Source organism: Cupressus sempervirens, chromosome 2, assembly GCF_028749045.1.
Source record: "Cupressus sempervirens isolate cs-2001-9-10 chromosome 2, ASM2874904v1, whole genome shotgun sequence".
NCBI classification, from domain to species: Eukaryota; Viridiplantae; Streptophyta; class Pinopsida; order Cupressales; family Cupressaceae; genus Cupressus; species Cupressus sempervirens.
In genome coordinates this window covers 608,721,807-609,010,164 of record NC_143119.1, presented here as the reverse complement: position 1 = coordinate 609,010,164, position 288,358 = coordinate 608,721,807, and the positions used below count along the sequence as shown (strand labels likewise).

General features: G+C 34.2%; 2 pseudogenes; both read left to right on the top strand.

Annotated features, from left to right (window-relative positions):
- Nucleotides 1-44,934: 44,934 nt before the first annotated feature.
- On the top strand, nt 44,935-214,211 carry LOC149574853 (sialyltransferase-like protein 1 pseudogene; annotated as a pseudogene).
- Nucleotides 214,212-233,873: 19,662 nt separating this feature from the next.
- On the top strand, nt 233,874-234,691 carry LOC149574852 (sialyltransferase-like protein 1 pseudogene; annotated as a pseudogene).
- Nucleotides 234,692-288,358: the final 53,667 nt, after the last annotated feature.

Below are 288,358 nucleotides of genomic sequence, written 5' to 3'. Positions count from 1 at the left end.
GAGGGTTTTAGGGGTGCTTAAAAGAAATTGTTACTCAAAAACATATTAACACAAATTTAATTGAATTAATCTTATGTATGGATATGATGTTTGTAAGTTATAGCTTATTAATTGACTTATTTTATAAATTTATATTTTAAATTAAAGTTTGAAATGTAAATATAATATGCTACATAATATCTTATAGTATATTTTCAAAGCTTAACATAGGTTTCTTTAATAATGATACCTTTTTCTTTGGTGATCCCTACTTTTGATGTTTCTTGTGCTATTGATTATATTGAATGTGACAATTTGACTTTCTCTTTATCCTCTCAAACATGAGTACACTCTCACCCATGGTTCAAAACTCACTGTCTCTAGAGTGCAAGTATCCTTTCCTTAGATTGGTGGTTCACTTGTCTAAGTCATTGACTACTTCTATGGAGTTTAGTAGCACTACACCCCTTGTTCCTTTAGAGTCCAATATCACTTTTGAGACATTTATTCAATAAAGGAATAAAAGTCATCCTCTTTAATCCCAAAATTTATAGATTTTTTTGTTCATCCCACTCTATGCCCCATCTTGAATCATTATTAGTTGTTTGACTTATTGTTTAATCTACTTGTTGAAACTATCTTAACTTTATATTGTCCATTTAAAGTTGTCATTACTTAACTATACTATGTTTTAGATAGGTTTTATGATTTATTAGTTTTGGAACTTGTTCTACTCTACTTTGAGTTTTATCAATTTGTTTAGAGGGCCTTCCTCAATAAATTTAATCAAGAACATAGAACATAAAATCAACAAATGTACTAAAACATTATATTTCATATTTTGTATCTATATATCCTAAATATAATTTTAAAAAAACATCATATTGGATAATATGATAAAATAGATAATTATTTGAGAAAAATTAATCAAATGACTTACACAACCTCTTAGGATCTATTCAATATGAATTAAAATTTATATTTTTGACTTATCAAGTTTGGGAAAACTTATAGAAATATTAATGTATGAAATATTTATAATCTTAGTTGAGAATACCAATAGAAACTAGCACTTAGGTTGTCTAATACTATAAAATATAAAGCATAAAATAAATTCACCTATTATTATTCTATTTTTTTTCTTGTAATTGTTATATTTTATATAAGAAAAATAATAGTTTTCATATTCATGTAATGTGATAAGTTAAATAATTATAAAATAAACAATAATAAACTAGCTTACACAATCTATCAATATTTAGTGGATACAAATTATTTTCTTAATATTTATTTTAGAAGTTTGTTTGAGATAGCTTATTCTATTATCAATCAAATAATATATTTAAAATGGTGTTGTTATTAAAAGTCTTGTACAACTTTTAAAATAGTACCAACTAAATAAATTGTTTAAAATATTAAAAAAATATATAATATTTTAAATCAATTAATATATAAACATAAAATAATTGAGATTTTCTAGCACAAAATTCTTATGTTTGAATCAAATAGAACTTACAATATAAGCATATGAACATGTTTAAAATCTCTTAATAGAAACAACACACTATTATTTTTTCAACTCATCCTAGTATTCTAAACATAACTTTTTTACTAAGACTTCCTTAAATTATGAAGTTGTTTTGGGTATCTTATTTTAACTTATTGACTTAATATTTGAGTTGTTTCATGAATTTGTCTTGTAAATTAATGTTTGAGATGTAAATGTAAATAACTGCTAAGTATGTCTAAATATACAAATAAACAAAAAATCAACACATGTAATATTACTATATTTACATTTGTACTAAAAATATATTACAAAATTAAAGTTGTGGTTATTGATGTAACATGCTAAATATATTAATTAGTTGAGAAACAATAGTAATCAATATTTTAACACAATGTATAAATAACAACTTAATAAAAATATTACATTTTCATGTTCTTATCTAGAAGTGAAGTTTTAGAATAACTTATTCCAATATTAATCCTTTAAAAATATGTGTAATCTAATTATTTGTCTTGTTTAATAAATTTATCCATCAAATTAAATTTGTAATACAATTTAAAACTATTATTCAAGAATGTCTAAATACTATAAAATATAAGCACATAATCAATGCACATGTTATTATTATATTTTACTTAGAATATCTATTATCCTAAATATAATAAAAAAAAGCATAACCTTCATATTGATGTAACACAATAAATTAAATAGTTATAAGAAACTATAATCTATTAGCTTAATATTTTTTTCAATAGAAATTGATTACTTATATTGGTAAAGGAAAACCTTACTCAAGTATTAACCTTAATAAAATATTTTAATATATTATTGTTATTGAACACCAAGACATCTCACCAACTAAACATGTTGCTTAAGCTATAATAAATGATAGAATACTAAATAAAGTTGAGATTTTGCATTTTTGTGTTTGAATCAAATGGAACTTACAAATGCATATGACCAAGTCTAAATGTTCTTAACAGTTCAAATCACAACTTCTGAAGTATACACTACCGTGGTCTAAACTCATCCTAGTATTCTAAACATATTCGTTACCAAAACTTCCATACTTGACAGTCAAGAAACTATATTGGATCCATAGTCATAACTTATACGCCATTGACATAAACAGGACTGTGGATAATAACCCATAAATGATTTGTGAGCCCTAATCTCTGGTCAGATTAGACAGTCGAGAACAAACAAAACAAGAAGGACAAGCCAACTGAGCTCTTGAATAAGAAACATGCAGATCAGACGGTGCCCATGAAAGCTAACGTTCAAGTTAGGTTGGTATATTCTGCTTCCATTAAAATATAATTACTACGGTCGTTATCCACCATTCAATACAAGACAAGTAGCAAGAAAATGAAAACCCTAATTTTGATGGGTGTGTGTTGAAGCAGTTGTTCACGCAAAAGAGGTCATGGAATAATGACTTTAACTTGACTGAGAAAGTTTGGAAGAGTACAAAAGCAAGAATTATACGGCACCAGTACCTGCCCCATGTTGAATATGAAAGGCTCAGAAGTTGTTAGGATTATCTTGGGCAGTACGTATTCCACTAGATAACCTAAAAGAATGAATGCCCACATAAATTCTTACAGAAATACAGTATCCCAGGAATATTGGCATATGCTTCTTTGTTCATGACAGCTGAGACAACTATAATCTAGACAGGATAAGTCATTGTTATAGTTAATGATTTGTATAGTGCTTTTTTGGCTATTGTGCTTTGATTTCTTCTGTTGGGATTTGACAATATAGTAGGAGAAAGTTTCAAAGGAGAGGAATGGTTATTAGAGCGTTGGGTTTGGTTGGATTTCTTGTGGTTTTCCTTTTGAGTGACGATATTAACCATCTTGGGATTAATCAAACTTAATGACCAGCTTTCCATAATAGAACTAAACAAATTTAGTGTAAGTTGACAATAGAGGAGAGACCAAGTCAATAGAAGATTTGGGTCTCACACGAAATAACAGAGGGCCCAAATTCTTTTGTCAACAGAGAGTGAAATAATAAATTAGGGTTATGGTGGGCTTCAATGGTAGGTGCATTGGAAGTGTCGCCACCTTAGAACATGGTTTGATGTTTTCTAAGAACATCATCTACTTTACCTTACACAGTGTGTGATGATTTCTTTAACGTATTCTTGTCTTCTTTTCCTTAACATTTTCTCGTTTTCGAGGGATTCTATTGCCCAACTATCAATTCACATGTTTACTTAATCACACAAGCAAAAAAATCTCCAAACACGAGCATGTTAGTCAATTCTATTCCCTGTAGAATATTGATCAAAATCTCACAAAAGATTTGATAGACAACGTCGTTGGTTTGACATAGATTAATCTTTGAAAAAACAATTAAGAAAACGTGCCATCTCTGACCGTGGGTGTCCCGGAGCATAACACGCTGTCGGTTAAGTAATTTTCTTCAAAGAAACAGAAAATTTAGAATAATTATATCCAAATTTAGATTAACTGTAACTCGATATTCTTCAGAAATTGTAGATGGATTTCTGATGAATAAGTTGCATCAATTAGAAATTTGGCATTGTCATCTATCTTGGGTATATTTAAATTAGAACTGGATTATACTGTATACATATCAAATATTTTTAATATTTAAATTTAAAATTATTTATCAAATAAAAAGCATGAGTCTATCAATATGGAAAACTATGATAATATAAATATTCTAAATGGTTTTCTATAGCGTCTAATATAGAACCTAGCTAGGGAGATGACTGACCAATAGAGGGCACCGAGCTCGGCAAGAACAAAGAGCTGAGTGACACCAACGAGTGCCAAGTTAGCTCGGCACCTTAGTGAAAGAGTATGCTCGGCCAACATTGAGACTTAGTGGATACTTAGCCAAGTTAACTCAGTTAACAAAGGAACCAAGTGAGATTGGACAACTCGGTCAGGTAAGGACCGATTGAGCTCAGTTAACACAGCGACCAAGTGAACTCGGTGAACAATACTAGGTGGAATACTAGGCCAGCACACAAACAAGACAAAGGACCAAGCTAGGATTGGAACTTGGTTTTCAAAAGGGACCGAGCAAGAATGAAGAGCTTGGTTTGCAAGGGGACTGAATTAGAAAAAAATTGACTAATAGTCTAGTTTATCCACCTTTAAAACACAAAGACAAGAACAGAGACTTGCAAATCTATTTTGGACAAATACCAAATACAATGCGGAATAGATAGAAATGAAGACAACTACAAAAATATTGAGCTAGAGATAGACAAATATGTTTGTTTTCTTTCTATTTAAGAAATTATTCAACCTATTATAGATCTGGGAGCATACGATTGCAAACCAGAACCAAAATACATTAAATTGCTACATTTGTCAATAAAATAAATTTTCAGTTACAAGAGCTACATATAATAAAGGCTTGGAGCAATCACAGTTTCAATAGGACGACATACACTTGTAAAATATAAAAAGAGAGATCCAACTTTGTTATTCCTCTACTATTGTTGTGTTACAAAATTCTCCTTCTGCTCTCATATCTCTTCTCTTCTCTGACTTGTCTATCTCTCCTCTATTGCGAAAATGGAAGACATTACTTATGTTTGTCTCCTCACAAAATTTCCATCTCATTTTGAATTTGAACTTACCTACTAAGATAAATGTTTTGCAGGGTAGGTGAGAAGTTGGCTTGAGGGGCAAAATAATGGTTTAATATTTCAATAGCCCCCTTTGTCCTAAGCTAAACAAACAAGGATCATTGCTAATCCAAATCAACTATGCCAAGACTTCTTCTTAGGTGAACATAACTTTCTATGCCTAGTGACTTAGTGAAAATGTCTACTAGTTGTTGCTCAGACTTATAGTATTCCATCTTGATTTCTCCATTCTCCACTAACTTTTTGATGAAATGATATATGATATCAATTCTTGCTTCTCCCATGGAATATTGGATTCTTTGACAATAAAATTGAGGAAATATTATCACAAAAGATTATGCTTCCATCCTCTTGCTTTTCATTCAAATTTGCCAAGATTCTTCATAACCAAATAGCTTGGCATGTCGTTGCACTCACTGGTATGTATTCAACCTATACTATAGATTGGCAACAATTCATTTCTTCTTGGATGCCCATGAAATTGTACCTGAGCCCATATGAAACATATAATAAAAAATGTTCTTCCTATCATCTAAACTTCTAGCCCAATCACTATCAATGTAACCAATCATCCTAAAATCGTTATCAATAGTATACAAAATGCTAAATCCCTTCGTACCATTCACATACCTTAGGATCCTCTTGTTGAGATTATGGGTGTTGGACATATTGCATGATATTATTTATATTGTATTATTTTATTTTATTATGTATATGTTGCATCTAGATGGATGTGCAACATATAAAGATTCCCATGGGATATACTTGATGAGTTGTATTGTAACATTGTGATAATATTTCATGTAATTCTTAAATACTAGGGAAAAAAAACAAATTTTCAATAATAAATGTGGGGTCAAGGGGTTAGGTAGCGCATGGTTTATATAATACCACTTGGGGTGGTTTTGTGGGACTTGCTACTATATAAGTAGCCACAAGGGTAGTTGTTGTATGTGAGAAGACAAAAGGGAAAAAGGGAAAGATTCAAGTGGGATAAGGTTTATAGGTTAGCCAAGGGAGCATTTGTGAAGGTTGGAAGCATGGCATGTGATGTGTGGATTCATGCTTGTTTACATGGATTTCTTGGTTGTGACTATGGTATTGAAGGCTTCCATGGTTGTATTGCAATGGTATTTTTTTTTAATAATACATGATGATGGATGCCTTTGGAGGCTGGCATTTTCCCTCAATGAGTCTTTCTTAGGGTATATCTTGTGTCACATTTTTGTGGGTATGTTGTCTATTATCTTGGATGTGGATTTTAATTGTACACTTATTTAGGATCTATTATGGGTTATGTAGAAATGGTTATATTCTTTGTTGTAAGTTTTCTTACAAGTGGTATTAGAGTTATGGTTTTATTATTGTAAACTTAGATTGAATCCATGGGTATCCATTCAAGGATAAAAGAAAGAGACAAATATATGAGTTATTTATTGCAAATATGAGGGTTTTGGGTTTGTTGTTAAGATGGAATGTTGATAGATTTTGGGCATGTGAAATTGTTGAACAAAAGAGTTTTTAGAGCCCGTAGGGACATACGTTGTCATGAAATGCATCGAGAGGGGTCATAGGTTAACCTATGACCCCTTTTGACGTATTCAAACCAACCAAATGCATCATATGTTGTTTTAAAATGCATCGATAGGGGTCATAGGTTCTCGACACATTTGAAAAAACTAAATGCGTCCCTTCTCATGAAATGCATCGAGAGGGGTCATTGGTTTACCTAGGACCCCTCTGATGCAATTGAACAAACCAGATGCGTCCCTAGGGACCTAGGGCCCCTAGGGACATATGTTGTCAGGAAATGCATTGAGAAGGGTCTTGGTTAACGTATGACTACTCTCGACCCATTAGAACCAACCAATTGTGTCCTTAGGGGCCCTAGGGCACCTTGGGACATACGTTATCATGAAATGTATCCACAGGGGTCATAAGTTAACCTATGACCCCTCTCAATTTATTTGAACCAACCAAATGAATCCCTAGGGGCCCCAAGGCCCTTAGGGACATATGTTGTCACAAAATGTGTCAAAAAGGTCATAGGTTAACCTATGACATCTCTCGATGCATTCAAAATAATCAAATGTGTCCCTAGAGGCCCTAGTGCCACTACAGACATTTGTTGTCATAAAATGCATCAAGAGGGGTCATAGGCTAACCTATGGCCCCTCTCGATGCTTTTGAACCAACCAAATACGTCCCTAGGGAGCATATCTATGACCCCTCTCGATGCATTTGAACAACCCAAATGCATCCCTAGGGCCCCTAGGGACATACATTGTCATGGAATACTTTGAGAAAACCTATGACCCCTCCCGATGCATTCGAACAAACCAAATGGGTCCCTAGGGGCCCTAGGTCCCTAGGGACATATGTTGTCACGAAATGTGTCGAGAGGGGTCATAGTTTAACCTATGACCCCTCTCAACACATTCAAACCAACCATGTCCATCCTTAGGGTCCCCATAGCCCCTCGAGACATACATTGTGATGAAATCCATCGAGAGGTGTAATAGGTTAACCTATGACCCCTCTCGATGCATTCAAACCAACCAAATGCATCCCTAAGTGCCTTGCAGCACCTAAGGTCATACATTGTCATGAAATACATTTGTCGATGTATTCAAACAAACCAAATGTGTCACTAGTAGCCTTGGGACCCCTAGGGACATATGTTGTTATAGAATGCATCGAGAGAGGTGATAGGTTAACCTATGACCCCACTTGATGCATTTGAACCAACTGAATATGTCCCCATGAAATGCATTGAGAGGGGTCATAACTTAAACCATCACCCCTCTCAATTTATTCAAACCAATAAAATGCGTCCCTAGGTTTCCTAACACTCCCAGGGACATATGTTGTAATGAAATGCATCGAGAGGTGTCATAGGTTAACCTATGATCCCTCTCAACACATTTGAACCAACCAAATTATTCCCAAGGTTCCTTATGGCACCTAGGGACATATGTTGTCATGAAACATGTCGAGAGGGCTCATAGGTTAACCTATGACCCCTCTAGACACATTCAAACCAACCAAATATGTCCCTAGGGGCCCTAGGGACCCTAGAGAAATACATTTTCATGGAATGTGTCGAGAGGGGTCATACATTATCCTATGACAATCTCAACACAATCAAACCAACATAATGTGTCCCTAGGGGCCTAGGGCCCCTAGGGACATATGTTGTCATTAAATGCATTGAGAGGGGTCATAGGTTAACCTATTACCACTATCGACTAATTCAAACCAACCAAATGCTTCCCTAGGGGGTCTAGGGCCCTTAGGGACATATGTTATCATGAAATGCATTAAGAGGGGTCATAGGCTAACCTATGACCCATCTCAATGCATTCGAACCAACCAAATGCATCCCTATAGGCACTAGGGCCCCTAGGGACATATTTTATCATGAAATTCTTTGAGAGGGGTCATAGGTTAACCTATGATCCCTCTTGACACATTCAGACCATCCAAATGGGTCCCTAGGGGCTCTAAGGCCCCTAGGGAGATACATTGTCATGAAATGCATCTAGAGGGCTCATATGTTAACATATGACACTTCTCGATGCATTAAAACTAAAAAATTGAATTCCTAGGGGCTATAGGGCCCATAGAGATGTACGTTGTGAAAAAATGCATTAAGAAAGGTCATAAGTTAACCCATGGCCACTCTCAATGCATTTAAACCAAACAAATGTGTCCCTAGGGTCCCTAGGGACATATGTTTTCATGAAATCCATTGAGAGGGGTCATAGGTTAACCTATGACCCCTCTCAACTCATTTGAACCAACCAAATGCATCCCTAGGAGCCCTTGGGCCCCTTGGGAGATATATTGTCATATAATACCTCAAGAGAGGTCATAGGTTAACCTATCATCGCTGTTGACATATTCAAACTAACCAAATTTATCCCTAAGTGCCCTAGGGCCCCTATGGACATGACCTATGATCATTCTCAATGCATTCAAACCAATCAAATGCATCCCTAGCAGCCTCAGGGTCCCTAGGGACATACATTATCATGAAATACATCAAGAGGGTTCATAGGTTAAACTATGACCCCTCTCGATGCATTCAAACCAATGAAATGTGTCCCTACTTTCCCTACGGCCCCTAGGAACATACATTGTCAGGCCCCTAAGGACATATATTATCATGAAATACATCAGGAGGGGTCATAGGTTAAACTATGACCCCTCTCAATGCATTTGAACAAATAAAATGCATCCCTAGGGCCCCTAGGGCCCCTAAGGACAAACTTTTTCATGAAAATCATGGAGAGGGGTCATAAGTTAGCCTATGACCCCTCTTGATGCACTCAAACTTCCCAAATGCTTCCCTAGGGACCTAGGATCCCTAGGGACATACGATGTCATAAAATGTGTCGAGAAGGGTTATAAGTTAACCTATGGCCCCTCTTGACTCATTCAAACCAACCAAATATGTTCCTAGGGGAACTAGGCCCCTAGGGACATACATTGTCATGAAATTAGTGTTGAGTGATGCGACGCGCTACCCTGCCCACAGGTGGTTAATTATGTGGTGTTCCATGTTCACTAACAGTCATGGCTTTTGGTGCAATGGCAAATGGGCCCAACAATTGGTATCAGAGCCTGGTTTTGGCCTGGTGATGGTTTCAAATCTCCCCGGTGCCTTCCCGACCCGCGTAAGCACCTGGTATGCACGTCGAGGGGGAGATTTTTGGGTGATGCGACGCGCTCCCCTGCCCACAGGTGGTTAATTATGTGGTGTTCCATGTTCACTAACAGTCATGGCTTTTGGTGCAACGGCAAATGGGCCCAACAATTAGTCAAGATGGGTCAGAGGTTAACCTGTGACCCCTCTCCACGCATTCAAACCAACCAAATGTATCCCTAGGGACCCTAGGGCCCCTAAGGACATATGTTGTCATTCAATGCAATGAGGATGATCATAAGTTAACCTATGATCCCTCTTGATGCATTTGAACCAACCAAATGCATCCCTAGGGGGGCCTAGGGCCCCTATGGATATACATTATCATGAAATACATCAACAGGTGTCATACGTTAAGCTATGTCCCCTCTTGACACATTCAAACCAACCAAATGGGTCCCTAAGGCCCCTATGGCCCGTAGGGACATATGTTGTCACAAAATACATTGAGAGGAGTCATAGGTTAACCTATGACACCTCTCAACACATTTAAACCAATCGAATGCATCCCTAGGGGCCCTAGGGCCCCTAGACACATGCCTTGTCATGAAATGCATTGAGAGGGGTCATAGGTTAACCTATGACCTCACTCAATGAACTCAAACCAACCAAATGTGTCCCTATAGGCCCTAGGGCCTCTAGGGACATGTGTTGTCATGAAAAGTGTCATATTTTAACCTATGACCACTTTTGATGTGTTAAAAAACCAACCAAATGTGTGAGAAGGGTCATATGTTAACCTATGACCCCTCTCAACACATTCGAACCAACCAAATTATCATCAAATGCATCGATAGGGATCATAAGTTAACCTATGACCCCTCTCGATGCATTCAAACCAACCAAATGGGTCCCTAAGGTTCCTAGGGTCCCTAGGCACATACGTTGTCATAAAATGCATCGAGAACCTATGACCCCTCTCAATGCATTCAAACCAACCAAATGCATTCCTAGGAGCCTTAGGGCCCCTAGGGATATACATTACCATGAAATGTGTCAAGAGGGGTTATAGGTTAACCTATGATCCCTCTCAATGCATTCAAACCAACCAAATTTCTCCCTAGGGCCCCTAGGGCCTTTAGGGATAGATGTTGTCATGAAATGCAACGAGAGGGGTCATAGGTTAGCCTATGACCACTCTCGACTCATTCAAATCAATGAAATGTGTCCCTAGGGGCCCTAGGACCCTTAAGGACATATGTTGTCATGAAATGCATTGACACAGGTCATAGGCTAACCTATGAAACATCTTGATGCATTCGAATGAACCAAATGTGTCCCTAGGGGTGCTAGGGCCCCTAGGGAGATATTTTTTGAAATTATTTGATAGGGGTCATAGGTTAATGTATGATCCCACTTGATGCATTCAAACCATCGAAATGTGTCCCTAGGGGCTCTAGGGCCCCTAGGGACATACGTTGTCATGAAATGCATCGAGAGGGGTCATAGGTTGACATATGACCCTTCTTAATGCATTCGAACTAGAAAAATGCATTCTTATGGGCTCTAGGGCTCACAAAGATGTACATTGTCAAAAAATGCATTGAGAAGGGTCATAGGTTAACCCATGACCACTCTCAATGCATTGGAACCAAAAAAATGTGTTCTTAGGGTCCCTAGGGTCCCTGGGGACATACATTGTCATGAAATCCATCGAGAGGGGTAATAGGTTAACCTATGACCGCTCTCAACTCTTTTGGACCAACCAAATGCGTCGCTAGGGGCTCTCGAGCCCCTTGGAAGATATCTTGTCATGAAATACCTCGAGAGGGGTGATAGGTCAACCCTTCATGCATGTCGATGCATTTGAACTAACCAAATTCATCCCTAGGTGCCCTAAGGCCCCTAGGGACATGACCTATGACACTTCTCAATGCATTTGAACTAATCAAATGTGTCCCTAGGGGCCTTAGGGACATACATTATCATGAAATGCATCAAGAGGGTTCATAGGTTAAACTATGACCCCTCTTAATGCATTCAAACCAACCAAATGTGTCCCTAGGTTCCCTATAGCCCCTAAGGACATACATTGTCATGAAATGCATCAAGAGGGGTCATAGATTAACCCTCTCGACACATTCAAACAAACCAAATATGTTTGTAGGTGCCTAGGGCCCCTACAAACACATTTGGTTTATTAGAATGCATTGAGAGGGGTCACAGGTTAACCTCTGAGCCCTTTCAATGCAGTGGAACCAACCAAACTAGTCAAGGGCCCCTAAGGAGATACATTATCATGAAATACATCAAGAGGGGTCATAGGTTAACCTATGAACCTATGACCCCTCTTAATGCATTCAAACCAACATAATGCATCCCTAAGGGTCCTAGGTACACTAAGGACATACTTTTTCATGAAATGCATGGAGAGAGGTCATACTATGACCCCTCTCGATGAACTCAAACTACCCAAATGCTTCCCTAGGGGCCTAGGATCCCTAGGGACATACGTTGTCATCAAATGTGTCGAAAGGGGCCACAGGTTAACCTATGGCCCCTTTTGACTCACTTGAACCAACCAAATATATCCCTAGGCGTGGTAGGCCCCTAGGGATATACATTGTCATGAAATTAGTCAAGAGGGGTCATAGGTTAACCTATGACCCATCTCCACACATTCAAACAAACCAAATGCATCCCTAGGGACCCTAGGGCCCTTAAGGACATATGTTGTTATCCAATGCATCAAGATTGATCATAGGTTAACCTATGACCCCTCTCAATGCATTTGTACCAACCAAATGTGTCCCTAGGGGGCCTAGGACCCCTTAGGACATACATTATCGTGAAATACATCAAGAGGCATCATAGGTTAATCTATGACACCTCTTGACACATTCAAACCAACCAAATGGGTCCCTAGGGCCCCTATGCCCCGTAGGGACATACATTGTCATGAAATACATTATGAGGACTCATAGGTTAACCTATGACACCTCTTGATGCATTGGAACCAACTGAATGCATCCCTAGGCACATACCTTGTCATGAAATGCATTGAGAGGGGTCATAGATTAACGTATGACCTCACTCAATGCACTCAAACCAACCAAATGTGTCTTTAAGTGCACTAGGGCCCCTAGGGACATATTTTGTCATGAAAAGTGTCATATTTTAACCTATGGCCACTCTTGATGCGTTAAAAAATCAATCAAATGTGTCCCCTAGCAACATATGTTGTGATGAAATATGTCAAGAGGGGTCATATGTTAACCTATGACCCCTCTCAATGCATTTGAACCAACCAAATTCATACCTAGGGCCCTTCCCTAGGGACATATGTTGTCATGAAATGCATCGAGAGGGATCATAGGTTAACCTATGACCCCTCTCGATGCATTCAAACCAACCAAATGGGTCCCTAGGGACACACATTGTCATGAAATGCATCGAGAACTCAACACCCCTCTCAATGCATTCAAACCAACCAAATGTGTCTCTAGAGGCCTTAGGGCCCCTAGGGACATACATTACCATTAAATGTGTCGAGAGGGGTACCTCTTAATGCATTCAAACCAACCAAATGTGTCCCTAGGGCCCCTGGGTCCCTTAGGGATAGATGTTGTCATGAAATGTGTCAAGAGGGGTCATAGGTTAGCCTATGACACCTCTTGACTCATTTGAACCAATCAAAAATGTCCCTAAGCCTAGGACCCATAGGGACATATGTCGTCATGAAATTTTTCAAGAGTGGTCATAGGTTAAATTATGACCCCTCTCGATGCATTCCAACCAACCAAATAAGCCCTAGGGTCCCTAGAGACATATATTGTCATAAATTATGTTGAGAAGGATCATAGGTTAACCTATGAACCCTCTCGATGCATTCAAACCAACCAAATGCATCCCTTAGGGCCCTATAGCCCGTAGGGACATATGTTGTCATGAAATGTGTTGAGAGGGGTCATAGGTCAACCTATGACCCCTCTCATTTCATTCAAACCGACCAATGTGTCCCTAGGGTGCCAAGGGATATACGTTGTCATGAAATGCATTAAGGGGTTATAGGTTAACCTATGACCCCTCTTGATGCATCCAAACCAACCACATGCATCCCTAGGTGCCCTGGGCTAACCTATGACCCCTCTCAATGCATCTTAACCAAAGAAAAGCATCCCTAGGTGCCCTAGAGCCCCTAGGGACATCCGTTGTCATGATATACATTGACAGGGGTCATAGGTTAACCTATGACCCCTCTTGATGCAGTCAAACCAACCAAATGCATCCTTGGGGCCCTTGGGGCCCTGAGGGACATACGTTCTCATGAAATGCAACCTATGACCCCTCTTGATGCATTCAAATCAACCAAATGCATCCCTAGGGGTCCTATGTCCTATAGGACATATGTTAACATGAAAGGTATCAAGTGGGGTTATAGGTTAACCTATGACCCCTCTCAATGCATTTGAACCAACCAAATGGGTCCCTAGGGGCTCTAGAGCCACTAGAGATATTCATTGTCATGAAATGCATCGAGAGGGGTCATAGGTCTCTTGATGCATTCAAACCAACCAAATGTGTCCCTAGGGGCCCTACGGCCCCTAGGGACATACGTTGTCATGTAATGCATTGAGAGAGGTCATATATAAACATATATATATATATATAATATTTAGAGGTCATAATAATAATAAAAACATATATTACATTATTATATTTAATAATAATAGTAAAAATCATAATAATATAATATAATAATCATATATATATATCATACATTTTAATGAAATTTGTTTACATTGCCCATAATTCCCTCCAAAATTTGGGAATCAATATTAGGTACCTAATCTGATATTGGATATCCAATTTGATATCAAATACCTAATATGAGATCAGAGACTCGATAATACTGGCATGATTTTTTCTACATATTCCCTATCACTGCAGACCCAACAATATTGCTTTTTGCAGGCCATTTTAACGGGTTTGGAGAAAACTAACTTTTTGGTTCCCATACAATCAAAAAAAGTTTGATAATATATGATTAGGTGTTTGATATTGTCATATGAAGGGGGAGCAACAATCGTCAAAAGGATAAACACAAAAGGAAGGTATCAAATTAAGACATTGCAACATATAGGGAAAGGGATAAGCTAAATCACCAAAGGAAGAGACAAGGTATGTTAAATGTAAGTCATGTTGACGATGTATTGGTCAAAGTTGAAATCATAGAGTTAGATAAGGAATATGTGCAGTTGGGGAATGAAAATGCACCAATTGATAATGATAATTGTGGGATTGAAAATTTAGAGGAAAATTTTGGAGAATGAAATACTATCAAGTCATAATGTAAATTGCATGATTGACCATGTCGAAAATGACAATGTAGAGGAACCTTACATATCTCCTAATTATAATCGACAGGAAGGTTCTATAACACCAAAATGGATAATTGAAATTGATGAAATGATTATTACCAATTTGGAAGAGAAAAAATCAGAAAGAACCATTCGGTTATGGGATTCAAGTCTATGTAAGATGTTTTTTGGCAACAAGATAGTGGTGGGTTAATGTCAACTTTTTATGCACTTATTGAAGATGCAAAAGATGAGACCTATGCTTTCCAAATCGAAGATTTGTGTCAATAAAAAATTGGAAGAAATGCCATTATTGTCAAGAAACTATTCAGTTCTCTCAATAGCATTGGAAAAAATAGTAGGAAGAAGGATAATAGAGCTGCTCGAAGGGTTATTACAACCTCTTTGGTAAGTCATCATTTGAGAAAGGGTAGATATATGAGACAAACTTGTATTGACTTGAACCTAAATCATACTACTTTGAGAAGAGTACCTAGTAGATGAGAGAGAATTGATGATCCTCTTCAAAATGAAACATGGGCTTTTTGTGGGAGACTTCCACATTTTTATAAGAAGCTATCTAATGATGTGAAGGAAGAAATTACACAATTTTGACACTCTAGCTCAAGAGTATTACCCAATGCTAAAGATGTGTTAAAGTTCAGAATTGACATCAGAGATCACATGCCACATTCTTAACATTATTTGGAGGTAAGTCAAACTATATTGTTCAAACAATTTAGAGAAAGTCATCCAAGTCTTCATATATCACAAAAGGCTTTTGAATCTTTGAAGCCATTTTATTGTGTGCGACTTAAAATTTGAAATACATGTTGTTGCAAATATCATGTTCAGTTTTCTATGCACCATGAACTTTTACACTCCATCCATTCTACTTTGCATAGTAAAGGAATGTTGGAGAATTGTGGTGCTAGTGGTCTTCCAAAATCATCAAGAGACTTGCTAGATTGATTTTATGTCATAAAGTTGATGGTTTTTTCTTTTATAGAAATGCTTGCTTAAATGAGAAGTGTTTACAATGTGGTGGTTTATCTAAGTTTGACATATGTTTCCATGAGGGGTGTGAACAAGATCTTGGGAAGACAATAGTAAAAATAGAGGTATATGAAATGGTGAAATACACATTGAAGGGTGGGGGTGAGGACTTTAGATGTGAATTGGATGCAAAAGAAATTAGTGTGGCTAGTTTTATTTTAGATTTCAAGATAAATCATTTCTAGAAGTATGCAAGACATAGTCACAAGTCTCAATAGTTGGATCAACAATTTAGAATGTGTAAGGAGACTTTTCACATTACCACTATTATATCTATTGTTGACTTTGCTAAGAACTACACATTGTAGCCTTAAAATGAGACACAATCTTAGTATTACAACTCCATTCAAATTGCTATTTTCATCTAGATAACATATAGACATGCCTCTGATAGTGCAAAAAATAATCAAAAGATTATTAGAGAGTACCATTTTTATATGAGTGATGATAGATCTCACTCTCAAAAATTTTTCCAACATTGTTTCAAGAATTATTTTTATTTCTTATAGGAGCATGTAATTGCTATGGATAAACATATCATTTGGTTAGATAATTGTATAAGTCAATTCAAGAATGCTCGCATGTTTTATTGGTTGTGTAGAATGCACATAGAGAGGGGGGTGCCTCATATTTGGAGTTTTTTTAATTCCTACCATGGGAAAGGGGAACATGATAGAGAAGGAACATGTGTGAAGAGAGCTCTAGTTAAGAAGCAATTGAAGATTTTAGGAGCAAAGCTTCTTGATTCTCATAGCATTGTTGATTGGTGTAGTTCAGCATTATCACAGGGGGGGACTCTTGATTCAATAGTACGCAAGTTCTTTTGGTTGGCTGAGGAAGGGTCCATAGGTGATAGATCAGATTGTGCTAGAGTGAGAGACTCATCAAAAATACATTCATTCCTGAGCTCTAATTCTAGTTGGTGGACCATTTGGACATGACATCTAGCTTGCTTTTGTCCTAAATTTTTTGAGTGTGATTTGGGTCACTATGAGTTGAGTGAGTGGGTGGACACATGGGTTACACATTATCTTATTTCATTGTCTATCATACCCTCTATCGAAAATGATGACATGGAAAGTTCACTTGAGCATAACCATCTATCAGATCTTCTTTAGCTAGAACATGTCTTTGCATTAGTTGCACCATAGGGGAATGATGAGAAATTATATTATTAGTTAGCAAATTGTATAAAAGGTAAAAAAAAATCTTGCACAACTGATCATAGATGATGGTGGATTCACATATCCTATTGGTTCAATGGTTGTTGCTAGAACATGGCTATAGACATACATGCTTAGAAGGAATGAAATTCCTACATTCAAAGACTATTAGAAGCACACAATAATTCTCATATATTTGCATCTTATTATAGAAAAAGATGTAAAGTTGTTGAAGCATCAAGGAAGAGAAAAAGTAAAAAAAAAATTTTACTATTACTAATTCTAATCATGAAGTCCTGTTGGAGATGCTAAAATAGAGAGAGGACCCCATTGAAACACTTGACTAGGTATATTTACTTCTTATGTTATTTTGTTCACAATGATTTAGTGAACCAATGATTATCTTGTTTGATACAATAAGTTACTAATATTCTTTATGATATTGGAATGTAGGTACATCATGAAGAGTAGCCATGCATGAATATAAAAAACTAAATAAGGAGTAGAATGAAGAAAAATCTATTCTATTTTTGACACTACAATTTTTGGTAGTTTTGTATTGATTTAATAATGATAAAACACTTGAGATATTGTAAATGTAAACTTGTTGATGTAATGTAAGAAATAAAGATGATTTTACTTAATGCAATTTATGTGGAGAGACCTAAAAATGATGATTTTAATACATACTAACACCAAACTTGTATTGTGCCCAATGCCAAAAACTTGAGAGAGGTAAAAAGTAATGGTTTTCTTAATACTAACCCTAGTGACACTTGTGTTCCAGCCATGGAGAGCCTCCATCATCCATGGCCACCTCGTAATGAGGAATCTCCAAGGTGCTCTAAGTGCATTTCAAGGTCAAGTTTTTGAGGGTTGTAACTCAGAGCTCATGGGTACTATTGATGAAATGTTGAATGCTATATGACAGTCATGTTAAGTTCTAAAATAACTTATCTCATTTTCAAGAGAATACATTTCATTTGGATTTGACAGAACGATCTTGCTCGATGCTAAAACTCATTGTGTGCCTTAGTTCATAGCTGCACCACAATGTAGTATTGAAATTGATGATCTTTGCATCAAATCATTAGTGCCATTAGCTCTAGATGGGCACATGAACCCTAGTGACACCCTTGTTCTGGAAACAGAGAGCCTGAATTGTCCGTGGCCACCCCGTACTGAGGAGTCTCCAAGGTGCTCTAAGTACATATCGAGGTTGATCTTCTAAGGATTGTAACTTGGAGCTCGTGGGGACTATCAATGACATGTAAAATGCTAAAATATAGTCATACTAAGGCCTAAAATAACCTATTTCATTTTTGAGAGATCACATTCCATTTGGATTCCGCATAATGATCTCACTCGATGCCAAAACTCTTAATGTGCCTCAGTTCATGGGTGCACCACAACATAACTTTGAAATTGATGATCTTGAATCATCAGCTCCATTAGCTCTATATGGGTGGGTGAACTATAATGACACCCTTGTTCTATCCATGGAGAGCCTCCATCATTTGCAGCCACCCCATACTGAAGAGTCTCCAAGGTGTTCTAAGTGTGTATCAAGGCCGATCTTCTGAGGGTCATAACTTGGAGATTGTTGGGGCCATTGATGAAATTTTGAATGCTATAGGACAGTCATACTAAGGCCGAAAATAGAATATCTCATTTTTGAGCGATCACATTCCATTTTTATTTGGCATAGTGATCTCGCTCGATGCCAAAAATCATAGTGTGCCTTAGTTCATAGGTGCACCATAGTGTAACTTTGAAACAACTGATCTTGGCATCAAAATGTCAGTTCCATTAGCTTTGGATGGGCAAGTGAACCCTATTGACACCATTATTCTGGCCATAGAGAGCCTCCATTATCCATGACCATCCCATACCAAAGAGTCTCCAAGGTGCTCTAAGTGCATATCAAGGTCAATCTTCTGAGGGTTATAACTTAGAACTTGTGAGGGCTATTGATGAAACATTGCATGCTACACAATAATCATGTTGAGACCTAAAATAACCTATCTCATTTTTGAGAGATCACATTTCATTTGGATTCGGCACAACGATCTTGCTTGATGTTAAAACTTGCAGTGTGCCTTAGTTCACAGGTGCACCACACTGTAACTTTGAAACCATTGATCTTGGAATTGAATCATAAATTCCATTAGCTTTGGATGAGTGGGTGAACCCTAGTGACACCCTTGTTCTAGCTGTGGAGAGCTGCCATCGTCTGTGGCCACCCCGTACTGAAGAGTTTCCAAGGTGCTCTAAGTGTGCATCGAGGTTGATCTTCTAAGAGTTTTAACTCATAGCTCATGGGGGCTATTGATGAAACATAAAATTCTACAAGATGTTTATGTCAAGACCTAAAATAACCTATCTCATTTTTTAGAGATCATATTCTATTTGGATTTGGTATAGTGATCTTGCTTGATGCCAAAGCTCACAATGTGCCTCAGTTCATAGATACACCACAACATAACTTTGAAACCGCTAATATTGGCATCGAATTGTCAGTGCCTTTAGCTCTAGATGGGATGGTGAACCCTAGTAACACCCTTGTTCTAGCCATGGAGAGGCTCCATCATCTACACCCACCCCATACCAAAGAGTCTCCAAGGTGCTCTAAGTGCATATTGAGGTTGATCTTCTGAGGGTCATAACTCAGAGCTTATGAGGGATATCAATGAAACATCAAATTCTATAGGATGTTCATGCCAAGGCCTAAAATAAATAATCTCATTTTTTAGAGATCAAATTTTTATTTGGATTCAGCAAAGTGATCTCGCTCAACGCCAAAACTTGTAGTGTGCCTCAGTTCATAGGTGCATCACAACATAACTTTGAAACTACTAATCTTGACATCGAATCACCAACACCATTAGCTCCAAATGGATGGGTGAAATCTAGTGACACCCTTGTTTTGGTCATGTAGGTTCTCCATCATCCATGGACACACCATACCAAAGAGTCTCCAAGGTGCTCTAAGTGCGTATCAAGGTCAATATTCCAAGGGTTGTAACTCAGAGCTCATGAGAGCTATCAATGAAATGTTGAATGCTATAGGATGCTCATGTTGGGGTCTAAAATAACCTATCTTATTTTTGAGAGATCACATTCTGTTTGGATTCAGCACAACGATCTCACTCAATGCCAAAACTTGTAGTGTGCCTCAGTTCATAGGTGCATCATAATGTAACTTTGAAACCACTATCTTGGAATGAAATTGTTAGCACCATTAGCTCTGGATGGGAAATTGAACCCTAGTGACACTATTGTTCTAGCCATGGAGATCCTCCATCATCCACAACCACCCCGTATCAAAGAGTCTCCAAGGTGCTCTAAGTGTGTATCGAGGTCAATCTTCTGAGAGTCATAATTCAAAGCTCATGAGGGTTGTTGATGAAATGTTGAATGCTACACGAATGTCACTCCAAGGCCAAAAATAACCTATCTCATTTTTGAGATATCACATTTCATTTGGATTCGGCAAAGTGATCTCGCTTGATGCCAAAACTCGCAGTGTGCCTTAGTTCATAAGTGCATCACAATGTAACATTGAAACTGCTAATCTTGGCATCAAATAGTCAGCACCATTAGCTTTGGATGGTCAAGTCAAACCTAATGACACCATTTTTTTGGCTGTGAAGAGCCTACATTGTCCATGGCCACCCTGTACCAAAGAGTCTCCAAGGTGCTCTAAGTGTGTATCGAGGTCGATCTTCCAAGGGTCATAACTCAGAGCTTGTGAAGGTTATTGATGAAATGTAAAATGCTATAGGATGATCATTCTAAGGCTTGAAATAACCCCTTACCAATTTTGGTTAAGTTGTCTAATTAATAATTTCAATTTATAGCAAAAATTGCTCCAAATTGCAATTTGGCAACTTTTTCTTCCAAAGTGAAAATGAGTGAAAAGAGTTAGTTAGGGGTTTTAGCATGACCATGCAAGGTTGGAAACACCTATATAAGGTGTGAAATGACCTTTCTATGACCATGATTTTAATGTGCTAACAACATCTACTTGAAATTTGTTTGAGATATTAATTTTTAGTTATTTTAGAACTGTTGGTTGATCCAAACTCATACATATCAATGTCACGATGTTGATGGAAGCCTTGAATCTTTCTTGAATTGCCAAAATTTCTTGTGGACTTGGTAAGTTGAATGTGTATTAAAGTCTCATAATAGCACTTGTTCTCATTTTTCTTTATAAAGATGATGTACCAGGGCAAAGGAAGTGGATTGCAAAGATTATTTCAAATTAAACATTGCATCAAAATTTGATAATAAAGGATTTTAAAATGTTATTCACAAATTATTGCATTTGGATCAGATATAACAAACATGATCAAAATGAATGATATTCCATAAACATGAACAATACGCATGATCCATAATAAATTTAACAATACTATACTAAATTGATATGTATATCATTGTGCACATAAATGATAAAAATATATATATCAAAATACATAGATCCATATATAAAATGTGGTTGATCATGCCATCGAAATTTGTATAATATCAATATTTCTGTAAACAATGCGGCATATACCATCTCAAAATGTATCATGATGCATCCTATGATAACTCTACTATCCTAGGATGTTGGTAGACGATCAAAACGAAGCCTCTTCACTGCACCAGGTGGATCGGATGTCTCCTACATAAACAAAAAAATTTAAACTACTAAAGTTATATGATTCTTTGTATCTAACATTGAATTATTCAAATGCATAATGATCTTTTTTTTAATGAAGATTTATAGTATTAAAGTTTTATCATAAATGTCTCTCTCTCTTCAACCTCCTACACCAATCAGGAGTCCTCTCATATGTCCTCAACAATGCTTGTACCTTGTTGATTGTGTCCTATGTATGTTCAAATATGTTTTTCAGATGAATCTACAACTTAAACTATAACATTATAATTCATAGCATGCTAAATTTATAACATAATCAAGAATTCAAAGTATAACTTACCTATGTCGACTCCTCCTCAGAATATAATGGCTGCATCAACAAAGATACAAAACTCTAACATCCAACCTCATGTGCACTAGGTGTTTCCTATGAGATACAAAATACTAGTTGTTAATATCACTATGAGATACAAAATACTAGTTGTTAATATCACAAAAATTAGTTTTGAATTTATTTATGAAAATAAAAAAATATAAAATAAATGATACTTATACATACAATGGAGATCTTAGTGCAAATGGAAGTGCTAGAGCATCTATGCTATGGAATCTGCATGGGCTCATTATCAGTAGCCACACCCTATACAATTAAGAATTTAATTAAATTTCATTACCACAAACATTTTACAAGAACACATTGATATTTAATCAAATAGAAAGTACCTAATTACATTTCCCTTGTCAATGGGTCCTATCTCATCCCACACACTTTGTCCCCCAAGGACAGGTGATACCTACAAGAAAAAGAAAGATTAGAAATCATATATGCTAAAATATCAAATAGGAAAAATAATGAGAACACAACATAATGTACCATAGATGTCTCAAGGTCAAATGAAATAGTCAAGAGCATGGTGTCATCAACCTATCTGAGCTCCTCCTCATTCATCAACTAAACATGAATGAAGATCACATACATGTATAAGTTAGTATGGCTTAGAAATTAAAATTACTCTATTATAAAGATTAACTTTAAATCTCATATGTTGTAACAAAAAAAGTATACACATACCGATACAGAAGGAGTCCATGCTTCTACATGCCCCTGTAGCCTCTATACATGCATTCGATGTATCCTCATCAAATACAAACTGATACTTGAAAAGATCCCTATGGGACCCAAACAAATATTCTTGCATGTTATGCAAGTATCAAACATACAAACATGTGATGAGCTTGCCAATGATGAACTTGCACCAACATCATCAACATGGGGAGGCAACACTGACCTAGCCTAGGATATCAATAGGCTACTTAATCTATGGATGGCTCTAATAGTTTGAGAGCTAGTCTCTATAATGATATTAGGATGTTGCACTTGAGGAGGGGTGGAGACATCAATAGGAGGGAAAAAAATACTATCTTTCTTCCATTGGGCAAAGGGTCTATCTTGAGGAGCTCCTCCTCCTACACCCATGTTGGGCTTCATGCTCCAATAGTTCACATGGAGGCCCAACAAAAAATTTGCATACAATTTTCTGAAGAAATAAAATGGCACCTCTAAATTGCTATGTCGAGGGATGTCAACAACCATCCACCAACAATCTCAAAAGTTTGCATGTATAACATCATTTGTGCACAATTTAATCAATAGTTTGGGCTTTTTGTGATCAACTTGTAAACTAGTTTTTGGGTTCACAAAAAGTGAAACCAGATCATCTTTACTTATATTGAGGGCTACAACCTCATAATAGTCCAACCCATCATCAAACATGGCATGTATTTCATCACACCAATGAAAAGAAACATTTTGTTCATTGGTAAGTGTTTCAATATTATCCACTATGGTGTTTAACATGGATAACATAGGAGCCATTATAGTTATAGTATTATATGTGATTCATAAAGCCCTCAATTTGAAAAGATTTTCAAATATCAAATCTTCAATTTGAGGAAGGTTTTGAGGGGGTAGGAGATCATTTGGTGGAGCTTATGAGGAACAATATTTGTTGACTCAATATCATCATTTCAGTAACCCATACCTATTAATTTGCAAAACATAAGTTCTATTAAAAATAACCTAAATTTAAACAATTTCTATTAAAAAAAACCTAATTTTTAACAAATTCAATTAAAACTAACAAATTTATAATAAAATTCATTGAAAACATTAAAAAAACAAGAAAAACACTTACTAATGTTGTATACCCATTCACTAATTGGATACTGGAGCTTAAACCAAAAAATGCAATGTGAAACAAATAGTACTAGAGTTTTTTTTTGAATCATAGTCACAAGTATCGAGTATCCAATTTTATATCAGATACCTAATATTATTAGATATCTGATATGAAATTAGATACCTAATAATATCGGGTATCTGATATGAAATTGGATACTCGATAAGACTTGGTCCTAACTTTTTAGCTTTGGTATCAGGATGGGTGGAAAAAGAGTTAGTGTATTTTGAAATGGTTTTAGATGTTTTCAAACTATAATTTTTTCATAGCACCACTCTTTGGTGCACCATGATCCTACACATACCCCAAGATTTTTTAAAACTATCATTAAGCTTTCTTTTGTTGGTAGTCACCAACCTAAAAGGGAGGATTGTTTACTCTTTGGACCACCTTATTTCATTAATTAGGTGGTCACTTACTATTGGTTGGATTTTTCAACTCCATTCTTTACTTAGTCAAATATAAACTCATTGTAGATAGATTTCATATTTTTAAATTTTTTTCATATATAATTTTACATCTTTTTATCCCTCAACATAATATTATTATCTTTTCTTTTGCACATCTCATCAAATTACTAGTATGCAATTCTTGATTATGAAGGAAAATTGTCTAATAACTAATTAAGCATTGGCTTATTTTAGGTCCTTTTACTTTATCAGTTCAATATCAAATTATAAGTTTTATTTTAAAATGACTAGATCAAGCTAATTATAGGTTAGGTTCTCCCACTCCATAACATATGCATAGTTTTCATAGTCTAATATAATCCTCAATTATGATTTTATATATAGGGTTTATCTCTTCTTTTCATAAGGAATGATCATTCATAGTAAACACTCCTTCAAGTTTGTGCATGTTAATATAATTCTCAAGTTTTCTAGATGACATATCTATCTTAATCTCTCTTTCTAAAAGGTTATTTTCTTGAATGAAATTATTAATCTAGTTGATATTTAAAATATCACCTACTACAAAATGGTATTATATCACTAGATCTATGAGTTTTGATTCAAACATTTGGGGATCCAACCCTGAGAAAAAAATAGTTCATACATGAGCTCAAAAAACCCTTGTCTAGGCACCTAGAATATCCAAAAACCACAAGCTTGATTATATTTTTGTGCAAAATTTTGAGGCCATTTTTTTAGGAACACAATGTTGGAAGTTAATTTTAATCATATTCATGGTTTCTTTGATGACTTAATACTTTTGTGGTTGTGAAAATATGGGGACATTATAAGTGATATGTGTTGCAAAAGGTTATGATGATATTTTGTAATAAAATGATAAGGTCTAGTTAATATAAAAAGTGTTTCTTTGTGACAACATCCCTTTACATTGACTATAAAAGATGGAATGCCATAGTTTGACATGAATTGGAACATATGGAAATTTTTGTAGCTATGATGTAATGGAATACAATAGATAGTGCAAATGATTTGTAAATGAAGATATTCTTTATTCTGGATTTCCACCCACTTCTTGTTAACATCTACACTCATTTTGGTATTATTGTAGGATATTATACTTTGTAGACACACCATTCAATTAGTTGTGTATATATAAATATTTTAATCATACTAAGTATCATAGTTGTTGTGTTTGATACCTATTGGTAAACAGATTTGTCACTTAGAAAATATGCGATTTAGCCCAACGGAGCATGTGGCAAATCAATTTTTCCAATAGTTGGAGAGGCCCTTAGTATACAACCTTCCTCTACATTTAGAGGGGTAGCTCCCTTGTATAATATAATTTTGAAGTGTTTAAATATAAATGAAATCAAACTTTAAAAGATGAGAAAGCTCATGATGATGAATACACCACACGACTTCACAACTTTCTTGAATTAACATAAATTGGCTAATTACAACAATCAAGATCTATGCTTGAAGGCTACTATTAGCACAATGTTGATTCAATAATTCATGAACATTCACACAATACTATGAAAACACCCATTACAAAGAAAGGATCAACATCTCAACTTTTAGATACGTAGAAAGAGAACTCAAAATGTGTTTCCTTTTTATTTCTTGCACCAAGAACATAAAATAAATTTTTGATCACAAGAACAAGATCTGTACACACTTTCCAAAAATTATCTTGCTACCAAGAATTTGACATAGTGTCCCCTTATTTCCAAATCCAAAAGTCCCCCACAAAGCCAAAAATGGCTCCTTATATAGACACAGAGGTTAGGAACTACCTCTTTGTGGTTAGTAACTACCTCCAAAATATGTAATTTTGGAGGAGTTAATTAACCTTGAAAAAATTAACCAATGTGATTTCAAACTCAACATTTTGAAAAGAATGTGAATGGTCAATCTTTGATGGTAGTCATTAAATCTCCTCCTTTTCTCAATACTAATTTTCCCCTCACTTTGTTTTGGATTATATTCATGAACATCCTTTCTTTCATCAATAATCCTTTTTGCTCAAACTATTAGAGAAGGGCCAAATTGAGCATGTGCTTTTGTTTGCAATTTTAACTTTCCCCATTACATGGCCATATCTGTATCATTCCAAATGCTTAGTTAAATTTTATACAAATGTGCTTCATCACTTTATTAGATATCAGAGAGAAGATCAAGATAAATAAGCCATATGTCTTGATTATCATTACTATGATCAATAGATTTATTTGAAAGTCTTGAATGCATTTGGATGCTTGATTGATGCTATACATGAGAAAGGAAACATTTAACCTACAACTATGCTATGTTTGTACACTATATTGAAAGCACCCATTCTAACAATCTTAATGAGCCATTCACATCTATTTCAATTTCTCAAGCCCAAAAACATATGCATTTCATGGAAACCTAGTATTCTATCTCATCTAATTAATTGGAGGTAATCAACTTTTGTTGTTCATTTTATCAAGTATTTCATCCATCTTCCCTCCATATTATATAAAGTTTTCATGTTGGCATGGGCCCTTGACTATGGTTTTCTTCCTCATTTACCTTTATGAGGTAGGGAGTCCTACAATATACTTGGTTCTCACATATAGGCTGAATGGAAAAATCAAGGTGATAACTTGCTAGGACATTTCATGCCAAATCTTATTCATTCCACTTTGCTCTTCTACAATCCAGAGACCAAATCTACTGAATGTTTAATCAATAGTAGTGTCCATTCAAATTTTTTTATTGTGCTAAGAAATGTCATATCTGGGCCATTCCATCAAATAGCTTGTGATCTTTGAATTTTTTTTATCAAATGACAACTTGAATCAGAATTATCCCAAAGTCCAGTGATTGACACTATCAAATGATTCCTTGACTATGAGCATTGCATTCATGGATCACCTGTGATCTCTATAGGACATTTTTGTACCAAATTTCTCTCAAAAAATTTATCAAGCATATTGTGTGCTTTGTTTTCCATACCTAACACTTTTAAACTATACTTCTTACACTATATTTTCCAATACTTGAGCCTTGAATTGCACAAAGAGTCTATGAAATGTTGGTGAATAGACCCTTGGACTTCAACATTATGAACTCAATCAATTCATTTAGGCTTTCATGTATTTTTATGGACTTATTTATGCAAGCTAGTTTCTTCTCAAATGGATGATACATGATATCTCCTTCATATTATTGAAGCATTTTGTCAAATAATTCACATGCACGGGATTACCCTTCACATCAAATTCCAAAGAAGATCTTGCATCTCCATTTGGCAAAGACTTCCTTTTGTTGCATCTCATCAGTTTTATAATCTTTCCCCCATGTACCTCAAAACAATGTCTCTTCTGAACACAAATGGATTGCCAGACTTCACAATAATAAATGTTAGGCACTTCTCATCACTTTTTTTCTTATATTTAAATTCTAAACCAATGAAAAGTAGCCTTTGCTTATCTGGGTTGAGATCTCATATAGTAGCTAACTAACATTGAAGGTACTCAAATTGAATGGGTTCTCTTCTAGAGTTTCTAGGAAATTCATAGACAATGCTAAGCCAATATTATGGAATATATTCAATTTGTTTGTTCAAGCATGTGCTTTAGTCAGATTGGCCAATAAAGAATTCTATCAACTTGTTATACCATGCTTTCACGTCAACATAGGTAGTGACTTGGAAATTTCATTGTTTCATGCTTCCATACTTTGGTATGCATGAGAAATGAGATGCTCAATTTTGTATAAATATCTCTTTGCTTGCATATACATGAGTTTTCATTATCACTAATCATGATCTATTTACATACACAATCCTTGAATAGGTTAATAACTATCTCAGAAATATGTATTTTGGACTCAAACATTAACTTCATTTTAAAAGGTTAATGGTTAATGATTTGGTTTGAAATACATGTTTTGACACCCAAACCTTAACCTTTTAAAAGGTTAATTTTGCAAACTTATCTTATCCTTTTGATGGAGAGGTTAATGGTTAAGCTTTCAAAGAGAAATATGTGTTTTAACAATTAATCTTAACCTTTTTAGAGGTTAATGGGTAACAATCAAGTTGAAAATACATATTTAGGTTCCTTCCATTAACCTATGAGAACTTTTGACTCAAGGACAAAATTTTAAAAATTCAAAGTGCTAGACAAAGTTGGTGATTAGCCAGAGGATTTGAGGAATAAAATTTCTCAAAAAATCTGAGGGAAAGTGACCATTTTAATGCTTAAAATGAGGCTTATTCTAAAAATACCCATATCTTAGAAAGACAAGGATTGAGGCAATTTGATATCTGCACAATAACTGGCTCTATTTGGCAACAAGGACTTTATAAGGATGAATCTCAAATCCAAAAAGATTAGAAAAGTTCTTTACCCATTGGTTTGTAGAGTCACCTAAGTAACCACTTTGCAAAGGGGGAATGGACACCAAAAATAAGAGAATAGGAAGGAAAGGCCAAAGCAACACAAACTCCTAACTAGACTATGTACAAGGTAGGTTTCCCTACCTCTAGTGAGTTAATGTGTAATTATTCAAATCCATTGACTAGATGGGGAAAATAAATACCATGGTGTGCAAACATGTGACAAATCTCAAGCTTCCATGTGCTCAAATATAAATGTGATCCTTGAATTCTAACTTTGAGAATCCTAGCATGTGTCACATCTCTAGATAAAGGAATTTATCCAAATAACCAGGCTTCATCAAAGATCTCAGACTTCAAAATCAACTCTACTTCTTATTGCATGTCATTTATGAATTTATTTTGAAAAATTCAAAGTATAAGGCTCTCAAGTTTCTCAACACATTTATGATTTTCTCCTATACTTGGAAAACCCTGTACTTGAATTTCTAGTGAATGGTCATCATGAAATCCTTAGCTAATTTCTAACACTAGAAACCCTTTCTTTTCTATTGACATGATTGTGGTTAAATCTTGTTTAGAATAATTCCAACTTAGATGTAGATCCATGTTAGGTTGAATCTTTCCATGATCCATTTCTTCTTCCTTATCTTCCAAAAGATCATACTAAATTCTTAGTTTTTGCTAAGTTACATTGATACCATTGTCAACATGGTTGGTCATAACTTCAACGTCTCTTCCATTAATATCAAAATTCTCCTTCTAAAGGTCCTTTTGGTGGTTAAGACTCAAAGATATCAAACCTTGTATTGGACTTCCTTCATATAATCTCTAACATGAAGCAACTTGCAGAATTATAGCCCTCAAACCCTGTCATGAACACAAACTTGAGAGTCATCAATAAAAAGTCCTTCCTCTAAGAATAAAGGATTAAAGTAAACATTTTATTCATAGAATAAATTACCATCCAAGGATTTTGAGCACAAGCTTCAAGTAAATACATCATAAGAGTTTACTTCATTGGATTCCTCCATGAGATCCCCTGCTAACTCATTACTTTCTTCATCATGGTTATTCTTCTCATAGAAGTTCTTTGGTATAGGATTGCCTATTTGATGAAAAGACTCAAAATAAGGATTTCCTTAAACTTTGAATGATCCATAGGATTTTAATTGCACTTCTTTTGGATTAGAGGAACTTGTCATCATATCCATATAGCTTTCATTTTCAATACGTTCAATGATGTCTATTCCCTTTTGAATCATTGATTATTCTCCAAGACATCTTTAATAAAATGTGAAAGTTGGCATGCATGATAAAGAATTAAGGCTATATGGTTCATCTTCTTCTCCTAGAAGCTAATATTTATCATTTTAATAAACTGATCTTTTAATCACAAGTTCATTGATGTCATCAAAAGTAAAGGTCTCCATTCCCATAGGGAAAGTAGATATTTGTAGAATTTCATTGGTTCTTTTATCTCTATCAATAGTAGTGGTTTCAGATTGTGCCATAAAATCTAAACTATTGATGTTGTCAATAGATTCATCACCTTTATTAATCATGGATGGATGAATGGGAAGATCTTCTCTAAATAGGAAGTCAATCTAAAGCATCAAGGCACCAAGTAGGAATAACAGAAGTATGAAATTCACCTTGATCCACATTCCCCTCATCTTTAATCATATGTTGTATAGTTTCTTGAGAAACCTTTGATTTTTCTTTTTCTTTCTCATTAGGATCGAGATGATTAAATACTTTCTCTTGGGTTTGGAAATTTTGAAGGTGATGCATTGATATATTAGCAAACCCTTCTTCTCCTATAGATCCATTTCTTGATCCTCTCCTTAATTAGACATAGAATTCTCATTTTCTTTCATACATGAAGATTTAGATGAGACAAATTAATTCTTGCATGGGTCTTCTTTCTCAAGTTCTTCTAGCATTTGAGGTAAAGAAGGATGTACTTGGTTAGGATCCAGGCGTGCATTGCCATATAAATTTTTTTAAAATTCAACCTGATTGGGATTAATGGAACTATGATTTTGATGAGCAATAGGTGCAAGCATTGGGACACCTTTTTGACCACCATTCCTTGATTCACATGAATCATTTTTATGATCAAATTCCTTCTTATACTCATATGTTGAACTTCTTTTTGAAAATGATTTTGGTTTGAAAGAGAAAAACTAATTATCTTTATTATATTCTTCATCTATCTTTTGTAGGGTTTGGAGAAAAGAAGGATAGATATTTTCTATATCTAGTTTCCATCCAGCATAGAAAATCTTCAAGAAGCTAGCCTACTTAGGATCAATGAAAATATGATTTTGTTGAGATACATGTGCATGAGAGATATTTTTAGTATTCCTTATTGCTGATTTAGATGAAGCACATTTTTCAGCAAGGTCTTCTTTATCTTTATATATTGAATCTTTTTCCAAGAAGGATTCTTGATCATGAAAAAGAGAACCATAATCATTTCCATCTTCTTCTTTGATCTTTCACAAAACCTAAAGTAAGTGGGGATGAACCATTTTAGGATCTATCCTCCTACCACCATAGAAATTCTTCAAGAATTCAACTTGTAGAGGCTCATTAGGAATCTGTTTCTTGGGATATGAAAAGTATTTGTCATCACTGTTACTATCACTATCACTCTCAACTTTTCCCTTGTACCAAACCATGATTCTAAATTACCACCTTCAAATAAAGTCATTGATAACCAATCTTTAAAAGAGAGTCACCAACCTTCATTCCAAGGAAGGTACCTTTTCAACCATGTTATTGATTATTGTTCACTTGGTCTTGGATGTCACCAAGATTTTTCTTGTTTCATCTTAGAATAGCAACAATTCTTTCAACAACTATAATGTTTTGACCAATAGGAGCTCTTTGCAAGATTTCTTAGAATTCCTCCTTTTCTTCTAGAACTCAATTCTTCTGATGATATTGTTGAGCATTTCATCTACACCTCCAAGCTAGAGTGTTCAAATCTAAAATACTAACTTCTTGTGTGTCACATTCTAATGTGGCAATACCATCTTGCTTCATTACAAGCAACTTAATCATCTTTCTTATTTGAATGCCTAGTAGAGTCACCAAAAATTTGTTGCTAAATAGATTTGTCACTTATAAAATATGGTATTTAGCCCAATGGAGCATGTGGTGGATCAAATTATTCAACAGTTAGATACACCCTTGGTATATGGCCTTCCTCTGCATTTATAGGGGTAGCTCCCTTGTATGATATAATTTTTAAGTGTTTAAATATAAATGAAATCAAACTTTAAAAGATGATAAAGCTCATGATGATGAATGCACCACATGACTTCATAGCTTTCTTGAATTAACATAAATTTTCCAATTACAACAATCAAGATCAATGCTTGAAGGCTACTATTAGAATAATGCTGATTCAATATTTCATGAACATTTGCACAATACCATGAAATTACCAATTAAAAAGAAAGGATCAATATCTCAACTTTTAGATATGTAGAAAGAGAACTCAAAATGTGTTTCCTTTTTATTTCTTTCACCAAGAACATAAACAAATTGCTGATCACAAGAACAAGATCTATACACACTTTCCAAAAACTGTCTTGCTACCAAAAATTCAACATAGTGTCCCCTTATTTCAAAATCTAAAAGTCCCCCAAAAGGCTAAAAATAATCCTTATATAGACACAAAGGTTAGGAACTACCTCTTTGTGGTTAATAACTACATCCAAAATACGTAATTATGGAGGGTTTAATTAACCTTGAAAAATTAACCAATGTGACTTCAAACACAACATTTTGAAAAGAATGTAAATGATTGAGCTTTGATGGTAGCCATTAGATTTCATTATTTTCTCAATAATAATTTTCCCTCACTTTGTTTTGGATTATATTCATGAACATCCTTTCTTTCATCAATAATCCTTTTTCCTCAAACTAGTGGAGAAGAGTCAAATTGAAATGTGCTTTTGTTTGCAATTTTAACATTCCCCATTACATGGCCATATTTGTATCATTCCAAATGCTTAGTTAAAGTTTATGCAAATTTTCTTCATCACTTTATTAGATATCAGAGAGAAGATCAAGATAAATAAGCCATATGTCTTAATTATGCTTACTATGATTAAGAGATTCATTTGAAAGTCTTGAATGTGTTTGGATGCTTGATTGATGCTATACATGAGAAAGGCAACATTTCACCTACAACTATGCTATGTTTGTATACTATATTGAAACTACCCATTTTGACACTCTTCATGAACCATTCACATCAATTTCAATTTCCCAAGCCCACAAACATATGCATTTCATGGAAGCCTAGTATTCTGTCTCATCTAATTAATTGGAGATAATCAACATTTTTTATTCATTTTATTGAGTATTTCATCCATCTTCTCTACATATTATTCAAAGTTTTCATCTTGGCATGGTCCCTTGACTATGGTTTTCTTCCTCATGTACCTTTACAAGGCAGGTAGTTTTATGATATACTTGGTTCTTGCATGTTGGTTGAATGGAGAAATCAAGGTGACAACTTGCTAGGACATCTCATGCAAATTCTTATTCATTCCACTCTGCTCTTCCATAATCTAGAGACCAAATCTATTGAATGATTAATCAATAGTAGTGTCTACTCAACAATTCTTGTTGTGCTAATAAATGTAAAATCTAGGCCATTCCATCAAATAGTTTGCAAGATTTGAATTTTTTATCAAATGACAACTTCAATCGAAATTCTCCCAAAGTCTAGCGATTGACACTATCGAATGATTCCTTAACTGTGAGCATCACATTCATGGATTACATGTGATCTCTATAAGACATGTTTGTGCCACATCTCTCTCAGAAATTTTATCAAGCATATTGCGTGCTTTGGTTTCCATACTTCACACTTTTAAACTATACTTCTTGCTCTGTATTTTTCAATACTTGAGGCTTCAATTCTACAAAGAGTCTACAGAACATTGCCAAATAGATCCTTGAACTACACACATTATGAATTCCATTAATTCATTCAGGCTTTGATTTTTGTTGAAGAATTTATTTATGCAAGTTAGTGTTGTAGTTCTATAATGAATGCCCCATTTCCTTAAAAAAATGGGGATCGCCTACTTTATTATGGGCTTTTTGGACTCCTAGTCTAGTATTCGAGCCATTCTGAGGTCTTCTCTAGTTCTTGAGGTCATGTTCAGACCTTGTCAAAAAAGCTTGAAGGTCAAAAATTCAAGAAAGAGCTAAATATTAAGAACTTTGGCACACTAGGTGCACCTCCTGAGGTGTGCTAGAGAACCCAAAGTTGATGAAAAGGTGCAGTTGTGTAGTTGCGCACCTACATAACTATGCCAGAAGTCTTCAAGTCTATATAAAGGGGAGGTCCACTCCCTTCTTACGTTGTTCATTATCTCCTCACAAAACCCCACTCCAAGTCTTCATCATCGCAGCTCCAATGCACACGAGGTTTGCCAAGATCCTGGCCACAGCTCTACACTTAATCTAGTGTGCCCTCTCCTTTCCTTTCCTATATAAACACACAAACCAAGTAAGGCATATTGGTGTACACTAGTGCACCTAATTTGGTGTGCCAGTATGCACCAATATTTGAAGTTTGAAATATTTAAAAGCACAAAGGGTTATGAGTAGGGTGTGCATTAACACACCTCTTTAGGTGTGCATATGTGCACCCATATACACACAGTTGTCAAAGAAAATAAACAAAGTCACCTAAAAAACATATGTGAACACCTAATTTGGTGCACTAGTGTGCACCCATAGACCTAGAAACATGAAAAACAAACAAAAAATGACATGCACTATCCAATTTAGGTGTGCACTAGCGTACCTAACTTGGTATGCTAGTGTGCACCTTACAATTAGAGTTTTTTTTGAACATATGTGCATCTTGCACACCTTTTAGGTGTGCTAGGTGCACCATTTTCCTTTTAAAAGATAATGGGGTTTGTTTTTCATACTTTCCAAACATCTAACTTTCAAGATTTTGTTCAGGATGAGACTAAGTGTTATTCTTAATTTTGAACTAATGAGTTTCCTTTGTGCAAATATAATGGCATCCTCATTAGCTCATTTAGGAAAGAAAATGGCACTAAAACCTATCGTATTCAAGTTCCAAGGCATTCCATAAAAATTGAGGTTCTAGGATGACTACTTAGAAATCAAAGATACTGACTTGGGGCATTACAAATTTGGGGGAATTCTCAAAGATTTGTTACAAAACTACTAAGAGGTTTCCTATGGTTTCTATGTTGATCCAATTAGGGCTAGTAAATGTAGCTTCCCACCCAGTGTTAGTACAATCTTCAAAGCTCATCATGACCCTTGAAGAACATTTTTTACTTGAGGAGAGGGTTGTAAAGAGTACAACTAGGGAAGTTTTCCTTGATCTCTAACCTAATAACATTGAGAAGGTGTTCCATCTCCCTTATGCAGATCAATTTATTAAGCTTACCTATGAACAAGCAAAGAGGTGGTACCAAGAGCATATTGAGAAAGCCTCTGAGATCATTTAATCAACCTACCTTATAAAGAAGACTCCTTTGGGAAACAAGATTGGTAAAATTGACATGACCAAAGGATATATGAAAGAAGATATTGGATCTTTAATTATACTTTTAAGTAGGGTTATGGATTTGCTAGCAACCAAAAATTTGAACATCTTTTTGGTACATTTTATAGAGACCATCAAGACAAAAAATATGTCACTTGATTGGGCCTCTACTTTAAGTGAAAATTTATGTGAACAGTTGGAGGTGGTAAAGAAAAAAAGGAAGTTCTATATGACATCATATTTGGTGTATTTGTCAGCTACAAGGGTGGCACACTATCCAAGGTTGTACAAGAGGGGTAGCATGTAAGAACCCAATGCATGGCCATACATTGTCTACCCTTAGTTGGTGAAGAAGAAGCTCTTAGAACAAAGCAAAGAGTATAGAATTGTGAATTATACATTCATATTTTCCATAATCTGATTCATAGAAGGAGATTATGTGAAGAGACTATCAGATGATGTAGTAGCACAGATAACAATACTCAAAGCATACTACATTCAATTCAAAAAATTTGCATATCTAAGGGTAGCTACAACCACAATCAATCCAAAGAATCTTTCGAGGTACCCTTGTGATAGACTCATCCTCTTAGAGATTGATCAAAAAATTTCATCTGCATGTGACAGAGTTAGGAAAGAACATAAACATTGTTGGATGTGGCCTCTAACCATAGGACCTTTTCGAGTGGTTTGAAAACAAGATATTTCATCTTTTGAATGTGAATGAGATCAATGTCCCTTAGAAGAGTACAATCCTCCAAAGCTATGTTTTGATAATATTGGGGGAGTATAGTATCTAGTAGGTGAGACATTCTAGAATGAAGAAGCCATCGATGATCACTGGATGAACTCTACAAATGATTACTATGTTTGAATAAGGGATTATTGTAGAATGAATTTGTACTTGGTAGATAAGGCCTTAAAAATAAAGATTCTATTAAAGATACTACAACAAGACTTGGAGGAGTAGCTTGATCCCTTGTTCAATGTAGACAAAATTGGGGAAAGACCCATAGTGAACATTGAGGTTGATAGAGAAGAGAATTCTGACATTAATCATAAGGTGAGGCACATCATTAAAATGACATAGGATTAGATCAAGAAACCATTTAAACTTGATCCAATACTTGAAATAGTAATCTTCCATGCACAAGCCTTCCCAGCTAAAGGTAGAGGGAAGAAAGTTACCATCCCTACCTTTGTAACTTAGTCATCAATAAGACTAAAAATGGTGTACCAACTTGACAGATTGATTGGATACTATCACTCTTAGGAGAGAAAAAGAAAGTGAAAAAGAAAGAGGAATTCTCCTTAGAGAGTCGAGCCAAAAGAGGGTGAAATTCCAACAGCTCCACAGTAGGAAGAATTAAATGTACTAGGATCAGAGGGTACTGGAGCATCACAAGTTTAGGATCACCTAAAATTGCCACCAAATACTATACCTAGCCAAATGGAGATATAATTTGAGTTTCAAGAGGTCTCTCCACCTCAAAAAATAGAACAAGGATCCCCTTTTGCACCTAAAAGAGCGAGAAAAATTAAAACTCCAATCAAAGAGAGACAGAGGGTGATTAGGAGATTTGTGCCTTTCCCATTTATTATGGAGCCTATTCTTGAATAAGAAGAAGGGGAGGATGATGAGGATAATGTGCTATTGAATAGGAGAACCTAGCTAGCTAGAGCCATGGAACAAGAAAGGAGCAGAAGTTGTACTGCTACACCACCACCAATCCCAAAAGAACCTCCACAAACAACCACATTAGAGGATGAAATGCAACAATGGATTAATGAGTAGGATGTAGAGGGCACTAATGTCTTTAAAATGTTAGATTTTTGTTTTATACCCATACAAACCAAATTGGTGGAAGATAATATCAGGGATACATCAATCGATGAGGCCCAACAAGAAGATTGGACTCAAATGCCATCCGAATCACAAGGTCCTGAGCTTCTTCCTCCATCCCCTATTGAAAATGATTAAAAAGATCATGAATGAAGAATAATCGAACTGGTAAAGAATGTTTTCAATCATTGTTTTTTCATTGATGTCAAACTTGCTAATTGTAGGAATGACAATTGCTTTAGTGATCCAAATACTATCAATTGGTTGATTGACAAAGATGTGGCAATCAATAAGATGTAACTAAAGTACCTAGAGAAAGGTTGAAGTTATGATGTTGTAAAGAAGCTTAAGGATCAGCTAAGCTATTGTTAAAATAGTGTATTGATGACATACTCTAAGAGGATGGACACACTAAGACACAAAAAAGATGTAAGGTTCAACTAAGTCATTTGTAAAGCCTAACTAAGTTCATTGGAGAGAGCCAAGCAAGCTAGTTAGAGCCGAATAGATTCTTAGTTGAAGCCAAGAAAGTTCAACTTTAGTATGTGCCGAGTGATCTTCAGGTGTCGAGTGAAGATCAACTACCACATAACTTTAGTGTGTGCCAAGTGGCATTAGGTGCCAAGCATGATGTAGAGGCTGAGTAACACAGAAGAAGCCGAGCATTAGTAAACCAATGATTTCAAGTTGCTACATTATTTGTTAAGTCAAAGATTTGCCAGATCAATAGCGATAAGTTTGTTACATCAAATTTTGTGAATTAGTTGGATGATAAGGATGATGAGTAGATGTCACAAAATTTTAGGTAAACCATGCAAACCAATTCAAGGTGAATGTTAATAGATTTATCATGAAGATTCTAGAAGAAGCAATTTGGAGGGAAAACAATATCATTTTTTCAAGATCAAATTAAGATTTGAGCAAGAAATGAAGTACAAAACTTCTTTATAAGGAGTTACAGGTCAGAGATCAAGCATGCATCTATGAGAGAGAGTTGATCATAAGTGTGGTCATGTGAAGAAGGCAAGAGGAGTAAGAACAAAGCATCAAGACTCTGAGTTGATCAAGTGACCATAGAGTGCATTGGCATAACGAGTAGAAGAACTCAAGGAGATAGATCTTGAAGGGTGAACAAATTTTCAGCACTGCAAGGGAGAAAAGCCAAGCAAAAAAAAGAAACTAAAGAGTGACAATCTTTATCACAGTTAGGGTTGCAATCTTTATACGGTCAAAACCCTTCTAATACTTTCTTACCATTATATTAGATATTGAAATCCTACATTGCTAGGTTAGCTTAACAGCTAGGTGGATAAGCCTTAGGAAAAGATAGAAGATCCCCAGGAGAAGGATAAGAGATCCTTAGGAGGAGGATAGGAGATCCTTAGAGAGGGATAAAAGATTCTTTTGGGAATGTGACTATAAATCCCATGGACTTGGGTGGGCCTAATAGCTCTAGGTAAATCCTTTAACAGGGTGACTTCTAAGTTGAATGTTCTTAAATCCTTTAATAGGTTCACATCTTACCATGTGTAAAGCCTTTAATAGGGAAAACCATTAGAAGTGGTTGAAATCAATTGCATAGTTATTTTATGGGTATCATCCCCACCCCAGTTTTACCTTCTTATTCTTGGAGGGTTTCTAGGTCATCAAAATCCTTAGTGTTATGGTGTGATACATGTTTACTTTTCATGGTTGTTTAATGTTTAATTACATGCATGGTAATATCAATTATATGCCATTAAGGATTTGACAAAAAGTTTCTATTGGAAATCATTGGACCTTGAATAACTAATTCACCCCCCCTCTCAATTATTCTAAATAATTCTAACAATTGGTATTAGAGCTCACTGCTGATTTGTTTCAAGGTACTAGCACAAGAAGATCAAGATGTCCAAGAGAGAACTTCCCAAGCTGAACAAAGACAACTTTATTACATGGAAAATTTTGATGAAGCTACACCTCGGATCAATAGGTGACTATGCATAGAACTCAATCATAGTTGATCATGTAGACCCTGCAAGACCCCTCACTGTAGATGACATGAGCAAGAAGAAAGAGCACAATCAAGTGATGTTAGATATTGCTTCAGCACTAAGCTATGTCAAGTATGATGACATCAAAGGATGTGATACTGCACATCAGATGTGGGAAACATTATCAAGAATCTATGGAGGAGATGATAATGTCAAGAGAGCCAAAAGAAAGAGCCTAAGAGGAAAGTTTGATGATATGAAAATGGAAGAAGGAGAGAATGCTACTCAATATGGTGCAAGGATGAAGGAAGTAGTAAGTGCCATAAGAAGCCTAGGAGGATAGTTAACAAAAGAAATAGTATGTAGCAAATACTTGAGAACTTTTCTTCCTATCTATGCTATAAGAGTATCAGCCATCCAGGAGCTAAGGTGTGTACCAAGAAATGCATTGTCATTTGAAGGAATAATTGGAAGACTCACTTCTTTTGAGCTATCCAACTTTGACAACTACAAGACAAAAAATTTTGAATCTACATTCAAATCCAAGATGAAAATAAAAGACAATGAGGAAGTGCAAACAAAGAAAAAGAGTGGAAAAGGAAAGTATGTATCTAGTGATAGTAGCACTGACGAAGATGATGTAGACCAATTGGAGGCATTACTAGCAAGAAGATTTCAGAGAGGAAGAGGAAAATTCAAAGGTAAGCTACCAATCATTTGTTTCAATTGTAATGAAGTTGGTCACATTGGAGCCAAATGCACACAAAAGAGAAATTACAAGGATGGAGGCAACTTCAAGAACAAGAAAGAGGACAACAAGGACTACAGAGGTAAAGGCAAAAGATGCTACATTTTTGAAGAAGACTCTGACGAGAATGATGATGAAGTAGTCTATGTGGCTATGAAAGATGAATCTGATGAAGATGAAGAAACTACCTTGGTAACCTGCATGAACAAGAATGATAGATGGATCATAGATAGAGGATGCTCTCATCACATGACTGGAGATAAAAGTAAGTTCATTTCCTTTACTCAATATAAAGGAAATAGTGTTAGTTTTGGTAACAATGCACCGTGTCAGATCAAAGGGAAAGGTAGTATCAAGCTTACTAAAAAGATATCATGTGATAATGCATACTATGTTGAAGGCATAAATTATAACTTGTTAAGTGTCTCACAGTTAGGCAACATAGGATGTAAGGTTGAATTTGAAAAAGGAGTTGCTAAGATTTATGACTCTCAAGGAAGTCTAATGGAAAAGGTAATTAGACTAGGATTAATTTGTTTTACCTTGACATGGAAGATGCTTCTTGTCTCATTGTTCAAAATAATGATGTATGGTTATGGCAAAAGAGGCCATGTAATGTAAATTTTGACAATTTAATAATCATCAGCAAAATGAAGAAAGTCAGAGGTCTACCAAAGTTTAAAAATCTTGATAAGATAATTTGCAAAAAATGCCAACTAGGGAAGATGACCAAGTCAACTTTCAAAAGCAAGGCTTATACTTCTAATGAAGTATTAGAGCTAGTTCATACTAACTTGTGTGGTCCTATTGAAGTACAAAGCTACAAAGGTGACAGATACATAATGCTATTTGTAGATGACTATTCAAGGATGATGACAGTCATGTTTTTGAAATTAAAATTAGATGCATTTCAAATGTTCAAATGGTACTTGGCCAGAGTTGAGAAAGAGACTAGAAAAAGCCTAAAATTTCTCAAATCTAATAGAGGAGGTGAATTCACATAAAGAGAATTTGAAGAGTTCTGCAATGAAAGAGGAATCAAAAGGCAAGCATCAACACCTAGGACTCTACCTCAGAATGGTATAGCAGAAAGAAGGAATAGATCAGTTATTGACTATGCCAAGACCTTAATGATGGAGAAAAATGTCGCACTCAAGTACTAGAGAGAATCTGTAAGTACTGTAGTCTACACACTCAATAGAGTTCAAGTCAAGAAAGGTACAAAAGCAACACCTTTTGAATTATGGTATGGGCATTCTCCTAATGTAAAAAATTTCAAAATATTTGGATGAAAATGTTATGGATATAAAGAGTCTAGAAATGGAAAGTTTGATGCAAAAAGTGAGGAAGACACATTTCTTGGTTATTCTACTAGAAACAAAGCTTATAAGTGCTTGAATGTTAACACTAACAAAGTAGTAGAAAGAACAAATGTGAAATTTGATGAGCTTGTAGAAGTTCAAAATGTTGAAAACAACAAGAAAGAAGAAGAATACAAGACCTTTGTATACTTTTATGAAGGTATACCTAATAATGGTGAATTTTCAACTTAGAACGACAATCAGTAACAAAATCCAGCATCTGCTGAGTCACAGACAGTGAATGTCGAACAATAGAAACATTTAGAAGTCGAGCTACAAAATATAGAGAATGTTCATTCAAATTTTGAAAATAGCCAACATGAAGGAAATGAACAAATACCTGATGAAAATATGCATGAGGGTTCAAATTCTGAAAGAGACAACATGCAAACAAGGAAAGAACCAGTATTTGCAAAGTATGTAAGAAGAAATCATCCTACAGATCAAATTATTGGAAATAAAGAGGCAGGACCAATGACAAGGAATAGACTCAAAAGTGAAACATGTCTGCTCAGCAAAATGGAACCAAAAATAGTCAATGAAGCCATAACAGATGATGACTGGTACAATTCTATGAAAGAAGAAATAGAACAAATTGAGAAGAATAAGACATGGACCTTAGTCTCGAGACTAGCTAACAAGAATGTAATTGGAACCAAGTGGGTGTTTAGAAACAAGTTAGATGAGAATGGTGAAATCACAAGGAACAAGGCAAGATTAGTTTGCAAAGGATATGCACAAGAAGAAGGACTAGACTATGGAGAAACTTTTTCTCCAGTTGCCAGAATGGAAGGAGTAAGGACCTTACTAGTATATGTAGCCAAAGGATTTAAATTCTATCAAATGGATGTTAAGTCCGCATTTCTGAATGCTATACTTGAAGAGGAAGTCTACATAGAGAAACCAGAAGGTTTTGTTGATGAAAAGAACAAAAATAAGGTATGTAAATTGCATAAGGATCTATATGGATTAAAGCAAGCCCCTAGAGCTTGGTATGAGAGACTTCACAAGTATCTAGTGCAAATAGGATTTGAAAGAACTGATGATAACATCAATATGTACATCAAATCAAAAGAAGGTAAGGATATTATTGTATCTAAAATATTTGTGGATGATTTTTTTTGGAGGAAAGGAAGTGCTTTGCAAAATTTTTGTTGACAAAATGAAACATTAGTTTGAGATGTCTATGTTTGGAGAAATCAAATTCTTTGTAGGATTACAAGTACATCAACTAAAACATTGTATATTTGTGACACAATCAAATACATCAAGGAAATACTCAAGAAGTTTGGATTTGAAGACTCCAAACTTGTTAGCACACCAATGTCAACATGACATAAGCTATCTAAAAATGATGAATTAGTTGAAGTCAGTCAAAAAATTTATAGATCCATGATTGGAAAACTACAATATGTTGTACATAGAAGACTAGACATAGCATTAGTAGTTGGAATAGTGGCTAGATTCTCTGTTAATCCTATAGAGAATCATCTCATGGCAGTAAAAAGGATAATGAGGTATCTCAAAGGAACTGATGATTTTGGCCTATATTACAAAAAGAATGAGAAGTTTGAGCTCAATGCATACACAGACGCAGACTGGGGAGGAAACATTGATGATAGGAAAAGCACAAGTGGAGGAGCACTATTCTTAGGAAGAAGGCTAGTTACTTGGACTAGCAAGAAACAAACATGCACATCTCAGTCCACTGTAGAAGTAGAATATGAGGCAGCAATATTCAATTGCACAAACATTGTATGGCTTAAACATCTATTGAAAGGAATGAAATAAGAGGTAACCAAACTTATGATACTGTATTGTGATAATACAAGTGCTATAAACATATCCAAGAATCTAGTAATGCATGCAAAAACCAAGCATATTGCAATCAAGTATCACTATGTCAGAGAATTGGTGGAAGACAAACAAGTGAAGATGGAGTACATTCACACAAAGGAACAAACTGCAAATATCTTCACCAAACCATTGCCCAAGGATGCTTATGAATATCTTAGAGGCAAGTTGGGGGTAATGCCCCTAACTCAAGCGGTCTAAAGAAACATAGAAGCTTCCCTACATCAACAGGAGTAGATCATTGAAATGTCAAAAGAGTGATGCAAAGGATAACAATAGGAACAAAGATTCTAGATCAGTCACAAGCATGGTGACAGAGGGAGAAAACATGAGATGCAAAGCTTAGATTTAGCATGTTGAGGATGCTACATCTTTGGCATTTATGTCAAAGAGGGAGATTTATGAGACACTAATCAATGAGAGGTAAATATATGGAGATGTATGAGATTAGTAGTAAGGATGCAGTAGTCAAGAGGGAGAAGTAGAAAAGAGGATTCAGTTTCTATCAGCAAAAAAGGGAGTTACATACCAAATAGAAAATGTATGTAATTTTGGTGGTAACTAAGTTGCTCAATTGATTAGTTTGGTTTTCCATCAATGCTAAAGAGGGAGATTGTTGAAAATGATTAAAAAGATCATGAATGAAGAATAATGGAATTGGTAAAGAATGTTTTCAATCATTGTTTTGTCATTGATGTCAAACTTGCTAATTGCAGGAACGATAATTACTTTAGTGATCCAAATACTATCAATTGGTTGATTGACAAAGAGGTGGCAATCAATAAGATGTAACTAAAGTACTTAGAGAAAGGTTGAAGTTATGATGTTGTAAAGAAGTTTAAGGATCAGCTAAGCTATTGATGAAATAGTGTATTGATGACATACTCTAAGAGGATGGACACACTAAGACACAAAAAAGATGTAAGGTTTAACTAAGTCATTTGTAAAGCCTAACTAAGTTCATTGGAGAGAGTCAAGCAAGCTAGTTAGAGCCAAACAAATTCTTAGTTGAAGCCAAGAAAGTTCAACTTTAGTATGTGTCGAGTAATCTTCAGGTGCCGAGTGAAGATCAACTACCGAGTAACTTTAGTATGTTTAATTGCATGCATGATAATATCAATTATATGCCATTAAGGATTTGACAAAAAGTTTGTATTGGACATCATTGAACCTTGGGTAACTGATTCACCCCCCCTCTTAGTTATTCTAAAGAATTCTAACATCCCCATTACCAACCACAATTATTTTTAATAAAGGCTCCACTACTCCTCTACCACCAAATAAAGGGGAAGAACAAGTTCAAAAGGAATAGGAAGAAAAGCCACAAAAAATATCAACTAATGAAGTGTTTACGAAAGGAAAAATGGTCAAATATCCTCAGCAAGTTTCCTAGGACACTGAGTTGAGAACTATGGGCTCCATAGAAAATAGAGACTATAGAGGATGAGCCATCACAGAGGAAGAAAACCCTAGAAATGAGAGATAAGGGAAAGGGGGTTGCAGAGAAAACTCCTTCATCCTCAAGAGGTGGGGCTTAGCTAGAACATATCCCAAGGTGGTTATGACAAGAGACAATAAGAAACAAAGGCAACAATTCAATGCTGATGAAGAAGATATGATAGAATTGATTGAGGTTCTAAGAAAAATTGAGTCCCCATCAAAAGAAGCAAGAGCATTGACATTTATTAATAATGATCAGAATCAAGATTTATTTTTACAAGTGGCTATCCCTCCTTCTAATTCAGATATAGAAGATTTGGGTCCACAAGACTATAAAATTAGAGAAGTTATGCTCGGAAAGCCCACATTAGACACTGCTAAGTTGAAGGTAACAATGGGGATGAAGGAAGTATTTAGAAGTTTGGGACAAGAAGGGGTAGAACTAATAGCACTTTGAAGGAAAAATGAAATCCTAAAGGGATATTTAGGCAAAGTTTTTGGTCCCTTGGATTCTAAACACCTCGAGGAGACTCTAAATATTGCACTTGAAAGAAGAGATGGGGGAGATGTACAATTGGATCCATTTTTGAATGCCTATCAGTAATGGTGGAAATTTTTTGAGGAAAAGGGTGTGCTTATCATCTAAGGAAATCTCAAGCTAGCTACTTCATGCTATGCAAGAAAATGTGGATAAAATGGTAGCAATTTTGAAACAAGATTTTAGTATTATGGATAAGGTACATGCATGGGGAAAAGATTTACAAGTACTACAAGTAATAAAGGGCCAAAGATATACAAAGCTCATGGAAGTATATACTGTAGAAGAATTAGATTTAGTTGATGATTAGATAGAAAAGATAGTAGATACTAATAAGGTAATGGAATCATTACATGTAGAGATCCATTGGTTCAAGGACCAAGCTTGAGAGCATATTTTGGAAGTAGAGAAACATTACAATGATGCATGTATCACCATTTTTGAAGATGATGCATGGGAAAAATTGATATCGATTGAGGTAGTAGTGCAAAAGTTCTGAAATATTTTTGAAGAAGTTTCTAGTGATGAGGATATCTAGAATGCATTCAAGACAGAAGAAGCCTTGTTGAGTTGGATACTAAACACGGGGATTTTGCTGATACTCATATTGATATAGATAACTATAGGTAGAAGGTCAAGGACACGTATAGTTCTTTATATTTACTAGATGTGACAAAGCTCATTGAGATTATTGAGAAATTCAAGGGCAAACATCCAGACATAGCTCTAGTATGAATGAGGACAAAACCCAGAAGCCAACATTTTAATTTTGACATTTGGTGATTTTTTTGCAATTTTGGACCTTTAGGGTGCAATGGTGCACTTTTTGGCAATAAAGTGTTGGGAAAATTTTGAAGAAGTCAAAGGTGCATAGGTGTGTTGATGCATTTCTTCTAAGGTGTGCTTTTTCTAGGGGTACACTGATAGTTAATTGTTAGTTCCAAAAATAGAGCTTTCCATGCATCAGAAACACATTCTAACAATAGTTTAACTCCAATAGATGCCTAGTGAAGGATTAGCTTCTATTTTTTATACAGACACTTCTACATCAACTGAAGGCTTTTTTATTCTTCTTCTCTCATAATTTCTTTGTTTATGACGTATAAAGGCTCATGCATCCAATTAATGAATATAAAAATGGATGGAGACCTACTAAGCACTAGTTAGATTGTTAGTTTGTATATAATTAGTTTATTTTATTAAATAAAAGCATATTATTACATGAATATATCTCTTACTCTCAACACAAATTGAGAAGATGATTTCTTATAAATACTAGATTGTAATATGTAATGAGGGCTACCATTATTTTGCAATAATATTATTTTTTTGGTGCTCACATTTGGAGTGTAGTAATTATTGCCTAAATGTGTCATATTTTTGTGAATGTATGTTCATGGAATTGTGATTGAGCTAAAATTTTATTTCATTATTTTTGGTTGTGCAATCTTTTAATTCTAGTGTTTGGTATGGTTTTACAAATTCTACTGATGTATCTAGCTTGAGAAGAAATCATCAAATTATTCTTGCATAACTTTTTGTCTCACATCAACAAACTTTTTGTGGCCTTGTGATTTGATGAAAATTGAAATATCTTATGATTATTCAATTTCCATTGATGATTACATCAGTGAAATTAAGGAAGCGTTGCTTCTATTTTCATTGGTTACCCACTAATTTCTTTGAAATCTTAATTCACAAAAGTGTAGTTTATGTAGCTTATGTCCATTAGGATTTTACTTTAACATTATTTTCCTTAAAGTTCTTATCATTTCCTTTACTAACCCCTTGTTAGAATAGGAATTCATACTAGTTTCATTGTTAGATTGCATTCATTAAAAAATAGAAAATACAAAAATATAGTTCTTTTGTGTGTTGATTTTGAAACAATGAACAAATTTTACATCTTATCCGAAATCATTTGAACCAAAAAAGGCATCCTCGTGCAAAAAAAAACATTTATCTTCAACTAAGAAGATTCCAGTAGGTTGTAAGATCACCTAGAACCTTGGAGTTGATCCCCAAGATTAACTTTTCAAGAGAGGAGTTTGAAAGGATTCCTGTCGTTAAGCATCATGCAAAATGACAACTGAACAACTAGTTTCTTATCAAATGGATGATGCAAGATATCTCCTTCATATTATTGAAGCATTTTATCAAACAATTCACATGCAAGAGATTTCCTTTCATGTCAAATTCCAAAGAAGACCTTGCATCTTGATTTGGGAAAGTCTTCCTTTTGTTTTGTCTCATCAATCTTGTAATCTTTCTCCCATGTACCTCAAAAAAATGTCTCTTATGAACACAAGTGGATTGCCAGACTTCACAATGAAAAATGTTAGGCATTTCTCATCATTTTTCTACTTAAACATAAATTTTGAACCAATAAAAAGAAGCCTTTTCTTATCTAGGTTGAGATCTCATACAGTAGCTAACTGACATTGAAGGTACTCAAATCAGTTGGGCTTTGTTCTAGAGTTTCTGGGCAATTCGCAGGCAATGCTAAGCCAATGTTCTCAAACATATTCAATTTTTTTGTTCAAGCATGTGCTTTGGTCATATTGGCCAATAAAACATTCTATCAACCTGTCATAGCATTCTTTCTCTACAACATAGGTAGATACCTACAAATTTCATTGTTTCATGCTTCCATACTTTGGTATGTACAAGAAATGAGATGCTCAATTATGTATAAATATCTCCTCGCTCACATATACATGAGTTTTCATTATCACTAATCATGATCCATTCTCATAAAAAATTCTTCACTAGGTTAATAACTATCTCAGAAATATGTATTTTGGCCTCGAACATTGACCTCTTTTTAAAAGGTTAATGGTTAATGATTTGGTTCAGAATATGTGTTTTGACCCCCAAACCTTAACCTTTTAAAAAGTTAATTTTGCAAACTTATCTTAACCTTTTGATGGAGAGGTTAATGGTTATGATTTCAAAGTGAAATATGTGTTTTGACAATTAATCTTTACCTTTTTAGAGGTTAATGGTTAATGATCAAGTTGAAAATATGTATTTGGGTTCCTTCCATTAACCTGTGGGAACTTTTGACTTGGGGACTAGATTTTAAAAATTCAAAGTATTTGATGGAGCTGGTGATTAGCTAGAGGATTTGAAGGATGAGATTTCTCAAAAACTTTGAGGGAAAGTGACAATTTTAATGCTTAAAATGAGGCTTATTATGCAACTAACCATATCTCAAAAAGGCAAGGATTGAGGCAATTTGATATCCGAGCAACAATACCAAGTAGAGATATTTTGGTGCGATTATTTTATGTTAAGAATAGGACTAGAACTATTGATATGTGGACTAAGATAATGAAATTATGATGATAATATTATAAAATTTATACATGATATTTAAGACCTCTCATATTTCTATTGGATGAGACTTTACTACTAGAATGGGTTTTTGGTGATTGGAGGATGTTAACCGTGTATCTCAATAGAAGAGTTGTGTTTGATTCCAAGAAAAATCTTATTCATTTCTCTCCATTATTTGTTTGAAAATTTTGAACATAGATTGTATTTTTTGTGTAATCTTCATTTGAATCCTTACTATCGTTAAATATTTTCACATATGTATTTGGTGTATGCAACATATTTATAGTTTGGGTATCTATCAAAATTGGTGTGGAAATTTATTTTTATTTCATTTTTTGATATTCTAGGTGTTATGTCTTGGAGGTATTTCTTATAATAGCTTTTGCAATGTATCAATTTAATTTTTTGGTAATGAATTTTTTTGGTGTTTAAATCTATAGATTTAAATTAATACTGCGATAAAAAATAAGGTATATACTTAGGTAAATCTTGAAAATTCATTGTGAAAATCTACTTCTTATCCTAGGCAGTTAGGGTTTGCAAAATTTTTCTATCAAGTTACCCTAGAAAAGCCCTAGTTCATAATCTATGCCCTTTCATTTTTCATAAAGAGGCCCTCATTAGTTTAAATTGTTTTCATACTTTAAAAGGACCTTTGAAAATTTTAAGGTGTGACCATGCAACCAAATTTATTGTATGGTCATTACATGATTTAGTTGTTAGCATCAATATGTTGCAACTACATGAAATAGTTAGCAATCCCTTTGATTTCTTGATTGTAGTAGTTTATTGAAGTTAGAGTTTTAAGTTGTGACTACATGAAAAGAGTTTATCCCTAAGTTTTAACCCTTTCCAAATCAAAAGATTTGACACATGGAGGCATTTGAGAAGACTTGTAGATTATAACAGTCAATTTATAGTGTGACTATGCAACCAAGGTTAGCAAAGTGTTACTCGATGTTTCACTACTTTAATCTCAAGAGGTTAAAATGATGAAGCAAAGTAGCAACCAACTATGATCATATGGTCAGAGTCTAAAAAACATAGCATCTTGGAATTATAGGGAAAGAGAAAAATTGCCATTGTAGATGGTTAAAATCCTTGATCACATAGTTGCAAGGCTTAAGTACTAATAAGAGATATTAGCTGCAACTAGGAATTGTGGTCAAGAGTTGTAAAGTAATTATTTGTTTTCATAGTAACATGGTTAGAAGGCATGATGTAAATAAGAGTTGCGACCTAGTGAATCAAATATGAGGCAAGAAATGCTTAGTCGTACTGTTGTATAACTATGAGGTAAAAATTTAAAAGAAGCTTCTACTTGGAAAAAGGGCTTGAAATCTTAAAGGGATACTTTGATCACACAATCACACACTTAAAGTTTTAAGCTAAATATGAGGCATCAATTGAGAGAAATAGTTAAGAGTTGATGTCACTTTAAGTAATTGTATGGTGGTGCATTTGAATAATGAAAGAAATTAACGGTCAACAACCAATTGATTACTCAAACATGAATTGTTATGCAAGGTAGTGAGAAAGAAATTCTAGGGTTGAGATTGAAGTGCCATCATGGGATATAGTTAAGAAGAAGCCAATATTTATGAAGGCATTTAGTCAAATAGTTAAGTGCATGGAGTAGAAAAGAAGTTGTGGAGTAGTGATAGGGCTTTGGAATTAGTGATCATTGAGTCACAAGTTTAAGAAGTTAAGCATAAATCTAGACTATGAAGCAACAACCAAGGGGATTAGTGGGTCATAGGAAAAAGTTTCAAATGCTAAATAAGACTTGTAGAACCGTGAATAGCCAAATAGTTTATAGTGTTTGCATGGTTGCAACATGAGCTTGTAATATGAAAATGACTATTGAAACCTCATGATGATTAAAAAGATAGGTACTTTTCGAAAAAGTGCAAGCAAGATTTCAAATGGCTAGTAGCACAAGCATTGTAAACCTAGATTGTGATGCTTTTGGAGATTTTGAGAATTCTCATGCATGTTAACTTAAAGAAAACATAAATGATGTTATATTTCTTAACTTCTAATAAAGAGGGGAAGAATTTAGAGCAAAGAAGTTTGAGTGTGAAGAGTTTTTAGAGTTCATAGTTCTAGAAAGATTATTTTTAGGAGTTGAATTTAGAAAATATGGTACAAGAAGATAGAAAGAGGATTTATCAAGGAAATGTGGCAGAAATTTTTCAAGCTGCTTAGTAGCCTAAAACTAAATTAGCCAGCTTGTATGTTAAGGAATGGGTTTATTTTCTCACAGGATCATCTCATGCACAAACAATGAACTCTCACATTTTCAAGAATGCATACAATTTCTATAAGGATTCCATTGTGCTAGAGACAAATGGATATGAGTTGTTTTAGTATTTATACAATAATAGACTTGAGAAGCCACCAATCTTTAATCCTTGGTTCAATAACTTGGCAAAATTAATTATTCTAGAAGACATAATTGATTTAGACCTAGTTAAAGCCCTAATCAATCCTATTATGCTACCACACATGGATTCCATAGAAAGATATGAGTTTACTTTGCAAATTGAACAAAGAAACTTTCATTGAATTCTTCGACCTTGGAAGAGCAATAATAAGGCCTATTGAATAGGAGAAAATGAATGAGGCTTTTCAAAATTTAAAAAAAAATCTTCAATAGAAAGGTTATGTGAAGGCATATTCCCAAGGCCAAGAAGGATAAATGCATGCTACCAAAGAAGGTAAGTGACTTCATGCCTTTTGAGTTTTTCAGTAGATACATTGAGTACACTATGTTTGAAATTGATAAACTGATTGGACTAGCTAATGCAATGAATGCTCCAAGCTATATCTACATCATGGCCCTAGACATCTAGGACTCACATGACAATGTAGGGTATGACTTTATGACACACATAATCAATGTGATGCACAATAACATTGTTGTTCCTTAGAAGGAAGAGATGGGGAATTTTAAGTTCCACCATTATTCATTTTTAATACACATTATTATCTATAAAACATATGACACAATAGTCCATATTTCATTGAAGGACTAAAGAAAATGGAGAGAATGTTTCCATGTAGTGATGGACTTGGTTATGGAAATGATTTTATCCTTCCTCTAATGCTATTGATTTTTACAATGATTTTGTATTTACTATTTCTAATATGCCAGCTGACATAACAAATACGGTTCCTTGTGAGGTAAAAATGCTAATAAGAATGTTCATAAGACCTTTTGCATGCCCAAATTGGGATAGAAGACAAAGCCATGATTGGGATATATAATTTATTTTCGATAATTTTTCCTTCATAAGGGTTTATGGATGTCGCTAGCCCTTCATGTCTTACCTAGATATATCCTAGAAAGATTGGGACAATTAGAATTCTTTTGGTAGCTTATAATGATGAATATGGAATATCTATGTCCCACAATGAAGAAGGGTTCCTTTGATACTAAAAAATAAAAAGATTGGATATTTTGTTATATGGAAGGATGTTATAGAGGAAATAGATGCATGTATAGGTGAATTATTACTGACCACTATACTAGGTAGAACATATGATCCTAATTATTTGGTCAAGAATGCCCTCAAACAAATGAGGAAGTACACTCTCTAAAGTAGAAAGCCTTGTTGGAAAGAAGATGTAATAATTAATTGTCTAAAGACAAAGGATTTCAAAAGAAGGAAAATAATATGGAGATAAATTATGAGGGTTAAAGAAGAAATGAAGAAAGTTGATCCCTATTTTAAAGGGTTTTATCATGAAGAAAGATATTTGGACAAGTACAAGAAGTGCCTAGATAATTTTGATAATATAATGTCTCAAGTACCTATAGAAATAAGAGGTAGAGTAGAATATGAATCCCCTCAGTAAGAGGATGTAAATGAGATAGAGGTTGAAGATGATCAACTTGAAAGTTCATCATTGGCCTAGGGAGGAATAAAAAAGTAGAAACTAATAGAGGTCCCAAGTAAGGCCAAGGAGAAGGCATTTTATATACTACCAAGGGGCACACAATATTTTGATAACATCAAGAATAATTTATTAACCAAGCAAGCTAGTCAAAATAAAAGAATCCCAAATAAAATTGAGCTTCAAATAAGAATGTTGGATGAAAGGATCATCCAAGGTCACGAATTTATAAAGGATGATGATTTCATAAATTGAGAAGAATTTAAGTCATTATTGTTTAAACTTAAATAAAATGAACTTACATTGCCATTGCAACTAGGAAATTCACTTGAGAAGATAGCTAAATTGGTGCAAAAGTTACCAAAATATGACAAAAGCAGTGACACTCCCACTGTAGATGAGACTGGTAAGATAGTTCAAAGAAGTGAAATACTACTCTTCCTAGGGTGGGATCTTAACTTATATTTTATGTTTGACCTGATTAGGAAGGAAGTCAAATAAATATCATTTGAGGAGATAAACATTGTTGGAGAGATACAAGGGTTAGGATTCACTATGGATTCCAAGACCATGACAGTATGGACCATGGCCCTTGAGTGATATAAACCAAATCTAATGGATGTAAGAGATTTACCTTAGGGAAATGTGATATTATGGAATGTTATCATAGTTTCAAGTGACCAAATTCATAAATTGATGAATATTGTATCATTGATGGGGAAAAGAAAAATCAATATGCTTGAAGAGCAGTTGTACCAAACATTCAACATATCCATTGATGAAAGAAAAAATTATGAGGAAGACCTAAAAATACATATGTGAAAGAGAAGAGAATGACCAGCCTTCAAGGATGAGGTAAGGATCTTGAAAAATGTGACTAGGCCTATTACAGAGGTCAAGGACCAAGAAAACCAAACTAAAGTTGATACAAAAAACATGGGTGTGGACCAATAGATAGATGTAGCTAAGTCAAATGCTACAAAAGAGGTAGAAATAAGAACAATATAGAACCTTCTAAATCATAAAATAGCTGCTTTGAAATATTCCTCACAAAATGTATATAACACGTATATCTCTTTGTTGGGAGTTGAGTTGTAATGCTTAGAAGCAATATTGTTACCCCCTTTATTTACAACATGGGACCCATATACACAATTTTTTGATAGCCTTATGCCTATGTTGAGACATAAAAAGGAGTTACCTATAGGATTATTTATCTGTATTAGAAAATTGATTAACAAAGTGAAAGAATTGAATGTTTTTTTCTCAAAGAAATTACAATTAGCCCAAAATAAAATTAAGGCAATCTCCATAGGGACCCCTAATTTGTACCTAACATCATTAATGAGAGTGGGAACATAAAGAAATGATAGGAATGGTCTTCCTCTTTTGATGAAATTTTGAAACTTGTAAAATTGGTTACATATTGCAATAATGAAACAAATGTCATAGAAATATATGATATCATTGATCTATTATAATAAATTGAATTAGATATGGGAAATGTTACTACAGAAGTAAAGTCAATAAAAAATGCAAAGTGCAACAAGTGCCTTGATGTGCCTTGATGAGCTAAACACAATTTGAGATTCCACATGGTTGGATATTGATATTGATATTGTAGTCTATGAGGTTTTATCTAGGATCAAAGTCTTACCATCTAGAGATAGAAATTGAACATGCAATAAAGTCAAAGAATATCAAGAGGGAGGATAACTATTTAAAAGAGACACATTATCTTTGTAGCTCACCTATTGTCAGTGTAGGCCTATTTCAAATTATAGTGTTCATCCTAAATATCAGAAATGATAGCTTCTCAAATTTTGGCTATCTCCAATACTTTGATTGTGACTATTTTTTCTTTTGTACAAAAGTTTTGTAACTATATTTTGAACATGTGTCTTCCCATTGAAAGCTTGTTACAATCCTTATTTCTATAAAATGATTTCCAATATGTGGAGTGAAGGTCCAAATTCTATTTAATTTTAGTCTTAATGATAGTTTGTAGTTGATCCAATTTTTTATGTTAATTTGATGTTGGTCAAGTTTGTATTTCAAGAATATGGTGAATGAATGAATGGAATACTTATCAAATCCTAAGTTATATTTTGAGTCTTGTATCAGATATATGTATCATTCTCAAGAAGATTAATACAAAGAGGAAATTACTAAATATCTATGTCCTCAATTTCTATCTACATTTTCATATATTTTTCATTATGAGGTTAAATGGACAAAGTTTATTTCATTTAATTGACATGCTTGAGGATAACATTGATACAGATTCCAATTTATTCCTAAATATAGAAGTGAATTCTTTAAGAGTTGAGACCACCATTCAAGAAGTTGAAAAGCTAGTCCCACTAATTTCATAGGAAGCAGCAAAATGATTTTATTCTCATAATTGATGGACTATGTACTTTGATGGGGCTAGTTCTAAAGATGGGTCAGGAGCTGGAGTAGTTTTCATATCTCTAGAAAATAATATATTTAGATACTCATTCACCCCAAACTTTAATTGTACTAATAACATAGTAGAGTATGAAGAACTTTTACTTGGATTAAAAGTGGTTACAAACCATAATATAACGAAGTTGTATGTTTCTAGAGATTCAAATTTAGTTTTTACTTAGATTAAGGAGACATATGCATCCAAGAAAAAGAGGTTGAAATAGTACGAGAACATTGTTTGGGATAAGATTGAAGTATTTGATGCTTTTGGGATTTCTTGGAAGGATACAAGTAACAACAAAATGGCTGATCTGCTAGGTAATGTAACCATTAAGCCTGAACACATATCATTTTCTCATGTCTCTAAGATTGAAATGCATAACAGACCATCAATTCTAGATAACATAGGGAATTACAACGTAATTGAGGATGATAAAGACATTTTGAATTTTCTCCTGAATTAAGATAAATACCATGGCCAAGAATTGTGTTGGTGCTTGAAATTACTGAACAACAAAATTCCCAATACCAGAGTGATAATACTCATATAATCTAAGGATTAGCTACTTCCCATTGACAATTACAATGCAAACCACTTCGACCCAACTTCAACAAAACCAAGGATAGTTTTCTTCTCATTAGGTTCTACAAAACCAAGGTGGGTATACCTAGGGGATGATTCACCAAGATATTGCTATATGAGACTTAATTTAGTTTCATTCTAATTCTCATCTTCTATCCTAGACATATACACACTTTATCCATTTCTTGATATTCTCTAATTCATACACATCCCTCATAAGAAGAATTGGTCATTATTCTCATTGAGTTTACAAATATTCATAGAAATAGCAGCTACCTAAGACTTAGAAATAAGATATAAACAAGTTTTGATTAGTATTATAACCTTGATCAAATTGGAATGAAAATTATTTTGAATTTATAATTAATTTGACATGCAAAAGTAGAATTTACTATCAACCATCTCTGATTTGTGCGACCAATGCCTTATCCATTGGGCAAAAAAGGTTAACTATTGGTAGTATATCTAGTTCAAATAACTTGTAAATGAATCTATCAATTGTAATCACCCATTTCCATTCTTATGCAATATCCCTTTTATAAACTCATAAACCCCACTGATTTACTAAAGCATTTATATAATTCCTTGAATTAAAAGCCACAATAGAACTAGCATACAATCCATCTAGACTACATTGAATCAATTAAATCTTATTTAAATGACTTCAAAGTAAACAAACTCATAAAATGGAGACATAAGTTAATGACATAAATATAGTGTAAAGATGACTAATACAATAACCAATAGAAACTTAATGAAAAGCCCAAAATATCTTGTTGATTCTATCATTTATTTATATCATCAAAGAGTACAAAAATTGAAAGAAACTCAAAACAATCACATATGATTGGATCGACTCTACTTTCTTGAAAGTTGAAAAATATACAAGCATTCAAACCATCACAATACCTTGAAAACTCATTTATATAAGCATGAGCTACAACAAGCAAAGGGAAATTATGACTGGCAGGTGTCTCTTTACAACAAGAAATACAACAACCTTTTTCAAAATATCCATGATACCTTAACTCAAAAAGAAACAACAAAAATAGTTGCAGATGACAGCTAGAGCATCAAATCTTTAATTTTGTATTTTTCTTTAACTGCCCCCTATTGGTAAAGACTTTATTTCTGTGATTGCCTACCATATAATAACCTCTCTCTTTGTTGGCCATTTGCATTCTTTGGTTGTTGCTAATTCATCAATACACTTTTGCCACTTAGCATCTGTTATCACTTTCCCTTCTGTGATAAATCTATTCATCTTAGTTTCAATTTTGAATAGAGTACAATGAGTTCATTAAAAGAAAATTCATCAATATCACCTTCAAAGATGGATGCCACTTGTGGAAATTCTACAATATGGTCAAAAGAATTGGACCATTCATTTAATTCCTCTATTTGGTTGTCAAAATCAAGAATAGAAGGAATTAAAGAATAAAAACCATTTGTCAAAACTTTCATATTATTCTGAATTGTTGCCAATTTCCCCATGAAGAACTATAGTAGATCCTTTACCTCATCCATGTCCTCTTTAAAAACAATAACCTTATCAAGAAGGTTTAGCTCCTTAGCTAGTAATGGTATTAACCTATCAAATAATTACATGTAAGGTCCCCATTGTTGGAAAATTTGATCAAGCCAACCTATTGCTTCTTTCCACAACTATTCTGCAAATTATAAGTTAATGAATGCATTATATGCATCTTGAGAGATTCTCTTCAAGATGCTTATCCTGTGACTTAGCATATTCATCATCACACTCTTCTTTGTTGCATTATTAGATTGGGGAACCTCTGCTTCCATATTAACCAAAGGAATTGGCACTGTCACCACCATGGGTATATCTTCTATTTGTGCTTCTACTTCCATAATGTGCCTCACCTCTTCCATATCCCCTTATGCATTCTCTACCTCCACTATAGTCTTGAGTTGGTCTTTTAAGGATGCCACTTCTGCTTCTAGGCTTTGAATTTTCCCTTCCAACTCCTCTATCTTTTGTCTCTAAACATAGCTAGTCTTTAGCTCTTCCTCATATAGATTTCTAACATCTAAGCATTCATTATATATAGTAGCTAACCTATCCTTTATTTGATCTACCTTTGCCTCATTCATGAGTGCAAAGTGTTTGACTAGGCTAGAGATTTATTTTTGGTATTGTCTAGTGTCCAAACAATCATGTTGCCCTGTGTAGTCTCCTATATGTCCATCATTTTAGGCTTTTGGTGTCAGAGGCAACACTCCATATAGCTAGGGTCTTTTGTCTATGTTAAAATCTGACACTCTCTTCAAGCCTCCACTACTATTGGCTTCATAACTAATTGTTTTGTCTTGCCTCCTAATTTGGTCAAGAACAAAAGCTCTTTCAATGTCCCAATTTGGCACTAGGATCATACCACTCATGTGTACTAACTCATTGGCTTCTGCAGGGGTCATTGTTTCACTATCTGAGTCATAAGCTAGTATTTTATCAACCAATTCTTTGTTCTTCTCAGGATCCTCTCCTAGAACGAGGTTCAATGTGAGCTCATTCTGCTTTATTTTATACAAAAAGCTTTTAAATTCTAATGATTTAATGAAATCATCATCCTCCATGAATTTTTCAAATTGGAGGAGTCTATCATCTAATCTAGAAGCTATAATTTGAAGATCATTGGAGGCCCTTTTTTCTTCTATTGCCCTTTGATGCAAGTAATTTTGCCTAATATCAGCAAAATATTGATCATTTCCTAGCATTTCTTGCAAGGCCCTGCTCACCACCCTCTTTGGGATGTGCATTATTTTCTACCTCTTGTTTCCTTTTGCCTCTTCTTTTTACCCTTGGTTGTAGCCTCTACGACATCATCACCCTCATCTTAAACTTCTACTTCTTCTGTAAGAACCTCCTTGACTTTCATGTTAGCCATTTTTCTGCAAACTTATAACTCAATTCTTGCAACAAAAGCTCAAAAAATTACAAAGCTATGCACACCTTTGAATTTTTAGAACAGGAAAAAAAGTTCTTTGAAGTGGCAATATTTTGAATGTTCAATCAAATCTCTATGGTTTAATCATACAATCCACTAGATTTTTTAATAAATTCTACATGCACGATCTTTAAAACCATTCCTACAAGGTGTTAGCAAAGGATATCAACTGTGAAATTTGATCCTAATGTACTTTTTAGCTTTCTATTTTACTTGGCTACAATGAATTTGTCCTTTCTTCTGAACTGGCATGACACCTCAACCACTCTCTTTTCCAATTTTGGGTCTTCCATTTATACACTAAGTCAAAATGCTTCAATCTTTGTGACCCCGAAGATACAACTAGCAAGCCTCTATGTCTGTCTGGTGATTCTTTAGAATACTCTAAGCATAGAAGAATTAGGATTCTTTAAGCACTACATTGAAATCCCTTTTATGTTCTTATATGGCCCCTTATACTGTAGAATCTCAAGCCTTCTCAATAGATACTTACATTCTTATGCTTCAACACATTTCTTGTACCAGTGTAGAGCATTGGTTACACCTTTCAATTTACCCTTATGCTTATATGTACACGTACCACTGAAGCCTTTAAACACTTTCTTTACACTATTACACTCACTTCATTATTCAAAGCATCGTAATACTTTGCACATCCATCCTCCAATCATATGCTTAGAACTTTACCTATGGCATCATAATCTTTTTTACCTTTTCTTTTTCTCCTTTATGCTTACATAGGTTACCTCATCCTCATAACATCAAGAAGCCTTTACAATTTGCATCCCATTCTTACATTTCATGCTTCTCATACCAGTGTAAAGCTTTATTTTCATTCCCTTGTCTATCTTTTACGCTTATACGCTTAGACCTAGCTTGTAACCACAGAGAAAGGGATGAAATAACTCTTTGTCTATATGATATTCATGCAATTATAAGGGCGTAATGATAATTTATTCCTTTCAAAAGCTCAAAAACCTAGATTAGATCTCAAGAAAATAGAAAAAGAACATTGCTATTGATTTAAGCACATGCAAAATGAAAAACTTAAGTCATCTGCCATTTAGGCTGGGCTCATTTGACATGTATGACATGTCATCATTTGATTTGCTCTCATCAAGGCCCATCTAACAACTCAATAGGTCCCACACAACATAATCTTCTTTATAATATTAGTTTACATTTACTCACAAGTCAAAGTAGCAAAGGCACATAGGGGTATGTGTAGGATCATGGTCAACCAAACTATGCTCTTAAGTGGCAATAAAAAATTAGAAAATAAGGGTTATGTCAACTTGACATGCAATTTTCTACTTGTTATTAACCTTATATCAAAAATTTGAGAGAAAATAATCTCTAGAAAATTAAATCTAGTTTCTAAATTACTAGGAGATATCTCAAAAAAATAAAAATTCATTGGTTAAAATTTTGAATTTTAATGCAATATTACAAAAAATTTAGAACAAAAATAAGAAGTAGACGTATGTCTAACCACCTTAATCAAAATCAAATGATAATATGTTTTAATAATATTCTATATATAAGTAGTCAACTCATGCCTAGATGTGACACACATATTTGGGTATTTTTATTCTAAATAAATAATAAATAATTAATTTTTTACTTTAGTATTTTTGGAATAAAAAAACTCTCGTGTCTGACCACCTTAACTAATTCAAAACTCTACAAAATTCAAATTTTCATTTTTTTCCTTATAGTAGAAAAACCATAGAATGTGATGCATTGTTTGGATTTAAATTTTTTTGTACCATTTGAAAGTTATAGTTGTTTTTCAAGTAGTGTGTCAGTCAACACTTTATATGTAACTCCATTAGAAAATAAGTACTAATTAGTTACTAAACTCATAATTTGACAAACCTTACATTTATGGGAATATAAGAACATTCTTAAGAAACACTTTTCATTTCATCAAGTTTTGGTGAAAAACAAGTCATCAGCTACATATTTGAAGTAAAAATCACATAAAAATAGACCAAAAGCACATTTTTAGGATTTTTTAAAGTTGACCATATAGGTTTGGTATCAAAAGATATAGTAGACCTTATAAAGATATTAATTGTTTTCATTTAGTATTAGGGTGGGTGGGAAAAAAGTTGGAATAGAATTTGAAATGGTTTGAGATATTTTAGAATTACAGATTTTTTAGATCACCACTTTTTGGCACACCATGATCCTGCACATACCCATAGACAAAATTAAACCTTACTTCACTCTTACGAGTCCCCCTTATACATAGAACCATAAAAAACCATTTAGTACTCTCGTGAGACATCATTTACACCATCACGAGCCTTTATGATCTTACGACATTCAATCAAAATGTGGGTGTGTAGATCAAAATACAAGACCTTTCCACCCATCCGCTCAACACATTACTCATATTCTGACAAAACCATCTAACATGGTCACTTTTAAACTTGTTACACTCATACATTTAACAGAACAATGTATGACTGGAAATACTTCAATGAACTCCTTTCATTCACTAGCTTAACTTATCACCACGGAACCATAAGACCATCTTCAAAGCATAAAAAACCTTTATGCTTCTCTTCTTAAGGATCAATCATAGGACTGGAGGATGCCAAAGTGGACCTCTTTGCTATTACAAAATACACAACTGTACCCCTGTGAGACATTAATTCTTTACACCTTTACACTGCTTGGTGAAGTGTGACAATGAAAATATAAGCAATAAAGCATTTCGTTCTTATGGGAAACCCAAACACTGTAAGACTGTAAAGAGAGGAACTTAGGCATTTTATAAACCCTTTTAAAAATTTGAAAATAACCTAGGGTTTTAACACTCTTAGGGCATTTTAAAAATTGTGTTGATGAAAAATCTTGAGAATTGAATAAAATTCAAACAACACATGAACCAAGGCATGACTAGGGTAACATAAAATAAAAATAATAATAAGAAAAGAAACCCTAATCTATAGGATACAAAGATTAAATGATTTTTTCACCAAAATTTTAAAACTTCTCTGCATTGTGAAAAATTAGACCAACAGTAGTTCTATCTAGGGATGATAGACTACTTGAGTCTATGCAAGAATTTAGAATCCATAGAAGAGAAAACCACACACTTGATATAGTAATGGAAACTTCTTTAGATAGCACAAAAATAGAACAACAAAAATATGGAACTAGACTATATAGAGATACTTATAGGGATTTACAAAATATACAAAATGTACAGGGACACAAAACACCTTAAAACTATTGTTCATGGAATATACATATTTTAGGAAAAGTACCTCTTCAAGAATTGTCCATGAACTAGAAATTCAAGAATATTTCTAATTAAATCCCTCAAAAAATATGAGTCTTCACCATTTGTATCACAAATGTTGTATGGGCCAAGCTAGATTGTGTCAAATTTTCCATGTTTTCCTTTATCTTCCATTCTAACATTCCACATTAATACCATTTCACCTATTTCAAATTTCCTCTTAGTGGCCCTTTTGTCATATAAGTGCTTCATCTATGATTATAACTTGGTATTTTGAATAGAGGAATCTCTTCTTGTTTCTTCTAATTGCATGATATCATCCATCTTGAGCTGCATTTCATCAATGATATCATTCTCATAAATTAGAATAAATTTGTACATATTCTTTAGGTTATTCTGTGAAATTCTAGCTTATATACCATAGACCAAATCAAATGGAGCACATCCAATGGCCTTTTTTCATAGTAACCCTATCAGCCCACCGAGTTAATGGAAATTTTGAATCTCAGGCCTTCTTGTTCTCTCCTAAAATCCTCTTGATAATTTTCAATATACTTTTACTACTTGATTCTACTTGACCATTTCCTTGGGGATGATAAGGTGATGATTTGTATTTTTTAATGCCATACTTCTTACAATTTTTTTAATATTCCTTAGATCTAAAACACATATCATTATCAATTATAATCTTCTATTTGCATCCAAACCTAGTCACAATATTATTCAAAATAAAATTAATAACTACTTTAATTGTTGTACTCTTAGTAGGGATTGCTTCAACCCACTTAGTGAAGTAATCAGTAGCTACCAAGAACCAAGAATGTCCACCACTGAATTTGTTTGACATCTCATCTATGAAATCAATTCCCCATTGTTGAAATGGTGCCTGCACTTCAACAGGTATTAATGGCAAATTCTCAAAAAAAATTAACTTTCCACTAAATCTTTGACAAGTATCACATATTTTCAAAAACTCATGAGCATCTTTGAAAAGTGTTGGCCACCAAAAACCAGCCCTAAGAACTTTATGAGCAGTAGTTTTTTCCATATAATGACCACCACATACACCTTCATACATATCTCTTAAGATCCTTTTAGACTCAATTTCATCTACACACTTCAAAAGGACCCCTTCCATGTTTCTCCACCACAATTGCCCTTACACTATGACATACCCTATGGCCTACTACTTCAGAGATCTTTTCTGGTTATCTGTTAATCTTAATGGAGATTTCATGTTTTGCAAGTAATAGATCGCGTCTCTATACTAGTCAAAGGTATCCATATCACAAATATTTTCCCTGCAACTATCATCAAGTTGATTGATTTGGTTCACTTCTAAATTGGCTTCTATCATCAATTTGGCCAAATCTTGACCCCTAACCAGTTTAGTGATATAAATATCAATGTTAAATTCATGTATTCTATTAATCCATGTATATCTTCTACCAGATAATTGTTGTGAAAAAATACCTTTTACAATAGTAGTAGGAACAAATGTAATGATAGTATGTAACGACCTGCTCGAGAACCCAAGAGAAATAAACCTAACATGTTACAATGTTTACTAAACTATTTTTTTTTTTTTAAAGTTTAAACAACATCAAGATAAAATTAATGTGGAAGCAATATGAACATACACATCAAATACACATTTGCAATTATAGATACAATTTCAATTCCTCAAGGGTTCCTTTATGTTGAGTCACATTTAATAATTTTAAATTAATTAGTTTAAGTCTCAAGTACAATGTCTCATGATCATAAAGAAATAACGGATACATAATCACATAAGCAAATGCATAAGTATAAACAATAAAATGAAAGTACATCCAATTAATAACATCTACTATACATGTCGTAGGGTATGTGACAATAGATACAATACATCAGAATACATGATGACATATACACATCAACTGAAAAGAAATCTCTAAGATAAGAAATAAGAATGATAAAGGTACATCTTCTGCAACAAACATCCAATAGATAGCAATGTGAGGGGGACTCAAATGGTAAGAAGACACTACCTCCTGACCATGTGGTTACCTAGTCAGGCTTCCACTCCCACCGTGTAGGGAAGATAATGAATGATCAACATACGACTAATCAAACATAAAAAATTCCTAGGCATGGAATTCCTAATAGCCAAAACTACCTCAAAGGTAACACATACTACTCAAGAAGATAAAATAATCCACAAAAGAAAGCACACTCCATCCAATACCGACACCACATAACCAAACATCATACACGAACCAAGTATAAACCAAATACCAAGATCATAAGATAAAGTCAACTAGAGATATCCTCCTCAAGTCAAGAACCACATGTCAAAAGTACGTCATCCAAGAATCACCAATCATCATCAATGAAAGTAAATAACCACAATAAACACATCCAACAAAAAGTACACCACTAGAGCTACACAAAATCTACAGAGGAGACTCAGGCTACATACTAGGGAGTGTCATCACATGGCTGCTTGAGTTACCCTGGACTGGTCTATTAATAGACCCCAGACCCTCAAGCGCTGAGTTACCCTGGACTGGTTACTCTGAACCCTGGACCCTCAACATGACACATGTGGAAACCAAAAAACCCTCTCAAGAAGACAAGGCAATCATCCCATTTCCATCCTTAGTCTATACAAGCACTCAAGGCATGGTTGGGTCAAATATCTCTAACTTATATTTTTTTAGTGTATTTTCCCTCCAAAAGTTGTAATTACTAGATTATCACTTTATTACATAACTTGAATTAGGTTACCCTGGCACTGACCACTTTTGGTCCCAGACCCCTATTGCAAGCCACTCCCAAGTCATGTACCTAGACAACCTCTCCTAGGCACATGAATACATAGTTGTTTCCCATACCACAACACCCATAAAGATCAAACTCAGTTCCTTAACAGGAAACCTGACAATAAGATGGTTCTCCCATCCAAGTACACATAAATGCTCCATAAAGTAAATCTCATAAACATAATTTCAATTTAAATCGAAAGATATATCATGACATCCAGTCAAATAAAATAGTATCAAATAAATTCTATAAAACCTCTGGTGTACATCCTAGACTGGTCAACATCTAATCAACACCAAAAATCCCAAAGCATAGACAGTATAAGAAAAATAGTATAGTTCATAGTTTGGGTTTGATTTGAAAACATATAGTTGAGTTAAATGTAAGGTTATAATTTCAGTTCAATGTATGTTTCAAGTTATAAAATTCTCAGTCTATTCCACCCAATAACCCATTTGATTACTCGAGTCAAATATATAAAACTATTCTCATGATAAAAGTCAATTTTCCTAAAAGAAGAGTTTGAGTATACCCATTTATTTCCTTAAGTTATAAAAGTAACACTTCAGTAGTTTTAATCGATTCATTACAATTTTATCAATATTAATTATCATTAACAATAATGAATAAGTGTACAACTTTGTTAGATAACCCTTATTATTAATAATTCTTGATTAAATCAATTTAATTGAGTTAACTAATAATTTTATCTAACTATATCTTAATTATTAATAATTTATATAATTAATTTTTTTAATAAATAACAATATGAAATTATTAATAATTAATAATATAAATTTAATTTAATTTAAATCTTATTAAATAAATAAATTTTAAAAAAAACACTTTTAAAGTCATTGTGAATTATATATTAAATAGTGCATTGCTTAAAAGCAAGCACAAGCCTTTAAAAAGGCTGACTGCCATACGCGGCAGGCCTGCTGTCGCAGGGCCTGCGGTAGCTTGCTGACATAGTCCTTGCGCTAGCAATGACTATTGGTGGCATTCATTCCAGGGGGGGGGTGGTTGTGGCCCTTGCCTCCTAAAAGCTTTATTAAAACAAAACCCCCACATAAAATATTATATATATATATATATATATATATATTAATATAAATAAATATTGTCCACAACGTTTTTAAACATTTCTTTTTCTCCTTTCTTTTAAAAAAAAAAATTTATTTTATATTAATATCATAATTAATAAAAATAAATAATACAATTTTTTTTTTTAATAATATATATATATATATATATATATATATTGATAACATTTACATTATTATTATGATAGGAAAACTAATTTTAACCATTCAAATTTCTAATTCAAAATTTTTTTTTTATATCAAACTTTTCCCCAAATTAATTTCTGTTTTTAAAATCTATTGAAAATGGATAATGTTTATCTTTTAAATCTCAAGCTCGATTGCAATATCCAATACATTCTCATATTTGTTTGACTTATTTAATCTTATTCATATTAAAATACAATTCTCTAAAATATACTTAGTGAAGTACCCATCTAGGCCATGTACAGATATTTCTCAATCAAGAACAATTATTTGCATACTAGAAAAACAACACATGCAACAGACACGAAGCAGACAGAAGATTGAAGAGCAAAAACTACTATACAATTAAACCATGAGATCCTACGTAGATCTGATGCTAAACCCTGGCAGCTAGATAAAGATTCCTACTACAAGTGAAATCCTTCAAGCTACAAAAAACTTCCCTTCTTTTTCAAACCCTCTGATTTTCTCTTCAAACCTGTGTGTGCAATAATGACCCAAAAACCCTCTAATATAAACTCCAATTACCTTTTAGGGTTTCTATCTCCACAACTCTAAAATTATAATTATTTAATTTAATTAATTCTTTCAAGCACAACTAATTTTTTTTAAATTAATTTATTAACTTTTTAAATCTCATGCGCACTTTAAAATATCTTTATTAAGTTCACATATTTTATCTTTTTAATTAATTTTCTATATTTTAAACTCATTCAAGCAAACTTAAATCTTTTTTCATAATTTAATATCTTTCAACTTCTTAATTTATTTTCAAAACTTAATTGATAAAATATTTATCAACTTAAATAATAATAATATTTAGGATTTATTTAAAAATAAACTCTAAATATATTATTATTAAATTAAATAAATATTATCATGTTCTAAAATTTAAACTTATAACTTTTATCTTCGAATTCCATTCTTTTATTTAATTAATTTGTCAATTAATTAAATATCGTTAAATATTAAAATGTCATAATAATTTCCATTAAATTAAATCATTAATTAGACTTAATTAACAGAAAATTCATCAAAGACTCACAAAACAACATACACACAAAACACTCACGGGTTTTAGAAAGGATAGATAGTCTGTTACGAGTCCTTGCAGGACAAGTATTTTAGGCTGTGGCTAGGATTGGACCTAATCATTATCTTCACATTCTCACCATTTGAGTATTTGTAATTGGGCACGCTCATCCTGGCAATTCAGGGGAGTCGATGATCGGTACCTGCATCTTGTATAAAAGACAAGCATGTACATGTATATAAATATATCTAAACTAAATAGGCAATGGCAGGGAGTGGTGCATCATGTAGATCCTGACTAGCAAGTGACTATGACTCCCTCCCTTAACCACATCAAACATGTCAATCAGAAAGATAAAACAAACACGCGCACCATACACATGCAAGTATGGGGTAAGTATAAAAATCACAAATCTAACATCAAATGCTCAAGTATAATAATGCATCTCTATCAATACAACATAATAATCATTAGAGACATCATGTTAACATTGTTACGAAAGAAGCCACATTTACTAATTAGAAAACATCAAGACATCATTAACATCATGTGAACTGAAATCAACTAAGCAATTATAACAAATATATTTGTAATCCAAGACATGAGATAATATCATAATATTGTAAATCTAGTATCTTCAAAACTAATCAATGCATAAAATCAGCCTAAGAGAATTTGACAATTATAATAGAAATGTGATCTAGGGACAGCCACTACACAGTAGCTCCCATTAAGTAACATCTGAAAGCTTTCACCCCTTTCACCAATGCATATGCCTATTTTTCATTAATATCATACTTATGTTCTGCTACCATAATGATTTGCTAAAAAATGCAATGGGTTTTTCATAACCTTGTTCATTTTTCTATAACAATACTGCAACAATAGTATGAAATGAAGCAAAGGAAAATATATGCATTGGTTTATCAAAATCTGGTGCCCTAAGAATTGGAGCATCCTTAATAGCTTGTTTAATATTTTGGAATGCAATGCTAGGCTCACCATCCCATTTTATCTCAGATCCTTTCTTCAACATTCTTGATATAGTCCTACTAATTTTTGCAAAATTAGTCACAAATCTTCTAAGAAAGTTGATTTTTCCAAAAAATGACTAAATTCCCTTAACACTCTTGGGCCTTTGGATTTTATCCATTGCTTCCACTCTTTCAGGGTCAATCCTTACTCTATGCTTACCAACTAGATGACCTAACAACTTTCCTTCAGTGACCACAAAATGATATTTTATGAGATTTAAAGAGATACCATGCGTGAGGGCCCTAATAAATACCTTCTCTAGATGCATGCAATTATTATTCTCATCCTTAGAGTAAGCAATTAGATCATCTTGATAGACAGCTAAGAATTTTTCAATAATATCAACAAAAGCCATCTCCATTGCATGTTGAAAAGTAGCCCCAACATTTGTAAGCCCAAAAGGCATTCTAACATACACATAAGTACCCCATGGAGTAGTAAAAGTAGTCTTGAATTGTTATGATTCCTTCACAACTACTTGATTATAACCTAAAAATCCATCCATCATAAACACAAGATCTAAGCCAGTGACCTTTTACAACATAGCCTCCATGTTTTGCAAACCATAATTATCCTTTAATGAAGATATATTGAGATTCTTGAAATCAACACACAACCTTATATCTCCATTTTCCTTCCTGACAAGGACTAAGTTGGACACCCAAGAAGAATGTCTAAAGGGCTTTATGATCCTAGCATCTCTTGATCAACTCTTCTTGCATTTTGGAAGCTAGGGTAGGATTTATTGGCCTCTTTTTTTTATCTAAAGGGTTTAGCATCTAGTTTCAAAGGCATTTCATGCTAAAAAAGATCCTCTCTATAAGCCTTTAGGTCATCTTATGACCATGCAAACACATGTCTATATTTCCTTAATAGATCTATTAAGCCCTTCCTTATTTTAGGAGATAACTTCTTGCCCAAAAATAATATCTTTTTGATTTATATTTTTTACATAAGCTACACAATAAATTTATTATCCTAACAACATATTTTCAAATTCAAAAATCTCAGAATGTCCTTATCATCTTCAAATACTTCCCAATTTTGGACATTATTAAGAATAGAGGGCCTAGTTTGAGTCTTAATTTTAGATATACCAACAAATGTAATGTTATTAGGTTCTATTTATATATTTACTAGCAAATTTGTCATCTTATTGTTAGTTCTATCTTTCCAAACTATCCAAATGCATCAAAACATTCAATCATGTATCATACAACATTTATGTTTTGTTTTAATCTTTTATTCTTTAACACATAAGCATTTCTTACTTGGGATACAACCAATTGAGAATCTCCTATAACATGCAAACATTTTGTTCCATGCTTATGAACCAATCTAAGCCCTAACATCAAAGCTCATATTCTACTATGTTGTTAGTACAAGGGAAACTCAATGTAAAAGAAAATTTGTATGTTACCCCAATAGGAGATATTAAGAGAATACCTGCACCTACCCCATCTTTGTAGCAAGCACCATCAAAGAACATGACCCATAAATTAGCTTTATCTATTTTTGTGTTAGCTTCTACTTCCATCTGAGATTTGTACTTGCTTTTCTTCAAAGTCAAGACCTTAGCTCTGAATGCATTAACATCTATATCCACAAAGTTTTTCATATCATCCTCTATCTCCTCTTCTATAATGCATATGCTCTTTGGTTCTCTATTTATTTTTACCAAATTCCCATCAATGTTAAAAAGTAGAAAATGATAGATCACATTGCAAACTTCCTCCCATGGTAACACTGCACTTTCTAGATAATAACATACTATACTGAGGTGGAATATCAACAACCAATACACTCATAGTAAGTTCTTTTTCTAGACAAGACATTAATATTACCTATGGTTGTCACTTCTCTTTTATCCATGGCACAACATCTTCCCTGAGTAATATCAACTTTCAAGCCTAATTCCTTCATTATTTCAAAAAGCATAACAGTATTGGAAGCACCAGAATCAATCATGCAATTTTAAAATATTTTACCATTCACTAAGATACTCAAGAAAAATGGCTCTATACTTCCTCAACATTCATTGAGAGAGCTATCCAAAAATATCTATGGAATTTGAGACACAACTACTTTAGCCTCTTTGTCTTTTACCTTTTCTTAGCTCCCTTCCTTTGGATCATGAGTTTCATTGCAATCTTATCTTATCCTTACATCAGTATTTCCCAACCATGCTATGACTTTATTTCAGTGTTTAGGGATCCTTAATAGTTCAGGCAAAGGAACTTTAATAGTGATCTAAGATAAAATAGTAAGCATATCTATAGAAGAATCTGAGGGATTATCAATAGTCATGTTCCTCATCTCATGATGTTTATCGAAAGTATTCACAACACTTTAAACATTCTTGTCATTTATAGTGATAATTTTTTATACCTTCTCATCTAATTTCCTAGGGACATTATTTGAGAACTCCACATCCTTAGGATTGCCCCCCTTCTTTGGTTCCCACTTTTTATTGGTAAATTTGACCTTCATAGTAGGGATTTCTTTAGGTTTCACAATCTCCCCTTTTTTATAATTAGCTCCTTTTATGAAGATACTAGCTACCTGATCATTCCTATCTCTCTGATCCATGTTCCTAGTCTAAACCTGGGCTATCATACTAGTAGTAATTTGATCAATCTCTTCCCTAGAAGGCTTCCTTAATGCTGCTTCTTCTTTGGTATTTACCATGTTACACACATTTTCTTCAACATCACTCTCATCAGAAAATACTTCTTGTTGTATGCTATTCTGAAACTATCTTTTCTCATTTACATATTTGTCATAATCTTCACTATAATAATAATGTGACTCAAACATTTTACATCCTACATCATCATTGTTTTCTTCATGGTCATGACATTTTTCTACTACAATTTGATTTCCTGGGAATGACAAGGCTACTACACAAGATTTAGGAGAATGAGGTAATTGACACACAAAGCACCATGTAGGCTCAACAGTGAACTTAGGGTCATCTACCAAATTTATAGAGTTTTTTGATAGAGGATCAAGGGTCAAATTCTTGTTATTTTTTCTAGGGGGAGGAACATTAGGCTGACCATCCTTCCAGGTAGTATTATAGGGGAAATTTTGCAACCTATTTTGTCTATTGACATTTGATTGATAAGGGATCCTATTGTCAGTGAAATTCCTATCATTCTTTATCTGAGGAAGATTTAGACTCTTTATAGCATTTAGAACTTGACTTATCTCACCAGGCTCTTGCTTTCTTCCACCTACTTTTTTTTTAATCTTCCTTTCTATTCCCCTTATTACCAAACAACCTAGGGTTATCTCTTTTACTTTCTAATCTCCCTGAGATCCTTACATTATTTTCTACATTTATAGCAATTCTAGAAGCATCTCTTAAAGTCTTAGGTTCCTTATCCCTAAGATAGTACGACATTTTACCATCAAAAGCATTCAAATAAGTGATTAGACATACTTTATCATCAATTCACATGGCCTGCATTAGCTTGTACATTCTTTTTAGAGATCTAGTATTGAATTCAATGACAGACTCATTAGGTAACCTCTTGATATTATTGAATTCACTCAAAATGTAGCTCTGATTTTTCTTTTCACCATATTGCTCTTTGAAATAATCTTCAATATCTTTCCAATCCACAATGGACAATTTAGGAAGTCTCTTGAACCATTCTCTAGCATCTTCAGTTAATGATTGAACAAACAATTTCATTATAACATCTTTAGGTTCAACCTCATTATCATTCATCATATCTAGAAAACTCCTTAAATGATCCTTACAAGTAAATAGCATTGTTCCCAACAAACTTAGGCAACCTTTTTCTCATTCCTTGTTGAATGGGGTTAAGGAAACTAGCGATTCCATCAAAACATATTTGCCTATAACCCTGTAACTAGACAAGTCTTCTTTACAAATCAATCTTAGGATGATAGGGAACATTTCTCTTAGCATTATCCATGGTATTACTAGTACTAGAATCACAAATTTATTTAGATCTACGTTTTGTGAAAAGGAAGATAAGAAAGAAATAGGTACCTTACTAGTACTTTGATTTGCATCATTAGATCCACCATCTACATCATCCTTAGGCATAACTGCAGAGTACTCCCTAGCATTTTCTAGGAATTTGATCTTATTATTCATCTCAACTATGGCTGCCTCATTTTCTACAATTTCCAATTTCTTAAATAGAGCATCCTTTTCTTTCCTTTTCTTTTCCAATTCAATATCAAAAGGTGACATGGAATCATAGATCTAGACAATCTTTGCTAGTTCATTGATTCTAATACCAAATTCCTTCTATTTTCCCTTACCTTGAACATCAACAACATGTTCTACATCCCTTTTAACCCCTAGGGTCTTATAACTCTTGATCTATTGTACCATAAGACCCTCTTGGTTTTCATCTTGGTTCTTTATCAACTTTTACTCTTGTAATTTAAGCTATTCAACTTGACCCACAATTTCAGGCTACCAAGCACTAGCTACTATCTCATTCTTCTTCTTCAAGGTAGTAATTTTCCTAAGTAATTCTTGCTCTTCTTCATAAGATTTCATGATCTTATCTTCCCTTTTTTTTTGAAGTCTCCTATCAATAGCCTCTTGCTCAACAAGTTGTATTCTCAAGATCTCATTCTCATTAGGGTCAGAAATGGTAAATTCAAAACTAGAGGTTTTCTCATCATTGAAGCTTTTAGGTTCTAAATGTTTAGGTCTTACTTTCTCAGGAGAATAGTTTGACATGAAAGGGTTCATACTATGTTGGAAAATATTATCACTATTCCTATCAACATCTATACAACCTTCTCCTGACATATCATTTTAGGAGTATTATAGAAATCATCATTAGATAAACCTAGATGAGATCTATGACCCTTGGAGAAGGGTTCCTTTTCAATAGAAAAATGGTAGGTATTATCTTTCCTTGCCATTTTCTCTTGGGAATAATTTCCTTTCTACATCTGATATCCTTTCATAGCCCAATTCTACCTTCCCCTAGGAGGGAGATTAGTTTGTAGTTTAATCCCTTGGAATTTCTTCACATTTACCCATGTATTCTTCTTATTTGTCATATTTTGAGACAACAAACTTCCAAATATTGACACTGGTTGAACCTTTTAAGTTGCCACCCACGCTATCTGAATGGGAACAATTACTAAATAAATGACAAATGCTTTACTAACTATTGGTGTAAATTAGTACTTTACTATTTACACTTAAGTTTACTTAGGTTAATGCATTATTTAATTATATTGCATTATTTAATTATTTTTATTTATGAGACACTTAGGACTTTGTGCAACCTTGTGAGTTGTCATGTTGACAACACAGGAGTATGCACCTTTATTTGAGCACATGGTGTCTACAACACTATTTTGCATGTCCCACCCTTGTAGGTTTATCATCTCATCACCGCACTTACTTCCGTGCTTAATGGAGGATAATCCATATCTGGTGGACATGTGCTTAGTTGTATGACACATCATGATGCTAACTTCTATGCATTCTAGAAGCTCTCCTGTAGCCTGTATAATTAGGCACTCCTAGTATACTCTTAAGAATCAATTATTGAATACATTGTTATTCTGATCATACCCTCTCCATTTTTGGTCTACAGTTGTGCTTATGTATGAGTTCTTGGTTCTTGGGTGAACTTTTCCCTTAGGGAAATTCTTACATGGTATCAGAGCTTGGAGACTTTCTCATCACAAGCTGTTCGAGACCTCTCTTGCTTCATCATCTTAGCCTGAATCCGGAGTGCTACAAAAATTGGGAGCGTCCAGCACCAGATCTAACCTCTCCATTACGTCTGAAATGTTGAACCGATGAAAATTGACTATAAGCATGCCTACCTTGGCCCATGGTCGATCATGAGGCAAAATTTTTTTGCAAATCAAAACCCAGAGGCCTGATTTGCAGTATGGGTATGGTCTTTTTCAGATCTTGTTAATTCATTTTTGGATCTGTCATTTTTTCTCTATATTTTTTGTCAATTTTATTTGCGAAATTTTTAGAATATATTATCGTCCGTCAGAGAAAATTTTTAATGCAGTACGGGCTGTCAGATCTCATATTGCACATTTTTGGAAGATATATTTTATTTTGCAAGTTTTTATTTTAATTTTTGGGCCAAAATTCTGCACAATCTGGCATCTTATCCCTAACTGGCGAGCACCATATTACTGGCGGCTATCCCAAAAGACAACGACCCCAACCGACAGTCTCTTCCACCGGCTTGGTTTATTAACTACCCACCGCGTGTTGTTTTTAAACAAAATCACAATCCCGAATCCCATCAATGTGGGATTAATCACAAGGGATACTAACGCTAGCCACAAACCCTATTCGGGCAATTTTCCAGTGCTGTCCACAAACTCTGGCATTGCGTTATGCATTCAGGCATAATCGTTACCTGTCTCGGCATCCATTTCCATTTCCCAACACATTGTGGCAACTAGCATCATTTTATGGCCATTCATGAAACAGTCTAGCAATGGTTATTAAACCCTCTCGCCCACAGATTTTATCATGGCTCAGCGACTCCAGTTCTAAGGCAAAATTCCAGCAGCATCTCTGGTTACTGAGATTTCAGCGTAGGTTTTAATCCGCGGTGAGTTAAAATTTTCACCCAGCTTCAAACCCTCACCCACATGTATGCGTTTCCCACCTCAGCACATTGGGACTGCCACATTTTCCACGTGGAGCCTAGCCTATTTGCCACGTCAGTCGAACAGACTATCCAACTGAGCATGCCATGTTAGCACTGCGGGCTTTTTTGCTGACATCATCTTTTGCCTGGCTAAATTTGACGCTCGTCTAGATGTCATCCCAAGGAGTTTTACAATTGTGTTAATGGTTGTTTGACTATAAAATTTAACTTTGCAGTTCCTCCTCTAGACCCCTATTCAGATTGCTTTTCAGTTTGGTAGCTTGACTTTGCGAGCTCATATCTTGGTCATTCGGACTCCAATTCAGGTGCAATTTTTTTTGAAATTAGGTAGAATTTCTTGAATTTTCTAGTGGTGGTGTTTTTTTCAGGTTTGGTGCACAAATTTTGTAGAAATTGTATTTTTTGGCAACTATACCTACATAATCCTACCTTTTGCAACTTCAGAAGCTCCGTACGGGCACATCTGGTCACTTTTTCAAGTTCTATTTTTTTTGAAAGTGCATATTTTTATGTCTACTTTTTAGATCTGAAGTCAGATTCTAGGGTTGTGTGGTTCAATTTCTCACTTTCAGAATTAGGCCTTCTTTGGCATTGTAAAGCTTTCATTCTTTTTCAGAATTTTTGTAAAACTAAGCTACAGTGCTTAAGTGATAGATTTAAGCCTTATAAGGTAGTTGTAAAAACAAAAATAAAATGTCCATGTTGTTCATTTTGACAAGTGGCTCATTGTAAATGCACTACTTATAAAGTGCCAAAAGCATATTTTTCGGGGGGGTCTTTTGATTGAGTGAAAAGGGGGGGTGTGCACTATGTTTTTTGTGTCTCTCTATTGTGCTCTTTTCATTTTTGCATCATGGGTTTTAAATGTCCTCCTCTAACTTCATGCAACTATCCTACTTGGAAAGATATTGCATGGAGTAGATTAATGGAAAAAGGATATAGTTTATATGTTGATGGTACTATTACCCAACCTACTGATGCTAAAGAACTCATTGATTGGAAAAGAAAAGACCAAAAAGCTTTAGGTGTTATCAGGAGTTGTGTACATAGCGATCTTCTCTTTCACATTAAAAATTATTCAAAATCTAAGGAAGCTTGGGATAAACTTGAACAGTTGTATGGTAAAGTGGATGAAGAAAAGGGATTTCAGATTGAGGATGATCTACTTCTCTTAGATCCTAAGAATTATGACACAATTCAAGATTATATCATTAAAGTCAATGAGTATAGGGCACTTCTAAAAGATTGTGGAAATCCCATAAAGGATGATAGGTTGATACATCACATCCTTAAGAAGCTACCTTCTGAGTACACCAACTTTGTTTCTAGTTTTAATACTCACAAGTTGACCATGGGATCTGCTTACCAGAAGCCTTCCTTTGATGGATTTGCAGACATGTTGATTGTTGAACAATCTCACTTGGTGGATTTTGGACTTCTCAAGTTATCTAAGACCAAAGCCTTGGTGGCTAGTGATGATTTGTAGTGCCTGCCCCTGGTTCGCATTTTGTTATCATTGTTGAACTCTTTTAAAACTAGTTTTATGTTGATGGTTAGTAACATTATTATGAGATTATCAAATATTGTGCTATGGATTCAGTTGATATGTGATGAGATTACTTAGACTCTACATTTCATGTATGTATGATGATTATTTTTAGTGTTCGCAATTATTAATGATGATTAGTAAGATGATTTATTATCATATGTGTTTTCTTATAGATACTTACCCCATACTTACATGTGTATGGTGTGCGTGTTTGCTTTTGTATGGCGTGTCTGATGTGGTTAAGGAAGGGAGTCGTAGTCACCTGCTAGGTGGGATCTACACAATGCACCACTTCCTACCATTGTCTGTTTAGTTTAGTATATATTGTGTTTGTACATGCATGGTTTTTATGCAGGTTGCAGGTACCGGGTATCGACTTCTCTAAATTGCCAGGATGAGCGTTCCTTATCACATTATCTCAATGATAAGAGAGGGGAGATAAATTCTCAAGTCCAAATCCCAACCCTTTAAGCCATTTGTTCTAATTGAAAAATTAGGACCAGTATCTGAGTTGAGTATCCTCCGAATACATTGGATGACATAATTTGTTATTTAACCCTTGGTTTGATTTTGTATGTATTTTGGCTATGATGGATTTTTCGTATTTTTACCTTTATGAGTCTTTGGAGTATTTTCTATTAATTAAGCCTAATTAAAAGATCTAATTAATGGTTTAATTTAATAGAAAATTAATATGGTATTTTAATATTTATTTTATTTAATTAATTGAAAAATTAATTAAATAAAATAATTAAATTTGAAAATAAAATAATTAAATTGGAAGATAAAAGTTATAATATTAAATTTGGAAAGAGTAAAGTAAATTGGAGTTATAAGTTTGCATGGGAATTAACATGTGTCAACAACATGGGGGTTAGTGCATCAATTAAGCACAAGGTGTCTACAATTCTATGACTCATCCAAAAGAATTGGAAAAGACCCATGCTTAGTTGGTGACACCTTTCAGCGGTTTCAAGAAGCAATCCAAAGGTTTCTTGAGAGCTCTTGATATTCAGGCATTCATAGAAGCTTAAATGAAAAGATTAATGGAAGCTACAGGCTTAATGGAGGCCTTGAGCTACACGCTAAAAAAAAAAAAAATAGAAACTTCAAAGCTTACATGCATGGGAGAAGATTCATATGCTCATATATTTTCTACTTGCTTCTATGCTCCTTCTAGCACTTCTAATCACTTGGAGGATTCGATCGGCTTGGATTCTTGGAAGAATTGCGAATGATGGAGAAGGAAGGGATTTTCTATGGACTTATGAGGCATGGAAAATTAGCATCAGTGTCCAGGTGCACTCATGATATTCTCATATTCCCTTTGCACTCTTTCTCTTTCTGTCTTCATCATATCTATTTTATGTGTCTGAATACTCTCTGTATTGAAATTGGAATCTAGATATTATATTTGGATGAGAAGAAAACAATAGAAAAACCCTAGTTCCAAATGAGAAAAAAATTAGATTTTAATTGGGTTTGGGTTCGAATTTATATTAAATTAGAAAGATAAGATTTGAAATTAAAATAGAAATTTTATGGTGAAAATTTGAATGATTAGATGTAATCTTTCTATCAATTATATTTTCAGATGCGAATGGACAAACTTATTAGATGGATGAATGGGTAAATTTAGAGAAAAATTATTTTAAGAGGAAATTCTTAATTCATCACAAATTGTCCTGTCGCTACCCCTTGGATAGACCTGAACTCAGTCATTCATAACTTTTTATTGGGATCAAATTTATTCAATCGCTCCAGTCAGAATTGGTGCAACTTGGCCCTCTCCAGCATATTTAAATTTCAACCCAATCCAATAGTTCATTAGAGAGATATGGCCGTCGTACTGAGACTATTTTATTCAAGGACAGATATTTCTCCATTTTCCATAACCAAGAGTTTTTTATGCTTAAACTTCACAAAAATAATATATCAAAGCATGGAATGAATTAAGATATTATTGAAATCTTCCCTTATTAGAATCTTATTAATATGCATTAGTTTTATATGGTTTATTATCTAATCTAATTAAATCAAATTTAATTAAGAATAGTTAATAGTAGAAGAAGTGTAATTAATTACTAGTCAATTTAAGTAAATGGATGAGAGAAAATTAAAAGAAAAGAGATACTAATGATTTAGTTGTTATTCATTGGTTGGTTCGAATATCAATCATTATAATTGAATATTGAAATTATTAGTGAGTTATTATTTATTAATAATTGTTAAGTTTAACAAATTATTAATGAAAGATAGTATATATAAGTTTATATAATTATTAATTGATTCAATTAAGTTCAATCTAATTGAGATTAGTTAATAATTGAAGTATAGTATTAAGAATTTAGTTGAGATCAAATTAAGGGGGGAAAAATATAATGGAAATGAATTCATGTTATCATGAATGAAATTGTGATTAATGAAGTTGGTGATCATTATACTTAGAATCATCAAAGATTATTTTGGACAAATGATTACCTATTGATTATTGGTAAATCTTATCCAGAGAACGATTCTTAAGGAAGTTATATTTAATTTACTAGTGACATCATTGTTAGCAAAAATAATAAAGAATCTGTTATCGTAGATTTATTTTAACTTGTTATCAGTTATTAAACTATTACTAATCCTAATGTTAATGAAATGGAATATAGTTGATTGATAATTAGTTGAATCAAATGATGTTTAACTAAATGATTATCAATAATACGGGTTTGTCAAAGAAAAGTTAGTTTTCATTGATAGAATGGCGAAGGTGGTCATTATAGATTTATTAATAAGATTTTCAACATAGCTTGTTATTAACAAGTTATTGAACTATTAATATGAATATTTGGATTGTAGATGACTTTTTACGTACAAACTATTGTTAGTTATTAGTCAACTAGATTTGTAATTATTAATTGAATTAATTAGAGTTAATTAGATTTAATTAATAATCAAGTTATGTAATAGTGTTTTAATTGATATGTTAATATCAATTCCTCTAGCAAAGTTGTGAAGTATTTACATCGAAGTTGATAAGTCGTACTCTCATGACTTGAATAACGACCTTAGATGTTTTAATGGTGAGACGTAGTAATACTGAATTGAAAACTATTAAATGACAAAAGTCATGGAATCGTGTACCTATGTTAATTGGTAAATTAAATTGATCATTTTAATTAAGTTATAGTCTTCTTAATTGAAGATTGATAATTGGTTCTTTTATGAATGAATAATGATCCTTTGATTATGTTGAAATGTAGAAGTAACATTAAGGAAGAGTTGATCAATTAGTACTATGGATCTTAGCAAGTAAAGCAAATGATTTAATGAGTAAATATTTATCCTTGAGTTATTTTTAGAATATAATTTTAAATGATGGAAGGATAATGCTATCGTGGAACAAACGGGTTGACTTGTAGGTCAAATGATGATAACTTAAAACACTTGAAGTATACTTACAAACATAAAACTGAAAACCCCTACACATTATTCAACTATGTGAATTTAGTAAACCAAAACATGTGTTTGCATCATGTATTTTATATGCTTCTTGTTTTGGGTTTTGGGTTGACTAGTGTTGACCAGTCCTAGGTTGTTACCATAGGCTCGGGGGTTATGAGATATGATGGCATGTTGATCTTATTTGGTCTTGATCTTTATAAGCCCAACCATGGTTATGTGATTGTATGCTCTATGAAATGTTTGTATTTGTTCTTCAGCCTTCATGTGTGAAGTTGAGATGTATATATATCTGAGATGCTTGAGCTAATCATTTTTGAGTCATCGATCAGCTATCCTTGGATTACTTTCTAGTTGCTATGATGGGACTAAAATGTGGATTTATTTTTTTATGATGTCATGTTGTGACATGTTTGACTCAACCATTTTGGAGTCTTCGATCAGTATGATTTTGAGATATTCTTGGTTTCTTGTTGAGAACCATTTATCTTGAGATATATTTTGGTTATTGAGAACCAATTAATACTTATGATTATCAATGATGCCTTCAGTTGCCAATAGAGAACTGTTGTGTTCATGATTTTCTATGGATTTTTTTTTAGATGCTCATGGAGATTTGATGATTCTTATCTTGGAGATTTGATGATTCTTATTATGGATATTTGATGCTTTTATGCATATTTGATGATTTTATTATGGATTATCTTTTATGATTTTGAAATTTATGATTCCATGAGCTTAGGGTAGGTAATCTACTTGTAGTGTCGAGAAGTGGCTTGCAATGGGGGCCAGGGCCCTAAGTGGCTGCCAGGGTAACTCATTGTAAGTTTGGTTAATAAGTGATAACATTTACACACTAAATGGGGATTAAATGAACCTAAAAAGATAATTGTTGATGTTCTTGCCCATGCCTTGAGTGCTTGTACAGGCTAGGATGGGAGTAGTGAGAACACATAGTTGCGACTGTGCATTCCGTAGTATACCTCGTCAGTATGAGAGGATACTAGTGGCCGCATGAGATCAATATGGACCCATGGAGTTTAGCTAACTGCTAGGGTAACTTGTACATTATAATTGCGATGACACTTTCCCACTTGTAGAGTAGGTTTCCTACATGTCTTTGTGTGCCTCTGGGAATTAGATGTCAGTTTTGTGTGATGGAACCTTTGAGTTAGTATACTTTTAGTATTCTTGAACTTTTTATGCTATGTGTATTGATATCCTATTTGGGACTTGAGATTATCTCCTTAGCACGATGGGAGTGGACCACTTAGGTTCCATGCGGTTGGGTGGTAGTGTATTTTCACTCTTATCATTTGAGATCCGTTCGAGACACCGTGGCTGGAGTATCCTTGGTTGGTATTTATTCTTCATTATGTTCTTGGAGCATTATGATAGATAATATACCTTATGATGGATGTATTTACTGGTATGTTTCTTAGATTGATGATTAGCATATGTTAGATGATGTTATCTTATGCTTATATTTGCATGTTAGATTACTTTCTACATATGATGTTGTATATGTTAGGAGTGACATTCCTACTATGTTAATACTGATGATCTCTTTGGTGCTTTGGAATGTTACGCACGGAGGGATGGCTAGGATCCATGATGGTCTAATGATGCTATTTACGGTTGGGAGGAACCGTGCACTTAGTTATTTATGTTTGTGATATATGGTTATCTTTTGTGATAGATGTTTATATCTTTTGTGATGATGTATCATGTATGATATGTGGTTTCATTTATGTTATTGCATCATGGATTAATATTAGATGATGATGATATACTTTATTTACTTGGATGTTTAATACCCTATGATTTGTACAGTGGATGATTGAGCTAAACTAAAATATAATTACAAAAGGACACTTGTATATTGTTTAAGTACATTGGATGTATCATTGTTATTTCATAAGGATGGGATGTTAGATGAATAGTTAATTTAGATGTGATACAACGTTAAATAATTTTTAAAGAATGTAGCCTGTTATGTATATATGTTATGTTTATTTTCATTTGAATTGTTGCTATTGCTTTCACAAATGTTATGAATGGTTTTATCTTTCATGTTTAAAAAAAAAAATTGTTTGTCAAACTTAGTAAAATTCTTTGGATCCCTTGGCGGGGCATTACATGATTCCAAATCAAGTCAAGGGGGAAAAAGAAACAACAAAAAGAAGTAGTGGAAGTAGAAAACACAATCTGAGACACAACATGACTCCTCTCAACAAGGAAATTCTTCTTCAAACAAGAAAGGAAGTAATGAAATAAGGAAAAACTCTTTTATGCATATTGTAAAAAGCCAAATCATGGCAAGTATCATTGCAAAACAAAAAGAATCGATGAGTTAGAAAATCTACTCAAGAAGAACAAAATTCAAGTGCTAGGTACTTCCAAGGATTTTACTCCTAACTCTTCAAAGGGTAAAGGTCAAGCACTTATGGCCAAATCAACTTCTTTGGAATGGATACTTGACTCAGGTGCCTCTTCCCACATGGGTTCTTCAAAGCAAGACTTTTCTTCATTGAAGCAGTCATAGGTACCACACATCTTTGTGGGAGATGATGCAAAGATGGAAGTTGAAGGGAAAGGAAATGTAGAAATGGAAGATGGAGAATTCAAAGATGTACTCTATGTTCCAAATCTAAGCTCTAATCTCCTATCAATTTATCAAATCACTCACCTTGGAGATGGTCATAAGGTTGAGTTCCTTCCCAATTTAGTGATGGTGCACAGTCTTAAAGATGATTCATTGGTAGCAGTGGGGAAAGTCAATGATGAAAGGAGGCTTTATTCCTTCTCCCACTTTGTGCCTAAGAGTTCTTCTCAAGCCTTTTTAACTCACTCTACTACTTCAAAAACCAATTTGTGGCACGAGTGATTTGGTCACCTTGACTTTTGCTCTCTTCAGTAGCTTTGCTCAAAACACATGGTCAAAGGTCTACCCAACATCAACTTTTCCAAGGGGGAGTGTTCATCTTGTTTAGTGGATGTGCATCTCAAGGAGAAGTATGATAAAGGGAAGTCTTCTCAAGCTTCAGTTATTCTTCAGCTAGTTCACATGGTTTTAGCAGGACCCTTTGCAGTGACTTCAGTTAGCCAAGGCCACTACATACTCGCATTTGTTGATGAATTTTCAAGATTCACTTGGGTCTTTTTCCTTCATCATAAGAATTAAGTAGTTCATAAGCTTCAAGACTTCAAGGCTCATGTTGAACACAAGTCAAGGAAATCCATCAAAGTATTAAGAGTGGACAATGAGAACGTATATGTTAAAAAAAGACTTAAAATTTTTTACAAAATTGAGGTGATTGATCTTCAAAACTCACCAACATTCAGTACACACAAGACAGATGTTGCAGCAATGAGGATTAGGACTCTCAAGACCATGGCAAGTTGCATGATAAAGGCCAAGTGTCTCGATCCTACACTTGAAGTTGAAGCCATTAGCAGTGCTACTCACATACTTAACATGTCTCCTCATCTAGCCTTAGATGGAAAGACTCCTTTTGAGGCATGGTGTGGTAGAAAACTAGTTGTGAGTCACCTTAGAATCTTCGGTTGTCCAGCATGGGCAAACCTTTCTTCCAGGAGTTGCACGGCACTGTCACCTAGGCCTTGTACCTTTATTGGTTATGAAGACAATGTGAAGGCTTACAAACTTATGGATCTAGAGACTCATGAGATTTTTGTAGAGAAGGATGTTCATTTTGAGGAAATTTCTCCTAGCTTGTCCTCTACTCCTCTCCACAGTTCATACACAATGGAAACTGATAGTGACACTAGCAATAGTGCTTCAACAGGTTCAAATATGTGGGGTTCTGTCGACAGTTGTAGTGAGAGGTCACATCAGTCCAGTCCACGTGCTTACATTGCCACAGTGAAAGGTCCAACACAGCATGGTACATCTTGTCTTCCAGCTCAAGCTTCATTTGACTTGGGAGATAGACTTGAGGACACACATCTTCTCATTGATGATGATTCTTCTATAGTTGTTGTGAGGGCTCACTCTGACCCTCATGTCCATTCTCTACATGATCAATCTGAATAGGTTGGCATGATTGTGGATCCTTATGAATAGCAATTAGTGGATGTCTTTTTGTTAGTAGAGGAGATAGATGGTTTAGTGGAACAGGTTCAACAGACATCCTTGGTAGATCTGCATTCATTCTTTTCAGCACAGTTGGAAGGGGTGAACTCTAGCATCAGTACAGGGATACTTGAGCAGGTTTCAGGGCCAGCACACATCTTCAAGATTGTACCTTGTGCATTGTTTCTTCCTAAGGGGAGGAACACCTTTCTGCATTCTTGGACCAGCTTCTTCATCGGAGGAGTTTTCACCTGTTGGCATTCTTATTTTGGGGGGGGAGCCTTTTCTATCTCTCTTCCTTCTCTTATTCTCTTTTGTATATATTGGATGTATGTCATAATGGGGGGGTCTTGATTACTCCATCCATCACTGTATCCTCTTCTATCTCTCTTTTTGGGGGAGGGTTTTTCCCATGGGGTTTTCCCTCTTTCCCTGCTTTATGGGAGACTACATTTCATTATGTACTTGGGTACCTAACATGGCCTAGTAGCTGAGACCCATTATGCATCTTCATCCTAGTTCGTAAGCTTAAGGGCATTCCCCTAAGTTGCACTTAAGGAGGGGTGTTGGTGTAAATTAGTACTTTACTATTTACACTTACTTAAGTTTACTTAGGTTAATGAATTATTTAATTATACTGCATTATTTTATTATTTTTATTTATGAGACACTTAGGAGTTTGTGCAACCTTGTGAGTTTTCATGTTGACAACACAGGAGTATGCACCTTTATTTGAGCACATGGTGTCTACAACACTATTTTGTGTGTCTCACCCTTGTAGGCTTATCCTCTCATCACCAAACTTTCTTCCGTGCTTAATGGAGGATAATCCATATCTAGTGGACATGTGCTTAGTTGTATGACACATCATGATGCTAACTTCTATGCATTCTAGAAGCTCTCATGTAGCCTTTATAATCAGGAACTCTTAGTGTACTCTTAAGCATCAATTATTGAATACATTGTTATTCTGATCATACTCTCTCCATTTTTGGTCTACAGTTGTGCTTATGTATCAGTTCTTGGTTCTTGGGTTAATTTTTCCCTTAGGTAAATTCTTACACTAACAATCATAGGGAAAATGCATATAACCCTCAAATCCATGGGAAATTCCACGTGAAACACCTACCTTAGACTCTACCCAAGGGAGAGATAGATCTTATATGATATACTAGTTTATGACACTACTAAGTGTAAGTCCCCAGTAGAGTCACCATTTTGTTGGTGTTTGAAACTACTAAACAACAAAATGCCCAATACCAGAGTGATAATACTCACATAATCTAAGGATTAGCTACTTCCCATTGACAATTACAGTGCGAACCACTTGGACCCAACTTCAACAAAACCAAGGATGGTTTTCTACTCTTTAGGTTCTACAAAACCAAGGTGGGTATACCTAGGGGATGATTCACTAGGATATTATTGTAGGAGACTTAATTTAGTTTCAATCTAATTCTCATCTTCTATCCTAGACATATGCAAAATTTATCCATTTCTTAACATTCTCTTATTCATACACATCCCTCATAAGTAGATTTGTTCATAATTCTCCTTGAGTTTACAAATATTCTTGGAAATAGCAGCTACCTAAGACTCAAAAATAAGATATAAATGAGTGCTAACTAGCATTATAACCTTGATCAAAATGGAATGAAAATGATTTTGAATTTATAATTGATTTGACATGTAGAAGTAAAATTTACTATAAATCATCTCTGATTTGTATGACCAGTGCCTTATCTATTGGGAAAAAAGGTTAACTATTGGCAATAGATCTGGTTCAAATAACTTGTAAATGAATCTATCAATTGTAATCACCCATTTCCATTCTTATGCAATATCCCTTTTATAAACTCATAAACCCCATTGATTTATTGCAGCATTTATATAATTCCTTGAATTAAAAGCTACAATAGAACCAACATACAATCCATCCAAAGAACATTCAATCAATTAAATCTTGTTTAAATGACTTCAAAGTAAACAAACTCATAAAATGGAGGTAGAAGTTGATGACACAAATATAGTGTAAATACCCTTTTGTATTATCCTTTTAGATGACTAATACAATAACCAATAGAAACTCAATGAAAAGCCTTGAATATCTTGTTGATTATGTCATTTCTTTATATCATCAAAGAGTACAAAAATTGAAAGAAACTCAAAACAACTACATATGACTGGATAGACTATACTTTCCTTGAAAGTTGAAAAATATACAAGCATGAGTTACAACAAGAAAAGGGAAATTGTGACTGACAGGTGTCTCTTTACAACAAGAAATGCAACAACCTTTTTCAAAATATCTATGACACCTTAACTCAAAAAGAAACAACAAAAAAAGTTGCAGATGACAGCTGGAGCATCAAATCTTTAATTTTTTATTTTTCTTTAATTTCCCCCTATTGGTAAAGCCTTTATTTTTATGATTGTCTCCCACACAATAACCTCTCTCTTTGTTGACCACTCACATGCTTTGGTTGTTTCTAATTCATTAACAAACTTCTACCACATAGCATCTGTAATCACTTTCCCTTCTATGATAAATCTATTCATCTCAATTTCAATTTTGAATAGAGTATCAATGAGTTCATTAAAAGAAAATTCATCAATATCACCTTCAAATATGGATGCCACCTGTGGCAAGTCTATAATATGGTCAAAAGAACTGGATGATTCATTTAAATCCTTTATTTGGTTGTCAAAATCAAGAACAAAAAGAATTAAAGAATAAAAACCATTTGTCAGCACTTTCATCTTATTTTTAATTGTTGCCAATTTCCCTATGAAGAACTATAGTAGATCCTTTACCTTGTCCATGCCCTCTTTAACAACAATAACCTTATCTGGAAGGTTTAGCTTCTTAGCTAGCAATGGTATTAAACTATCAAAAAACTGCATGTAATGTCTCCATTGTTGGAAAATTGTAACAAGCTAAACTATTGCTTCTTTGTACATTTGTTCTGTAGATTGTAAGTTAATGAATACATTATATGTATCTTGAGAGATTCTCTTCAAGATGCTTATCCTATGACTTAGCATATTCATCATCACACTCTTCTTTGTTGCATTATTAGATTGGGGAACCTCTACTTCCACATTTACCATAGGCACTAGCATTGTTACCCGTATGAGTATATCTTCTATTTGGGCTTTTGATTCTAAAATGTGCCTTGCCTCTTCCCCATCCCCTTGTGCATGCTCTACCTCCAATAGAATCTTGAGTTGGTCTTTCAGGGATGCCACTTCTACCTTTAGTCTTTGGATTTTCCCTTCCAACTCCTCTATCTTTTGTTTCTGCACATAGCTAGTCTTCAGGTCTTCCTCATATAGCTTTCTGACATCTAAGCATTCATTATATGTAGCAGCTAGCCTATCCTTAATTTGATCTACCTTTTCCTCATTCATGAGTGAAAAGTGTTTGACTAGGCTAGAGATTTATTTTCTAGTGGTATTTTCTAGTGTCCAAACAATCATGTTGCCTTTTGTAGTCTCTTGTATGTCCATAATTTTAGGATTTTTGGTGTTAGGGGCAACACTCCATATAGCTAGGGTCTTTATGTCTATGTTATAACTTGAACTTCTCTTCAAGCCTTCACTACTACTTTCTTTATAACTAGTTGCTTTGTCTTGCCTCCTAATTTGGTCAAGAAAAAAAGCTCTTTCAATGTCCCAATTTGGCACCAAGATCATACCACTCCTCAATACCAACTCCCTAGCTTCTGTAGGGGTAATTGTTTCACTATATGGGTCATAAGCTAGCAGTTTGTCAACCAATTCTTTGTTCTTCTTAGGATCCTCACCTAGCATGAGGCTCAATGTGAGCTCATTCTACTTTATTTTACAAAAAAAACTTTTTAATTCTGATGATTTAATGAAATCATCATCCTCCATGAAATTTTTAGATTGAATGAGTCTATCATCCAATCTAGAAGTTGCAATTTGAAAATCATTGGAGGCCCTTCCTACCTCTATTTCCCTTTGATGCAAGTAATTTTGCTTGATATCAGAAAAATATTGATCATTTCCTGGCATTACTTACAAGGCCCTACTCACCACCCTCTATGGGATATGCATTATATTTTCCTCTTGTTTCCTTTTGGCACCCATGTTGAAGATGATGGCTGCTCCTCAACATCAACCTCCAATTGCACATTTGGCTCAAGGGCTTCTCTATTTATAGTTGCTTCCTCTCCCTTTGACTCATTTGGCATTTGAGACATGATATAATCAATGTTAGTTACCATCTTTCTCAAATTACCAAGATATGGAATCTTTGTATAGAAACCTTTGAAATTTGGGTTGGTTCTTTTTAAGGCCTCCTCCACTTTTCTTATTTCACAATATTTTCCTAGCAACTCATTAGCCTCCCCTATTGCTACTATGTTAGCAATCAAATCTTCTACAAGGATTGGTTTTCTAGGAGGTAGAATATAACCCTTGATGACTTTGACCTCATTTGTTATGTAACTCTCTAGGTCATACATTCTATAAGGTCCAGTAGCAAACTTGTAATAATCTTGATATTCACTTAGCTCCTCATGCATTTTTCCCAATTACAAAATCTCCTACCTCAACGCTTCTACAAACAAATGTGGGTTTGTGTAGAGAGGGAGGGATCATCTCTTTGTTCATTAATAGAAATTGCCAAAAGAATTCAATAATAGCTAACCTAGGGGGTAAATATTTGGTCAATATGTGAGGAGGCTATGGGCATGCATATACTCTCATCAATGTGAAATGCTTAAACAAAAATATTCCCCCCTAGTTATGATCCAATTTAGTTTTCTCATCCAAAATAGAAGGTCTAAACAAAGTTTTCAAAACATTTGGGGGCCTAAAGAAAGTACAGTCCACCATTCTCATAATCACAAAACTAAACAAATTGAAAAACACAAGTGCATTTGAATAATGAAAGTTTTTATCCCAAATGTGAGTCCATAGTTGCATAGGTAACTCACCAAATTCATCAGAAGTTTGATCAATGAAGTCCTAGCTGATGTAACCAATGTTCTTATACAAGATTAGGTGCATTAGCAATGAGTAATGATGAAATTTGAAATCTTTCATTTCTCCTTTCTTTGCATTGACAATTTGATGGTCCTTGTTATCCATGATGAATCCCACATAGTCATACTCTCTATTATGGAAAGGGTCTTGTATATCACATGCTATTTAAAAATAAGGAACCATATACACAGTCCTCTGCACCATCACTTCCTAGAACTTTGTGCAATCCATATACACTATTCTTGAAGTAATTCTTAAACCTAGTCAAGGGAAAATGATCTTCTACCTTCTTTGGTATCTACCCTACTTTCTTGACATTGTAAAGAATATGTGGTAGCATCACATTATTCAAATAATGGGTCTTATTCCTCCCAAAATTTCCTTGTAAGTCCTTAATGTCAATAGGCACATCCATCTATCCTTCTAAACCAAAAGCTTCTATGAAAGAAGTTATGTCTAGTGCACACAAAATACTCTCGTTATGCCTGTGGAATGTCTTTGTGATTGGATTGTAAGAATTTATTAGTGCCTTTAACAAATTCACATCAACAAATACCTCAGGAAATATCAATTTTTCCATATATCTATTCCATGGGTTGCAGACTCGTATTTTTTGAGTTATATTCTAGTAGAAATACATGAATAGACCAAAAAAATCAATCCTAGGGCATTTTGCATCTCAACATAGGAAGTAAGGGTCTTTGAAAACATGGTCATTTGCTTAAATTGCATTGGTTGACCCTAGAAGAATTTTTAATAGTCTTTTATGTGCTTGTTTAGCTTTCTAACCCTTGACTTCTTCTCTATTTTCTCTACACCCTTCTTCTTTTTTCCCTCGGCTATAACCTCTGTGATATCATCACCCTCATCTTCAAGTTCTACTTCTTCTATAGGAACCTCTTCAACTTCCATGTCAGCCATTTTTTTTTGCAAACATACAACTAAATTCTTGCCACAAAAGCTTAGAAAATTGCAAAGCTATGGACACCTTTGAATTTTTAGAATAGTAACGCAAGTTCTTCGAAGTGGCAATATTTTGAATCTTTAATCAGATCTTTATGGTTTAATCATGCAATCTACTAGCTTTTTTAATAAATTCTACATGCATGAGCTTTGAAACAATTCTTGCAGGGTGTCAACAAAGGATATCAATCATGAAATTTGATCCTGATGTACTTTTTAGCTTTCTATTTTACTTGGCTATATTGAATTTTTCCTTTCTTCTAAACTGGCATGACACCTTAGCCACCCTCTTTTTCAATTTTGGGTCTTCCATTTATACATTGAGTCAAAACCCTTCAATCTTCATGACCCCAAAGATACAACTAGCAAGCCTTTACATATGTTCGGTGATGCTTAAGAATACTAATAGTTTAGAAGTGCTAGGGTTCTTTAAGCACTACATTGAAATCCCTTTTATGTTATTATGTGGCCCCTTACACTATAGAATCTCAAGCCTTCTCAACAGATACTTATGTTCTTATGCTTCAACACATTTCTCGTACTAGCATAGAGCATTGGTTACACCTTTCACTTTACCCTTTACACTTTTATGCACATGTACCATCAGAGCCTTTAAAAACTTTCTTTATGCTATTATGATCATTTCATTATTCAAAGCATCATAATACTTTGCACATCCATCCTTTGGTCATATGCTTAGAACTTTACCTATGGCATCATAATGCTTTTCACCTTTTCTTTTTATCCTTTAAACTTACATGGGTTACCTCATCCTTATAACACTGGGAAGCCTTTACAATTTGCATCCTATTCTTATGTTTCACCCTTCTTGTACCAGAGTAAAGCCTTATTTTCATTCCCCCATCTATCTTTTATGCTTATACACATAGACCTAGCTCATAACCATAGAGAAAGGGATGAAACAACTCTTTATTCATATGATATTCATTTAATTGTAAGGGTGGAATAATAATTTCTTCCTTTCAAAAACTCAATGACCTAGATAGATCTCAGGAAAATAAAAAAGAACATTATCATTGATTTAATCACATGCAAAATGAAAAACTTAAGTTGTTTTCCATGCGGGCCAGGCTCATCTGACATGTATGACATGTGATCATTTGATTTTCTCTCATCAAGGCCCATCTGACAACTCAATAGGTCCCACATAACATGGTCTTCTTTATAATATTACTTTATGGTTACTCACAAGTCAATATAGTAGAGGCATGTAGACAAAATTAAACATTACTTTGCTCTTACAAGTCCCCCTTACACGTAGAACTATAAAAACCATTTAGTACTCTCATGAGACATCCTTTATGCCATCATGGACCTTTACACTATTATGGCATTCAATCAAAATGTCAGCGTGTAGATCAAAACACAAGACCTTTTTGCCCATTCACTCAACACATTACTCGTATTCCCTTAAAACCATCTAACATGGTCACTTTTAAACCTATTACGCTCTAATGCAGGAGCATCCAGAGGTATAAGGGCAATCCTGTGTCACCAAAAAAAAAATACTTAGACTTAGTTTATGTTTCATGTGTTTTCATTTTTGGATACCCATTTGGGTCAAATAAAGGTTCCAACTCTCACAGTTCCACTATCAGTGTGTTTGAAAATCTTGAAAAAATAGGAGCATGTAATTGGGCCATCATTTTGGTAAACTAGAAGGTTTGAATTGGCCAGATGAATGTAATCATGATTTAGAGCATTCCAGAAAAAGAATTAGGTCAATAGACCCCACGGTTTGAGAGTTATTGCAGTTTTTCAGGTTTTGGAGACCTCTTAAGAATGCTTCAAAGTCAGGTTAGGGGCATTAAATGACCTCGAAAAGGGCCAAAAAATGGGGGATGAGAAAAGCTGTCCAGAGGGCTATAGAACACTTCGAGAGCTTTACAAAAATGTAAATGGTTTGTCAATCGGAGCTACGGTTCAAAAGTTATGCCTCTCGGAAGTTCGATTACCATTTTTGGATTCTTCTAGATTTGCACCGACTTCCAATGTAGCTTCTGGAACCTTCTATTTGGTTAGTGGATGCCTACTAGCACTTTCTAGAATGTACTCCTAGTCCTTAACCCTTCGGGGTCTATTTAAGGAGATTTTTGGCATTATAAAAGGTAGTTCGGATTGGAGTTTGAGAGGATGTACCGAAAGGAGAAATTATCTCCAGATTTATGCTATTGTAAGCCCTTAGGGCATGTTTTGAAGTTTATTTTTCTGTACTATTGTACTAGCTTATTTTATCAGTTAATATAATTTTCCTTTTCTATTGTGTCTATTTTGTTCTTGGGTTGTGTCCCCATCAAGTGGTATCAGAGCTGGTTTTCCTGAGTGTGTAGACAAAGCGCCGACTATGAGGCAGTTTGCACTAGGACTGTGTGGTTGTGGGATCAAGTTAAAAGATGCCTCCATGAAGAGAGCATGGCAGAAGGGCTAGAGCTATTAATCCTAAGGAGGTTAGAGCCCTCCAAAGGCAGGTGAAGGCATTGCAAGAGGAGCTCCATAGAGGAGCAAATGTTGCCGCAGGTGATGACAGTGAGGATGACAATGAAGAAGAAGTAATGGAACCAGAAGAGGAATTCAATAGGGAAGTTTTGAATCATGCAGAGGAAAGTCTTTTTAGGGCCATTACTAAGTTTGGGAAAAGACCCACAATTGAAGTGGGTGTATTTTTAGGAAATCTGAAACCAGATGAGTTGATCGATTGGATCAATGAACTGGAAGAATACTTTGAGTATGAGGATATAAGGGACCCAAATAGGGTTAAGTTTGCAAAGGCCAAACTGAAAGGCCATGCCAAAATCTAGTGGCAAGAGGTTCAATTGGAAAGAAATAGAAGAGGAAAGGAGAAGATCACAAGATGGGATCGCATGGTCGACAAATTGAAGAAGCAGTTCATTCCCATGGACTACGAGCTTGATTTTTTTAAGAAGATGCATGGGTTAAAGAAAGCAAGAAGATCAGTCCAAGAATATACAGAGAAATTTTACCGACTCTTGATTAGAGTGGGGCATGTAGAAGCAAATAAGGAGAAGGTTGCTCATTATATCAGTGGGTTGTGACCTAGCATCTAGGAGGAATTAAGTCTGGTAAGAATGACCAGTGTTGAAGAGGCATACCAATTTACCCTATGAGTTGAAGATAAGTTGAATAAAAGGTTTGAAGGAAGACAAAGAGGGCACGATCAAGGAGGAAGGGGAAGCGGTAGATCATTTGGAGGCCGCAATGAAACCCAAAAAAAAAATGAAGATGTGGGTACTAGTAGGAACCAGAGGAATGAGGGTTTCAACCGCTCCCATGATCAAGACTTTGGAAATCAAAGAGGAAGAGGTAGAGGATGTGGACAAGGAAGAGGAGGCTTCCATGGCACTTATTTCCATTGCAATGAAGAAGGTCATCATGCCTTTGAATTCCCTCAAGGACAAGGAAGGATAGATAAGAGAGCTGAGGGCCAAGCTAGGGTTGCTCATGTGGATGAGGATGCACAATAATCACATTCAGAGGATGCAGAAAGAGGAGAGACCTTGGTAAATGAAAGAGTCCTACTAAGTGGTGAGATTGAACCAGGACAATGGAGGAGTTTGTTTCATACCAGATGCAAGTGTCAGGATAAATGTTGTGACATGATCATTGATGGTGGTAGCACTGATAACTTGGTATCAGAAGAGATGGTCTCTAAGCTGAAGCTCAAGAGGGAGAAACATCCCCAGCCCTATGATTGAGTGGGTAAAAGATGATCATAAGGTCCTAGTAAGTGAACAATGTTTAGTGAAATTCAAAATTGGGAGTTACCATGATGAAGTTCTCTGTGATGTTATTTCGATGGATGTTTGCCATCTATTGTTGGGTAGACCATGGCAGTTTGATAGACGTGTAGTGCATGATGGACATGCAAACACATACTCTCTGACAAAGGATGGAGTTTGCCACAAATTGAAGCCCATGAAAAAGGAAGGTGAAAAGGTATGTAGCAGTGCTAGGATTTGTCTTGTTGATGGAAGGAAGTTTTTAGATGGCATGAAACATCAGCATATATGCTATGCTTTGATTCCTAGGAAGGATAAAGAAGGTAGCAGTGAAATACCACTTGAAGTTTCAAATTTACTAGGAGAGTTTGGAGATATTATCTTTGATAATGTTCCAGATGGTTTTCCACCAATAAGGAAAATCAGCCATTAGATAGATCTGATTCCAGGAGCTAGTTTTCCTAACAAGGCTGCTCACAGGATGACTCCTACTGAAACAGAAGAGCTAAATAGATAGGTTTAGGAGTTGTTGAGGAAGTGCTTGATTCGAGAGAGCCTAAGTCCATGTGTAGTACCTGCAGTACTTGCACCAAAGAAGGACAGAGAGTAGAGGATGTGTACAGATTCTCAAGCTATAAATAGGATAAACATCAAGTACCAGTTTCCTTTGCCAAGGATGGATGATTTTATGGACTACTTGAGTGGAGCTCAGTACTTCACAAAGATAGATCTAAAGAGTGGCTATCATCAGATATGGATTCAAGAAGGAGATGAGTGGAAAAAAGCCTTCAAGACCAAGGAGGGTCTTTATGAGTGGTTAGTCATGCCCTTTGGATTGACGAATGCCCCAAGCACCTTCATGCGGCTCATGAATGAGGTACTTAAGAAGTTCTTGGGAAAATTTGTTATTGTCTATTTGGATGATATTTTAATTTTTAGCAAGATTTTGGAAGAACATTTACTGCATATTCGTAGTGTCCTTGAAAGGCTAAGGGAAGAGAAACTGTTAATTAATCTAAAGAAGTGTATCTTTGCAAAAAGGGAGTTAGTCTATTTGGGGTTTGTTATATCACCTGAAGGTCTCAAAATGGATCCAGAGAAGGTAAAAGCCATCTTGGAATGGCCTACTCCAAGGTTTGCTACTAAGGTAAGATCATTTCATGGTTTGGTTAGTTTTTATAGGAATTTTTTAAAAAATTTCAGTGGCATATGTTCACCCCTAACTGATACAATAAGAGGGGATAGAAAAGAGTTCAAATGGACTGCAATAGCTGCGAGAAGTTTTGAATTGCTGAAGAAGAAGGTGACAGAACAGCCTGTGTTGGCACTTCTAGATTTTAGAAAAGTGTTCCAGGTGGATTGTGATGCTAGTGGTAGCACTATTGGGGTTGTATTAAGCCAAGAAGGTAAGCCTATTTCATATTTGAGTGAAAAATTGAATGATGCAAAGAAGAAGTATTATGTTTATGATCAAGAATTCTAGGCAATAGTTCAGGCCTTAAAGAAATGGAGGCATTATTTATTTCCAAAGGAATTTGTTTTGTATACTTATCATCAGGCATTATAGTACCTAAATAGCCAAGGTAAATTGAATCAGAGGCATATGAAGTGGGTAGAGTTCTTGCAGAGCTATACATTTGTGTTGAAGCATAGAAGTGGAAAATCTAACAGGGTTACAAATGCACTAAGTAGGAGATAGTTGTTGCTTACAGTAATGCAGGTTGGAGTAGTTGGGTTTGATGAACTCAAGAATTTGTACCCTGAGGATCTTGATTTTGCTAAAGCATGGAAAGCTTGTAAAGAACTTGTTACTGTAGATAGAACCAAGTGGTTAGACTATTTGATTCAGGATGGCATGTTGTTCAAGGGTAGTCAATTGTGCATTCCAAGAAGTTCCATGAGGGAAAATATGATTAAGGAGAAACATAGTGAAGGGATGGCAGGACATTTTGGTTGAGATAAGACCATTTCCATTCTTAGAGAACATTATTTTTGGCCTCAAATTTCACAGGATTTGAAAAAGTTTGTACAAAGTTGCCAGGTTTGTCAAGTTGCCAAGGGGTTTAGTCACAATACTAGCCTATATCAGCCATTGCCTATTCCATCAAGGCCATGGGAGGACATAAGTATGGATTTTGTTCTTGGATTGCCAAGGACACAAAGGGGTAATGACTCAATATTCGTGGTGGTTGATAGGTTCTCCAAAATGGCACATTTCATTCCATGCCACAAAACTCATGATGATGTCCATATTGCAGACTTGTTCTTCAGAGAGGTGGTAAGACTACATGGTCTTCCAAGGAGTATAGTTTCTGATAGAGATACTAAATTTGTGGGGTATATCTAGAGGACATTGTGGAAAATTTTGAGAACAGACTTGAAATTTAGTTCCACGCATCACCCACAAACTGACGGCCAAATAGAAGTGGTAAACAGAAGTCTGGGCAATTTGCTGAGATGTTTAGTTGGGAATAAGCCCAGGGGATGGGATTTGATTATACCAAAAGAAGAGTTTTCTTACAATAACTCTATAAATAGGAGTACTAGAAAATCACCATTCCAAATTGTATATGGGAATAGCCCAAGGACTGCACTAGAATTGAGGAAGATAGAGCAAGGGGAGAGGACAAGTGCTGAAGCTGAGGAATTTGCTGAAGATATCAAGTGTCTACATGAGGAGGTTCAAGCACACATTATGAAGATGAATTAAAAGTATAAAGCTAGGGCTAATCAAAGGAGACGACATAAGGAATTCCAAGTAGGGGATCTAGTCATGGTGCACTTACGAAAAGAAAGATTTCCAGTCAGGACTTACAACAAGCTAAAAATGAAGAAATTTGGCCCCTGCAAAGTTTTGAAGAAACACGACTCAAGAAATGCATATGAGGTGGAGCTGCCAGATTGTATTCACATTTCTCCCATTTTCAACATTACAGATTTAACAAAGTATCATGATGATGGTGCAGATGAGGAGCTGGTGTTAGAGCCATGTCCAATTCCTGCTTCTAAGAAGGAGGAGATATAAGATATTCTAGATCATTGTGTGGGAAGGAGTACCAAAAATAGGTAGTATGAAGAGTATTTGGTGAAGTGGAAAGGACGGCCGATCGAGGACTCAACTTGGATTTCAGTAGCTGAGGTTTCCCATTTGGGATTTCCTCTACCATTCATAAAGTGACAAGGTCACTTTTCAATCTACCCTGGGTGTCTGATGCAGGAGCATCTAGAGGTATAAGGGCAATCCTGTGTCACCAAAAAAAATATACTTAGACTTAGTTTCTGTTTCATGTGTTTTCATTTTGGGATACCCATTTGGGTCAAATAAAGGTTCCAACTCTCATAGTTCCACTATCAGTGTGTTTGAAAATCTCAAAAAAATAGGAGCATGTAATTGGGCCATAATTTTGGTAAACTAGAAGGTGTGAATTGGCCAGATGAATGTAATTGTGATTTAGAGCATTCCAAAAAAAGAATCAGGTCAATAGACCCCACGGTTTGAGAGTTATTGCAGTTTTTCGAGTTTTGGAGACCTCCTAAGAATGATTCAAAGTCAGGTTAGGGGCATTAAATGACCTCAAAAAGGGCAAAAAATTGGGGGACATGCTAATCTGGTCCATAGGGCTATAGAGTACTTTGAGAGCTTTCCAAAAATGTAAACGGTTCGTCAATCGGAGCTACGGTTCAAAAGTTATGCCTCCCGAAAGTTCGGTTACTATTTTTGGATTCTTCTAGATTTGCACCGACTTCCAATGCAGCTTTTGGAACCTTCTATTTGGTTGGTGGATGCCTACTAGCACTTTCTACTATGTAGTCCTAGTCCTTAACCCTCTGGGGTCTATTTAAGGAGATTTCTGGCATTATAAAAGGTAGTTCGGAGTGGAGTTTGAGAGGAGGTACTGAAAGGAGAAATTATCTCCAGATTTATGCTATTGTAAGCCCTTAGGGCATGTTTCAAAGTTTATTTTCCTATACTGTTGTACTACCTTATTTTTTCAGTTAATATAATTTTCCTTTTCTATTGTGTCCATTTTTTTCTTGGGTTGTGTCCCCATCACGCTCATATGCTTAATAGAACTTCTTTGCTCACCTACTCAACTTATCATCGTAGAACCATAAGACCATCTCCAAAGAATAAAAACCCTTTACACCTATCCACCCAAGGATCAATCATAGGATCAGAGGATGCCAAAGTGGATCATTTTGCTATTACAGAATACACAATTGTACACCTGTGAGACATGAATTCTTTTACACCTTTACACCACTTGCTAAAGGTGACCACAAAAATATAAGCAAGAAAGCATTTCATTCTTATGGGAAACTCAAACACCATAAGACCATAAAGAGAGAAACTTAGGCATTTTACAAACGCTTTCAAATTTTTGAAAATAACCTAGGGTTTTAACACACTTAGGGAATTTTTAAAAATATTTTGATGAAAAATATTAAGAATTAAATAAAATTCAAACAACACATGAACCAGGCCATGACTAGGGTAACATTATTTAAAAAAGAAAAAGAAAAGAAAAGAAACCCTAATTTGTAGGATACAAGGATTAAATGATTTTTTCACCAAAATTTTAGAATTTCTCCGCATTGTGAAAAATCAGGCCAACAAACTGGATTGCACTATTTTGGTTGAGAATGTAGATGGGAAGGATACCATTTTTGGCCAAGAAATTCTACAACTACAAATAAACAAAGTTCCTAAAGGACTAGTGGTTTTAGAGAGTGTTGTTGACAATCAGGATAGGGTGCACTTAGATGTCAAGGAAAAAAAACCACAAGAACTTGAAGAAATTAATCTAGGGACTAGTGAGTCTCCCAAAAAGGTATATATAGGAAAGACTATTTCTCCTTCAATAATAAAGTCCCTAGTTGACTAGTTAATAGAGTTGAGGCATGTTTTTGCATGGTCATATGATGACTGTAAAGCTTATAGGGAAGACTTTTTTCAACATGTTATACCCCTAAAAGAAAATATCAAGCCTTTCAGTAAAAAGAAACTTAAACTATTAACCCCACATTAACCCCCAAGATGTAAGAAGATCTTATGAAGCTAAAGAATGGGGGATTATCAAATGCATCAAACAATCTTCATGGATGTTTGACCTAGTGCCACTTAGGAAGAAAAGTGATGACATAGCTTGTGTACAAACTTTAGGAATTTGAATATTGCTTCCTTGAAAGATAATTATGGCTTGCCAAACATGGAATAAATGTTGTAGTAGGTTATTGGTTCTAAATTGATGTCCATGTTGGATAGTTTTTCTAGTTATAACCAAGTTTTGGTTGGTGGGAAGGAGCATTTCAAGACAACCTTTACAACTCCATGGAAAATATATGTGTATGTTCAGATACATTTTTTCTTGATAAATGTAGGAGCTGCATTCTAGAGAGCCACAAGTGTTACATTTAAGGAAGACATAGATAAGTTCATGGTAGTCTACCAAGATTATCTAATAGGTTATTCCAAGAAGGTTGAAAACTGTTGCATGTACCTAGATATGTTTTTTGTAAAATCTCTATAGTATGGAGTTTCACTGAACCCAAAGAAATGAACCTTTGGATTAATAGAGGGGAAATGTATTGGCTATATAGTGTCCAAATATGGAGTTTAGATTGATCCAAAAAGTCTAGCAGTAATAGACAAGGTTCCTAAGCCTAAAAGTGTCAAAGGTATTTAGTCTTTCTTTAGTCAAGTTAATTTTTTAAGAAGGTTTGTAACTAATTTTGTTGAGACTAGTCAACTTATTTCCAAAATTCTTAAGAAATGGCCAATAATCAATTGGGAGGGTGAACCATCAATATCATTCCAAGACATCAAAGAAGCCATAAAAAATGCTCTAGTACTAAGAACACCAGATTATGCAAAATCTATGCATATCTTTCCTTTTTCTTCCTTTCATACTATTATAGTAGTCCTCCTTCAAAAGAATGAAATAGGCTAAGAAAAACCTATTGGATTTTCAGTAATTCACTTCAACCTACGATGATGAAATTTGAAATTAATGAGAAATAGGTGTATGCCCTTGTCAAACATCTAAAAGGTTTTACATATCATATAGTAGGTACTACCATTATTTCTTTTGTACCTAGTGTTGCAGTAAAAGATATCTTCTCACAATAAGAAGTATCAGGGAGAAGATGCAGATGGATCAATAAGATCCAAGAATTTAACATAGATATCCAAATTTACAAGTTGGTAAGAGGACAAGGCTAGGATGATGACATAAGATAATCTTTAAGAAAACCAAATAAACTGGCTTGACATGGGTGTTTGTGATTAGTACAAGGAAATAATATATTACTTATAGTATATGAAAGCTTTACCAAGGCTGAGTGACAATTAGAAGAAAGAATTAAAATTACAAGCTATTGGATCTATTATTGTAAGTGGGTAGTTATGGTGGAGAAATATGGAAGCTGTGATACTTAAGTGTATTGATGAAGAAAAGTCAATAACAATTCTAAATGAGATGCATGGTGGAGTTTGTGGACACCACTACATGGCTAAGACAACATCTCATAAGGTGATTAGAGTAGGATTTTGGTGGCCTACACTTTTTTAAGATGTACATGAGCTTGTAAGAAAATGTGATGCTTGTCAAAGGTTCACTGGTAAACTAAAATTATCTCATAATTTACCATTAAGACTAGTAGAGATGCAAGCACCAATTCAATGATAGGTAATTGAATTTATAGGTGAGATCGCAAATAAATCAAGTGGACAGAATTCTTGGATTCTAGTATCAACTAATTATTTTACAAAATGGGTAGAAGAAATTGCTACTAGAAAATATACCAGAAAAGTAATGATGGATATTATTTTGAACAACATTATTGTTAGGTTTAGTTGACCTAAGAAGATAGTCTAGTAATGAAATGTGTTAAAAGTCAGAAGAATATATAACGTTTTATGAGAAAAATATGGCATTACCAAATCCACTTTATAACCATACCACCCCCAAGGAAATGGACAAGAAGAACCAAGTAATAAGAGTCTATTGAAGATCATTAAGAGGATTCTAGATGAGAACAAGAGAGTTTGGGATTCTAAATTATCATTGGCACTATGGGCTGATAGGATAACAATAAAGAAGGCCACAAGATGTGCACCATTTGATTTAGTGTAAGAATACAAGCTAGATTTCACCAAGACATTTTAAGTTGGATGTACAATTTTGTAAAATAATATGATGAAGATATTACTAATGAAATGTAGATGAGGATGGACGATATTATATAACTAGATGAGACTAGGATAGATACTTCTACTAGAAATGGTAAGCTATAGATCTAACTAATTTAAACCAGAGGATCTAGTGATTATTTGGAATGCAAGAATTGAAGACAAAGAAAAGAATGAAAAATTTGATGAAATATATGGCTTGGTCCATACTTGATAGAATCTACATGGGGTGAAGATTCATATGTCTTGAAAGAATTATTAGGAGAAATTTTGAATTTTAAGTTTATAGAAAATTTTGAAGAGGTACTTTTGTCCAAGGTACTTTCATTTCCATGAACAATAGTTTAGGTATAAGTAAAATTTTTAAATCATGTATATATGTGTATTTACATGTATATATTTATTGTATTCCTATGTTGATCTCTAAAAGGTTTTCATTTGTGAAGTGTGTGGTCTACTTAAACTAGAAATTCTAAATCTTTGTATGGATGCTAGCTATCCATTATCCCTAGACAGATCTACTCTTGGCATGTATTTTCACCTCACTTAAAATCTTGAAAATTCATTATGAAAATCTAATTCTCATCCTAGGCAGTTAAGGTTTGCAAAAATATTCTACAAAGTTACCCTACAAAAACCCTAGTTCATAATCCTTGCCCCTGCAATTTTCTTAAAGAAGCCCTCATTATTTTAAATTGTTTTAAATCTTTTAAAAGGACCTTTGAAAATTTCAAGGTGAGACCATGTGACTTAGGTGATCACAGGGTCATTACATGATTTGGTTATTAGCATCTTTAAGTTGCAACTACAAGAAACAGTTGGCAATCCCTTTGATCACTTGGTCATAGTAGTTTATTGCAAATGACTATTATAAGAAGAAAATGAGAGAAATGATTAAGGAGGTAGCAGTCACATGGTTACAAGTTTAAAGTGATGTTAGAGTTTTAAGTATAGGTCATAACCCTCTTGTAGTTCAAAAGATTTAACATGTAGAGTCATTTCAAAAGACTTGTAGATTATATTAATTAATTTATATTATGACTCTACAACAAATGTTAGTTAAGTGCGGGTCAATGTTTCACATCTTCAAGCTTGAAAGGTTAAAATGATGAAGCAAATAAATGATGAGCTATGATCACATGGTCGGTGCCTCAAAAACATAGTATCCTAGGATAATAGATAAATAGTGGAACTATCAATGATCACACAGTCATAAGGCTTAAGTGGTAACAAGAGATATTAGATCCAACTGGGGGGTATGGTCATGAGTTGTGAAGTAATTGTTTGATTGTGTGGTCACATATTTAGAAGGCATGATGTAAAGAAAAGATTTGACATGGAAAAGCCATCGAGTATGAGGCAAGAATTGCTTAGTCATGTAGTCACACATTTATGAGGTGAAAAGTTAAATGAAGTTGTGACTTGGAAAAATAAATTGTAACCTTAAAGGGAACCTTTGATCATATAGTCAGGCACTTAAATTTTATGTTGAATATGAGGAAATGAGTGATAGAAATAGTTAAGAGCTAATGACACTTTAAGTAATCACATGGTCACTCATTCAAATAATAAAAGAAATTAAGGACCAATGACCAAGAGATCACTAAAAAATGAATAGTTTTGCATGATTGTGAGAAAGAAATGTTATGGTTGAGATTGAAGTGTGCTAATGCAATGTAGTTAAGATTATGTAAAGATTTATGAAGGCACACAGTCACATAATGAGAAGAGAAGAAGCTATGAAGTAGTTACAAGGCTTAGGAAGTAGTGACTTTTGGGTCACAATTTTCATAAGTCAAGCATAAACATAGGTTGCAAAGTAGTGACCAATAGCATTCATGTGGTCACAGGAAAAAGTTTCAAATATTAAACAAGCCTTGTGAAGTTGCAAATAGAAAAATAGTTTATAGTCATCGCATGGTCACAACATAAGATATTAATATGAAAATGACTATTGAAACCTCATGATGATTAAAAATATAGGTACTTTCTAAATAAGTGCAAAAATGATTTCAAAAGGTTGGTAGTACAAGCACTATAAACCTAGATTATGATGCTTTTGGAGATTTTGAGAATTTTCATGCATGCTGACTCAATGACACCATAAATTTTGTTCTCTTTCTTAATTTCTAATAAAGAGTTGATGCAATGGATTTCTAATTACAACATTTAGAGAATTCAAAGCAAATAAGTTTGAGTGCAAAGAGTTTTCAAAGTTCTTAGTTGTAAAAAGGGTGTTTTAAGGAGTTGAACTCATAAAATATGAGACAAGAAGAGGGAAAGATGATTTCTCAAGCCAATGTGGAAGAAAATTTTCAAGATTTTGAGAAGCCTAAGATTAAATTAGCCAACTTGTATGCTAAGGAATGGGTATATTTTATGCTAGGATCATTCCATGCACAAACAATGAACTCTCAAATTTTAAAGGGTGCATATAGTTTCTATAAGGATGCCATTGTTCTAGAGACAAATGAAAATGAGTTGTTTTGATATTTATGCAATAATAGATTTGAGAAGGAACCAATCTATAACTCCTAGATTAGGAACCTAGAAAATTAATTATGCCAAAAGTAATAGTTGATGTAGACCTAGTTAAAGCCCTAGTCAAGTCCTATAATCCTACCATGCATGGATTCTATAGGAGAGATATGAGTCTAATTTGAACACTGGATAGAGAAAATTTCATTAAATTATTTGACCTTTGAGAAGAAACTACAAGGCCTATTGAGAAGGAGAAAATGAATGAGACTTTCAAAATTAAAAAATGTTTCTTCAGTGGGAAGGTTATGCGAAGGCATATTCCCAAGGCCAAGAAGGAGAAAAGAAAGCTACCAAAGAAGTTAGGTGACTTCATGCCTTTGGAGTTTTTTAGTAGATATTAGTAGTACACTATGTTTGAAATTGATAAAGTGATTGGACTAGATGGAATGATTGTTAGAATCTGATAAGATTAATAACCCAAAAAACTAGTGCAAAGAGTAAATATCTAAACTATGAATGCAAATGATGCAAAATCAAAATAGCATCATAGAGTTAGTCTTCAAGAGAGTAATGCAAATGCTGGAAGAAAAATAGAATTAAGAGGATGCAAAAACAAGAGATGCAAATACAATCCAGGTAGCATGCTTATATAGGCTAGTAAGAGGGAGAAGGTGGCAACACCAACCAATGAGGATCAACCATCTATCAGACTAAAGATAGCAAAGTATCTTCCCAAGATAGCTAATGGATGCTCACATGTAGGAAGGTGACACCTCACAACCATTGACCTAATAAGACATGGTTTATTAACCTAAGCAAGATTATTAAAAGTGTAGGAAAAACCTAGTAAAATAGGAAAAATAAAAAACTACACTAATACCCCTGCATAAGCGAAGCTTAGGTGGATGTAGAAATGGGTCCTGGCAAGTCAAGCCTGATGAGGTACCCATGTACATAAAATTCCCCCAAAAGAGAGAGAAAAGAGACTCCCAAAAGAAAATTAGGACTCCAAGTGAGAGGAAGCAGCCCCCCCAAAAGATGAAGCATCCCATACCCCTAGCAAAGCTTGAAAATTTTGTCTGGTAGATTCACTTACATCGAACAAATTTTCTTTCCTTAGAAAAAGGGACAAGATCCCAAGTGTGGTTCTTCATCAAGGAACTATACTCTTCCTACATAGCTATATCCCACTCAGAAATACTAGAAGCCTCATGAAAGGACTATGGATTTGAGGTAGTAGCAATGAAGATATGTAGAGCATCCTAGAATTGTGAACGAGTTTGCTTGGTGTCTGATGGATCCCCAACCCAATCACCTGCAAACTGCAAGGTCTGTCTAGCCCAAAGTGGACCAGAAGATGGAGAATATAGAGGAGAATCATCAACCTATGAATGATGACTAGGAGAGGAAGGAGGTGAGTCCTTTGAATCACTCTCTACATCAAAAGTGGAGGTAGAAGACTACTCAAGTGAATCTGACCCATTAGAAGATCTATCATGTATTCCAAGTGACTCCAATGTCAAAGTAGAAGGCAACCCTGTGACCATGCTCTGATGGTTAAGCTGATGCAAGTAGTGGAAGTTAAGATGGCCAAACTGCTCATGCCATAATCTGCTTACATCATTAAAGTGAGTGAGCAAAACAGTCAAAGGAGGATCAGAAACAAAGTGAGAAAACATATAGAGTCGTGACTGATGATCTGCTCTCCCAACTACAACTGTAGAATCATTTTACAACTCATGTATCTCCACTGAATCAGGAGTGAACTCAACCCACTTGCCTAAACCTATGTGAGTGATGTGGTGTACCAATAGGAGATTAGTTGACAATGAGGGTACATAAGGAACATCATGGAATGTGCCATCCCCCACATCAATAGACCCTCTCCCACACACCTCAACAAGAGTGTTATCACCCATCAAAATAGAAGGCATAGTACATGGCTCCAAGGATGCACTTTCTTCCTTAGATGAAGCCATGTGGTGTGAAGTACCCAAATCAGGAACCCAAGTGGATGGTGAGGAAGCAACTACAAAAAGAGCCTTGCCCTTTCCTTTCCCCTTGCTATTTTCTTTTCCTTTGTTAGACCCTTCATTAGAACTTTTTTTGATAGACTCAAGAACACTGATATTATTCTTCTCAAGAATGTATGTCAAGTGATCAAGTTGTTTCTGCAAACATTTACGTTCATCATGACCAGGTCTTTTACAATAGGCACATTTGACCTTTTCTATCTTAGGCTTATCACCCTTGGAAGATGGTGTATCAATAGTTGCTTTTGAAGAAATCAGCATCTGATCCTTCTTCTCCTTACTATTCTTTTGTTTCTTGTCCTTACTATTGTTGTTACTACTTTGTCCTTGTTGTTCTTTTGTGCCTTGGTTGGTAGCCAAGGCATGTGACTTAGAGGACTTAAGAATGCCCATCTGGATTAGCCTGTCCTATTCTCAAGTGAGATTGACAGCAAAATCATCTAAAAATGGCATGGTGAATTGAGTACCAAGTGCACCCTTAGTAGCATAGAAGGTAGAGACAAACACAGAATATTCTGAACTTAGCTTAGAGAGAATACTAAGAATCAGTTGTTCATCTTTCTTTTCAATTCCACATTGTTTTAACTGCAGCCTTAGTGATCTCAATTTGGTGAAGAAATCTTGGATTGTGTTGAAATTGCCTGGACTCAAACTAATTAATTCATTTTCCAACATATGACCCCTCATTGAATCTTATGTGCCAAATAGTGTTTCTAGCTTTGTCCATACTTCATTTGGTGTATCCAAAGACTCAATGTGAAATAGCAAGTCAGGAGAAATAGACAAACACAATGTTCCAAATGCCTCATCACATTTGTTAAACCACTTAGGCTTATCTTCATCTTTAGCAAGTTTAGTTTCAAGTCCCATAGTTATCCTATTTAATCCATATTTGTTTGATCCATGATGAAGAAATGCAGAGAAGAAATGCTAGAAAGAAGAGAACCCAACCATGAAAATGCCCCCCACTTTTTACTCAATCAAAGAACCCCCCAAAAGAAATATGATTTGGCACTTTATTTTAGTGCGTTTACAACTACCACTAGAAAGAAATACTTAGTGGTCTTGATTTCAATGCATTACAAACCCTCATGAAGAGCATATGCTAAAAGTGAAACTTGGGCACAATAATCAATGAAACAAATAACACCACTGCGATCTACTCAAAAAATATGCACTTTCAAAAAAAGAATCGCCTCGATATGAGGTCGTATGAGAAAGTTATGATCTTCCGAAGTTTCCAAAATGAGAACTGTGCATAGTCACGGCTGAGAATTTGCAATTTGTGAAGAATTCATGCATGAAAATCAAAAAACAACTCCACTAGTGGATAGAGCACAAAAAAATAGCCAAGTTCATAACAAGAATCATCAAAATTAGAGTCCGTATGAGCAAGAACGAGACATTTGAAAATTGCATTCAAATCTGTGACTGCCAATGGAGAGGGGTATGGTTGTAGCTTTGCATGCTTGATTCTGCAAAATCTACAGCTTGCATGCAAAATCTAAAAGATACCCAGATGGTTTTTTGATGCTGCGAACAAAACTCAAAAAGCATTTTTCTTGCTGATGTATAGAAGATGTTGTTGTAGTGTAAATCAGACGCCTTTAACAGTAAAAAATGGCTCCAAAAATCAAAAAATGACCCCAGCAACTAGAATATGACATGCAAATGCTGGATCAGCTTCCTAAGTCCATCAATGGCTGTTGGAACCTGCAAAACTGATTGAAAACTCCAAATATGCAAGTTGGTTGTCAGATTTGAGATTGAAACCCTAGAGAAAAACTATTTTTGTCAAAACTTTTTTGATTCTCAGGATCATCCAAAGATGCAAGAGAAGAGCATACTTCATTTTTCAAGAAACTACAATAAAGTTTATTTGTCCCCCCCAAATCTCTCAAATAAGGAAACTAAAATCTACTCTTGCACATAAAAAAGCTTTGATACCATGTTAGAATCTGATAAGATTAATAACCCTGAAAACTAGTGCAAAGAGTAAATATCTAAACTATGAATGCAAATGATACAAAATCAAAATAGCATCATAGAGTTAGTCTCCAAGAGAGTAATGCAAATGCTGGAAGCAAAATAGCATTAAGAGGATGCAAAAACAAGGGATGCAAATACAAGCCAGGTAGCATGCTTATATAGGCTAGGAAGAGGGAGGAGGTGGCAACACCAACCAATGAGGAGCAACCATCTATCGAACTAAAGATAGCAAAGTATCTTCCCAAGATAGCTAATGGATAGTCACATGTAGGAAGGTGACACCTCACAACCATTGACCTAATAAGACATAAACCTAGCAAAATAGAAAAAATAAAAAACTACACTAACAATGATGAATTCCACATGCTATATCTACATCATGGTCCTAGACATCTAGGACACACCATAATGCAGGGAATGACTTTGTGACACACATATTCAATGTGATGCACAATGAATTTTTTTCTTCTTAGAATGGAGAGATGGAGAACTTCAAGCTCCACCATTATACATTGTTAATGTACATTATTCTCTAAATGAATTTAGGGCACATCATTCTATATTTCATTGAAGGGACTGAGGAAAATTTAGAGAATTTTTCGTTGTAGCCATGGACTCAATTTTGGAAGAGGTTTGATCCTTACTTTAATGCCATTACATTTTACAATTATTTTATATTTCCTATTTCTAATATGCTAGCTGACATAAAACATAGGGTTTTGAGGGGGTAAAACTACTAATAAGACCTTCTACATGCCCAAATGGGCATAGAAGACTAAGCCATGATTGGGCTAGTTTATTTCTTTTTGACAATTTTTCCTTCATAAGGGTTTATGGATGTCCCCAACCCCATCATGTCTTAGCTAGATATATCCCCTAAAAATGGGGCATTTAGAATTATTTTCTTATCTTATAATGATGAATAGGAAATACTTAGATCCCATGATAAATCAAGGTTCCTTTGATGCTTAAAATACAAGGATTGGTGATTCTGTTAAAGGGAATGATATTGTAGAGGAAATAAAGGCATGCATTGGAGAATTATTACTAACCACTGGCCTAGCTAAGACATATGATTCTAATTATTTGGTTAGGAAGGCCCTCAAAAAAAATGAGGAAGCACATTTTCACAAGTAGCAAGCCTTGTTAGGAACAAGATGTAACAATGAACTATCTAGAGATAGAGGACTGCTAAAGTAGGACCATAAGATGGAGAGAAATTATGAAGGTTGAAGAAAAAATGAAGAAATTTGGTTCCTCTTTTAAAGATTTTTATCACGAAAAAAGATGTTTGGATGGGTATAAAAAGTTCCTAGATAGTTTTGATAATATAATATCTTAAGTACTTGCATAAATAAGTGACAAAGCAGAACCCAAATCCCCTTAGTAAGAGGATGTAATTGAGATAGAGGTTGAAGATGATCAACTTGAAAATTCATCATTTTCCCAAAGAGGTAGGAAAAAAAAGAAACTAATAAAGATCCTAAGTAAGGACAAGGAGAAGGCATTGTAGATACTACCAAGGGGCACACAATATTTTGATAACATCAAGAATAAATTATTAATTATGTAGATCGGTCAATATGAAAGAATCCTAAATAAAATTGAGCTTCAAGTAAGAATATTGGATCAATGGATCATCCAAGCTTAGGAATTTATGAAAGATTATGATTTCATAAATTTAGAAGAATTCAAGTCATTTTTGTTTAAATTAAACAAAGTGAACTTACACTACAATTGAAAATAGGAGATTCATGTGAGAAGATAGTTGAACTGGTGTAGAAGTTGTAGGAATATGACCCAAGAAGTGAGACTCTTACTGTAGATAAGAATAGGGAGCTAGTTCAAAGAAGAAATATGCTATTCTTCCTAGGGAAAGATCTAAGCTCATCTTTTATGCTTGACCAGATTAAGAAGTGATACAAATCAATCTCATTTGAGGAGACAAACATTGCTAGAGAGCTATAAGGGCCAAGATTCAATGTGGATTCCAAGACCATGGCCCCTGCGTTAGATAAACCAACTTTTATGGAGGTAAGAGATTCACCTTATGGAAATGTGATATTCTGGAATGTCGCCACTATTTCAAGTGACTAGATTCACAACTTGATGAATACTACATCATTGATGGGGAAATGAAAAATGGATATGCTCGAAGAGTAACTATACCAAACATACAACATATCCATTGATTCAAGAAAAAGGTATCAAGAGGAGCTCAAATATACATATGTGCTAGAATAGAGAAGATCCAACCTCAAAGATGAGGAAAGGAACTTGAAAAATATGAGTAGGCCTATTACAAAGGTCAAGGAATAAGAAATCCAAACTAAAGCTAATACAACTAACATGGGTGTGGATCAATAGATGGATGTAGATGAGTTGGATGCCACAAAAGAGATAGAAATTAGAAAAATATAGAACCTGTTAATTCTTAATATAGGTTCTTTGAAATACTCCTCATAGAATGTACATAGTAGTTATATTGCTTTGCAGTGAGCCAAGTTTCAGTGCTCAAAAGAATTATCTTTGTTAGCCCCTTTATTTAAAACATGGGGCCCATATATGATTTTTTTGATATACTTGTGCCTATGTTGACATAGAAAAATGATCTACCTAAGGGAGTAATTATCCCTATTAGAAAATTGATTAATAGACTTAAAGAATTAAATAGTTTTTTCTGAGGGAAAATACAATTAGTTTAGAACAAAATTAAGGCAATTTCCACATGGACCCCTAATTTTGTACCTATCATCTTTGATGGAGTGGGAGAATAATGGAGTGGTAGGATTGGTCTTCCTCTTTTGATGACATTTTGAAACATGCAAGGCTTTCTGCATATTGCAATAATGAAACATATGTCACAATAGTATATGATATAATTGATCTATTATATAGAATTGAATCAGATATGGGAAAAGTTACTACAAAAGTAAAGACAATAATCAATGCAAACTGGAACAAGTGCCTTGATGAGATGAACAAAATTAGAGGTGCCACCTAGTTGGATATTGATATTGACATTGGAAATTGGGAGGTTGTAGTTGGGATCAAAGCCTTACCATCTAGAGATAGCAACTAAGATTGCAGAAAAGTCAAACAATATCAAGAGGGAGGATAACTATTTGATAAAGACACCTTATCTTTTTGGCTCACCTATTATGGTGTTATCTTATTTCAAATTATAAAGTTGATCGTGAACATTAGAACTAATAGTTGCTCAATTTTTGGTGATCTCCAATATTATGTTTGTAACTATTTTATCATTTGTGGAAAAGTTTTGTTACTAGATTTTAAACACATGTCCCCCTATCTAAAAATTGTTGCAATCCTTGTTTCCATAAAAGGATTTCAAAGATGTGGAGCAAGGGTCTGATTTTTCTTTTCTTTTAGTAATAATGCTATTTTATAGTCGGTCCAATTTCTTGTGTTAATTTGATGTTGTTTAAGTTTGTATTTCAAGAACATGGTGAATGAATGAAATACTTGTCAAATATTGAGTTATATTTAAGGGTTATATCAGATATATGTATCATTCTTAGGAATATTATAAAAATAGGAGATTACTAAATATCTATGTCCTTAATTTCTATCTCCATTTTCATATATTTGTCATTCTAAGATTAAATGAACAAAGTTCATTTAATTTAATGCAGTTTGGTTAGGTTGTCTATCAATTGATTATTTCTTTTAATTCAAGAAGTTGAGTAATTTCTTCTATGGGTTGATAAGGTTTATAAGTATATGGAAGGGATATCATAAGACTGGGATTTAGGGTTAATATCTAATATATTTGGTTGTAAGTCAATTAAATAGATACAAATCTACTAATATGACTTTGTGTAAGAATAGATAAGTCATTGGTTGTCAATTAGGGTACAAATTGAAGCATTCATTTAGTAACACAAATGATTTTAAACTAAATCAAGATCTGATGTTTGTAATAGAGAATTATATGTAAGTCATTGACTTATCATAATAGCTTTTGAATCTATAGTTGGCTACTATACTTAAATAATTGATTTCAATTCATAAAAGATTAAGAGACAAAATATTATCTAAAGGGATATTTAGTGTGAAAATATGTAGGAAATTTTGAAATCTATAGGTAAACCAACCTTAGTTAGTAGAGCCTAAAGTGTAGAAAGCACTATTGCTTCATTACTTGGTCCATATTTGAATAGGTTTTGTTGAAAATGAAAAGTATCTAATCCTATGTATATCCCTTATTTTTTATTTTGGTATTATTTTAAATCTATAAAATATTTACCACAAATATGCTTTTGTTACAAAGTAAAGTCCACCAAGATAATTGGGGGCGGGGGGGCGGGGGGGGGTCAGTGAATCAATTATGAATTTAAATACCTCTCAATATATTTATTATTTTTGAAACATGTAAATAGTAGATCCCACAACTATAGAAAGACAACCACATATAATACCAATAGATATGTTAACTACAAAAACCCTTGATTAGAGGGAAATCCTTAGCAGAAATGATTCTCACAAGAATGTACTAATATACAAAAGTTCTTTGTGAAAGGATAGACCTTGTTAGGTGTCAATAAAATAAAATAAGTACATCTAAGTCCCTATTAAGAGACTTTGAATCCATGTTAGTAAATTTAAACCTTGTTAGTAGTTGTGCCAACCCTATTAGGAGGTGATAGGAAGACAACTAAACCTAGTGTCCAAATAGCCCTAGTTCTATTCTTCCAAAATAATACATGTATGAAATAAAAATTATCCAACCATCAACTTATCTTGAAAAATTAGTTTCTTTTAGTATCACCATACATCAATTTCATAAGTATCTTCTCTAATAAAAAGATATTTGCATTCAGGATCACTCATAGAATAAATCCTCACTTGATCTTACATTCAAATTTGCACAACCGACCCAAACCAAAAACCACACTCTATCACAAGAAAATAATATTTCCTTTATAAAAAATCTAAATTCATAAGAAAATTATAGGACCATCTTAAGATATTACAATACATGTTACATCATAATTTTACATCATTTTAAGATTACACAAAAGCTATCAGCTAACATTCTTCATAAATTTTCACTCAATGATCTTCTGATTATTTTTTCTAAACTAAGACACCTCTAACATGTATTAAATATCTGTCTTAGTCCTCTTAATCCAATTCCATATACATGAGGAGATAAAATTAAAACAACAATATCGACTTGCAAGAAATATTGTCTGAAAGCTTCCTTCACTAAAATCCTCAAAAATCTTTCTAATTTTCATATTTCCATACATGCTCCTAGCTATGGAATTTAGGCATATAGCAGAACATAACCTCAAGTTTAAATAAGTTGATCTACAATCCTTCAACCGTGCCAAACACATCTACTTTTGTAACTCTATTAGTCTTAACAAGATAATAAGTATATTGACAACAATGACAAATATAGTCAAGAATTGAACACATAAGCTCTGAATCATGTCTTCAATAATTTCGATATACTCCATCATATAAATATCATTAACATTCATGGTAAAAAATTCCCCCATTGGTATTGATGGAAATATAGATGAAAAACATCTAAGTTACATGAATAGAAAATATACTTCTTCCACATCCTCATTTTCTGCCCTATTCATGTTTCTCATGAATACATATCCTTATTCTCTACAAGTTTTCATAACAAGTAAAAATAATACATAGGTAAGGTGTTAATCTCCCCCATACATAACCATTTATCCCCATAAACACATGTCTCTCCCAAAGGATATGTCAAGTATAATGCTTTTCATGTACTCATCTCTCCCCCATTGACACCAATAACAAAAGTATCATTATGTCAATTCTTGAAGTTGAATCATTTTCAAAAAACAAATTTCAAGCTCCAATGTCCAAATACACTATTGAATACCAATACCAAGAATCTTCAATGACTTTACTCAAATGTAGATACTCTCCCATAGTAGTGGCATCAAGCATCTAGTTCAAATAATAATAGTCCTCTACTACTAGCTAGACCGATGCAATCTCTACATCAATTACAATTAATTAGGTTTGGACATAACCTCAAACATAAATATCTAATTAATAATTAAATGTATCCTTAGCCAAAGGTTTGTAAATATATATTCTATCTACTCCTTTGTGCTAACATATTCCATTTTAATTTCTTTTTATGAAACTTTCTTTCTTAAAAGTGATACTTAATAGATATATACTTTGTCTTTAAATGTAATACTAGATTCTTTGACATACTTATAGCATGTGTTATCATAATGTATGATAAGAGGCTAAGTTAATTCTGTCAAAATGTCTTTCAACATCTACTTCATCGAAATGATATTATTACAATTATTTTCTACTACTACATCGTTTGCTTCTACTATACCCTATAAAATACAATCTTATTTCTTGATAATCCAAGAAACCAATCTTCCTCCCATGAAGAACTCTTCACCACTGGTTCAGTCAATATATGTATATGCACATCAAATAAAATCATGTAATATTTCATACCATAATCCATAATCATGTGTGCCTTTCAAATAGTTGAAATTTTTATTTTACTATTGTAGAAAGTCTCTTTAGGATCTTCTTGAAATATTTCTATGATTCTAGCTTCATTAGATATATCAAATCTCATATGAGTCAGATAGTACAATGTGCCAATCATAGATCTATAGATTTTTCGTTCAGCACTAGGGGATTAATGTTAGCTAGATAACTTACATCCAATTGCCATAAATGTTTCAATAGTTTTACAAATTTATAATATAATTCTGTTTAATAAATATTTAAGATACTTAACTTGTGATATGAAAATGCCATCTTTGTTGTATATAATTTAAAATCCCAAGGAGTATTTCATCTCTCCAATCACACTCATCTCAAAATATTTCTTCATTTTGTTTGAAAATACCTCACTTGCTTCATCATTTGCACTAAAAAATTGTTAATCTCACATTGGTTTTGAAAAAAGAGTCACAACACACTTAGTCATATTCATAATGTATGCTAAGTGATTAGAGCAAGTTGAGAAATTAGTACGAACTGAGTAAGCAAAGTATGTTGAGCATAAGTTTCCAAATAATACACATCGAGTAATATACATAGATAGTGTTGAGCACCAGTATGTACCAAGAAGATAGTGAGTGTCGAGTGACTCACAAGTTGAGTAAAAAAAGTATGTTGAGTCATTCAGGTGACAGGTTACAACATTAAACATGTAATGGATGGGGACCATTAGAGCTTTCAACTACCAAGTAAATAGTTTCAGACATAGTTGTTTGTAATAGCACACACTACTAAGTAAACTATTTTTGGGCCAATTTAAGGATTATTTTACGATTCTAGAAGATATATATGAAGGTATATTGAGAATACCTATCTAGTGCATGCAATCAATTAGATTAATAGATGTGCTAATAAAAAAAAGGGTGAATCACAATCATTGATTCCTACCCAACTCTAGCTCACCATAGTCTTCTTAAGGAGGAAAATCCTAAATAGTAAAGAGTATCATGTATGCATGGATGAGAAGAGAAGGGTCAATGCTAAGTATAGAGAGAGTATTCATGGTGAATAAGAAGGTTGTGATCATGTTATGAATTCTAGAATTAGTTAGAGAGAACATTGGAAAGTCAAAAAATGATAGAAGTGATACATATGATCAGGAGCATCAAGTATACATTAGGAAAGAGAAGATCTAATATCTAGTAGAGAGGTGCTAAATGAAGGATCAAGTCTACAAAATTCAAATAGTTGAATTAGTGAAAATATTTTAACAGGTTGCTTACTTTATTGTAAGTTGAAGTCCTCTATCCTAGCACACTTCTAATATGGTATTGAAATCCTTTAACAGGTTAAAATTCAATAGACTTTGTAAGACTTTAATAGGGTAGACCTTTCAAATGGTAGATCATAATTTATGATCAAACTTATTGTAAGCTTAATTGGATACACTTTACAACTGTAGTAGTAAAGATTTGTGTGTGTCATTCCCACTCCAATTTCACCTTCTCATTAGAGGGTTTATCGGTAAAAAAAAAAAACTATGTTATGTGTTATTTATTTCATGCTATGGATGAACATTTTTAGCTTGCTCCCTCTCAATTTTTTCTCTCCCATTGTTAATCCCAACAATTGGTATCAAAGGTTTTTTTTTTGGAAGAAAAGCTTTGCAGCTTTGAGGAAAGATCTTGAAGATGGAAGTCTACAAGTTTGGAAAGACTATTAAGAACTAGAAGATTGAAATCCATCTTGCCCCACACCAAATCAATGAAGCAAGAGACGAGTTAAAGTCCTCATTAAAGAGAAGGAAAGAGATAGCTATTGAGGAAAATGACACACATTACCAAGAAGAAGATACTACTAATTTTTTGCATATGGAAACTTGAGTGAGATTGATGCAGCATTTACATATCTAATGAAAAAGAATGGTGTCCTAACTGAAGAGGTCAAAAATATTAGAACAAGAATTCCAATTAATATTGCTATGTGAGGTGACCAAGTAGAAAAAGGAAGTTGTGGAAGACAAAGTCATATTTGAAGATAAAAAAAGGAAATTTATCAATAGAGTAGAAGATAATACATTAGGAGTACAAAAGTTGTCTATCACGAAAATAGAAATAATGAATCAAGTGATGATTGCCAATCATGAATTGAATAAAAAGTAAATTGAGATCACAACCCAAAAGTTACAAAATGAACAACTAAGAAATAAAATATGAAGAGAAAAAGAATTTGCTAAAAGTTTCAACAAACCTAGTGAAGCCATCAAATACTTTGAGAAATTGATGAGATCTCCTAGATCTAACAATGATACTTCTAGATTGGGATACACCAGTACTAAGGAAGGAGAATCATCTAAAAGTGGTGAAAAAAGAAACAAAAAAGGTAAGAATTACAAAATCACTTGTCATAATTGTGGAAAGGTGGGTCATATAGAAAATTTTTGTAGGAGAAACAATGCAAATCAGAACCTAAGCATAAATTCATAGTTTACTATCACAATTACAAAAGGAAATGACATCAAGCACATGAAAGGAGGACCAAGACTATATAAAAATATTTGAAGTATGTTGCCACAATTGTTAGAAGTATGGGCATAAAGCATATAAATGTATATCTAATGCCAAGTGCACATCAAACAAGTAGAAAAAGGTAGAACACAATAGAAACCCCTATAGTTGGGATTACAACACAAAGTATAGTTGTCACTATTATGAAGAGTATGGACATATTCTTGATAATTGAATTAGAACATATTTCAAAAGTGACTATAGTAGATTTTTAAGTTAAACTACATGCTTTAGTTGTTTTAAGATTGTTCATATCAACAAAAACTATCCAAAAAGGTCAAAGGCACCAAATAATGAATTCAACAAAGGCAAAGAAAAGGTTGATGTTGAGAAAGTCAAAGTGTAGATGAACAAGACATGGAAGAAAAAGGAAGATTATAGCACATCAAGTTCATATGAGGTCACTTCATCTAATGGATTAGGTGATCACATCACCCCCAACTAGGAAATCAAAAGTTATGTATGGGACTGATATCTCAATGGTATATTTTACATCAGTTCCAAGAATCTATGTTTTGAAAAGACTATTTATGCATGAATTAAGATTCAATGGAATAATTAGAACCTAGAAGAAATACTTAGTTGTGTTAGTTTGAGCATGAAAGGTTTCATAAGTACTACCAAGCATGAATTGAATTTCATTTGATGTCAAGTTGTAAAGGTATGGTAGTATTGATTGAGCATTCTGTGTCAAATAAGAAAAGTGTAAGCTATGTGTAAGTTGAGTGATTTGGAAACCCTATACTAACCGAAATTACAACTATATAAGAATTAAGTATTTATTGAAAATTTTTAAGGGTTATATAGTCATTTCTTGACTCATTTGCATTCATTCAATAATTGAGAGAGAGAAAGAAGAACATGAAGGTGAATTTAAATAAGATATTCTTGTGTTTGCAAACTAAATTCAATTGCAACTAGACATATTGATTAGATTGTGAAAGTATTTTACTATTGCCAAGGCTTCTTGTTTGAGTTTTCATAAACCCAAGGTATCAATATGAAAATAAGCTCTTCTAAAAATGTTAGAAAAGAGGGAAAGGAAGTGTTGAATGTATAACTAATTAGTAATAAGATTAGTAAACCACCTTTGTAGGAAATAGTTGAAATTACATACAAAGGAGACTTTTCTAGTGTGTTATCAATGATACCACCAAAATTCTTAATGTTTAAGGGTGTCAAGTGTTGCTATACATGCAAAGTATAGGATGTCAGGTATTTTTATCATAGAAAGGAAAGGATTGACCCATGTTCTAGATTTCCCTAATGTATTAAAGATTGAATAGATCAAGATTATGCTTAGTAGAATACATGAAAACTTCATTTGGCTAGAGGATGGATCCATTAAGGTCACTAAAAGGATCATTAGTTGAGTGTCAATATATCCTACCCTAGATTGACCCAAGAGCATGCAAAGTCACTCCAACAAGATAATTGAGGAAAAAAAGGTACAATTGGAATAACAATGGAATGTTTGTTGATTCTACCTCAAATCCCCTAATTGCTTTTGTTGTGAGAGTGATAGCTCACAAGTTCTTTCAATCTAGTAGATGGAATAGTGTCTCCTACATGGCTATAGATTCAGAATACAAAATAGTAGAAAGATACCACACCTATGACCTTTCCAAGTTGCAACTTTAGAAACTATGTGAAAACTTGTAGGCCATAAGGAAAACCAAGAGTGCGTCTTACATTTTTTTCTTTGTTAGTTTGTATATTCTTTTATGCACAAAACACATTTCCTTCATTTGGTAAAGTTGCTTGGAAGACCAACATGTCTATTGTTGTTCAAATTGGAGAATCCATAGAGCAAATTGGAGACAACTTTGAGTTAGTAATGACAAGTTATTTTGAAGACATTAAGAATTCTATGAAGCAGAGATTAAGGATTCTAGTGTAACTAGTTGAGAAACATTATGATGATGTTTTATTTCTAGTTGATGTTGATTATACATATATGCAAGAAGTCCTACCCAAGGTTAGATGGCTTAAGCCCTTTCCATATGAGATAAATATTAATGAAGCATTAACATCTATTACAACTCTATTGGCAAGGGAAATAGAAAAAAGTGCCACCCCATTTAGGAATTATGTGGAATCCAAGTCTAGAATTATAATTGATTTGAAGACAACTTCTATGGTAAGAAAGAAGAATAAACTTGTGAAGAAGCTAAAGGAGAGATTTGGTAAAGAGGGATATGAAGAATAAGATGAAGATGAGAAGAGGAAGAACAAGTCCAAGACCCTTTGGTAATTACTAAAGGACAAGGAGAAGATGAGGGAGCTCGTGAAGAAGGTGTCGAGGGAGAAGAAGTCAAGGAAGAACCCAAGCCTACTAAAAAGAAAAGAAAGGTTAAAGAGACTGAAGTGGGGAAACGTAAGATGAAGGTTATGAAATTGTCACAAAAAAATCCAACAACTCCTCTTACTAAGGATAGCATAAGGGAAACCACTAAGTAAATCAAGGTTGCTAAGAAAACTAAAGGTAAAAGGACTATTGCTTTAGTAGAGCCAAGCCAACTAGTGAAGAATACATATGAAAGGACAAAATATGTAGCTCTAACTGAGTTAGATTAGGACAAGACATAATACTATGACATGAGTCAATTCAAGGTAGTAAGCCACCATACCTCCTCTAATTTAGATAACTTGTGTGATAATATAAAATCAAATAAATGTTTGTATATTTGAACAAGATACTATTGAAGAATTCATATATGTGATGATGAATAATTCAAATCAAATCCTATAGATATTTCTAGTTCATTAACTAAGGATCTTTATGACCAAGTTGAGTAGAAATGGCAACACAGCCTACATATAGAAAGAAAAATTAGGGAATCAAATTTAGCCCAAGTAATGCTAGAGTTGGATAAAAGACATATCACTAAGGCTATGGAAAAAGGACAAAAAAAAATTTCCCCCAAAATATAGAGCTTTCCATTTATTGAACAAAAATATTTATGATGCAGTGACCAAGAGAACATAAATCTAGAAAATAATTTATGGGTTATCCACTCCTACAACAACAAAGAAAGGTGAGATTCTTAGAGACATCATCTGATGTTCCCTGGCCTTTGGCAGCCTGTCCTAGTTTTTTGGTGCTTCTCCCTAGCTTTTTCATGTTTACTATTTATGGGAGTTGTTATTTTTCTTTCCATCTCTTGGTAGCCTTTTTTGTTTAAACTATTGACTGTTTTAACTATGTATGGGGTTTAAGGTCCCTTTTAAAGCCTATTTTCCTTAATCAAAAACAAAGAAAGGTGAGCAATAATTTCAAGAACCTAAGAAAGTAGTAGAGACATCACAATATGAGTCAGTCAAGGATGGTCATGTTGAAGGGACTAAGGAAATAGTAGGAGAAGAGGCGATAGCTAAGGAGGAGAAGCCAAATGATCAAAGTGTACTTGAGAGCATGGTAAAAGTACAAAGTTGTGTCACCTTTTAGGCTGACTTATCAGAATGACTGTATTTTAGTATTTCTATCCAAAAATCAATTATGTTCAAACATATGATCTATTTAAATTCATTCTAGATAATTTATATGTGGTCCTACACTTTTCCAATTGGAAATGTCTATTAAATGCATGTTTTATACTAGTTTGTATCCAATTACTAAAGAAATAAAATTATTTTAGAAAATTGATGTTTCAATAACTCTTACTATTTTTTATGATTTTTTTTAGTAACATACAAACATCATTTTATAGAGGTCAAAGTCAAGAATATTCTCATATAGGGTTTATAGTGTTTTAATTAGATACAATATATTGTAATTAAAAATATATAAAAGCAAACATTTAAACACTCAAAAAGATGTCAATTTTGAGAAAGAAAAAAATATTAAATCATATTAATTCTTTTTAAAAATTATATGATGTTCTAGAGAAGACATTCCTCTTCAAGAATGCATAATTTTTCTTTTGGTTAGAATAGATTTGTTTTCAAAAATATGGTGGGAGATGAAAACTATTGATTTTAGGTAAGTTGAAATTTGAATCATTATAAAAAAGAAAATATAGTTCTAAAGTCAATTTTTATATTTGATTGTTCTATCTATATATGTTATATATAACATAGTCTGAGCTCAAATGGAAATATGTTTATTTCCATATAGTTTGGTGGTGGGAACTGAACACCTAATTTTCAACTTTTTTGAGCAACTAAAAAATCATCTATAAAAAATAGAAAAATATATCAATTCTTATTTCAAATAATTATTAAAATTTATAATCCTAAACTTCATCCATTTCTACACACTTCATTAGTTTACTTCATTTTCAAATTCTAAATAATAATACAAGTTTTATGCCATTGAAACGGAACAATTATAATTGTGTTAGTCTTTTCCTTTACAAAAGTGTGACACAGGTTTGTTCTTTAACCTAGGTACAAGTGTCAATTTCTAGTCCTCCACATGAAGACCAAGTAATTCAGTAAGACTTACTGAAAATCAAGGATGTTTTTAATAACTCTACTCAAAACATCAATCCCTTGATTGAGGATGATTTAAAGAAGATATTGAAGAATTCCACCATGGTAGTACAGTTGTGCAAAAATTTGGTATTGGTGTGAACTAATGAAATTGAAAAGGAAAACATGACAGTAGAAGGGGAGAAGAAAATTAATAGATCTAATATGCCCCTACAGATAAAAAGTATATAAACATAGACTGCAAGCACTGAACAACAAGATATTGTTACAACACTAGTTGCATTACCTCTTGTGGCATTAATTTCTCATTACCAAGCCTTAATTATAATTGATACGTATGGAATAGAAACTAGATTAAGTTAGGAACCAAGTCTTGTACCTACACTATAGCCACAAGGTGAAGAGCAAAAAGAGGATAGTCAAATTGACAAGCCTACAAAATTGAAGTTTACTACTACTGGAGAGGAAGAATTTTGTGTCAAGTCTCTAGTTACCTTACCATTTTTTGTGACTCTCACCAATAGTCAAGCTCTTCAAAGACCAAGCAATCAAGTTACACCATTATAGATATCTAGGCCAAGTGCAGAGACATCAAACAGATCAAAACACATATCATATGGAGATGTAAGTCTTGATGAGGTGATTAAACTTCCAAAGTTTGATATTACAAAAATCACCATTAAGAAAATGAGCATTTTGCAACAAGATCTACATAAGAAGAAACACTAAGAGGTACTAAGAAGGGAGCATAAGTAGAACCAAGTGCTTCATGACATCAAAGACATATTTCTTGATCCTTTCAGTCTCCTAGGGTCTAATGTAGATAAACCTATTCTTGAGAAATTGGTAAATATTTTTGACATGATAAATGATGATGACTTGGATGCAAACACTAAACTATTAAAATGGTTAGAAAAGAAGTTTCAAACAAAAGTTCTTGAATAGATATCTATTGCCATTACACTAAGATAGGTTGACTTAGCGACCAAGATGGAAGATCTAAAAAAGGTGTTAGAGAATATATTTTCTCTATACACAAATCTTTGTGATATGAATTTATTCACACAAGAATAATAGAGGGCTATTGACCATCTATAAGGAGATCTACAATCCACATGTAGTAAATTGAAACTATCTCCTGGTCAACTCAATACTCATTATTATCAATTATTATCTACTCAAGATTAGCTAGCAGCATTACAATCACAAAATGCAAGCATTAGGGCTACCTTGATCAACATCCAATCCATGTTGACTACACACATGGAAGTGTTAGACAAGGAACTAGCCTTCGCTAAAATATTGATGAAGAAAGATTCTCATCTTTCCACTTGTGAAGAGTTACTTAACCTTTTTGTTGAGCAAGACATCCAATATCAATCTCTAGATGTAGCATGTAACAATTGGGGATGTAGCATTGAAGATCATCATAGAGGTCCACAATTTTTTAGAAAAATACACTATCAATGTACCACCCCAATGACATGTGTCAAAAAAGGGAGACTGAGAAAGAAAAGGGGAAATGAAAATGATAAGGGGAACACAGTTTTGAGATAGAAATTTACTCAGAAGGATTTATCAAAATTCAACTACAAAAAGGAACACTCAACTCAGGGGGAGTTATCAATTTTGCAAAATTTTGAGGTTTTGAATTTTTTTATTGTAATTGAGTAAAGTATATGTATTGTCTCAGTTTTTCTCATAGTTAAGATGTATATACATGACAGTGTATTTTTTCCACTCATGTCAAAGGGTGAGATTGTTAATCTCAAATTGGTTTTAACAAATGAGTGACAACACACTTAGTCATATTCATAATTATTGGTATAAATAAGTATTTACTATTTACACTTACTTAAGTTTACTTAGGTTAATGCATTATTTTATTATTTATTTACTAGTCACCTAGGAGTATGTGTCCTCTTGTGAGTTATCATGTTGACAACATAGGAGTTTGCACCTCTTTTATGCAAATGGTGTCTACAACATCTCTACTTGAGATACTCCTTGTCATTCATATCCTCTCATCTACAAAGGATAAGATGTGTGCTTAGTTGTGATGCTTATCTTATCTCCTAGTTATTTCTAGATCCATTCTAAATGCATCTTGAGAGGCCTTTATATTAAAAAATGCCTAGTGTATATGTACACAAAGTGATGTATGAGGACATGCTTTGATATATTGATCATACTCTTTTTGGTCTACAATTGTGCTTGTGTTTGAGTTCTTTGGTCTTGTGTGAATTTTTCCCTAAGGAAAATTCTTACATGGTATCAGAGCTCTTGGAGAATTTCACTTCACATAGCCATTAGAGACAATCTTGTTGCTTCAACACCTTAGCCCAAATCTAGAGTATCATAGTAATTGAGAGCATCTAGATCTTGATTAGGCCTTGCCATTATATTCATAACATCGATTATGTAAATATTGGCTACCCTAGGCCAAAGTCAATTTTGAGGCAATTTTTTTTTTAATTGGCACTTGAAGGCCCAATTTGCAAGTTCAATATAGTCATTTTTCGTATCTATTTAACTATTTTTTAGATTTGGTGATTTTTCTCTACATTTTTTAGATAGATTTTTCAAAAAAAATTGGCCAGGCGACCCTACAAAGATTTTTTTTATACAGGTACGGGGCAATGACACCTCAGCCCTATACCTTGCATAGAATATTTTATTCTATATTGCAAGAATATTCCAATTTGGTGGATAGTTTATCAAATATGGCATTTTATTCCACATTTTTGGTTGAGCACATAGTAATTGGTAGACACTGACACCAACAAGACACCCAGCAATAACCTTGCATCCCACTCTAGCAACCCAACTTCACTTTGCATTAGGAATGCAACATTTGGTTTATAAATACAACAAATTCCCTTACTTTTACCAATGTGGGACTAAAGTCCCAAGCATTGATGGCCATTTTATATTGTGTAAAACCCACAATTTTGAAACCTAGCATTTGAGAACAACTTCCCAATGATAAATGCTTTACCTCCCCAGTGATAGCTCATTCAATGACCCTATCAATGTCTATTGCAATATATGCCACGTGTCTTGAGATGGTGCTACCACAAGATATTAAACCTTTCCATATGGACCATTCAACTCATCACAATGCATTTATTGAAGCAGCACAAGCACACGTTCCAATGCTTAGGCAGCCTGCAAACCCAGTAGACATAGTCCACATGGTAACCCTCAGACTACCCAACTTAGCCAAGGTTAGTGATCAATTTTTCCACCTAAGTGACATGTGTCATCTAGTCACTAGGGAACATTTTTTTTTTACTTTTTTGTACATCTATATAGTACAATAAACTATTGACATCATCAGTACATCATCTTGGGAGGCCTTTTTTGCCATGTCAACAATCCACGAGATTAAATTTGAGGGTTGTCTGACTGTCATTCCTAGGCATTTTCCAAGTACACTAGTGATCATTTGACTATCAAATTTAAGCACATAGTTTTCCGCCTAGACCCCTCTTCAGATGTAGTTTTGATTTGGTAGCCTAACTTTGAGAGGCCATAACTCAGTCATCTAGACTCCAAATCAGGTGTGATTATTCTTTTATTTTGGGCAGAATTTCCTAAACTCTTCATTGGTGTTGTTCTTTTCTAGTTTTGGTGTACAAATTTTTCAAAAATTACATCTTTTGGGGACTATACCTATCCAATCTTTCACTTTGCAACTTGAAATGCTGTGTACAAGCTCATCTAGACTCAAAAATAGGTTCTATTTTCTTGAAAGTGCTTAATTTTTTGTGTCTACATTCTAGATATGCAATTAGATTCTAGGGTTGTGTGGACAAAAGTAATACTTTAAGACTTAGGTCCTTTTTTGCATTGTATTGCTTTGACTTCTTTTCAAAAAAATTGTAAATCTGAGCTATAGTTCTTAGTTCTAGATTTAGGCCTCAAAAGGTAGTCGTAATAGGAAAAATCAGAAGTCCACTTTGTACATTTTGACAAGTGACCTATTGTACATGCACTACATGTAAAGTGCCAAAAGCATCTTTTTTTTTTTGGGGGAGTGGGGGGGGGGGTTGGGTGTATTTTGATTGAGTGAATATGGGGGTGTGTATTGTGTTTTGTGTCTCTCTTGTGTGTTCTTTTTTATTTTCTACATCATGGGCTCACCTAAATGTCCACTTCTAACTTCACGTAATTATTCTACATGGAGTAGATTAATGGATAAAGGTCTAAGTCTTTATGTTGATGGTATAATTCCCATACCCATTGATGCTGCAATACTCACTGATTGGCAAAAACAAGAACAACAAGCTTTAGGAATTTTCAAGAATTGCATACATAGAGATCTCTTCTTCCACATTTCTAGTTTCAAGGAATCCAAACCTACATGGAACAAACTTGCAGAATTGTATGGTAAGGTGGATGAGGAAAAGGGATTCTAGATTGAGGATGATCTACTTCTATTAGATCCAAAGAACTTTGACACAATTCATGATTATATCAATGAGGCCAATGAGTATAGGGCACTACTTAAAGATTTTGGAAATCCCATGAGGGATGAAAAATGATTTATCATATCCTAAAGAGGCTACCTTTAGAGAATTCTTCCTTTTTTTCAAGTTATAATACTCATAGCTTAACCATGGAAAGTGCTTTCTAGAAGCCAACTTTTGATGCTTTTGCAAAAATGTTGATTCTTGAACAATCTCACTTGATAGATTTGGAACTTCTCACAACATCAAAGACCAGAGCATTGGTGACTAGTGATTAGAACCAATCAAGTCAAGGAGGAAAAATTTCTAAAAATAGCAAGAAGAAATAGTGGAAGTAGAAATCATGATCTAAGATACAACAATCCTCCTCACAATAAGGCAGTTACTTCCTACTCAAGAAGAACAAAATTCAAGTGCCAGGTACTTCCAAGGATTCAATTCCACCCACTTCAAAGGGAAAAGTGCAACCACTTATAGCAACTCAAGTTCTTTTATAGAATGGATTCTTGACTTACGTGCCTCCTATCATATGAGTTCTTTAAAGGGAGATTTTTCTTCATTGAAGCAGTCATAGGTATCACACATATTTGTGGGAGATGATAATAAAATGGAAGTTGAAGGGAATGGACATGTGGATATGGAAAATGGTGAATTCAAAGATGTAATCTATGTTACAAATCTAAGCTCTAATCTCCTCTCAATTTACCAAATCACTCACCTTGGAGATGGCCAAAAAGTTGGGTTCCTTTCAGATTTAGTGATGATATATAGTCTTAGAGATGATTCATTAGTTGTAGTGGGGAAAGTCAATCATACAAGAGGCTTAATTTCTTCTCCTACTTTGTACCTAAGTCTCCTTCTCAAGCCTTGTTGACTCACTCACATCCACAAACTAAATTGTTGCATGAGTGGTTTAGTCATCTTGCCTTCTGCTACCTTCAACAACTTTTCTCCAAACACGTGGTCAAAGGTCTACCAACAACCAAATTTTCTAAGGGTGAATGTTCATCATGTTCAATGGATATGCATCTCATGGAGAAGGATGATAAAGGGAAGTCTTCTAGAGAACTAGTTGTTAACTAGTTGTTTTTCATGGTACTAGCACAACCTTTTGCAATGACATTAGTCAACCAAGGCCACTATATCCTTACTTCCATTGATGAATTTTCACACTTCACATGGGTCTATTTTCTTCATCACAAGAATGAAGTGGTTGATAAGCTTCAAGCCTTCAAAATTCATTTGAATAGAAATCAAGTAAACACCTCAAGGTTCTACAGATGGAAAATGAAAGTAGATATGTGGACAGAAGATTTAAAGACTTTTGCAAATTTGAGGGAGTTGATCTTCAAAATCCACTAGCATTCAATCCACAAAAGAAAAAAGTTATAGCACTAAGGATTATGACTCTTAAGTCCATGGAAAGTTGCATGATTAAAGCCAAGTCTCTTGATCCTACACTAGAAGTCAAAGCTATCAGCAGTGCCACTCACATACTTAGCAGGTCTCCGCATAATGCCTTTGATGGAAAGACTCCTTTTGAGGCATGGTGGAGCAAAGAACTAGTTGTGAGTCACTTTAGAGTCTTCAGTTGTCTAGCATGGGAAAAACTATCTTCCAAGAAATACAAGGCACCAGGACCTAGGCCTTGTACTTTTATCAGATATGAAGGTAGTGTAAAGGCATATCAACTTATGGATACTAAGACTCATGAGATATTTGTGAAGAAGGATGTACACTTTGAGGAAAGTTTACCCAACTTGTCCAATAATCCTCTCCACACTTTATACATTATAGAAATTGATAGTGACACCAACGATAGTGCTTCAACAGATTCAGACATGTGGAGTTCTATCGATAGTTGCAGCAAGTGGCCCTAACATCAATATAGTCCACATACATACATTTCCATAGTGATAAGTCTAGCACAATAGGGTATATCTTGCCTTCTAGCTCCAACATTAGTGGATGACTTCTTGGTAGAAATTTCAAGTTTATTTGTGGAGTCACACACCACAAATTTGGGAGACATCCTTGATTATTTACATCTTCTCTTTAATGAGATGATCCTTCTACAGTTGTTGCAAGGGCTCACTCTAACTCTCATGTCCATTTTCTACATGATTGATCTTTATAGGTTGAATCAATTATGGATCCTTATGTACAATAGTTATAGGAGGTCTCTATATTAGTTGAAGAGATAGTTGGTTCCTTGGGATAGGTTCTACATACATCCTTGCCCAATCTGCACTCATTCCTTTTAGCACTATTGGAAGGGGCGATCATCAGCATTGAGACAAGGACACTTGAGTAGGTTTCAAGGCCATTATACATCTTTGGGATTCTTTCCACACACAGGGGTAGTATCTCATTTATACCTTTTTAGTTGTTTCTTCCAAAGGGGATGAACATCATTCAACATTCTTGGACCAACTTCTACCTTGAAGCAACCTTCACTGATTGGCAGTCTTCATTTGGGGGGACTGCCTTGTCTCTCTTCCTCTTCTCTTTTATGGAGGGGACCTTTTTCTCTTATTGTTTTTTTTTCCTTCTCATTCTTCACTTTTATATATACTAGATATGTGTCATAATGGGGGGGGTCTTGATTACTCCATCCATCCATGCATCTTGTCTTTTTTATCTCTCTTTTTGGGGAAGGGCTTTTCCCATGAGGTTTTCCCTCTTTCTCTACTTTATGAGGGACTACATTTCCATTATGTACATGGGTACCTAACATGGCCTAGTAGTAAGGACCCATCATGCATTCCATCCTAGTATTTATGAACTTAAGTGCATTCCCCTAAGTTTCACTTACGGGGGGGGGGGGGTGTTGGTGTAAATAAGTATTTACTATTTAAACTTACTTAAGTTTACTTAGGTTAATGCATTATTTTATTTTTTTATTAGTCACCTAGAAGTATACATCCTCCTGTGAGTTTTCATGTTGACAACATAGGAGTTCACACCTCTTTTATTCATATGGTGTCTACAACCCAAGAGTTAGCACACTAATTAAGCACATTGTGTCTACAACATCTCTACTTGAGATACACCTTGTCATTCTTATCCTCTCATCTATAATAAAGGATAAGATGTATGCTTAGTTGTCATGCTTATCTTATCTCCTAGTTCTTTCTAGACCAATTCTAGATGCATCTTGAGATGCCTTTATATATAGGCACTCCTAGTGTGTATGTACACAGAGCGGTGTATGAGGACATGCTTTGATATGTTGATCATACTCTTTTTGGTCTATAGTTGTGCTTATGCTTGAGTTCTATGATCTTGGGTGAATTTTTCCCTAAGTTAAATTCTTACAATAATGTATGTTGAGTGATCATGGCAAGTCAAGAAATCTATGTGGGCTGAGTGATCAAAGCATGCTGAGCATAAGTTACCAGACAATACATTCCAAGTAATATATATAGATAGTGCCAAGAACCAGTATCTGTTGAGTAGATAGTGATTGTTGATTCACTCATGAGCTAAGTAAATAGAGTATGTTGATTCATTCAAGTTATTGGTTACACCATTGAAGATGTAATGGATGGTGAGCATTTGAACTTTCAAGTGCCAAGTAAACAAGTTTGGACATAGTTATTTGTAATGGAACAAAATCCCATTTAAACCATTTTTGGGCCGACTTGAGGATTTTTTTACAATTCTAGAACATATATATGAATATATATTAAGAATCCCTATGTAGTGCATGCAACCAAATAGATTAAGGGATGTTTTAAGTGACAAAATGGCTGAATCAAAATCAATGATTCCTACTTAACCCTATCTCACCTAAGCCTTCTTAAGTATGAAAAACCCTAAACAATAAAGAGTAGCATGTATGCAAAGATTACAAGAGAATGGTGAATGCTAAGTATAGAGAGATAATTCATGGTGATTAATAAGGTTGTGTTCATGTAATGAATTGTAGAATAAATTAAAGAGAGTAGAGGAAAGAAGAGAGAAGATAGAAGTGATACTTATTATCAAGATGATCAAATAAACATCATGAAAGAGAAGATCTAATATCTAGCAAAGAGGTGTTAACTAAAGCATCAAGGCTAAAACATTCTAATAGGTGAATCAATGAAAATATCTTAACTGAGTAGTCCTAGCAGGATTTTGTAAATCCTTTAACAAGGTGCTTACTTTATTGAAAGTTCAAGTCCTCTAACTGGACACACTTATAACAAGGTGTTGTTCCTTTAAAAGGGTAAGGTTTAAGAGTCTTTGTAAGCCTTTGAGAGGGAAAACCTTTCATAGGGTAGATCATAGTTTATGATTGAACTTATTGTAACTTTAATTGGATACACTTTGTAATTGCAATTGTGAATATTTGTGAGTGTCTTTCCCACTCTATTTTTACCTTCTCAATGCAGGATTTCTAAGTAATAAATTTACTATGTTATGTGTTATTCATTTCATGTTATTAATGAACATTTTTATATTTCTATTTCAATTTACATACAAATTATGAGATGGAAAGACATGTGCTAAATGTTTTATGGTTAAAGTTTTGAAGTGCTCATTTACCCCCCCACCCCTAGAGTTTAGTTTATCATTGTTAATTCCAATAATAATATCATCCACACATATTACAACAATAAAAATGATTTTATCATTATTTCTTAGATACAAGTTACTATCATCATTACCTTTCACAACTCCCAAAATTTTCAAGTATTTATCACTAATACATTTGGTACCAAATTGCAACGGGAGTGCTATTGCAGTTTTTTTGTCACAACCGTGTCGCCATCACAATTTGCGACAGTCTATTGTTGTAGTTGTGAAAGAAACAAGGTTGTGATGAAAAAAATGCAATGGCACTACCTTTGCAATTTGGTACCAAATGTATTAGTGTATCCAATCTTGCATCCATACAATGCCTATTTTAATCTACAAACCATATCTTCTTTATTGGTCAAAGGAAAACCATCAAGTTGTTCAATATATACATATTATTCTAGTTCTCTATATTTACAAAAGATGATTTGACATGTATTTGATAAAATTTAAAGTTCTTGTTAGTTGTATATGCCAAAAATACTCTTACTACATCTAGTTTAGTGATAGGTCAAAAAATTTCTTCAAAATCAATTTCTTCTTGTTATAAGTATCCTTTTCATACCAATCTTTCTTTGTTTCTCAAAACTTCAACTTGTTTATTCATCTTGTTTTTGAATACCAATTTAGTTCTAATAAAATTCTTATCTTTAGGTCTACGAACCAATTCCCATGTCTTGTACTTTTCAATCTATTGTGATTCATCTTTCATATCTTTTTTCTAAAAAATCATCTTTATAGGATTCATCAACATTCTTAGGTTCAACTTGAGAAATCAAACATATCTCTTCATGTACCTTGTTGCTTGTCATGACTCCTTTTTCCTTACTCCGAATTATCTACTCAATGAGGTGATTCTTTTCTACATCTATGTTACATGTCACTTGTTCAATTATAATTTATTTTGTAGTTTTTGATTTAGGTTCTTCTCTTTGTAATTCAGATAGCAAACTAGTGTGATTTTTGTAAAAAAATTCTTGCTCAACATTTTTCTTTTATTTCTTTGATTACTTTCCTCATCTAAATCATAATCAAGTATTATTTTTTGAATTCTAAAATTTGCATCAACTCTTACATTAGAAGTTTCAATAATAGTCTTTGATCTCTAATTAGAACATCTTTATACTTTACCTTTCAATGAATATTAAAGAAATATTCCTTAATCAATTTTAGAATTAAGCTTTCCAATATCATCATCTCTATTAATATAGAATTTTCTTCCAAAGATTATAAAGAACTTCATAGCAGGTGCATGGCCAAAATATAATTTATAAGGGGTCTTACTTTTTCCTAGTCAGATCTACACTCTATTCATCATATATATCATTATATTTACTTCTTCTATATGTGATACACTTGTTAGAAATGTTTACAATAAATGAGAGGGGGGTGAACTAGTTACTGAAGGTCCATAAGTACCCTTTGAAAAATTAAACATCAAAACTTTTGTTGTTCTACTTATCCCATTTTTGCTTGGTCTCTATTGTATTGATAAACAAAATTACTATCCTAAACATAACATACTTTTCTAAATATAAACTTTATCAAATGTAAAACATATAAAGAATTTGACACAAGTTTTACACTAGGATTTTACTTGGAAACCCAATTTTAGAGAAACCACCAAAAATAAATCACCATTTTTTCACTCTTTCAAAGTAAGCTCTATTAGGAGATAACCTTGTTAAAGGTTCACAATACATATTATTAAATGTAACCTAGTTAGAGGATTTATCACACTTTTAGGAGTGGCGTTGTCATAGGAGTTTGATCATTCCATTTAAAATGTCACATTGTTAAAGGATTTACATAGACTATTAGGTTAACCTCTTTAAAAGGATTTGAATACAAACTATTTACAATGATTAGAAAGAAAATAGTAGGGTTTTGATATGTATGATTACAACTCACTTTGTAAGTTTAGATCACTATTTAGTTTGTGTGTTGATTACCTAATAAGCATCCCATTCTCATCTCTATTCTTGATTTTCTTGGAAACCCTTCAAGCAATGTATCTTCTCAGGTTGCAATAAAACTTAAGCCATCTACTCAATTTTACTTATCAATGTCAATAGCATCTATGCAAGTGATCTCCTTTTTTCTTCACTCTCACTCTTAAACATGTGTGTTCACCCTTTTGCATCTCTAATCCACCTTTATCTATGTTCATCTTTTCCTAAGTTTGGCTCTATACCTCTTTAAATAGATAATTCTTACTTTTCTATTTTCCATGGTACCACAGGTGTTAGGATTTATGACCATGTTCATCAGGTTCATTGTATTTATTCATCTTCCTACTTTTCTAGAATCTTCTCATGCATCAACTTAGATTAAATGTATTATACCTAATCCTCTAATTTTATTATCCAACTCATCAATATTTTCTTTAATGCAATTTAAATATCCCAAGAAATCAACTGAGTCGACTGGAAATCATGATTCCCTCAAATTCATTCAATGTACTGTTACTCAATAATCACTAAGTTCTGACACTCCGTCATCACTTAATCACTTTATCATTGTAAAAATTTTGGCTAAGAATCAACTATATTGCTTAGTTGATACTGATGCTCAATCAACACTAGATTTTCTCGGCACTTACTATGGCTTAGTTGACACTAGCATTACTTGACATTCCTTAATATTTTACTCTATTTCTTGGCTTTGCTTTACATTTTTTATATAAAGATTCACTTTGGCTTATCAAAATATAATTAATCAAATGTCCATTGTATCTTCCTTTTTATAACTCAACCTTTCTTCTAGGTGCTATTGTTATGATAAATTTCTCATATTGTGTTCATCAATCAAATAAATGTGACATTTAGATCAAGCAACAATATGCCTTATCAGTAGATTTGACATCAATAACAAAACAACAATTGTTCCAATTGTAAGTTTCGAACAATCTCCCTCTTTGGCATTGATGGAAACATCTTAGTATCTTAATCAAATCAATGTATCTTAGTTTGTTACCATACAATCCAAAAGATTTCACTATCATGAGTGATCAATATCCTTAGTTTCATTGATTAGAATCTCTTTATTGATTTATTTTCTACCTTCAAGGTGATAAATCTCCCTCTTGGATAAATATGCCCTATAGTAGTATATCTCTCTTTGGTATATCTCCCCCTCCTTTTCTCTTTCTTTAGTACATCTCTCCCTCTTTTACAACAATTCCAAAGACACTTAACTTTATTGGGTTCAATTACTTCATACATCTAAATTAAGTAGATATATGCATGTATGGCTGATTTATGTCATCTATCTATGATTTATTGGTTATGATGTATTTGACTATCTACCTTAGGCATCTCCCAAAGTAGAGTTGTTTTGCATAAATGTGTAAGATATTTTTATTAGAAAATTTTATGTAATGCACCTTTTCTCCTTAAGTTTCTTTGTTTAGGGAATCACCTCAAATTTACCTCTAAGATATTCATGAGCATATTTAGAAAAGGAGTTGGTGAAAATGTCAGTAATGTGTTCTTTCTTGTGTACATATTCAAACTTTATTTGTTTTTCTTGAACTACTTCCCTTGAGTGGTGATACTTTATAGAAATATGCTTTTTGTTTGTGTGCATCACTATATTCTTTGAAATGTTAATAGCACTTGTGTTATAATAATAGATAACTACTAGATCTGTAATATCTTCTTTCATTCCTTTCAGCAATTTCTTGATCTACATAATGTTTGAACAATTCATTGCAACTACCACATACTCAGCTTTAGCTGTTAATTGGGAAATACAATTATGTTTCTTTCTTGTCCATGACACCAATCTCTTTCATATAAAGAATACACCTCCAATAGTTCTTTTTCTATCATCAATATTTATTTCTCAATTAGCATCAATGACTACATTTAGTTTAAATCTATCACTTCCCTTGTAATGCAATCCATAGTCTTATGTACCTTTTAGATATATCATTACCCTTTTAACTAACATCATGTGATTCTCCTTAGGATTTTCTCAAAATCTAACAACTAGCCCAATTGCTAATGAATATTAGGTCTACTATGAATAACATATTGTAATTTTGTAATCATGAATCTATATAATACCTAGTTCACATAAGTAAATTCATTATTCTAGGATAGCTTATGTCTTGTAGACATAGATGTGCTCACTAGTCTAGAATCATCCTTGATGTATTTAGATTGAGTAATGAAAATACCAAACTTCATTTGACATATATCCAATCCAACAAAGAATTTAATTTCACTAAACATAAAAAATTTATATTGCTTCTTCATTTTAGAAAATAATTTTCATAATTCTTCTCTTCCTCCAAATATACTCTGATCAAAAAATATTTTAAATAGTATTACTTCATTCTTCTTACCATTTTTGAAATCTATATTACTATTATCATTTTTCCTTTCAAAACCAATCTTCACAAACTAATTATGTAGTATTTCATACCATGATCTTGGGGCTTGTTTCAATCCATAAAGAGATTTGTTTAGTTTATATACCATATTCTTCTTTTTTGGATCTAAAAATCTATCAGGTTATTCAATGCACACTTCTTCCTGAAGTATACCTTTCAAAAATGTAGATTTTACATCTATTTAATATACCTTGAAATTATTGTAGCCTAAATATGCAAGAAGAGTTATAACTCCTTCAAGTATTTCTATAGGACAAAAAGTTTCTCCATAATCAACTCCTTTTCTTGAGTATATTCTTTGCATACTAGTCTTTCCTTTTTTCATGTAACTTCACCATTTTCATTGATTTTATTTATGAAAACCCATTTTGTTCCAATAATTTTTTTGTCTTAAGGTCTTGGAACTAGTGTCCAAGTATTATTCTTCTCAATCTGTTGAATTTCCATCATCATTGCTTGAATCCGACTCTTATTGTCCAAAGCATCTTTTTCTTATTTGGGTTCAAATTCACAAAGTAAACATATATCATCCTTGATTCTTTTCCTTGTCATAACACTTGATTTAGCATCGCCAATGATTCTCTCAAGTTTGTGATGTCTTCTTAAAAAATTTACTAGCACAGATGGTTTCCTTTTTTGTTCTTAAATAGGTTCATCTTGAAAGATAATTTCAGGCTCATTAACTTTTTATCATTCAATTTTTGGTCCAATTTGCATATGCTCAACATTCTCTCTCTAATGGTCAACAGTGCTTGTTTGTGACTCAGCATCTTCAGTCTATTTGTTGACACCCACTATCTATTTCTCAACAAATTTTTTGTTGCACTACATCATTTCTTGTCTACTGGGAAATTGTAGCTTGATTTTCCAATTCATTTAGAGTGTTGGGAGCATCATCATCCACATAGATCAATGTATTGTAATCTCTAGGTCCTTCATTTTAATGAATATCACTTCTTTCTATAAACTCATCACATTTCAACTTCATTTCATTGAATATCACTTCTTTCTACAAACTCATCACCTTTCAAATTTGGACTTTCCACAACTTTGTTAGAGTTAGAGTTTAGACACTTGTAAACTCTACTCTTGATGAAATATCATAGGAATATACCTTGATCCCTCTTTAAATCATGTTTTCCATTCCTATTATCTTTAAGTATATATAGAATATACTTCCAAATATTTTGATATATTTCAGATTAGGAGCATATCCTTACCATAGTTCAAAAGTTATAGCATTTGTACCTTTGTTGACTTGTACTCTATTTAGGGTATAGTCAATAGTACTAACAACTTATTTCCAATACTTCTTTGATAATCTCCTCCATCATCAATGTTCTTGCATAGTCCATTATGGATCTATTTCTCCTTTAGTTACCTATACCACCCAACCATGATAAATCTTTTCTCTTATGTTCATCAATTCTAAATAATTTAGATAAAGGCACTTTGACAATTATTTGGGAAAACATAGATATCATGTCAATTGATTCAGATACAATAGGTTTTACAAGAATACTTGGAGCTGAAGTCTTTTGAATAGTAGGCACCACCATTTTCTTAGCAACATCACATCCTAATTTATTTTGTGCACAATTGTCTTAACTATTTCATTTGTCTAAAATTGGACCTTCTTTTTGGGCTCCCACTTCTTGGTCTTACTATCTTAAACCTTTTCTATCTCTATAATAATTTTCATACTATCATATTTCATCTTATGGGTAATATCCTTTATGAAAATACTAGAAGGTTTACCAGTGTCATTGTTAACTAGCTTTCTTCTCATGTTGTAATTACTATGAACTTGAGAGACCATTTTTGTTGTAATTATGTCAATCTCCTCTTTAGAATGCTTCATTAAATTTATATGACCAACATCAAAAGGTGTAGTGCATATTTTATCTTCATCATAATATTCATTATCTAAAAATAATTTTTGATGGTGTAGTTGGTAAACAACTCTCTGATTAGCAATGTCATTTTTATGTTCTTCTTGATTAGAATCTTCATAATCATCACACATATTAACCAGATTATATTTTACATCATCATGATTCTTTTCTTATTCTTCCTCCTCATTGTCCATATTTTAATTTGTAGCAAATGATTGAACAACCACACAATAATCTAAGGAGTGAGATGATTGGCATATGATGCACCATGGCACATCATCATTCATGTTAACAAAATTTCTTTACAAATGATCTAGGGTACCCTTATCTTTCACATTTTGGCTCTAATTAGGAATAGGTTTACCATCTTTCCTTTGAGTGGTGTATGGGTAGTTTTGCATTCTTGGTTACCTATTGAAATGATTGTTATTTACTCTAGCCCTTTCACTAGCATTGGATTTGTGTGTATTAAAAGTTGGTGGATTCATCTTTTTCAATAGATCAAACACTTGACTTATTGTATCTTCCTTAGGCTTCTTACCTGCAAGAGATTTAGCATTTTCCTTCTTGTTCCTCTTAGGATTAAACAAATTTGGATCATATCTCCTTCCTAGATTACCAGATGCTTTCCTATTGTTTTCAATATTTATAGCTATGTTGTAAGCATCCCATGAAGTTTTGGGATATTTTTCTCTCAATTGATAAGCTATTTTACTATCAAAAGAATTGAAATACATTGTAAGGCACACATATTCATTTAACCTCATTACCTAAAATAGCTTATACATTCCCTTCTGAACCCTTACATTGAAATCAAAGGTAGATTCATTAGGGTTCTTTTTGATGTTATTGAAATCATTCAACATAAAGCCAACATTAGTGTTATCTCCATACTGCTCTTTGAATAACTTTTCTAAGTCACTCCATGAACTAATGCTATCATTTGGTAGTCTTCTAAACTAGTCCCTTGCACCTTCAATTAATGAGTACACAAACAAATTCATCACTACATCATCATGTTCAACTTCAAAGTCATTTAACACATCTATGAAAATTTTCAAATGGTCCTCACCAGTAATAGCATTATTTCCTAAAAACTTCACAACTTTGTCTCATAGATCAAGTGATATTGGATATGGAAAACTAAGAATACCTAAGAATGACATTTTTCTATACTTCTCCATGTATATAGGTTTCTTCCAAAAACCAACAACATTTGAGGTGCTTGCTGCATTATTCTAGTTATGGGGAACACTTTGAGATTGCTAAGTTTGAACAATAGGAATCTAAGTACTAGTGGTAGATGATGAAGTAGGGGTAGATTGAGACATATTCTGATTAGAGACTACTAGTCCACAAGTGCGGATAGAAATTGTTGCTTGAGTGGATAAATTAGGCCATAATGCTAAGGTAGAATTGGACTTGATAAATTTTTCATCTACCTTCTAGTTTTTGTTGCATGAGCTTCATTTTTAACTTTCTTAAGATCTTTTGCAATATCCTCCTCCTCCTTTTTGGCATTTTCTAATTTTAGATCAAACTTAGACATGGGAGGGTTTGTAGACTTATTTGGTATAGCTTGAGGTTCATTTATCTGGATTCCTACAACCTTACCTTTTCCTTTATCTATCAGTTTGGTAGTAGGTTCTACATGGTCTATTTGAATGGGCTTATAGGGTTGAACATGAGATAGATAGGTTATTACCTTTGGATTATGAATCTCTATTGCTCTAGCACCTTGGCTCTCAAGCCATCTATATCTCTAAAAACATCAACATGGAGTACTGAAGTCCTTTCTTCCAATTTTTTGTTCTTCTCTTTTAGGGTATTCATCATTCTTAGCAAATTATCTCTATTAATGAGAGCATCCAAAGTGCCTTGTTCACTTTCCTTCTCCAAATGAGAATGTTTGGCTTCTTCTTCTATAACCCATTTCTTCAAAAATCCTATATTTGAGTATAATTTCTTTGGATCTATAGAAGTAGCCTCTGAATTAGCAGGGTCATCAAGATCTATAAGGTTTTTTTCTACATGGGGACTATTTTTGAGATTAAAAGAATCTTCCATAATGTTCTTATATCCTATCCTATGATTCATTTTAGCTATCACATCTGGTCTACACAATGCATCTTTTATTGAAGATATTTTCTTGTCTTGATAGGTTGTTTCTTCTTCCAATGGGGTACTAAGCATCCCTCCTAAGAGCCTTGTGGTTTCTAATTTAGAGCTTACTAAAGAAGATTATCTCCCTACCATAGGCTACTATTGAGAGTTTATTGATACACTACCCCTTGGTTTCTAAGTACAATTTACATTGAATTTTTTCTTGTTTTGGTTCTTCCTACCATCCTAAGGTAAATTAGTAAACAATGGCACTTTTGGATTGACTCTTGTGTAAGCTCATGTACTTTTCTTCTTATCTGCCATTTGTGGAAATTACTTTTCAGTAAACACTAGTTTCAAAGCCTTGAATAAATCATCACCCTATCCTAGGGAAAATATATTATAGAATAGCTTTTGACTCAGAGAAAATATCACAAGATAATATAAAATAATGTTGACACACAAAAGAACCAATCATAAAGAACGTAGGACTGCAACTCTTTCTTGGTAGATAAGACACTTTTACAAACTTAGCATACATTAGTTTGTACCTGAGGTATTGGGGACTTGCTTCTTTTTGAAATTCTCAAGGTTTGTCACTACAAAATTCCAATATAACCATGATAAATTAATAAAAGAATCTGACAAACACATATACAAATAAGACCAAAGAAACTATAGTACTTTTCACACATAAGCATGCATTGAATAACTCCCTAGTAGAATCATCATTTTTTTGATGTTTTGACACTACCAAGCAACAAAATACTTGATACCAAAATGGTAAAGATCAAAATAACCTATGGATTAGCTATTTCCCATGATTAGCTAGATGGTCTTCAAATCTAGACCCAAACTCAACAAAATCATAAAAGATTTTCTACTCTTTTGGCTCTACAAAATGAAGGTGGGTGCACCTAAGGGATAAAAAAGATTAAAAACTTGATACTACTTTCTTATTTCATTGATTCAATGTTATTTTTTAATATTCATTCCTTATCATAGATTGGTCACAATTCTTCTCAAATCTATAAGTAATTCTAGGTGACAACAACTAATTATAATGGAGAGTTTAAATGTAAACAAGTATTGACCAGTTATACCATTCTTCATACATTTAAAGTAAAATTGATTTTGATTTTAAAAAATTTACTTGATGCTTATCCATGATATATCCATATGAAAAATTAAATAATTCATTAGTGCCTCATCCATTGGGATTCAGAGTCTATCCAACCTTTTGACCCAATTGACTATATTACAATCAATATTATCAGCAATTATCACTAAAAATAATTCTTACACAAATCCTTCTTATTGCTTGGAGATCCTATCATATTCACTAAAGCATTTACTTAATTTGATAAATCAAAAGAAACAATTAATTGACATACAACTTATCCTAGTTGCACTAAATTGAACAAGCTTTACTCATACAATCTCAAATAACTAGCCAATAAAAATAGAGACAAGATTCAAAGAGAAAAGATATGGGGATAGTTCATATTTATTTTAATTATCTTTGAAAATTATGTAACATTTGATAAATAATCACAACAAGACACCATGATCCTAGAAAATTAATGTATTCTCAAAATTGTAGAGAAAATACATCACAAAGTTGACATCAAGAAAATTGGATTGATATAAACTAGAAACACTAGAAGTTATATACTAAATCAAATGTTGTCTCAAGCCTTGGAATCTCACTTATATGATGTGAGATGCAACAAGCTTTAGGTCTAGAGAGTACTGATAGACGTCCTTAAGACATAAAGATATTTACAAAGTTACTATCACAAAAGACAAAAATTGGGGCAAAAAAATGTCTTTCATCATGAATATGCTCTTGTGGGACTACTTTTCCTGCACTTTTCATTACTGAAGAGTTTATGACTGGCTTTGATATTGGTGTTCTTCGTCAGAGTGTGTGACCATTGGAATTGCATGTAATGGGCCTTGTTCTAGCACTTGAAAGTTGAGATGAACCTGGGGTTCTCCATCCATGTCATCTTGTACTAACAGATTGATAATCACATTCACTTGTTTGATTGTCAAATCATCTATTTGGGCCTTTGTGCTTGTACCTGCAATTGGTTACTTATCTTTGTCCTCTTCTACTTTTACTTATGTGTCAATTATTTGCACTTCACCTTGTTCCATTTCATCATCATTAGTTTCATCAAGTTTCAACTATTTTGTATGAACAAAATTTGGCTCTTTGTTATCTTCTTTCTGAATACCGTAGTAAATTATTGATACAAAAAATTCTTTTACAATTCAACCAAGTGAAAAAAGCTCTTCAATAGGATCTAGCTCTTAGGAAATCATAAATATGTTTGCACAAAGAAAATATTTTATTTTTGTAATAGATCCCTAGTTTTTACTTTGCATGAGGAGGGCCCTAATTCCCATGAATGGGTCGTAGAGAAATAGGGTGGCACCATTTTTCAATTTTAAAAACAAGTCATTGGTTTTTGAAAAATCTAACAATTGAGGAAAAGACTCAGCTTCAACCCTCCAATTTGGTAGTTAATCTAAATAATTTCTTTCATATAAACCTTTCCTTTCATGGCTAGAGATTTACATTAGACCCACTTGTGACTTTGGACACATGTCATGCTCTCACTATGTCGCCAAGGGTAAAAATCATGAAACTCCCTTTGGCGACACAGCTACCATCATTGATGATCTTTGCATCAGACGGTAAAGATCAAAAGGTAACTTCATTGTAAACACAATGGGCCTATAGTATTTCCCTTTGATCACTATGTCACTAGTGGTAAATTTCACACAACTTCTCATTGTGACAATGCAACGTCCGTCAATTTTGAAGAGATCTAATGGTGTGGATCAACAGTACATTTGTTTCAGTTTGTATCCTCAGTGGCATCTAAAACTCTTACAAACTAATGTGTTGATGAGGCTATTAATGAAAAGTAACTTTTATGGTGTCATCTTTAGGTTTGGTCCCATAGTATATCCTTTTATGGGTGTTCACTATGTAGCCAAAGGAAAAAACCTTGCAATTTTCCAAGGTGACAAAGTGACCACCATGGATCATAGGAAGGTCTAATGATGTGGTTCATTCACCTCAAAACATTGTTTATTTGTTAACTAGGACCTATTTGTGAACATTGCTTGGTCACTATGTCTCTAGGAATAAAAGGCATGCAATTTATTTTAATGACATAGTGACCATCATCAATCTTGAAGAGATCCAATGGTTAAAGATTACTTTGGGGGCTTTAGGAAAGAATACGAAAAACCTTTAAAAAGGTTCCCACAAATGTAAAGGGGTAATTTTAAAATGATTTATTCCACTCAAAATAATTTGAAAAGGCACATAACCCAAAAGTTTTTGTAGGGCAACATTTTAGTGCAACAAAATTTAGGGTTTTTCTAGGGTTAAAAACTTAAAAACACCAAACCCTAATTTTCAAAAATGGAACCTAGAACATTCACTTTGAGATATATTTAGTTAGAAATGAAGTGAAAACATGACCAACACTATGCAACACTCAAAAAATTTTAGTTAAGTCATTCAACCTAGTAAACATTCTCAAATTTTATCTTGTCAGTTAGTTGAATGGTACCTTTACCTTTTACAACACATGAGATATCATTACTAGATTTAACACATGTACCTTTGTATGAAACAATATCCTCAAATTCATCTTTATCACTATTCATATGATTAGAACAACCACTATTAATTATTCATCTGTCACTTTTTCTTACATATGAGATTAATGTAGATTTCTCATATTCATCATAATCTTCTTCGATAGAAACATACACAACTTCATCATCATTTCTTTCAGATTCATTTTCAGTTTCTTCTTCAACAATATAAATAGATTTCTTACCTTTTTCATCTTTTTTTATGTTGTAGTCTTAGTCATCTCTTCTTACTTTGTATTTCCTTTCCTTCCTTTCATGCTTATCCTATCTGTCAGGACACCTAGCAGCAATATGACTAACTCTGTTGCATGAAAAATAAATAATAGTTAGTTTATCTTTGCATTTACCTCTTCTTCTTCTAAATATTTGTGAAATAAGGGTTTCAAGTTCATCAAGTTAATCATCAGAACTATCACTATCATTCTGCACATGTTTTCTTTTCTTTTTGCTAAGAACCAATTGTGACTTAAAAGAATATTCAATAGTAGAAGGTGTGTAGTTGTCAAAGTTGGGCAAATGAAAAGGAATATGTCTACCAATTACACCTTCCAAAGTCAAAGTGTTACCATGAGTACATCTCAATTCTTGAATTATAGACACTCTAATGGCATTTATAGGTATTAGAGTCCTCAATACCTTTCTTCTTACTATTTCATCTTTGATTTCTCCATTTGCACCATGAATAGCATTAACAACTTCTTTGACTATTATGAAGTATTGCACTATATTCTCACCTTCCATCAATCTCATGTAATCAAATTTACCTTAGACTCTCTGATTTGGTTCTCAAGACATTTTCATCACCTCCATATATGGTTTTCAATTTTTCCCACATCATCTTTGCACTATCACTTTCTTTTAACTCATCAAATTTGAAATATCTTAGGGCTAGGGAAATATCCAACATTGCTTGATTGTGTTATTACTTTTTCTCCACTTGATCAACTATTAGAGGAGTAGATGTCATCTTCACATACTTATTGTCTATAAAGTTGATAGAAGAATCATTGATACTAGATATGTGCACCCTTGTCAAGGTTTTTCTATTAAAATTTGATTGAAAAGATCATTGTTGAAGATTGTTGAAGAAGGGAGATTGTTCATAAAGATTGTTTTAAATCATTGTTTTGTCACTAATTTCAAACCTACTATTTGATGGAATGACAATTGCTTATAAGATCCAAGTACTATCACTTAATTGATTAATGAGGATGAGTTAATCAATAAGATGTAACAAAAGAACTTAAGAGAAAGGTTGAGTTATGATGTTGTAATGAAGTACAAGGATTAGTTAAGACAATGGTAAAATAATTTATTGATAATATACTTGAAGATAAAGAGTTTGGCTACACTTAGAAATAGTACAAGAATAAGTTGTAACTAGGTTGTCTACAAATCTTAACTAAATTCATTAGTGTGTGCCGAGCAAGTTAGTTCATGCCAAGCAAATTTTTAGTTAGTGTCAAGCAAATGCAAAATCTAGTGTGTGTTGAGTGAAATTGTTTAGGTGCTGAGAAAATAGTAGGTGCCGAGAAAAGTTTAGGCACTAAGAAAAGAAAAATGTAATAAGTGCCAAGTATTAGTAAAATTTAGTTGATGCTAAGAGAATCCACAATAGGTGCTGAGTAAAACAGTATGTGTCGAGCATTAGTAATTCAATAGTGTTGAGCTACTACATTATTTGAAAAGTCAAAGATTCACTAGATTTGAGCTGATAAGGTTGTTACCTTGAATTTTGTGAACTAGATAGAAGATAAGAATGGTTAGTTGGTGGTACAAAATTTTAGGTTAAATATTTTTTATTTGAGTACAGGTGGATTACACATGATGTTTCTAGAAGAAAAAAAATGGAGGGAAAGATAAATTGTATCTTACCTAATCAATTCAAACCCAAGTAAGAGTGGGAAGAATAGAGTAGGAAATACATTCCAAACTTCTAATTAAGGAGTTACAGGTCAACAATCAAATTGAGGTGATTAGAGATTGGTTGGCTAGAGTATGTAGTGTCAAGGAAAAGGATAGAGAAGGAAGAATAGATCATTGAGACTCTACTTTGATAAGTGACCATAGAGGATATCACATTTGTACAATGAGCATAGAGACTCAAGGAGACAAAGCTTGAAAGGAGGACAAGTTGTCAAAGCTGCAAAGACTAAAAGCTAGGAAATTTTTTGAACAGACTTGAGATCTAAAATCTGCAAGATAATTCATGAGTTGTATCCAGTCAAAAGCCCTTGTTGTTACTCTCTTAAAATTGTATTAGTTAGGGGAAAATTCGATGGACTTAGGTTGGCCTAACGGCCATTGAGAAATCCTTTAACAGGGTGACATTCCAAGTTGAATTTTTTGAAGTCTTTTAACTAAGAACACTCCTAATAGGGTGTTTGAAATCCTTTAACTAGGTCACATTTAACAATGTGTTGTAGCCTTTAACAGGGTAGGCCTTTCATAGGGCATCACTTCAAAAGAGTGAGAAAAAGGTAGCATGTTACTGGTGGTTTTTCCCAAATTGGGTTTCGACGTAAATCACTATTTTGTGTGCTGATCTTTTATGTTTGATTTTTGCATGTTGATTTATCAGTAATTTCCTAAGATGAAATTTTAGCTTGGATGCATGGTTAGTTTGAGTGAGCTCACTACACTTAGTGAAAAAGTTGAATTAGGACATTTGGACTTTGAATAACTGATTCACCCCCTTCTTAGTTATTCTAAAGAATTTCTAACAATTGGTATCAGAGTCATCTACTAATTTGGTTTAAAGGTACTAGAACTAGAAAAGATCAAGATACATAAGAGAGAAGTTCCCAAGCTTAACAATGATAACTTCAATGCATGGAAAAGTTTGATGAAACAACAACTTGGATCTATAGGAGATCATGCACAAACCACAATCAAAATAGAACCTGTTGATCCAGCTACTTTCCTTACTACAAAAGATATGAAGAAAAAGAAGGCCCACAATCAAGCAATCCTAGAGATTGCCTTTTCCCTCAGTTATGCTAAATTTGATGACATCAAAGGATGCACATCTACATTCAAGATGTGGGAAGCCTTGCCAAAAATATATGGGAGATAATAGAATGTCCAAAGAGAAAAAAGAGAAAGCCTCAAAGGAAATTTTGATGACATGATAATCGAGGAAGGTGAGAACATTTCCCAATATGCCTCTAGAATAAAGGAAGTAGTAAGTACAATAAGAAGTGTGAATGATTTTTTAGAAGATGAAACTATTATTAGCAAAGTTTTAAGAACCTTGCTCCCCATTTATGCTATTAGAGTATCAACCATCCAAAATTTGAGATGCATACCAGGGAACAGACTCACTCTTGAAGGTATAGTGGGTAGGCTTACTAAATTTGAGTCATATAACTTTGATAACTACAGACCTAAGAACCTTGAATCTACTTTCAAGACCAATCTATTATTGAAAGACACTAAAGAGGTGAAACCAAAGAAGAATAAAAGAAAGATCAAATATGCATCTAGTGACAACAATAGAAATAAAGAGGATGAAAATAGTTGGAAGCTTTGCTAGCTAGAAGATTTCACAAAGGCAAAGGAAAATTCAAAGATAAGCTTCCTATCATTTGTTTTGATTGAAATGAAGTAGGACATATCGTTGCAAGGTGTACACAGAAGAAGAACTACAAAGAAGGCAACAAGTACAAGAATAGAAGAGAAGATGATAGCAGAGACTACAAGGACAAAGATAAAATGTGCTACATTGTTGAAGAAGAAAATTTAGATAAAAATGATGATGAGGTAGTCTATGTAGCCATGAAGGATGAATTATATGAAGATGAGGCAACAACATTGGTAACCTATGTAAACAAGAATGATAAGTGGATCATAGATAATGGATGCTCACATCACATGATAGGAGACAAAACTAAGTTTGTTACCTTTACTCAATATAATGGTAGTAGTGTTAGATTTGAAAATGATGCCCCATGTCTAATCAAAGGAAAAGGTTCCATTAATCTTACAAAAAAAATATAATGTGATAATGCATACTATGTTGAAGGTATGAACTACAATCTACTGAGTGTGTCATAGTTAGGAAATGCAGGATGCAAAGTAGAATTTGGAAACAAAACTACCAAAATCTATGACACTGATAGAAATTTGATAAGAAAAGGAGACCAGACTAGGAGTAACTTGTTTTACCTAGATATGGAAGATGCTTCTTTTCTTATTGCATGATTTTATGATGTGTGGCTATGGCATAAAAGGTTGTGTCATGTCAACTTTAACAATTTGATTAGCATCAACAAAATGAAGAAGTCAAAGGGTTTCCTAAACTAAAGAAGCCTGACAACAAAATGTAGGAACATATAAATAGAAACAAAAAAATGTTCCTAAACTAATACTAAACAAACATATAGAGGGAGAAATAGAAAATTTGTAGGATCAAATGTGTAAAGGGATAAATAGCAGAAAGGAAACACAAAGGAAGGAGAAAGGAAACAATAGCTAAGAGGTAGTAGTAGAAGCAAAGAAACTAGGATGACAAATCTAATAGGGAGAAGATTAGAGAAATTAGTATGTATCAAAAAAGAGGGAGATATGGAAGAAAATAAATTTCTTTCTGGTATTTGACTTACTATTTTAACCTAGTTAGCATTATGATAACTTGGTTGATCAGTTTGGTTTTCCACCAATGCCAAAGAGGGAGGATTTTGGAATCTAATTGAAAAGATCATTATTGAAGATTGTTGAAGAAGGGAGATTATTGATAAAGAGTGTTTCTAATCATTATTTTGTCACTAATGTCAACCCTACTATTTTTTGAATGGAAATTTCTTACAATATCTAAGTACTATCACTTAGTTGATTAATGAGGAGTTAATCAATAGGATGTAACAAAAGCACCTAAGGGAAAGGTTGAGTTATGATGTTGTAATGAAGTACAAGGATCAGTTAAGACTGTGGTAAAATAATGTATTGGTAACATACTTGAAGATATAGAGTTTGGCTACACTTAGAAACATTAGAAGAATAAGTTGTAACTAGGCTGTCTGCAAAGCATGACTAAATTCATTAGTGGGCATCGAGCAAGTTAGTTCATGCTGAGAAAATTTTCAGTTAATGCTGAGAAAAAGAAAAATCTAGTGTGTGCCAAGTGAAATTATTCAGGTGCTGAGAAAATAGTAGGTGTCAAGAAAAGTTTAGGTGCCGAGTAAAGGAAAATGTAATAGGTGCCATGTAATGCCCCACCAAGGGATCCAAAGAATTAACCTAGAATTTCACTAAGTTTAGTAGCATTTTTTTTTTTCATGAAAGTAAATACCACGTATAACTTATGCACAATAACAGAAGCAATAGTAATATCCATCTAAAATTAAACATAACATACATAATATATTACATTCTTAAAGATCCCTTAACGTTGGATTACATAAATAAATCCATCTAGTACATCCACATGAAATAATAATGATAAGTCCAATGTTTATACATTACATTTCAAATACTCAATCATCCACTATACATGTCATAGGGTATGACAAGCTCAAAAGAATATACATACATAGAATAAGGTACATCATCCTATTCTAATCCATGATACATCAAAGTAAAGATAATCACATGATATACATGATACATCATAATAGAAGACATATACATCCATCATAAAGATCAACATAATAAACTAAAGTGCATGGTTCCTCCCAACTGTTAATAGCATCATTATACCATCATAGATCCTAACCATCCCTCCGTGCATAACATTCCAAATCACCAAAGAGATCATCGGTATTAACATAGTAGGAATGTCACTCCTAACATATACAACATCATATGTAGAAAGTAATCTAACATGCAAATAAAAGAATAAGATAACATCATCTAACATATGCTAATTATCAATGAAAAGGATACATATCCATCATCATGAAGGACGCATCATCCACGATGTCTCAATGAATCTCAAAATGATAAGAGTGGAAAATACACTACCACCCGACCGCATGGTACCTAAGTGGTCCACTCCCACCATGTTGAGGAGATAATCTCAAGTCCCAAACAGGCTATCAAAATTACATAGCATAAATCTCTATAAGTCTAGGAATCCTAAAAGTATACTAACTCAAAGGTTTCAAACACAAAATCTAAGATCTAATCCCAGAGGCATACAATGACATGTAGGAACCTACTATGCAAGCAGGAAAGTGTCATCGCAATTATCATGTACAAGTTACCTTGGCAGTTAGCTAAACTCCATGGGTCCATAATAATTTCATGTGGCCACTAGTATCCTCTCATATTGATGAGGGATACTATGGAATGCAAGGTCGCAACCATGCATCTCACTACTACCATCCTAGCTTGTACAAGCACTCAAGGCATGGGCGAGAACAAAACTCTTATCTTTTTAGGTTCATTCAGTTAGTATTAGGTATGAATGTTATCACTTATTAATCCAACTTACAATGAGTTACCCTGGCAGCCTCTTAGGGCCCTGGCCCCCATTGCAAGCCACTTCCTGTCACTACATGTAGATATCCTACCCTAATGCTCATGGAATCATAAATCTCAAAATCACAAAAGATAATCCATAATAAAATCATCAAATATGCATAAAAGCATCAAATCTCCATGAGAAAACATCCATAGAAAATCATGAACACAACAGCTCTCTATTGGCAATTGAAGTATCACTGATAATCAAAGTATCCAATAGTTTTCAATAACCAAAAAATATCTCAATCATACTGATCGAAGACTCCAAAATGGTTGAGTCAAACATGTCACAACATGACATCATCAAGCATAAATCCACATCACAGTCCCATCATGGCGACTAGAAAATAACCAAGGATAACTGATCGATGACCAAAATAATGGTTAAGTCAAGTATCTCATACATAAGAATCTCAACTATAACAATCAGTAATCACATCCAATACATAGAGAATTCCATCACATAACCATGGTTGGGTTTATAAAGATCGAGATTAAACATCATAATGACATCACAATCACATAACCCCCCCAAGCCTCTGGTAGACATCCTATAACTAGTCAACACTAGTCAACCCAAAACCCAAAACAATAGCATAAAGAATACACGATGCAAACACATGTTTTGGTTTTACTAAATTTACAAATTTGAATTTAAATGCAAAAGTCTCAGTTTATGTTTTTTTCAATTTAAATATCAAGTGGAGAAATTTCACGTTTAACTTAACCCATGTTTTTGTATTGGTAGATAAAAGTTTCTCCAAAAAAAAACCATTAGACTCAATTTTTCTAAATGTTCTATATTTCCATTTAGAATCATTTTTAAAATACTATTTGAAATTCTTTCCATATTCATCTTTCCAAATTTAAAAGATTAAAGTGAACCTATATTATAAAATAATTTTTTATTTAAAGAATTACTCTTTAAATTCCAATCATCTATTAATTACTTATTATTATTAATATATATACATATATATATATACATATACATATATATTTATCAATTTATAAAATAAATCATATAAAAGAAATCGAATTATCATATGAAAATCACACATCGCATAACAATTATGGATTATATACAAAAAATGCACAAGCCTTAAAGCGATCGCACCACAGGTACACTGCGATCGCAGGTACTCTATGATCTCGCAGGCTTGCGGTGGGTGGGGTATGGAATACCTGTCCACTCAATATAATGCATATGTATAAATTTTTTTTAAAAATTTTTAATATAACATTTCTCAAACAAAATTACAAATCCCAAATGCATTTTAATGAATGTTTACTACGATAATTCGCTCGGCTTTCCAATTAATTATATATATATATATATATATATATATATATATATATATATATATATATATGTATATATATATATATATATGTATGTATGTATATATATATATATGTATGTATATATATATATATATATGTATGTATATATATATATATGTATGTATATATATATATATATATGTATGTATATATATATATATACACACATAGAAATTTATACAGTATATATTTATATGTGAAAATGCAGATCTAAATTATATATATATAATTTTATGAGTTTCCTATAAATATTTACTCTCTGAATTTTTTCTCAATAATTTTCTAATGAGTTTGGCTACAATTCAACCCTAGCCCCGTATTCTTTTCAGATCTATGCATATAAAATTTTCAAATAAATTAATCTACCCATATTGAGAATGCACAATAAATTATGAAATTCTTCAAAAGACATATGGAAGACACAAAGAAGATAGGGAATGCATGATGCGGAAATAACATAAGTAAAATCACAAGAATCTACCCAGATTTTGATGCTAAATCGCTCTTCCTCAGAAACTCGCAGAGCAAGCTCCTCCCTTCTTCAAAGTTCTCGAGTCCTCCAATGCTCCAAATTTGCACTCCAACCACTATGTCTAAGCCTCTATGAATGCCTAAATATAAAGAGCTTTCAGGAAACATCTAGAATGCTTCTAGAAATAGCTGGAAGGTGTCACTAGCTGAGCATGGGTCTTTTCCAACCTTCAAGATGAGCCATAGGGTTGTAGACACCATGTGCTTAATTGATGCGTTAACCCTTGTGTTGTTGACACTTGAGAAATAGAAAAGTGCATTAACTCTCATGCAGGCTTATAACTCCAATTCACTTTTTATATAATTTCTATTTAAATATTTATAACTTCCATTTTAATCTTTATAACTTTCCTTTTAATTTTTATAACTTTTATTATTATTATTTATTTACTACTTTATTATTATTATTAATTTTAATTTCTAATTTTCTTTTATTTAATTCTTTTTCCTCAATTAATTTTCATTTAATTAATTATAATCAAAATATCAAATAACATGATATTTTATATTAATTTCCTCAATTAATTTATTTATTTATTAAGACTTAATTAATAGAAAATTCACCATAGACCTCCAAGATAAAATATGAAAACCCATCATAGAACAAATCACACAAAATTAGTCTAAGGGTTAAAAATCACGAATCATGTCATCTGACACATTAGGTGGGTAAAATATCCAGATACTTGTCCTACCTCACTAGGATAATTGGCCTAAGGGTTTGGGATTTGGACTTGAGAATTTATCTCCCTTCTCTTATCATTGAGATAGTATAATAGGGTACACTCATCCTGGAAATTCAAGGAAGTCGATACTCGGTACCTGCAACCTGTAGAAAAACCATGCATGTACATACAATATATAATGCTAAGCTAAACAGACAATGGCAGGAAGTGGTGCATCGTGTAGATCCCGACTAAGTAGGTGACTATGACTCCCTTCCTTAACCACATCAAAAATGCCATACAATAAGAAAACATGCACACCATACACATGTAAGTATGGGGTAAGTATCTATAATAAAACACATGAGATAATAACCATCAACTAATCATCAACAATAGCTGAAAATAATATAATGATCATCATGTATGTATGAAACGTAAAGTCTAAATGATCTCATCACATAACCTCTGAATCCATAACATAATATCTGATAGTTCTCAAAACAATACCACTAATCCATCAACATAAAACTAGTCCACCATAGTCTGATAATAATAGCAACAATATATCCAAAAAAGATGTGAACAAGGGTAGGCACTACATCCACCCCCCCTTGGGTTAGGCTTACTCCTGAAAGCCTACAAAAAAGTAAGGATATAACTCCCTCAATCTAGTTGCATCCTCCCATGTAGCTAAAGAATCATCAGTAGGGTCCCATTGGACCCTTACCTACTTGATGGTTCGACCCCTGAGGATCAACTCTCACTGCTCCAGAATACAAACTGGCTCCAAAGCTAGCTGCCCGTCCTCTACCTGCAACGCATTCCAATAAAAAACATGTACAATATTAGGAATATACTGCCGAAGAAGCACTAAAACATGGAAAACATCATGAATGCGAGCTAGGCTAGGTGGTAGAGCAAGGTGGTAAGAAACTGGGCCAATCCTCTCTAAAATCTCGAATGGTCCCACAAAGTGAGGTGCTAGCTTAGAACCCTTTCTGTACCAGATTGGACTCTTTCATGGACACACTCTCAAGAAAACCATATCTCCCATAGCAAACTGCTTATCAGTCCTATGAGCATCAGCATACTTCTTCTACCTATCTTGTGCCATAGTCAAGTGTTCACGGATATGCAGTACCTGTTGCTCCATATCAAGAAGCATCTTAGGACCCAATAGGATGTGATCCTCTAGGCTGTCCCAACTCAAGGGTGTACGACAAGGATGTCCATATAATGCCTAAAATGGTGCCATGCCAATAGAACTATGGTACCCATTGTTGTAAGCAAACTCCACCAGGTAGAGATAATCCTCCCAATGTGTCTAGCTATCCATCCCATACATCTATAACATATCCTCCAAAACCTAATTTACCCTCTCTGTTTGACCATCAGTCTCTAGATGATATGCTGAATTGAAGTTCAACTACGCTCCAAGCTCATGCTGTAGCGATGTCTAAAATGCAGATGTGAATATAGAATCCTTGTCAGAAATGATCTTTCTAGGAATACCATGTAATCTCACAATATCATGCATAAAGACATTAGATATAGAAGCTGCTGTGTAGGAAGACCTAATCGATGAAAAATGCACCACCTTAGTCAACCGATCAACGGTGACCATGATAGCATCATGATGTCGAATAGTCATAGGTAATCCCACAATGAAGTCCATGGAGATAATATCCCGTTTCCAAGAAGGAATGAGATTTGGTTGCAAAAGTCCAACTGGGTGCTAATGTTCTGCCTTAACTCTCTGACACTCAAGGCACCTAGCCACAAAATCAGCAATATCTCGCTTCATCCCAGATCAAAAGAACAAACATCTCAAATTAGCATGCATCTTCTTGACACCTGGATGTGCTGAGTAAGGTGTACGATGGGCTTCTTCCAGTATCAAGGTGCGAAGCTCATCTAAAAATGGCACATATATCCTCCCCAAATGTCTTAAAAGACCATCTAATTCTCGAACATAACCTACAAACTTTCCATCCAAAGATCTTCCTGAATCTATCTCTCTGCACACTTCCTAATACCAGGAATTTGTAGGAAGTGCCTGAAGAATTTGACTCCTCAAATCCACACTAAAGTTCATCGATGATACCACATGTCTCTTGTAACTCAAAGCATCCACCACCACATTTTCCTTACCTTGAATGTACTTAACCTCAAAATCATACTTCCATAGAAACTCCATCCATCGCCTCTAGCGAGCATTCAAATTAGGCTGAGTAAAAATGTACTGAAGACTACGATGATCATTTTGTAGCTCAAATCTATGCCCCAACAAGAAATGTCTCCATCTAGTCAAAGCATGAACTACTTATGCTAACTCAAGGTCATGTGTAGGATAATTTAACTCATGATCCTTGAGCTTGCATGATTCATATGCAATCACCCGTCCATTCTGCATCAACACTGCCCCAATCCCTTCAAGAGAAGCATCTGTACACACCATGAAATCACCTTCTGGATTAGGTACAGCTAGAATTAGTGCACTAGTCAAAAGCTCCTTGAGCTTTTGGAAAGCTTCCTCACATTTCTCTATCCACATGAACTTCTTTCCTTTCCTCTAAAGAGAAGTGATAGGATGTGTTATCCTAGAGAAGTTCTGGACAAATCTACGATAATAACTAGCTAAACCCATGAAACTACGAATCTCTAACACATTAGTCAGTGTAGGCCAATCTATTAACACCAAAATCTTTGCAGGATCCACTAAAATAACATGCCCTAAATACTGAATCTTCAATTTGAAGAATTCACACTTAGCTGCATTGGCATAAAGCTGATTGTCCCTCAAACACTGCAATACCAACCGTAGGTGTTCTTCATGCTCCTTCTAAGTCTTAGAATATATCAATATGTCATCAAGAAAAATGAGTACAAAGCTATCCAGATAAGATCAGAACACACCATTCATCAAACTCATAAAAACCGATGGAGCATTAGTTAACCCAAAAGGTACCACTGTGAACTCATAATGCTCATAGCGAGTTCGAAAAGTGGTCTTATGAATATCTGCTTCCTTAATGCGAAGCTGGTGGTATCCTGTCTTAAGATCAATCTGGGAGAATACTATAGCTCCCTTGATCTAATCGAATAAGTCATCAATCCTAGGTAAAGGATACCTATTCTTAATAGTCACCTTATTCAACTGTCTATAGTCAATACAAAGGTGCAAAGAACTGTCTTTCTTCTTCACAAAGAGCACTGGAGCTCCCCATGGTGATACACTAGGTCAAATGATCCCTTTGGCCAGAAGTTCCTCTAGCTGAAGACGTAGCTCACCCAATTCTTGTGTAGTCATGTGATAAGGAGCTTTAGAGATAGGCTTTGCTCCAGGAATCAGATCAATACTAAAGTCAATGTCCCTCTTTGGAGGCATGCCTGGAATCTCACTAGGAAAACCATCTGTGTACTCCTACAAAATTGGGTGATCTAAATTCCCCCTCATGGGATCTTCCTCATCAAGATCATTTACCATGACAACAAATATTTGACATCCTTTACAAAAACTTCATTTCAATTGCATAGCAGAAATCATCCGCAGAGATATAGGCCTTGGTATCCCAACTATCTACACATCATTCCCTCGATCATCCTGGCACAAAATGATCTTCTTCCTACAATCTATACTGGCTCTATGAGATCCAAGCCAGTCCATGCCTAAAACCGCATCATAGGAACCAAGAGGTATGACTCAAAGATCCATTATTGTATCAAAGCTTCCTAAGCTAAGCCCACACTTATGAACTACAGATTCTATGGAGACCTTAATGCCTGAGGCTAGTTCCACTTGCCAACCATGATCTTGCTTCACCACATCTAGCTTACACTTAGAAACTATAGATGGTGAAATAAGTGAATCTGTAGCTCCTGAATCAAACAATACTACAAGAGATATACCTCTAATAGCACCTGTGGTCTCAACCATTATTCCCTGATGATCTGCCTGATGTTGATCAATTACTGCAAAAACTCTATGAGCTCTACTTGCATCACCCACTGTAGGCTCTAAAACTGTAGGTCTAGGTCCTAAAAACTGAGGTACTTGCTAAGGACATTGAGCTACATAATGATCAATCTGACCACATGAAAAACATTATGTATTTTTGCCAGAACCTCTTGCCATAGGTGGTACATTTGATTGTTGATGATTGTTCCTTCTCACAAAAGGCTGGCTACTCTGAGCTGGCTGATTGGACTGATTCTATTTATTGTGTTGAGCATTGCGGTTGTTCTTGGTGTTAGAAACTTTTCCACCACCTTGAGCTTGAGAATTTGAGCCCTTCTGTTGCTGTGTCTGCTAAGAATGCTGCTGATACTGTTTCCCCTTAGAGAAATAAAACTTCTTGTTACCACCTGAATTGTAGTTTCTTTTAGATCCTGATGCTATTGGTGCTCCTAAAAAACCACCTTGACCAAGGTTGACACTTTTCTCAATAAGGATAGCTCGATGTACTACATCCTTTAGGGTTTTTGGCTCAAATACCTTAACACCCCCAATTATACGGTTATTCAAACCCCTAATAAAATGTTGTGTCAACTGAGCTAAATTTTCACTGAACCCTGAAAAAGACATGAGCTCATAAAACTTATGCTCATACTCGGTCACTAACAAGGTATACTATCTAAGATTATGAAATTCATCAGCCCTTTGCTATTTCCATTCCTCTGGTAGGAATCGTTCACAAAAACTCTCTAGGAATAACTCCCACGTGACACTACTCATATCGATTCCCAACTTCTCCTCAATTGTCCACAAAGTGGCCCCAAAATTCTCTAAATTAGTGATCACAAATCTTGCCTTAACATTGCTGTCAAAATCCTACATGGCAAAAATCTTGTCGAGGGAAATAAGCCACTACTTGGCCACATAACTAGAACCTTTCCCATTGAAAGGCTTAACCTTGGATCTTGAAAGATCCTTCACCTGAGTGGACACAATGGACCTCTAACGATCCTTCTGAGGACTTCTAGATCTGGGTCTATGCTCTTGTTCTATCTGGTGCACGTTACGTTGTTCTTGAATAGGAGGTAGATGTCCTAGAATAGTCTACATCATCTACCTCAAACCAACCTCTTCAGACTCAGCTTGGTCCTCTCTATGGCTCTCTTCCTATTGCCTACTAGAATGCTCTTGCCTGCTCTCTATATGAGCTGATCCCTCATGGGTAGACCTATAGACACTAATAGCTCTGCCATGACCATGGCCTCTTCCATGACCTCTAGCACAACCTCTAACAGAAGACCTAGTCCTAGATACCATCCTACAATAGTACAAGGTACTAAGTTCAGTTCTATGTTTAGGTTTAAGTAAAATTTTTAGTTTTGAAAACTAAGTGTTGAAGTATGAAAAATATACAAGTAACAGTTTGAGTTCTGTTTTGTTTTAGTTCACCTAGTTCAAGTTTGAAAAGTTACACTTAATAGTTCAAAGTTCCAGTTGTTCCAAAATACCTAGAGCTCCCAATGTAGAAACTCGTGCTCTGATATCCCAAGCATTAATAAAATTTAGTTGATGCTAAGTGAATCTACAGTAGCTGTCGAGTAACATAGTATGTGCTAAGCATCAGTAATTCAATAGTGTTGAGCTATTACATTATTTGAAAAGTCAAAGATTCTCTAGATCTAAGCTGATAAGATTGTTACCTTGAATTTTGTGAACTAGATGGAAGATAAGAATGGTGAGTTCTTGGTACAAAATTTTAGGTTAACTATTTTTTGTACGAATACAGGTGGATTCCACATGATGTTTCTAGAAGAAACAAAATGGAGGGAAAGATACATCATATATTACCTAATCAATTCAAACCCAAGTAAGAGCAAGAAATGCATTCCAAACTTCTACTTAAGGAGTTACGGGTCAAGAATTGAATAGAGATGGTTAAAGAGTGGTTGGCTAGAGTGTGTAGTGTTAAGGAAAAGGCATAGACAAGGAAGAATAGAGCATAGAGACTCTGCTTCAATAAGTGACCACAAAGGAGATTACATTGGCACAATGAGCATAGAGACTCAAAGAGACAAAGCTTGAAAGAAGGACAAGCTATCAAAGCTCCAGAGACTAAATGTCAAGTAAATTTGTGAATGAAATTGAGATCTAAAATTTGTAATATAAGTTGTGAGTTGTATCATGTCAAAGCCCTTATTGTTACTCTCTTACAATTGTATTATTTAGGGAAAATCCTATCAACTTAGGTTTGCCTAACAACCATTGAGAAATCCTTTAATAGGGTGACATTCCAAGTTGAATGTTTTAAAGTCTTTTAACCAGACACACTTCTTATAGGGTGTTTGAAATCTTTTAACCAAGTCACATTAAATAGTGTGTTGTGGCTTTTAATAGGGTAGGCCTTTTATAGGGCATCACTTTAGAAGAGTGAGAAATAGGTAGCATGTTACTAGTGGTTTCTTCCAAATTGGGTTTCCACGTAAATCACTATTTTATGTGTTGATCTTTTATGTTTGATTTTTGCATGTTTATTTATCAGTAATTTTCTAAGATGAAAGTTTAGCTTGGATGCATGGTTAGTTTGAGTGGGCTTAGTACACTTAGTGAAAAAGTTGAATTAGGACATTTGGACATTGAATAACTGATTCACCCCCATCTCAATTATTCTAAAGCATTTCTAACATTGTCATGTAGGAAAGGTATCCTTGTTCAACTTTGGTACCTCTCTTTTGTGAGTCACAATCTTTAGCTTTAAGTACCTTCAAACTTGTCTTTGTAAGCACACAATTCTAATACCGATTGTTATAGATGTTTAGAATAACTAAAAGGGGGTGGGGTTGAATCATTTACCCAAAGTCCATAAGTAGAATTAAAAAAATTAAACATCAAAACATTCAAAGATCTACTTATCTTGTTGTTATTTGGTCTATACTATGTCGATAGACAAAATTACTATCCTAAACATAACATACTTTGTTGAATGTAAAATTTACCAAATGTAAAACATACAAAGCATTGAATACAAGTTTGACACTAGGATTTTATGTGGAAACCCAATATGGAAAAAAAGCTTCAGTAGCATGTTGTCTTCTAATTTGACAGAATGTTAAAAAACTCTTAAATGATCAAAAAACCTAGAAATTAGCTAGAGACCATAATGGGTACTTTGATATGAAAATTAAAAAGACCAATTGACAACACTCTAATATCTTCTCCACTTCGAATTATATAAGATTCAAGTGGGCATACTTGGCAATATATTTTTCAACTCTTTATAGCTCAAACTCTTAATGTAAATTCTCTTATAGCATATGATTTATCCTTAATCCTTCTCATTCTAGGACTACAAAATAGGTGATAAATAGCTACTTTATCAAACCCTAGAACTCCATGAATCAAGTACAAGGTAACATTTTAGATCTTCAAAAATAGAATAGTAATTGATTAATTTATATGAATTTTTACATAGTATAAGATATTCTAGCTAGATCAACTTTAGAGGATGACCAGTGCATTATCTATTGGGCTATTAACTCATAGGAATTACAGATCTACTTCTCAATCCATCTTAACACTTTGTGATAAGATTACCAATATTCATTTCAAGTTCTCATACTTATCAAAATATTAAATGAAAACCATAAAATCCTTCCAATTTACATTAAGAATTTATATAACCCATTAGATTATTAGCAAAAGAAAATTGAAATATAATTCAAAGTGAATTACAACTGAAAATAAATGAACTTTTCCATTAAGTATTAGATAAAAAAATGGAGATAAAAGAAGAGACAAGATCTAGGATGAACAACCAACTTTCAAGATTTTGAATTAAATTCTTTGAAATGTATACAATTCAATGATAATCCCTATCAGATGATTATTCAAATAGACCAAAAAACTTTTAACTTTTTTCATTCAAAATTGGGAACAAAATTATATAGTATGCATATACCAACTAAAAAAATGAACATGACTCTATTCAAAATAAAAATATTGGACACTTCCTCTAGCCTTGGGAACTCATTTATATAGCATGATTTGTAACAAGCTTTTGGCCTAGTGCAAAAATGATAGTTATCCTTAAAAAAATAAAAAAAAATATGTTATATACAAGAAAAAGAGTTACTTTCTTCATTGTATGAAAAAATTGAAAATATTCATGTCCTTTTGCTTGACAACATAATAGCTCCCTCATTCACTTCTTTATCATGGGGCCTCTTCCATTTTGAATTTTTCTTATTCCTCCATAATACCTAATGATTTGTGTTTATCTTGTTGTTTTTCTTTAGGTTTTGGGGCCACCTTTTCTTCTTTAATTCTTCTCAAATTTGATTATGTGGTGTTTTAGTAGGTAATTGTCTTTCATTTTCTTCAACTACTTCTAATGTCTTGTCTTCAATATCTTGTGTCGGTTGTGTACTCATCTCATTTAACCTACCATTGTTACTTGAATAGATTTGTTAGAAATTTCTCTCACCTCAATAGAAGTGGATTTATCCATAAATTTATCCTCAAATGCCACTTGTAATAGTTTTGAAGGTAAGGGATATTCTTCCATCCACTTATTGAAAATAGTGGCATCTAGCCAACTAAAATTGAGGATTTCTTTTACTCTCTTTAGAACATCATTTCCAAACTTCCTTATTTCTTTAAAATCTTGTTGGAAATAATCAAAGAATATTTTGACATTAACTACTTCAACAATGGTTCTTGCAAACAAAATATAATTGTCCTTATTGACAACATTATTAATCTTGATGCTCATATTTATCTTTAAATCATTTCCTCAATCCTCTTTATCTTTAATAATGCCAAGGCCTTCTAGCACATAAGGAAAAGGATTAGAGAAACATTTTCTCAACCTCCATTGTAATAAATCTTCTTTTGGATCAAAATCCAGTAGGTCACTTGCTTGATCATATGTTTTCTCAATCTAATCACTGATCTTGTCAATGATAGTAAAACATAAAGCAATGTTATTTTCTTCCCCATGGATCCATTTATCCAAAATTTCCCTCAAGGTAGCATCATTTTTTTCTAATTCTTTCCAAAAATCTACTAACCTTGACATTTTGAAATAAAATAGAAGCCAATTTATTCTATCTACTAAGAATAAAATTGGTTATCATGTCTTCATATTGGACCTACACCTCTACTTGTGCTACTTTGAGTTTATCCTTTTCCTCATTCATCTCATCTCTGGTATATAATTCTTGGTGTTGAGGTGTATCAAGGATTTCAAAAAGTGGCCCAATGGGAGGAGGTGGAGTAGGAGAAGTTGTAATCATGAGCTGGCTACAAATTTTCACTTTCCTTTCTACCCTTGCAATCCTGAAATGACATCTCCATTTCACAAATCTCCTCCCCCTCTTCCCATTCATAATAATCTTCTAATTCCTTTTCGAATTTATCATTTGATTCAATGAAATTATTCTTGTCTTTCATAGCTATATCCACTCCAAAATCAACCACCTCTTTATTTATATGACAAACTTTCTCACTATCTACATCTCCAACTCTGTATACAACCAAGCTTCATGTATTCTCTACATCTAAAGCTTCCTAGAGTCTTGATTTGCTTTCTTTTGAGTAGACCATATTACTAAGGCCTTGTGATCACTACTATATTTTACCCATTTATGGGCTTCCTTAACTTCTTCTTTTGGATTAAAATTTGTCTCATTTTCCTTCCTAATAACATTAAAAAAATTGCATTAGCAATGTCTCATTGTGGAAGAATAAAAACACCTAAATCTTTGAGAAATTGCCTTCCCCCCAGGATTTATCTGACTAAAAATTTTCATCAATTGATCTTTTACCCTTTTGTAGTTTGCCTCAAAATTGTATATGTTACATCTCCTTAAAAATTGGATAAAATCCCTAGACTTCACAAAGTCACCATCATCCAAAAATCTATTGGCAATCTATTCTACAATGGGATTCATTTGTTTCCCTCTAAAATATTCAACTATGAGGGATAAGAGTAATATTGGGGGTTCTTTAGGCATTTATTCCCCCACTTTTGATGTTGTTATCATAACATCATCTTTACCTCCTATCTTCTTCAATTTCTGCCTTAAGGAGTCTTAATTATAAAAATGAATAGGGGTTTGTGAAAGAGAACAATCTTCTACCTTTGGTGAAGATTTTTCTTCCATCTTCTTCCTTTTTGTTGTTGGTTCTGAGGGTGGGATTTCTAAATTTTATCACTTATAAACTGGTACAAGATGTGCTCCCAGATTCCTAGAAACTACACACCTTGCTTTCCTTTGGAGGGTATATTACACTAGACTAATGACAATCCTATTCGTCATTATTTTCTCTACCTCCTTGTCATGGTTTGGGTATGCTTTTATCAATGCTTCCTTCTTTTGATTTAAGGTTTGCATGATCCCAACAAAAATTTCCATTAATTTATTTACTTCATCCTCCCAAAACTTGATATAAGCTAAAGGGTCACACTTTTTATCTAGAGCATTAATAAACTCCAAAAACCTATGATAAACTCTTCATTTTTCCTTCTTTACTTCTTGTTATTGTAAATACAAGTCATTCCTAACTATATCTTTAGGAAAAAAATGTTCATACATTTTGGCCCTAGTTCTTTCTTTAAATATTTCAAAAAAATCTTTTGGATCTATGAAACAAGAATGATATTGCTATTGAAAATAGATTGATACAAGTATGATAAATGTGTTTCAATCATTATTTTGTCATTGATGTCAAACCTACTACTTGCTAGTAAGACAATTGCTTATACGATTTAAGTAATATCATTTGTTTGATTGATTAAGAGGATTTGATCAAACGAGGTAACAATAGCACCTAGAGGAAAGGTTGATTTATGATATGAAAAAGAGTACAATAATTCATTAAGACAATGATATTATAGTGCATTGATAATTTACTTAAGATTGCAATGTTGGTTACACTAACTAAGTTTAGAATAATAAGTTAAACAAAGTTTTTCTATCAAGATTGACTGAATGGATAGTAGGTGTCAAGAAAATTTAGTGCAAGAAAGGTAGAAAAAATAATTAGAGCCTAGCAAAGTGAATTTCAGAGTAAGCTGAGTAATGTTTAGCATAAAAAACAATAGTCCACCAAGATAACTGTAGTTGGGGGGGGGGGGGGGGGGGTGAATGAATTATCTAACAATTAAAATATTTATCTTCTTTAAAAAAAATTACCATTCAACTAATGTAAAAAGAAACCATAATAAGATGCACATAGACAATTATGCCAGATATGTTAACTAGGGAAACCCTTGATCAAAGGGAAAACTCTGGTGGGAATGATGCCCAAAAGATTATGTACTAATATAAATATTCCTCATTAGCAAATGGACCTTGTTAGAATTCTATTACAAAATTTAGTACATATGAGTCCCTATTAGGAGACTTTAAATCCCTGTTAGGAGATTCCAACCTTATTAGGAGTTGTAGTACAATGTATGTAAGATGAGCCCACTACCCAAGCATGCAATTTCCACTACAAGAAGAGCTCATTGCCCAAATATGCAATTTACTATTATGTCTTTTTTCTATCAACTAAATGAATCACTATTAGACATTGTAGACTAGGTCACAAACCTCAGATCCAAATATCAAACCCTAGATGACTAAAGAAAACCCTTGCAATGAAGTTTACTTCACTTCCTTTGTGCTCTACTCAACTTTTTATTCCACTTTATACTACTCACAATCTCTTCTTCATGTCATAATTACACTCTTCATGATAAAGGAAAATGTTCTTCCTTTATATTGAGTTCATAAAAAAAGTCCCCTAAGTCATTTTTTAGACCTTCTAAATTAATCATTCTAGGATCACATTAAGAACACGTCCCACTTAGTGATAACATTAATCTTCTACCTTGCAACTTCAATAACTTTATGTACATGTAATTTATGACAAGTGAACCTAGCTACATCATCACAAACATGTCTTCTTTACATCCTCAACCTTGATACTCACAATAACAACTCTGCTAAGAGATATAACAAGTTTACCAGAACATGCCTCTATAAAATCTATCTCAGGTAAAACATCACCAAAACTTACAGAACTTCTTCCAGACTTATCATTTCTTCATTTGACATTAGTTACATATACTAGATACTTAGAATTACCTCCCATAACCTTTGATAGTGAGAATACTCAACTACTTGGTTGTGATCTTTCCATTGATCATTTATTAGATACCACAGAAGAATGTTGTGTTGACATCAATGTAAAACTTAGTTATGAATGTAAAATATCATCATAGTAGCATATCTAAAATAATATCCCATAGGAATATCATCACCATTCATGCTTCCAACAATCTCCCCCCTTTGGCATTGATGGAAACATAGATGAAAAAAATCTAGTTCTAAGAATACCAATAAAAAATTGTTATCTTTTGTTTCAAATCCTCTTCATCAATCATTCTCCCCCATTGATATACCTCAATGTGCTTTCCACCAAACTATCATTCCTTCCTATAGTTCTCTTGAACTTGTTACACTTGGTCTTCCTTGAATTTTCTTCTTCCCATGATTTTTTCCCTCATAATGTTTTTCATGTCGCACTTTCCCTCATTAACATCAATGTCAAAGGTTCTAGCAACCATCAAAATTTACAACAACTGATTCTTACTAGCTCAAGTGTTTAAAAGCAGTATTCAAAAAAACATCCAACAAGAGTCCTAGATGACTCTATCCATCACAAATACTCCACCATATAGGAAGCATCAATATTTAGTCAATACAACCAATGGTGCTCTATTGCACTAGATTGATGCACTCTTGTATCTTCTACTCTGATGTAGGAAGTGGCATAACCCCTAGCATACCTTGCAACTGAAAAGTCTCTTTGGGAATAGGCTTGGTGAATATATCTATAATCTACTCTTTAGTTCTCACATACTCCAATCTAATTTACTTTTCTATAGCTTTCTCTCATAACATGTAATACTTAATAGAAATGTGCTTGGTCTTTGAATCCAACACTAGATTCTTAGATATATTTTTTGTGCTTGTGTTGTAATAATGTATGACAATAGGTTTGTTGATTTATACCCTTATATCTTTGAGCATCTTCTTTATCCACACAATTTGATTGCAATTATTTGCTACTATAACATATTGTTCTTCCACTATACTTTTTATAATCTTGCTTCTTGCTTTGCCAAGAAGCCAATCTTCCTACAAGAAATAAGGCTCCACCACTAGTGTTATTTTTGTCATCCATATGTCCTACCTAGTTAGCATGAGTATAAGTACTTAGAGTAAATCATTAGATCTATTGTATCACAATTTAAACTATGGTGTTCCTTTTAGAGATCTAAATATCCTTTTGATTGGTACATAACATGCTTCATTAGGATCTACTTGGAATCTTGCAATAATTCCAATTGCATTTCCTATATCAAGCCTTGTGTGAGCTAGATAGTGCAAACCTCCAATCATAGATTTGTACTTCTTCTTTTCAACAATAGGTGTCTCATCCATTGTAGATAACTTGTGTCTAGTTAGAATAGGTGTTCCAATGGGTTTACATGATTCCCAACCAAACCTTTCAATAAATCCTTCAAATACTTAGTCTAAGAAATAAAGATTTCTTCTTTATTATATACAATATCTAGTCTTAGAAAATATTTCATTTCTCCTATCATATTTATCTCAGTTCCCTTTTCATATCTTCTACAAACTTGTCACTTTCATCATCATTTCCTCCAAATATGGTATCATCAAAAAATATTACCAAAATCATCAAACCATCATCAATTTCTTTCCAATATAGTTTACTATATGTCATGTCTTTGCTATATCCAAGCTTTGTCAAATGCTTGTCCAACCTTGCATACCAAGTTCTGGGTGCTTACTTCAAGCCATACAATGTTTTCTTTAGTTTGCATACTATGTCCTTATCATTTTTCAAAGGAAAAACTTCAAGCTACTCAATGTATATATATTCTTCAAGTTCTCCATTTATAAATGCTAACTTAACATCCATCTAATACACTTTGAATTTCTTATATGTTACATATGCTAAAAATAATCTTACTGCTTCTCTTCTAGCCACTAGGGCATAGGTCTTATCATAGTCTATTCCTTCTTGCTATAAGTAATCTTTACATACCAACCTTTTCTTGTTCCTTACAACTCTTCCTTGTTCATTCATCTTGTTCTTGAATACCTATTTAGTTCCTATCACATTCTTGTCTACTAGTCTAGGGACTGGTTTAGATGTCTCGTTTTTACTATTTGATCCAATTCTTCTTTCATAGCTTGTTTCCAATAGTCATCTTTACATTCTTCATTTGTATTCTTAGGTTCAACTTGAGATATCAAACATAGTTCTTCATTAACTCTACTTTTTGTCGTCATAGCTTTATCTTTTCTTTTGATGATCTACTCAGATGGATGATTCTTTATCATATTCTTTCTTGAAGTAAGAGTTACTATCTCAACTCTTAGCTTTTTATGGCTTCAAGCTTTGTTCTTGCCTTAGGTCTCCTTCTTTCTACAAATCATTGTTAGTATCAAGAAATAATTCATTATTTTTTTGTTTAGTAACAACATCATCATCTAAATTATAATCAACTATTCTCTGTTGTATCCTTAATTTTTCATCAATTCTCACATTTGCACTTTCTATAATAGTCTTAGTTCTTAGATTATAACATCTATAAGCCTTTCTTTACAATAAATAACCAAGAAACATACCTTCATTACTTCTAGCATCAAACTTACCAATATTAGCATCTCTTTTGATATAACACTTACTACCAAAAATTCTAGAATAATTAACTATATGTGAGTGATCAAACCACAATTCATAGGGGGTCTTGTTTGTGTCTTTCCTGACTTGCACTCTGTTAATAGTTTAGACTATTGTATTAACTTCTTCTCTCCAATACATATTGGATACATCATTCTCAACTAACATAGATCTTCCTACTTCAATAACTAATATGTTTCTTCTCTTTGTTGTACCATTTTATTCAGGGGTTCTTAGAGCTGATAACTGTCTTTTGATTTCATTTTCTTCATAAAACATGTTAAACTCATTTTTAGTAAATTCTCCTACTCTATTTAATCTTAAAGATTTAATCTTCATACCAAATTCATTCTCAACTCTATTCTTTAATATCTTGAACTTATCAAATGCCTCAGATTTCTCTTTAAGAAATGCAACCAGATCATTCTAGAAAAGTCATCAACTAGAATCATAAAATAACTTTCACCATAAATTCCTTTAGTCTTTGTAGGACTATTGAGATTTGTGTGTACAATCTCCAATTTTTTTGTAGTATTAAATGTCTTATTGGGAAAAGAAGTCCTATTATGCTTTGCCAAAATACACTCCTTGCAAATTGTGGTAGTAGGTTTTACAGTCTTAGGCTAATCTCTAATTGCAAACATTCTGCTAGTCTTCACAATACTATCAAAGTTTATATGATAAAATCTCTTATGCCATAACCAAATTTCATCTACCTTTGTAACCAAACATGTCATTTTAGTAGGATTTAACAAAAATGCATTACCTCTAAATATGGTTCCTATTCCAATTATCTTTCCATCTTTGTCTCTGATCATGCATGTCTTTTCTGTGAACTGCAATTGATATCCTTTAACTTGGCATGTTGCATTGTTTTCAACTCTAACAATGCCTCCATCCTGACATTTGAAGTCCACAAACTTGTTCATATCACTAGTCATATGATGTGAAAAACCACTATAAATTATCTAATTAGATTTATTTTCAACCTATGATACCAAAGCTGCTTTCCCTAGACTCCTTCAATTTCCTCAGATCCTACTTCATCATCACCAGAACTTACTACTTGTTCATCAGAATCATTTTCTTCATTTTCATATAAACACTCTCTATATCTTCTAAGTTTTCAATTTACTTAATAATTTTTCTCTCTTTTAGGACACTTAGAGGCATAATGACCTTATTCATCAAAAGTCTAACATTTAAAGATTTTCTTACCACCTTTTTCTCTTCTTTCTAGAAGGGCTACCCCTTCAATCTTTCTATCCCCATCAAATCTACTACTGCTAGCAAAATCTCCTCTAGTACTTCTACTCCTTGATAAACTAGGTCAAATATTCAAGAAACTAAAAGATATCTATGTTCTAGTTAATTCTCTAGAGTATCTAAACTCATTCTCAACTACTTCAAGTCTTCTAAGAAATGTCTCCTTTGTGAAATCTTTGGTATAAGATATCAACAATTGTATCATTTGAACTTCTAATTTAAATGGTGATGTTAAAGTCTTTAATATCTTCCATATAACCTCATCATCTTCTTTGGTTCCTCCTTGATATTTAATATCTATAGTAATTTTTGGTATCTTTTCTATATATGTTCTTATAGATTCATCTTCCATCATTTTAGCATCTTGAAATGGACAAATCCAACTTTGTAATCTCAACTTCTTAGAATGTACATCACCTTTAAAAATAGTTTCCAAAGCTTTCTAAATTAGAAGTAATAAGTGATTTTACCTAACTGTATTAAATTTTAGGAACTATAGTCAACAGTGCTTCTCTAGCTCTCATGCCACACATAAAAATATCTCTTTCTTCCTCTGTACAAGTTTCCAAATCCTTTTTAGCAATGATTTTGTTTGTTGATTTTATCAAGATCCAATATCTTAGACTCCTACACAATATATGTGTCTTCATCCTTTCCTTCTATCTATCATAATTTTTTCCATTGAACTTTGAACTATCTTTCCTAAAAATGCTTTCCATGGATCTCCTAAAGTAATTAAACTTTATCTTCAAGGACCAGATGCTCTGATACCAATTGTTATAAACAATAGTCCACCAAGATAACTAGGGGGTGGGGGTGAATTAGTTATCTAGCAATTAAAATATATATCTTCTTTAAACATACTTAACCATTAAACCAAAGTGAACAACAACCATAATAAAATGCACATAGACAATTACATCAGATATGTTGACTAGGGAAACACTTGATCAGAGGGAAAACCCTGGTGAGAATAATGCCCACAAGATGATGTGCTAATATAAATATTCCTTGTTAGAGGATGAACCTTGTTAGGAGTCTATTACAACATTTTGTACATAGAGTCCTTGTTAGGAGACTTTGAATCACTATTAGGAGATTCCAATCCTATTAGGAGTTGTAGTACAATGTATGCAAGATGAGCCCACTACCCAAACATGCAATTTCAACTACAAGAAGAGCTCACTACTCAAACAAGTAATTTATTGTTAACTTTCTCTTTTCTCTATCTTGTCAACCAAACTAATCACTGTTAGACCTTGCAGACCAAGTCACGAACCTCAGATCCAAATACCAAACATTGGATCAATTAGCAAAAGCTTGATAATGAAGTTTCCTTCACTTCCACATTGCTCTACTCAACTTCGCATTCTGCTCTCATTTTTGCTTCTCAAATAGTTCAAATACATAATCATGATAAAGGAAAATGTCTTTCCTTTATATCAAGTCCATAAAATAATCCCTAAGTCAGTTGTTAGACCTTCTCAATTAATTATTATAGGACCACATTAAGAACATGTTACAGTTAGTGATAACATTAATCATTCACCTTACAACTTGAATAACTTTGCATACATGCAATATTATGATGAGCAAGCTTAGACACATCATGCTCAACATTTCTTCTTCATGTCCACAATCTTGATCCTCATAATATCAATGCTAAGATATATAGCAAGTTTACCTGAACATGCCTCTATAAACTCTATCTTAGAAAAGACATCACCAAAACTTTCATAACTTCAACTAGACTCATCATTTCTTCTTTTGACATGAACTACATATACCAAATACACAAAAGTATCTCCCATAACCTTAGGTAGTTAGAATACTTAACTAGTCATCCATACCAACTTGATCTTTCTACTATTCTTCTATTAGATACCACATAAAATTGCTATGTTGACATCAATGAAAAACTCAATCATGAAAGTAACATATCTATAGTACTCCCCCATAGTAAAACCATTAGCATTCATTATTTGAACCAATATTCTAAAATAGCTTCATCAAAATTTTCCATGTAGAAAAGTTTTCCTTGTTTAGTTTGGGTACCTCCTTTCTATACATCTTGATCTTTAGCTTTTATTACCTTAAAACTATTTCCTTACAAGCACCAAGGCTATGATGCCAATTTTTGTAACTCCTTAGAATAATAGAGAGTGGAGTGTACCATCCAAGGTCCAAATGTACTAATAAAACTTTTTAGTGCTTAACAAATTCATATCCATAAAACTATATCATGCATGCATCCACTAGATCATCCAATACATTAACTTAGTAGGTCATTGTCCTAGGTCAAAATAACTTAAAAAAAATATAAACATGAAATACTACAAACTTATTCAAGTAATTTGACTCAAAAATTTTATGTGAAAACTTAATATGGGAAAAATCACTAGTAACATGCTACTCAATTTCACTCTTATGAAGTGATGCTCTATTAAAGGCCAACCCTATTAAAGGTTACAATACACACTGTTAAATGTGATTTGGGTAAACCATTGAAATAATCCTATTAGCAATGATCCTTGTTAGAGGAGTTCAAAATTCCATTAGAATTTCACCTAGTTAAAAGATTTACAAATGACTTTTAGGTCAACCTTAATCCAAAGGATTTATCCAGACTGAAATAGTTATTAGAAAGTTACATCAAGACTTGAGCTTATAATAAAATACAACTTGTAGAGCTGAAAAATTAGTGCTTAAAGGAATACAATGGATAACCAAAACATTCAAAACAATAGATTTAACTCACATATATGATTAGAGAAAAGAGAATTAAAATACCAAAGTAGCATAAGAATGTGCAAACCTCTTAAACCAATCGATCTTCCCTTTGATGCATAGATGTGTCCATAAGATGTGATGTGTGCTCAATGACATTGCTCAATATTCAATTAAGGATATCATTCAAAATGGATTTGTGGAAGGATTTTGCCATTATGATGGTATTTTGATAGTCCTTAGTCTCTCAAAATAAAATTATAACATTAGCAAAGAAGTGGATGATATTTGTGAAGGGAGAGTTGTTCATTTATAGGCCAAGGGGTAGTGAGATGGAGGGTTAGGATGAAAGGAAGGGGAATTGGTTAAGGAGGGCTAGGATGCAAGGAGAAGAGAGCACATGGATTGTGCTTCTTCAAAGCCTTAGCCTTGTGACAAGTGTCACACAGGGATTGGATAGGGAAGATGGTCAAGATAGGTGGTTAGAGGAAGTTATGAGGGAAGAAAATGGGGGATGAGTGTGAAAATAGGTGTAAAAAGTCTTTAAAGAGCCTTTAAGGCTCTTGAATAGGAATGCAAGACTTTAAGGGTGGAACTTTTACTTTTGTTTGGTTTAAAAGACTTTCTTAACCCTTGATTAAACTTGTGCACATTTTTAAGGAAGGTATTAGGCTTAGCTTAGGATGAGATTAAGAGGAAAGTGGTTTGGGTAGGTCAAGTCATTTTATTTGAATATATTAAAAGAGGATGTTAAGTCTTTGTTTAAATATTAAAATGGAGGATAAAATCTTTGTTTGAATATTAAATTGGTTGGTGGGTGGATGTTTGGACTTTAAAATGGAGGATGAAGTCTTTGTTTGTATTTTAAAATGGGAGGTTGGTGGAAGTCTTGACTTTGGCTTGGGTTAGGAATTCTTAATCTAGGATTAAGGTTGTGCACATGGTTAGAGTGAGGATTAGGCTTGGATTAGAGGGGGATTAAGGGGCAAGTGGCTTAGATTTGATGGGATGGGTTAGTTAGGTGGCTAAGTGAGGTTAGTATGTGTGAATGGGTTAGATTAGGGGTCAGGATAGGGTTTAGGGAGGCTTTTATGATTTTAGATATTTTATTAAATGATATATTTAATAAAATGAGGATATAGAATTTAATTGAATAGATTTGAGGATTTATTCAATTTAATAGAGGAATAGGAATTTAATTGATAAATTGATTTTGGGTGATCTTTTCATTTTATCAATTAGACTATAGTTAATTAAATTAACTAATTAACAAGGGGATGACAATAGATTAATTAAATATTAAATACTTAATTAATGATGCCTTAGGAGATGACTAAATAGGATTACTTAAGTGATGTAATTAGATTTATGTGTCTACATTTTGCCTCTCTTTGAGATAGTGTTGGAACAATACTATTTCAAAGAAGTTTGAAGATAGATGACATGAAGAAAACTTTGAAAGCAATATGATTCCCCCAGTCTTGAATAGAAGAGTAGAGAGTGGACTATGTGATGCCCCTTCAAGAAGATGGTGGGGAGAGAAGGTGAGGCCCGATAGCTTCTTGAAAGGTACAAGAATCTAAGGCAAGCAGGAGGACTAAGAGTGGCTAAGAGAGGTGGTTCAAGGAAGCACATGGTCTCACTATGGGAGAATGATACAGAGGAAAACCTTGGGCACAAGGATAACCAAAGGGTATGTAGTGCCTGCCCCTAGTTCACATTTTTCGTTATTTTGTCAAACTCTTTTAAGCTAGTTTTATGTTTAATGATTAGTAGTATTGTTTGGTGATTATCAGATATTGTCTTAGATTCAGTTGATTTTTACTCTATATTTCATATATGCATGATGATTATACAATATTTTCAGATATTGATGGTTTATTATCACATGTGTTTTCTTATGGATACTTACCCCATACTTGCATGTGTATGGTGTGCATATTTATTTTCTTTATGTATGGCATTTCTGATGTGGTTAAGGAAGGGAGTCGTAGTCACCTGCTAGTCGGGATCTACACGATGCACCACTTCCTGCCATTGCCTGTTTAGCTTAGAATATTGTGTCTGTACATGCATGGATTTTATGCAGGTTGTAGGTACCGGGTATCGACTTCCCTGAATTGCCAGGATGAGTGTTCCCTATCGCATTATTTCAATGGTAAGAGAGGGGAGATAAATTCTTGAGTCCAAATCCTAACCCTTTAAGCCATTTGTCCTAATTGAAAATTAGGACAAGTATCTAAGTTAGTATAGTCCAAATGCGTCGAATGACATTAATTCGTGATTCTAACCCTTTTGTTTGATTTGGTATGTGTTTTGTTATAATGGGTTTTTGTATGTTGCTTTATGAGTCTTTGGTGAAATTTTCTATTAATTAAGTCTAATTAAAAGATTAATTAATGATTTAATTTAATGGAAAATTATTATGATATTTTAATATTTAATTTTATTTAATTAATTGAGAAATTAATTAAATAAAAAGAATTAAATTTTGGAGATAAAAGTTTTAAATATAAATTTAGAACGTAATAATATTTAGTTAATTTAATAATAATATATTTAGAGTTCATTTTTAAGTAAATGCTAAATATTATTATTATTTGAGTTAATAAATATTTTATCAATTAAGTTTCTAAAATAAATTAAAAAGTAAAAATATAATTATTTAATAAAAGATTTTAGATTGCATGGTGCGTGCATGAGTTTAAAATAATAGAAATTAATTAAAAGATAAAACATGTGAATTCAATATAGATATTTAATTGCATGGAACCAAATTTTATAAATTAATTAAAAATAGAAGTCAAGTGGAAAATTAAATAAAGTTATTTAATAATCTAGTTAATGTGCATGAAAAGTTAAAGCAAAGATTAATAAAAGTTAATTTCAAGTTGAGACTTGTGAGCAAGGAGTCCTCTCCGGTGAACACACAATTAGTGCCCTGATTTGAGGAGAAAACTTCTTATCACAACTTTGGGGTTCATTTTTGGGGGACAGCGAATTTGGGAAAGAATTTTGGGGAGATAGGAATTTTGGAGACATCTTTTGGCAGCGAATTTCAGAAGGAGAATTCTAGGAAAGTTTTCAAAGGAAAGTTATTGAGAGGAGCGAATTCTCTCACAATTTTTTGGAGTTTTTGAATTAGCATCAGGCTCAGGTAGGGTACTGATTAACTACACAATTTTCCTACTTCATGTCTTCTTCGTGCTTGTAGATTCTCTGTGATGAAAGCTTAAATATTTCAATATTATAAATTATTAAATGCTTGTCAATATATTCGGCATACGTAGAGATTAAAAGAGTGATCAAGAATTCTTGTTTGATAGGTTAAGGAAATATGGATTTAATCGGGGAAGGGTTGAATTTTAAGTTTAAAAATGAAAATTATAGATTGAAAATTTGAATGGTTAATATTGTTTTCTCTATTAGATTACATATTTGAATGTTTATAATAAAAAAAATTGTTTAGCAAACTTAGTAAAACTTTAGGTTAATTCTTTTGGATCTCTTGGCAGGGCGTTACATCTGGCATCAGAGCTCGAGTTTCTACATTGGGAGGTCTGGGTATATTGAACACCACTAGTATTAACTAGTTGAACAAGAATGAAAAACTTTAAACTATTATGTGTATCTCTTTCAAATTGAAACTTGAAACTAGTTGAATTGAAACATAACTTAAACTATTAGTTGTATATTTTTCATACTTCAACACTTAAACATATTCAAAACTGAAATTATATGTAAACATAAACATAGACAAAATTGAACATTGAATTCTGTTTTCAAAATATGTATCTTTCATCTATTCTTTGAGGTAGTATGCCTTGATTGTCCTTGCAAGTATTATGTTATTCTTGTTTAGAGTGTTAGGGGATCAATTTCAGTACTTGGTAAGAGGGATGAATGTTGGATCAATATGGTTTTCGATTTACTATTAAACCATAATCATATTGCTCTAACTGTGTTGTAGTGTTCTCAATAAAGCCATATCCTCATATAGGGGGAAAGGGTTCAATGGGACCCGCACAGTGAGTTCTTAACTTTACCATCCTTGTAGGCTTCCAGGAGTAAGCCTAAGTCAAGGGGGGTGGATGTAGTGCCTGCCCCTAGTTCGCATTTTCATTATTTTGTCGAACTCTTTTAGGCTAATTTTATGTTTAATGATTAGTAGTATTGTTTGGTGATTATCAGATATTGTCTTAGATTCAGTTGATTTTTACTCTATATTTCATATATGCATGATGATTATACAATATTTTCAGATATTGATGGTTTATTACCACATGTGTTTTCTTATGGATACTTATCCCATACTTGCATGTGTATGGTGTGCATGTTTATTTTCTTTATGTATGGCATTTCTGATGTGGCTAAGGAAGGGAGTCATAGTCACTTGCTAGTCAGGATCTACATGATGCACCACTTCCTGCCATTGTCTGTTTAGCTTAGAATATTGTGTCTATACATGCATGGATTTTATGCAAATACTGAGTATCGACTTCCCTGAATTGCCAGGATGAGTGTACCCTATCGCATTATTTCAATGGTAAGAGAGGGGAGATAAATTCTTGAGTCCAAATCCTAACCCTTTAAGCCATTTGTCCTAATTGAAAATTAGGACAAGTATCTAATGTGCTATCAAATTTCTGGGTTTGATTGTGTAAAATTTTTTTACATCAACGTTTCAGATCATACTACATGATCCATCATCAGGATGCTAGAGAGAAAAGAGAACATGAAAAATTAGAATGCAGATCCAACCAGCTGAAGAATTAGAAGGGAGGGGGAAGGGGAGGAGAGAGAGTTAGTTGATGAGACAAGCCACCTAACTCATAAGGAGAAAAATGAATTAAAAATAAAAATAATCCCAGGGGGGAAAAGAAGGGGGAAAGAAAAACCCCAATCAGAGGAAGCCACCAAGCACAAAAATTAACTTAAGAAGAGAAGACCGAAGGAAAAGGATCAAAGAGAGAAAAATACACGCCCCGACGAACTAAAGGTGCATCAACTTGAATAAAACCAAGCGAGCAAAAACAAAGAAGCTCAAGAAATGTAAAGTTTCAAAAAAGTCAAAACATCGAGGGGGACTAAGCCAAAAAAGAAGAAAGAAATATAAAAGATCCACCGAGCACGACAAAGAATAAAGGGGGAGAACTGAGAACCCAAACTCTCGAACATCTAAAGAAAGAAAATACAACACTAAAAAAACAAAAAAGGAAAAATAGAAAAAAGGATAATATAGAAAAATGTATATATACATCTCTATACGCGTATGTATGTGTATATACATATATACATTTATATATGTATAATAATGTGTATATACATATATATCTGTATATACATATAAATATACATATATACATGTGTAGACGTATATATATATATATACATGTATATATGTAAAAACATATATATGTTTATATTTACGCATATATAGTTATATACATATATATGTTTTTACATATATACATGTATATATATATATATACGTCTACACATGTATATATGTATATTTATATGTATATACAGATATATATGTATATACACATTATTATACATATATAAATGTATATATGTATATACACATACATACGCATATAGAGATGTATATATACATTTTTTTATATTATTCTTTTTTCTATTTTTCCTTTTTTGTTTTTTTAGTGTTGTATTTTCTTTCTTTAGATGTTCGAGAGTTTGGGTTCTCAGTTCTCCCCCTTTATTCTTTGTCGTGCTCGGTGGATCTTTTATATTTCTTTCTTCTTTTTTGGCTTAGTCCCCCTCGATGTTTTGACTTTTCTGAAACTTTACATTTCTTGAGCTTCTTTGTTTTTGCTCGCTTGGTTTTATTCAAGTTGATGCACCTTTAGTTCGTCGGGGCGTGTATTTTTCTCTCTTCGATCCTTTTCCTTCGGTCTTCTCTTCTTAAGTTAATTTTTGTGCTTGGTGGCTTCCTCTGATTGGGGTTTTTCTTTCCCCCTTCTTTTCCCCCCTGGGATTATTTTTATTTTTAATTCATTTTTCTCTTTATGAGTTAGGTGGCTTGTCTCATCAACTAACTCTCTCTCCTCCCCTTCCCCCTCCCTTCTATTTCTTCAGCTGGTTGGATATGCATTCTAATTTTTCATGTTCTCTTTTCTCTCTAGCATCCTGATGATGGATCATGTAGTATGATCCGAAACGTTGATGTAAAAAATTTTACACAATCAAACCCAGAAATTTGATAGCACATTAGCATGGATTGTGGAAATCTAATTGATCTCACAAGTATCTAAGTCAGTACACTTTGAATGCGTCGAATGATATTAATTCATGATTCTAACCCTTTTGTTTGATTTGGTATGTGTTTTGTTATAATGGGTTTTCGTATGTTGCTTTATGAGTCTTTGGTGAAATTTTCTATTAATTAAGTCTAATTAAAAGATTAATTAATGATTTAATTTATTGAAAAATTATTATGATATTTTAATATTTAATTTTATTTAATTAATTAAGAAATTAATTAAATAAAAAGAATTAAATTTTGGAGATAAAAGTTTTAAATATAAATTTAGAACGTGATAATATTTAGTTAATTTAATAATAATATATTTAGAGTTCATTTTTAAGTAAATGCTAAATATTATTATTATTTGATTTAATAAATATTTTATCAATTAAGTTTCTAAAATAAATTAAAAAGTGAAAATATAATTATTTAATAAAAGATTTTAGATTGCATGGTGCGTGCATGAGTTTAAAATAATAGAAATTAATTAAAAGATAAAACATGTGAATTCAATAAAGATATTTAATTGCATGGAACCAAATTTTATAAATTAATTAAAAATAGAAGTCAAGTGGAAAATTAAATAAAGTTATTTAATAATCTGAGACTTGTGAGCAAGGAGTCCTCTTAGGTGAATGCACAATTAGTGCCCTAATTTGAGGAGAAAACTTCTTATCACAACTTTGGGGTTCATTTTTGGGGGACAGCAAATTTCGGAAATAATTTTGGGGAGATAGGAATTTTGGAGACATCTTTTGGCAGCAAATTTCAGAAGGAGAATTCTAGGAAAGTTTTCAAAGGAAAGTTATTGAGAGGAGCGAATTCTCTCACAGTTTTTCAAAGTTTTCGAATTAGCATCAGGATCAGGTAGGGTACTGATTAACTATGCAATTTTCCTACTTCATGTCTTCTTCGTGCTTGTAGATTCTCTATGATGAAAGCTTAAATATTTCAATATTATAAATTATTAAATGCTTGTCAATATATTCGGCATACGTAGAGATTAAAAGAGTGATTAGGAATCCTCGTTCGATAGATTAAAGAAATCTCGATTTAATCGGGGAAGGGTTGAATTTTAAATTTAAAAATGAAAAATATAGATTGAAAATTTGAATGGTTAATATTGTTTTCTCTATTAGATTACATATGTGAATGTTTATAAAAAAAAAATTGTTTCGCAAACTTAGTAAAACTTTAGGTTAATTCTTTTGGATCTCTTGGCGGCGCATTACAGGGTAAGAACACTGGTTATAGGGAGAAGGGGGAGGGTGATTGGTTTTCTAAATTTGAACCTAGGGAAGTGATTTGGAAGATGGGATATTTGGGAAGATTATGATTCAAGGATTTATGATTGGTGATGAATAAGATTACAATTGATGTAGGAGCTATGATTATGATTGATGCAGGAGCTATGATTATGATTGATGAAGGAGATATGATTTATGAGTGATGAAGTAGCTATGATTATGATTGATAAAGGAGCTATGATTATGATGAATTAAGGAGATATGATTATGATTAATGAAGGAGCTAAGATTATGATTGATGAAGGAGCTATGATTATGATTGATGAAGGAACTATGATTATGACTATAAGACTGATTGGATTGGATGCTTGGATAGGATAGAATGTTTTAATAAGATGGGAGTATGAAGTAATCCATTGAAGCTTGAGTGCATGGGTGTTCCAAAGGGGAGCACCACCATGTAGTTGAGCACTTATTTTGATATAGGAATATTGGGAATATGCCAAGGTTACTAAGAACATCAAGGCCTTTTTACCAATATTACATAGGATTGACACAAAAAAAACATGCAAGGATTGCCCCAGCATCACACATGAATCCTGAAAGAATAAAAGTGGAAATGATACTGGATAACCCACAAGAAAACAATATTTCCCAAGCGCACCATGTAAGCACAAGTGATCACATTATTAGTTAAATGGAATGTTGTTGTTGTTGTCATAGGAGAATAAAAAGTTTGTGCTTATTATTGTGGCAATCAAAGGGACAACAAATGTTGTTTGTAATGCAATCTAATGTTTTGTGGTTGGGATTTTATGGAAGATATATGGATGTTTTTGTGTTTTGTCAAATATTTAAATGTTTTTGGGATGTTTGATATATATTTGAATGTTTTTTTTTTTTGTTTTTTGTGATAAAAAATGAAATAGTTTGACTCTTGTAAAAGTGGGAACAATACAATATGTAGAGTATGGGTAACCATGATTCATAGGTGAGAATATCTATGTAGATTTAAAAATTATGATAGACAATAATAAGAAAAAATGTGGGGACATTTCTCTAGGTGTGTGATGACACAAATGCTTATGAGGCGTGGAAAAAGGCATTGGGACCTATGCAAGTCTTGTGATGGCCAAAAGAGGTCAAGAAGGGTCTTGAAAAGGCCAAAAGAGGACCTTGAAAAAGGTGTTTGGGCCTAAAAAGATGTCTTAGGGGCCTAAAAAAGGTGTTTGAGCCTAAAAAAAGGCGTCTCGAGGGCCTAAACAGGTCAAAATAAGACCTTAAAAAAAAACATTTAGGCCTAAAAAGGCATTTTGGGGGCCTTAAAAAGGTGATTGGGCCTATAAAGGCATTTTGGGGGCTTGAAAAGGTCAGAACAGGGGCTTGAAATAGGCGTTTGGGCCAAAAAAAGGCACGTTGGGGGTCTAAAAAGGTGTTTTAGTCTTAAAAAGACATTTTGGGGGCCTAAAAAGAGGCATTTTAGCCTTAAAAAGGCATGTTGGGGGTTTGAAAAAGGTATTTAAGGCCTAAAAAGGTGCTAGAGTGGTCCAAAAAGGACACTTAGGCCTTAAAAAAAACATTTGAGGGGCCTAAAAGGACACTTTGGGGGCCAAAAAGGACATTTGTACCTTGAAAAAGGTATTTAAGGCCTAAAAAGGCACTAGAGTGGTCCAAAAAGGACACTTGGGCCTTGAAAAATCATATAAGGCCTAAAAAGGCACTAGAGTGGTCCAAAAGGGACACTTGGGCCTTGGAAAAGGTTTTAAGGCTTAAAAAGGCACTTGAGGGGTCCAAAAAGGACACTTGGGCCTTGAAAAAGCATTTAAGGCCTAAAAAGGCACTAGAGTGGTCCAAAAAGTACACTTGGGCCTTAAAAGAAAAACATATAAGGCCTAAAAAGGTGCTAGAGTGGTCCAAAAAGGACACTTGGGCCTTGGAGGCTTTTTAGGCCTAAAAAAGGCACTTGAGGGGTCCAAAAAGGACATTTGTACCTTGAAAAAGGTATTTAAGGCCTAAAAAGGCACTAGAGTGGTCCAAAAAGGACACTTGGGCCTTGAAAATTTATTTAAGGCCTAAAAAGGCACTAGAGGGATCCAAAAATGACACTTGGGCCATGAAAAAGCGTTTAAGGTCTAGAAAGGTGCTAGTGGTCCAAAAAGGACACTTGGGTCTTTAAAAAAAACATATAAGACCTAAAAAGGTGCTAGAGTGGTCCAAAAAGGACACTTAGGCCTTGGAAAAGGCTTTTAAGGCCTGAAAAGGCACTTGAGGGGTCCAAAAAGGACATTTGTACCTTGAAAAAGGTATTTAAGGCCTGAAAAGGCACTAGAGTGGTCCAAAAAGGACACTTGGGCCTTGAAAAATCATTTAAGGCCTAAAAAGGCACTAGAGTGGGGAGCCAAACTCTCACGCTTATGCCTACTTATTCTATGCCCCCAGCTGTATGAGGATGAAAGAGTCCGACAAATATCTGGCCTTTCAAGATAGTATTGATATATTTGTTGAAGGTGGCTAGACTAATCGTGGCCATTGTAACTTAAATAAGACTAAAAATCCTTCTTGATTCACATTAATAATGGCTACATGGAAGGAAGGTGACGGTCGGCTTTGCGGCATCTCTTCCGCTATCTGAGTTGTGCTAGATTATCCTAAGCCCAAAATTATGTTTTAGGACATTACCATGCTTCTTCTTAATATCAATTTCTTAATATCAAAAATTGAGAGGAATTTTGGGGTGGTGTTAATGTTTCAAGCTTTTATAGCCATATTTGGCAATTATGACCCCTTTTTGAATACTTTGGAATTTTTTTATTTTTTTTTGATATTTTTAGACAATTTTTGAATTTTTTGGATATTTTTGGGGGATTTTTGAATGTTTTTGATATTTTTCGGCAATTTTTGAATTTTTTGGATACTTTTGTGTGATTTTTGAATTTTTTTTGGGTATTTTTGAGTGATTTTTGAATTTTTTTGGTATTTTTGAGTGATTTTTGAATTTTTGGATGATTTTTGAATTTTTTTGGTATTTTTGAATGACTTTTGATTTTTTTTTTGGTAAGTTTGGATGATTTTTGAATTTTTTTGGTATTTTTGGATGATTTTTGAATTTTTTTTGGTATTTTTGGGTAGCTTTTGGATTTTTTAGGTATTTTTGGGTGATTTTTGAATTTTTTGGTAAGTCTGGATGATTTATGATTTTTTTTGGTATTTTTGGATGATTTATGAATGTTTTTGGTATTTTTGGATGATTTATGATTTTTTTTTGGTATTTTTGGGTAGTTTCTTTGTGCATCAATGCTATCTTTCCCTCCATCCTTGTGGGTTTGATTTTGGGGTGGTTTGTGCATAATCCTCTAGCAATCCAATGGAGGACATTGAAGAGCAATTTTGGCTTCATTTTCTAGATGTATTCATGGTCAGTAGAGGAGTGATGGGGTTGGTTCTCCTTTTGTGGTGTGAGGCAACTAGCATAGGACTTGCAAACAGTTACAACTCCAAAAGATTTTCTTTGAGAGGTCTATGTGAAAGGGTTGTAAGTCTATTGGTTTCTCATTATGTAAGGTCTGTGAAAGGTTTTTGTCCCATGTCAAGTCTTTATTGTGGAAAGTAAGGTATGTTTGAAAGGGTTGTGAGAGAAGGAAGCTCTTCTTTTCCTTTTTTGTTTTCTTTTCTTTTTTCTTTTCTTTTTTTGATAATTTTGGATGATTTATGAATGTTTTTTATTACTTTTTTGGCAATTTTTGAATTGGAACTAGGATGTGAGTGAGATAGTGATGTGGGATTTTGCTGTAAGGCTAAAAAATATACAAGCATGAATAGGAAATAGGTGGATGACTTAGGAATGGAGGATAGAATATAGTTGTGCACATGATAGGAAAAAGCTCAGGATAAGGAAATAACATTGATGCAATATGGTTATTGTTACATGGGTATGATACACAGAATTATTGGTTGTGTGACAAGGATGTGGTACATAGAATATTGTGGCTTGGTACAAGTATATGATATAAAGACATGGTTTTAAGGATAAAATACACCTGATATGATACATGTGGTAAGGTACAAGGATGGAATAGATATGCTAAACATGGTAGAATATGTGATCTAGGTAGGCTTTCCAAGTTGGTGTCATCAATTATTGGAGTGCGAGGAGGGAACTCTTTGAATACCTTGGAAAATGGGGAGATGGGTGATGAGATGTAAAGGGGTGATACTAGATATGTAGGTTATTGATAGATAATGAATAGGCTAACACCTGCTGCCTAATTGTTAGGTTTTCACCAGGGTATCAATCCAAGGTGCTTGAATTGCCAAGTATTCACCATTGGACAATTTTATTTTTATTTTTATTTTTATTTTTCTTTAGGCATAGAATTTCTTGAGGTGAATGATATTAGTGGGATCATTCATGACTTCACCTTTGAGTGTGGATAACTAATAGGCCCCTAAGCCAAAAGATGTTGTGACCATGTAAGGACCAAGCCATGTGGGCTCAAACTTGCCCTTCTTTTCTTAGTCAGCTTGGACTTTCATGTTTTCTTTGAGGACCATGTCTCCTTCTTGAAATTGGCATGGATGAACTTTCTTGTTGAAGTTGTTCTTGAGGTGATTCTGGTAAACCATGAGATGGTCATAAGCATGTTGTCTTTTTCCATCAAGTAAATCTAGTTGGGTGAGTCTAGCCACTCTATAATCCTCATATGATATCTGGCCTCACAAAGAAATGCACAAGGATGGGAGTTCAACCTCAATAGGTAATACTACTTCAGCACCATAAACTAGGGAGTATGGGGTTGTGCATGTGGTTGTACAGAATGAGGTGCGATAGGCCCATAAGGTGGAGTTGATTTGTAAATGCCAATCACAGTCAGAATCATTGACAACTTTCTTTAGGATTTTGAGTAGGGTTTTATTAGTTGCCTCTACCTAACTGTTGCCTTGTGGGAAGTAATGGCTAGAAAAATGGTGATGGATATGAAGCAAAGTGCACGATTCCTCCTTATTTAGGTTTTCAAAATTACCTCCATGGTCAGAAAAAATGGTAGCTAGGATGTCAAAGTGACATATGATATGATATAGGATAAACTTGGACACTTGAACTCCTGTAGCAGTGACAAGGGGAACTTCTTCAACCCACTTAGTGAAATAATCAATGGTGGTGATTATCCATTTGTTTCCTTTGAAAGAAAGTGGTACAATAAGATCGACAACATCAAACGCCCAACAGGAAAAAGGCCATGGCGGTGCAATGGGTTGCAAGTCCTAAGCTAGAGCTTGGATCAAATTAGCATGTTGTTGACAACGTTAACATCATTTCACAAACTCACATCCATCATGTTCTAGAGTAGGCCAATAATACCAAGCCTAAAGGATTTTCTTTGCTAGCACTATCCCACTTGTGTGAGCACCATAAAGTCCAGCATGTACCTCCTTGAGAGCCATTGCAGCCTCATTTTGATCTAAACATCAAGAGAGTATCATGATAACCATGATGATATAGGGTTTGGGTGATGATAATGTAGCGGGAAGCTCGGTGAATAAGGTTTTGGTGTTGGGTTCATGTGAGGTGAGGAGATATGATACCATTTAGTAGGTAAGTAGGAATTTTGTGGTACCATGGGGATTGGGGACCAACCAAGATGCAGACCCATGTTGATTCATCATTTGCATATGTAGGTTCATGTAGCTACTCGACCAAGAATTCATATTGTGTAGCTTTGCACGGTATTTCCAATAGAGAACCAATAGTAGCCATGGCATCTACTACTTTATTTTGGAGTCTAGGTACCTATATGAACTAGAGTTGAGTAAAATGCTCCTTTAATTGATTAACCAATTCCTTGTGAGGTAGTATCTTATCATCCTTTGTTTGATATTCATTTAAGTCTTGTTTGATGATAAGTTGAGAATCATTATAGATTTGTAGCTGTGGGATATTCCATTCAATGACAATTTTGAGCCTTGCAACAAGGGCTTCATACTCTACAATGTTATTGGTACACCAAAACTATAGCTTGAAAGATGTAGGAATATAATTTCCTTGAGATGTGACCAAGAGTATACCCGCACCAGAGCCATGAGATGTATAGGAGCCATCAAAATATAGCTTCCAAGATGGTTGTTCTTCTATCAAACAAAGATGTTCATCTGGGAACTCCATAATGAGGGGGTGATCTGCAACCAAGGGTGCATCTACCAAGTGATCTACAATAGCCTAGCCTTGGATGGCCTTTCTATCAATATATTGGATGCCAAACTCACTAAGAAGCATAACCCATTTTGCTAGGCGTCCTGTGAGTATTTTGCAAGAAAGCATATATTTTAATGGACCAATTTTTGAGATTAGCTACATAGTATGACTCAACATGTAATGTCATAGATTTTGGGTGGAAAATACCATTACTAAGAAAGTGTTCTCCATTGGTGTGTAGTTGAGTTCATATCTCACTAATGTTTGACTGATGTAATAAATAGCCCTTTCCTTCCCTGCATCATCAAGTTGTGCTAGAAGAACACCTAATTTTGTGGGAGTAGCTGTGATGTACAATATGAGTGGATGCCTTGCAACTAGAGGAACCAAAATAGGTAGATTAACCAAGTATTCCTTGATGAGCTCAAAGTTATGCTGGCAAGCAGGGTCCCATCTAAAGTTCTGATCCTTCTGGAGCAGGTGTGTGAATGGTTGACATTTATCAGCAAGCTGGGAAATGAACAATCTAACTGATTGGAGTTTTCCCTGCAAAGAACGAAGGTGTCTAAGTGTCATAGGAGGAGCCATTTCTATGATGGCCTTGACCTTTCTAGGGTTAATCTTGATACCACACCATGACACAATGAATCCTAGGAGCTTTCCTGAGGTGACACCAAAGACACATTTCTTTGGATTCAGCATGAGATGATATTTTACCAATCGATTAAACACTTCTTCAAGGTCAAATAAGTGATCAAGAGCATTGAGAGACTTTACTGAAATATCATCCACGTAATCCTCAATAATCTTATGGATTAGGTCATGGAATATGACCATCATGGCATGCTGATAGGTTGCCCCAATGTTCTTTAGCCCAAATGGCATCATATTGTAGCAAAATGTGCACTAAGGTGTAGTAAATGTTGTCTTATGTTGATCTTCCTTTGCTATATGAATTTGATTATATCCAGAGAAACCATCCATTAGTTACAAGAGTTCATGACTTGTGGTGAGATCCACAATCATGTCAATCTTTGGTAATGGAAAGTCATCCTTTGTACAAACTTTATTAAGATACCTAAAATCAGTGTAGATTTTGATATCACCAAAAGGCTTGGTAATAGGTACCATGTTAGAAAACCATTTAGAATAATCTATTGGGCGAATGATTTGGGCCTCCAACAATTTTTCTAACTTTGCTTTAACCAATAAAGAAACTTTAGGGTGCATCTTATAGAGCTTTTTCTTAAAAAGCTTGGCCTTTGGATCTATAGCCAAATGGTGTACCACTAGCTTGGCGTCTAACCTCGGCATGTCCCGATATGACCATGCAAAAAGATCCACTTTTTCATGAAGGACCTTAATGAGAAGATCTACCTACTCAGGTGGTAGAGAAGTTGCAATGTCTTTGATATGTGGTGTCTTTGTCAAACTAATAATTATTGGCTGAGTTTCCTCTATCAAAACTGAAGATATAGGAGGCCTATGCTCTTGCAAGGGAAGGATGAAATCTCCATCTTTAGGAACCTTAGAGAGGTTTTCACCATTAGATACATCCTTTATTTTTATTTCATTTTTTTAATTATCCAATGATGAGGATTTTTCATCAGAGGACATTTTTCCTTTGATTTTATTTATTTTTTGTTTCCTTTTTTATTTTTATTTTGTGACTAGAGATTTCCTCCTCCTTGAAATAACCTGTAGGATCTAGCTTGTAGACATATGCCGATGGTGGTGGTGGCTATTTATGTGGCATTTCTACCCCCATGAATTTAAGGAGTGCATTCTTGGTAGAGAATTTGTCAACATGAATGACACTTAGTTGGTCCCAATCTATGAGTTCAAGGTGAGCGAAGGGTAGGTCTATGAGATTTAGGGATAGTTGGCAGAGCACAGAGGCTCCTAGGATTATTTCATCAAGGAATATATTGTCATAGGCTTTCTTTTCTACTTCCTTAGGAATGTCTTTGACCTCAAAAAAGTTGTTTTGGATGTTTGTGAAGGCATGGCCTTCCTTTGTAGTGCCCCTAGTTGCAGGGAGTCCATAGCCTAAGCCTTTGGTTTTCTATCCCTGATGTGCCTCTATAGGCTTTCTCATACCTAATTCAAAATGGCCCAAGCCACCTCCTTGATAATCCCATTGCTTTGTGGCCAGGTAATGTGACCAGGGATATTTTTGTTTAAAGTGATCAAGAAGTGCTTCACTTTTAGGAGGTGGCTCCTTGTATAGCCATGTGTTAATGTCAGGTGCATTCTCCTCTCCATCAAGAATACCCTTGGTAATAAATGTGGTAGGTCCCATTTTTTTGAGTCGAGAGGTGGTTTCTAGTCTAGGCCCTTGATGTGTTAGGTGTCCTTGAGTATGGGGATCAAGTGGTAGAGCACCGACAACAAAAGCATTTGTAAGACTATACTCACCACAACCTTGATAGTTGATCTTAACCATGGAAAGAGTGGAGGCTAGTCTAGATCATGGCAGGTGCTAGAGGAACTAGCCATGGTATGGCCAACTTCGATCTTAGGATAATAATTGGTGTATGAAGCTACAACCACATTGCAATAAGGAAAGGGTTTAGGATTTGCATGGATGGTTATCTCAATGCCATTATGCAAAAATTTGATACACTGATGATATGTGGATGGAATGGCTTTCATGGCATGAATCCATGGGCGACCGAGGAGGATGTTGTATGGAAGGTTAAGATCAACTACATGGAAAAGTGTTTCTTGAGTGGCTAGGCTGACTCTTATAGGGAGCAAGATGGTTCCTTCAGTGGTGTAATTCAAATTTTCATATGCCTTGATGGTGATCACTTCATTAATGATATCTGCCTCAGTGTATCTTGCCTATTTGATGAACTTTAGAGTACATAGATTTAAAGCTGATCCATTATCTATCATGACCCATTTAATAGCAAAGTCAAAAACCATGATGGCTATGTGAAGTGGAAGGATATGATCTAGTTCAACTACTGGGATATTAGTGGTTATGCCGAAAGATGGCCAACCAAGTTGCAAAACTTGATGGCATTTATGTTAGAGGGGATGTGTGACTCATGTAGAGTACTGTTGAGGATCTCTTGATAAAGTGGGCTTGTTTGTAAGAGATCCAGAATGGAGATCTAGGCTAGTGTGTTTCCAAGGTGTTCCAAGTTGTTATATTGGGGCCCTAATGAGGATGATTCCAATGGAGATACTCTAGATGGAGGTGGTCTTGATGGTGCAAAAATAGGTGGGCCAACTATATTGAGTTGAGTCTTTCGAGTAGCAATTGCACATTGGGTATCTGGGCCCTTAATGTTAATGAAGTTTATGGATGGCTCAACCTAAGATATGCAATCGATAAGGCTTCCATATTCTAAATATGTTGAGGTATAGTTTTGAGACTTGTCTTGGTTATCTCCTTGTTTTCCTTGAGTATTGTTTGATTTGTTGACAAGAGGGTTTGTAGGTGCTTTTCCTAGGTTTGTGTTATGAGGAGGGAAAGCTTTTTGATATATCATTGATCTTGCATTAGGTGAATTATGTGCCCCCGTTGTGATTTCCTTCTAATTAATTAGGTCTTGGACATAGTCCTTGAGTTGCATGTATTTGAGGGTGGTATGTCCTTTGACATGATGGAATTTGCAAAACTCATTATCATTATACTAGGTTAAAAGAGAGAGAGAGAGAGAGAGAGAGAGAGAGAGAGAGAGAGAGAGAGAGAGAGAGTTTATTTTTAAAAAAAAAAATTGTGGAGGAGAGAGAAAGTGACGAAAATAGAAGGAAAATTAATAAAAATTGAAAAATGGAGGAAAAAAAGGAGAAAAGAGGAATTTCTATTTTCAAGGTGCATAGGTGGCGTAAATAGAAAAATAAGAAAAATAGTTGTCATTCCATTAATCGAGGTGTGTAGGTGGAAATTCTAGAAGATTTTGGATAAATCATGTATTTAATATTTGTTGGGTGCTTAGTTGTATTTGGGTGGGAATTTAATATTTATTTAAAGGTAGTTGTATTTACCTTTTATCCCACATTGGTTGTGTTTGTAATGTCTTGGGTTAGAAGTGCCTATTTAAGCAAGGCTTATTATCATTTGTAATGAAGTTCGAGAAATAGAAGTTCTTGAGTTGTAAGCTCTTCAAATGTAATCTCTTCTAATGAATTTAAAGTATTAATGGATGATGCTTTATGAAGCATTTTTTTCATCTCTTTGTCTCCATCTTGTTGCATTTTTTTTGGTTGTGAGTTGGTATGGGTGGTGTTGCCCGTCATCAGTGGTATCAGAGCATACATTTGTTAGTGGTAGTAGAGCATACTGTCATTAGTGGTATCAGAGCAGGTTGTTTCTTAGTGTACAAGCAGATCATCAAAGTGTGAGGCAGTTTGTACCAGGACCTTGGTTGGGTGAAATTTAGCAGAGCAGGAGTTCCTGAGCATGCAGACAGATCACCAAACGTGAGGCAGTTTGCACCAAGACTTTGAGTTGGGTGAAGTTTATGAAGAAGTTCTTGATTGTGTAGACAAAGCGCCGACTGTGAGGCAGTTTGCACGAGGTTCTTTTTTTGGACGAGATTTGTCTTCTGAAGACTTGATTATGGAGAAGAGAAAGAAGAAGATGACTTTTGTGATTGGATGGATTCTGAGGATTCCTCAACTTGAGAAATTTAGAGCAAGAAATCAACAATCATTGCTAGTTGATTTCCAGAAGCAAGTGAATGAATTAGAAGCTGAGTTGTAGAAACGAAGAGCATGTCACTAGAAAAGGGATGTTGATAATTCCTTGGATGTGGAAAAGGAAGATGATCCAGTGGAAGAGCAAGCGGATGAAGATAAAATTATTTGTGAACCAGAAGTTGAAGAAGATGAAAGAGAAGAGGAAGAGCATGAAGATAACTAGATTTGTATGCCAAAAGTAGATAAAGGTGATTGGAAGACTAAAACAATGGAGGAAGAGTATAGTGCCTTAGTTGGAGATCAAGCAAGTGGAGTAGTTACGTGCATTGTTGATGATATAAAAGAGGCAAGCAAAGATGTAGATGTCAAACAGGTAAATTCTTATGAATCATGGGATGTTGTCTTTGATATGAGTTTAAAAGATATTAATGATGGTTTGCATGAGGATCTTGTTCGTGATGTATGGTATGCAAAGGAAGATTGGTATGGTGTTGCTAGATTTATTACAGGTGTGATTAATTCAACAAGATTGGATGAGGATGAGATTTATACTTGGATAGAGTTCATTGTAAAGGAGAAATTTCAGCATCGGATATTTGTTCCAGCTATATGTTGGAGGAAGAGGAAAAAAATCTGTCAACAGTGGCTACTTCATTTTGTGAATCTATACTCACAAAATATTTTTCCTACCATGGGAGTTGGATGCAGGAGCATCATGCATCAGCAAAAAAAAATGTGGAAGATTTGCATGTTGGTTTTCTTGTCCTTATTGAGGTGGAAGCTTGTGGTGAAGATGAAGATAATTGTATATCTTTCTTTTGGCATCAAAGTGTGGGACACACTTTTCTATGTACCAAGGGAGTCTGATGCAGGAGCATCTTGCAAAACTTTATTATTAAAAGAGAGAGAGAGAGAGAGAGAGAGAGAGAGAGAGAGAGTGATTTTGGATAAATCATGTATTTAATATTTGTTGCGTGCTTAGTTGTATTTGGGTGGGAATTTAATATTTATTTAAAGGTATTTGTATTTACCTTTTATCCCAAATTGGTTGTGTTTGTAATGTCTTGGGTTAGAAGTGCCTATTTAAGCAAGGCTTATTATCATTTGTAATGAAGTTCGAGAAATAGAAGTTCTTGAGTTGTAAGCTCTTCAAATGTAATCTCTTCTAATGAATTTCAAGTATTAATGGATGATGCTTTATGAAGCATTTTTGTCATCTCTTTATCTCCATCTTGTTGCATTTTTTTTGGTTGTGAGTTGGTACGGGTGGTGTTGCCCATCATCAGTGGTATCAAAGCATACATTTGTTAGTGGTAGTAGAGTGTACCTTCATCAGATGTCCTAGATTGGTTTAGTTTCAAAGGTTTTTTTGGTGGATGTCGAATAAGATTATCCTTAGCTAGTTTTTCAAAGATTGCATCAAGAGGTTCTCCCAACGCGGTGTATACACGAGGTTGTCTTTGAACACGGGGTTTAGTACTTGCTAAAAGTGTGATAGCATTGGTTTGATTATGATGAGTAGGTATTTTTTGATTGTTCTATATGGGTGGTGGGTGATACATAGGGGGTTGTTGTTGATAGGGTTTTTACTGAAAAATTGTGGTAGGAACATTGGTAGCTGCCCCGACGATATGAACTTTTCAGGTGTCGATGGCACCATCTATCTTCATGTTTTTGTTTTTGTTCCAGTATCGAGTTTTGTCATTGTTTGGTCCTCGATATTGGGTGTTTTCCTTGTAAAGTCTAATAACACCATCCTTAATGAGGCCTTGTTCAAGTCCCATCCCTTTTTCCTTAATGTTTTTGTATGTTTGTAAATAGTTCATAACCATATAATGGGCGAGACTAGGGTGTGCATTACTTATGAACATTTTGACAAGATGATGCTCAGGGATGGTACAAGAAATCTTGGTTGTGAGTATTTGCTAACATTGCAAGTATTCTGCAAGGATTTCTCCCCCTTTTTGCTTAGTATAAACTAGGTCCATGATAGACAATTTAGTTTCAATAAGATGGGTGTATTGAGCCACAAAGGGTTTAGAAAGATCAGCAAAAGTTTTAATAGTGCCTTGAGGGATACGACATAACCATTCTACAGATAGGCCTCCTAAACTTTTGGGAAAGAGCTACATGAGGAACACATCATTATAGGCTACCTCCTGACAAAGCATCTAGAATTCCTTAACATGTATGACTAGATCACTTTTCCCCCTAAATTTGTCAAACTTGGGGATCTCAAAATGTTTAGGAAATGGTGTCATCGTGATGGTTTTGTCAAACAGGTATGGGCAGTCATTCTCAAACTTGAAAGTTTTAGAGTTTGTCCCATCTTTGAGGGCTTTGAGAGCATTTTTTCATCTCTTCCCATTTAGAGTTCATAGGTGGAGGAGCAAGTGACCCTAGTGTAAGATACATACCAAGATCTGATGGTTGATATGGAAAACCCTGGTTGCCATATGGTATTTGTGGAAAAATAGGTTGCACAGCTAGTGGGATGGATGTTATGGGTTGTTGGAATGTGTTTTGTGTTTTGGGTATACTATTGCATCTGCTAAGAAGTTTGTTGGTGGGGAAGATAAGTATGAGGCTGTTGCCCTATGAGATATCTTTGTGTGGGTGCTTGAGCATAATACTAGTGTGAAGACTACAGTTGAAAGGGTGGTAAGGTGGGTAATGCCTATGCCATGCTTTGGGAATAAATACCATGTCTAATATATGTGGGTTTCACTCCTTCTTGATAGTATGACTAATTATGAATAGGTGTAAGGTAATTAATCTATGGTAGAGTATTCATCATAGGGAACTACAATGGTGGGGTGGTTTGGCTATTTCCCAAAGGTGGCATGGAGAAATAGTTGGTAAGGGGTGGTAGTAAATAAAAATGTAAAGTGGTGGATAAAAGTGCCTAAGGGGTGGACATGGCTGTAGTGCTAAGGGGAAGACTAGTGATAGGCCCTTGTGTTATAGCAACATTCTAGGGTCCCAAAGGAAACAAGGCTGAAGAGCTTTGGCTACCTACAAAGGGGTTGATAGTGATGTTGGGTGGGATGGAAGATGAGGTATTTGACCCTAGTGGTGGCATTTGAGTAGTAAATAGACTAGGTGTGTTGTGAGGTGGAAGTGAAAAGGTAGTGTTGATGGATGTAAACGAAGGATTTTGTGGAGTAGGGAAATGAGTGATTGAAGCAGAGGCATATGATACACATGAGTTTGGTTGGGATGTAGTATCTACTTAGGGTTGAGTGAGGATGGGATGGGTGTTTTGTGGAATAGGAGTAGGCACCTAGGTTGAGGGTATATTTGGGTCTGTAGGTTCCATTTGATGTGGTTGATATCCTTTATTGAGTGAAGAGAAAGGATTGGTAGGATAGATGACTCTACAACTGTTGGTTGCCACCCAAATAGAGGGTGTGTAGGATCTAAAATGTAGATAGGTGGTGGACACCCAAATTTAAAGGAACCAACACTATCCCTTAAGAAATTTTCCATGATGGTTTCCTTGTTTCAATCTATGATGGCATTAACAATGGTGGCATGACTAGGTTGGTTCATGAAAGCATCAATGTCTATGGAGGAACTTGTTTCTTTGGGGATTTGTGGTGGTGGATCTGGTGGCATCGTGGAAACTATGGGGTATGGCTAAGCTCAAGATGTGTTATTACTATGACTAGGATCCATGTCCTTTTTCCTTATGTTCTTACCAAAATGAGTGGTGGGTGGCATGAAAGGATGACTTTCCTAATGATGAAAATGCAAATAGGGATGGTGCTAAGTGTATATGATACTTTTAGGAATCTAGATGATATGGTGCTACATGGAGGAGATTGTGTTTCCCTTAAGTGTGAACTTGAATATGTGGTACTAATATCAAACCCTAAGGTAACCTTGTGACCATTGGGAAGACAAATGAGATCAAGTGTGTAGCCCAACCTTTTGCTTAAGGTGATGTGGGACACAAGCGATAGTTTATCCTAAGCAATGCTTAGTTTAAGGACAACTATGATGGTGAATGGATGGAGATTTCTTTAGGGAGACAAAGCTTAATGAGATGATGTGAAAAATGTTTCTAAGTGTGGAGCAACTAATGGAGGATTCTAGGGTTTAATGATGCTTGATTTGGAGGATTTCTAAAAATTGAAGGTTTGATGAAAAAAAGTGGAGGAGATGATTATACCAAATATTTAGATGGGATGAAGAATTAATACAGAGACTAAACCTATAAGGAGACAAGTGCATAAGTGTGCATGGAAAAAGATGGACCTAATCAAAGTAGTTAACACAAGAGTTATTGATAAGGCTATGGTTGACACCTCATCGGAGAGTTAGGTTCTAAATCTTGTAATCCCACTCGGTTTGTAATACAATGTCTACTCCATCTTTCTTAATTTGATCTAGCTTGGAAATCCTTAGGTCGGGTGTATGTTTTTGATGTTCTATTTCTATCTCTATGTAAACTAGTATTTTTGGGAGTTTAGCCTTTTTGAACTTAGCCTTAGGTTGGCTTGACATGAGATATTTCCAAGGGATTTTGATCACAACTGTGGGGTTTTGGAGGTAGTGACTACACTATGTATAACTTCTAGACCTTGGGTTGGAACATAAATCAATTAAGAAATAGCAAGTTTTGGATTCTTTCAGGATTAATTTGGCTAACTGTCTTCTAGGCAAGGAAAAAAAAGTGTCATTTTTGATCAAGTAGATTGGTAGCAAAAATGTATTTTGAAAAGAGCAACTTTTGGACCTTTTTACAGCAAAAGGGGTTCATTGGTAACTAGACTTTTGTGGGGTATTTTCTAGGTAATAGGTGTAGGCAAAAGGTAAACTAAAAGTATGGTGTTGCAAGTGGGCTTGCTAACAATCATTTCTTATATATGAAGGTGAGGTCTCTCAAAGATAAAATTTGTGATATTTTCAGTCAAGTAGGGTAAATGGAAAAGTATTTTTGAAAAAGAGCAAGGCTTTGGGCAAACAAAGGATTTATAACTTAGGTTTTGGTTACTGATTCTTGTGTTTTTGAGGGAATAAGTAGATCGTTTTGAGACAAATGGAAAAATTGGACCAGTGAAACAATAAGTTGTTGTGAATGGACTTGCTAACAATCATTGTTTTGAGATGACAAAGGTGAAAATTTCTCTCTTTTGATACGGGGATAAATGAGCAAACAATTTCTCAAAGGACAAAGCAACTTTGAGAAATAGAAATAGTTGATCTCTTTAACAAAAGGATTTTTTTGATAGTAACCACTGAATTGTGTATGTTTGAAAAATGTTTTTCATAAGTCTTGAGCATAATTTAACATAGTTCAAACACACACTTTATCCCTATAGTCAGAATTTGATTGTCATATGCTATTCAACAGCCCATAGCTTGATGTCTCTTGGTTCTAGTGCAATATTTTCCTCTAATCGAAGAGGTGAGTCGATACAAGAGTCGATCGACAAAGGATACACATCAAAGAACCTTCAAGGCATGAAAAATAGAAGTTCCCCTTTTGTGGAAATAATGACCCTTGGAGATGAAACACAAGTAGCCTTATGCCTCTACTAGGGCAGCACAATTGTGAGTAATCTTGAGAGATGTTGTTTCACTTGCACCATGAATAACATACTGTGAAAGAAAAGTGAGATACTTTAGACTAAGAGGGTTGTAAATGGGTCTATGGAGTCTCCACAACAGTTGTTACTGGTTGTGATCCACTTAAGGGTCTATTTCAGACATGCTAAAATCATGAAAAAAATTTCCCACCTTAGGCTATCCCTAGAAACATGCCACCCAAACTGAAGAGATGAAGTGAGAAGGTTTACCCTTCCCCTCATTTATATATCGGCCAGACTATTTATCGATTTGAGCTTCTCACCAAAGGGGATGCACTTCCCAAAGGTGGATGAACTTCCTAGAAGCACTCCTAGGTTGTTGTGGATGCTTGCTAACAAATTTTGGTACATACGTCACATATTTTAGTGGTCTTACTTTTCATGAAAAGAGAGAAGTCTAAGATGCACTAAAAGGCACAATCTCAACAAACGCAAGACACTTGATTCATTCTATTTGTGAAGCTTTTAGATTCTCTATCATATAACTTGAAGACACATGTGATTAGCATTTATATGTTCATTCCAACTTGACAACATCGCCAACAAAATTAAAATCGAGTCAAAAAAAGTAAATCGCGCGCGTGAAAGCTTTTAAAAAGGAGGAAATAAGAACATTTTCATTTTAGAGCATTCAAGATTGAATGAAGTTCATTTAAAGCACCAAAGTTGAAGTGTGTTGATTTGAAATGTTCTTTAATACCCAAAATCAAATGTTCATCATATTCATTCCTTTTAACCTTTAGCATCCAAGATTGTGTTGATCATGCATTCCAATAAAAATGTTATATTTTAATCCATGGAATTCGAGATTTGATTTTATAAACATGCATTCAAAGACAAGTGTTTAAAAATTCAAGTTCATTTTCCAAGATCATTAAACCATTTCAGGAGAACTTGCAAGAAACATGGTTAGTGGTTTCATAGAAGTCTTCAACCAAAAATGCACGAGTTAGCAAATATCCCTACAAAAATCACCAAAGTTCAGTCATTGATAGTGAAAATAAGTATCTAAAAGGCTGAAAATTTTGATAAAAACCAATACCATCATGATAGGCTCAAAACCAGCTTTCTGATGATATTTCATTTTTTGAAAATAGAGTTTATATGCTCAAGTTATGAGCAAAACACCAAATGTTGCTTCTCAAGGCTTAAAAAGGCATGTAGAAATGATGTCGTCCTAGCATCATCAAAGTGGAAGTTTAAATTTCATGGCCATATGGCTATCATAGGCAAAAAAAAGACCTGCTCACATGGCAGATCCAATGGGTGTGGACTATGCATGATTAGATAGTGACTTAATATGATGATGTTTTACTAAAATGGCTAGAACCCAATGAATTAGTGTAATGGTGTTGGCAGTCTTCAAAGGCTGTAGGTTTTGAGGAGGCCCTAAGAGGCATTGGAGTAAATGACAAAGTGTGGAAGCAGCAATGAAGTTCGTTGAAAATGGGTATGGATACCAATAGAGGTTTGTCTAGGATGAAGAGTAGGTTGTGGGAGGAGTGCAGAGCAAGAAAAGTAGAGATCAAGGAGGTCATGAATAGAGAAGGTAGATAGGGCTGCATAATTGTAGTGGATAGGAATGACTTGTGGTGGCTGCCAGGTCGATTTAGATGGCTCTGGATGGTGCCTACAAGAAATTTTAAAAAAATTGGGGGCCAAAATCCATGCCACCCCAAAAAGATAGGCACATATTTTACACTCTTTTGAATCTTTTTTTAATTTTTAAATATATATATATATATATATATATGAATATGCATATTTTTACCAAACTTTCACACAAGAAAAAGCGTACCCAATTTTTTTTTTTTTTTTTGAAAAATATATATTAAAGAAAATTTGAAGAAAAAAGAAGGGGAGATTTTTTTATTTTTTTAATAATAAATAAATAAATAAATTTCACCTTGTGATTGTGGGGGTCCCACCAGGCATGCCAAAATGTAGAGTTGTAAAACTAGTGCTTAAAGGAATACAATGGATGACCAAAACATTCAAAACAATAGATTTAACTCACATATATGATTAGACAAAAGAGAATTAAAATACCAAAGTAGCCTAAGAATGTGCAAACCTCTTACACCAAGCAATCTTCCCTTTGATGCATAGATGTGTATGTAAGATGTGATGTGTGCTCAATGATGCTGCTCAATCTTCAATGGAGGATATGATTCAAAATGGATTTGTGGAAGGATTTTTCCATTATGATGGTATTTTGATAGTCCTTAGTCTCTCAAAATAGCATTATAACATTAGCATAGAAGTGGATGATCTTTGTGAAGGGAGAGTGTTTCATTTATAGGCCAAGGGGTAGTGAGATGGAGGGTTAGGATGCAAGGAAGGGGAATTGGTTAAGGAGGGCTAGGATGCAAGGAGAAGAGAGCACATGGATTGTGCTTCTTCAAAGCCTTAGCCTTGTGAGAAGTGTCACACAGGGATTGGATAGGAAAGATGGTCAAGATAGGTGGTTAGAGGAAGTTATGAGGGAAGAAAATGGGGGATGAATGTGGAAAATAGGTGTAAAAAGTCTTTAAAGAGGCTATAAGGCCCTTAGATAGGAATGCAAGACTTTGACTTTGGTTTGGTTTAAGACTTTCTTAACCCTTGGTTAAAGTTGTGCACATGCTTAAGGAAGGTATTAGGCTTAGCTTAGGATGAGATTAAGAGGCAAGTGGTTTGGGTAGGTCAAGTCTTTATTTGAATATATTAAAAGATGATGTTAAGTCTTTGTTTGAATATTAAAATGGAGGATAAAGTCTTTGTTTAAATACTAAAATGGTTGGTGGGTGGAAGTTTTGACTTTAAAATGGAGGATGAAGTCTATGTTTGTATATTAAAATGGGAGGTGGGTGGAAGTCTTGACTTTGGCTTGGGTTAGGAATTCTTAATCTAGGATTAAGGTTGTACACATGGTTAGAGTGAAGATTAGGCTTGGATTAGAGGGGGATTAGGGGACAAGTGGCTTAGATTTGATGGGATGGGTTAGTTAGGTGGCTAAGTGAGGTTAGTATGTGTGAATGGGTTGGATTAGGGGTTAGGATAGGGTTTAGGGAGGCTTTTAGGCTTTTAGATATTTTATTAAATGATATATTTAATAGAATGAGGATATAGAATTAAATTGAATAGATTTGAGGATTTATTCAATTTAATAGAGGAGTAGGGATTTAATTGATAAATTGATTTTGGGTCATCTTTTAATTTTATCAATTGGACTATAGTTAATTAAATTAACTAATTAACTAGGGGATCAGAATAGATTAATGAAATATTAAATAATTAATTAATGACGCCTTAGGAGATGATTAAATAGGATTACTTAAGTGATGTAATCAGATTTAGGTGTCTACACAACTCGCTTGAAAATTATAGATCTCTAGTTTACTCCTCCATTCATCTTGGCATTCATAATCTTCAATTCTAACATATTGTTCACTCTTCAAGAATTAAACCTTTTAAGCATTCTTTCTTTGTATGCTAATTAAAGTCTCTTCTATTTGACCACCATATAAAGAAACACCCTAGGCCTCTTATCTTTCTTAGGTTATCACACATGACAACCTTTTCTTCTAGCATATTATCTCTATAAATAGAGAATTTAGTTATTTTGTCATTTAGCCACAATCTTCCATTTTAGGGTTAGGTAAGATTCAATGAATCTACGCACTTTTTCATTTTAGTCCTTCTAGAAACTTCTTCTATAATCTTCCTTGAGTTCACCTCAAAATGGTTTATCTTGAATTTTGTGCCACCAACTCATCATACTTATCTTCCATATGTTTCACATAATTCTAAAAATCAAGTTAGCTAGCTTAGATTCATCAAATCTTCGATTAAAAACTTTTTATTATCACTCAACATCTACATTGTTCACTTGGAAATAATAATCTTTTGATGCTCAACCAATACTAGGTTTCTCGACACCAACTATTTCTTCTCATCTTGGTCACCACTATTATTTCTTTGATACTTGACACTTACCAAATTTTATTGATGGTTGGAATATACTTTCTACTCGGCCTAAACTAGAATTTTCTCAACTTACACTATTTTCTTAGCTAGGCTACTTATTATCTTATTATCTGGTCCTTCCTTTATATACAAACTACTATTATCATTAGTTCTTTGAAAACCAATCTGAATAAGATAGTTATGCAATCTTTCATACCATGTTCTAGGGGCTTGTTTTAGACCATACAGTGCCTTGTGTAATTTGCAAACCATTTCCTTTTTATCTAGATCAACAAAACCTTCAGGTTGTTCAATGTAAACCTCTTCATCTAGTACTACATTGAGGAATGCTGACTTGACATCCATCTGATAAACTTTGAATCCTTTGTGAGGAGCATATGCAAGTAAGGTTCTAACTCCTTCCAATCTTGCAACAGGAGCAAAGGTTTCTCCATAATCTATGCCTTCTTCTTGAGAGTATCCTTTGCATACCAATCTGGCTTTGTTTTTGGATACCTTACCATCTTTAGTCAACTTGTTTCTAAATACCCACTTGGTTTCAATTACATTCTTATTTTTAAGCCTGGGTACAAGAGTCCATGTATTGTTCTTCTCTATCTATTCTATTTCCTCATTCATTGCCTTAATCCAACTATTATTTTTCAATGCATCTTTAATGCTTCTAGGTTCAAAATCAGCAAGTAAACAAGTATTTTTCAGCTTGCTTCTTGTCAAGGTTCCTTCAAACTTGTCTCCAATGATCTGATCTGGTGCATGATGTCTTCTGACATATTTAGCTAATATAGGTTCTTTGCCTCTTGAATGAGTTTCATTGCTATCTCCTTGTGCTTCAATTTCATGTTCAGGCTATTCTGGCTCGATAAGAATTGGCTCGGGTGCTTCAAACTTGGTAGACACTTGCTCGGTAATGTTTGAATGTTGTTGTAGCTCAGTTTGCAACTCGGTTACTGATGACTTGGGAGTTGAGGATTCTTGAGTAAATGGTATGCTTGGTATAGTATCTGATTCAATGTAAACAAATCTTCTGTAATCTTTAGGTACCTTTTTGCTTTCTTCTTCAGATTTGTCTGCAAACTCATCAACTTTCACATGTGCACTTTCTATGACTTTGTGAGTGGATAGATTTAAACATCTATATGCTTTGCTTTTGCAAGAATATCCTAAAAATATTCATTCATCACCTTTTACATCAAATTTTCCTTTTCTAGATTCTTTCAAAATATAGCATTTGCTTCCAAATACTTTCAGATAACTTACATTGGGTTTGTAGCCATACCATAATTCATAGGGAGTTTTGAATGAGTCCTTCTTCAACTATACTTGATTTAAGGTATGAATTGCAGTGCTGATGGATTCCTTTTAGTATTTGATAGCAATGTTCTTTTCTATCATCAGGGTTCTTGCACAATCCATGATGGATCTGTTTCTTCTTTCAGCTATTCCATTTTGTTCAAGAGTTCCTAGTGCTAAGACCTGTCTTTTAATACCTTTTTCAATGAAGAAGTTGTTGAATTCATGTGAGATGAATTCACCACTTTTTTCTGACCTTAAGCATTTTAGTCTTTTTCCTGTTTCTTTTTCTACTCTTGCCAAATAGTATTTGAATTTCTCAAATGCTTCTGATTTATTCCTTAGATACATGACAGTCATCATTCTTGAGTAGTCATCAACAAAAGGAATGAAAAACTTTTCTCCAGTATAGCTTTCTATTCTAATGGGTCCACATAAATCAGTATGCACAATTTCTAATATATCTTTAGACTGATAGTTCTTACTTTTAAAACTAGTCTTTCCCATTTTACCAATCTGACAATTCTTGCATAGACCAACCTCAGGTTTCTTAATGTTAGGAATGCCTCTCACTTTCTTGAATTTGCTTATTTTTACCAGATTATCAAAATTGACACGACACAACCTTTTATGCCATAACCAAATTTCTTCAATTTGGGCAATAAAACATGAGCATTCACAAAGTTCTAGGTAGAACAAGTTACCTTTAGTTTGGGTGCCAGATCCTATCATCTTTCCTTGCTCATTCAACAGTCTTGCCTTTCCATGCATGAATTCCACCTTGAATCCAGTATTGAGTAACTGTGCCACACTTAGCAAATTATGTTTAAGACCTTCAACCCAATAGGCATTATTACATACAAGTTCTTTGGTTAGATAGATTCTTCCTCTTCCTTTTATGAAACGAGGTTCATTATTACCAAACCTTACACTGCCACCATCATAGTCTTCAAACTGATCAAACTTAGTTTTATCACCAGTCATATGATGTGAGAAACCACTGTCTATAATCCATGTATCATTCTTACTTATATGAGAAACAAGTGGCATTTTATCTTCTTCATCACTGTCAGAATCATCTTTAACAACAATATAAACAATTTCATCCTCACTATTATCAAAATCTTTAGAATTTTCAGCCATGAAGCATGATTTCTTACCTTTTTTTTTGGATGATTTGAAGCCTTTCTTTCCATTCCATTTGCAATCTTTCTTTTCATCATTGTTTTGCTTGTTTGGACACCTTGATGCAATATGACCAATTTCTTCACAAGAAAAATAGATTAGAGGAACTTTACCTTTGTATTTTCCTCTACCTCTAGAATATTTCTTTGCTAGTAGAGCTTCTATTACTTCGAGGTCACTGTCTGAACTTTGGCTTGATTCATTTTCACTTTCTAACTGAGATTCCTTCTCCCTTGTGTTTTTCTCCTTAAGTGAGAGCTTGGCTTGAAATGCTGATTCAATGTTCTTGGAGGCTGGAACATAGTTGTCAAAGTTTTCTAGTTCAAATGCAGTTAGTCTTCCAACTATGGCCTCAAGATTTATCTGATGATTTGCTTCACACCTTCTTTCCTGAATTGCAGAAACTTTGATTGCATAAATGGGAAGCAAGGTTCTGAGAAATTTGCTTATAACTATTTCTCCTTTGATATCACCTCTAGATGCTTTGATTGCACTCACACATGCCTTAACTCTTTCAACATACTTTGCAATTTTTTCATCCTCTCTCATCCTTATTTGATCAAATTGTCCTCTTAGACTTTCTTCTTTTGCTCTTCTCACATTATCATCTCCTCCATAGATCTCTTTTAGCTTGTTCCACATCTCAAAGGCATTTTTGTAGTCCTTAATGTCATCAAATTCTTCATAACAAAGAGCGGATGCTATGTCTATCATCATATTGTTGTGAGTTTTCTTTTCAGAAATGTCATTGACAAACAATGTGCTAGGAGGTTCTTCATATTTTTCTTCAAGGTATTTCAGTCCAGTATCACCAACAGTAGCCAGATGAAGTCTCATCAATCCTTGCCATGTGGAGAAGTTATCTCTATTGAGTTTTGGAATTTCTCTTTTGTAAGACATCTTGATCTTTGGCTTAGATCCTTGAAATCTTTTCTTGCAAGCACCAAATTCTCAGATACCAATTGTTGGAAATGAGAATAGAGTAACTGAGATAGGGAGGGAGTGAATCAGTTACTATAAAACTTTCCATAGTCCCTAAGATGTATGAATATATCATTGATCTGATTAATATAAAATGTTGAAACTTGATAATGCAGTAAATGATAAATATTAAGAACTAATATGTTATCATGCACAAAGAAATTCAGCAATTAAGAACACAAGAGACACCAGTTTTAACGTGGAAACCCAATATGGGAAAAACCACCAATGTAACTAGATACTATTTTTCACTCTTCTGAAGTGAGCCCTATTAGGAGCCAACCCTGTTAAAGGTTACAAAAACACACTGTTAGGTGTGACCCCGTTAAAGGATTTAATCACCCTATTAGGAGTGGCCTTGCTAGAGGTCTTTAGAACAATTCAACTGAGCTATCACCTTGTTAGAGGATTTATTGAATGGTTGTTAAACCAACTCTGTTAAGAGATTTTGAATTCACTGTTACAATGGTTAGAAAGCAACAATGAAGTGACCTAATATAATGTACAACTTATCTTTGCTGATTATAGATCTCTGTTATGCTTGACTAGATCCTTACTGATCAAATGCAACTTTACAGCTCCTTCAACACATCTGATCCTTCATCAGTTTTTTGCTCAACATTTTCCTTTTCATTTCATACTATAATTCGCATTCATAACTTCTTTTTCACAATCTCACACACTTTAATTCATAACTTGAATGACCATATATACCTTTTAGATTATCTTAGTCAACTCGAATTATTGACTAAACAAACAATTACAACAGTCGGCTAGAAGTAATTAATTTGCAAATCCCTATACTGGCCAACCCTGCATGGTAAACTTTGTTCTGAAAATAATTCCTATGTTAACCGACTAAGCTCGATTAATACAAAAAACTTTGTGAAAATCCTTCAATCACTAGGAGAACTCGATAAGTACTAAGTTTCCTAAGATAATCGAGTGAGCTCGGCGGAAACTATGCTTTGGAGACCGAGTGAAGCTCGGTTAACACTGACTTCTCCATGATTCCTTTGATGATAGAGTGAACTCGGTGGAAACTACCCTTTGGAGACTGAGTGAAGCTTAGTTAGCACTGACTTCAAAATTTCCTTCATTGACCAAGTGAGCTTAGTAAATACTGACTTTCACCTTTCCTTTGTTGACCGAGTTATCTCGATTAACACTATCTTCCACATTTCCTTCAATGATCGAGTGAGCTCGGTTGGCACTGTAGATTGCATTGCAGACTATCTGAGCTCAGTGAACTTGAGACTAATGACTAATATGACATTTTTGTGACATCAAGGACAACATTATCCAATAGTTAAACCCACCTAATACATAGGATTTTCTTGACCTTCTCCAAAGGCTCTCCTACCTAGCTATTAAGTGAACCTATCACCATAGGATTTCAACCTCTAATACAATTGTGAGAGAGTATTAGAACATTTGACCTGATTAAATGTAATCTCAAATTTCTTGATTTAGGCACTTGATCTGCTCCTCCTCTTCTAATCTCTACTAGATCTAATCTTTGGATATGTCTCTTGTTCTATTCTGATCAATTGGATGTGTAAATGCTATCCTTTTCGCTAAGTATTTTCTCTTCACACTAAATTTTTTCTATAATCTCCCCTTATGCTATTTTCTTCCACACACACAATGGTGCATTCATTCTCCTTATAAAGAATGCAAATACTTAGGGTTAGGTATGGATCTATGATCCATATTGAATCTCAAATTCTTGATCATACTTTGCATTTTTCTTATTGGTTGCATACCTTTACCATTTTTCTGATTGGTTGCATGCAGATTGCATAGGGAATGTAAATGATTCATCCTTATCATTTTTCTCCTTCAAAATTTGTCTAAGTCAGCTCCAAAAATGGTTCACATCTTAGTTTGTGCAAATACAAACTCTTATGTTGATCTTGCATTGCTCGGCACATGAAGTATTACTAATGCTTGACACATATTGTTTCTGGATTGCTCGACATCAACTACATTTTTTGGTTTTCTCGGCACCTGTTATATCCTATATTGCTTGGTATATGTTGTTCTTAATTACTTAGCATCTGAATGATTTTGTTACTCAGCACATGAATAATTCTTGTATTTCTCAGCACATACTACACTATGATCTGTTCAGCACTAACTATGACTCAGCACCTATGAAAATTCTAGCTCATAATCTGTTATGTACTCGGCATGTATGATGAAAATGGTTAAGTGTGTTGACACTCATTTATCAATACTATTTATTTTACCAACAATATTCCTCTTTGACATGAGTGTCAAAAAAACTTAACTGAGCATTGGTGATCCTAACCTTATTGAGTACATTCTTTACTTGCTTGGCTTACATGCAAAATTTCAAAATATTGTGAATAGCAATATACCTTATGACTCCCCATGAGTTGATTATGCCTTCAAAATTGAAATTATGTACCAATGTGCCTGATCCTCTCTGTCCTTTGACTTGTTTCTGCATTTTGAGCCTATATGATGTATCTGATTTGTGTGATATCCTTGTATTCCAAATTTTTACATCTCTCCTTGACTCTTTTATTCCTTGTCTCCCCCTTTTTGGCTATTTAAAATCATTCCACTTAATTCTAAAAATGAATGAAAGAATGGAGTGATTTCTACATATCTCCTCCTTTTCTCATTACTCCCCCTATAATATATCTCACCCTTTTTGACACTAATGTCAAAGGGTTCTATGGAGTAATACCATGTTTAGCCAAAAATGAGTTGTTAACCTCTAGGAGTATCTTTAGAGCTACATCCTAGTTGTTTAATGCAATATCCAATGACTTGTGTTGGATTGCAAGTTCTGCTACTAGGTCTACAAGTCCTTCATGTGTAGAAAAATTGGGATCTTTCTTCAAGATAATCTCTACATACATCTACTTGGGATCTTTTTCCAAGTTGCATGCTAGAAATCTTTAGATTTCTCTCCAAGCTCAATATCTTTTGGCTGATCTCTTGTGTGAAATTGGAAAAATCACACAATTTATTGTAAAGGGAGAATATATTTCCAAGTACAATTTTGACTTTATCTATTTTCTTAGCCAGGTCAACTTGCCCCAAAATGATATTATTTGATATCTTCTAATTGAGCTTACCTTGGAATTTCTTCTCTGACCATTCCATTAGTTTATTGTTGGTGTCATGGTCCTCATTTGTTACCTGATCAACTATATCTAATAGTTGCTCTATAATTGGTCTTGACTCATCTAGAGACTGTAGGCTAAAGACGTCCATGAATATGTCCTTGATTTTATTTAATGCTTGCATGTATTTGTAATCCTTTCTAAGTGCCTCTTATCTCCTTCTATCTAATGCACTTTTTATCTCATTCATCTTTTCTTCTGTGAGAGTGCTAGATTCATAATAGGGTATTTTTATTTCTTCATCAAGCTCAAGAATTCCATAGTGAATTTTCCTAGCTACCCTACTTGAGCTCAAGCCTAGTGTTCTAATTTGCAATGCTAGCATTTCAGTGCTCAGCTACTGAAGAGTTTTTGTAGGAGTGTCTATTTTGGGTAGTTCAACCAAAGTTTGTATTCTAGATTCCTCCTTATCTTTTGTCACTTCTTTCTCTTCAACTTGTTTCTCTTCTATTATCATTCTAGCTGGGGGTGTACCTAATGATTGTACTAATTTTCCTTTATCATTCCCCACTGCTACACTTAGCTCCTAAAGTGGTTGTGTGATTGTTTTTGGTGGAGATAGATGTGGAAGGAGTATAAATCTAATAGATTTTGTGGTCAAAGGTGGTTCTTGTGTTTTCACCTTGACTTCCTTTGATTTCACTACTACTTTCTAGAGTTCATCAACACTGACTAATATTGGGCTTGAACATAGTCTAGCTACTTGTGTTGATTAGTTAAGGATCTTTACTAGATCCTCTGTAGTTAATGGATTAATGTTTTGACCAAAAGTGTCAACAAAATTCTTTATCTTGATAATATCTGTAGGTGTGATGGTAGCATGAGGAAGGCTAGGAGGTGGTAGTTGAGTGTCCTGCACACTCTGTTCTTGTTGCTCATCTATCCCCTTTTCATCTTCTTTACTCATTTCCTCCTCCTTCTCTTCTTCATCTTTCTTTTCTTCCTCCACTTTCTTCTCTTCTAGCTTCTTCTCCTCTACTTTCTTCCTTCTTTCTTCTTTTATTTCCTTTTTTTTGGCACTTACTTCTATCTTGTATTCTTCATCAAATAAATCATCAATTTTCTTGTAATAATCTTCCACACTTTTGTGGTTTTGCTCACAACCCTTTTAATTGTATTTTGTAGAATATTAAATGCCCTATATTTGGGAGTAAATCTACTGTTGTGTGTTTTGACTACATTTTTTATTTGACTTTTAGTAAAATTAGGCAACATCCTTGCTAAGGTAGACTCCCTTATTTCCTTCTTAGTTTGTAGACAAAAATGCTAGTTATCCTCTACAATCTTATATAATTACTTTGGCAATGAGCTATCCAATTCAAGAGGTGTATGTTTATATTCTGCCATCATAATATACACAAATTTCTCTATTTTGTTCTGCTCATCCTTTGTGAGCTTATTAAAATTTACATTCTTTAAGTCATTCAAGTCACCAATCCTAATATTAGCACATAATTTGTCAATTTAAGATTTAGGTGGATGACTTACCACTTTAAACTAACTATGGTCTTCTGATTATGTCCTTTCTTCATCTAAATTAGGCTGAGCCACAAATTTTCTTCTTTTTTTTGGCTCATCTTTATTCTTCTTAGTGGATTTCTTTCTCTTTTCTTCCTCATCTTTTTCCTTTTATGTAGTAGCTCTTGTAGTAGCTCTAGTAGTAGGCTTCTTAGGTCTAGGATTTGCCACTTTCTTTGGCTTGGGCTGAGAAGCAGGTGGTGCTTTTGCCTTTTGGTTGATGAACTTGGTTTGGATTAAATGTTTCCTTGGCTTGTTCTTCCTTGTCACTCTCATCCTTATCTTCACCTAGGCCTTGGGTTAGTTGAAGTGGCCCTTGCTCTAGCCATCCTCATATTCCTCATTGTCATCCTCTTCTTCATCATCACTTATTTTTTCTGCTTCTTTTGCAGTACCTATCTCTCAAATGTCTACCCCAAATTTCTTCTTAAGCTTCTTTACAAGCTTATCCTTCTTGACTATTGTTGTTGTCTTGAGGTTTGTAACCACCCTTGATTTGACAACATCATATGTTCTAAAGTGCTTTGTAGTTTTACCAAATTCCTCTGCAAGCAATGTTGTAATAGTTGTTAAATCCTAATCCACATCAAGTTTATAATCCAGTGGTCTAAGCCATTTGACTCTAGGGATGATTACTTGTATGTAAGTATAGTCAATATCCATTAGAAAATAAATGTCTTTTTCATGTTGCTCCACCAATGAGACTAGAATTCTCATTCTCTGTTTCATGGATTGTTTGAAGTCCTCAAAATAACTAATCATTTGGGCATCAAAATTTTCACCCATTTGATCAATGAATCCATTTATTTGGTCAACAATACCCTTATTTGGATCCCATCTCACCTTATCTATTGAGGGGAATTCTTTCATAATGTAGAAAAACATGCAAATCAAAACTGAGCCAAATTTGCATTGAGCCCCTTTCGATTTCCTTATAGCTCCCAAGTTTTCATTGATTTGGTGCATCATCAACTCTACAAGATCATAAGTATGATCCTTTTTCACTAGCTTGTAGGCAACATCTACTGCTATGCAGGGTACACTATTTAACCTAGTGTATTGGTAAAATTTGTGAGATATGATTCTTACAAAAAAATTTAGTAGGGGGTCTTTGATGGTATCAATTGTCATACCACTATTGTTCCACTTGGCATTAGTGTTTTTCTCAATTGCCTCCCTCTTATCACTCCTTAGGGTCTTGGGCCGATCTAGGGTTGGAATACTAGTAACCTTATGTACAATTTTCTTTGTAAACTTTACTAGCCCTATTTCTAGCCAAAAAGATCCATCATGGATTCTACTCAACACAATGCGTATCCATTCCATTTTGAAGACAATAGGAAAAACTAGGGTTTTTGTTAGACCCTTCTTCTCAACTATGGAGAATTCATCTTTAAGTTTCCCATTTTCATAGAGTTTATCAAATGCATTGAAAATCTCTAAATCTCCTATTACTCCTGTCTTACAATTGTAGCATTTGCATACATCTTGAACCATTACTACTTTATCAAGGATCATGGATAGGGCACTAGTGGGATCATTTTTGTAATCAACCTCTAGGATTGGCTTGAACTTAGGTTGTTTAACTTTGGTTCTAACTAACTAAATTTCCAAACCTTCCTTTCCCTTTGCAATCTTAGAACCAGATGCCATTTCTAACTGAACTAGGGTTTACTATTTAAACAAACTTTTCAAACTACATAACTTGGCACTTGAATGAAATACCTAGTAAATCAATGAAATAGAGTTGGGTTGCTATTGAATCACTATAAATTGCCTTTTGATTTCTGGGAAATTGATCACTCACTCTGCTTGTCTTTTTTCTTTGTTCGAATGAACAAAAAAATGAACAATTTTCACTTTTATTAGGCTTGAAACCTAGCATTTATTGCATTCATGCTTACAGCTATCACTCGACTTCTAAAGGATTTTCCAACTCAGCATCAACTCTATTTCATTTACTCAGTAGCTACTATCTCATTTCACTCAACATCTATTGATCTTGTTAATTGCTCAGTAGCCATTATCAAGTCTTACTCAGCAACTACTAGATTGTTCAACTTGGCATGTACTAGAGTTTTACTAGGCAACCAAAGGTAACTTAGCATCATCTTCTAACTTTTATCCTAACATCTAGACTTATGCAAATTTCTTCTTTGCAGTGTTCCTATGTTCTTTTGGGCTGATGTATGATACATCTTTATATGTACCAACCCCATGTGCCTTTCTAGTGCTTAATTTGATGAGGTGTGATCACTTGACCTCTTGGGTGAAATGATCTCTCCATTTTATGTGCTACATTCACTTTTATTCTACCATGTCTTCTTCATATCTTCCTTGATGTATTCCACATCAACCATTTCTTTGCCCTTGTTAACTTTAGTCTTGGGTGCCTTGGCCTTTGTTGGACAGTTCCTACTAATATGACCAATCTTCAAGCAACTAAAACAAGTAGTTTGATTCAACCATCTACTGTAGTTCCCCTTGAAATGTTTTTTTATGCAATTCTAAGGTATATGACCATATTCCTGATAGTAGTGACAACTTTTCCTTGTATTGTAGTCCCAATTGTAGTGATGTGCATGATTAATTCCTCTTGCAAGCTGATTAGGTGTCCACATAGGCTTTGATTTGCATTCAAATGCTCTATGTCCATATTTTTTGTAGTTGTAGTAATGACCCTCAAATCTTGGTGTCCTAATGGTCTTGGTTCTATAGTCTTGTGTTAAATGTCTTTGCTTTTTGCACTTGTGATAGAAATTTGCATTTATAGGCTTATCATGCTGATGACTATCCTTGCTTCTGCACACATTAGAGGTATGTCCCTTTTTACCAAAAAATTGACAAGTAGGTTTAGTATTCTTACCTTTTTTTCTTCTTTCTTCTACAGCCTTGGATGATTCTCCTTGTTCAGTGCTGATGTATCCAAGTCCTGTAGTGTCATTACTAGCCCTTGGTGATTTCAGAAATTGCTCAAAGTACTTGATAGCCTCATTGGGTTTGTTGTAACTTTATACTATTTCCTTTTCTCTCTTTGATTCATTCTATATCTTCAAGGTGGAGATCTCAATATCCTTTATGTTTAGCTCATGATGAGCATTCATCATCTAGCTTAAGGTATCTAACTACATGTTTGAAATATTTTCAAATTCAATTATCTTCTCTTCTAGTCTATTGATGAGATTTCTCTTGTCATCTTCTACCATGGCCTTGTCTTCAATAGCTCTTTTCTTTTTTTTAGTCACTTCACAAAGCATTATAGCTTGTGATTCTTGTTCAAGCTTGAGTAATCTAAATTCTTTAGCTTGTGCTCTATCTTTCTCCATTAATTCTGCTATTGCTACATCAAATTCCTTGAAGTATCCATTGGAAAACACTTGTGAGGTGCCAATCTCCTTGTAGTGTATGTCATTTTCAGCTATGGCTATCTCCTTTCTTCTTTTCAAAGATTTTCTTAGTTCCTCCCTAGCTTCCTCTACTTTGTGTAGAGTTAGTTGCACATACATCACCTGATTATCAATGATCTTCCTAGGTTTGAAAACTTCCATCTTTTGACCTTTTTCTCCAAGCTATTTGGCTTCTCCTTGTGAGAACTAGAGATTTGATACCAATTGTTGAAATGTTCAAATGGCAAGAGTACTTTTGAGAGGGGAGGTGAATCAGAGGTACCAATTTTTATCCTTTCAAACATTTAATAACATATAACTAAAAAATAATTTGCATGCATGTAAACATATAAACAAATATGAAATGAAAGCATGCATCAACACATAACACAAGAGATTTTGATGACCCAAAAACCCTCTAGGAATAAGAAGGTAAAACTTGGGTGGGGATGACACCCACAAAAAATATTGAAGCAATGAGTTCAACCACTTCTAATGGTTTTCCTTGTTAAAGGCCTACCCTATTAAAGGCTACAACACACTATTAAATGTGACCTGTTGAAAGGATTTATAAACACTTCATATGAAGTGTCAGACTGTTATAGGATTTAAAAAAGGTTGTTAAACCCACCTACTACATAGGATTTTCTTAACCTTCTCCAAAGGCTGTCCTACCTAGCTATTAAGCTAACCTATCACAATAGGATTTCAACCTCTAATACAATTGTGAGAGATTATTAGAACATTTGACCTAATTAAATGCAATCTCAAATTGCTTGATTCAGGTACTTGATCTGCTCTTCCTCTTCTGATCTCTACTATATCTAATTTCTCGATATGTCTCTTATTCTATTTTGATCAACTAGATGTATAAATGTTGTCCTTTCCACTAAGTATTTTTTCTTCACACTAAAATTTTGTTATAATCTCCCCTTATGCTATTTTCTTCCACACACATAATGGTGCATTCATTCTCCTTATAAAGAATGTGAAGACTTAGGGTTAGGTATGGATCTATGATCCATATTGAATCTCAAATTCCCACTCATACTTTACATTTTTCTAATTGGTTGCATGCCTTCACCATTTTTCTAATTGGTTGCATGTAGATTGCATAGGGAATGTAAATGATTCATCCTTATCCTTTTTCTCCTTCAAAATTTGTCTAAGTCAGCTCCAAAAATGGTTCACATCTTAGTCTGTGCAAATAAAAACTCTTATGTTGATCCTGCATTGCTCAGTACATGAAGTATTATCGATGTTGGACACATACTATTTCTGGATTTCTCAGCATCAACTACATTTTTTGGTTTTCTTAGGACCTATTATATCTTATATTGTTTAGCATATGTTGTTCTAAATTTCTTAGCATCTAAATGATTCTATTACTTGGCACATGAACAATTCTTGTATTGCTTGGCACATACTACACTATGATTTGCTCGACACTAATTTTGACTAGGCACCTATGGATATTCTAGCTCGACATCTATTATGTACTCAACATGTATGATGAAAATGGTTAAGTGTGTTGAAACTCATTTGTCAATACTATTTATTTGACCAAGAGATATCATATCTCTTCTTTCTTGATGTGTACTTGATCCTTCTAACTAGATGTATCTTTTTTATCCTTTAACTACTCTTCTCTACTCTCTAACTAATTGTTCAATTCATATCTCTATCATAAACTCTATAGTCACCATAACTACTCTCTACATTTTCTATTAGACCTTCTCTTCTCATCCACACACTGAAAAATCTTAAGGTTTTTCCCTCCTTAAGAAGACTAAGGAGAGCTAGGGTATAGTAGGAATCAACAATTATGATTCATCCATTTTTTCACTTAGAACATCCCTTATTCTGATTGGTAGCATGTACTCCATAGGGATTCTCAATATGCCTTTGTATATATCTTCTAGAATCATAAGAAAATACTTAAGTTGGCCCAAAAAAGATGTACATAGTATGTTGTTCCATTACAGACAACTTTTCCAAAAACTTTAACTTACCACTTGAAAGATCTAATGCTTGGCGTCCATTATATCCTTAATGTTGTAACTTGGTTCCTAAATGACTCAACATCCTCTATTTTACTCGACATCTAAATCACTCATCATAGATGACTTTCTCAACACTTGAGTGACTCAACACATACCATCTACTTGACAGTAACTACATATAGTGCTCAACATACACTACTTACTCAACACATACAAAGTTTTGTTAATAATGACTTAAGTGTTTTTTCACTACCTTGTCAAAACCCAAATGATATCAACAATCTCCCCCTCTAAAATGAGTTGAAAAAATACCTTGTCATAAATATACAACCTAACTTATGTGCATAACTCATATAATCTATATACATTACTTGGCTCTCCTACAAAATTACAAGATTTACAAAATTGATGACATAACTGTCATACCTTATTTTACGAAAATTTAATAACTCCCCTTGAGTTGATATTTCCTTTCTGTAACTGAATTTTGTACACTAAATTTTTCACTTCTATTGAGTAAGTGTGTGATCTTTGTTTTTCCCCTAATTCTGCATGAGTACTCCCCTTGACTCAAAACTATACTATGCATTTGTCAATCTACAAAAGTCTTATAATCCCCCATTTTAAAACTTATGCCATTGGTGGTACACTTATAGTGTGTTTGTCCAAAAAAATTTTGTGGACCTCCATAATTATTTTTAGTGGCACATCCTAGTATTGCATGCTACCTCTAGAGATTGATATTGAGCATCTAGTTGGGTAACAAGGTCAACTAAGGCATCATGTGTTGAAAGTTGGTTATCTTTCTTCATCAATGTTTCAAAAAAGGCCTTATGTTTGTATCTTGCGAATGTAATGTGGGAAACTTACCTTGATTAAAGAGTAATTCTTAAAATGAGTCTAGCTTTGACTAGGAGATATTTTAATTTTTTTTCATATAGACTATGTTGGGACTCAAAATTGAAGCCTCGATTTTGAGTACCATTGAGAAAATCAAGCCCCATAGTGTCCTTTAATGCATAAGTACCTGACTATCCATTTGAAGCCTATGAGGTGTTTAATTTTTCTAACACCTTTCATTTAGTATATCCACTCTTCCCTTGAAGATAAATTGCTATTTTGAGCCATTTTGTAAAGTCCCATTTTGAGCAATCTCCATTTCTGCATTTTTGCTTGTGTCAAATGACAGGAGGCTATGTTTGCAATTGAATATCTCACACCTAGTAATGTTTCATGACTGAAAATTTTGGGAGTATTTAGTTTCCATACCAAAAAGCCTATGTTTCAAATTTTCAGTCATTTCAAATTTGTTTGACTAGGTCTTGAATGTCTCAAAGTTGGTCATTTATTAATGTCATGTTGATGCAACTTATTCTAAATTCTAGGAAGCCTTGTTCAACTTGTTATAATTTTGACCCAATTGACCAAAATGAGAAAATTCCTATTGTGTTTCATTTTAGAGGTTAGAGAGTTTCTATGTTTCAAGCTTGAGCTTATGACAAATCCATTTGATTAGTTTTCAAACAGGATTCCAAATACAATTTTTAACTTTTTATTAGTGTCCAAAGGTGCAAATTTGTTGGAACCCCTATTTGTGATGTTATAAATCCAAATTCATTAGAGGTGAGATGGAATGGATTATACCACTATTTTTTAGTCCAAAAATAATTTAAGTATGCCAATTTCCAAGTCTTGATGAATCCGTCTGCACACTTTTCCAGGTCAATTTTATTTGCAAAAATCACCTTTTTGTCAGTGTTTCTAGTCTGCAAATTCTAAGTAGACCACTTTGACCACTAACCAAATGCTCCCAGTTATTCATCATGAGCCTTAATCATAGATTTATATTTTCCTCATGGCAATGAACCAATGCCCCAGTTTTTGTCTTCCCAAGTGTCAGTTTGCCTAGTTTTTGAAGCCAATTCGAAATGTATTTTATTATTTTCTGACATTTTTATTTGCAAGTAATTCTAAGAGGGAAAATTTGATAGTCAATATCTTGTGACTAAGAATTCATCATGAGACAAGATTCAACATGGTAGGAGCATGCAGAAAAAAGAATCATTGTGCTGATTTTTAGAGCCCGATCAAGTGTTCTGGTCAATTTTTAAAGGCATTTAAAAGACCTCCTGGCACAAAGTCGGCAAGTTGCAATAAAGTGATAAAATATTTTTAAATGATCAATTAATGCTTGAATTCAATTTTAATTAGTATCATATTGATCCATAGGTTACTTTACAATTTCAGTCATTCAAAAACAACTTTTTTAGTGAGAACTGCTTTGGGCTTGACTAATTTTGCAAATTGAATAGACATTGTGGATTGAAATTTTGATGAGTATTATAATGGTTTCTTTTAATCATTATAATTACTCAAAGTGACATTTAATTTTGTTTAAAAGTGCACATGTGTGCCGAATTTACACAAAGTTGAAAAGACACAAGGCTTACAACATTGCACATCATTGGAGAAGGTAATAACAAATGGATCAGCAAATGATGCAAGGGGAATGGCAAGAAACATGATCAAATTTGCCAATGGATCTAATGATGAAGTGTTTATTATGAAAATTTTGATCCATTTTGACTTCATTGCTATGATTAAGGAGCTTCCTAATCCAATTTAGCTTTTCCAAGGTGTGGTACTTTGAAGAGGTGCAAAAGGAACCGAAATAAAGTCCATATAATTGGCCCTTTTCAATGTGTGATATAGTTGGTTCATATGGGTTCACTGTTGACCTAGATTATACTGAATGGACTCACTATTTTTCAGGTCCATGAAAAGGACATAATCCATTGTAGGGATAGGATTTTTACCATCTCCTTCAATGCCTTGGGATAGTTAGAATACATTCTCCAATGCAAGAATAAAGGAAACAAGATTGGTCAGTGATTATGAGTTGAGCAATGATAAATAGGGAACTTATTTCTGTGCTGAGGTTGAATGGGTTAAAAAAATAAACATCCAAATAGTGTTGGACCCTTTAGTTCATGCAAGGTTTGGGCAACTATGTCTTCTAAAATTTCTCCTATCTTAGGGTTCCCAAACATGAGCCTTGAACATAGGAGCTCCAACTATAGCAAATGGGAGTAACTAAATTTTAGGGATTTGTGTGATGAAGCACATGCACACTATAGAGCTATGAAAGGTGTTACAATGTAGAAGCTAGATGGAAACAAACTGAATGATCTTGTGTGTGTGAAGCATCCTTTGGAAACAGAGGCATGATTTGATGCATTCTAGGTAGAATTATTGTTGTTAAGAGTTATTTTAATTTCCACATTGAGCCCAAAATAGACTAGATCAAATTTGTTCAGGAATATTACTATGCTTCTACATAATTTGCATTCAATTTGGAGGATTTTGTAGGCTTTGGTTATTAATGGGGTAGAGCATTCATACAAAAAAGAGTGGCTTCAACGATGGAGGAAGAACATGATAAATGAAGGAAAGTGCCACTTTGCAAAGGAGAATAAAAACAAAAGATGTGAACTACTCCAGCAGACATGGAAGCATGCCAAGTGTTTGAAGAAGCTGCCAATGAACAAGAAGCAAACCCACAGCATGACAAAGGGAGCCACCATTCAAAGAAGGTCACTTTGTAATGACATTGAAGTGGCATGTGATTGAAGGCCTAGTGAAGAGGAGAAACAACATGTAGGAGCTCTTTTCAATGTCTTCTTTTTAACATGGGTAGTAAGAGATAGGAACTCCATGCTAGGAGAGAGTGCATTGAAGAGATCATGTGAAGGAAGTTAAAATAGGAGAAGTCCATGCTAAAAGAAGGGGTTGACTAGGGAATTAGTCAACAGTCATTGCATGGAGTCAGCTAGGATACCCCACGCTAAAGAGAAGACCTGTGATAGGTTGCAGAGTAGGAGAAAAAATGCCATAAGGAGGAATACCTATCTATCAGTGACCTTTTACAAAGGGATTGTTAGAATCCTTTAGAATAAATGAGAGGGGGGGGGGGGGGGGGTGTGAATCAGTTATTCAAGGTCCAAAATGCCCTATTAATACCTTTCTAATACTTTTATACCCTTTTCATCTGTTCAAACTTAAATAGTCATATAAGCAAATTAATGTAATTCAACATGCAAAGATAAAACATTCAATATCAAAACATAACATAATGATTTACGTGGAAACCCAATTTGGGAAAAACCACCAATAACATGCTACTTGATTCTCACTCTTCTAAAGTGATGCCTTATTAAAAGCCTGCCCTGTTAAAGGCTTACAACACACTATTAATGTGACCTTGTTAGAGGTTTTTCACCAAATTGTTAGGAATGGGCCTGGTTAAAGGTCTTTAGAACATCCACTTGGAATGTCACCCTATTAAAGGATTTATCTAATGGTTGTTAAACCAACCTAAGTCCATAGGATTTATCTTACTGTTACAATTGCTAGAAAGTAACGATAATGGTCTTTTGATCTAATATAACTTACAACATACTTTACAAATTTTAGATCACTCTTTCAGTTCAATCCTTATGCTTGGCTTCAATTTCTTTAGCTCTGGCTGCTTGTCTCCCTCTCAAGCTTCGTCTCCTTGAGTTTTCCTACTCATTTTGCCAATGGAATCATTCTTGAGGTCATCTATTAAATAGTGTTCCTGTGCTTTCTTCTCCTTAGCACATTCTTCAGCATTTCATGCTTTTATGCTTGACTACGACTCTCTCTCACACTATCCCCTCTATTCCACTCTCTTCCACACTGTTTTCTATTAACTTATGTCTTCTTATATACAAGTCTAATTTTCCTTTTGTGCTCAATTCTCCCTCTCTAATTTTAGGGTTTCAAAAATGGATTAGGTAGGATACAATGTATCTACCCCATATCTTGTTTTCTTCGCCAACTGTACCTTAAAAATGTTCTACATGGTGTTCTATGCCACCAACTCATCATTCTTATCCTCCTTTTAATTCATAGATTTCTAGATAACAACTTTGTCGACTTTGATTTGATGAATCTTTGATTTTCTAAATAATGCAGCAACTCGGCATTATTTAGTTACTGGTGCTCGGCACCTCTGTGTTACTCGGCATCATTGAGTTACTGGTGCTCGACACCTTTTTGTTACTTGGCAGCTATACTTGCTCGGCACTTAAACTTGCTCAACACTTGAACTTTCTCAGCACTTGAACTTTAATAAACTTAGTTTGAGCTTTACAAAAACCTTAGATCTTTGATATGTTTCAATGTGCTCATTCTTTATATCTTTTAGTATGTCATCCAATACACTATTTCATTAATGGCTTGACTGATCCTTATACTTCATTACAACATCATAACTTCAACCTTTCTCTAGGTGTTCTAGTTACATCTTATTGATTGCTTCCACCTTGACAATCAACTAATTGATAGTATTTGGATCACTAAAGCAATTGTCATCCCTGCAAGTAGCAAGTTTGACATCAATGAAAAAACAATGATTGAGGACATTCTTTACCAGTTCCATATATTATTTCAACAGTTGTTCTTATGATCATTTCAATCATTTCCAACAATCTCCCTCTTTGGCATTGATGGCAAACCAAACTAATCAAGTAATCAATTCAGTTACCACCAAGATTGTATTGATTTGCTGAATTTTCACTACTGATCACATATATCTCCCTCTTTCATATATATCTCCCTCTTACTTTGCATTGATCAGTTTTATGCATATTTCTCCCTCTATGACATAAATGCCAAAGATGTAGCATCTTTATTATGCAAAATATAAGCTTTGACATCTCATTTTCTTTCTCCCTCTGTCACCATGCTTGTGACTGATTTGGAGTTTCTGTTCCTGCTGTCATCCTTTGCATCAACCTGTTAATATTTCAATGATTTATTTATGTTGATGCAAGGTAGCTTCCTTTTTGCCTTAAACTACTTGAGTTAGGGGTATAACCCCTAGCTTGCCTCTAAGATATTCATAGGCATCCTTGGGCAATGGTTTGGTGAAGATATCTGCAGTTGGTTCCTTTGTGTGAATGTATTCCAACTTCACTTGTTTGTCTTCTACCAATTCTCTGACATAATGATACTTGATTGCAATGTGCTTGGTTTTTGCATGCATCACTAGATTTTTGGATATGTTTATAGCACTTGTATTATCACAATATAATATCACCAGTTTTGTTACTTCTTCTTTCATTCCATTCAATAGATGTGTGAGCCATACAATGTTTGTACAATTGACTGCAGCTGCCACATATTCTGATTCTACAGTGGACTAGGATATACATGTTTGTTTCTTGCTAGTCTAGGTAACCAGCCTTTTGCCTAAAAATAATGCACCTCCACTTGTGCTTTTTCTGTCATCAATGTTTCCTCCCCAGTCTGCATCTATATATGTATTGAGTTCAAATTTTCCATTCTTTTTGTAATATAGACCAAAATCATCAGTCCCTTTAAGATATTTGAATATTCTTTTTACTGCTATGAGATGATTTTCTTTAGGATTAGCAGAGAACTTAGCCACTATTCCAACTGCTAATGCTATGTCTGGTCTACTATGTACAACATATTATAGTTTTTCAATCATGGATCTATACATTGTTTGATTGACTTCAGCTGACTCATCATTTTTGGATAGCTTATTCCCTATGGCCATTGGTGTGCTGACTAATTTGGATTCCTCCAATCCAAATGTTTTAAGAATTTCTTTGATGTATTTTGATTGTGTAATAAATATTCCATGTTTGAGTTGATGAACTTGCAATCCAACAAAAAATTTGATTTCACCAAACATAGACATTTCAAATTCATGTTTCATTTTGTCAGGAAAGTCTTTGCAAAGTACTTCCTTACCACCACATACTATGTCATCCACAAAAATTTTAGATACAATAATGTCTTTACCTTCTTCTACTTTGATGTACATGTTGCTGTTATCATCAGGTTTTTCAAATCCAATTTACACTAGATACTTGTGAAGTCTCTCATACCATGCTCTAGGTGCTTGTTTCAAACCATAGAGTGCTTTATGTAATTTACACATCATATCCCTATTATTTTCATCAAAAAATCCTTCTGGTTGTTCAATGTAGATTTCTTCTTCTAGTATACCATTTAAGAAGGCATATTTTACATCCATCTGATAGACTTTGAAATCTTTGTAGGCAGCATATGCAAGTAAAGTTCTTACTCCTTCCATTCTTGCAATAGGAGCGAATGTTTCTCCATAATCTATTCCTTCTTCTTGAGCATAACCATTGCATACTAATTTGGCTTTATTTTTGGTAATCTCACCATTCTCATCTAGTTTGTTTTTGAATACCCATTTGGTGCCGATCACATTCTTGTCAATTGATCTGGGAACCAAACTCCAGGTTTTATTTTTTCTTATTTGATCAATTTCTTCTTCCATAGCTTTATACTAGTCGCCATCTTGTAATGCACTGTATATTGTCTTGGGTTTAGATTTGTTGATCAGACATGATTCATGTCTTAGTTTGTTCCTTGTCATTGGTCTTGCATCTTTGTCACCAATTATTTGTTCAGCAAGGTGATGTCTTTTTACATATTTGGATAATCTTGGCTCTGTCCTTGTTTCCCTATTTGATCTTTCAGATTTAGGATCACTATGCTCTTCATTATCAGGTTGTTCTTCATCATGTATGCTATCTTTTGAATCGGATTGTGTATTTTCTTCATTTTGTAACTCAGCTTCTGAATGCAGCTCGACATTCACTAGTTGTGAATCACCTAAAATTGACACTTGTTGTTGTCTTTCAATTTGATTGACATCATCCTCATCAGCAGTTATTCCTTCATAAGAGTATACAAAGGTTCTGTATTCTTCCATTTTCTTTGGTTCTTCATCTTGGACTTCTGTGTGCTCATCAAAATTTACATTTCCACTTTCCACAATTTTGTTAGTGTTAACATTCAAACACTTATATGCCTTACTTCTTGTGGAGTAACCCAGAAATATACCTTCATCACTTTTTGCATCAAATTTTCCATTTCTAACATCTTTAAGGATAAAACATTTGCAACCAAATATTTTGAAATGTTTTACATTTGGTGAGTAACCATACCATAATTCAAAAGGTGTTGTATTTGTACCTTTCTTGACTTGTACTCGGTTCAATGTATGAAAAACTACACCTACAACTTCTCTCCAGTATTTTAGAGCAACATTCTTTTCCATCATCAATGTTCTAGCACAATCAATTACAGATCTGTTTCTTCTTTCAACAATTCCATTCTGTGGGGGAGTTCTAGGAGCTGATGTCTGTCTTTTGATTCCATTGTCATTACAAAATATCTCAAATTCATTTGATGTAAATTCACCACCTTTATCTGATCTTAAACATTTCAAGCTTTTTCTAGTTTCCTTTTCAACTCTGACCACATACCACTTAAACATTTGAAAGACATCAAATTTTTTTTTTAAGAACATAACAGTCATCATCCTAGAATAGTCATCAACAAATAACATTATGTATTTATCTCCTCTATAGCTTTGTATTTCCATTGGACCACATAAGTCAGTGTGAACTAACTCAAGTATCTCTTTAGATGTATAGTTTTTGCTTTTGAAACTTGACTTTGTCATCTTTCCTAGCTGACATTGTTTACACATGATATTATCAAGCTTCTTCAATTTTGGTAGACCTCTGACTTTCTTCATTTTACTGACTTTGACTAGATTGTCAAAGTTGACATGACATAATCTTCTATGCCATAGCCATTCATCATCAAATTTTGCAAATAGACAGGAAGCATCATCAAGGTAAAACAAATTACTCTTTGTTTGATCACCTTTTCCTATTAGTTTACCATCATTGTCATAGATTTTTGCAGTTTTGTTTTCAAATTCCACTTTGCAACCTATATTGCCTAATTGTGAGACACTCAGTAAATTGTAGTTTAATCCTTCAACATAGTATGCATTGTCACATGAAATTTGGTCTGTGAGCTTAATGGAACCTTTTCCTCTGATTTGACATGGAGCATCATTACCAAATCTAACACTATTTCCATCATACTGAGTAAAGTTAACAAACTTACTTTTGTCTCCTATCATGTGATGTGAGCATCCACTGTCTATGATCCATCTGTCATTCTTGTTTATACATGTCACCAGTGTTGTGGCTTCTTCTTCATCAGATTGGTCCTTCATGGCTACATAAACAACTTCATCATCATTGGCATCAGAATTTTCTTCAACAATATAACACTTCTTACCTTTTTCTTTGTAATCTCTCTTATCATCATCTCTTCTATTCTTCTATTTGTTGCCTTCCTTGGAATCCTTTTTCTATGGACATTTTGTAGCAATATGACCTACTTCATTGAAATTAAAAAAAATGATAGGCATCTTACCTTTGAATTTTTCTTTGCCCCTGTGAAATCTTCTAGCAAGCAATGCTTCTAATTACTCCACATCTTCCTCATCAGTGCTACTGTCACTAGATACATACTTCATTTTTCTTCCTTTCATTGATTTCATCTATTTGGCATCTTTTAGTGATAACTTGGCCTTAAAAGAAGATTCAACATTTTCAAGTTTGTAGTTGTCAAAGTTAGATAACTCAAATGCAGTGAGTCTACCTATTATACCTTCAAAGCTTAGATTATTTCTTGGTATACATGTTAGCTCCTGTATTGCTGATACTCTAATAGCATAAATAGGGAGTAAGGTTCTTAAGAACTTACTATTAACAGTATCTTCATTCAGTTGACCATTCAAGCATCTTATTTCACTTACCACTTCCTTTATTCTTGCACCATACTGAGCAGCATTCTCATTTTCTTCCATTTTCATGTCATCAAAATTTCCTCTGAGACTTTCTCTTTTTGCTCTTTGCACATTCTGATCTCCTCCGTAGATTTTTGATAGGGCTTTCCACATTTTGAATGCAGTGTCACATCCTTTAATATCATTAAATTCAGCATAGCTGAGTGCAGAGGCAATCTCCAGCATTGTCTGGTTGTGTTCTTGTTTGTTTTTCATGTCTTCGGTAGTAGGAGCACCTGTTGGATCTACATGTTCAGTGACAATTGAATTTTGGGCATAATCTCCTATGGATCCAAGATGTAGCTTCATCAAACTTTTCCATGCAACAAAGTTGTCTTTTTTGAGCTTGGGAACTTCTCTCTTTGGCATTTTGATCTTTTCTACTAGTAGTCCCTTTAAACTGAATCAACAGTCAGGCTCTGATACCAATTGTTAGAATTCTTTAGAATAACTGAGAGGTGGGGGGGGGGGGGGGGGGTGTGAATCAATTATTCAAGGTCCAAAATGCCCTATTAATACCTTTCTAATACTTTTATACCCTTTTCATATATTCAAACTTAAACAGTCATATAAGCAAATTACTGTAAATCAACATGCAAAGATAAAATATTCAAGATCAACACATAACACAATGATTTACGTGGAAACCCAATATGGGAAAAACCACCAGTAACATGCTACTTGATTCTCACTCTTCTGAAGTGATGCCCTGTTAAAAGCTTTCCCTGCTAAAGGCTTACAACACACTATTAAATGTGACCTTGTTAGAGGTTTTCACCAAACTGTTAGGAATGGGCCTGGTTAAAGGTCCTTAGAACATCCACTTGGAATGTCACCCTGTTAAAGGATTTATCTAATGGCTGTTAAACCAACCTAAGTCCATAGGATTTATCTTATTGTTACAATTTCTAGAAAGTAACGATAATGGTCTTTTGATCTGATATAACTTACAACATACTTTTCAGATTTAAGATCACTCTTTCAGTTCAATCCTTATGCTTGGCTTCAATCTCTTTAGCTTTGACTACTTGTCTCCCTCTCAAGCTTTGTCTCCTTGAGTTTTCCTACTCATTTTCCCAATGCAATCATTCTTGAGGTCATCTATTAAACAGAGTTCCTGTGCTTTCTTCTCCTTAGCACATTCTTCATCATTTCATGCTTTTATGCTTGACTACGGCTCTCTCTCACACTATCCCCTCTATTCCACTCTCTTCCACACTATTTTCTATTAACTTATGTCTTCTTATATACAAGTCTAATTTTCCTTTGGTGCTGAATTCTCCCTCTCTAATTTTAGGGTTTCAAAAATGGATTAGGTAGGATACAATGTATCTACCCCATATCTTGTTTTCTTTGCCAACTATACCTTAAAAACATTCTACATGGTGTTCTATGCCACCAACTCATCATTCTTATCCTTCTTTTAATTCACAGATTTCTAGATAACAACTTTGTCAACTTTGATCTGACGAATCTTTGATTTTATAAATAATGCAGCAACTCGGCATTATTTAGTTACTAGTGCTTGGCACCTCTTTATTACTCAGCATCATTAAGTTACTGGTGTTCAGCACCTCTGTGTTACTCAGCACTTATACCTACTTGACACTTGAACTTTCTTGGCACTTGAACTTGCTCGACACTTGAACTTGCTCGGCACTTGAACTTGCTCGACACTTGAACTTGCTCGACACTTGAACTTGGTCAGCACTTAAACTTTAATAAACTTAGTTTGAGCTTTACAAAAACCTTAGATCTTTGATATGTTTCAATGTGCTCATTCTTTATATCTTTTAATATGTCATCCAATACATTGTTTCATTAATGGCTTGACTGATCCTTGTACTTCATTACAACATCATAACTTCAACCTTTCTCTAGGTGTTATAGTTACATCTTATTGATTGCTTCCACCTTGACAATAAACTAATTGATAGTATTTGGATCACTAAAGCAATTGTCATCCTTGCAAGTAGCAAGTTTGACATCAATGAAAAAAAAATGATTGAGGACATTCTTTACCAGTTCCATATATTATTTCAACAATTGTTCTTATGATCATTTCAATCATTTCCACTAGGGATGATCTCCACATGAAGACATGGCGCCATGCAAAGAGTCCAAGGTGGCACATAATAAAGCCATGAATAGAGGGCACCCACATCCAAGCAAATAAACTGCCAGTCAAAGGGAAAATGGAAGGAACTTTCCATATTAGTACCAGGGAAAAGTGAACTATCGAAGAATAAAACTGACCGCTCACAATATAATTACATTAAAATTAGAGGAATCCATGACCAAGCCAAAGGTAGTGCTAGCGAAGGAAATTCTAAAGCACCATCCTCCAAGGTGCTAAAGTGAGTTGCATGGAGGAAAGCAAGGAAAAAGGAAAAAAAATATTAAAAGTTTTAGTCGTGCATTGCAGATGTGATGGGTTTCATATAGTTAAAATACTATTCATCACATTGACTAAGTGTCTAAAAGACATAGGGCTTTTGGAAACTGAGAGTTGTAAGGTGGGACTCATGCACAACGATGATAGTTTGAAGCAACCATAGAATAATTTGAACCATAGTACACACATGATGATGTGGTGGGCTAAAAGGAAAAGGCACCAGATGATGACACTTGTCATAATCCTATGGTGGGTACTTGCCCACAAAATAAAGATGCTTGATAGTTAAGGAATGTGGGAATGCATTAGGCTACAATGTGGCAGTGAGCCCGACTAGTGATGATGTGGTGCCATAATAGCAGATCAAGACTGTCACACTAGATTTTTCCACATGGCCTAGATCAACATTTAGCACATCCCCACAAAATGAAGTTGCAAGATGGTTAAATAACATGGGAATGTACTTGGGCGCCATGTGGTAGTGGGCTTGGGCTAGTAGTGACATGTCAAGATGACATGGTGCTTGGTTGACAAAAAAGCCAGTCAGGTGCTACCACATGGCAACTTGGTCAAACTAGTTTGATCCAAATTCGAAGGGTGAGAAAAAATAAAATATTTTGAAATTTCAATTTTAAAATATTTTCGAAAAAAATGGGATTACATGCAGATGTTTTAAATTGAAATTGAAATATTCTAAAGTGTCAACATTAGAATATTTTAAATTTTTGAAATTTAAAGTTTGTAGACAAAGAAGCCATGCCAAGGGAGTATTTTTTCAAACTTACTTTCAAGGGGTTTTTGAGAGGCAAATATAACGATATTATATATCACTAGAATTGGGAGAAGACAAACTTTTCGATTATGGAGTTTTTTTTCACATAGGAATTCACTAGTTTGAGTTACAATTAGATTTGTAATTTTGGGGCCTTCTTAGTGAAATGGGCTAAAATTAGAAAGGTAATTACAAGCTTGGTAAAAACACTTGGTAAAAGGTCTATTGGATCAATTTTGAGGATACTATGCCATTCTGGTATAATTTGGCTCCAATTTTCAATTAGAAAGAAAAACTAATCAAGAATTTAATTTATCAGTTGTAGAGAGAGATCAGAGAGATTCTTTTCACTACAAAGGAGGCAATTTCAAGTGGACACATGTCATCTTTAGAATAGATCCAAGAATTCACTCTCTTCTATATCTCCTTTTCTTTCATCCATTGTAGGGGTTCTAGTTTTCACTATGAAATTGGTTGGTTCTAGTTTTTGGAGAAAAACTACTCACTGCTATGATACCATGTTTTGGTTCTAGTTTTTATGTGTTCCCATCACTATGACACCACATTTTCTTCAAAAAATTCTCTTGTATGAATAGGAGTAAGAAAGATAATACAAAAAATTTAGATTTATCAGGTGTTTCTATGTTTTGATCTCATGCATATGAATGTATAATTTCAAGGAAATGAATCTAGTTGAGCAAGAATATTTTTAGTTTAATTTTGATTCTCATTTCCTTCCTCTAATATCTGCAATGTTTTATGTTTAAAAAAAGAGAGCTTAAACTCATTTTCAACCCCTTAAGGTTGTATGTCTAGATAAGTTTTCCATTGGAACAAAGAGCCAAGTAAATGTTTATTTACATTGACAAGGTTGTAGGTTTCATTAGGAGGATATTTAGTAAGTAGTGAGATCTTTATGAAACTTGATGTCATTTTTACAAGGTGAATGGATAGATCAAATATCTGAATATATGAATAGGTATCAGGTATCCATATGTATGTATTTGATTCAAAGAATATCCCAATAGATAAGGCACTGATCATCTCTAGGATCAATTTGTTCTTATTGTTGCATAGTTGGGGTTTTGCTAAATTCAACATTATTAATCAAATGTTTTTCTCCTTTCATGTTGAAGAGCTAAAAAGGATGCCCTCACCTAGCTTGTGAATTTCATAGCTTTGCATTTAGCAATGGTAGATCTATGTTATCGCATTAGTCATTAGGAGATATAAGGGTTAAATCTACTTTGATAGATTCAAGAGTTATTTTTTTCACTAGAACCACATTGATTGATTTTGAGGTCCACCCTCCTAAGTTTTTTAGAGCCTAAATTAGAAGAAGGGTCTAGCCTTATAGTTGGCCTAGTGTTTGAAAAGATGCGTTAAGGATGGGAGTTAGCTGCCCCTAGATGTATCTTGTTCTCATTAGGGTATTTTGAAACTTGTAGCATTTTCAAACATTAACAAAATGGAAACTTTTCTGGGGAGTCTATGAAGTAATTCATTGATAAGGAGCTAGAAATCTCTAACATGTTGTACATATTTAGTTTTTTATGAAAGGTTTCATGTTCCCCAATTAAGTTTTATCCATTTGCAATAGTTACTCTGAGGTTGAATGTAAATTGTACTGCTAAAAGGTGTTCATCTCCAGTCAATTCAACCCATTATTGTTTTCAAAGTAGTGTTTTAATTTCAGAGTTAGAATTGATCTAAAGTGATATCTCTTTTTGAAATATTTAAAGATTTACAAATTCTACAAGTTCAAAATCTAGTTCAGATTTGTCATGTTAAAAATTATGTTTTAACTTTTTCTCACAATTGTGAGTGGCGACTCTCTAAAGAATCTTTGTACCAGTGTACATTGGTTATATATAAGTGTTTTCAAGAGTTTTTAGCTGAATTGTGCAAATCTAAAAGTTATGTTAAGTTTTAAGTAAGAAGAGAGATATATAAGTTCTTGACTAAGTGAGTTTTAAAGTGTTCTTTGATCTACTGTCAGAACAAATTTTAAATGTTAAGAATGAATCACAATAGCTTTATCATTGTGATGAACCTCCTTATAGCAATATCGTGAGAATGCTCGAAATAACAGAATACAAAGTGATAGCAGAACTCAGAATGAATCTACTGATCGCAGGCCACTTCGAGGGGGTAACCTCCTTTGAGCAAGCTCAATACAATAAATTCGTCCGTGCCCATCAAGGGCCTCAACCTATTCTTATATACTGAGTACGATCTAGAAAAGTAATACTACCTATGCATGTGGGATAATAAAATATACTCACGGGACGACTTACAAAGCATATGCGTCCAACAACACTACTCTAACAAAATAAACAGAAGGAACACACAGGTTCCTAACATCCCCTCTCCCTTAGAAAAAAGCTTTGTCCTCAAAGCTTAAGGTGTGGAAATTGTTGTTGAATCTGAAGAAGGGGTTTCCAGGTAGCATCCTCTGGTTGCATGCCATGCCACTGAATCAAGACTTCAGAGATGGAGTGAGAGCGAAGCTAGCGAGTGCGCTGGTCAATGATTGCCACCGGCTCCAGGATAATGGATCCTTCCGTATCCATTTCAGGGAGAGTAGTTTGTGCTCTGACAGTGGTACCCAGAACTTTCTTTAGACAAGAAACATGAAAGACTGGATGAATGCGGGAAGAAGGAGGAAGTTCTAGTTTATAAGCAACTGAACCAATCTTCTGCAGAACCTTATAAGGCCCATAAAATTTTGGGGCCAGCTTATGACGCCCTTTCAGCTTTAGGGAGGATTGTTTGTATGGCTGTAGACGAAGAAAAACCATATCCCCAACTTGAAATGAGCGCTCAGAACGGTGTTGATCTGCTTGTTGTTTCATCCAATTACGGGCCATGTGAAGATTATCCTGTAAGGTACGAAGAATCTGATCCCTGCTGCGGAGAACTATGTCAACTGCCTGGACTGGTGAGCTGTTGGGAGTGTAGGGAAGGAGTACTGGAGGTGCCTGACCATAGACTGCTTCATATGGAGTCATTTTAGAGGCAGTGTGGTAAGAGGTATTGTACCACCATTCAGCTAAAGGGAGCCACTTGGCCCACTGATGTTGCTGTTCGGAAGTGAAGCAACGAAGATAAGTTTCCAAGCATTTATTGACAATTTCAGTTTGACCATCAGTTTGTGGGTGATAGCCCGAACTCATCTTCAGTTTGGTGCCAATTTTCTGAAACAGTTCAGTCCAAAAATGACTGGTAAAAGTTGCATCACGATCAGAGACAATGGAAGAAGGGAGTCCATGAAGACGAAATATCTGGTCCATGAAGATTTGTGCAACAGAAGAGGCAGTATAGGGGTGGCTGAGGGCACAAAAATGACTATATTTCGAGAGACGATCAACCACAACCAAGATCACTGTCTTGCCACCGGATTTAGGAAGCCCTTCAATGAAATCCATAGAAATATCAGTCCAAATCCATGTAGGGATAGGCAATGGTTCGAGCAAGCCAGGAAGGAGGGTCGTTTCACCCTTGTGGCGTTGGCAAGTATCACATTCAGCCACCATCTGTTGAATCGTCTATTTCATCCCTTTCCAAAAGAAGTTTCTCCTTGCTCGCTCATAAGTTTTGAGGAAGCCTGAGTGCCCTGCTGAAGGAGAAGCATGGAGTTCATAAAAAATAGCCTGATGTAGAGCTGGGTTCTGAGGAAGCACTAGCCGACCCTTGTATCGAAGAGAAGCACCATCCCAAGAGTAATGTGGTATAGCAGAAGGATTATTGGCTAGCTGGTGAATGATTTGAGATAAAGAAGAGTCACTGTCATAGCCCTGCTGAACAGACGCTAACCAATTGGGAATGGGCATAGAAATAGCGAAAAGGGAAGCTTGATTATCAAATGTGTGAGAAAGAGCATCTGCCACAATATTCTCCTTACCCTTCTTGTAGGTGATCTCATAATCATACCCCATGAGTTTGCTGACCCATTTCTGTTGTGTAGGAGAGGATACCCATTGTTTCAGGAAGTATTTCAGGCTTTGGTGATCGGTTGTGATGCAAAAATGACTCCCTAAGAGGTATGGCCGCCACTTCTGTACAGCATGCAAAATAGCCATCATTTCTTTTTCAGAAGTAGAGAGGGCTAGATTCTTACCAGAGAGGGCTTTGCTAGTGAACGCAATAGGATGGTCATCTTGCAGGAGAACAGCACCCAATCCATTGCTGCAAGCATCACTCTCAATAGTGAAGGGATTGGAAAAATCTGGCATTGCGAGAACAGGTGTACTGCACATAGCATGTTTCAGTTGTTCAAATGCAGTCTCAGCAACAGGGGTCCAGGAGAAGGCATCCTTTTTTAACAGAGCTGTCAATGGTGCTGCAATTTTCCCATAATCTTTGACAAACTTGCGGTAGTAGCCAGTCAACCCCAAAAAACCCCGAAGGCTCTTGAGAGTTTTAAGATGCGGCCAAGTTTTTATGGCATCTATTTTTGTAGGATCCACCCGCACTCCATGGTGTGCAACAATATGCCCGAGATACTCCACTTCCTCCTGGCCAAACACACATTTAGATAGTTTTGCACAGAGTTGATGATCAGAGAGAAGTTGCAAGACAAGCTCCAGATGATGGAGATGCTCAGCCCAAGTTTTGCTATATATGAGGATATCATCAAAGAAGACCAGAATGAATTTCCGGAGGTATGGTCGAAATATGTTATTCATCACTGCCTGAAATGTTGAAGGAGCATTCGTGAGGCCAAAGGGCATGACTAAAAATTCATAGTGACCATCATGTGTGCGGAAGGCAGTTTTAGGGATATCCTCCTCATTAACCCGAATTTGATGATACCCAGAACGAAGATCTAACTTGGAGAAAAAATGAGCCCCATGAAGTTCATCAAGAAGTTCATCAACAACTGGAATGGGAAACTTGTCCTTTATAGTGAGATGATTAAGTGCTCGGAAATCAATGCAGAGTTGCCATGACCCATCTTTTTTGTGAACAAGCAGAACTGGAGAAGAAAAGGAACTGGTACTAGGGCGAATAATACCTTGCTTCAGTAAGTCACGGACAAGTATCTCGATTTCGGTCTTCTGATGAAATGGGTAGCGGTAGGGCCTGATGTTGGGCAGAACACTACCAGGAAGGAGCTGAATACGGTGGTCCTCTGGACGAGAAGGAGGTAATCCCACAGGTTCAGCAAATACACCAGAATACTTGTCCAAAATGTGTTGGAGATCGGCAGGAGTGCTAGAGACTGCTGATGGCTGCATCTGAATGGAATGGAGCTGATGTAATTTGATGTAATTTCCACCCAGCGAGCCCAAGAGAGTGCTCTGATACCAGATGTGATGAACCTCCTTATAGCAATATCGTGAGAATGCTCGAAATAACAGAATACAAAGTGATAGCAGAACTCAGAATGAATCTACTGATCGCAGGCCACTTCGAGGGGGTAACCTCCTTTGAGCAAGCTCAATACAATAAATTCGTCCGTGCCCATCAAGGGCCTCAACCTATTCTTATATACTGAGTACGATCTAGAAAAGTAATACTACCTATGCATGTGGGATAATAAAATATACTCACGGGACGACTTACAAAGCATATGCGTCCAACAACACTACTCTAACAAAATAAACAGAAGGAACACACAGGTTCCTAACAATCATTTGTTTCTCATCAAGGAGATGGTAGCTCTACAAGGATTTGACTAGTGGTGTGAGTAATTGAGACCAACACCTATGCCAATCAACAGAACAATGTTTTCATACAGCAACACTAAAGGTGTTTTACACTTTCATGTGATTTCATTAACATGAAAGTAAGCTTTACAAAGTTTCTCCATCAAGTGATATTTTCAGCACTAATTAGGAGATTGGTTTGGTACATTTCAACATACTTTGTGAGAGATAGATTTAGTAAAAGTGTTGTCATATTTTGAAGTATGTTTGAGGTTGAATTGGTAGAAGATTTTCAGATTTGCTACTTGTAATGAATTCTAAAAGTATTTATTGGTGAATGAGTTTCAAATCTTTGAAGAATGTCAAATTTCCCTTCATCAACTATGAAGCCGGTTACTGAGAATTATACGTCTATTTATACCAAGAGATATATGCCATTATGTTTTGACCAAACCCTATGCCATATAACCTCAAAAAGTATTTACCTAAGTTTAGTGGGAACCATGAAAATTCAACTAGCCATCATGTTCAGATGTTCAATGACTTGGTCAGTGATTTTGAACTTGCTTATGAAGACATTCATATAAAGTTGTTTGTTCAAAATTTAGAGGGCAATGTTAGGTATTGGTTTTCCTTTCTACCAGCATGCTCAATTTCATCTTGGGATGAATTAATTTCAGCCTTCATCAAGCAATTTGGGGAAAGAATAAGCATATCTGATTATTTTGATAAGTTCTTGAAAATCCAAATAGGAAATAATGAGTTAGTTCCTAAATTCAATGTCAGATTTGCAAAGATTTTAAATGAAATTCCCAAAATTTATAAGCTAAATGATCAAGTATGTTTAGTGGTTTACCTTGGTTCATTTGATAAGAAGATGAGCTACTTATTAGGAGATAAAGAGCCCAAGACTTTGCATCAAGCATTCATGACAGCAATAGAGATTGAGAATAACATAAAATATGGCTTAACTCGAAATCACTTCTCTAGGAATGTTTACTAGCAAGATGAGGTGCAAAGCACAAATCAATGTCATAAAGAGTATTTGATTTTAGATCAAAAAATATATACTACTATTTTTGTAAATGATTTGGTTGAAAATTCAAAATTAATGACATGTGAAGATTAAGTCTCTTTGTTGCAAAGAAAAAATGATTCAATTCTTGCTGAATTGAAGGCACATGTTTGTAGTATTATAGCAGCAAAACATAAAGTTAGTTCACTTGATGAATCATACATGCAAGATGTAAGTTCAATCATTCCTTCTCCCATTAATGATTTACATTATGCTGAAAACATAATGAGTCATGAAGAGGAAAGGTATTCATATTAGTATGAGGACAAAGAAGCTGAAATTTATGTGTCAAGTGATGAAGGTGAACTTGCTAATCGAATGTATTATGAAGAAGCATGATGTGAAGATAATAGCAAGGGTTGTTGCTCAAGTCAAGAAGAGGAAAGAGCTAGTATATGTTCATCTTTAGGTGAATCAGATGCAAATTGGGAAGAAGAAAGTAATGATAGAAGTGAGTACTCTTATGCTAGTAGAAGTATGAGTTCTTTTTCTAAATCTAAACGTGAAGTTCTATTTCAAAATTATGCAAATCAGCTTGAGGTTGAAACTTGTGAAGAAGAGTTGTCTACACAATATGAAGATAAGGATTGTTTGTAAAGATGGACTACCTAATTGTGTAGATGAATATATTGAGGATGTGTGCAATGATAATTAACATATGAATGATTCTGAGATTAATACATAAATACCTATATTTGAATCACCTTAATGGAGACAATGCAAGTAATATTGATTCATATTCTACATGCTTCATTGATGGAGTTGATGGTGTGTCTTCTTGTGATGATTCTAATTTTTCTTCTTCATATGCTAAAAGTGTCCATGACAGTGATGTTAAAAATGGTTTTAAAGTTTTCACTAATATGTTATATGGTGAGGAGTTTGATGTTGATCATCACATCACTTGTCATAATGTCTACAAAGGTACTTTGGATGGAATTATCATCCCTCCTTTTGAAGAGCACATGGATAGTTTAGATTTAGTTGAGGATGATCTCAATGATGATACTTTAACCTTCTATTGTGAGATATAAGATTGTTCTTCTTCTGAGTATGATGGTGAAGATGATGATGTTGCATCTAATGAGATGGATGATAAGGTGTTTGATGAAGTTGTTGAAAATCAACATGCACCTTGCACTGAGTTTTATGATGAACTTTCTAATGAGATGACTAATCCACCTGCTGATTTCAAAGAATCATTTGAGGACTCTGGATTAGTTTTAGGTTCTGACATTGATGACATAGTTGAATACAAATTTGATTTCTCATTTGAGTACCATCTGGTTATGCATAAGGATACACAATTTCAAGGTATGTGTGATCCCTTTCCCCATGTTGAGTATGAAGCTTTCATATTCAAGACTAGTAGCATGTAATTTTTATTTGATGAAAAGGATTTTTAGTTTGAGATTGATAGTTGTGAGCATGTTGGCCAAAACTTTCATAATGAGCAAGTGGTTGAAAGTGAAGCTAGTTTTTATATGCATTATGAAAGTCAAGGTGTAGATTTAGTTTTTCTAAGTGGTGTATTTCAAGATGCTGATCTAATTGGAAATAATAGAAATGGTATTTCTAGTTTACCTCATGAGAATGTAGATGAAAATTAGATTTACGACAGAGGTAAAAGTTTTTGACAAGTTTTGGTGGCCTGGGGTCATTATTTGTACATAGTACGAGTAGTTTTTTATTGTTCTCAATAAAGCTATTCGAGAGAAATTTTTTGTTGTCAGGTATGTGGTTTGCTTCTTCCAAGAGGTTTGAATCCTTACCATACCTACAAGGGACATGCATCCCTAGATAGAGCCACTGTTGGGACTCAAAGTCGAAGCCTCGATTTTGAGTACCATTGAGAAAATCAAGCCCCATAAGCACTCTTTAATGCATAAGTACCCGACTATCAATTTGAAGCCCATGAGGTGTTTAATGCTTCTAACATCTTTCATTCAATATATCCACTCATCCATGAAAATAAATTGCTATTCCAATCCATTTCGTAAAGTCCCATTTTGAGCAATCTCCATTTCTACATTTTTGCTTAAGTGTCAAACAACAATAGGAGGCTATGTTTGAAATTAAATATCTTGCACCTAGAAATGTTTCATGACTCACCACTTTGGAAGTATTCCATATCAAAGAGCCTATTTTTTAGATTTTGAGCAGTTTTGAATCCCTCAAAGTTTGTCATTTGTTGATGTCATGTTGATGCAATTTTTTTAAATTTTGGGAAGCCCTATTTGACTTGTTATAATTTTCACCTAGTTGACCAAAATGAGAAAATTCCTATTGTGTTGCATTTTAGTGGTCAAAGACTTTCTATGTTTCAAGTTTGAGCTTATGACGAATCCATTTGGTCAATTTTCAAATGTGATTCCAAATGCAATTTTTAACTTTTTACTGGTGTCAAAAGGAGCAGATTTGTCAGAACCCTTGTTCGTGATGTTATAACTTTGAATCTATGGTAGGTGAGATAGAATAGATTGTACCACTATGTTTTACTCCAAAAAATATTTTAAGTGTACCAATTTTCAAGTCTTGAATAATCTGTCTACACACTTTTTCCAGTCAATTGCATTTGCAAAATCACCTTTTTGTTAGTGTTTCTAGTCTATAAATTCTAAGTAGCCCACTTTGACTAGTAGCCAAATGTGCCCAATTATTTATCATGAGTCTTAATCATAGATTTATGTTTTTCTCATGATAGTGAGTCAATGTCCCAATTTTCATCTTCCCAAGTGTCAGTTTTCCTAGTTTTTGAAGCTGATTCTAAACACGTTTTATTATTTTTTGACATTTTTATTTGTAGGTAATTTTGAGAGGGCAAATTCTATAGCAAATATCTTTTGACTAAAATTTTTTCATGAGATGAGATTTGATAGGATAGGAGTATGCAGAACAAAGAATTGGTGTGCTAGTTTTTAGAGCCTGATTAGGTGTTCTAATCAATTTTTAAGGCCATTCAAAGGACCTCCTGGCACAAAGTTGATAAGTTGCATTAAAGTGATAAAATATTTTAAATAATCAATTAATGCTCAAATTTGAGTTTAATCAGTATCAAATTGATCAATAGGTTACTTTGCAATGTCAGTCATTTGAAAACAAATTATTTTTTAGCCAGACCCACTTTGGGCCTGACTAATTTTTGCAAATTGAATAGACATTGTGGATTGAAATTTTGATGAGTATTATAATGGTCTCTTTTAATCATTACAATTACTTAAAGTGACATGTAATTTTTCTTAAAATTGCACATGTATGCCAACTCTACACAAAGTTGAAAAGACACAAGGCTTACAACATTGCACATCATTGGAGAAGGTAATAACAAATGGATCAGAAAATGATGCAAGGGGAATAGCAAGAAACATGATCAAAGTTGCCAATGGATCTGATGATGAAGTGTTGATTATTAAAAGTTTGATCCATAAAGACTTCATTGCTATGATCGAGGAGCTTCCTAATCTAGTTTACCTTTTCCAAGGTGTGGTACTTCAAAGAGGTGCAAAAGGAATTGGAATAAAGTCCATAGAAATGGCCCTTTTCAATGTGTGATATAGTTGGTATATATGGGTTCACTGTTGACCTAGGTTATACTGAATGGACTCACTATTTTTCAAGTCCACAAAAAGGATGTAATCCATTGTAGGGATAGGCTTATTACCAGCTCCTCGAATGCCTTGGGATAGTCAAAATATCTTTTCCAATGCAAGAATATAGGAAACAAGATTGGTTAGAGACTTTGAGTTGAGAAATGATAAATAGGTCACTTATTGTCATGATGAGGTTGAATGGGTTAAAAAAATGAACGTCTAGATAGTGTTGGACCCTTCAATTCATGCAAGGTTTGGGTAACTATGTCTTCTAAAATTTCTTCCATCTCAAGGTCCCTAAACTTGAGCCTTGTACATATGAGCTCCAACTACAACAAATGAGAGTTACTAAATTTTAGGGATTTGTGCGATGAAGCACATGCACAATACATAGCTATGAAAGATGTTACAATGTACAAGCTAGATGGAAACAAACTGAATGATCTTCTATTTGTGAAGCATCCTTTGGAATTAGAGGCATGATTTGATGCATACTAGGTAGAATTTCTGCTATTAAGAGCTATTTTAATTGCCATGTTGAGCCCAAAATAGATTGGATCAAATTTGTCTAGGAATATTACTATGTTTTTGCATAATTTACATTCAATTTCAAGGATTTTGTAGTCTTCAATAATTAATGGGGCAGAGCATTCATACAATAAAGAGGGGCTTCAGTGATGGAGGAAGAATACAATAAATGAAGGAAAGAGCCACTTTGCAAAGGAGAATAACAATAGAAGATGTGAACTACTCCAGCAGACATGGAAGCATGCCAAGTGTTTGAAGAAGTTGCCAATGAACAAGAAGCAAACTTGCAACATGACAAATGGAGCCACCATTTGAAGAAGGTCACTTTTCAATGACATTGAGGTGACATGTGATTGAAGTCCCAGTGAAGAGGAGAAAGAGCACGTAGGAGTTCTTTCCAAGGCATCTTGTCTTCTTTTTAACTTGGCTAGTAAGAGATAGGAACTCCATGCTAGGAGAGAGTTCATTAAAGAGATCATGTGAAAAAAGCTAAAAAATAGGAGAAGTCCATGCTAAAAGTAGGGGCCAATGATAGAAGCAATTGGCAGTCATTGTAGGGAGCTGGCTAGGATACCCCACCATAAAGAGAAGACCTACGATAGGTTGTAGAGTAGGAGAAAAAATGTCATAACGAGGAATACCTATCTATTAGCATCCTTTTATGAAGGGAGGATCTCCATGTGAAGACATGGGTGGCATTTAATAAAGCCATGAATAGAGGGCACTCATAGCCAAGCAAAAAAGCTACCAGTCAAAGGGAAAATGGAAGGCACTTTCCATATTAGTAGCAGAGAAAGGTGAATTATCTTTAAATAACACTGACTACTTACAATATAGTTACATTACCATTAGATGAATCCATGACCAAGCTAGAGGTAGTTCCAGTGAAGGAAAGTCCAAATCACCATCCTCCAAGGCATTAAAGTGGGTTACACAAAGTAGAGCAAGGAAAAACCAAAAAAATAGTAAAATTTTTAGTCCTACATTGGGGATGTGATGGGTTTCATATAGTTTAAATACTATTCATCAAAATGTTTAAGTGTCTAAAAGACACACAAATTTTGGAAGTTGAGAGTTGCAAGGTGGGACCCATGCATGATGATGATAGCTGGAGGCAACCATAGAATAATTTTGAACCAAAGTACACATGTGATGATGTGGCAGGCTAAAATGTAGAGGCACTAGATGATGAAACCTATCATAATCTTGTGATGGGCACTTGCCTACAAAATAAATATGCTTAGTAGTTAAGGAATACATGAATGCACCAGGCTACCACATGGGAGTGAGCTTGGCTGGTGATGATGTGGTGCCATAATAGCTTATCAAGACTAATGCACTAGATTTTACCACATGGCTCGGATCAATAGTTAGCACATCCTCGCAAAATGAAGTTTCAAGATGGTTAAATAATGTAGGAATGTGCCTAGATGCCACATGGTAGTGGGCCTAGTCAGAGATGACATGTCAAGATGACATGGCACTTGGTGGATAGACAAGCCAATCAGGTGTTACCATGTGCTAGCTTGGTCAAAGTAGTTTGACCTAAATTTGAAGGGTGAGAAAAAAAATGTCAATTTTAAAATATTTTCTCAAAAAATGGGATTATGTGCAGATGTTTTAAATTGAAATTGAAATATTCTAAAGTGTCAACATTAGAATATTTTAAATTTTTGAAATTAAAAGTTTGTAGACAAAGAAGCCATGCTAAGAGAGTATTTTTTAAAACTAATTTTCACGAGGTTTTCAAGAGGCAAATATGGCGATATTATATACCACCAGAACTGGGAGAAGATGAGATTCCCAATTATGGAGTTTATTTTCACACAAGAATTCATTAGTTCAAGTTATAGTTAGATTTTTAATTTTGGGGCCTTCTTAGTGAAATGGGCTAAAATTGTAAATGCAATTATAGGCTAGGTGAAAACACTTGGTACAAGGTCTATTGGATCAATTTTGAGGATATTATGCCATTCTGGTATAATTTGGCTCCAATTTTTAGTTAGAAACCAAAAATGATCAAGGATTTGATTTATCAATTGTAGAGAGAGATTAAAGAGATTCTTTTCACTGCAAAGGAGGGAATTTCAAGTGGACACATGTCATCTTTAGAATAGATCTAGGAATCACTCTCTTCTATATCTTGCTTTCTTTCATTGATTGTAGGGGTTCCAGTTTTTATTGTGAAACTAGTTAGTTCCAGTTTTTGGAGAAAAATTACTCATTTTTATGATACCATGTTTTCATTCTAGTTTTAATATGTTCCCATCACTGTGACACCATATTTTCTTCAAGAATTTCTCTTGTATGAACAATAGTAGGAAAGATAATACAACAAGCTTAGATCTATTAGGTGTTTCTATGTTTTGATTTCATGCACATGAATGTATAATTTCAAGGAAATGAATATAGTTGAGTAGGAATATCTTTAGTTTCATTCTGATTCTTGTCTCCTTCCTCTAATATCTGCAATGTTTTGTGTTCAAAAACAAAGAGCTTAAACTCATTTGCAATACCTTAAAGTTGTATGTCTAGATAAGTTTTCCATTGGAACAAAGAGCCAAGTAAATGCTTATTTACCTTGATAGGGTTGTAGGTTTCATTAGGAGGATATTCAATAAGTAGTGAGATCTTTATGAAAATTGATGTTTATTTACAAGGTGAATTGATAGATTAGATATCTAAATATATGAATAGGTATCAGGTATCCATATGTATGTATTTGATTCAAATAAATTCCCAATAGATAAGGCATTGATCATCTATAGGATCAATTTGTTCTTACTATTGCATAGTTGGGGTTTTGTTGAATTCAACATTATTAATCAAATGTTTTCCTCCTTTCATGTTAAGGAGCTCAAAAGGATGCACTCACTTAGCTTGTGAATTTCATATTTTTGCATTTAGCTATGGTATATCTATGTCATTGCATAAGTCATTATGAGATATAAGGGTTAAATCTACTTTGATAGATTTAGGAGTATGTTTTTGCACTAGTACCATACTAATTGAATCTAAGGTCCACCTACCTAGGTTTTGCAGAGCTTGAAGTAGAAGAAGGGTCTAGCCTTATAGTTGGTCTAGTGTCTAAAAAGACGTGTTAGGGATGGGAGTTAGCTACCCCTAGATGTGTCTTGTTGTCATTGACACATTTTTAAACAATAACAGACTGTAGGTCTCCTTATAGTTAGTCAATATCCATATGTACTTGTGTGAATAAATTCATATCACAAAGTTTTGTGTATCGAGAAATATATTCTCCAACACCTTTTCATATCCTCCATTTGGTTGCTAAGTCAACCTATCTTAGTGTAATAGCACTATAAATTTTTTCAAAAACTTTAGAATGAGATTTTCTTTTAGACCATTCCAATAGTTGTGTGTTTGTGTCCATGTCTTCATCACTAGTTTTCTTAATAATATTTACTAGTTTCTCAAGAATAGGTTTCTCTTCATTAGGGGTTGAGAGGCTAAAAGTATCAAGAAATATTTCTTTTATTTCATAAAAAAATTCTTCTTCTTGTGCTCCCTTCTTAGAAACTCTTTTTGTTTCTTCCTCTATAGAGTTCCATATAGAATGCTCATTTTCTCAATGATAATTGTTGTAGGATCAAAATTTGGAAGTTTAATCACCTTATCAAGATTTATATATGTAGGAGTTGATGAAATCCAACTCCATAGTGCACCAAGATCACCTGCATGCAAATAACCTGTCGAAGGGAAATCAAAGGAGGAAGATCTTGGAGCAAACAATGGAAGAGAAAATATTTCAGAATAGGAAAATGAAATTGCTATGTGAATCAATTTAATTAATTGATTTACAATGAGAGATATACCAAATATAAAGGCCTCAAGAAAGCTTGTAAAACAAGCTGGAAGGTGGTAGAAGATAAGTTTGATAACTAAGAACACTTCCACAAAAAGGTGGAACATGCTAGAAGGGAACAAACTACTATGTTGTCAACAAATCATCTTTAAAACTATTAACTAAATGCATTAACCTATGTAATCTTAAGTAAATAGAATAAATAATTAATAATTAATTAATTATTTACTCTAACACACCCCCCTTAATTGCAACCTAGGGGAATGTCTTAAGCTCACAAAGACTAAGAGAAAATGTAGAATGGGTGCTGGCAACAAGGCCATTAGGTACCCATGTACAATGTAAAGAAATGAAACCTCTAAAAGTGGGGAAAGAGAGAAAACCATATGGGAAAAGTCTTCCCCCAAAAAGAGGTAACCTAGTGAAGGACTGAAGAAGCCTCCAACTAGAGGAATGTCTCAAAAAAAAGAAAAAAAAGTGATCATGAAGAGTATCTCTGAAGCATGAAGAAGCCAAAAATTTTGTCATTATAAAGAAATTGCTGATCTAAAGGACCTCTATGGAAGAAGAAGGCACAAACTGAGCATGTCTATATGGTATATGATCCATCTCACTAAAATGCATAGGTAGCCAGCCACTACAATCGCTTAGTATATAGGGTCAACAACTAAATACATAGGTCACACTATCAAGACATCGAACCACATAAGAATTAGAACAACAAAATAAACACCCCCCCCTTAATGCAGATAGAGTGAGATGACAACAATTGAGAAGGTGGGCCTAAGTCTCCTATAGAAAGAACCAAGAATGAGGAGAGATAGAAAAGAGGCAAAAACACCTATAAAGACACGGTCACACCAACTCTGCAAGGGGAAAAAAAGGAAGAAGGCACAAAAGTGGCAAACAACTATTCCCCCATGGTGCTTTATAAAATTAATTCAAGTAAAACTATCTCAAAACAACATTCATGAACCCAAAATGCAAGAGTATCACCTTATCTTAGTGTGTTTACATAAATATGCTTATAAATGATGGCTACAATGATCAGAAAAGAAAACAAGTTGATAGAAAAGATAGTATAGTCCAAAAAAAAAGATCCCATGCCATGAAAATGATCCTTGAACCTAGAACACCCAAGATATCCACCATAGAGAAAAAATACTAAAATTATGATAAAAAGAGCATGGGGCAAAATCTAAAGGAAATGACAACATTTTTGAAAAGTAGATAGAAACAGCTTTCCAAAAATATAATGTTTTAAAAAAATGGAGATGGGAAGCAAAAGATATACTTTTCCAAGTCAAAAATAGAACTTTAGAATTCAACAACAAAAATGAGCAACAAAATTGTATCAAAACCTAAAAATACCTACACCAATATCTTCATCTTAGAACCATCTTTCTAATGCTTCTTTCAAATTGGAAAAATACTTTTGTATGCTCAAGATATGGCCAAAAAACCAATTGTAGGTCAAAAAGGACCCTAGAGAGGTGTTGGAGGGTTGATAATGTAGTGATGTCATTCTAATATTAGCAAAATGCTAGTTTAAAATTGATGGCTTCCAAGCTATCATAGCAAAAAAAGAGCCATTAGGCAGATGCCAACATGGCACCTCTTGCCATGTGGTAGTTGCAAATCATGCCAAGTGTCTACCAAAAAATCCTTGCATAGGAGATGAGCTAGTAGGTAGAGTGGAAAGGAGCAAGGGGTGGTAGAGCTATGGAGAACTAGAGGTGTCACCAAGCCATGATGGCTGGTAGGTGGCCCACTAGTGGTGGTCGGGCTATGGTGTCACCACGATAGAGCAACCGACTATAGCCTCCCACAGGCTACTTGCTGGTGGGACCGCATAGGTGTAGTAGTGGTCATTGAGTGACAAGCTAGTAGTGCACCTAAAAATTGTTTTATTTATTTATTTATTTATATATTTATTTTTTTTCTCCAAATTCTACATAGTTCGTATGGCTGCCTCTTGGGGAAATAAAAAAAATTTCCAAATGCCTGGAAGTCAAAATAAAAATAAATTTTATATGAATTCTTATTGTAAAGTGCCTTTTCAACTCAATGGTAGCATCTGTTTAGGCCCAAAGTGCTCCAAAAAAATCACTCATCCCCCTGATTGAAGAAAAATGCACAAAAAAACTAGGGTTTGTGTCTCCAAATTATGGCTTCAAAAATCCTTTGAACAAGAAGTAGTAGGGAGGCTTTGACACCATGTAGGAGTTAATGAAATCCAACTCCACAGTGCACCAAGATCACCTACATTCAAATAACTGGTCAAAGGGAAATCGAAGGAGCAAGAGCTTGGAGTAAAAAATGGAAGAGAAAATATTTCACAATAGGAAAATGAAATTTCTAGGTGAATGAATTGATTTATAATGAGAGAGAGACAAAATATAAAGGCTTCAAGGAAGCTTGTAGAACAAGCTAGAAGGTGGTAGAAGATAAGGTTGACAACTAAGCACACTTCTACAAAAAGGTGGAACATGCTAGAAGGAAATAGACTCTCATGTTGTCAACAACTCATCACTAGATGCATTAACTTAAGTAAGCTTAATTAACTAGAATAAATAATTAATAATTAATAATTTATTTACTCTAGCAACATCTCCATAGGATAGATCTTATGATCTGTTAGATGTCTCTGCACTTGGCCATGATATTTTTAATGGGGTGGCATGAGTTCTTGGCCTCTAAAGAACTTGACTACTAGTAGGAGTCACAAAAACTTGTAGAGTGACTAGAGTCTATATGAAAACTTGTTCCCTTATAGTAGTAGTCACCTTCAATTCTTCAGACTTGTCAATCTAACTTGCCTCTTCCTACTTTTCACCTTGAGTTTGTGATGTAGGTGTAGGACTTTCTTGTTGAATTAGTTTAAATCTCATTCCATCTTTCTCAACTGTAATTAAGGTTTTCTAATGTGAAATGAATGACACTAGAGGTAATGAAACTAGTGTTGTAATAACACCTTGTTTTTCAATATTTGCACTTAGTTCTTCTATGATTTTTACCTCTGGAGGCATACTAGATGAGTCAACTTGTTTCTCACCTGGTAATGCCATTACTTCCTTCTAGATTTCTTCTATTCTCAACAATATAGGATGTGAGCATAGTTTAGTTTCCATGGTGAAACCTTTAGAAATTTCTTCAAATTATCATATGTTAAGGAATTGATGTTCTAAGAAGAATTTTTAGAAGTATCCTTGACTTTTACTAAGTCTTGTTGGCTTACTTGGTCTACATGTGGAGGGCTAGCACTCAACACTTGTACTTTAGGTATAGTTTGATCATCTTGCTACTCATCTTTAGTTGTGGCATCTTCTCCTAATATTTCCTTAGTGCCTTCCACATGACCATCCTTAACTAATACATCTTTTATAGTCTATGTTTCCTTTTGTTCATCTTTCTTAGGATTTTTCATTTCTTGCCCAACTTTCTCTATCATAGTAGGAATGGGTAACTTGTAAATAGATCTCCATATATCTTTACTCTTAGTTACTACCTCTATATTCTTCTTCAAGATATTGAATGCTTTGTATTTTGGATTAAATTTACCTTTGTGCAACACCATAACCTCATCTATCATTTTCTTGGTCAATTTAGGGATGACTTGGGCTAAAGTAGTTTCCTTAATCTTCCTTTCAGTGTATACATTGTATTGTCATTTCTACTCAAGTTTTTCATATAAACATTTTGGTAATGAGTTGGAAACACCAATAGGTGTGGTCTTGAATATGGTCATCATCTCATATACAACTTCCTCCACATTATTCATATCTAACTTTCATAACTTATCAAATTCAACATGTGTGAATCTTAACAAATAAGTATTATGCCTAATATTATCACATAAGTTGTCTGAGTTAGAGGAGGGACAATGGTCTATAATTTGAAATTGACTCATGTCATCTAGATTTGGATTTTCCTCATTTGACTTGGCTACAGAAACATACTTTCTTCTCTCTTGCTTATTTGAGTGACACTTCTTTATAGTAGCAATAGTCCTTTTACCCTTACATTTTTTACTTCTTTTGCTTGTTTTGTGGCTTCCCTTGAGCTATCCCTAGTAATAGGTACAGATGGATTCTATTGTGTATTTTTTACAACTTTCTTTGGCTTTTTTGCTACAAGTTCCTTTTCTCTCCTCTTCTTCTTTTTAGGTTTGGGTGCTTCCTTAGCTTCTTCTTCCTTGGCACCATCCACATTTTCTACCTAGTATTTACCTTGACCTTTTGTGAGTGCTAGTGAATCTTGGACCTATTATTCATCTCATTCATCTCCATCTTCATCTTCTTCTCCTTCTCTCCTATCACCAAATCTCTCCTTAAGCTTCTTCACAAGCTTGTTCTTCTTTCTAATCATAGTAGTTGCCTTCAAATAAATTTTTATTCTTGGTTTGGCTTCCTCATAATTTCCAAATGAGGTGGCACTCATGTCTATGCCCTTTTCCAATAATATTTTTATGGTTATAGATTCCTAATCCACATTGATTTCATAAGGCAATGTCTTCAGCCATGTAACCCTAGGTATTGCAACCTATACATATGTATAATCAACATTAACTAAGAAGAAAACATCATTATAATGTTTCTCCACTAGTGAGACTAGAATCCATGGTATTTTCTTCATAGACTTCTTGAAATCTTCAAAGTAGCTTGTCATCCCTACTTCAAAACTCTCTCCAAGTTGCTCTATCAGCTCTAAAATATGTAGTATCACTGCCCTTATTTTCTTCCACACTATCTTTTTGAATGTGTGAAATGCATTCTACACATAGATAAATATACAAACAAAAAGAGAACCAAATTTATATGATGTGTATTTTTCCTTCATAATGGTCTCCAATTTTTTAAATAATTTCTAAAGTTATAGCTTGGTAAGGTCATAGGAGTGGTCTCTCTTAACAATCATGTATCCTAAAGCTACTACCATGCAAGATGCATTGTTTAATCTACTAGATTGAAAGCACTTGTGAGCTATCACTCTCACTGAGAAGTCAATTAGGGGATCTAAAATTGAATATATTGGAATTCCTCTTTTATTCTATACTACCCATGTGTTCTTCTCTTCTCTATCACTTACTTTGCATCACTTCTCATGCTCTTAGTCTATCAATTGTAGGATACCCTGTGACTCACTAGATGATCCTCTTTGTGATCTTAGTAAGTCCATTTTCCAACCATATGAAGTCATCATGTATTATTCTAATTATAAATTTAATCCATTATATTTTGAATACATTTGGGAATCTAGGTCAGGGGTTAACCCTTTTCTTTCTACAATTTTGTTCTCTTCCCTTGAGGATCCATCTACACACAATTTTTTATATAAATCTCTACTTTCCATATCTTGAATACCTCAAACCTTACAAGTGTAATAACATCTAACATCTTGTATCATTAAAATTTGTGGTGGTATCATCCATAGCACACCAAATGGGTCTCCCTTATATGTTATCTTAGGAATATCTTGGAAGGGTATTTGTCTAATTTTATTACTAATTAATTGCACATTAAAAACTTATTTCCCTTCCTTCCTAATATTTGTAGAAGAGATAGATGACATTTATGTAACTAGGGTTTGTAAAAACACAAATAGTGAAACTCGCCACTCGAAAAAATACCTTATGAATCTGATGAATAGTATTGAGTAATAGTTGAATCTAGTTTGCAAACACTTGAATCTTTCTCCTTAGTTTGCCTTATGCTCTTTGATCTATGATGAATGAAAATGAGTAAAAAATAGACTATATAACCCTTGATATTTGACAATAAATGATTATAAAATTGTAAGATTGAATATCATAGGATTTCCTAGTCACCTAGCTTATACATGATTTCCACTTCACTCAAAAACCACAATGAGCTCGACCAATACTAACATAATTCCATTCACTCAACAACAACATGGAAACTAACAAAACTACAGATTTATTCCAAGTTATGACAAATACATTACATATTAATTCATACATATACTATCTTTTTAGATCTTAAATTCTTAGAATTGATGTATAAAATAACTTTGAAATATCAGTCCCACACATACCTTTTGATTGCCTAGTTGGAGGTGATGTGATCACCTGATCTATTAGATGAAGTGACCTCACCTAAACTTGATGTGTTGTAATCCTCCTTATTCTCCCGTGATTTTTTCATTTTCACTTTGACCTTCTCAACATTTTCCTTTTCTTTTCCTTTATTGCTACCACTACTTGGCACTAGTGATTTTTTTGGAGAGTTTCTCCTAAGATGATTGATCTTCAAACAACTAAAGCATGTAGTCTCACTCAAACATCTATTGTAGTTGCCTCTAAATTTTTTTCTCATTAAATTCTTAAGAAAATGTCCATACTCTTGAAAATAGTGATAACTATACCTTATGTTTTAATCCCAATTGTTAGATTTCCCACTTGTTGTACCTTTGTCTGCTTGTTTGATGTCCAATTGGCATTAGATCTACATTCATATGCTTTATGTCCTTACTTCTGAAAATTGTTGCAATATCCTTCAAATGTTTGTGTGCTTAAGGCCTTGTTCCTAGATTAATGTGCTTGATGTCCTTGCTTATTGCACTTATGATAGTAACCCTTGAATTTTTTCTTAGGGTTCTAATTTGTATTGTTGCTCCTATAAATTTTTTTTGTATGAGCTCAATTTCCACAATTATGAAAAGTTGTTTTATAGTTCTTACCTTTGTTTCTTTGTTCAACACTTTTGGATGGTTCTCCTTCCTCAGTGCTAATGAATCCCAATCTAGTAGTATCATTGTTAGATCTACTAAATCTCATCATTATCTCAAAGTATTTAATGGATTCACTAGGTTTGTTGAAACTTTTAGCAATTTATTTTTCCTTTTTCATCTCATTCCTTAGTTGTTCACTCTATGGCTTTAGAGTTGTTATCTCAATATCATTTCCATTCAATCCATGAATCAAAATCATTAATTGATTCATTATATCCAATTGTATGCTAGCAATCCTTCAAACCTTTGATGTCTTTTCTTCTAGTCTTTGGTTAGTAACCTTTTGTTATCTTCAATCATTACTTTTTCTTCCTCATAATTCTTTCTTTGCTCGATAACCTTACATAGCAATATTGATTGGATTTCTTGTTCTATCTTGAGATTTCTAACCTCTTCAGTTAGGGCACCATTTCTTTCCACCAGATCTAAAATGGTTGCATCAAACTCACTTGAGTTTCTATTTGTAAACAATTTAGTAGTGTCTTCCTCTTGGTAATGTGTGTCATTTTTCTCAATAGCTATCTCTTTCCTTATCTTCTATTGGTGTTTGAAAATGTTACCAGGTTTTCAATTATCCCCATGAGAATATGACATATCTAGGGATAGGTAACTCCCTCTCTCAACATATCATTTAAGACATAGGGCCAACTATAAGGCTTGACCGTTCTTCTGCTTTAGGCTTTGCTAAACCTAGGCGGGTAGATCTTAGATTCAAATAATACCATACCAGTGCACAAACATATCCTTGAATCTATTAAGAAGATTTTACCCTTATTTCTCCTAATGACTCATGAAATGACATAGATCTATAGTAGCTAAATGCAAAGCTATGAATCTCATAAGTTGAGTGAGGGAATTTTATTATAGCTCTTCAACATGAAAGGGGAAAAGCGTTTGATTAATAATGTTGATATCATAAGACCCATATATAACAAACAAAACTCAATGATCCTATCTTTGATCAGTGCCTTATCTATTGGCTAATTAAATAAATTATAACCATACATCTTTTGGAAATCTCAAATATATTTCTACATCAAGATCCCTGATCTATCTTTCACCTTGTGAATAGACATCTGCATCAAAATGAATCCTATCCTTAGACTATCCTATCATGAAATCTGTAAACCCTATGGTAAACATCAAGCAATTGCATGGTTCTTTTTTTCATTAGAAAGACACTTCGATCACATACACTTCTAAAGAAAATGCAACCTAGTTTATGCTCTTTGTTCACAAACTAGAAGAGATTACAGACCCACAAATAGGAGACATGATTCAAATTGAATTTAAATCCCTTTACTACTCTTTGTTTGTTTTCCTTGAAACCAAATACATGAAAGATGTACAAAAAACTAACTCATAAATCACCTAACAAATCTAAACTATTTGCATTAAAACATAAATGTTGCTCATACAAGAAGAAGTGTTGAAGGATGGTGTCTTAGTAGTGAGTGATTTTCTTCTCAAAACTAGAACCTGTACAATGAAAAAAATGAGATTGATATAGAGGAAGGAATTTCCTGGATTGAATCTACAATTGACATCTGTCCACATGAAATTCCCTCTTTTTGCCAAGAAAAGACTCTCTCTAATCTCTCTCCTCAACTGGTGAATCAAATCCATTCATTTTGGCTCTTAGAGGCATAAAATATCTCAAAATGTAATGATCAAAGGATGAAACTAATTTCTGATGTCAAAATGAATTCACAAGGTAAAAGTAACAAATTAGTTGAAATGTGATTTCCAAAATGCAAGAAAACTGCTTAAAGATGATTTTCTTCACATTCAGATCCCAACAAGCCTTTAGAATTACCCTCTAACCAATTCTAATGCTCCATGATCAAATCTGCCTATTCTACTACCAATGCCCCAAAAATCATAAATTGACCTATAGCAGGAACTGGTGAACACCTGTGCTAAAATTGACCTTAGATTCAAAAAATTCAGCTCTTCCTAGTTCTGAAGGTATATTGGAGTGCTTATTTTCGATAAAAATTTCTCTAGATATGGCCCTTTGAAGTTTTGAGTCTTGTTCATACCTCTGTGGCAAGTTTACATTAAAAATCAAAAATTTGTAAAATTTAAACCAGTTCTATAGTTGAAATTATAGAATATCAAATTTTTAACATTAAATTTTTTAAATTTGAATGAACGTGCACAGAGATATTTTATTTTAAAATAATCTTCTTATATTCCCTCAATGAATCAGGTGATGTCACTTGTCTTATCGGCATTGGCTCTGATTTGTACTGATCCCACATGTCATATTTGGACTGGCCATTGGATGACTAGGAAGGACCCACCTCATATGCTACCCAAATTTTCAAATTTTCTGACAACTCACCAAGTCACTTGTCAAAATTTCTCCAACTTTTTTGGTGGCGACTTAGCCACCACTGGATTCCAGAGAGATTTTCCAGCCATCTCACCTATCCATATCGGCACCACCTTAGCACCACATCATAGCCAACTTATTGCATTTTGTGATCATTATTATCTCACATTACTAACTATCATGCATCTTCCCTTTAGCGAGATAGTGACTATCCTCAGATCATCCACGTGGAGCAATCTGAGCACATCTCAAGATTCGGCACCATGTCATTAGGGTTCCACCTTTGTTTAATATTAAGCTATCATCATGCTAACATCACCTCTGACTAATAAACCATGGGCCCACACAAGCAGCACTGCCTTTCAAAAAGTGGATTTCTTGAAGACACTTACAAACTATGCATTCAAAAATTCAACCATAAAAAATTCTCCACAACTCATGAATGTGGGATAAAAAGGTCTCTGCTTATCCCAGTGTTCAAAACCCATGCCTATCAAATTTTTTGGTTTTCCATCTGCCTTTGCTCTTCACTTCATGGTGTTTCCCTTTTTCTATCAGCTTGAAACTTTGCAGTAGTAGATACAACACATGTGACTGGGTCAATAATAGATCAACTCTATTTGTGCCTTATTCTTTCACTCAAATTGGCCCCCATCTTTTTGCCTTTGTGTGGACTATTCTTTGGTCTTTAAGCCTAGGCTACCTCCTCTGCAAATGGCATTTTCTCTATGCATTGACTACCTTTTTCTTGGAGCTAGATGTCCCCCATCTACAACGGCCTACTTTGCATACATATTCCATTTTCATATAGCATGGCTTTAATTTCAATGGTCTTTGACTGCCACTGATTGACATGGGCTACTCCTCTCTAACGTACCCTATTCCTACTTGCAAGGGCTACTTTTTCTATCCACTTTAGCATCGAGCCTTCTTCTTCAAAGTGGATTGTTGTTTTCAAGCATGGACTGTCTTTTGTGGCATAGGCTTATTCTTCTAATTGCGTGGACTATTCTTCCACTGCATGACCTACCCCTTTGGATGTCAAACTCCCCATGGCATCCTTCCTACAGTTTCATCCATGTGAGTGGGCACTTGTGCTTAAATGGCATAGTTTTTTTTTACTACATTATGAAGAGACCCCTGCTTCCAAATGGCTCCCTACCATAGGATACCCCAGTCTTGCATGGGCTGGCTTTTATGCTTATGGAGATTTTTTTTTCTAAAAACATGGAGCTCTATCCTCTGCCATGAAACTATACCCCTTGCCTCCTCATGTAGGTGCATCCTCTCAATACTGTGCTCCCATGTTTTGCGTGAGCTTCTTCATGTTTGGTGCCCTTCACTGAGGAGCTTCTCTATTGAATTTTTTTTCCTTGAGGACTCTGCTTGATAGGTTGGATGAAGAGATTGAGTCTTTATTTGGCAATGAGGAACTCTTTGATGCACTACTCCAAGGTGAGCTTCTTGACTAATTTGAGTACATTCTGTCAACATATTATAATAGGACTTTATGATCCTTTAATGGAATTTTTTCAAACTCCAATACATGCCAATGGACTAGGTCCATGCATTTGTATATCATCTGAGAATATTAATTTACATGGATACTTGATCAATCTTGAACCAATAGCATCCTCACTAGATCAATTGCTAAATATGGCCCATTATTAAAAATGGAATACATGTTTGAGATTACTTTTTTTCTCAAGAACCAACATATCAAATGAGGTTATTATTGATCTTTCTTCAAAAAAAAATTCTAGATGATCACACACCTTGTGTAACTACATCAAGACATTAATCAATCCAAGAAAAAGTCACTTGCCAAGGTTGCTTGATCACTAGTTACAACCTTTGGTTGTTTTTCCTAAGAGTCCATTAGTGCAATCCATAATCTTTTACTTTTGATTTGGGCATGTTATATGACAATTGAACTTTCTCAATTTCACCATATTTCTTGAGTTCCTCTTTGATCCACTCTCCATCCCAAGATTTGGGTACCCCATTTTTCTTATCTTGGAAAAACTCACTAGAATGTATCATTATCTTTATCTGTTGGATACAATTAAGTAATTGTGTATTGTCTTTGATGTTACACAAATGCCATATCAGTTATTAGACAGAGTCTACCGAGCTCAGTTGGTCAGTAAAGACTTTTGCAGTGTATACCGAGCATTCCTGTATGTCACACGGTGAGTTAGTGTTAACCGAGTTCATACGGTAAGCTAAGGAAAGTTTAGTTCTTACCGAGATCACTCAGGTATCAAAGGATTTTGTAGCGGACAGTTAGTGTTAACCGAGTTCGCACGGTAAGCCAAGGAAAGCTTAGTTTTCACCAAGCTCACTCGGTAGTCGAAGATAGATTTTACCGAGTCTAGTCAATTTCCAAAGGAAGTGGTAGGTTTACTGAATTCCTCGGTAATTGTAGTTTTTACTGAGTTCTGTCGATTAACACAGGAAGCAGTTTTTTTTGTTCTGTATTGACCGAGCAGCGTTGGCCAGTGAAGAATTTTGTTTTGATTATTAGTTCAAGCCGACTTTGGAATATGTTTTGTCAAGTTGGTTGGGCCGACCTGGTATTATGTATAGTATATAAAGAGGTGCTCAAGATGCGGAAAAGTGTGGAATAGAGAGTGTATAAGAATAGTGCAAGGAAGTGCAAGGAAGAGACTTATGTGTGCCTAAGCAGAGTTGAGCAGAGGGAAATCTTGGAGCTGCAAAGATATATTTAATCAGTAAGGATCTTGTGGAGCTAAACTGAGATCTGTATTCAGCAAGATAAGTTGCATGTATTTTCAGATCATTCATTGTTGCTTTCTAACCATTGTAACAGTCATTCCAAAATCTCCTAACAGAGTTGGTTTAACAGCCATTCCATAAATCCTTTAATAGGGTGGCAATTCAGTTGAATTGTTCTAAAGACCTCTTACAAGGCCACTCCTAACAGGGTGATTAAATCCTCTAACAGGGTCACACCTAACAGTGTGTTTTGTAACCTTTAACAGGGTTGGCTCCTAACAGGGCTCACTTCAGAAGAGTGAAAATTGGTGACTAGTTGCTGGTGGTTTTTCCCATATTGGGTTTCCACGTAAATTTGGTGTCTACTGTGTTCATGATTACTTTCTTTTGCATGGTCGCTTATTTCAGTAAATGCTTAATAAATTAACTAAACATCTATCAAGTTTTAAGCAGTAATTTATGTGTTTACCGAGTAGCAGCAGCAACTAATTTTAAGGCATCTTTGGGACTGTTGAATTTGTTTTTGTGGTAACTGATTCACCCCTCCCCTCTCAGTTACCCCATCTTCATTTTCCAACAATTGGTATCAGAGCTTTTGGTGCTTGCAGGAGGAGATTTCAAAGATCTAAGCCAAAGATCAAGATGTCTTACAAGAGGGAAATCTCAAGGCTTAACCGAAACAACTTCTCAGCATGGTAGGGATTAATGAGACTTCATCTAGCTTCCATTGGTGACACTAGTCTGAAATATCTTAATGAGAAATATGTAGAACCATCAGGTACATTATCAGTCAATGACATTGCTATAAAGAAGACTCATAACATTATGATGATTGATATTGCATCTACCTTGAGTTATGAAGAGTTTGATGATGTCAAGGACTGCACTACTGCCTATGAAATGTGGGAAAGACTGAAAGAGATCTATGGTGGAGATGAAAATGTCAGAAAAGCCAAAGCTGAAAGTCTGAGAGGACAGTTCGATCAGATGAAAATGAAAGAAGATGAAAACATTGCCAAATATGTTGAAAGAATTAAAGCATGTGTCAGTGCTATCAAAGCTTTTGGAGGAAGTATCAGTGAAGAGACAGTCATAAGTAAAGTTCTTAGAAATCTACTTCCAATTTATGCCATTAGGGTATCAGCCATTCAAGAAAGAAGGTGTGAGGCCAATCACAAGATAAACCTAGAGGCCATAGTTGGAAGATTGACAGCATTTGAACTAGATAATTTTGATAATTATATTTCAACTGCAAAGAACATTGAGTCTGCATTTGAAGCCAAGCTTTCACTCAAGGACAAAGGCAAGAAGAAGAAGGAATCTTAGTCAGAGAGTGAAGATCAATCAGATCAGAGTTCTGACAACGACCTTGAAGTAATTGAAGCTCTACTTGCAAGGAAATATTCAAGAAGAAGAGGTAAATACAAAGGTAAAGTACCCCTAATCTGCTTTTCATGTGAAGAAGTCGGTCATATTGCTGCAAGGTGTCCAAAAAAGAAAGATAAAGATGAAAAGAAAGATAATAAATGGAACAGTAAGAAAGATCTCAAATCATTTAAGGATAAAAGTAAGAAATCATGTTTTATGGCTAAAGATTCTAATGATTCTAATGATGAAGAAGAGGATGAGATTGTTTACATTGCTGTAAAAGATGAATCTGACAATGAAGAAATGGCACTCATCTCTCACATAAGTAAGAATGATACATGGATCATTGATAGTGGCTGCTCACATCATATGACTGGAGATAAAACAAAGTTTGATCAATTTGAAGAGTATGATGGTGGTAGTGTAAGATTTGGAAACAATGAACCTTGTTGCATCAAAGGAAAAGGAAGAATCACTCTAACCCAGGAACTTGTATGTGATAATGCTTATTGGGTAGAAGGCCTAAAGCACAATTTGTTTAGTGTGGCATAGTTACTCAACAATGGACTCAAAGTAGAATTCATCCAAGGCAAAGCAAGACTACTGAACGATAAAGGAAAGCTGATTGGATCTGGTACTCAAACTAAAGGTAACTTATTCTATCTTGAACTTGGTGAACATTCATGTTTTATTGCTCAAGTAGAAGAGAGTTGGTTATGGCATAAAAGGTTATGTCATGTGAATTTTGACAATTTGGTAAAGATAAGCAAATTCAAGAAAGTGAGAGGCATTCCTGATTTAAAGAAACCAGAGGTCGGTTTATGCAAGAATTGTCAAATTGGAAAGATGGGTAAGTCTAGTTTCAAAAGCAAAAATTATCAGTCTGAAGATTTATTAGAAATTGTGCATACTGACTTATGTGGACCTATTGGAACTGAAAGTTATACTGGTGAAAAATATTTTATTCTTTTTGTTGATGATTATTCAAGAATGATGACCATCATGTACCTAAGGAACAAATCAAAAGCATTTGAAAAGTTCAAATGGTATTTGGCAAGAGTAGAAAAAGAAACAGGGAAAAGATTGAAATGCCTAAGGTCAGACAGAGGTGGTGAATTTATTTCACATGAATTCAATAACTTTTGTATTGAAAGAGGAATCAAAAGACAGGTTTCAGCACTAGGTACTCCTGAACAAAATGGCATAGCTGAAAGAAGGAATGGATCCATCATGGATTGTGCAAGAACCTTGATGATAGAAAAGAATGTTGCTATCAAATACTGGAAGGAGGCTATCAGTACAACAGTTCATACCTTAAACCGAGTATAGTTGAAAAAAGACTCATTCAAAACTCCCTATGAATTATGGTATGGCTATAAACCCAATGTAAGTTATCTAAAAGTATTTCGAAGCAAATGTTATATCTTCAAAGAATCTAGAAAAGGTAAATTTGATATAAAAGGTGATGAAGTTATATTTCTTGGATACTCATGCAAGAGTAAAGAATATAGATGCTTGAACTTATCTACTCACAAAGTCATAGAAAGTATACATGTGAAAGTTGATGAGTTTGCAGAAAAGACTGAAGAAGAAAGCAGAAGAGAACCAGAAGATTACAAAAGATTCATCTTCAGTGAACCAAATATAATATCAACTGCATCTGAGAATCAGAAACCTTCTTCTATCGAGTCATCACTAACCGAGTTGCAGGAAACATCTACCGAGCCAACATCTACCGAGCCAACGTCTACCGAGTTAGAGAATACCGAGTTAGAGATTACCAAGCCAGAGGTAACCGAGCATGTGCATACCGAGCCAGTTGATACCGAGCCAGACCAAACCAAGCATGAAGGAGAAATGCAAGAAGATAACGACAAGATTCATCCAAAAGGAAAAGAACCTGTTCTAGCCAAGTATGTTAGGAGACATCATTCAGCAGATCAGATCATTGGAAATAAATCTGAAGGAACCATCACAAGAAGTAAGTTGAAAGGTACTTGTTTACTTACTGATTTTGAACCTAGAACTGTCAAAGATGCATTAGAAAATGATAATTGGATTGAAGCAATGAATGAAGAAATAGAGAAGATAGAGAAAAACAAGATATGGACTCTTGTACTCAGGCCTAAAGACAAAAATGTAATCGGTACAAAGTGGGTTTTCAGAAATAAGTTGGATGAAAATGGTAAAGTATCAAGAAACAAAGCTAGATTAGTGTGCAAAGGATATTCTCAAGAGGAAGGCATAGATTATGGAGAAACTTTTGCTCCCGTTGCTAGATTGGAAGGTGTTAGAACCTTATTAGCATATGCTTCTTACAAAGGATTTAAAGTTTATTAGATGGATGTCAAGTTAGCATTTCTAAATGGTATACTGGATGAAGAGGTCTACATTGAACAACCTGAAGGTTTTATAGATCCAGATAAAAAGAACATGGTTTGCAAATTGCACAAGGCACTGTATGGTCTGAAACAAGCCCCTAGAGTATGGTATGAAAGATTGCATAGCTATCTTATTCAAATTGGATTTCAAATAAATAATGATAACAGTAGTTTGTATATCAAGGAAGGACCAGAAAATAAGACTGTCCTGGCAGAAATATTTGTAGATGATACTATTTTCATAGGGAATGATGATCTTTGCAAAGAATTTTCAGAACAAATGAGCAAGGAATTTGAAATTTCAATGTTCAGTGAAATCAAATTCTTTGTTGGACTTCAAATTCAACAGAACAAGAATGGCATCTACATCACTCAAGAAAAATACATCAAAGAGATATTGAAAAAGTTTGGTATGGAAGACTGTAAACCAGTTGGAACTCCCATGTGTATTGGACTAAAGCTTACCAAAGAAGATGATTCAAAGGAAATAGATCAGACATTGTACAGATCTATGATTGGAAAGTTGCAATATGTAGTTCATACTAGGCCAGATATTGCTCTTGCAGTTGGAATTGTGGCAAGATTTTTAGCCAAACCAAGAGAAAATCACATGATGGAAATCAAGAGGATAATGAGATATCTGAAAGGAACTGAAGATTATGGATTATGGTATAAATTTGGAGGAAACCTAGACTTAAAAGTGTTTACTGATGCTGATTGGGCAGGAAACCTTGATGACAGAAAAAGCACAAGTGGAGGTGCATTCTTTCTTGGAAAGAGGTTGGTTTCTTGGACAAGAAAAAAGCAAAATTGTAAAGCTCAATCAACAGTAGAGGCAGAGTATGTTGCTACAGCAGTAAACTGTTCTAATATTGTTTGGTTCAAGCAATTGCTACAAGGCATGAAGATGGAAATCAAGGAACCAGTTGTCATGTTTTGTGATAATACAAATGCAATCAACATATCTAAGAATCCAGTAATGCATTCTAAGACTAAGCACATTGCAATCAAGTATCACTTTGTCAGAGAATTGGTGCAGGACAAGGAAATCAGATTGGAATATGTCCATACAAAGGAACAGATTGCTGACATATTCACAAAGCCTTTACCTAAGGATTCATTTTTGTATCTCAGAGGTAAGTTAGGGGTCATTCCCCTATCTGAAGTTCACTAAAAATAAGTTTTAGTGATGCATCAGCTTTACAAAATTAAACAATCATCAGTTGATGCAGCAAATCAAGGAAATATTGCATATGAATCAGTACTAAAGGTACAATGAAATTCATTGAAATTGGATTGTCTTTGGCATGTGTTGTCAAAGAGGGAGAGTTTTACTGTCATATCTTTCCAAAATTTAATCATGTAATTCCTTCATAGAGGGAGATTACTGTAAGAGGGAGAGTTCTCTATCTTAGAGGGAGAATTGTTAATTGTGTTGTGTTGCTGTAGACTTGCTTTCAAATTTCATTTCTACTATGACATGTTGTGTTGCCATCAATGCCAAAGAGGGAGATTGTTGGATACAATTAAGTAATTGTGTATTGTCTTTGATGTTACACAAATGCCATATCAGTTATCAGACAGAGTCTACCGAGCTCAGTCGGTCAGTAAAGCCTTTTGCAGTGTATACCGAGCATTCCTATATGTCACACGGTGAGTTAGTGTTAATCGAGTTTGCACGGTAAGCTAAGGAAAGTTTAGTTCTTACCGAGATCACTCGGGTATCAAAGGATTTTGTAGCAGACGGTTAGTGTTAACCGAGTTTGCACGGTAAGCCAAGGAAAGCTTAGTTTTCACTGAGCTCACTCGGTAGTCGAAGACATATTTTACCGAGTCTAGTCAGTTTCCAAAGGAAGTAGCAGGTTTACCGAATTCCCCGGTAATTGTAGTTTTTACTGAGTTCTGCCGGTTAACACAGGAAGTAGTTTTTTTTGTTCTGTATTGACCGAGCAGCGTCGGCCAGTGAAGAATTTTGTTTTGATTATTAGTTCAAGACGACTTTGGAATATGTTTTGTCAAGTTGGTTGGGCTGACCTGGTATTATGTATAGTATATAAAGAGGTGCTCAAGATGCGGAAAAGTGTGGAATAGAGAGTGTATACGGATAGTGCAAGGAAGTGCAAGGAAGAGACTTATGTGTGCCTAAGCAGAGTTGAGCAGAGGGAAATCTTGGAGCTGCAAAGATATATTTAATCAGTAAGGATCTTATGGAGCTAAACTGAGATCTGTATTCAGCAAGATAAGTTGCATGTATTTTCAGATCATTCATTGTTGCTTTCTAACCATTGTAACAGTCATTCCAAAATCTCCTAATAGAGTTGGTTTAACAGCCATTCCATAAATCCTTTAACAGGGTGGCAATTCAGTTGAATTGTTCTAAAGACCTCTTACAAGGCCACTCCTAACAGGGTGATTAAATCCTCTAACAGGGTCACACCTAACAATGTGTTTTGTAACCTTTAACAGGGTTGGCTCCTAACAGGGCTCACTTCAGAAGAGTGAAAATTGGTGACTAGTTGCTGGTGGTTTTTCCCATATTGGGTTTTCACATAAATCTGGTTTCTACTGTGTTCATGATTACTTTCTTTTGCATGGTCGCTTATTTCAGTAAATGCTTAATAAATTAACTAAACATCTATCAAGTTTTAAGTAGTAATTTATGTGTTTACCGAGTAGCAGCAGCAACTAAGTTTAAGGCATCTTTGGGACTGTTGAATTTGTTTTTGTGGTAACTGATTCACCCCTCCCCTCTCAGTTACCCCATCTTCATTTTCCAACATTATCAGTCTGATGGAATCAGTCAGACCCTAAAGTGGGTTCAGCTAAAATTTTTTTTTTTCGAACAACTAAACCATCAAACTAACCCACTAATCATCTCAAACTGATTAAAAATAAATTTGATCACTGACTTATTGTTAAAAATTCAATTCAACACCTTTTTCCAACTGTCAAATTTGTGCTAGGAGGTCCTATTGTCTGGCTTTAAAAATTTACATAAACACTTGGCTGGGCTTCAAAAATTTGGAATTCTATTCTCTCTGACATACTTAATAGGCCTACCAAATATCATTATATGATGACATCAGGGTCAAAAGATATTCACTGTTAAAGTTGCCTTCTTAAAATCACCTGCATGTAAACATGTTAGAAAACACTAAATTGCATTCGGATTTGGCTTTGACAACTGGGCAAATGGACACTTGGGAAGATGAAAACTGGGATATTGGTTCCCTATCATGAGGACATTATGGACCTACAATTTGGGCTCATGAAAAATCATGGGGCACAAATGGAGAGCGGTCAAAGTGAGTTACTTGGATTTTGCAGACTGGAAATAGTGACAAGAAATCATTTTTTTGCAAACGGAATTGACCTGGAAAAGTGTGCAAATGGATTTGTCAAGATTTAGAAACTGGCACACTTAAATTATTTTTGGAGGACAACATAGGGGTACAATCTATTCAGCCTCACTTATCATGGATTTCAATATATAGCACCATGAACAGGGATTTCGACAAATTTGCAAATGCTGATACCGGTAAAAAGTTATAAATTGCATATGGAATCACGTTTGAAAACTGATCAAATAGATTCATCATAAGATGAAACTTGAAACATAACAAGTCTCTAAAATCTAAAATACAATACAAAAGGAATTTTAGCATTTTTGGTCAATTGGTCAAATGTTGTAATCCATCAAACAGGGCTTCCTAGAATTATGTGCAATGTGCATCAGCATGACAAATTTAAATGACCAACTTTGAGGGATTCAAAACCTAGGCAAATGGACTCAAAATGATTCAAAAATTGAAACATAAGCTCTCTAGTATGGAAACTAGGCACTCCCAAAGTGGCAAGTCATAAAACATTTGTGGGTACAAGATATTCAATTGTAAACACAACCTCCTGTCAATGTTTGACACTTAGGTGAAAATGCAAATTTGGAACTAGCTCAAAAGAAGACTTCACGAAATGGCTCAGAATGTCAATTTAACTTCATGGAATAGGTAGATACACTGAATGAAAGGTATTAGAAACATTAAACACCTCATAAGCATCAAATGGACAACCAGGTTCATAGGCATCAAAAAGCGTTTATAGGGCTTAAATTTCTCAATGGTGCTCAAAATTAGGGCTACAATTTTGAGCACCAATAGTGGCTCTATCTGGGGATGCATGTCCCTTGTGGGCATGGAAAGGATTTAGATCTCTAGGAGAAGAAAACCACACACTTGATAACAAAAACTTCTCTCGAATAGCTTTATTGAAAGCAAAAACAACTACTAAGATTATGTACAAATGATGGCCCCGGGCCACCGAACTTCAACAAAATTGTTTACCTCTGTCATAAACCTGATTCTCATCTAAAATTACATGAGGTAAAATTAAATTACTTCTCCTATTAGTTTCACCAATGATATCAACATTCTGAATCAACTCACTTGGCAAAATTGAATCTACAAATTCACTTTCATAATGCATATAACAACTAGCTTCATTTTCAATCACTTGCTCATTATGAAAATTCTAATCAGCATGCTTAAACATATTAGACTAAAACTGAAAATATTCTTTATTAGACAAATCATGCATGCTATCATTCTCAAATATGAAGGCTTCATATTTAATATAGGGAAAAGGATAACACACACCTTGAAATTGTGTTTCCTTATGCATATCTAGATGATACTCTAAGGAACAATATGACTAGTATTCACATATGTCATCCATATTGGAGTCTAAAACTAATCCATAATCTTCAAATGGTTCTTCACAATCAACAAATAGATTAGCCTTCACATCAGAAAGTTCAGCATAAATTTCACTACAAGGTGCAAGAAAATTTTCAATAACCATCTCATCGAATACCTTGTCCTCATAATCACAATCAAAATGCTGATTACTACATTCACTATCACATCTGAGAGAAGAATAAACTGATTTCTCATAGAAATATGACAACTCATCATCATTTATACCTAGCTCAGCTAAATCTAAAAACTTGAAGTTCTCTTCAAATAGTGGGTTAATAACTCCATGTAGTGATCCTTGTTGAACATCTTGACAAAACATAAGCTAATCATCATCAGGATCTTCATCATACAAAATGTTAGTATATACTTTAAAACCACTTCTCACACCACTGTCTTCATGGAGACTTTCAACATATGAAGAAAAGTCAGAATTATATGAAGACTCACTTGCTATTTCTTCTACCAGACATATTGTGTTCATAATAACATCCTTTTCATTATCTTGTTTAGGATAACCATTATGAATAGACCCTGATTCATCCCTAAAAATCTCACTATATGCTAAACCTTTACTGTCTAATGTAAGAACACTTGACAACTCTTCACTAAAATCTTCATATTCAAACTCATTAACATCAATTGACTTCACCATCTCTTTATCTTCATACTTTGCAGAAAAATCACTTTCAAATTTGTCATTGGCTAACTAATTTGTATAACACAAAAATTGAGATACACTTTCTTTTTTAGATTTAGAAAAAGAATTCACACCTCTACTTTCATAAGAGTAGCAACTTATGTCATTACTTCCTTCTTCCCAATCAACATTAGATTCATATGAAGGTGAATATATTGTAACAATGTCCTCTTCTTGACTCGAGTAACAACTCTCATCATCGGCTTCATATGACACCTCTTGATAATACGCCAGATCAGCAACTTTATTATCATCATTTGAAAAATGACTTTTAGCTTCTTCATACTCACATAGAGATGGTTGTCTTTCAAATTTAGATTTAATAACACATTCAACATGATGTAATCTCTCAATAAGATAATTCATTTCTTTCCTATCCTACTAATTAAGAAAATGCATCTTACCCTCTACTACTGAAACATCATAAACATGTGTGCTTAGTTCTTCTAAATATGACTGGGATAAGTGTAACTTACATTCTTCATCTTGTGTTATATCTCCATGACATGTTGGATCAGAAAAATCAAGTTCATGATCAGAGAGATAACTTTCAAACTCCTCACTTGCATAAGACTGAGATCTAGGAAAAACAAATGTTGTAGCATCATGAACACATGTGTCTTTATTTGCAATAAACTCATTCTTCTCTACACACACATTCTGATTTGAAATTTCAATTTGATTATTCATTACAGTAGGGGTATTGATAACCTTATTTGAAACTAAAGAATCAACATCATGTTCAAATTTTCTTTCATGACCATTATACTAGCTATCATTCATAGCAAAATGACCTCTACTCAATCCATACTTCATATTATTCTCAATATCCCTAGCAGTCATAAAAGCCTGATATAATGTCTATGGTTCTTTATCACTTAGTAGATAATTCATTTTCTTATCAAATGAATCAAAGTAAATAGACAAACACATTTGATCATCGGGTCTATAACTCTTAGGGATTTCATTCAAAACTCTTGATGTTGAATTGAGGGACAAGTTCATCACTCTAAATATGAATCTTCAAGAACTTGTCATAAGAATCAGATATGCTTACCCCTTCCAAATTGCTCCATGAAGGCAGAATGCAACTCACTCCAAGATGAAATAGATCGTGCTGGTAAAAAAGAAAACCGGTCTCTAGCATCTCCTTCCAAGGTTTGAACAAATAGCTTCATGTGCATGTCCTCATGAGCAATCTCATAGTCACCCATCAAATCATTGAACAATTCAACATGATGACTAGCTAAAACAAGATGGTCTCCTCTAAACTTAGGAAATTTATTTTTGACATGATTAGGAATGACATTCAAGAAACCATGAATACCATCAAAGCATAATGGCATATACCTGTTGGTAGAAATAGGTCTATAAACATTACTGATAGGCTGCGTACTTGATGAAAGAAAACTTGACATTCTTGAAATATTTGAAACTCATTCACCAATAATTCTAATTTGTAATTTGTAGCAAATCTACACCCTTCTACTAATGAATCACTTCAAACTATACACTTCACAAACTTATCATAACAAGCTGAAACTAATCTAGTGAAATGTATAAAACTTATCAAATCATTCTCCTCCTCTTCGTGCTAAATTTTACTTGATGGAGAATACACTTTTCACAATCAACTTTCATGACAAGAAAATACATAAAAATGAGAATACCTCAAGATCTAGATGGTTGAAATTTCTTTGTCCACCTTTTGCAACAACAGACCCAAAGTTTTATCAAATCCTTATTGAACCTTTTGAATCAACACATCACAAATCTTGAAACCATTTAAGATGTTTCAACCTCTTCAAATTTTCTCTTCTCTTGTAGTAACTAACCACACTTCATGCATAGAACTACACTGGTACAAAGATTAACTTTAAGTTACCACTCACATTAAGTGAGACATGAATTGGATTAGTTTTGAACATAACTACAAACTAATTTGAAACAACAACAAATAGAAGAAACCTTCTTTAGGTTTATCTTGAATTTGAAACTTCTAAACAAAGCTGAAACATAACCCTCTCCCACACTATCAGATCCAAACTACACTTCTCTCTTCAAAGAAAAAATTCAACAACAAATCCAGATCTACCCAACAATGTGCTAAAAGCCCTCACCTAAATATACCAACAATTAAAAGCCACTAGTTGTAGAGATAGAGTTGCCACTCACAATTGTGAGAAAAGATTTTGAAACATAGATTATTACTGATTTAATTCTAAACCAGACTTTCAACATGAAATAAACTTGCAGATCCTCAAACACTTTGAAAAGAGAACAAGATTGTGATCAATCCTTTGACTCTGAAACTTTATAATGACACTTGTAGAGATCGAATTGATTGAATAAAAACTTATGGCATTCATAAAACATAATTTAAATCCAAGTCTCACAACATACTACCATAAAGGGATAAAACTTACTAGGGTGCATGAAACCTTGCATACAAAATTGAATATGCACAATGTATCAGAGATTTCCAGCTCCTTATCAATGAATTCTTTCATAAACTCCCCAACATAGTTTCTATTTTGTTATGCATAAGGAGAAATTCTGACAAGCGACTTGGTGAGTTGCCAAAAAAATTGAAAAATCTGGTAGCATATGAGGTGGGTTCCGCCTAGTCATCCAATGGCTAGTCCAAATATGACATGTGGCATCAGTACAAATGAGAGCCAATGCCAATAAGACAAGTGGCATCACCTAAATTGTTGAGGCAATATAAGGAGATTACTTTAAAATAAAATATCTCTATGCACGTTCATTCAAATTAAAAAAATTTAAAGTTAAAAATTTGATATTCTATAGTTTGAACTATAGAATTCGTTTAAATTTTTCAATTTTTTGATTTTTAATGTAAACTTTTCACAAAGCTATGAACAAGACTCAGAACTTCAAAGGGCCATATCTAGAGTGATTTTTATCAAAAATAAGCACTCCAATATACCACCAGAACTGGGAAGAGCTGGATTTTTTGAATCTGAGGTCAATTTTAGCATGGGTGTTCACTAGTTCTTGCTATAGGTCAGTTTATGATTTTTGGGGCATTAGCAGTAGAATAGGCAAATTTGATCATGGAGTATCGAAATTGGTTAGAGGGCAGTTCTAAAGGCTTGTTGGGATCCAAATGTGAAGAAAATCATCTTTAAGTAGTTTTCTTGCATTCTGGAAATCACATTTCAACTGATTTGTTACTTTTACCTTGTGAACTCATTTTAACATCAGAAATTAGTTGCATCATTTCATCATTACGTTTTGAGATATTTTATGCCTCTGAGAGCCAAAATGAAAGGATTTGATTCACCAGTTGAGGAGAGAGATTAGAGAGAGTCTTTTCATGGCAAAAAGAGGGAATTTCATGTGGACAGATGTCAATCATAGATTCAATCTAAGAAATTCCTTCTTCTATATCAATCTCATTCTTTTACATTGTATAGGTTCCAATTTTGAGAAGAAAATCACTCACGACTGAGACACCATTCTTCAACACTTCTTCTTGTATGAGTAGCATTTATGCTTTAATGCAGATAGTTCATATTTGTTAGATGATTTATGAGTCAGTTTTCTGTACATCTTTCATGAATTTAGTTTCAAGGAAAACAAACAAAGAGCAGTAAAGGGATTTAAATTCAGTTTGAATCATGTCTCCTATTTGTGGGTCTGTAATCTCTTCTAGTTTGTGAACAAAGAGCATAAAATTGGTTGCATTTTGTTTAGAAGTGTATGTGATTGAAGTGTCTTGCTGATGGAACAAAGAACCATGTAATTGCTTGTTGTTTATCATAGGGTTTACAGATTTCATATTAGGATAGTCTAAGTATGGGATTCATTTTGATGCAGATGTCTATTCACAAGGTGAAAGATAGATCAGGGATCTTGATGTAGAAATATATATGAGATTTCTAGAAGATGTATGGTTGTAATTCATTTAATTTCCCAATATATAAGGCATTGATCAAAGATAGGATCATTAGGTTTTGTTTCTTATATATGAGTCTTGCTGATATCAACATTATTAATCAAACATTTTTCCCTTTTCATGTTGAAGAGCTATAATAGAATGCCCTCACTCAGCTTATAAGATTCATAGCTTTGCATTTAGCTACTATAGATCTGTGTCATTACATGAGTCATTAGGAGAAATGAGGGTAAAATCTACTTAATAGATTTAGGGATATGTTTTTGAACCGGTACAGTATCATTTGAATTTGAGGTCGACCCACCTAGGTTTAGCAAAGCCTAAAGTAGAAGAAGGGTCAAGCCTTATAGTTGGCCCTATGTTTGAAATGATATGTTGAGAATGGGAGTTACCTAACCCTAGATATGTCATATTCTCATGGGGATAATTGAAAACCCAGTAACATTTTCAAACACCAACATCTTCAATGAATATTGTAGTTCATATCTTGCTGCCATGAGTTGGTGTAGGGAAAGTTGGATTTTAATCTTGTAGTTCTTAATAGTCTTTCCCAACTTCTAAACTTCTATATTTGAAATCTTTCCTCAAAGCTGTAAAACTTTTCTTTTCATATAACAAATCTTTGACACCAATTTTTGGAATTAACAATGTGAAAGTGAACTCTTAAAGTGAGGGGGTGAATCAATACTTCAAAACTTTAACTTGTTGTGGTACTTTTCATTGCATTAATTGCAATTATTGTACTATGTGTTATTGTATCACTTGTTGTCATTTTTTTTGTTGTACCATTTATTGTAGTTGCAGTTGGGATACCTCTGTGGGTTACATGTGAGACCATGTATGTGACTATTTTTGTAGACTTTTTTGGTGTTTTGAACTAATTTGGTTCCATATAAAACTTTTGAGAACAAGATACATCTAGGGGCAGCTAACTCCTATCTTCACCATACCATTTTAGACATCAAGTCAACTATAAGGTTAGACCCTTCTTCTACTTCAAGCTTTGCAAAACCTAGGCTGGTATAACTTAGATTCACTTATATATGGTATTAGTGGTAAACATATTCTTGAATCTATTAACAATAGATTTAGCCCTTATTTCTCCTATTGAATCACACAATAGCATAGATCTGCAGTAGCTAAATGCAAGACAATGCAATTCATAAGCTAAGTGAGGGCATTCTATTTTAGCTCTTCAAACATAAAATATAAAGATGATTTGGATTTTATTTGATTTTATGTGGGTGGAGAAGGTGGATGAAAATCAAGTATGGACAACAAACTAATGATCCTATAGCTAATCAGTGCCTCATCCATTTGGAAAATTCACAAATTTCTCTCATACATTTTGACATCTAAAGCACATATGCTATGCTAAGACTCTAGATCTATCCATTTACCTTGTAAATTGGATATCAATGTTTAATCTAAATCTCATTCTTACTTGATATCCTTGATAATAAATCTGCAACCCTATTGATTTCCCTAAAGCATTTACATAACTCATTGAATTATAAGCAATAATGAAACAACATACAACCTTAAGGGACTACAACTATTATCTAGGCCTTTTTTTTAAAGATCATAAAATGTTACAAATTACTGAGAAAGGAGAGATGACTTAAAATGAAACCCAACACCTTCTATTCTTTATATTGATTTCCTTGAAATAATACATAAAAATGCATGAAATTGACACACAGAATACCTAATAAACCAAACTATAAAATATACATATGTTGTCATACAAGAGAGAAAATGATGGGAATGAGGACTTGGTGGGATGGGAAGGGGGTATCATAGCCAAAGCATAGCTTCATGGTCTATAACCAACACATCCCAAATACTTTCCATTCAGACATCATCAATTCCATGAAACCATTTTTGCTTCAATTTCCAACTCCTAACCTTTTCCAAAAAATTTCAACCTTAAATGAAAGAGAGAAAGATAAATTCATAGGATGAAATAATTCAATCCTAACCTAGAGATATTTTCATTTCTTTCCTCATTTCACAAAAGATCTAATTCTTCAATCATGACTCCAATTTCAATCCTAAATTTAGCCCAATAGGAAAAACAAATATTCATCATAACTAAAAATTGGACCCAAATATACCAGAATGGCATAATATTCTTAAAATTAACCCAAGAGAGCTTTTACCATGTGTTTTTACCATTCCTGTAACTGCATTTTCAATTTTCCCCAAACTCACTTAGAAGGCCCAAATTTTACATTTCTACCTATAACATGAACCAATGACTTCCTATGTGAAAACAAACTCGATAATTAGAAAGTTCATCTTCTCTCAATTTTGGCAATATATAATATGTCTATATTTGCATATTGAGAACTTCCAGAATCTCAGTTTGAAAAATTAACTCCTACTAGGCTTCATATAACATATTTGCAAAAATTTAGTCATTTTACAAAGTTTGAACTATAGGTTTAACAAAAAAATTATTTAAAATGAATAGGCACATAAATTTTTGAAGGAATATTTAAAATTAAATTTTTAATGTAATTTTGAATTTCCCTCTTGAAATACATCTGTGTCAAACCTTGTTGAGTGCCATGTCACTTGTCAAGTCTTGATTGGTTGACTATTGCTTTGTCATTTGAACCTTGCCATCTGGGCACTATGTGGCATCATCTTAAGGGCCACCTGCTTCACCATGTCATCACACCATGTCACTATTCCACATCATTGGTTGTTGTGTCACTATCTGAGTTAACATTCTACCATGACATCATGACATAATGACCTTGTGACACATGTCATTCTCTACCACATCAACACCTTGGGAAGTGTGCCACATCTAAAGCCTCTACCACATGTCACTTTTAGATTTGTCCCCCTCATTTCCAATTGGTGCCTAGTCATTATCCACCTAGCCAACAGGTCATTGCCATCTGGTCAGTTGCCATGTTGTAGGGTTAATAGTCAAGAAACTTCACTTTAGTGACATAGCGACCTCTGCCAGATTCACCACGTGTCACCATCCTATGCCTCTATGAGATTTGCACCCCATCACTACCTGATGGCCATTATGCTTAGTCCACCTCTTGTCATGTGTCATGATTTGACTAGTCAAAGTTCCACATCAACGACAATGTCAGCATCTTTTGCATTCAAAATTTTCTTCCTTCTAGTCAACCACAAGCCCCACACCATGCAACTCTTCCCTTTAAAAGGCTATGTCCTTTAAGACACTATGCATTGGTGTGGAAATGTATTTAAACATTATAAAATTGTATACCCCAATGAATGTGGGATAAAACATCTTTAACTATTTTCACTCGTCTATGGCGATGTCATTTCCTATTAATGCTTTCATATCCAGCAACATGTAGGCCTGAAGATGCCATGGGCATTTTTAGAAGATGAATGGGAAACATTTCTTTACCTTTCTTTTCAAATCATAGGCTAGCTCCACCATGCCACTCTATTTCAATGAGTTTTGATTCTCTCTTGTATGCCATGGCTTCAACTCCTCATGCCACTTCTTTTATTTTGCATCCTCAAAGGCATCTCCTCACATTCATCCAGCTCCATTTCTATCAAAAATAAAATTTCCTTTGGTGATAGAATATATTATAATCCCTTGAGCTGATCTAGTAATATGACTCATCATAGTTACATGAAATTCATTCCCATTAGCCACCTGCAACAATCTGTTAAAGTACACATCCACTTGGGCTATAGTGAAGACAATTACTTCCTTCATCTAGTCTGGTACTATCTTGCACAATGTTCCTAATGATACCATGTGATACATGAGCTCCCCATCTTCATCTAGATTATCTTCATAGTGATACCATCTCAAATGGAAAAAAAACCAATTGATTGATGAAGAAAATGTAACTTTGGTGATATTGCTTCATTGGTAATTGAGATCTTTAACCTAGGCATGCCCTGTAACAGTGCTCTTACAAAACTATTTATCTTTTCCACTTTCATATCAGTTTCTTCCCATTTATTTGTATCCTTTCCTAGTTGATTATCATCATTTTTTATGTCTTTAATCAATCCAACCTAAGCAATGTCACCAAAAGATTTAATAGTTCCATTACCAACTGATTTTCTTCTATTTTCCAGAAATTCAACATTTTAATTATTGCCACAAGCTTGAAAACTATATTGAACCCTTTCTATTTGCATGATACAATTGTGGGCAACCAAATTTGATTACTGTTGGAATAGCACATTTAATTTCTTAACCTTCTTGCTAACATCTACACTATCTAATAGTAATGACTGAAGTCTCTTCACCTTATTTTTAGCTCCAAATTATTTGTATATTATGCAAGAAAATTATTTTGCCACTCTATCTTTTCTAGTTCTAATGACCTCAACCTGGTAAAAAAACTGTGATCTTTTCAAAATTAGTATTTAACTTCAACCAATTGTTTTCCCTTTTTGTTTGTTCAATCAACTCCTACTGACCTTCTATATATAAAAAAAGATTCCTATTTTTCTCTTCGATATATTCCTCAACTTCACTAAACTTCCTTTCCTTTATAGAAATTTACCAAAAAGAGATTTTCAAATCTCAAACTTTTAGTCACTTATACTTCAGATGTAGCTTTGAGTATAACTCCTTGGAAAGAGTAGCTTTTATATTATAGTATTGAACATAGTCATGATTGTATTCTCAACATGGAAATATTAAAATTCTAAGATCCTCAACTCTCTTTCTAAATTTTTTAGAAAAATTCTTTCAACTTTTATGTTTAGCAACCCTTACCCATTTAAAATAAAAGACCTTGTATAGGTGATAATCTCATCAACTCATTACTAGCCTTAGGCTTTGTAATGTTTCCTACCTCAGCATTTTGTCATTAGTCAAGCCCCAAAGTGGGTCTGGCCAAAAAAAAAATTAATTTTCAAACAACTAACATCTCAGAGTGGCCCACTAAACATTTGACATTGAGGCATACCATTTGATCATTGTTGATTCAACTTTTAAAATTCATTTCACCTCTTTCTGCCAACTGTCAATTTAGTGCCAGTGGATCTATTAACTAGCCTTAAAAACTGACAAAAACACCTGACTAGGCTTTGAGATCAAACATACTGATTCTTTACTCCACATACTCTTACCCCATTGAATCTTGTCTCATGAAAAATTCTTAGTCAAATATATTGACCATCAAATTTTCCCTTTCAGAACTGCCTGGAAGAAAACATGTCTGAAAACCATAAAACACTTTTGGGTTTGGCTTTGAAAACTAGGTAAATGGACACTTAGGGAGATGAAAACTAGGGAATGGGTTCACTGTCATAAGGAAAATATAAATCTTTTATTAGGGCTCATGATGAATAATTGGACAAAAATGGCGAGTGGTCAAAGTAGGCTACTCAGATTTTGCATTTTGGAAACAATGGCAGAAAAGTGGTTTTTCTAAAATGGAATGGACTTGGAAAAGTGTATAGATGGATTCATCAAGACTTGATAATTGGAACACTCAAAGAATTTTTAGAGTAAAAAATATTGGTACAGTTCAATCAATCTCACTTATCACATATTTTGAGATATGACATCACAAATAGGGGTACCAACAAATCTGCCTTTCTTAACACCAATAAAATGTTATAAATTGCATTTGGAATTGCATTTGAAAACTGATCAAACAAATTTTTCATAAGCTCAAAATTGAAAAATAGTAAGTCTCTAACCTCTTGAATGCAATGCAAAAGTAATTTTATCATTACGGTCAACTGGGTCAATGTTATGACAAGTCAAACAAGGCCTTCCAAAATTTTGAACAATTCACATCAGCATGACAACAATAAATGACCAATTTTGAGGGATTCAAAACCTAGTCAAACAGATTTGAAATGACTCAAAACCTAAAACATAGGCTCTTTGGTATAGAAACTAAACACTCCCAAAGCAATGAATCATGAAACATTACTAGGTGTGAGATATTCAATTGGAAACACAACCTCCTATCATTGTTTCACGCTTAAGCAAAAATGCATATTTGGTCATTGCTCAAAATAGGACTTCACAAAATGACTCAAAATGGCAATATATCATCATGGAACATAGATATGTATTGAATGAAAGGTGTTATAAACATTAAACACCTCATAGGCCTCAAAGGTATGGCTGGGTACACATGCATCAAAAAGTTCTAATAGGGCTTAATTTTCTCAATGTTACGCAAATTTGGGGCTTCAATTTTGAGTCCCAATAGTAGCTCTATCTGGGGATGCATGTCCCTTATGGGCATGGCAAGAATTTAGATCTCTAGAAGAAGTATACTGCACACCTAACAACAAAAACTTTCCCTTGAACAACTTTATTGAAAGCGAGAAACAACTACTCCTATTATATACAAATGATGGCTTTGAGTCATCGAACATCAACACAAACTTTTACCTCTGACATAAATCTAATTTTTATCTAAATGTGCATGAGATAAATTGGAAACATTTCTTCTATCAATTTCACCGATTAGATTAGCATTTTGAAACACGTGACTTAGCAAAACTGAATCTACATCTTCACTTTCATAACATATAAAAGCTAGATTCATTCTCAACCGCTTGCTCATTATGAAAGTTCTAATATGCATGCTCAAAAATGTTAGACTCAAATTAAAAATATTCTTCATTTAATGAATCATGCATGCTATTATTTTTTAATATGCAATCTTCATACTCAACTTGGGGAAGGGATCAAACATACCTTGAAAATGTGTATCCTTATGTATAATTGAAGAGTATTCACATGAGCAATCAGATTTGTACTCACACATGTCATTAATGTCAGCATCTAAAACTAATTCAAGATCCTCAAATGGTCCTTTGAAATTAGCAAATGGATTAATAATCATATTAGAGTATTCATCATAAAACTCAATACAAGGTGCATGCTGATTTGCAATAACAACTTTATCAAACACCTTGTTATAAATCTCATGAGATGCAACATCATTATCATTTTCACTATCATACTTGTAAGAAGAACAATATGATCTCTTATAGTAGTAGGATATGTATCATCATTAAAATCTAGCTCAACTAAATCTAAAACTTCCATGTTTTCTTCAAACAATAGATTGATTACTCCATGCAAGGATCCCTTTTGAACATTTTGACAAAAGATGGGCTGATCATCATCACAATCTTTATCGTATAACATGTTAGTATAAACTTTAAACTCACTATCCATTTCGTCTCCATGGAGATTCTTAGCATATGAAGAAGATTCAAGACTATATGAAGACTCAATTTATATTTCTTCTACCAAGCATCTAGTATCCATAATTACATTATCTTCACTATATTGTTTAGGGTAACCATTACGGATAGACCATGGTTCATTCCTAAACCCCTCACTACATGTTGCAACTTTATTGTCTAATGTAAAAAAACTTGATGACCCTTCCTTGAGATCTTCATATTCAAATTCATTTGCATCAATTGGATTCACCATTTCTTTATCTTCATACATGGAGGACAAATCACTCTCAAATTCTTCATTGACTAACTGATTTGTATAATGCAAAAACTAAGATGAATTTTCTTTTTTAGATTCAAAAAAAGAATTCAAACATTTACTTTTGTATGAATGTTCACTTACATCATTGCTTTCTTCTTCCTAATTTGCATCAGATTCATATGAAGATGAACATGTACTACCACTGTCCTCTTCTTGATTCAAGTAAAAACTCTCATCATTGTCTTCACATGGTGCTTCTTCATATTAAGTTAGACCAACAACTTTACTTTCATCACTTGAAATATAACTTTTAGCATCTTCATCCTCATATTGAGATGAATACCTTTCCACTTCATGTTTGGTTATGTTTTCAAAATAAAGAAAATCATCAATAGGAGAAGGAATGAATAAACTTACATCTTGTATGTATGACTCATCAAGTGAACTAACTTTTCATCAAGGAAAAAGTCAGCTCCTTTTTGAAACAAAGAAACTTCGTGTTCACATGTTTTTACTTCTAAATTTTCAACAAGATCATTTACAATAGTAGTGGTACCTACTTGTTGATCTAAAATCAAACACTCTTTATGACATTTATTTGTCCTTTTCACCTCATCTTTTTGGCAAACATTCCTAGAGAAGTGACTCCTAGTTAATCCATACTTTATATTGTTTCTAATCTCTATCACTATCATGAATGCTTGATACAAAGTCTTAGGTTCTTTATCTCTCAATAGGTGACACATATTTTTATCAAATGCATCAAGATAAACTACTTATAAAAACATTTGATCATTTGGCTTACACTTTTAAGGAATCTCATTAAAAGCCTTTGTAAATTTGATATTAAATTCAAGAACTAATTCATCACTCTTGATTTGAATCTTCAAGAATCTATCAAAATAATCAGAGATGCTTAGTCTTTCCCCAAACTGCTTCATGAAGGTTGAAAGTAATTCATCCCAAGATGAAATAGAACATGTCAGTAGAAAGGAAAACCAATCCCTAGCATCACCTTCTAAAGTTTGAACAAACAAATTCATATGAATGTCTTCATGAGGAATTTCAAAATCACCAATCAAATTATTGAATCTTTGTACATGATGAATAGCTGGATTTTCATGGTATCCATCAAATTTAGGAAAATAATTTATGAGACTATATGGCACGGAGTTTGGAAAACCATGAATGCCATCAAAATTTAATGGCATATATCTCTTGGTAGAAATAGATCTACAATGTTTATCCATGGATTACATACCAGGTGAAGGGAATTTTCACATTTATCACAAACTTAAAACTCATTCACCATAATTACTTTCAAAATTTATTGCTTGCAATAGATTTGAAATTATTTCTACCAATTTAAAACTTTGAACATACTTCAAAATGCAAAAAAAATTTTGCTGAATTTATCTCTCACAAATTATGTTGAAATGTACCGAACCAAACTCCTACTTAGTGCTGAAAATACCACTTGACAGAGAAAATTTTGTAAATCTTACTTTCATGTAAATGAAATCACATAAAAGTGGAAAATACCTTTTAATGTTGATGCTTTCAGACTACTTCAATGCTTCAAATAACATTAGATTCAAATATCATCTAGAGTTAGTAACTTTTTCACCACATCCCATACAACATTCTCACACATTGTCAAGAATCTTGAGATAAATTCTTCAAATCTGCTTTCCAACTATTGTTTCCATCAAAATGTCTTTACATTCACAATGCATTGGTATAGAGATATAACTTTGATTCACCACTCACTTAGTGACAAAAGATTTATCAAACTTGTAGATCATAAAAAGCTAGTCTAGAATTAACAATAGGTATTTGAAAACTTTATACAACAATGTGGGAATTTCACACTCTTGACAAAGTGAAAGACCTTGACATTAACTTTGAATTTTGATAGTAACTTATCAAAACTTTAAAATGACCTCAATGTAAAAATTAGTGTAACCCTTTCAAAGCTACTACTATTAAGAATAAGGTACAATTGGGAGACATGAATCTTCAATAGAGAAATGGAAAAACACCTCATAACCCTACTGTTGTAGCAAATTCTTCCTATAGTATTGAATCTTTTCAAATTCTCAAGGTTTTTCTATAACACATATTCTAAAAATGCTATTTATACCAAAGAATCCAGTATGTTTAACAATGAATTTCTTCATAGAATCACTAGAAAAATCACCATTTTTTTGGTGTTTTAAAAAAATGTGGTTCCAAATTACCCTGATGAGAACAAGATAAATCTAGGGGCAGCTAACTCCCATCTTCAAGATACTATTTCAGACACTAGGCCAACTATAAGGATAGACCCTTCTTCTACTTTAGGCTCTGTAAAACCTAGGTGGGTGTACCTTAGATTCGCTTATATGGTACTAGTGGTAAACATATTCTTGAATCTATTAACAATAGATTTAGCCCTTATTTATCCTATTGAGTCATGCAATAACATAGATTTGTAGTATCTAAATACAAGACAATGCAATTCATAAGACAAATGAGGGCATTCTATTTTAGCTCTTCAAACATAAAATATAAAGATGATTTGAATTTGATTTGATTTTATGTTGGTGGGAAAAGTGGATGAAAACCAAGTATGGTAAAAAAACTAATGATCCTATAGCTGATCAGTGCCTCATCCATGGAAAAATTCATAAATCTCTCTCATGCATTTTGGACATCTAAAACACGTATGCTATACTAAGACTCCATATCTATCCATTTACCTTGTAAATTGGATATCAAATTTCAATCTAAATCTCATTCTTACTTGATATCCTCCTCAATAAACTTGTAACCCTATTGATTTCCCTAAAACATTTACATAAACCATTGAATTATAAGCAATAATGAAACAACATACAGCCTTAAGGGATAGCAACTATGATCTAGGCCTTTTTTTCAAAGATCATAAAACATTACAAATTACTGAGAAAGGAGACAAGATTTAAAATGAAAACCAACATTTATTGTTCTTTGCATTGATTTCCTTAAAATAATACATAAAAATGCATGAAATTGACTCACAAAATACCTAATAAACTAGAACATACAATATACATATGCTATCATACAAGAGAGAAAATGATGAGAATGAGAAACTGATGGGATGGGAAGGGGGTGTCATAGCCAAAGAATAGCTTCATGGTCTGGAACTAGCACATCCTAGATACTTTTCTTTAAGACTTCATCAATTCCATGAAACCATTTCTACTTCAGTTTCCAACTCCTAAGCTTTTCTAAAAAAATTCAACCTTAAATGAAAGAGGGAAAGATACATATATAGGATGAAAGAATTCAATCCTAACCTAGAGATATTATCATTTCCTCCCTCATTTTAGAAAATATCTTATCCTTCAACCATAACTTCCACTTCAATCTTGAAATTCATCCCAACAGGAAAAATAAATATCCTTCATAACTAAAAATTGGAGCCAAATTATACTAGAATGGTATAATATTCTTAAAATTAACCCAATAGACCTTTTACCATGTGTTTTTACCATGTTTGTAACTACATTTTCAATTTTTGCCAATCTCACTGAGAAGGCCCAAATTTTACATTTCTGCCTATAACTTGAACTAGTGATTTCCTATGTGAAAAAAAAACTCCATAATCAACAAAATTTTCTTCTCCTAATTCTGACAATATATAATATGCCTATATTTTCTTATTGGTAACTCCCAAAATCTCAATTTGAAAAATCAGCTGCTATTAGGCTTCATATAACATATTTGCAAAAATTTAATCATTTTACAAAGTTTGAAATATAGGTTTAATTCAAACTTTATTTAAAATGAATAGGAACATAAATTTAGAAGGAATATTTAAAATTAATTTCTTAATGCAATTCTAAATTTCCTTCTTGAAATCCATCTGGATCAAACCTTGTTGACCACCCTGCCATGTGTTGAGTCTTGATTGGTTGATTGTTGCTTTGTCATTTGACCCCTCCCATCTGGGCACCACATGGCATCATCTCATTGGCTGCCTACTTCACTACATCATCAAGCCATGTCATTGTGCCACATCATCTGTCACTATGTCGCTATCCTAGTCAACATTCTACCACTTTGTCACAACATAAAAACCTTATGAAATGTGTCATTCTCTACCATACTAGCACCTTAGGAAGTGTGCCATATCTAAAGCCTCTACCACATGTCACTTTTGAATTTTTTCCCCTCACTACTAGTTGGTGCCTAGTCACTATCAACTAGCTGACGCATCATTGCCATCTGGCTAGTTTCCATGTCGCACGGTTAACTATTGATAAACTCTTCTTTAGTGACATAGTGACCTCTGTCATATTCACCACATGTTGACATCCTATGCCTCTATGAGATTTTCACCACATCACTGCCTATTGGCCATTATACTTGGTCCACCTCTTGCCACATGTCATGATTTGACTGGTCAAATTTCCAAATTAGTGATGATGTTAGTGTCTTTAGCATTCAAATTTTTCTTCCTTCTAGCTGACCACAGGCCCCATAGCATGCAACTCTTCCCTTTAAAAAGTTGTGTCCTTTAAGACACTATGCATTGGTATGGAAATGTATTTAAACATCATAAAATTTCATACCCTAGCATATGTGGGATAAAACATCTTTAACCATTTTCACTCATCTATGGTGATGTCATTTCCTGTTAATGCCACCATATCCAAAAACATGTTAGCCTGAAGATGCCATGGGGATTTTTAGGAGATGCATGGGAATATTTCTTTACCTTTCTTTTCAAATAACATGCTAACTCCACCATGGCACTCTATTTCAATGAGTTCCAATTCTCTCTTATATGTCACTTCTTCAACTCCTCGCATGACCTCTTTTGTTTTGGATCCTCAAAAGTGTCTCCTCACATTCATCCAACTCCATTTACATCAAAAAGAAAAGTGACTTTGGTGGTAGAATAGATTCTAATCCCTTGATCTGATCTAGTAATAAGACTCATCATATTTACATGAAAGTCATGCCCATTAGCCACCTCTAACAATCTCTTAAAGAACACATCCACTTTGACTATATTGAAGATGATTTCTTCCTTCATCCTATCTGGTACTATCTTGTGCAATGTTCCTAATGAGACCACCTAATACACGAGTTCCCATTATTCACCTAGATTATCTTCATAGCGATTCCATCTCAAATAGAAAGAAAAACCACTTGATTGATGATGAAAATGTAACTTTGATGATACCACTTCATCGCCAATTGAGATCTTTAACCCAACCATGCCTTGTAACAACACTCTTACAAAACTATTTATCTTTTCCACTTTCATATCAATTGCTTCCCCTATATTAGTATCCTTTCCTAGTTGATTATCACCATTGGTGATGTCTTTAATCAATCCAAGATAAGCAATGTCACCAACAAATTTACTAGTTCCATTACCAACCAATTTTCTTCCATTTTCCAAAAAATCAACTTCGTTATTATGGCCACAAGCTTGAAAACTATATTGAACCCTTGCTATTTACACAGTAGGCTTGTGGGCAACCAAATTTGATTAGCATTGACATAGGAATTTAAGTTCTTAATCTTATTGCTAACATTTGTACAATCTGATAGCAATGACTGAAGTCTCTTCACCTCATTTTTTAGGTCCAAATTCTTTGTATGCTGTGCAGGCAGATTATTTTTCCATTATATCTTTTCTAGTTCTAATGAACTCAACCTATTAAAAAAATTGTGATCTTTTCATCATCATCATTTAACTTCAAACAAATGTTTTCCCTTTTTGTTTGTTCAAGTAACTCCTATTGAGCTTCTATATATGCAACAAGATTCATGTTTTGCTCTTTGATATATTCCTCAACTTCACTAAACTTCCTTTCCTTTATATAGATGTACCAAAAAGAGATTTTTAAATCTCAAACCTTTAGTCTCTTATACTTTAGATGTACCTTTGAGTATAACTCCTTGGAAAGAGTGCAACTTTTATATTACAGTAACAAATATAGTCATGACTGCACTCTCAATATGGTAGTAATAAAATTCTAAGATCCTCAATTCTCTTTCTAAATTTTTTAGAAAAATTATTTCAAATTTTATGTTTAGCAACCCTTACCCATTTAAAATAAAAGAACTTGCATAGGTGATAAGCTCATCAATTGATCATTACTAGCCTTGGACTTTTTAATATTTCCTACCTCAACATTTTGTCATCAATCAAGCCCCAAAGTGGGTCTAGCTAGAAAAAAATCATTTTCAAACAACTAACATCTCAAAGTGGCCCACTAAACATCTGACATTGACTCAAACTATTCGATCACTATTGATTCAACTTTTAAAACTCAATTCACCTCTTTCTACCAACTGTCAATTTAGTGCCAAGGGATCTGTTGACTGTCTTTTAAAACTGACAAAACACTTGATCGATCTCTGAGATCAAACATATAGATTCTCTACTCAATGCACTCTTACCTCGTTGAATCTTGTCTCATGAAGAATTCTTTGTCAAAAGATATTGACTATCAAAGCTGCCCTTTCAGAATTGCCTACAAGAAAATTTGTTAGAAAACCATAAAACACATTCAGATTTGGCTTTGAAAACTGGGTAAATGGACAATTGGGGAGACAAAAATAGGGGACTAGGTTCACCATCATGAAGAAGATATGAATTTTTAATTAGGGCTCATGAAAAATTACTAGGCACACATGGCAAGCAGTCAAAGTAAGCTACTCAGATTTTGCATCTTGAAAACAATGGTAGAAAAGTGATTTTTCTCAAATGGAATGGACCTGGGAAAGTGTACAGACAGATTCATCAAGACTTTCAAATCTGTACACTCAAAGTATTTTAGAGTAAAAATAGTGGTACAATTTATTCAATCTCACTTATCACAAATTTTGAGATATGACATCACGAATAGGGGTACCAACAAATTTTCCTTTCTTGATACTAGTAAAAAGTTATAAATTGCATTTGGAATCACATTCTAAAACTGATCAAATGGACTTGTCATAAGCTCAAAATTGAAACTAATTAAGTTTCTAACCTCTAAAATGCAACACAAAAGGAATTTTATCATTACAGTCAATTAGGTCAAATTTATGACAAGTCAAACATGGCCTTCTAGAGTTATGAAAAATTCACATCAGCATGACAATAATAAATGACCAAATTTGAAGGATTGAAAACCTAGCCAATGGATTCAATACAACTAAAAACTTGAAACAAAGGCTCTCTAGTATGGACACTAAACACTCCAAAAGTAGTAAGTCATGAAAGATTATTGGGTGTGAGATATTCAATTGCAAACACAGCCTTTTGTTGTTGTTTGACACATTACCAAAAATGCAGATTTGATCATTTCTCAAAATAGGACTTCACAAAATGACTCGGAATGGAAATATATTATCATGGAACACATAAACATACTGAATGAAAGATGTTAGAAACATTAAACACCTCATAGGCCTCAAAGGTATGGCCAGGTACACATGCATCAAAAAGCACTTATAGGGCTTAATTGCCTCAATGGTACTCAAAAATGGGGCCTCAATTTTGAGTCCCAACAAAGGTATTTGTTGAGGATTTTGTGGAATATGGTGATTTTGTAACAAATTTTTTTGATAGGAAATTTTTTTCTCTATGTACCTTTGGAATTCCAATTTATTTTTTGTTTTCTATTATTTTTTAGCAAATAAGGCTTTTTGTTGTTAGAATTGATGCTGGTACATTGCATGAAATTCAAGTGGATTTACATTGGATTGTGTATTAGGGATGTTGGATGCTTGAACCACTTGAGGTTGTTGCTGTTGTGGTTGATGGTGATATTGATTTTTTGAATGTGTGTTAAGTGGATTTAAACCTGGTTGTGGATTGGAAAAATTAAGTTGTTGTACCACTATAGGTTGATGTTTTCACGAGAGTTGCTTATGTCCTTGACAATTGAACATCATTTTTGGGTTTTTTTTTGGTACCTTTGTGTGTTAGATGTTTCTCCTTGGGACATCATATTGATTTGACAATGAGATGTGTTCCTTTTAGGAATGGGTGAAATATCAATAAGACTTTTCCACTGTATGTCAATAGAGGTTGTTGCAATTGATGTCTCACATCATGTACTCATGGGAGGCTCCATAACATTTGACATCATAGAATTTGGTAAAGTTAGGAGAAGGGTGCACTTTGCTGATTTTCCTCCAAAGTAGGTATGTTTGGCATCCCTAGAATACAAGTCCCCTTATGAATGTCTTTTTTTTGCATTATGTGATCGAGATCAAGTCTTAATGTCCTTTTAGGATATTTAGGAAGAGTCTTGTTTCCATTTATTGGTGGCAATTCATCAAACAAGGGATTGATGTTGACATGTTCAAATGTACTTTGGAGGTTTTCAATGATTGATTCTTGATGAGACCTTATACATGTCATTCTTGTTTTTGAAAGCTCCAAAGGTTGTTTTCCCATATCTAAGCCCAAATTGATCATGGATTATATTTTTTCAAGTGTTGGGTTGGTTTGATGTTTGGACTTAGGTCCCTCCAAGCATGGATTAAAGTTGACAATTTCTTAGGCTACCAAAAGTTTGAAGTTTTTGCAGAAAGTCTTGTCTTGGCAAGCCCTAGCCATTTCTTGTCATTGATGCCATAATCTATGTTGGAATCATCACATAGGTGTAATCTACCTTGTATATTTGAGGTATCAATGGTACTTGTGTTGGGTTTACTAAATTCAAAGGAGTATGTTTGTTCATCCTCAGGTGTGTTTGGCATACTTGCCCCTTTGAGTGGTATTGGTATGAATATGGGTTCAAAGTTAGGGCTCCATTGAACCATTACATGTGTAGGAGAAGTGTTTGAAGGAAACCTCATATTAGATGTGTTTCTTAGGGTTGGTTACACCATTTCTAATTGTTAGGGTTTTGTGGATACATGCTTAGTAGGTCCACAAGTAAAGGTTGTGATGCTTTGATTTGGTCTTCATCAAATTTTTGTTGTGTTTTATTATTATTCTATTGTCTTGGATGAGGTTTTGTTTGTTTTTACACCTCAAAAATTGAGGGTAGATAAAGTTCTTTGGGACTCTAAGTTGATTGTGTCCTTGTAAGTGCCAACATGATACCTAAGGATGCAGATGTAATGGAGGAAAACCTAAATGGAATCTATGCCTCCCAAATGCACATGTGAACTACCAACTATGCTTAGATAGTACCAAGTGTGCCCTTGGTGCACTTGGGGCCCTGAAGGTAAGCATAAGGTATGAAGTTGGTAAAAGGATGTGTTAAGGTGACTAAAATGTAGAATGTGAATGATTTGAGTAATTTTTAGTGTTTTCTAGAGTTTAAGGATGTAGTGCAAGCTATGGAAGTGTAGATTAATGTTCTAGAAAATAAGATGAAATCCCTAATTACCTAGTGCACTCTGAAACTACCAACTGCACACCTAAAGTGTGCAATTGGTAAACCAGGGGTGCAGTTGGTAAAATAGGAAAAAACATGGAAATCTAGAATTGATTATGCAAGATATGAATTTTTTGGATTTTTAAGTGTTTATGGATGTTATGCAATGTGAGGAACTATGAAGTAGGGTTTTGATATACAAGGTGAAAATGTCCTAGGGAAGCTATGCAAATGCAAATGTAAAGCAACAATTTGGAATTTGACTAAAGGAGATGAATATGACACTATGGTATGAAATATGATGATTAGGGTTAGACTTTTTGACTTGGGAATGATCTTGGAAGTTGATATATGCAAGGTGGACTATGAAAGGTATGGTGTGCTAGGGTTGATAATGACATTTAGGATATGATTGAAGGGTTTGACACAAGATTTTGACAAGATGGTTGTTGGATTCATTGATGGGTTTTGATGTTTGGAGATGAATGCTTAGGGTTATAGACTATGCAAAATGGAGTGATTATGAAGCTAGCAATAAGTGGAATGAAGTTCAAGGAGCCTAGAGCATGACAATGCTATTTAAAGGGTATATGCAAGGTTTTGACCCTAGGTGAGATCTTTGAAAGGTGTTAACCTAAAAGTTAAATGTTATGACAATCAGCTTTAGATCTTGACCAAAAAGAGATAAAAGTAAAAATATCAAAAGGATAAAATCAAATCCATCTTGACATAGATAGAGTTTGACCAGAGAAAATGATAAAAGAAAATGACAAAATGACCATGGTCAAGATCCATTATCCATTAACACAATGAAATACTCTAGGGTCCATATTTTGTTCATATTTTTGACTAAATTCAAAGGGTTTGGGTTCAAAATGAAGTTTAGGGTGATCAAAATGATGATTATTCTTATAGATATGTAATATGCAAGGGTCATAAGATGAAAAATAAATTTTTGGGTGCAAGATGTTGTTTTGCATCATATGTTGAATGTGGACCTACAGAGGCTTCTAGATGTAGTTTTAGGGTCTCAAAATATAATTTGGAGGCCCAAAATGGTCATGCAAGTACCCAAGTGCACTTTGAAAATACCAAGTGCACTCCAATAGCATCAGTTGCACCTATGGTGCACTTGGGGCTAGTTTGAGTTTAGCTGGTAATTTCATGGCATAGTTGGGAGATTGGGTTGAATGTGTGCTAATTTTGAGTTGGATGATTGCTAAGTTGATATACCAGAGAACTATGATGTTGGTGATGATGCTATGATTATATTAGAGATGCATAATGAAGGTTATGACCTAAGGACTGAATCCCTAAGTGGAGACAATGATGGCCAAGACATGCAAAATGTAGATCAAGACATGCTCAGATAAGGGGCCTATCTAGGTATGTAAGGATACTTCTGAAGTCTCAAATTGTTTTCTAGAAGTCCAAAGTGGGTTCTTAGACTACCAAGTGTGCTTAGACAATATAAACTACACCCATGGTGTAGTTGGGGCTAGTTAGAGTGTAGTTGGTAGTTTCAGAGTACGGTTGATAAACTAGGCTGAAACTAAGGTGATTTTGGGTGCTGAGGTTTCTAGATTGATGTGGCAATGAGCTAAATAGAAGAGGATGGTGATAAGACTAGAATGAATATGTAGACTGATGGTTAGGACACTCAAAATTATTGTTAAATTGTGCAAGATGAAGGTTGGATAATGGAAAAATGCAAATGGGAGATACAAGATGTAGATTTTAAGGTTTAAATGCAAAGACTAAGGGATGCAAAGATAAGCCTAAGGAATGCACTATGAAAGAAGAGAAATGCAAAATGAAGACTAATAAGATGAAATGTAAGACCTAGAGGATGAAAGTATGAAGCTCAAATGTGGTGAATGGAAGTGGATGTTATGTAAAGATGAAATCTAAGTTATGTCAAGCACGTCAAAGGTTACAATTTTTCATGTTTTCTAGGTCTGAATGTTTTGGACCAAAGTTTGCAAAGTTTTGACAAGAGGTGTGATGTTTTCACAATGTGTAATGTTTTGACAAGGTTTGAATAGTATCCAAGGTGTAAATTTGTAGTTTGGATTTTATCCTGATTAATTTTTTACACACACACAAGGCACAATAAGACATGAACAGTTGTTGTTAAAGTGAAAAGACACAACGCAACCTAGGTATTAAGATTGTATCCACTAAATTCCCACTTCAACCAAAGTTTAGGCATGCTTATCTAGAGTGAAAAAATTATAATCTTGGCACCATAGGCTCCCCCTTACAACACACTCACTTCTCAAGGCTACCAAGATTCACTTCCCAAAGGGCATGGCTTCCCAAGGGATTGTTGTCTCTATTAAGGATTACGAGAATGTGGGATGTCTTCATGGGCATGGGTGACCCCCTAAGCTAGTGGATAGAAAATTTATTGGCCTCTAAAAAAAGGTATTTAGTATAGGAATTTTTTCTACCAAGTAAATGATAAACTTCCTTAGAAGGTCTCTGAACCTCGACAGCTAGGGTTTGACACACCACAAGGGTACTAGAGGAGAGCTATAATGCAACAACACTACCAACATGAAATTAATTGTATTGAGTTTTATATAGTGGTTGGAATGCTGACTTGGCTTTGGCCTATTATTGCTTTGAAGTCATCCCCTGTCATACCAAATATTGGGTATCTTGGTCCAAGGAAGACTTCTCTATAGAACGCACATGGATTTCACTTACACCTGAGATCCATCAATAGCGAGGGGAGAGGATACATCCATGTAAATCCTAGGGTTATAAAAATTCATGGACACCAAGCATAATAGAAATTTCATTTTAGCACACCAAACAAAGTGTTATCTGATCTAGGAAATCCATACACATAGTTTAGATAAGGACATAGGATCTTTGACAATGTCTTGCAAACAAGAATTAGTAGTTTGTAATGATTATGTATTCATCCAATGGTCATCACATTTTGTAAATAGATTATTAGTAACAAAAAAACATTTAATATAGGTCCTAGAAGGAAATAGAAAACCTTGATGAAGATTCTAAGTGAAACAAGTTCTTTCTATGAACTAATTACATTCTGACAAAGCAGACTATGCCCTAGAAGGATAGAATGACTTAGGATATCCCCAAGAGCACTCAAATAGTGCTAACTATTCCCATGATGCACTTGCGGCCTAGAAGGGCACAATTGGTAGTTTTTGGGTGCAGTTAAGAGACCAGTTGAAAATTGTGGGCAAATGAGCCCTAAACAATACCTAGAAATTGAAATTTTGAAATCTACTCAACCAAGTGTGCTCAAATAGTGTAGACTACACCCATGGTGTAGTTAGGGCCTATAAGGGTGAATTTGGTTGTCTCTAAGAATAGTTGTAAATATTAGAACAACAAATGGGGGTTGTGGTGAGTCCTAGGCCCCTAAAACTTCCTCTTAGAGGTCCCAAGTGCACCCTAATAGAGCAAAGTGCACCCTAGGAAAACAATCTAATAAAATGCATAAATGAGAGCATATAATAATGTTATTGTGCCCCTAATTAATCTACATGTGATAGGGAAGTGTAGATAGCCATTATACTCTTCCACATGAGCTCCTTCCTTGCACCTACAAGCACAAAAATAAGAACTCAATAAACATACATTGATACCCTCCAGTCTATCATGAAAGCCAAATAAACAAAGGAAGAAACATAAATTTAAAATCCCACTCTTTCATTTATAGCTCCCATGTCCTTCTTTCTTCTCCAAATGATGTGGCTCCAATTTACTATAACTCACACAATTAAAAATCAAAACTCTACAATAATGATATGAGAGTACTAGAAGAGGTGATTTAAGCTTGATAGACCAAATAATAAGTGAGTTGAAGGACCAAGGAACATAAATGAGAAGAAGAGTGCTCAATTTATAATCAGCATGCAAGATGAGAGCATTAGACTTTTCACCTTGGATAAGTGACTTGGCAAGAGAATCCTTTGAGAATCCATGACACAGGATTGCATGATGCTTGGAAGTCAAACATGAATAAAATGGTGGAGGATCTATGATGCATCATGTGACACCTCAAACCCACTGAAAGCCAAGAATCTATGACAATGGAAGCTAACTATAGACATTTGTAAGGGAATGAGAATATATGGATCATGACATATCTTACCCAAATGTAAGTGGAGACTCCATGATCTATCATGCCCATGTTTTATGATGATGTCAAGATTGTGTCAATATTATGTGGAATATCTAAATTAAAAATCCATATAGCCACACAAATAGAAATTAGAAATTTGGAAATCATAAGTGGAAAAAGGGACTTAGGAAATTGTGAATTCCCATAGTTAGTGAAGATGAATCGATTAATTAATAAAATATCCATTAATTAAAAAGGTCATTTAGGAAGAATAAATAGTGAAATGAAATAGGACTAAATTATGGTTTATTTAATCCTATAGAGAGAATTAGTAGATGATTGGCCAATTTGATTAAATAAGTGCGACCTTATCCTTTGATGAAAATGCAATGATTATGTAGATTGACTAGGATGATGACAAGTAGACCAAAGCCATGTCAAATTGATTGATAGAGTAAAATTGCTAACATGAAAAGGAAAAATGACATGAATTAAGGAAACATAAGACTTAACTGATATCATAAATGCTACATGATCAAGATTGATTGATATTGACACAGAGCATGTAGCCCAATTTCACCAATTTCTTCCTAGGTGTCTAGTAACACCCAACCCACTACAAGATGCCAATTTGGTTTACCAGCCTTTAAAAAAATTTTACCTCTATCTCTCCAAGTGGATTCCACTTACCTAAGGTCTTTACCCTTCTCTAGGGCTCTTTGAAAACTTGGGTCAAATCTAGGCTTTAGGGACACTAGCCATCAACTAGGCCAAATAAGGCAAAATATGCAACCAAGTTTCAAAACTCCAAAATTAGGCTAGGATCGGAATCACTAGGCTTATACCTCCAAGATTCATGTATTTTTAGGGCTCTAACAACCCCAAAAGATCAATTTCTCAAAATTAGGCCTAGAAATCCTAGTAGGTCAAATTTCTATTTTCCTTGGAAAACTTCCAAAATTTCCAAAGGAAGTGACAAAGAAATCATCTTTTCAAATACCCTTTCCTAGTTCTTGGAGACTCCAAAGGATTAAGGGTTGATTCTATCCTAGCATGTCCAAACTCCACCGTACTCCATAGACCTAACATTCCTAATTAGGTTGGGTTTCCAAAGAAGTGCTTGAAAATGGGTTCAAAAAATCAAATCAACCCCATGGAACTATTTCTATCCTTCCTAAAACTCCATTTCACCCTTCACCTTGGTTCAGACAATTAGTTTGGAATCCTAAGTGTCACTTCTTCTTTTATTCCTAGCTGAACACATAGGGATGTTCAGCATAGGACCGACTAATAAAAAGATCAAACCAAATTGTCTAGATATGAAAATTTTCCATATGAAAGAATTCTACCATAAATTGCATCCCTAAAAGAGGCATTGAATTCCAACCATGGGTTTGCATGTTAGAGGCACATGTTTGTCAAACCCTTGAAATCAGGCTTAAACCCAACAACCTCTACAAAAATCTGCAATAACTTGAGAAAATGAAAAGATAAAACCTTTAAACCAAATGAAAATGAGACCTAGTTAATCAAGATAACCATTCATGATAGTTTATCATCTTTCCCAATCCATATAGATCCATAGAACAAAGAAAAATAGTGAAAATAGCAGAAAATAAGAGTTTTATTAGTGTAAAACTTCACCAGTCCATACAACTATCTTGTCCTCTCCATGTACAACATTTTGAAACATGAATTACCTACCTTCAATGGTCATAACCATCATTCAAATGGTTATTCCAACGTTCAACCACTTTTTTGGTTTTTTTGCATAAAATGTTGTCATTAACTTACATTTTTGCATGACAACATTGACATTTTTGAGTTATTGACCTCTTAGATAGCTAGATTATTGCCTAATGATTCAAAAAACATCTAAATCCATCTAAAGACTTATAAACACCCTATTACACACTAAAACAACTCATTTTTCATAATGTGACCTTTTGGTTCAATGTGTTATCCTGGTTTATAATGACATGAAGGATCTGCTTGACCTTATAATTGGTCTTATTACATATACCTTATTGGTTTGACTATCATATGGACCTATAAAATTTCCTTGGTGCCCATACTTCTCAAGCCTAAAAAACTCAAGTCCCTTGAGTTGGAAAATCTTCCACTTTAAGGTCCATCTTGATCAAGTTTGTTTCAGTCAACCAAGTTGCATCCTCCACAGGCTTGTTCTTCTAGTTGACAAAGTAATTGTAATAAGTCTTCATTTTGGTTTCTTTGAGAACTTTGGTGTTGGCTACTTGGGAATTTTTTTAGGTACCTCCACTCCATCCATTTCACTTGTATCACAAGCAATGGTTCCCTTATAGGGATACAAATTGCAAACATTAAAAATGTTAGATAAACCAATGTTAGCAAGGAGTTCTGGTTTATAAGAATTTGTGCCATATTTTTCCAAGATTCTAAAGGGTGCCATATTTCTCACCATCAACTGGTGTATTTTCCTTTGGGTAATCTTTCCACTTTTAGGTGAACCATCACCATATCTCCTACTTTAAATTGAAGATATCTCCTAGTTTTATTTGCTCTCTCCTTAATTTTTTAGAGGTCTTCTCCAATCTGTCCTTGACCTCTTGGTGCAACTCCTTCATGACTTCTACAAAGCTCTCTACTTGTGCAGTCTTCCTTTATATCTCACTTACATCCCTCAACTCCAATACTCCCCTGGGATGAGATCCATAAACAATTTGAAAGGGGTTGAAGCCAGTACTTCTGTCCACTAAGTCATTATAGGCAAACTCTACTTGTGTTATGACTACATCCCATGTAACTCCATAGTCTTTTATAATACATATTAATAGATTCCCTAAGGAACTATTTATGATCTCTATCCAGCCATCTGTCTATGGGTGCTATGCAGAAGAATAGGCAAAATTTGTTCCCAACTTTCTCCATGAGGTCCTCCAAAAATGTCCTAAAAATTTAGGATCTCTATCTAATATTATAGACAAGGGTAGCCCATGTATTCTTACAATTTCCTTGAAGAATATCCCTAAAATTTTTGAAGCATCATTACTTGTGTTATAGGGAAGAAAATGGGCCATCTTGGAAAATTTTTCCACTACAACAAATATGCAGTTAGAACCTTGTCTAGTTTTGGGAAAACCAAAAACAAAATCCATGTTGATGGAATCCCATGGTTTTATTGGGATAGGAAATGGTGTATATAGACTTGCATTTTATTTTTTTCCCTTGGCCTTTTGGCATACCATACACTTTTCAAAAAACTTTGTTATCTTTTTTTGCATTTTGGGCCGAAAATAGAACCTTTTGACTAGTTCTAAGGTCCTATCTAGACCAAAGTGTCCTAATCTCCCACAATGCTTTTCCTTTATTATGTTCTCTCTTATAGAGCCTTTTGGAATACATAAATAGGTGCCTTTGAAGAGGAATCCTTCCTACAACATAAAATTTGCAAAATTAGTATGATATCTATCATTCATTTCCTTGCACACATGATATCCCTCAAAGAAATATTCATCTCCTTCATACATATCCTTGATTTTATTGATCCCCATGCTCTACAATCTAGTATTTTGAATGGTCAAACTCCTTCTACTAAGGGCATCTACTACTTTTTTTAGCAACCCCTTTCTTATGCTTAATGATGAAATTATATGCTTGGATGTACTCCACCCACTTGGCATGCCTATGGTTTAGTTTGTCCTGCCTATTTAGAAAACTCAAAGCATGGTTATCAATATAAAGCACAAATTCTTTAGGCAATAAATAATGCCTCCATTTTCTTAAGGATTGAACCAATGCATACATATCCAAATCATATGTTTAATATTTTTTCTTTGCCTCATTCAACTTCTAACTAAAGAAGGCTATTGGTTTACCTTCTTGGCTTAGGACCCCTCCTATTGCTCTATTTCTTGCATCACACTCAATGGTGAACAC